The 208,894-nt window shown below is 36.9% G+C and overlaps 1 protein-coding gene, 1 non-coding gene and 1 pseudogene across 2 annotated transcripts; 1 reads left to right on the top strand and 2 right to left on the bottom strand.

Moving 5' to 3' along the window:
- Nucleotides 1-30,405: 30,405 nt before the first annotated feature.
- Nucleotides 30,406-172,441, bottom strand: TTLL7 (tubulin tyrosine ligase like 7). The gene is made up of 21 exons (XM_036026342.1): nt 171,962-172,441; nt 126,613-126,811; nt 126,281-126,412; nt 122,668-122,789; nt 121,781-121,848; nt 116,445-116,603; nt 112,111-112,327; nt 106,888-107,052; nt 104,523-104,681; nt 97,125-97,219; nt 92,104-92,251; nt 91,949-92,022; nt 90,974-91,109; nt 83,962-84,048; nt 80,471-80,669; nt 76,824-77,029; nt 75,446-75,580; nt 73,576-73,656; nt 55,050-55,210; nt 48,493-48,666; nt 30,406-33,794 (listed from the first exon to the last, which is right to left on the bottom strand). The coding sequence occupies exons 2-21, from the start codon at nt 126,635-126,637 to the stop codon at nt 33,674-33,676; spliced, it is 2,664 nt and encodes an 887-aa protein (XP_035882235.1). The 5' UTR covers nt 126,638-126,811; nt 171,962-172,441; the 3' UTR covers nt 30,406-33,673.
- LOC114498313 lies at nt 87,740-87,876 on the bottom strand. The gene has a single exon (XR_003684743.1). It is a non-coding gene; the product is annotated as a small nucleolar RNA SNORA21 (small nucleolar RNA).
- LOC114497383 lies at nt 145,827-146,261 on the top strand (annotated as a pseudogene).
- Nucleotides 172,442-208,894: the final 36,453 nt, after the last annotated feature.

Genomic DNA, 208,894 nt, shown 5'->3' on the forward strand with positions numbered 1-208,894 from the left:
ATAATGATGCAAGAATTAACTGAGTTTTGTGTACTCATAACTATAAACCTACTTTCCCCCCACCCTGAAAAGCATGACATGTATCCGTCATTACAGTTTCATACAGATACCGCCCTAAAAATCTCTGTGCTCCACCCATCCATCCCTCTCCCAGCCCAACCCCTGTCAACCGCTAATCTTTCCACCATCTCAGTAGTGTTGCCCTGTCAGAACGCCACACATTTGGAATCACACAGTCCATAGCCTTTCAGATTGGCTTCTTTCACTTTTGATATTTTAGATTGGCATTTTAAGTTCCACCCATGTCTTTTCATGCTTGAAGCTCATTTCTTTTTGTACCAGTACTCCGTGTCTGGGTGGAACAGTTTATTTATCCATTCTTCTACTGGAGGACATCTCAGTTGTTTCCAAGTTTTGGCAATTATTAATAAAGCTGCTATAAATATGCATGTACAGGTTTCTGTGTATGCACATAAGTTTTCAACTTTGGGTAAATACCAAGGAGAGTGATTGCTGGGTCATATGGTAAGAATATATTTAGTTTTGTAGTTATGTCAAGTTGTTCTGATGTGGTAGTACCATTCTGCATTTCTCCCAGAAATTAATGAAGGTTCTTGTTGCTCCATGTCCTTCCATTTGGTGTTGTCAATGTTCCAAACTTTGGCAATTCTAATAGATATGAGTAGTATCTTGTTATTTTAATTTGTATTTTCCTGATGACGTATGATATGGATAATATTTTCATATGCTTAATCGCAATATGTCTATCTTCTTTAGCGAGGTGCCTGTTAAGGTCTTTGGCCCATTTTTTAAAAAATCTGGTTGTTTGTTTTCTAACTGTTAAGTTTAAAGAGTTATTTGTATAAAGACTCTCTGATAGCACCCTTTTAACAGGTGTGTCTCTTGCAAATATTTTTCCTAATATGTGACTTTTCTCCTCAGTCTCTTGATTAGGTTTTAATTTTGTCCTGAATTTACTTCAATTAAAAGTCAAATGCCAGCTTGTGTACCAGAGAAAGTCCTGCCCTGCTGGCGTGGACACTGGCTGGCAGCGTCCACGGCATTATGGATGAGACATGAGACAAATTCACACAGAGTACCGAGTCCTGTGGAAGAAAAGGGACCACACAGCTATTCTCTCAAGGGGAAAGCGCACCAACCCTTACCTTGACAAGCTTTTATTGGGTTCAGTTTTCACAGGAATACAGGTAAAGCTCGTTAATCATTGTCAGGTAGTAAGGATCAAACAATAGATAGCATACAAGGAACTATGAGGGTTTATTCTGAGTCAGGCTCTGTTAGCTAAAGGGCTACAAAACTTTGGGAAACAAACTCATTTCTTGCTCAGACCTTTATCATTTAATTGAGAACATTCTTAGTGAAGCAGGTTTCACAGGATTTCATGTGTTGTTTCTTAGGCCTGATCACCCAGGGAACCTGCCCTTTCCAGCACAGGGCTGCACCACCCTCTGTCATTGTTTCAGGCTTAAGTCAGGCAGGGGAAGTAAGGCAGCCAGGAGACTTCTTGCAGACAGAATGAGGACTCAGACTGCATCAAAGCTGAGGAGCGAGGGTCCATCATCCCGTTTTGTTATAGCTCCCCAAGTCCTTCCCTGGGGGCTCCCTGTGATCATGCCTGTCTTAGGTCATTCCTCCCCTGAGGGATCTTACCCATCATTGGCTAATCAATCAAGCACTGGGGGCCAGTTATGGAAAAAAGGAGCAGAAGCAGTGCTCCTGCCAGGGAGATAAGCTTTATCTCTTTAGTGGCTTATGGTCTAAAGGTTACTCACTCAGCCTTAGTCATTGGGGGGAGGGGGGTGTTGTTGGCTACAGCTTCTGAAACCAGGCAGAGCAGCTCCCAACACCCCCATAAATGAAAGCTTTCAGCTATGGGCTACAGCTTTAAGGATTATATGGCAGTCAAAGGTGCTAAAATAATGATATTATAGTTTGCTATTTCAGGCCAAAATAAAGACAAATCTCTAATCTTAGATGACCTGGGAAGTTCAGGTGTAGGTATGAAATAAAGAATCAAGGACTCTCTGATAATTCTCAAAGATGAAAATCAAGTTACTCTTGTCAAAGCAGGGGAATGCATACAAAGTTTACTTAAATGGATGGCATCTGAAGCATGTATGATATAGCAATTGCCAGTAATCTAATTGAAAAAATTATTACATCCAAAGTGAGTCTATCATTTCAAAACAAAGAAAATGAGGAGTCACAGAAGGAATGCACAGGGGTGCTCAGCAAACATGGTAGTGAGACAAGATGCCCTGCTAGGCCAACATACATATAGTAGTTTTGACAGGTCTAGTTGTAGTGAGGAAAATAGTGTACCCATAAAGTTATATAATTAAAGATCCTGATCATATATAACTTCCCTTGTTCAGATTCTATGCTCACCAAGAAGTATTCTGATATCCTAACTTCTTATGGAACTTTTCTGTAGGAAGATACATCATCTGTCCAGCAAAAGTTCAATAGTTTTGTAAATTGATTAACCTTTCAGGTTTTATGTATAAGTCTTATATCATGTAGGTCTCTTCATATGAAAACAATAAAAATTAACTTTGACTAATATAGTAAATAAAAGAATTTATTGGAAGGGTAAATAATTGGAAGGCTAGAGAGTCCAGTCTTAGGTACAGGATGGAACCAAAACAGTTTCAGAGGCCGGACATCAGGATAGTAAGATGGTCTTGGAGCGGGCAATATGGACAGGGAACATGTCTCGTGTTTGGTAAACTCTTTTCCATTTTTGAAAAATCAAAATGGCATTTACTTGTTTCTAGTCTTCTGAGTCTTCCACACAATTTCTCAGGAAGTTCTGTGCCCCAGATGTGCCAGAAATAATATCCAGTTACAGATTGTATTAGCCTTGAATTGACACTGAGCTGATAACAGCAAAGTCCTATCCCTCTCAATCAGTGAATTGTGTCCGTAGCTCTCATAGCCTGTGATCCTGTAATAACTTGTGTGCCCTGAATACCTGAAGGAGCTCTGATCTCTAGGTTTTTTATTCTAACACTGAGTACATATGTTGAACTTCGTGGCTAGTCTATGCCGAACTAACCTTGTACTCAATTTCTAACTAGAACTGAGGCCTGGCACTAATCACTGGATTTAGGGTACTGAACTTTTCTTTACTGTCAGCCAAGGACTGGATCCAGCTTCTGATATGTCTGTTACTGACTTCATGCAGCAAATGACCTACCAATTATGCACTGTTGCCATGCCCTGATCTGCCACCTCAGAGCACCTTCTTGAATCACCAGATCTCTGGCTAGACTTAAAATTTGCTATCTTCTCTTATGATTAGGGGGCTTGGATATCTTCCTGGCTTCACCATGAATAGTAATGACCATTCTAAGTTCTTATATATTCTGCTTCATTTCCTTACCTTCTATTTAGCTGGTCTCTATGTTCCTAGCATGTCCCAAGATCACGGAAATGACATTTAGAGTATAAACTGTCTGAGCCACAGAACTCATCATCATTTAGGATATCAAGGTTTTCTTAAAGTCTCTCTGTCTCCTTGACTTCATTTTCACTATATAATTTTAGTTCTATCATATTTAGTTTGAAGATTCATTTCCTTGACAGATAACACAGAAGCAAACATAAAAAAAATGAGTTCTGTTTTTTCTTTTTTCAATATCTTACCATCAGTCCTTAACAATTAAATTAAACCTCAATATTTTATATTATAATCTGGCTGGCACTATTATTATAGGTCTAGTACAATCTATTTGAATCACTGTGATTAGATGTCCTTGTTTTAATCTTTTGTATGTGTCCTTTGAATTCATTTTTTCCCAAAATGTTTCTGGGAGCCTTCTATTTGCCAGATCATATTCTAAGTGCTGATGATACATTCATGAACAAATCAAAATACAAAAAGCTATTCTTTGGAGACTACATCCTAGTCTGAGGAGAAAAAACAAATCAGCAAACAAGTGTAAATATGTCAGCTGGTGAAATGTGCTATAATGAAAAATAAGGCAAGGTCAGAGGGATAATGAATAAGGGTGATGAATGAAGGCCTCTTGAGGTCACAGTGGAGCAGACAGGAAGTGAGGGAGTGAGTTGTAAGGATATCTGGGGGAGAATTTAGTAGACAGAGGGAATAATAAAGGCAAAACCTTGAGGAAGGACTGTGTTTGGCTTGTTCACTATGGTGGATAAAGTAGAGTGAGCAAAGTGGGTGGTGGGTGAAATAAATGGACTACTGAAAAACAGAGAAGGAATATAGGGAAAAAAGAGTAAAAATATGCAAGTGAAGCAAATAGAAAACAAATAGCAAGATAGAAAATGTAAACCAATCATATCAATAATTACATTAACTAGATATGGTCTAAACCAATTAAATATCAAAGATTGTCAGTCTGGCTAAAAGAGCAAACCTCCACTTTACGTTATATATAAGAAACAGCTGTCTGGAAGAATATTTAAGTATAAAGATTGAGAAAGATTGGAAGTATTAGAATGCCAAGAGATCACTAACCACAATAAACCTAGTATGGCTTCTATTAATGTTAGACATAAGAGACTTCAAGACAAGGAGTATTGCCAGGTGTAAAGAGGGACATTTTATAATATTAAAAGGGTTAACATAAAAAACCATAATGAATTTTTTATTGTGGTATAATATAGAATGTATCATTTAACCACTTTCATGTGTATAGTTTAGTAGCATGAAGCATATTCATGTTACTGTGCAACTATGGCAACCCCTCATCTTCAGAACTTGTCATCTTCCCAAACTAAAAGTCTATACCCAGTAAATGATAACTTCCCGTTCCCCCCACCCCGTCCTGAACCCCTACCAACCACTATTCCATTTTAACTCTCTATGAAGTTGACTACTCTACATACCTCATGAAGTAGGATGTTAACAATATTTGTCTTTTTGTGTCTGGCAGATTTCATTTGTCAAAATGTGTTTAAGGTTTATTCATGTTATAGCATGTGTCAGAATTTTATTCCTTTTTAAAGCTGAGTAAGGTGCATTGCATTTCATGTATATACCACATTTCATTTATCAATTTAACTGTTAATGGACACTTAAGTTGTTTCCAATTTTTAGCTATTAAACGTGCATGTACAGATATCTGTTCAATGAACTAACAAGCAAAACAGAGACAGACTCATAGATGGAGAAGATATGACAGCTAGTGTGTGTGGGAGATTAGGAGGTGGAAGGATGGAGCAAAAAGGAAAAAGGACTCATGGACGTGGACAACAGTGAGGTGATTGCTGGGGGGAGGAAAGTATAAGGGGACTAAATAGTAATGGAAACCTACAATAAAGATTACATATATAAAAAAATCTGTTCAATTCCTTGCTTTCAGTTCTTTTGGGTGTATACACAGAAGTGGAATTACTGGATCATATGGTAATTCCACGTTTGATTCCTTTGAGAAACAGCTGTGCTGTTTCCCACAGTGTGGCCCCATGTCATGGTCTCACCAGCAATACTCAAGTGTTCTCATTTCTCCACCTTCTGTCTACACCTGTTATTTTCTGGGGGTTTTTTGGTAATAACTAACTTAATGGGTATGAAGTAGTACCCCTCTGTAGATGTGATTTACATTTCTCTAAAGACTAGTGATACTGAACATCTTTTCACATGCTCATTTGGTCATCTCTGTATCTTCTTTAGAGGAATGCTTATTCAATTATTTTTCCCACTTTTAAATCAGGTTGTTTGCTTTTTGTTGATGAGCTGTAGGAGTTCTTTATACATGCTGGATATTAACTTCTTATCGGGTATATTATTTGCAGATTTTTCCCATTTCATTGGTTGCCTTTTTACTCTTTTGACATGGTCCATTGAAGCATATGTGAAGATCTTAACAAACCTCAAAACACATAAAGTAAAAACTGACCTGACCAAACTAAAAAGATAGACAAATTCATGATCATAAGTCATTCTCTTAACATCCCTCTCTCAGAAACTGATGTAGCAACTAGATAAAAATATCCTTCCAAGCACTGAAGATTTGAATAATAAAGTTGACCTAATTGAGATATGCTTTTTTAAAAATAGCTAATAACAGAAAATTAAAATTTAATAGAACATGTTATCTGAGCAAACAGAAGTAAATCAGATACCAATAAAAGTCCTACAAAATGCCAAAATATTTTTATTCAAACAATGCATTTCTAAATAACCCTGGTGCCAAAAATGAAATCAATTTTAATTGAATGGTAACAAAAATACAACACATCAAAATTTGTGTATGCAACTAAAGCAGTGCTTAGAAGAAAGTCTATAAGTTTAATTACACATATAAAAAAAGGAAAAAGGCATAAAATTATTATCTAAGTTTCTACTTTAAGATGTTAGAAAAAGAAGTGCAAATGAAAACCAAAAGAAGCAGAGGGGAGAAAATAATAAATAGCATAGCAGAAATCAATGAAATATAAACAAATAGCAAAGAAAGTTAACACAATTGGAAAATAGTTGAAGAAAATAGAATGATTGATAAACTTCTAGTAGACTGAACAAGAGGAAATCAGGGCAGGAAACACAAGTTAGCGAGAGGGTTTCCACTCCAGACCCTACAAATATCACAGTTTTGTTAAAGGCCATTCCTCTCTGGTTTAGATGTAGAAAGTAGCACGGTCCATCACTCTCCCGCTAATGACCAAAACAAGTCACATCAGAAAAACTACAAAACCACAGTATTATAAAACCAATCAAAATACTGAGGATAAAAAGAACCACAAATGAACCAAGCACCAGAAATTGAGGAGACATATTGTATAGGAAAGAAAAACTCTGGGTATTCTCCCAGGCAGAAATATGAAGGGTAAAGTACCTACCACAGGTGGAATCAGGATACAAGGTAAGAAACAAAAACAATTATACTTCTGTATATTACCAACAAAAAATTGGAAAGTAAAAGTTTTCTATTTAAAAAGCACCAAGGACTGGGTGAAGGTAGGCAAAGGAGGGGAAATGGTGACATCTATAATAGTGTCAGCAATAAAAATAAAGTTAAAAAAGTTAAAAAGTACCAAAATTTATAATACCTAGCAATACATTTAATAAAAAACAACATATATATAGAAAATTCAAATGATTTTGAGAAATATTAAAAAACCCTAGATAGAGATAAACCATGTTCATTGAGTAGTAGACTCAATAATGTTAAGATGTTAATTTTATCCAAATTAGTGTCTAGAATCAATGTAATCCCAATAAAATCCCAAAAAACATTTGGCAAATTGACATATGTATCCTCAAATTCATGTGCTAAGATACAGGACTTACAATGGTCAAGCAACAGCAAAAAATAAAAGCAAATTAAAGCTTAACAGATAATACTACTTGATGTCAAAACTTTAATATAAAGTTACAGTAATTAAGTAATATGCACATGGCATTAGTATAAAATAGGGAAAAAATTAAAAACTATGTAAACATGTATATATGATCAAGACATTTTTGGCCAAAATACAAAGATACTTCAATGAAGGAAAAAATAAAATCTTTTGCCCTGGCTGGTGTATCTCAGTGGACTGAGTGCCGGCCTGAGAACCAAAGGGTCACCAGTTCAATTCCCAGTCAGGGCACACGCCTGGGTTGCAGGCAGGTCCCCTGTTGGGGGCATGTAAGAGGCAACCACACATTTATGTTTTTTTCTATTTCTCCCTCCTTTCCCCTCTCTCTAAAAGTAAAATAAACAAATTCTCTAAATAAATAAGTAAATAAATAAAATCTTTTCAGCAAATAATACTGAAATTATAGAATATCCTTATGAACAAATAAACTCAATACACAAAAATTAATTTGAGATGGACTACAGACCTAAATATAAAAGCTAAATCAATAAAACTAGGAGAATAAAATATAAAAGAACATTTTCATCAACTTGTGGTATGCATAGATTTCTTAAATAGGACACAAAAAAGAAAACATTAACTATGAAGAAATGTTAATAAAGTAAACATCAATATTAAGGACTTGCTGTTAACAAAATATACCAATAAACAAATAAAAAGGCAGGAAATAGACTGAAAGAAACTAGTATAATACATAAATCTAACAAAGAATTTGTATACAGAATACAAAAAGAAGTACTACAGTTAATAATAAAAATAAAAGCAACTCATATATTTACTATGGGAAAAAAAAATTGAGCAGACAATTTACAAAAAGAGACATGTAAGTGCCAATAAGCACATGAAAAGTGCTTCTCAGGGAAATGCAAATTGAACCCAGAATGTGGTACTACTCACACACACTAAAATGGCTAAAATATTTATAGTGACAACATCATATGTTGGTGAGAATGTATAGCAACTGGAACTCTCATACACAGCTGCCAGGAACAACAACAAAAAAAATGCTACAATTACTTTCAAAACTAGCAGTTTCATATAGAGTTAAATATGTATCTACCTTGTTACCTAGAAGGTAACATCTCCTAGGAGAGAAGGTTCCTCTCCTAGATATTTACCCAAGATAAATAAAAATATATGCCAACAAACATATTTGTACAAGTTTTAGCATGAACTTATTGATAATAGCCAAAAATGGAAACAATGCAAATATCCATCAACAAGAGAATAGATTTTTTTGAAAAGTAGCCTATTCATACAATGGGGTACTACTCAGCAATAAAAAAAAATGGGTAAATCTCAAAAACATTATGTTGAGCAAAACAATGCTGAAGACAAAGTTTATTATTCCATTTATAAGAAATCCAGAAACAGACAGAACAAATCTAGGTGTGAAAAATAAGAACTGATTGCTCACAAGGTTGGGAAATATTCAGAAGCATATATGCATATAATTCTGAAGGAGAGAGGGAGGGGTTAGCAAGGGAGAGAGAAATACAATAGGAAAAGAGGAAGTGGAGATAGCAAGCAGGGATAACTTTTGGGAAGTTCTGCTACAAAGTAGTTCAGAAAAATGGAGCACTAAGGGAATGTGAGGTCAAGGTAAGGTTGTTGTAAAACTCAGGTGCTATTTCAATATGTTTGTCCATGATTCAAAAAAAAGGAGTATATAAAAATACAGGGAAAAGGACGTGTTTTTTTTTTCTTCAATGAGGTGCTTGAGAAGGTAAAATGGGGAGGATCCAGCTTAGAAGTGGAGGGGATCTTCAGAAAGGTCTTCGAACAAATCTTTGAAACAATTCTGGTTTCCTTAAACACCCCAAATGAAAAGAGATAGTACACTTAAAATGTTTATTGCAGTGTTGGCATACACTCAGTTGCCAAAAAAAAAAAAAAAAGGCTAAAAACCCTGCTATTTGCTGCCGGTCCTTTTTCTTCTCTTTGTTACACAGATTGTAATAAAGAAACGAACACAACAATGTATGCTTCTTCCAGCATGCAAAGAAAGCACACTTTGTAACTAAGAAAGGATGATGAATTTGGGTTAAGGGACTGTGACAAAAGGTTTTAGAAACTGATAACTTTAATAGCTATCCTCAAAAGGCAAGCACAGCATAGAGAGGAAATGTAAAAATAACTTGGTCCAATCCAGGTTCAAGAGCAGAATTAAGGTTACAGTACAATACCTGCTAATCATCCTTTCCTCATTTTGAACTAATTGAAAGTTTCAAGTCTTACACAAATGTTGCAAATACCCTGAACTGCCTATGATTTCTGTAAGCCTCACTGGTTTAGAATTAATACCACTAAAGCTCCATTCTCGCCACATACAAGTCTCTCTGTCTCCCTCTCTCTCTCTCTCTCTCTCTCTCTCTCTCTCTCTCTCTCTCTCTCTCTCTCTCTCTCTCTCACACACACACACACACACACACACACACACACAAAGCCTGTGTTCAACATTGACAAATACGCGCAGCTTGAGATTAATAGTCAGGAATTAGGAGGGCAGGCACCTTTGATAAAAGCCACATGTAAAGGCCAAAGTGGATTTTTAATGTTAGGGACAACAAGTGTTAACTAATTTTTCCTACTGGAGTGCACTGTCCTTTAGTCTCTGTTTTTGCTCCTAATTGTTCCTGCAGGTAGTAGGTTAACATGTAACGTACTTAGAGAAGGAAGCAATTGAACATGGCATAGATACTGAAAGAAAGGGCTCAATAAAAGAGCAGCATGTGCTCTAATCTGGCCTTTTACAACATCTACTATCAAAGAGCTTTGGGGGTTTAAGGGGATTAGATACCATAACCCATCTGTCAGGTCATTATGTAAGGAAACACTCCTGCTGTGTTCAAGAGGAAATGCCCTACTGTATATTATTATCATTAAGCATTTACAGAATACTGCAGTCTTGCAAAGCATTTTCAAACCATTTTTATTTGTTGTTCTCACCAAATGCTGTCAATTCTAAGAATTATTTACAAATGAAGAAACTGAGGTACAGGTGCAGGAAGATGATAACAAATGACTTGGTTACCCAGGGGGTGGTAGAAGCTATAAGAGAAACTTGAAGCCTTGAGAAAAGGGGGTACATCTTACTTCCCTCTACCTAAAAATATATTTGTTTGTTTGTTTTTTTTTTATTTTAAAAGCCAAGACCAATTCTCCTGTGTTTTCCTGCAATCTTAGACATTATCTCATAACAAATACTTACAGGTTATTTTCTGTAGACACAAGATGTAGCTTAACAGCAGCTGTACATCATGATTGACAGTGTTCCATCTGGGAGGAGGCACAGGGTGCACTCAGGCATGAGCATGTGTGAAGACGGACTGATGTGTCGTAGCTATCATTTACAAAACTGGAGATCCCAAATCTAAAGCATAACGAGGCAAAATAAAGTAGTGCCTGTTCTTTCATCCATATTGCTTGAAATTTGTTAGAAATAATTTAGCATTCCAGTAAACCCTGAGCAAACAACTTAGTATATAGGGGGAAAAATAAAGATGCCCTCTGGAAAATAGCAAAGCTCCCTAATACAGGCTCCCTGGAGAGCTTTAACAGGTCGTAATAACATGGGGCGCTGCCACCTGACAGCATTTCCTTTCCTGAGATTCTCCCTTCTGTTTAGAAGAGAATTATGGGACTCATTTTTGTGAGTCTCACTACCAAAGGATTACAGTTTTCTTCTGAAAGAGAATGAACTTCTATTTAAAATAAAGGAATGAATAGCGCTGATATATTTAGATCTTAATGGCAGAAAATATCTTCCCCAGTTGTGTAAAATTGTGCAAACATACTGATCAAACTGGAAGACTTAATTAAAAGACTATTTTTGTATCTTTTAAAGTTCTTGTACCTTCTTCCACTAAAAAGGAAAAAGCCATACTATTCTTTAATTGTAAATTGGTAAAATTGTAAATTGGTAATTGGTAAAGATTAACCGATATCTACTTGTTTGTTATCTACTGAGCACCTTCTATATGCCAGACATACCCTTTTCTGAGGCATCCACAACCTGATACGAGAAAAAATATAGTTACATATTATAAGATAGAAGGTGATGGTTCCAAAGGTAAATTATTCTGAGGCTTGAAAGAAGGTCCAGCTCTGGACAGGATTATCATCTCGTTTGCTGAGGGAGGAAGGGCAAGGTCGTGTGAGGAATGAGAAAGGGATGTAGGAAAGCTTTTCATAATTTCAACTGAAGGGGTCATCCAAGGGCATCAGAAACTGACAAGCAGGAAAGTAGGGAATGAAGCATTACAGGAGAAAGTCATGGCCCATGGACAGAGACAAAGGAGCCCTGATGGTAGTTGGTAGGATTTCATCATTCCCACCACAGCCTAAATGGTTAGGCTGGACCACGGTTCTGTGTAAAAGGAAACAGCAGAGAAGGCAAAGACAAACCCATCAGTGCCATGGTTCACAAATGTGTTTACTCATCAGGTTTAGGAGATTCTGACTGAGGCGCTCTGGGGAACAGCCTTTGAATCTATCAGCTATAATTCTCCACACTTGATTTGGAAAGTCAGCCAGCAGATAGTGGAACCACTGGCTACTTGCACTCATTTCTCATTCATTTTGTGCCTTCATTTCATACCCATTCCCACTGCCCTACTTTAGGTCCAAGTGACCTCTCACCACAAGGATGGCAAAAGCTGCCTGTCTCACTTTCTCATTACTGCTAGGACGTTTCTAATAGGTGTGTATGCTCCTCAATGCCCAACTTCAAAGTCACCTGTGGTTCCATATTGCCAATTTTAAAAGGACATGGCATACTAGGTTTGTAAAAGCTAGCCTAACCTACCTTTCCAGCTTTCTCTGCTTCCAACACAAATGCGTGCACACACGCACACACTCAACAATTCCTAAAACTTCTGTAGGAATCCTCTGGACTCCCTGTCTCTCTCAGCCAAAATGCTAATGACATTTAGCATTTCACTCCTAGGAATTTATTTTAAAGAAATAACCTGAAATGTTAAAAGGTATCTCTGGTGATTTCCTATCTCACTCCCTAGCTCTAGCTGTAAGGAACTACTTGCAGTTCTCGTCTCTCTGCTTTTGCAAATGGTCTCTCTCTGCTTGGTGGTTTCCTGCTGGCTGATTTTTCCTCCTCAGTTTTCACTTCTCTATATTTCATTTTTAAAGCATCAGCTCAAATGTCCCTTCCCTGGCAGGTCTCCATTCTGCTAAGCAGTTAGCTATTCCTTTCACCAGACTTTCCTAGCACCTTGGCCGTATCTCCACTATCGTACTCATCAACATTGCAGAGTAATGGCTTGAAAGTACATTGCTCTCCAAACCACAAGGGGCCAGAGAACAAGAAGCATTTCTTGTCTGTGTGCTTTATCATTTGCATTAAGCTCCGCAACATGTGTGAATAAATTAATAAATGGTTTAATGAGAAGTAATGAAATCTTAAACCAGGGGTGTTTTGAGAGCTGCCGCAGAGGTAGATTTATGGGCTTGTTGGCTTTTAAATGTTAACGGTAAAGCTAAGAGAGGTGTCAAAGACAAGTTCAAGCCTAGGTGATGGTGAAGATGATCTTGCCAAAAAAAAGTGGAAAACACATGATGAAAAAGGAGATTATAAGGGGAATGTTGACAATTCAGCCTGGGGCTTGAGGATGATAAGGAGAAAGAAAGTTCTGAGTTCCAGGCATAGAAGCATTAAACACGGATCAGCTCCTGCATCGCTGTCTGTAGTTTGGGAAATCTGAACCTTTCCGTACTCTGCCTGTGGTTCTCTGTCTTTTAGCTCTGAAGCTGTTGAGATGCAATGTGGGTTCCCATCAGTCATTGTATGACTACATGAGAATCAATAGATGTGGAACCAGTTTTATTGAAAGAGCTGAAGTAATGACTACAAACAGGAAGCAGCTGTATTTTCCTCCTACCACTGCCTTTCAACATGTCAGATTCCCCTTTCTCGTGCCTTACTGGCATTTCAGGCAGCTTTTATGACTTTCCAGTCATTTTCAACAACAACAAAAAAGAGTCAGTCTTATATCCATAATTATGACTCACTTCTAGGTAGTAAAAGCTTCTGTTAAATTTGAAACTTTATTCTCACATCAAATTCAAAACATTTTTCTCTCCCCCAGCATGGGCTCAGGCCCATCTGACTCCATGCCCCTGTAGAGGAGAAGCTGACCACGGTCTGTTCTCTCTCCCTCTACCTTCTTCACCATCTGCCTCTGGATTTTCTAGAGAAGGAGTGTGTAGAGAGAGGGACAAACATTCTCACTTAGGTGCTGCTGCTTATAGTTTTGTACTGGCTATTCCTGACTATTTACATGTCATCTGTATGTTCACATGTTAGCTTTACTGCCAGGTCTATTTCTGTGTATTGCAGAGCCCCCACTTTCACTGAGTGGGCACGTTCCACTTAACTTATGATTCACACACACACACACACACACGCACACACATACACACATACACATACACGAGGGTTTCATCCAAGCAGCTAGAGCCTGGTCACTACCAGCACTACAGTTGCCCTATAGAAAATTCATATTTGCATGAAAACAAGTAATGGGAGTACAGGCTTGCCTTAATGCTGCCCCTTCTCCTGCACAGGTGGCTCCCTAAGACCCCAAAATCTTGATGAACTCATCACTCAATAATGAACAGCCTTCTTTGTCTCTGGGAGATCATCCTTGTTATAAGAGAAATAAAAAGAGAGAAAAAAGAAACCAACAGTCAATGCTCAATTTTTTATTTTCAGAGTAGATTTGTGAAACTGATAGCTAAGACAAAGTATGAAAGCTGATCCTTTTCCTTGCAAGAACTAGGTTATTTTGCAAGAAAGAAATTTTTTTCATTCCAAAGGCTCGATTTTGGGAATTGGACAAGGAATAGAAAGGAGCTCAGGACATAAAGTTTATGCCATAACACTAACTAAAAGGAGCACAAGAGAACCCAGTTACTGCACACCAGAGGAGGTAAAGCTTCAGAGGGCTGGGAGAGGGAAGACAATAATGAAGGAGAATCTGACTAGTGGAGAGGTCAGTGAGGCCCAGGGTGGGAGCCTGAGTCTGGAGGTAAAACATTGTGCACCCAGAAATAGAACCATTACGTTTTCCTGTGTCCATTCTAAGAGCATCCAGTGGGCCACTGCCCATCACTTGTGCTCAGAAATTTCATCACGTGTTATTTCCATTACCATCCACTTTCTATTCACTGCAGGCTACTTATCACCTGGTGATCATGTTTCCAGGTTCAGCCCCATCTAAATCATTCTTTATGGACCATCCCCTCTTTCCAACGGACCCTCTAGTAGCTCAAGACACTTGAAAGTCCCCAACACAGGGTCCTGGAATCTTAGGCTGGTAGTATCATTGTGGAAGGATAGGCCACTAGATCCCAGATACTTAGGTTATACTGAGTGATTACCCTCACTCAATGTCCCTATCAGCCCCCATGCCAAAACACCACACACATTTCTTTTTCTCTGCGGATAATTTTTTAAATTACTAAAGCTTACTTAGGATAAAAATAATACTAATCACAAAAATAAAACATGACAATTTGGAAAAGGCAGAATAAGACAAAATAAGTGTCCATTCCATTTACCACAACTTATTCATACCAACTATCAAACCCCCTTCCTCAACTGGAACATGTGGAAAAGTGGGTGGGCTCTCCTGGGTAGCTGGGCTCCAAACCAGTTTCTCCTTTGTCTTATGTATTAAAAGCAATATAAAAAGAATACCTTATTCTTTACCAGAAGCTGTAAGTTATATCAAATAGGTTCCTTGCCTTATCAAAAAGAAAAAAAGAAAAAGGAGAATATAGAGAGAGATGGTATGTCTAAGAGGAATTTCAAAGCTAAATCAACACAAGAATTTAGAGACCCTGTATGTTGAATACTCAGTTTTCAAATTTAAATACTTAAAATTTACCAGATCATATGAAACATCATTGAGCATTCCACACTTCTCTATAGATATTCACCGGCAAGTATTTCATTCAAGCTTAGAGAAGTTTTCCATGTTTTTGGAAATGTATTTGTACTGATTACTGCAGAAGCTATCAATGCTGACCTTAACAGTTCCAAGTCACATCTCCTTCTTTCCATTGCCATCCATACCAATAGGCTAAAGCATAGGTGGAAAACCATCAATTCCAGTTAATCTCTTACAGTCCTTGAGGAGTGACTACAGTTTCTATATTCTATTCATGCCTATAGTTGCCAAGTACATTTGTGGCTACAAGATGAGATATTACTCAATAAAAATTGTTTTCTCTGTTTTTTCAACATTTTAGCAAACATATAGTAAAAACCTGCTTTGGCGTGCTAGCTGCTGAAGACACAAAGATAAATGAGAAATAAACCTTGCCTTTAGGCAGTTCATAATCTCTTTTATTTAGTATATTTATATGTTGTTCTCCTCTTTTTTCCTGTTTAATTTATCTAGATAAATGGGGTGTGCATGTTAAGCTTTGCATTCATACTTGTGTTGCTGTATTTGAGGGGAAATCTTATTTTCCTCCCTCTCTTTGTGGCTCTTCACGTGAATGCCAGTCATCTTTCTTTTTCTGGTTCCAGCTCTCCCTTCACCTCTGATGTCCTCACCCCTGATGTCCCTGTTCTCTTCCGGAGCAGTTAAGTGAAAGTATATTTTTTCATATTTCTTAGATTTTTGTGTTCCCTAATAGTAAATCTTAATTTTTACACTTAACTTTTTCTTTATTACTTATATAGCCATGTAGCCCTTAATGTGATTTTCTCCCTTCATACGTTAGTAGAACTTGACAGAAAAAAAATTCTTTACCTTCTAAGCCAACAACTTCAAGATTTTCAAATACATATCTGTATATCTATATGTAAATATATATACTTAGATTTCACATATATATGCTTAAGTTATACATTATGTATTATATATTATAAATATCACTTCAAGGTTATCATATATATCTAGATATATGAACATAAGATATATATGCTTAGATTTTATCCCAAGACAAGTCCCTGTAAAATACAAGGATAATAATAAAAACTCATAAATAACAAAGGAATGATTACATTCATTTTTCATTTCTATTCATTGTCTGATGGCAAAAGTCTCACTATGATTTTCATTAAGCTTGACCTGATTTCTTTTATATTCATAGTATGTAGGCCAGGATAAAGTGATTTAATTTGAGAGCAATTAAAAAAATACTTTTAAAGAAAAACAGGAAATGGACAGATTATGAATGTGAAGAAAAAAATCTGTAATATCTAGAAAATAACATCTGAAAAATCCTGGCTCAATCTCCACTTCACTTTATTTCATGCCCTTATATTATTAACTCCCCAGTACAATGAAACCAAGTTTACAAGTACCTTAATTACACCCTATTTTTGTGGAACTCCAAATAAGGTAAAATCAGTCAAACTGTTCACTTTATTCATTCTTATTTTGGGACTCTTTATGATTAAATCTTAACCTTAATCTTAGCTCAAAGTACTGAGTGAACACATTTTCAACTGACTTCTGAAAACTCCGCCTGCCTCCAGTCTACTCTATGAACTCCCGGGTACGGCCGCAGACTGCGGCAGCTCCCTGTCTCTCTGCCGCTGCTTGCACGTCTGAGTCCTCTCTGTGGGGACCTCCGGTCCTTTGTTCTGACAGTTGCCTTCTGTCTATGTCTTGTGATGGGGAAAGTTTTAAAGCTCTTTTGTCACATGTCTGCACTTGGACTTCAAACTGAAAATTGATTGCACCGCTGCCTAGAGCATCTGTGTAGCTCGAACACTGCCTGCCCTCTCATAAGCCCCCACAATGGTCCTTCCTGATTTCGTGCTCACACCACACAGTGGGACTACAGTAACTCAATTCAGTTGGAATTTTTGGAATACACACTCTGTGCCTCACAATCTGAGGGGTGTTTAGAGATGCAAAATGAACGGGCAGGGAACTTGTTTTAATGAGCACACAATTTAATAGGAGGAAAATGTGAATACTCACAAAAGAGTTTTAATGCAACTTTAGAAATACATATAAACCTTAACATAAAGGACTGAAACGGTTATTCATGACAACACTAGGGGCAGGTGTAGATTTTGAAAGATAATCATGTAAAGGAAATAGCATTTTACAAAAAGAACAGCAAGGAGATAAACAGCAGAGCTTCTTCCAAGAATTGCATAAAGGAAATGCTACAGGTAAGCAAAGAGGCTCAGAAGGATTATGTAAAAGGCTTAAGATGACAAAACTAGTATTAGATTTCAAATTCATACTCAGGTCTGAGTCCAGAGTCCACACCCTCAGCATAACGGCTTCAGAACAGAATTCAGTTTACTATCCACATTACACATACATAAAAACATGAGATGCCTCCTCAATTCCACCTCAGCATTTGTGCTTCCATAATAAGTTCAACCTAATTTAAACTGGCTTCCTTCCCCACTGCTCCATTGAAACTGCTCCTGGAAAGACCACGAACAGCCCCATGTTGGCCAATCCACCTCTCCTCTTCTCATCTTACTCAACACCTCTACAGCTTTGAACTCCTTGACATAATTTCTCCTCTTGCTTCCTATGATCTTTTATGCTCCTGGTTTTCCTCAGACCTCACTAGCTGCTCTTTTTCAGTCTCCCTTGCTATCTTCTCATCTTTGTCACCACCTCTAGTACCAGAGAACCTGGGTATGGCTATGCATTTTTCTACTCTCCATCTTCTTTTCCAAACTGAGCTCAACCCTACACCACAGTTTTAAATGTCTTCAATCCTGAATGTCCAGTTGACAGAGGAGTGGCTGAAAGTGTAGAGCCTGGAGCCAGGCTTTCTGGATTCTAATACCAGCTCCACTGGCTACACTAAGCTATGTGATCTTGGGTTAGTGCTTAACCTCTCTGTGCCTTACTTCTTTCATTTGAATATGGAGATGATAGTAGATATTTTAACATACAATGATCTGCTCAATACCTCCTCTTGGATATCAAATTTAAGATACCCAAAACTGAATTCTATGTTCTCTAGCCCCTTACAAACTCACTCTTCCTCATGTCAAAAATTCAGACACTTACCCTGGCTGGTGTGGCTCAGTGGATTGAGCACCAGCCTGTGAACCAAAGGGTCACTGGTTTGACTTTCAGTCCAGGACACATGCCTGGGTTGCGGTCCAGGTCCCCAGTACATGGTGCACAAGAGGCAACCACACATTGATGTTCCTCTTCCTATCTTTCTCCCTCCCTTCTCCTCTCTAAAAATAAATAAATAAAATCTTTAAAAATTTTCTTAAAAATTCAGACACTCAAGTAAAAAAAAAATCCAAACACATCCTTGATTCTTTTCCTTTACTGATTCCTCACTCCAGCAAGTCTTATCTGTTCTTCCTCCCAAATATATTCTAAATCTCCACCTTCACTTCCTTTTCCCCACCCTAATCAAAGCTATCACCTTTTACTTGGACAATGTTAGTAGCATCCCACCTCACCTTACACTCATTCTTCCCACCCAACAATCTATTTTCCACTTAGGAGTAAAAATTATCTTTCTTAAAAGGGATGGCTGCATACCACGCCTCTGCTTAAAACCATCTAGTGACTTTCCACTAAATTAAAATGCAGATGTTTGTACCACGCTCCCTGACTCATCACAGTGCAGCCATACTGACCTTTCTGTGTTCCTTAAACACACCATCTTCTGCCATTTCAGGACCTTTGAGCTTCAGTGGAATGTTCTTCCACCGGCAGAGATATTTTACCATTGGATCTCGGTGTTTATAGGAGTGCCTGGAACACAGTGTGTGCTCAGTGAATACTTGTTCGATTGTTTGATGGATTGATTGATTGATGGTCTTTAAAGACTATAAGTCAAGATTTATTTTAATACACATTTTTAAAAATTCTTTAGGGGAGCTTTCTGTGCAAAAGAACCTTAAAGTAAAATATTTTTAAATGTGCAGAATAATTTCTAAGTTACAGTTTTTAACTTGGGGTTTTGCAGTTATAAGTATACATATCTGATCTAGGGATGCTTTTAAAAAAAAATGAAGTAGATGGCTCATCATTATATTCTGAGGTAACTATGTCAAGTATAGAATTAGATCCAGGGTTTCAGATATAATTACTGTTTTCTAAAGACAAGGTATGAAAGGACAAGAGGAGATCTGAACCTCAAGGGTACAATGACACAGGGCAACACCTCCTTGTGGCATTAACATTCCTAACACATGCCTGTCAACATTCCTAAGAGCAAGCTACAGAAACCACGTAAATATTTACACAGAACTTTTTTTTAATTCACAAGCTTCTTCCTGTAAAGGCTTCTAAAAACAAGTCTTTAAAAAATAATGCTTTAGATGTACTTTAATTTTGTCTGAATTTTCCTGAATTTAAAATCACATGGAAGTAGCTTGTCTAAAAACACAGAACCGATGCATTCATTTGTGGCCGTGACCTTTTTATTTCTTTTTCTTCCCTCTCCCTGGCAAATGCACCCCCAGAGGTTGACAAGTATCTAAAGATCCATAAAACATGAGTTTAATAAGTATAATAAATCATTTGTCACTGGCATTTTAAAGATTTGGCCCTATTGAGTTTTAACTGATATGTTTTGCAGATACTCCTGCTGTTATATGGAAGCAATATAAGTTTAATATTCAGTTACTGCAAACTAAAGATACTGTTTTACTGAAGTATGAAAACTTTGAAAGAAATAGTGTCCCTACAATAATTAAGACAAGAGATTAAGCCACAAAATCTAGCAAAATTTCTAATTAAAGTTAATCGTAATTAATTCTTTAAAAGTTCAAAATTTATTGGTGAAATTTTCACACTTCCATTTTATGGTCAAGGGTCAGGCGTAGCTACGTTTTCAAAGTAGCTGTTAGATTTAATAGTACTAAAATCTTCCTAAGGAAAATTTCCAGGCACACCAGTTCTCTTAAAGTTGAATGTTATGCACCTTAATTCATTTTAAAACAACATAAAAATTAAAATTCCACTACTCATGCATTTACGACTCTTGCAGTTGTATTTAACCGTATTGCACTTGATGGAGAAAACTGTGTCCTGTTGAAAGCCATTTGTGACAGGAAAAACAATACCAATATTAGAGACTCATAAACATGGGTGATAAGTGAAATCACAATGAAGAAACATAGGGTATAGAAAATATCTGAAGGCAAAAATATTATCTCTACAGAATCATCATCAACTGTCATAACCTTGTCTCATCACTGCATTTCATTCGTCAGGTTTAGAAGCAGGTAAACTAATAGGTTCCTAAATAAAGCAGAGACGGACATGTCGCTCCCACTTACAGTGTAAGATGGCTCTTAAATGTATTTTTGTAAAGTGTGCTTATGTTGCTCTCTCTTGGTGAAAAAGCAGTACTGTTCAAATTGATTACTGCTAATTTTTCAAACTTTTTAAAAGATCTTGTTGTTAAAAGAAAGTATTTTGACACAGCATTTCCGGTGTCATTTGCACAAATTAAAGTGCTAATTGCTAACCTTAGAACAGCTAGAACTACTTTAAATAATTCTGAGTTTCTAAATTGACATGAATTAAAAGCCAGTTGGAGCATGTGTTCAAGTGTTTTCACTTATCAACTTCCAAGAAATTTCATCTTGTAATAATCAAAGCACCAGAGAAAAGGAATAAGAGGGTAGTTAACTACATAGGAAATTCAGTTTTGAAACCTGACTCACTGAGAGAAGGTGAAAATATTTTCAGTCTCCTAAGTACTCTATCTATTTACGAATTTACAGAAACAAATTACAATCCATCTGAAAAGAAAATTTGCTGAACAGACATAGGTATTAGCAGAAGTCCAAACATGAAAATAAAAACTTGTGCAATTACCAGTTTTAAAAATCAGAACCAGTGGTTTGCTGGAGCCAACTGGTGCCGACTTGTGAGAGCTGACTGTGCACATAACGTCCCAGCTCCTCATTTGGTGACACAATTTTGATAGTTGAAATCTGTCACCATGGGAGTGTTTACATAAATTGGCGAACACTGTAAATCAGGGTTCTGTTTTTCTTTCTCTGTGTGTGTGTGTGTGTGTTTGAGAAACTGGTTGTGAAACATCTATAGTGCACCGCCAGAAATGCCAAAGAGCACATCAAAAATAAGACCTTTCTCTTTGATCGATGACAACTGATATATGATTAGCAAATTTTCCTAATTGTGACAAATGTAAAGACTGAATAAAGAACTTCTCAGGGGAAGTCATTACATACTAAACGTCATATAAGTAAAAATATTACTAAAGTTAGTGTGGTATCTTGAAACAAGAAGGCATCATTCCCCATCTCTTTAATCCCCTTGTAAAGCAAATGTATAGAATTTTATAGTCATAATAAAAACTATTCACAGTCACCATTTCCTTTCCACCAAATCAAGAGTCTTTTCTGAGAGGCACTCCACTCACAGCTTTAACCAGTTCTCTAAAGCAGTCAGGTAGAGCTCAGTAACCTTTGGGAAATTGTTAACTTATCAGAATACCACCACACTCAACCAAAATGAAAGGATGTGTGTAAGCCTTTTTATTTTAAACATGAGACTGAATGAAGTGGATGTTTAATGATATGAATTAAGACAGCAAAGAGGTAAACAAAAGTTTGACAAAGACTTAAAAGGATTCATCATAAGTCAAGCCCCTTGTCCATTCAATGGGTTACATTCACCTTTGGAAGCCAAGACTTAGGGATTTTTCTGAGTCTTCCTTTTCTTTGCAACATTTACCCATAACTTTAGAGAAATAGCCATAGGAAACAAACATTATGGTGTTTAAACCCTTAGAGAAGGACTTCCCATCTAGAAGACCTGAAAACCTAACTTCTAAAGTAGCACAGCCTTCCACAGCTCACATATGTCAAAGGCACTGACATGAACTCAGTGCGTGGTCTGGGAGCTTGCGTTTGCATTAGGTACAGCTCATTGTGCGGGGAGGATTATCAAAGGAAAGTTTGATTGATTGTTATTCCAGTTCTGCCTATACTTCCAGGACCCATTTGAAGATGTTATATCTCAAAGTGACTATTTTATTGAAGAGAATAGAATATTAATTAATTGGTTATCAAATACAAATAATGGAAAGAGAGTAGTTGAGCGATAGTTCAGTTAAATGGCTCCAACAATGTCACTAATTGTGACGGCACAGCTGAGCAATTGATAAACCATACCAGACATTGAGGGCAGAAAAATAACTTTTTAAATTAATCTTTCCATGTATTTTCTCATAATAAAAGCTAATAACAAAAGCATACTTCAGATGAAAAGATGTTAGAGGAGATAAAATCATTAGAGCATCAAGAGCTATCTCTTTATCATTAAAACCTCAGAATAGAAAGATATCTGGTGATATAAATTGTTTCTAATATCATTGACAGGCCAGGAAGAGCGTCATATCAGTAACAGAAAGAATTATTGCACTGCAAAGGACAATCAATGGGAATGTGATTTTCACTGTCACAAGTCTTTACGTTAAAGATGTATGAGAACACTTATTAATGCAACACGTATTTAGAACCTATGACAAAACCACATAATAAAAATAACATTTTAAAAACAGTTCTAAGACAAAAATGTATTTATTTAATAAAATATGTGTATAAACCTGATCTCTGGTACAGTGATTTTGGAGTTTTTCTATTATAGGGAATGAAAATGAGACTTCATCTCATTGCTGGCTTCAGAAATGCACAAATCCATCTTCATAACCACCCTATCACTACTCTCATTATTGTCTCCATTTTATGGAAAAGGAAAATGAGAAAAAGGTATGAAGGAATTTACCCAAGGTCAGTCAGACCAGTAGGACATGGAACTGGGATTCAAACCCCAGCAGTTTGGCCCCTGAGTCCAGGTTCTTAACAGCTATGTTACATTCCTCTCATCATTTGGACTGGATAACAATCTGGAAGTTCTTTCTGAAGAGAACATTTATCTTGAGCTTTTTTTTTTTGCCTGTCTACTCTGTAGTCCTATTTATAGTCCAAAATATTAAACATGCATTCTACTTTCTGCCAAGCAAATTATTCATTATACCTGGTGTCAATAAGGGCCATTTCCAAAGCAGGCCCTCACATTACCTAGAGGCACTCCATGTGAATGGTGACAGGACATTTTACAGAATTACTCACATATACTTACGTTATATATGCTTAGTGTATTATATTGTAATTAATTGTTTAGATGACATTTTCCTATACCAGAATTTGAGCTAGTGAAAAATTAGGATGTTATTGTATTAATAATTTGTTTCTCTGGTCTCTAGCATAGTTCTTAACACACAGCCAGCACCCAGTACATGTTTGTCAAGAGGAAAATATATGCCATAGCCAAGGGAAGCAGGTTTGGCAGAAACACCACAGGCATTTGTCTACTCAAATTTTTTGTGACAATGAAAATGTAAACAATCTTGAATTAACCCCTTTATTCTTCATATGAAATAGATTAAAAAAAAATCTGAAGGATCCTCCTTCGGGTACATCTCTTGACCCTGTACTCTGTCCTCCTCACCTAAGTTTAGGCCCTCACCCTAACCTGCCTGCACTCCAGCGCAGTGCCCTAGCTACAGCCACCAACCCACTCCAAGCCAACTTCCTCCCTCTTCCATGAACCCAACAGGACAAACTCCATAAAGTGAAGACCCCACCCCCTCACTATCTGATATTAAAAATGTCATTAGTTCCACTGTATAAAGGGTAAACTCCAAACCCTTAAGCATGGCATCTAAGGATTTGGCATTTTGACCCTAACCTATCCTTTCATCCACTGAACACCCAAATCCATGTTGAGCTGTGCTGAGCTGCTATGCCCTGGGGCAGGCCCTTTCACCTCTAATATTTCCTGTGTTTGGAACCCTCTTTTTTACTGTAGAAATCTTGCTTCCACATCAATACCCAACTGATCTGCTCTCTTGTGACACTCTCCCCAGTGTTTCTACACAAGATACTCATGACTTCTGCTACACTCCCACAAACCCCTTGCCACTCCCTTGTACCACTTGTCTGCATCAGTATTACCTAGTAGTGTTTGTGTGTCTCCCTACCTACAATATGAGTGTTTTATACTCCACAGCACAAGTTAGCTGTGCTTGGCAGGCCTAGTGTCGTTCGTGGTGCTAACAATATTCATCAAGACCTGATGAACAAAACCAGGAATAGCCAATTAAAAGTTTTTATTTATTAGGATTTTTCTCTATAACTTCTTATTTCAGAAAGGGCACATGCATGGTAATTTCATGATGTTTATCCTTGGCATTGCCTAACAACTAATACTTAAAAGTCTGTTCCTTACAGATTGCTCACTTTTCCTTTATATTCAATGTCTATTCAAAGATTTTGATGGTTAAAATCTTTTGATGGATTGGGAATCCAATCACTACATTAGCCCCTTGTCCAGAAATGACATTACAAAAGGAACGACATAGATGGAAGAGCCTGGAGAATACCTCAGAACATCAGATCGGCTTTGGGAGCACTCAGTCCTAAAATGAGAGTTGTGTTTTTCTGGGGGTGGTAGAGAAAGGCATTGTGAGGAAATAAAAATGAAAACAATACACATTTATTAGGGGGTATTTGCCAGGCTCAGAACTTCACATAGGCTATCCCAATTAATTCCATTATAGCGCTACCGGGAACTGAGGCTCAGAGTCATTTTCCCCTGAGGCTACCTAGCATCTGAGGCCACCCTTTAACTGCCATTTTCATTAGGAATAACAAAATCTAGAGGTTTTGTTTGATTTTTATCTAAAATTTCTGGCTGTGTGAATAAATTTTAACTTACTGACCTTGAGACTGAATTTAGTGAGTACACAAAAGCTTTTTATTAGATGGACACTTGTAATAAGTTTCCTTAGTCCCATACTCACAGAACCTGAAACCCAGTCATACCCACCAGACTTAGAATCAAAGTAGATTCTTCTGATCAATGGTGGAATATATATATTTTCAATCCTCACAGGCAACTATGTTTTTTTTTATTGATTTGAGAGAGGGAAAGAGAGATAGCAGGAAAGAGAGGGGGAGAGGAGAGAGAAAGAGAAAGACATCAATCATCAATGCAAGAGAAAAACATTGATCAGTTGCTTCCCATATGCACCCTGACCAGGGGATTGACCCTGCAACATTTTGGTGTATAGGACAATACTTCAACCAACTAAGCAACTTGGCCAGGGCTGAAATGTTTTTATATATGAGGAAATCACAATACTTTACTACAGAGACGTGTGATGTAGTAAAGTTGGTATTTATTTGTCTCACGTAGACAAAGTTGGTATTTATTTTTAGGAAGCGAAGACCTTGTGCCTCCCAGGTAGTTCATAGCAGAACAAGGATTGGAGCCCACAACCTCTGCTCCCTGTTCCAGTATGTTTTCTATTACATAAGAAAAGTAAACAGTAAAGTAGATGAAAAGTAATAAGCTATGGAAGATAATACTCAGTCTTTGTAAAAGCTTCATTTTCTTTTCCAAAAGCCTTGGGATTACTTGGCAAGGTGTTATGGTATTATGGAGTCTTTTAGAAATGCCAAATCCCCAGGTAATAATTAAGTACCTAGGTCAGATCTATAAACTACTGTGGAAATTTCTAGCACATGTAGAAAGAAGCAAGATCAATATTAAAACATATCAGGTCTAGAAGTGGGCTTCTCGTGACTAAGTAATTTTCAGCAGCCATGAAACTTAGAAAAGTTGTAACCTGCTGCTTAGAGAATAAGGACACAATGTCACCAAAATTGCCAAAAAGATAAAATAATAGTCCAAAGGTGTAAATAATGATGTAGAAATGGAAGCTGCCTGTGCTCGTTCTATACATTTATGATAAGAACTCAATGTTTTAGTTAAAATAATCCAACTAGGCAATGGTTACTGAGTATTTTTAGAGGAAGAGTAATGTGACAACCTGGGTGAAGTGGAACTGAATGGGACCAACGTGGAAACTCAGACATGGTCAGGGAAGAGCAAACAGAAGGAATCACTGGCTCAGAGACCTACGACTGAAATATACAATCAAGGCAGTTCCTGAGGAATCTACCTATTCTGTGTTTGTAGTAAATGTTTTATGGCAACAAATCTAGTGCTTCAGTCTGGGCAGAGCTGGAAACATATGGAATTAGCTAAATTTGTTTACTTTAAAAAATACCTATATTTCTCCCCCAAATTTGAGTTTTCCTTTGTATTTTTCACATCATGATGTAAAACATTTACTGAACAAATACCAATTTAAGCTAAAATGTTATAAGATGTTGATGATCTACCTATTTTTAGCCTAAGGACTAGGTAATTTTCTGAATTCACATTTTCATCCTTTTAATGAAATTGAGGCAATATGCTGAAATGGTACTTTTAAATTGTATTGAGGTTTATATACTCTAGATTTTTCACATACTGTGTCATATATTTTCCCCTAAATCAGATATATTATAAACATGCAGATATATTCATGATTTAGTGCTAATAGCATACTGCAAATTTAAAAAATAATTTTCTGTATTTCTTGACCTTTAAAGAGTTGTCTTATTCTGACACTAGAACAGCACAATAGAACACAGCATGTCTAAATTATATACTTTTGTTATGATCTTTGACAAAACTTCTTAAGACTTCCCAAATGTCTAACACCACACTGCTTAAGAAAAACTTACTGTAGGTATGGAAAAAATTTTGACTTAATTTTGTCTCTCACAAATAATACAACAAACTTTTAATAAACTCCATCTTTGAAGGAAATTTGTCAGTCACAAGAAAACTTGACAGGAATTAACAGGATTTTTGTTTGGATGATACAAGAAGATACTTTCAGACAGCCCATAAGTGTTGCTAGATATATTGTGTGCTACACAAAGCCTCTGACATCTGCTGATGGCTGATGTTAGACTTCCATTAAAGACAGGCTTTATTCACGTTGGACCCAATAAATCATAAGGTCTTAGTATCTTTTCACAAGGTCTTAGATCACATTCTTAAGCATTTTACAATACTTTGCACATCACAACTATGTTGCAAATGTCTAATGTAACTCATATGTAGCAGTAAGGTTATTTATCTATGGTCAGCCTTCCTGGGTCAAGCCATTCCCTGTTGAAACCCTGGTTCAAATATTCCTCTGGAAATGACCAAATTCTCAAGTTACAAGTATAAGTAAATCCTTGCACTAGATTTGTCAGTGTTCATAATTATACCACAGGTATATAAGTGTTATAAATAATCATATTATTAGTGAATGAATTGGTTTCAGCTGGTGTTTTCCAAAGTCTGGTCAATAAAAGACTAGCCCTCAAAGAAGGGTTGCAATAGAAGATGAGATTCAATTATGGACTCGTGCCCATTCTAGTCCCTTGCGGGAGACTCTGTGCATCTTAGAATACCAAAGACTCAGAGAGGTCCAGTAAATAGAGAAACACATTTCAATTCCTCCACCCAATGTTTTCCAAATTGACCTGACCATGGGGATGGGCATGACTAGAACATGCTTCTCGTATGTTTTAATACAATTGAAACTATAAATTCCCCCCAAAATGAATTGAGATAACATTCTCCAAATTAAAGATCTATTATATTTCTACAGAAGTTAAATATTAATTTTGTTTTAAGGCACTGTATGAAGTTATCTAACACTTGAAATTATTTTGGGGTGATTTTTTATAAAGATTTTCAGTAATTTAATTGAATAAAATGATATATATTTTAAATATTTTATTTCTTTTAGAAAGGGGAAGGTAGAGAGAAAGAGAGGGAGAGAAACATCAGTGTGTGGTTGTCTCTCATGTGCCCCTTGTTGGGGACCTGGCCTGCAACCCAGGCATACTGGGCCCTGACTGGGAATCAAACCAGCGACCCTTTCATCCACAGGCCAGTACTCAATCCACTGAGCCACGCCAGCCAGGGCCCCAAATTATGTATATACTTTTTTTAATTTTACAAATTATTTAATAAAACAGGGAGATACCAAACTACCCACTTTGGTCTCACCTTCTGTCACTGGAAAGAAAAAACAAATTAAAAATTCAACTTTGAGCTTTCATACAATAATTTTAACTTATAAAATAGTAACAAAATTTTAAAAATACATGCATTAATGTCCCTACCAAATAATAGGATTTTTATGCAAAGTACTTTCTTTAAAGGAAAAATATTCTAATTTCTTTATATATAAGCATCTTAAAAATGGTATGCATGGCAATGACTAGAACATGCTTCTCGTATGTTTTAATACAATTGAAACTATAAATTCCCCCCAAAATGAACTTCATAGCTGAGATGCTGACATAATTCTATTCAAATCTGTAATACTGTTGTAAGCAATGATGGTAGAAGGATATATAAGTATCACTTCTAAATTTTAGGAAAGTGTGCCTTATGGCTCAGAAATTGACACCGGTTTTGTTTATTCAACCCGGCTTTAATAGCAGGTAAAGCCATCCCCATAGTGCTATTGCTGTCTGTACAGCAGAAGAGAGTTACTGTGAAAATATATTTCATCACACTGAATGCTTAATTGGGAGCCAATTTTTTAATGTGAAAAACACTCTGTGTGTGTAAAAGGAAATAACCATTTGATGACATATTGTAGCTTTCTTATGTTAAACATTTTTATTATAGTAACATATCTGAGTAATTGAAATAATTTCACCGTACAGATATCACATGCTGAAACATGACACTGTCATACTAATTGCACATTGTGTGGACATTTTAAGCATATTTTCTGTAACAACATTTGCATTTATATACAGGTAGTAAAGCAGAGGAGGGTAATTTGAGTCATGATTCATGGTTGCAAACATTGCTTTCAAGTTAATCTTCAAACCCAGAACCTTCAGCAAATCTATTAATGTTTGGTGCTGTAGCAAGAACAGTAGTTACTGCATGAACTGAGCAGCTCAAGACCAGGAACTGTCATTGCTTGGCTTTGAACGAGAGATATCAGCACTATCTGATTGTTTCTGAAAGGTAGTTCTTCTTACCAATTTTGAAAATATTGGTCTATTGAATGATGACTATACCAATAGTTTTCAAGTTCGTTGGTAGGAAAAATAAAAGCCATACGTAGCAATTGTTAAATAATACAGCCCAGTTAATACAGAATGTGCTATCTGAATGGTTTTCCTTCAATACACCATACACTTGCTCATGACAATGTAAAAAAAATATATACACACACACACACACACACAAAGGGCATAATCTCAAAGTGTGAAATAAGTTTTAAGACACCAATATTTGTTTTCAAGCCTGTTATTTGTAGCCATGTACCTGGGTTCACGTGGATCCAGACAATTAACGCTTTTTAGGCATAGAGACTTCAACCTGATTCCTAAAAATCTCAGCACACAAACTGAACTAGGTCCAATCACATGATCTTTTCTTGTAGCTGACGCAAAAACGAGGCAGGGTTTCTCTTTTTCTGACTTTTCCCATGCAAAGGTCAAAACTTCCAAGAGAACTTAAAGTTTAAAAGGAGAAAGAAAGGAAGCAAGGAATGAAGGAAGAGAGGAAGGAAGAAGTAAGGAATAAAATTTTGATCATTAATATATTCCTAAATTTTTAATTTATTTATAATATTTGCCAAAATATTTAGATAACTAATTCAGTTCTTGAATGTTTAAATCTCTTAGTTTAAAGAGGAAAGCAAATTTTTAATAATTATCAAGTCACAGAAACACATTAATTGTAGTTACACTTTTTATTGTTTAACACGCATATTCAAGTTAAGACAAAATATAAATCAGCATTAGACAGCAAAACAAAAAGGTATTTTCTGTCATTCTTCTCGAGGTATCTGCTATTTTTTTAAAGAATTTACATTTAAGAATGAATCAATGCCCAACAGAAATAATAGCATTTATGCAACTATTAACTTTTTGGTATTTTGTAAAGGTCAAGAAATGTGTATGTTTAGATTTAAAGAGAATTTTTAAATAGAATGGCTTAAAGAAAAAAACATTTGTATTAATTTATATGAAACCATCTTAAATTTCCAGTTAGATAACAAAATTCTATAATCATATACTTCCCAAGTTAAAAAGAGAATTAGGATGAAATCTTTTCTTGATGTCTAGAAACTGCTGTCATCTAGCTGTAACTACTGGGATTTTTTTTCTTTCAGTTTAGTTCATGTTAGTTTTAGGGAAAAGGAGTTAGCGGAAACTTTTTGTGTATTTAGCACTACAAAAAGTGTGTATAAGTTTTTGCATCTTGTAGATAACCAGAGATATTCAGCTATGTTCTAGCAGAGGTTACTGTTAGCATTTCTTTATCTGATTCTGTCAGAACTTTATTTTTATGCAAGCAAGATAAATAACTGCTAGTAAAATAAAACCTAGTAAAAATAACCATGATAACAATCACAATATTTCCTTCAACAGATTACAAATGGCAACCAGTCTACAATGTTACATTATTAAAGTGAAAACTAATCTGCATCACAAACTGTGTTCATAGACAATTTAAAGTAAAAAGATTGTTTTTTTTACAATTCTGAAAATCATTCTAATCATATACATTTCTAGGAAGCACTCTAATCTTAGATTTACAGAATTATCATGGATACTTTCTTAACAACAGAATAAAAATATACTTTCATCATAAGTAAACCAAATTCCCTTTAAAAACTGGTAAATTGAATAGCTTCTGGATTTTTCAGATAAAGCTACTCTTTCTCTCAGGGGAAAGAGAAAGAGAGTCAGACCCACACCATCACTTACACTGATATGTTTTAACCCTGTTAATTAAAAAATTATAATAGAAACTAAGGATTATGTTTCTAAAACCTCTAAAACATTTCTGTGGCCTCTAGAGACTTCCACAGTTTATTGCTGTCTCTTCTCTCCTTAGGTTCTCATTAGGTGAAAAGCACCACAGCAACCACAGACCATGCATACCCCATAGTATACATAATTATTAATGCATGGCTTTTCTCATCTTTATCATATCAAACTAGATCAGTATAAATAGGCAAATGTGGGCAATGAAATTCTAGTGTTCAAAAAAAAGGGCAGACTTAAGTAGCTAGAGAAATGAAATTTTTCATCAATTATTTGGATAGTTCATATACTTAAATTTACTCTTGGTTTTAAAATGCTTTGAGTGTATGTGTGTGTGCTGTGTATTCCTAGGGGAAGAGGGTGCATCCCCAATTTAGACATTCTTCTTTTTTTGTTTTAAATAAAAATACACTCTTGCACAATGAAGGACTGAAGTTCAAAAGCACCCACTCTAGCAAATTAAATAACCATGTTTTATTTAAACTAATGTAAGTTAGCAACCAACAAAAAGCATTGATATCATATACCAGACACTTGAAATTGTGTCTCATTCATGGAAAAGTGCGATTTTAAAAGAAAAGAGACTAGAAATACTCCTTAAAAAGGCCTATTTGCTGATCATTCTTATAATGGTTTTGTAATATCCCCATTTTTTTCATTATTTATTCTAAGAAATCTATAACATATGCTTAAGAATTCACAAAACGGAGTCAGAAACATTCAGAGTCACGCAGTAATTTCCTTTATCTTGACATCCTTATGCTCTTTTCACAAAGACAATAACAAGTTCTTCTTTGGGGTCATCTAGCAAGAAGAAGTGCCTACCAGAATATGGGTGTTAAATAGTCATAAACAATCAAGTAACTAGCCATAATTAGAGAACAACCTAATCTAGTCTAACAAAGACTCAGCATATGGCTTTAAAAACAAAGTATATCTAACTAACAACTTTGGGTTGCCAATTATCCAGCTTGTGAATTAAACCAGGATAGTTTGCTTCCCTCAGTTTTCCATCTTTGGGCTTGATTTACTAGAAATAGCATTTAGGACAATAAAGGAATGTAAAATGATCATAAATTTTGCAGATAATTAGCATCTGTGAGAAAATAAAATGTGGCAGAGAAGTTGAAACAAAATTATAAAAAGTAAATATTGCAATTTCTAAGGATTCCCATATCAATGACTGTGTATTTTCATGGAAAGCTGAAAGCTCATTGGGTTTTTTTCTTTAAGATTTTATTTATTTACTTTTACAGAGAGGGGAAGGGAAGGAGAAAGAGAGAGTAAGAAGCATCGATGTGTGAGACATACATCAATCAGTTGCCTCTCGCATGTACCCAAATGGGGACCAGGCCCACAACCCAGGCATGTGCCCTGACTGGGAATCGAACCAATGACCTTTTGGTTCACAGGCTGGCCCTCAATCCACTGAGCCACACCAGCCAGGGCTCAAGAAATGGAAATAAACTCCTATGAAAGTTATGCATATTAACTTTGAACAAGAAGAAACCTCATACTTTTTGATGTTTTTAAATTCTTAAGGGTACACCCTAACTGATAATATCCAGTAGTCAGAATCTTCTATTTGCAATACTGTAGATTATTTTCTGTGGCGCAATGTGCAACTGGACTAGACTACAGTTTAATTTGGTCTCAACATTGAAAGACATAAAACAAGTGTGACACATTACCATGTAACACCTATATGAGTTTGAAAGGTCAACTCTTCCACTTCTGAAGAACAGAAAAAACTGTATTTGACTGTATACACCCACTGGAGATACACTTTCCAAATAAAAATGAGTGGTATGAGATGCAAAAACCATGAGAAGACTTTGTCATTGTCATTTTTTCTTCCTTTATGTAACTCCCAATGAAAAGTAAAAATGAAAGCGAATTTAATTTATATTTTATTTATTCTTAACCCACTGGATTGTCTTCCATTTTAGATCAGAATAGGATCTCACTAGATCCTTACTGAAAATTTACATTATCATATGGAGCTAAATTTGCACATAGAGGAATAAAAATGTTGAAGAATTAGGCTGAGATTTTTATATCACTTTACAGGGTACTATAGTAAAGATAAACCCGTTTCATAATTAATCCTACCATCAAAGCAACACCAGGCTTCTAATTTTTCTTCATTTTATATGGCTACTATATACATAAGAGAATAAGGTATTATACTATTGTTTTTTTAAGTCAAAGACATGTCATCTAGAAAATAATTTAACACTGTTATGGGATCTTCAAGATCAATTCTGTTTCATATACTCTGCAGCAAAAATAACATTTCTAGTAGGAAGGTATTTATAAACCTGGCAAATTCTAGACATTCACATATTTGTAAACAATATTAACATGTTTTATTACATTTCCAGAAAGGTTAAGTTTTATATATGCAAGTTTTCTGCTAATTCTTCTTTTATGTATTATAATAAATATACATGTTATTTGAGTAAATGTGTGTCTATATTTCACACATATATATGTCATATATACATAAAACAGCACTTAATGGTTACTTCCTTTACATGTTTAAATTGCATGAATTGCTCTTATGCATAACGCCTGGTGATCTTCCCTTCTACTTCACAAATGGCCGTATCGGGATGTAAACAAAACATTGGAACGAGTCATTCCAGGTGAACTGTACTTCAAGTTGTAGGTTGGTGTTTTCATGAAGAATTGTGTACTGCTCGGAAGTAAATACCTAAAAATAACAGTTAAAAGTTAGACTTTTACAAGCAAATTAGTATTAACATCTCTTATTAAAATGTTGTGTGCCTAGAAATGTGTATATATATATATCCTACATGAGAAATTATACTATTAAAACAGTGCAATCCACATAAAAAGATTTCTTCTCCCAGGCTGAGGAGGAAAAATGGGGAGAGGGTCATAAAGCCTCACCCAAAGGACTGAATATAGAAGCAACATATGATCTTAGTATGACAAGACATCTTATAAAGAGCCATTGTACTCACATACTAGAAACCTGTTTATGTAGCTCATGTTAATTCCTTTTTATCCTTACCTGAGGACTTTTCTCATTGTTTTTAGGAAGAGAGGAAGGGAGAGAGACAGACAGACAAAAACAGATTGGTTGCCTTCTCACACATGTCCTGGTCAGGAAACCACAACCTGGGCATGTACCCTGACTGGAATTGAACCTGCGTCCTTTTGATCTACAAGAAGACGCTACAACCAACCGAGCCACACCACCCAGGGCATGGCTCATGTTATTTTGGAATTCATCATTAATTTTTGTAATTAATGTGTAAAGGTAGTCAAATATTTCTTTTTTTAAAATGCTCACTTGAAGACATGTTTAGAGAAGAAGGGAGAGAAACATCAATGTGAGAAAAATATCAATCTGTTGCCTCTCTCCAGTGCCTGACTGGAAACCAAACCTGCAACCCAGAATTGTGCCCTGACCAGAAACCAAACCTGCGACCTTTTAGTTTAAGTGACAACACTCCAACCAATTGAACAATAGAAACCAGGGCAACAAGTCAAATATTTCTCAAAAACATGCTATATGAGAATCTGGCATCCATATCACCAATAATTATTTGGTTCAAGGATGTTGTAACCATTAATTATAATTTAATATTTACTGATGTATTAAAACTATATGAGATCTATGTTCCATATCATTGATTTTTTAATTTTCTTACTTTATTTTTATTTTTTATTGTTTTTCAAATACAGTTGTTTCCATTTTCCTACCACCACTCCCCCCATCCCAGCCATCCCCACCTTCCACCCTCGATTCACCCTCCTTTGGTTTTGTCCATGTGTCCTTTATACATGTTCCTGAATACCCTTCCTCCCTTTTCCCCCCATTTTAACCTCCCACTTCCCCTCTGGTTACTGTCAGTTTGTTCTTAATTTCAATGTCTCTGGTTATATTTGCTTGTTTGTTTTATTGACTAGGTTCCACTTATAGGTGAGATCATATGGTATTTGCCTTTCACCACCTGGCTTATTTCACTTAGCATAATGTTCTCCAGTTCCATGCAAGCTGTCGCAAGAGGTATGAGCTCCTTCTTTCTTTCTGCTCTGTAGTATTCCATTGTATAAATGTACCATAGTTTTTTGATCCATTCATTTATTGATGGGCACACAGGTTGCTTCAGAAGTTGGCTATTGTGAATTGTGCTGCTATGAACATTGGGGTGCACAGGTTCTTTTGAATTGGTGTTTCTCAGCTTCATCCCCTCTACTGTTGGTTCCCTGTAGATTTTCCTTTATTTCACTTAATGTAACCTTCATTTCTGCCTGAGTCTTTTTTATGCTATTGAAGTACCCAATGAGTTCCTTGAGCATCCTGATAACCAGTGCTTTGAACTCTGCATCTGATAGGTTGCTCATCTCCATTTCATTCAGTTCTTTTTCTGGAGTTATGTTCTGTTCTTTCATTTGGCCATATTTCTTTGTCTCCTTAATTTGGCCATAAGAAAGGGGAAAAGCATTCAATGAAAACAGCAAGAAGAAAAAATAATAATCATAAAAAGAGGATAGGCTAAGAAGCCTCTGAGACAACTTCAAATGTGTCAACATTTGAATCATGAGGGTGTCAGAAAGAGAAGAGAAAGAGCAAGAACTTGAAAACTTATTTGAAAAATAATGAAAGTCAACTTCCCTACTTTGGTGAAGTAAATAGATATACAAGTCCAGAAAGCACAGAGACCCCCAAACAAGATGGATCCAAAGTGGACCACACCAAGATACAGCATAATTAAAATGTGAAAGGTTAAAGATAAAGAGAGAATTTTAAAAGCAAAAAGAGAAAAGCAGATAGTTACCTACAAAGGAGCTCCCATAAGACTGCCAACCAATTTCTCAAAAGAAACTTTGCAGGCTAGAAGGGACTGGCAAGAAGTATTCAAAGTGATGAAAATCAAGAACCTACAACCTAGATTACTCTGCCCAGCAAAGCTATCATTTAGAATGGAAGGGCGGATAAAGTGCTTCCCAGCCAGACAAGGTAAAACTAAAGGAGTTCATTATCACCAAACCATTATTATATGAAATGTTAAAGGGAATTATATAGGAAAAAGATCAAAACTATAAATACCAAAATGGCAATAAATTCACAACTATCAATAATTGAATCTAAAAAAAACAAACTAAGCAAACAAGCAGAACAGAAACAGAATCACAGAAATGGAGATCACATGGAGGATTATCAGCTGGGAGGAGGAGGGAGGTGAATGAGGGAAAAGGTGCAGAGATTAGGAAGTACAAATTGGTAGGTGCAAAACATACAGGGGGATGTTAAGAACAGCATAGGAAATGGAGTAGCCAATGATCTTACATTCATGACCTATGGACATGAACTAAGGCAGGAGGAATTGCTGGAAGGAATGGGGATATTGGGTGGAGGGGGACAAAGGAGGAAAATTGGGACAACTGTAATAGCACAATCAATAAAGTACATTAAAAAAACTCTACTATAGGTAATTTAAAAGAAAAAGTTAAAGATTAACATTCATAACTAGATTATACATCTTGTATTCTTAACAACACAGTGCTTATGATTACAGAATATCGAAAGCAATCAAGATTATAGGTCACATTCAAGTTTTGCAGCCAAATGTATTTCAGAATACATGAATTTTCCAGAATTTTAGAACAATATAGTGTATATGGTGTATGCACAGTAGGAAAAATGTAGGTTTACAGTTGTTCATCTGAAAAATAATATAATACTTAATAAATAATAATACAAGAAGAAGCTGTGCCTCATGCACTAAACCTATGTCTGCCCCACCCTGTATAACATCTCTACTAGGACTTGGGATAGCACCCCATAAACAAACCATTAATATTTCTGTAATGGAATGTATATATATTCATAGTAAACCAGATAAAGACAACGAATTAATTTCATATCAATTCAGGTCAGATTTGCCAATTATTAGGTTGTTGGGTTTTTTTTTAGTTCTCAAAGATTTAGGAATAAGAATTGCAAATAAGAGCATGCACCTGTAGTCTGTTTTCCTCTGGAGAAACTTTTATTAGCATTAGGTTGGCCCAATCTATATACCTAGAGGGAAGTGATCTGGGAAATCCATATAAACAAATGCACATAAACATAACAGTTGAAAATGTAAGTCCTGGTATGATGAGAAGGATGTGCTATAAAGTCAGGACAAAGACATCAATGAGTAATTTCTAAGAGCTGAAAGATTAGTAGAAGATTTGTAATTAGCAGTTGTCATGAGAAAATAAACAGTGGTAAAACATCAAATCACTTATTTTATTTTCTTCACCTGACATTAGAATCTTCCAGCAACAGTAAAGTATTTCCATTGATAAATGAAGAAATTGAAGGCTATGGGCTCTATCAGCTAGTTACTCTATATTAAATAACATTGATACCTACTATACCTCTCTGTCAACAAAAAGTTAATATACAGTTGTCAATGGAAAGTTACATATGTAATTGTAAGATACAAACTTTGTAGAATATAAATTTATTACAAACTATAAACAGCATTAGATTAAAATAGGAGAATTCTCTATCATAAATTATCTAATAATATCCTCTAAATCTATTGCCTCATATCACAAACTATAAATAATTGCTCAAATCATTAAGTTAATAGAGCAGCAAAATAATGTACAACAAACCAAATTAAATAAAAATTGCACAATGGCTGATAAATAATGAAATGATTGATTTCCTACATCACAGATTATACAAATTATTTTCTTAATACCATGCAGGTAATTTGTATGGATTATTATGTCAAGAGCAATGGAGTTGCAGTGATTAATCTGGTATCTTCTCCCATGAAAAAGCTACCCTTTCTATCTAGGACAAAGGTGAAAAAAAAGTAAGGTGTTCAATCAAAACCTATGATATGTATTAGTTGAGAGGTTTTTTTTTCCTATTGAAAATGCATTGTGATTATATTGATAATTATAATGGTAAACAGAAACTTCTACCAACTTTCTTTTGAAGAACTTCCAAGGAACAGTTATTACGGACATTTTGATAACATGCACATATCCCTCTAAGCTAAATAAAGATCTCTGCATTTCACAGATGAGAAATAAAAACACAAAGTCCAGGTTACAGCTAACTTATGCTATTTTACTCAATACTATTTAATACCCAAATAGTGTTTTCAATGTGCCCAGAGCTATTCTAATTGCTTTACTATTAATCCAGGTCTCAACAATTCTGTGTGGTAGCTATTATTGTAGGCTCTAGTTTATAAATGATACACTAAAGTCTGCAGGGGTCAAATGACTTGCCCACAGTCCCATAGCTAGTAAGTGGCAGACCCAGGATTAACATCCATGCAGGCTAACTCTAGAATCAGTGCCCCTAGCAGCTATACTGTATTATCATTTCTCCATGTGAATTCAAATTTTAAAACTAATGGATGCAACAATTATGCTCATTTTTTCACAAATGGGAAATATAAACTAGAAAGTAGAAAATTATTATACATCCACAAACCTAAACTTAATAGAAGCAAAAAAAATCCAAAATGAAACTATTTTTAGGGAAAAAAAAAGTAGTTCGGTTTGAACTCAAAAAGCATATGAAATCACAATGGAAGAAACACTTTGCTTCCCTAAAGCAGATGCTGTGGGATATTTTAAAGCATTACAGGGAAACACAGTGGATTATTTGCCTTAATATCTCCATTAATATCTCTTGGGAGATCTCACAGTAGCTGAACATCAAAGATTATTTTTGAAATGTTCTTTGCAATGAAGTTAAATAATAAATTTGATTTTTTAACAGAAAGAATATCTCTAGAAAGTAGATTTATAGACTATATCTAAAGAGTTTGTGTTAAAGCAGCAAAAATGTGAAAAGTTTACAGTGTTATTTTTATTCTAGCTTACTCTTGATGTACAAAAATAGATAACTTGCAGTCAACTTATAGCAAGGAGAAATACCTCAGACTACCCTATTTGCTTCACATACATACCCTAACTCATCTCTGAGGCTGTCTGCACATCTTCACAAAACCAGCATAAGGACATAAAATAGGCATTTATCTAATTCTTGTTTGACATAGAATTGGTCAGTCTGTCATCACCAACTAATTGCTGACCATGGAGGATCTCAAGAACATGAAGCATTTCAAGACTCGTCAGGAAGTAGCCTTAACCCTTAAGCTACACCACCCTTCTGAGATTTTCCTGTTATAAGACCTGGATCTGTGATACCCCCAAAATCAATTCAGCTTCCAGGTTTGGCCAATATAATGTATAAAAAGTTCATCATAATATTTGTCTTGTGTTTTTTGTTTAAAAAAATTTTAATATGGTAAAATATATATAACATGCCACTTTTTACAAAGTATACAATTCAGAGTATTCACAATGGTTGTGTAACCATCTCCACTATCTAGTTCCAGAACTTTCTCATCATCACAAATGGAAACTCTGTACCCATTAAACACTAAATCCCTATTCCCTTCTCCTTCCAGGTCCTGGTAACCTCTGCTCCACTTTGTCTCTTATAAATATTTTTTATTATACATACCTCATATAGGTAGAATCATACTATATTTAGTTCTTTATCATTTATTTCACTTAGCATGCTTTCAAGGTTTATCCACATTTTAGCATCTATCAGAATTCCATTCCTTTTTATATAGGCTGAATAATATTCTATTACATGTATCTACTTCATTTTATTTATCATTCATCTGTTAATGGAAATTTAGATTGTTTCACCTTTTGGCTATTGTGAATAATGCTGCTATGAATAAAGTCCTTGTTTACATTCCTTTGGAATATACATGTAAGAGTGGAATTGCTGGGACATATGGTAATTCTATACTTAACCTTTGTGAGAAACTGCCTTAATTATGTTTCATAGCAGCCACACCATTCTGGACCAGCAATGCACAAGGGTTCTAACTTCTCAATATCATCACCAACACTTACTGTTTTTCATTTTTTTATAATAGCCATCCTAGTGGGTATGCATTGTCCTGTAGTATTAACTTTGATTTTTTTAGGGAGGGATCCCTAGTTTCAAGTCCCACCTCTGCCATATGCTAGCAATGCAGACTTGGATGAGCCACGTAGCCTCTCTGGCCTGAGTTTTCTCATACGTAAAAAGAGGCCAATAGTTTACACTATGCATGGCTCACAGAGTATGGAGCCAATGAAATCATGCACATGGGGGAAAGACTCTTTATGTATTGTGACATGAGCCTCACTAGCAAGACTACCCCAGTCCTGAGACAGATGTATCAAGCTATCTTAGGCTAAGGCCATAATGCAACCATGTATTTATCTCAATTTCTAAAACTTTTTAATTATAAAGTATAGCACATATTCAAAAAGTGCATAAGACTTAAATGTCCAATTTAATGAATATTAGGAAGTGATTACTTGTGTAACACTCCCCGGGTTAAATAACTGAACATTCCTAGCACCCCAGAGCCCTGTATTACAATACCCTCCGGGCCCCATAAAGTTACCCACTAGCCAGACTTTTATGGTAATGACTTTCCTTTTTACCCAAGTACACATTCCAGAAACGCAGTAATTTAATTGTACCTGTTTTTTTATTTTAAATAAATGGGACAAAATACGCATCCCTTTGGGTCTGGCTTCTCTTGCTAAATTTTATGTTTGAGATTCATTCATGTTGCTGTGTATATGTGCAGTTTGTTCATTTTCAATGTGTATTATATTCCACTGTGTGAGTATTACTAAGATGTGTCCATTTTTCCATGAAGAGATATTTGGGTTATTTCAAAATTTTAACTATTATAAGCAAATGTTACTACGATAATTGTAATAATGGTCTTGGTACACATATTTGGACATATCTGCTCAGAATTACTCATAACAGAATAGCTATGAAAAGGGTAGATGTTAGTATGTAATGCCAAACTGTTATTAAAAGGTACCAATTTTCACTATCAACAGCAGTGTAAGAGTCTCCATTACTCTTTGTTTAATGTTTTTTAATGTGGTAAAATACATATATATATTAGAATATTCTAATATATATTAAATATATATACACATAATATTCTCATCAGCACTGGCTATGAAGTATTTTTGTGCTTTTACATTACCTTGATTATTAGCTTAAACACTTTTTCAAGTTGTTTATTACTCATTTTTTTTAACTCTTGTGAACAGCATCTTCAAGTATCATCCCCATTTTTCCATGGAGTGTTTTGGGGCTTTTTTCTTAAAATTTGGTAGGAGTTCTTATACAGTCTGTATAAGAATCTTTCATAGGTTATGTGAATTGCAAATACCTTCTTCTACTCTGTGGCTTGCTTTTTTACCTCCTTAATGAGGATTTCTGGGTTGTTGTTTTTTTTTAAGATTTTATTTATTGATTTTAAGAGACTGCACTCCCACCAACAGTGCACCAGGGTTCCTTTTTTTCCACATCCTCTCCAACACTGGTTGTTTGTTGATTTATTGATGGGAGCCATTCTGACAGGGTAAGGTGATATCTCACTAAAGTTTTAATTTGTATTTCTCTAATGATTAGTGATGTTGGGCATTTTTTCATATGTCTACGGGCCCTCTTAAACATCCTCTTTGGAGAAGTGTCTATTCTGATCCTTTGCACATTTCTTAATTGGATTGTTTGTCTTCCTGGCATTGAGTTGTTTTAGTTCTTTGTTTTGGAGATTAAACTCTTGTTGCATGTATCATTGGCGAAAGTATTCTCCTATTCCTATTTGGGTTCCCTATTTGTCTTGCTGATGGTTATTTTAGCTGCAAAGAAGCTTTTTAATTTGATGCCATCCCATCTGTTTCTTTTCTGCTTTGATACTAGTGCCTTAGGGTATATATCTGCAAAAAATATTTCTATGTTGAATATCTTAGTCTTATTACCTATGTTTTCTACTAGGATTACAGTTTCATGACTTGTATTTCAATCTTTTATGTATTTTGAGTTTATTTTTATGTACAGTGTAAGTTAGTGGTCTAGTTTCTTTTTTTTTTTTTTTGCATGTACCTGTCCAGTTTTCCCAACACTATTTATAGAAGAGACCGTCTTTGCTCCATTGTATGCTGTTGCCACCTTTCTCAAATATCAATTGCTCATCAGGCGTGGGTTGATTCCTGGGCTCTTTGTTCTGTTCCATTAATCTATTTGTCTCTTCTTGTGCTGATACCAGGCTATTTTTATGACAGTGGCTTTACAGTATAGTTTGATATCAGGAGTTGTAATACTTCCAGCTTTGTTCTTCTTTTGTAAAATTGCTAAGGCTGTTCAGGGTCTCTTTTGGTTCCATATAAACTTTTGGAATACTTATTCTAGTTATGTGAAGGATGCTATTGGTATTTTAATAAGAATTGCATTGGATATATAGATTGCTTTGGGTAGAATGGCAATTTGAATGGTGTTAATTCTTCCAATCCATGAACACGGTATGTGCTTCCACTTATTTGTATCTTTCTCAATTTCTTTCTTCAGTGGCCTACAGTTTTCCAAGTACAGGTCTTCTATTTTCTTGGTTAAATTTATTCTGAGGTATCTTATTTTTTTCTTTTTGTTACAGTAGTAAATGGAATTGCTTTCTTAATTTCTCTTTCTGATAGTTCATTATTGGTGTATAAAAATGTCATCGATTTCTGGGCATTAGTTTTGTATCCTCCTACTTTGCCAAATTCATTTATTAGGTCTAGTACTTTTTGGTGGAACCTTTAGGGTTTTCTATGTACATATCATGTCATCTGCAAATAATGACAGCTTTACTTCCTCCTAGCTTTACTTCCTCCTTTCCAATATGGATGCCTTTTATCTCTTCTTCTTGTCTGACTGCTATGGCTAGGACTTCCAGAACTAAGTTGGATAAGAGTTGTGAAAGTGGACATTCTTGTCTTGTTATTAATCTTAAAGAGACACTTTTAGTTTTTGCCCATTGAGAATGATGTTAGCTGTAGGTTTTTCACATATGGCCTTCATTATGCTGATGTATGATCACTCTACTCACAATCTGCTAAGCATTTTTATCATAAATGGGTGCAGGATTTCATTTAATGATTTTTTTGCATCAGTTGATATGATCACATGATTTTCATCTTCCATTTTGTTTATGTGATGAATCAAATTTATTGATTTGCGAATATTGTACCAACCTTCATGTCCAGGATAAATCTCACTTGAGCATGGTGTATGGTCTTTTTGATGTATTGCCAGATCCAACTTGCTAATATTTTGTTGAGAATATTAGCATCTATGTTCATCATGCATATTGGCCTATTCTTTCTTTGTTATGTCTTTACCTCATTTTGGAATTAGGATAATACTGGCCTCATTAAAAGAGCTTGGAAGTCTTCTCTCCTCTTGAATATTTTGAAATAGTTTGAGAAGGATCAGTGATGGTCCTTTGAATGATTGGTAAAATTCTCCTGTAAAGCCATCTGGTCCAGGGCTTTTGTGTGTCAGAGTTTTTTTATTACTGCTTCAATTTCCTTCATTGCTATAGGTCTATTCAGGTTTTGTGCTTCTTTCTGTTTTAGTTTGCAGAGATGGTATACTTCTGGAAATGTATCCATTTTGCCCAAGTTGACCAATTTCTTGGCATATAGTTATTTGTAGTAATTTCTTGTAATACCTTGTATTTCTGTGATACCAGGTATTATTTTGCCTCTTTCCTTTGATTTTATTTATTTAGGTCCTCATTCTCCTTTTTCAATGAGTCTGGTTAAAGGTTCATCAGTCTTGTTTATCTTTGCAAAGGACCAGCTCCTGGTTTCATTGATGTTCGTTATTGTTTTTTTAGTCTCTGTATCATTGATTTCTGCTCAGATCTTGATTATTTCCCTCCTTCTACTTGCTCTGTGCTTTGTTGTTGTTCCTCTAGTTCTTTTAGATGTTAGGTTGTTTATTTAAGATTTTTCTTGCTTCTTGCCCTGGCTGGCGTAGCTCAGTGGATTGAGCACGGGCTGCGAACCAAAGTGTTGCAGGTTCGATTCCCAGTCAGGGTATATGCCTGGGTTGCAGGCCATGACCCCCAGCAACCGCACATTGATGTTTCTCTCTCTCTCTCTTTCTCCCTCCCTTCCCTCTCTAAAAATAAATAAATAAAATCTTTAAAAAAGTAAAAGATTTTTCTTGCTTCTTGAGGTAGGCCTGTAGTGCTATGACCCTCCATCTCAGGACTGTTTTTGCTGTGTCCATAGGTTTTGGGTTGTTGTGTGTACATTTTGCTTCTAGGACTTTTTAATCTTCTCCTTGATTTCATGGTTACCCATTCATTAGATATGCATTCAGTAGAAACCATACTTCCAATTCTGACTTTTCATCTTTTCCTAGGCCAGAGATATGCTGTACAATACTTTCTTGTGATTCTGGGCAGCAGTAGTGTGCCGCAGCTCCCAGTCAGCCATGTGATTGTAGGGTACACAACCAATACTCTACAGTACACTGTGTTGTCAGCATTTTTTGGACTTTGTGTTCTCATAAACTATCATGTCTACAAAAATGCCCATGTGTCTCTTCTGCTTCTGGTGAAAAGAAAAGGAAGGCAATTACTCTTGAGCAAGAGTAATTGCCCAACTGGCCCTGACTGGTGTGGCTCAGTGGATTGGGTGTCACCCCTCAAACTGAAATGTCACTGGTTCAGTTCCTGGTCCAGGTACATTCCTGGATTATGTGCCAGGTCCCCAGTCAGGAGCATATGAAAAGCAACTGATTAATGTTTCTCCCTCACATCAATGTTTCTCTCACTCTTTTTCCCTCTCCCTTCCACTCTCTCTAAAAATAATCTTTTATAAAAAAGATAATTGCCCAACTGTAAGCTGCTATAAGCGCTCTGAGCACATTTAAGGTAGGTTAAGTTAAACTATGGTGTTCAGTAGGTTAGGTAGATTAAATGTATTTTAGACTTATGATATTTTCAACTATGGGTTTAGGGGAACATAACTCATCATAATTAAGAAGCATTGGCATTATTAATTTCTGCTCTCCGTTTTATTGCCTTTTTCTGTATTTATTTTAATGTCATTTTGTCACTTTTCAAGATGGTTGCTTAGATCATTTTAATTTTCCCTTTCCTGTTTCCTAACATGTTCATTTAAATCTATAAATATCCCAAAATAATGGTCTGGCTATATATTACAAGTTTTTATTTGTCATATTTTTATGATAATTCAGTTCAAAATATTTTCTTACATCCATTATGATTTCCTCTTTGAGTCACAGGTTATTTAAAAGTGTGCTTTTTTCTTTCCAAAGTGTGAATTCTCCAGTTAGATTTTTTAACTGTTTTCTAGCTTAATGACATGTGGTCACAAAAAATACTCTATGATTTCAATTTTCTCAAATTTGCTGAAATGCATTTTATTATTCTACTATTTGATTTTTGTATAAGTTCCTAGTGTGCTTGGTATATTGCATTCTTGAAGTTATTGGATTTACTTTTACACATGACAGTTAAATGTTTAATCATATTATTATTCTATACTTAGAGAAAAAAATCATTATATTAAAATTGTCCTGTATGATTACAGATTTGACTGTTCTTCCCTAAAATTCTGTCAACTTTTCCTTTGCAAAATATCTGGAACACTGCTACTCCTAGGAATCTAGGGCATTTTAAATGCCCCAATCTTTACAGGACCTGAACTCCTACTTTTTTGCTTAGTCCCAAGAGTTTGACAAAAGCACTACTTAGTATTTGTACTTTCTCTCTCTTCCTTGTGTTTCAATTTAATATATGTTAATATACTCATTACAAGTGCCTGGTTAATATTCTCTTATATCTTCAAGCAAATGTTTTGGTATTTTTTTCCAGGTTTTCTAGTTGTTATCACAGGGAGGGTTTGTCCAAATAACTATGGCCCTATTACCAAAGGCAGCAGTTCTAAGTCAGTGTTTTTTTTAAATGTTTTTAGCCAAGGAATTCTCTTTTTCATATGAGCCTATATGGAATTTCAGTACATGAGACAGAGATGCTGAGGTTGCAAAGTATTGGAAGATCCCAAAGCTTCCCAAGTAGGTCTAGTTATAGTGAAAAAGTGAGCTGGGCCCAAGAATTCTAGTCTCCTGGATATATAAAATTGACCACCTGGATTTATATATCAGTTCTGTTTGCTTAGTTATGAGTCCAACTTTGAGAAATAGCTTTTCACTTGGTAAGTCTATTCAATTACTGTTTTTCTAATATTATAAGGTTGTATCAGAAATAATACAACCTTCTAATAATAATAGATGCCATATACTATTCAAAGCTTCTTAAGAAATATCCTGTAAATCTGTGGTCAAGACAAATATGGCCAAGAACCTGACCAATGTTAGCTCTATTTTCTTCTTTTTTAATTTTAAAGATCAATTAGCCAAATATATACACCTCCTCATAAAGTATTTAGCAAATTCTCATAAATTATTTATATTAGGCCCATATTTATAATATATATTTTATTAATAAATATCAAATTAAGTGGCTTCTACATATAAAGTAAAAAGTTATAGGTTCCTACTCTCTAAGAGAAAGAAAAGATGGCCATTTTTTCCATTTTTTAAAAATTAATGTGACATTGACTTGGGTTTTAATAACTAGATATGAGGAGGTCATGTTTATTTCTCTCTCTTCCTTGTGTTTCTGTGTAGAAGAACTTGTACCAATATAAACTTCCTGGCTCCTACCAGAAGTGAACTATCTGATTTGTGGGTTTAAAAAAAGAACAAGATGTGCTTGGCTCAACCCCTTTCTCTTTTTGGATCAGCCTATCTACAGAAAGGATGCATTCCTACTTGCTCTTCTGCCAACACAGTGGAACTAGACTTCATGAGGTAGTGCTAGTGGAATGTTTGGGTTGACCCAGCTCTGCCTTTGAGTGGATGGGTACATTGAATTCTTCAATTCAGTATTAGAAAACTCACTGGCTTACATCCATGTCCCTCAGTGTAGCTTTTCTCAATAAGGAAGCTACATTTTGGTGACCATCTCTCTGACTCCTACATTTCTCTCTAACATGGCTATGGACTTGGGCAGGGAAAAGGGTATGTTTACTGACCACCACCACCTCCTCCAAAAATGCTTATAATCACTATGTTGGGGTTATATGAACATTTATCAGAAGTGGAGAATTCAAAATTCCAGAATTAGAAATACCTCTTCTGACCACCAGATGGGGAAAAAAATTAAAAAGCCTGAAGCAACTTGAAGGTACAAGTTCTTTCTCGAGAGCAACTTCCTATTTTGCCTACTCACAAGTTACATGAGCCCCCAACAGAAAGTGGATTATGAAATCTGGAATTGTAAGAGTAACATTAAAAAGATTGAAACAATCCTTCCTGACTAGAATTTAAAGTTTTCCTGATCATGCTTCTAGAGTGATCTACTTAAAGAGAAGCCTCTTTCATATATATGTTGTAAAGTCTTAAAGATGGCCATCATCCTTTCATTTGGAAATCATATGGAAATATTAATGAAAGTAATAGAAGTTTATTTCAATAAGTTGCTTCAAACAATTGAAACTATAGAATATGGCTTTGGCATTTACATACATTGAAAATTGATGACTACCTTCACCTCTACCATTGTGATCAACCAGCTTCTGTTTGTAGAGAGTTAAAGTAGGTTAAAGGTATTGCAACAGTATAATAACAGAATCCAGGACAAGCAAAGATTATAGGTCCATCTCTCACTACTTTTTGTGAAAACCATTCCAAGCCAATACAGGTCAAAAAGAAAATTCAAGCTAAGGTGGTTTCATTTTCTTTATCATCTATTCAACTGTTAGTTGAATCCTATCCTTTCAAGATCACTTAGTTTTTCAAAGTCATGGTTTACTCTCTTCCATCCTAAAGAGTGATACAACTTCACATATGTGAAAAATAAAGTCATATATTTATCTTTAATTCTAATGGGAACTATGATTGTTTTGAGATGCTAAAATGTGCTTCTTGTTTACTCTGTATATTTTTGCAACTTAATAACAATATTATTTTTATGCTTTTGGAAACTAAGTGGATAACATTTATAAAAATTCAATTTTTAAATAGAACTTAACAAAATACATCTCCCACTGATTTGTTTGGTTATGAAAGGAGTAGTAGAAGTATACTGAACAATAAAAATTAAACTAAAGGCATCTTCTCAACTGTTAGGCTTAACAATAAATGTTAAAATATCCCTATTGGGGAAAAAAGTTAAATTTATTAGCAATTTTAACTGTTTTTACTTGGCTTATAAAAGCAAAAGTATGTAAACCTAATAATCTCATTTTCATTATTGCCATCCCCTTCAGGTTTATATGGTCCTTTAAAGGTAACGATTGTGCAAATTCAAACTATTTTGTAGACAAGAGTATGTATGAATTTTCAGTCTTTGGCTTTTTCAGTAGCCATATAAAAAAAAGCCTTTCAGTTTCAAACTGCATCATGGCATCACTTAGTATAAAACTCACAGAGTCTAGGCAACATAAACAAGTACCTGGAATTACCCCAATCAGTACAAATGCCTGAGAGTGATCCTCTTGCGTCAGTTGCGTGTCTGTAAACCACTAGCAGGCACTGTTTACATAGTTCGACCAGGCGCTGGCAACATTGGAGCTGCAAAGGAGTCACCACCTCAGGGCTTTTACTGAAAATACTCTCCCAAGAGGATCTGTTGGCATGGAAACAGACATGATCTCATGAGGCTGTTAACAATGGCAACCAACTATATCACTTACCTAGCAACAAAACAATAAGAAAAACTAGAAATAGGCTCACACATTTTAAGTGACAATTGAAAGGTATAAAATAAATATATATTAATAAATTAATCTTGATATTAAAAACAACATAGAATTCATAGACATTTGTCTATAAAGACTACTACTACCAACTGTGGGTAAATGAAAGGATGGTTTCCCAACAACTCCTAAAAAAATTGAGTTACTCTGTACTAAAGTTTCTGTAAAGTACTGAGCTAATTTCTCAAAACTTAGGTATTCCAGGAATTTAGGTTTTCTAGTAAACTGTATTTACCTTTATGTTAATAATAATCCCACAAAAAAAGAATTAAAGGGATATTTGTGACCTCTTTGCACTAGGAGAATTTAGGTTAATCCCTTCATTATGACCACACCTTTTAAAACTTTCAGATATAATTATGTGCATGATATTCCTAGAGTTCTCTACTCTAGAAGTAATATTATCACAACAAGTACTGCCCTCCAAAATCCCAAAGGTAGGGTCCTCACTTGGCTCATACCAAAGTAGGCAGTAGTGAGTGCTCATGTTCTTACATTCTCAGTGAACTTCAATTGCATTTGTGTGCACACGTGTGTGTATTTACAGTTCTTAAGTTTACTGTCATGGTCCAAATCAGGAAATACCTCATCACTTATCACCCCACCACCACCACCAGAAGTGACAGAGAGACAGAGAAAGGGAATGAATTTTTTCCCTTAATACAAATGAAACTCTTCTCAAACCTCAAGGGCAAAGTTTGGTTTGAAGCTAGGTAATGGTTCAAATCTCTTTTTACATAAACCAATTTACTTAGCCCTCAGAGAGAGAAAAGAGTATATTTTCAGGAAGAAAAGAAATATTAAGGAAAATATTTTTCTGAAGAAACAGACTTCCCGGTGGGAAATTCAAAGACTCCATTTCCAATCTTCTGTGGATATTTGATATCTCTGGAATTCTTTTAAATGCTTTAGAAATTCATAAAGCTATTTTTTATTAGAAAGGCTACTTTTTTTTCAGGAAAAACATGGTCTCAAAAAGACAGCATGTCATCAGTGAATGATGACAGGTTCTCTTAAAAGTATAAGATTCAAATGAGTTGATTAAAAGGAATAAATTTTCTTGCATGTTGTGAGATGTTCAGGAATCAAGAGTAATATGCTAATAATATGCTAGTTAAATTAACTCTAAAAATAAAATTTAATTTATTACTTAATATAAGTAAAACTAGATATGTTTATGTTTATATATATCCAATTCACCTAATTTAATAAAGAAAATCCAATTATATGTATGTATCCAATTTACCTAATTTGATAAAGAAAAATACTGAAAAATACCAGTTAATTAAGGAATATGTTTATAATTAATAAGTCACCTAGCAGGCCCTATATGTCTGAGCCCAGTGAAATAAAAATTCATATAAATATAAATACACTCAGAAAATATCCTGTGTTCTGACAGTCTACCTAACACTTCTCTCCATTGGGATTCTGGATATTTCTGCAAAAATCAACCTCTCCTGCAAACGTCCCCCTACTTATTTTTTGATCTTTTGGAGCCATTTGATTTGATCCAGTATCTGGTCACTCACATCATGATAATTTTTCTTTTCAGAGGTAAGAAAAGGACAAGTAAAATGGAAGAAAGATAAAAGAGCTTCTTCTATGACACTCTAAATTGATGTAACGTTCTGAATATGTGAATTATAATCCGAGCAGCTTTAGCTTCTCATTCTCTCATTCTTAAATGATTAACATAAACATACAGATCAAGGGCCTTTACCTACTTTTGGTGTGTATGTTCACTACCACTGGCTGAAGACCACCTTCTACTCTGTTATCTATATTTAAGTGTCAGCATGCCGGAACCCTCATAAAGAAAAAGGAAAATGAACAGAACTTGCTTCATTTAGTACTAAGCTAATGGCACCCCCTCTTCACCAAGGAAACCTGTCCTTCAACTGAGACCCCACCTCCTACCCACCACCTGGCATAGCTGAGTAAATGTGAAATGCTCCCAGGACACTACAGTATCTCAACTTTCAGTGCTACACGAACTTTTTAAGAAGGTGAAGGATGTGGAAATAATTAAAAATACCAGTGCTTTTATCAAAGAACCCAGGGTTGTATCTCTCTGCTTTCTGAATCTAAATTCCAAGGAAATGGGAGAACTAAAATCCGTGAGTTCAAAAAGAAAAAAATAAATGGTTAAAAAGTTCTTTCTGGAACACCTAAATCCTCAGAGAAACATGAAATAAAACTACTTTAAATGACATTTGTTGGTCATATATTAATAAGATCCAGAATACTGAACACCTCTAGCAACAAAGGGGAGTTATTAACAAAATTCAGGGACTTGAAAAGCTTCATATAACCCAGAAATGCCATAATTTTCATGTCCTTTCTCATCAAAACATTTAATAAAGCAGTTATCGGTGGTGAAACTGACTCATTTCTCTCTCCTTTACTGGAAGAAGCCTAGTGGACGGATGAGTGGCCCAAAGTTAATTAAGTAGAAGAAGGGGAAGGGGAAGGTAAAAAACATCGGTATTATGCCAATTGAGTAATCAGCAGCAGAAAGAGTAATGAGCTGAAAAGTACAAAAAAAAACATATTGAAATGGAAGTCATATGAGAATAAGTTTCACATCATTTTAAGTAGTCCACATGTTATACGTACATTTTCAAGTAGGCAGAGGGTTCAGCCTAGAAGCAGACTGCCTGCCTTAGAATATTCCTTATAATTTCCCCTTTCCCTAAGATGCTAAAAGAAAAGCTTTTCCATGAGAAACTTCCACAAGAAAATGCCTTTAGCTAAAGGGTCATGTCAGGGTTTTGAGGAGAAAGAGGGCTTTTCCAAACACAACATTCCTTCCCCCCTATTAGCCCCTGCACCCTCCTCTCTGCTTTTCCTGGAAAACAACCATTTTTCCTCTTCCTGCAAATCTCAGCTGAAATGTTACTTCCCTTGGCCATCCTTTCCAAGCTCTAGGCCTTGTCTGCGTCCTAAAAACTCTTAACTTCTGTTATCCCAGTAACATGGTGGACACACCTTGGCTAGTGTGGCTCAGTGAACTGGGTTCCAGCCTGGGAACCAAAGATCTCTGGTTCGATTCCCAGTCAAGGCACATGCCTGGGTTGCAGGCTAGGTCCCAAGTTGGAGGCATGGGAGAGGCAACCAAACAAGGTATCTCTTGCACATCGATGCTTCTCTCCCTCTCTTTCTCCCTCCCTTCCCCTCTCTCTAAAAATAAATAAATAAAGTCTTTTAAAAAAACCATGGGGGAAAATTCTAAGAGCTATTCCCTTAGAGAGAACACATTCAGAATGTGAGGCAATATAACACTCCCAGGAGGCTGCATGTAATAAAAAAAAAAAGGTCACTAAGCACAGACTTCAGCAGATTGGAAGAGCAAAAGAGAGGGATAAAGATGTTTTGTATGTGATGCATTAGTATAACCTCCAAGCCAATTCCAAGGAAAACTACCATAAATATCTACCACATTCTTTGATACTGCTGGGTGTAGACTGGGAATGGTTTACTCATTGTTTTATTATTGGGCTGTTGACAGGTAGAGGCAGTAATCGAGTATGCCCGGAGTTATTTGGATTATGTTTTTCCAAAGTTTTGCACCTAACTATTAAAGATAACTGCAATCTCTTATTAAAATCTTTCCTTTAGAACTAAACTAAGAGAATAGTTCTACCCTGGCCAAAGTTAAAGGTGTATACATTGACCGATATGATCTAAAGATAAGTAGAACTCTTCTGGATCCACACTGAGAATCAAACATACACAACACCATTTGACCTCATGAAACTGAGGAAATCTAAGAAACTCACTTGTAAAGCTGCAAAATAAAACCCAGTATTAAATTCACCTCTATGAACCACCAAGTTAAAAAAATAAATGGATTCAAAGCTACTCCCACTCCACCTGCCCAGGGGCAGTGGGAAGGGGATTTGGCTAATGCTATGGACTTTCAATAAAGCAAGCTTCGAAAGTGCTGTCAGGGCTACTTTGAAGGAACTTAATAAAGCATAGTGTTAAGGGCTTGATGAGCTCTTGATGACTCAGACAACTTAGATTTCAATCCAGGCTCACCTAGCTACTATGAGAACTTGGGCAAGTTATATAGTCTCTTTATGCTTCAAATTCCTTATCTACACAATGAGAATAATAATAATAGATTACCCAAAATATTTTGGTAATTTTAATAATATTTAACATGTAAAACAGTGTCAGACACTTAGTAAGCCTTCAATAAATGATAATCTCATTATCATTACTTAGTCATCACATACACCACCAAAGAAAGTTGGAAGAGTATTTTGCCAGGGCAAGAGAAAAGAATTCTGAGTTAAGTTAGAGTGTATTACCAAAATAGTTCATGGAAAAGAAGCTCTAGCAGCAATGAACCACCACTTTATGAGCATTATCAGGGTCTGGCATTAGGGATTATCTCACGGACTCAAAGTCATCAGCTCCAATATCAGTAACAGACTGCCTCACTGCCTTCCATGGTAGAGAGTAACTGGGAGTCATACATGGCATTCCAAACAATGAATCAACAAACAAAAATTCCAATTATGAATTCACATTGAGAGAACTTCTATATCAACTAAGGGGCCATGGAGTACAGTCTAAAGATTTCACTTAAGTTTCTATAGAACTAATGTATAGCCTGAATTATTCTCTGATTTCATTACAACCCAGAGCACCTTATGAATTCTCCATGTTGGTGAATGGCAGCTGAGGATAATCATGGTGGTGAGAATAAGTGTGCAAATGTTATACATGATTCAGTACTAAATGACTAGAATATTTAAATGGTGGACATTCAGAGATCATTTCAGACTGCAATTGTTTGTTGAGATTTTACAAAAGAAATGTATAGTCTGAGTCTTTGCACAGGGTTTAAATAATGCAGAGGGGACTGAAGGACTGGGGTTGTAGCAAGCAACCCAGTGAGGTGCTCCATGGCAAGACATTCAACAGCTCAGAGAAAGAAGAGGCACACTTTTAAGATATTTGAAAAATGATGAGTTTGTTTTTCTAAAACAGAGTTCAAAGAGGAAAGTAATGAGGAGAAGACTAGAGAAATAAGAAAGAACTAGCATATGTGAGAGTCTTGTGCCTCTAGATAAGAAGTTCAGACTTTCACGATAAATGATAGAATTCACTACAGATTTTAGGAAATAATCCTGAGACTAGGGCAGGTAAAGGAAACAAAAAATTGAAGGCAAAAAATGCCTAGAACTCTATTAATTCTAGCTTCTATTACAAAAAGACTCCCCTTCTCTGAGATCCTATAATACCTTATCACTGTCTCTTTTATAATCATTACTTTTGTATATATCTTATTTTGTCTATTGGAGACAGCCGAACTAATTGGTTAAAGGCATGAAATCTGGATCCCTGAGTTCAAATCCCAGTGTACTAGGTCTTTAGAACCTACCTGTGCCTCAGTTTCCTTGTCTAAAAAATAAGAGATAATCAGAGAACTGCTTCAAGGTCACATTATGAGGACTCAATCACTTAATTACATAAAGTGTTTAGAACAATGCCTAGCACATAGTAAGTAGTATAGAGTGGTCCTATTCCCATTGTTTTTTAAAGCCTATCGAGGGAAGGATCTATGTTAGATTCAACTTTGTATCTCCAAAAGTATTGAACACAGTAGTAAGTACTTGATAATTGTTAAGAACAATGAAAGACAACCTAGAGTAGCCATAGTGGCTATATGACAGAAAAATGAACACGATTTAGCAAATGGTTGAACAAAGACAGTGAAAGACAAGGCAGATGCAGATGCGCCTGAGATGTCAAACCTGAACAATTAGGAGAATAACGATGGGGTTAAGAGAAGTCAAGAAGGAAACTCATTCCTGAATGAAAGGAAGGTATGGAATGTTTGGTTTTAGCTATCTTAAGGCTAGCATGATGATGAGTCACAACAGCTTTGGCAGGACTGAAATTCTGGGGAGGAGCATGAGTACAGCCATAATTTCAGAAATTGTTTACATAGAGACAAACACTGAAGAACCTTAAGGATACTGAGATTTTTCATTAATTAAGACCACCTCTTTCCCCTGAATTCAAAATAGTTTGATAGTGTTGTATTCATAATCATCAGCTCTACGAACTCAGCTTAACTGCTACAAATTATAGTTGAGTATTAAAAATTACATATAGTAAAAAAACCCATATTTTAAGAGATTATTACAGAAATTTAACCATGTTATTGAGCTACCTGTATAACTTTTGGTAAAATATTTTAAATGAAAATAATAAAATATAACTTAGAACTTACCCTGAATCACAGAAACAATTCCACAGTCCCTGGCCATGACTCCAGAGTAAGCGGTTAAAAACCCGGTTAAAAATCCGATATAAATATATTTCATCAACATCAGTTACTTTCCAGATGCGTGGAAGAATTGTACGAATACTTGTTTTTACTATGTCCAAAACCTAGTAGAAGAAACAAAGTATTTCAAAATCTAGATGTATATGTGTGTAAGTCTAAAATTCAAAGATAAAAATATTAAAAGATGAATACAACAAACACACACAGACTTACTCATAAATGAACAAAAGCACAGACTAAAAGTCCAGAAATAGATAATTGTATTCAAAACACTGGTATATGCATAGGTAGCAAGTTCAACCACTGTAGTTAAGATTAAATTTAATCAAACAAGAGGATATGACCCATGTAATAAATATTTATTCACTCAACATACAAATGCCTAAATATGTATAGCTAATCCTGATATACATAAAGGGAGAAACTGACAGTAATATAGTCACAGTGGAGGACTTTAACACGCCATTGACATCAATGGATAGATCTTCCAGAGAGAAAATCAACAAGAAAATGGATGCCTTAAATGACACAATAGATCAGATAGATTTAATTGATATCTTCAGAGCATATCACCCCAAAACAGCAGAATATACATTCTCTTCAAGTGTACATAGACCATTTTCTAGGATAGACCACATTTTAGGACACAAAACAAGTCTCAATACATTTAAGAAGACTAAAATTGTATCAAGCATCTTCTCTGACCATAATAATATGAAACTAGAAATCAATCACAGGATAAAAACTGAAAAATATACAAAGAAAAGAAGGCTAAATAACATGTTACTAAACAATGAAGGGGTTAATAACAAGATCAAGGAAGAAATCAAAAGATACTTTGAAACAAAAGAAAGTGAAAACACAACACCTCCAAATCTATGGCACACAGCAAAAGCAGTCCAAAGAAAAGAAAATTCATAGTATTATATGCCTAATGTAAGAAACAAGGAAAATCTCAATCTAACTTTATACACTTAAAGTAAACTGAAAAAGAACAACGAAGTCCAAAGTGAGCAGAAAAAGGGACATAATAAGGATCAGAGCAGAAATAAAATAAATAATTTCTAAAAACAAAAATACAAAAGATCAATGAAACCAACAGCTGGTTCTTTGAAAAGATAAACAAGATGAAAAAACATTTAAGCAGACTCATCAAGGAAAAAAGAGAGAAGATGTAAATAAATAAAATCAGAAGTAAAAGAGAAGTAACAACTGACACCACGGAAATACAAAAGATTGTAAGAAAATATTACAAACAACTCTACATCAACAAATTAGACAATATGGACAAAATGGATAAATTCCTAGAAACATACAATTCTTCCAAAACTGAATCATGAAGAATCAGAGAATCTGGACAAACAGATTACAACCAGTAAAACTGAAGTAGTAATCAAAAAACTCCCAACAAACAAAAGTCATGGGCCAGATGGATTCATAGAGGAATTTTACCAAACATGCAAAAAAGAACTAACACCTCTCCTTCTCAAATTACTCCAAAAAAAGGCAAGAAGGGAGAAGACTTCCAAGTTCATTTAATGAGGCCAGCATTATCCTAATTCCAAAAACAAAGACACTACAAAGAAGGAAAATTACAGGTAATATCCCTGATGAATATACATGCTAAAATCCTGAATTAGCAAAAAAAAAAAAAAGAGCAAATCAGATCCAGCAAAAACATTTAAAAGGTCATACAACACAATCAAGTGGGATTTACTCCTGGAGTGCAAGGTTGGTACAATATGTGCAAATCGGTAAACATAATATACCACATAAACAAAATGAAGGATAAAAACCACATGATCATTCCCAGCCAGGGTACATGCTTGGGTTGCAGGCCATAACCCCCAGCAACCTCACATTGATGTTTCTCTCTCTCTCTCTCTCTCTCTCTCTCTCTCTCTCTCTATCTATCTATCTACCTATCTATCTATCTCCCTCCCTTCCCTCTCTAAAAATAAGTAAATAAAATCTTTAAAAAAAAAAAGACAGAACTAAGCATAATACACTTTAAAAAAAAACACATGATCTTATCAGTAGGTGAAGAAAAGGTATTTGATAAAATCCACCACTGATTTATGATAAAAACTCTGAGAAAACTGGGAACAAAGGGAACATACCTCAATGAAATAAAGGCCATGTATGACAAATCCACAGCCAATATCATACTCAATTGGCAAAAACTACAAGTGTTTCCCTTAAGACCGGAAGCAGGACCGGGATATCTTGCTTTCACCACACCTGTTAACATAGTACTAGAAGTCTTACCCAAAGCAATCAGACAAGAAGAAATAAAAGGCATCTAAATAGGAAATGAAGAAGTAAAACTATCATTATTTGCAGGTGACATAATACTGTATATAGAAAACCCTAAAAATTCTACCAAAAAACTTCTAGAACTGATAAATGAATTCAGTAAAGTAGCAGGATACAAAATATATATCCAGAAATCAGTTTCATTTCTATATACCAATAATGAACTATCAGTAAGGGAAACTAAGAAAACAATCCCATTCACAACCACTTCAAAAATAAATAAATAAAATACCTTGGAACAAATTTAACTAAGGATGTAAAAGACCTGCACTCAGAAAATTATAACACACTGAAGAAAAAAATTGAGAAGATACAAATAAGTGGAAGCATATACTATACTCATGGACAGAAAGAATTAACATTATTAAAATGCCCATATTAACCAAAGCAATCTAGAGATTCAGTGCAATTCCTATCAAGGTACCAATGGCATATTTCACAAATCTAGAACAAATACTACAAAAATTTATATGGAACCATACAAGACCCTAAATAGCAATAGTGATATTGAGAAAGAAGAAGAAAAATGGAGGAATGAGGCTGCCTCATATCAAACCATACTACAAGCCCATAGTAATCAAAACAGCATGGTACAGCAGAAAAACAAACATACAGATTAATGGAACAGGATAGAACGCCCAGAAATAAACCCACACCTTTTATAGTTAATATTTCACAAAGCAGGTAAACACATACAATGAGCTAAAGATAGTCATTCAATAAAATAGTGTTGAGAATATTGGATAGGTGCAAAAAAATTAATCTAGACCACCTTCTCACATCATACACAAGAATAAACTCAAAGTGTTTAGTCTTGAAACTTAAAAATCCTAGAAAAAAAACCTAGGGCAGTAAAATCTCAGACATTACTCACAGCAATATTTTCTGATATATCACCTGAGGCAAGAGAAACAAAAATAAAAATAAACAAATAAAACCACATCCAACCAAAAGGTTTTTGCACAGCAAAGGAAATCATCAACAAAGTAGAAAAACAACCTACAGAATGGGAGAACATTTTGGCCAATACATCTGATGAGGGATTAATATCTAAAATTTATAGAGAGCATATACAACATAACACTAAAAAAGCAAACAATCCAATTAAAAAATGGATGGACATTTCTCCAAAGAGGACGTACACATGGCTTATAGACATATAAAAAATGCACAATGTCACTAATCATCAGAGAAATGCAAATTAAAGCCACAATGAGATATCACCCCACACCTGTCAGAATGGCTATCATCAATAAATCTACAAACAAGTGTTGGCAAGGATGTGGTAAAAAGGGAATACTCATGTATGATTTGTAGATGCAGACTGGTGCAGCAACTGTAGAAAGCACTATGGAGTTACCATGAAAAATTAATAATGACCCTGGCTGGCATAGCTCAGTGGATGGAGTGCGGGCTGGGAATCAAAGTGTCCCAGGTTCGATTCCCAGCCAGGGTACATGCCTGGGTTGCAGGCCATAACCCCCAGCAACCACACATTGATGTTTCTCTCTCTCTCTATCTCTCTCACTTCCCTCTCTAAAAATAAATAAATAAATAAATAAATCTTAAAAAAAAATTAATAATGAAACTGCACTTTGACCCAGAGATTCCACTCCTGGGAATATATCCAAAGAAACCCAAAACATTAATTCAAAAGAATATATGCACCTCTATGTTCATTGCAGCATTATTTACAATAGGCAAGATCTGGAAGCAACCCAAGTACCCAGCAGTAAAAAAGTTGTGGTACATTTATACAATGGAATACTATTCATCCTAAAAAAAAGGAAATTTTGCCCTTCATAACAATATGGATGGACCTAGAGAGCATTATGCTAAGTAAAATAAGCAAGTCAGACAAAGACAAGTACCATATAATTTCACTCATATATGGAATCGTGAACAAAATAAACTAACAAAATAGAAACAGACTCATAGAGAACAGACTGATGATAGCTGCCAGAGGAAAGGGAGTTTGGGGGCTGGGTGAAAAATGTAAAGAAATTATCAAAAAAAAAAACCTCACAGAGACAAACAACAGTATGGTATTACCAGAAGCAAGGGGGTTTGGGGGAGGCAGAAGAGGGTATAGTGGGAATAAATGGTGATGAAAGGAGACTTGGATTAGTGTAGTGAACACACAATACAATATACAGATGATGTATTCTAGAACTGTACACCTGAAACCTATAATTTATTAACCAATACATTTTCCCCCCAATAAATTCAATTAAAATAGTAGCCAAACTGAAAAAGAAATATTAAAATTAAATTTAAATGTAAGTTAAATTTAAATTAGATCAATAAATGAAGATTTGACCCTAGCCATGTTGTTCGGTTAGTTGGAGCATCTTCCCATCCACCAAAAGGTTGTAGATTCCATCCCTGGTAGGGCACATACCTAGGTTGTAGATTTGATCCCCAGCTGGGGTGCATAAGGCAGGCAACCAACTGATGTTTCTCTCTCACATTGATCTCTCTCTCTCTGTCTCCCTCTCTCTCTCTCAAACCAATAAACATCCTCGAGTGAGGATCATAAATAAATAAATAAATAAATAAATGTTTGTAGAAAAGAAATCTTTATAAAAAAATAAGTGAAGTTGATTACTCACTTTATTCAATTAACACAAATCAACTCTAGGGTGATTAAGGTCTTATGTTTAAAACGTAAACCATTAAATATCCTAGTGGAAGGTATTGGTGAATATCTTTTAGACCTTGGGCTAGAAAAAGATGACTGAAGTCACAACAAAAGTATAGACCATAAAAGACTAATAGATTTTGATTACATTAAAATTAAGAACTTCTAGTAATCAAGAGATACCTTAAAGAAAATAAATCATCAAATCACAAACTGGAAAAATATATTCAAACACATACATCCAACATAGTATTAGTATCATAAAGAATGAGTAACATACTGTTAATATCAATGCCAACAACTTAATAGAAAAATGGACAAAAATACATGAACGGGGATTTCACAAAAGAGGAAATAAATATGACCAATAAACAAAGAATAAAAATTAAGACCATATTTTGGCTCGTGCTTCATAACTCCCTAAATTCTCTCAAACAAGCAACAACCAGCCTCAATGAGACTCCAGCCCCCATACCACTTGCTAAACAGCCCCAGGCCCAGCACTAGCAGTAGCCAGACTAGGTTCACAGCTTGGCTTCTCCTAGAAACCTCCAAGCCCAGCACCAGTAGCAGACATCTCAGATTGCTTAGTAGCTCAGGCAGGGTGACCCCAGGCAGAACACAGATCGGGGTTGACCTTGGCCTGCACCACCTGGGAAGCCCCAGGGCCTACACACCCAGTGGACAGCTATAGACCACAGTGAAGCATCACCACCCTGCCTCAACACAGCTGATCCTCTACAGAGAGCCTAGGTTGGTGATCAGTTGTCACAGCTGGTCCTTGCAGATGACTGGCCCTTATAACTCCTTCCCACTGATCAGCCAAGAGCTATCAAGGCTCAACTACAAGTGGAGGGTGTACTCAGCCCACATGAAAGGCATACCTCAAGTACTCATCTAGGGCGATATGGGAGGCTGTGCCCCTGAACCACACATGACACCTACTACATTAGGCTATGATCCCAAGACAGGGAGTCGTAGCAGCTCTACTTAATACATAGAAACAAACACAGGGAGGCTGCCAAAATGAGGAGACAAAGAAACATGGACCAAATGAAAAAACAGATCAAAACTCCAGAAAAAGAACTAAACAAAATGGAAAAAAGCAGTCTGTCAAATGCAATGTTCAAAACATTGGTTACAAGGATTCTCAAGGAACTTAGCAAGGACTTCAACAGCATAAAAAAGATCCAGTCAGAAATGAAGGATACACTAACTGAAATAAAGAACAATTTATAGGGAAGAACAACTTACAGTGGATGAAGCTGAGAATTAAATCAATGATTTGGAACTTAAGCAAGCAAAAATGAACCAATCAGAACATGAAGAAAAATGAATTAAAAAAATGAAGATAGTGTAAGAGGCCTCTGGGACAACTCCAAGCATTCCAACATTTGCATCACAGGGATGCCAGAAAGAGAAGAGAAAGAACAAGAAATTGAACACCTACTTGAAAAAATAATGAAAGAAAACTTCCCTAATTTGGTGAAGAAAATAGGCATACAAGGCAAGGAAGCACAGAGAGTCCCAAACTAAATGGATGCAAAAAGGCCCATGGCAAGACACATCATAATTAAAATGCCAAAGGTTAAAGATAAAGAGAGAATCTTCAAAGAAGCAAATGAAAAGGAGACAGTTACCTACAGGGGAGTTCCCATAAGACTGTCAATGATTTCTCAAAAGAAACTTTGCAGGATAGAAGGGATTGTCAAGAAGTACTCAAAGTCATGAAAAGCACGGACCTGCAGCCAAGATTGCCCCAACCAGCAAAGCTATCATTAAGAACTGAGGGACAGATAAAGAGCTTCCCAGATAAGAAAAAAATAAAGGAGTTCATCATCGCCAAAATGTTAGATGAAAAGTTAAAGAGACTTATTTAAGAAAAAGATCAAAATTATGAACAATAAAATGGCAATAAATACATATCTATCAATAATTGAATCTGAAAAAACAAACTAAGCAAACAAGAACAGGGACAGAATCATGGATACGGAGAGCATTTTGATGGTTGCCTGATGGCAGGGCAAAAGGGGGGAATGGGGGAATGGGTGAAGGGGTGAGGAGATTAAGAAGTACAAATAGGCAGTTACAGAACAGCCATGGGGATCTAAGGTACAGTACAGGAAATGGAGAAGCTAAAGAACTTATATGCATGGTCCATGGACATGAACAAAGGCTTGGGGATGGCCTTAGGGAGTGGATGTGCTTGCTAGAGGGAGGCAAAGGGAGAAAAATTAGGACAATTGTAATACCATAATCAATAAAATATAATTTAAAAACACTAAGACCATACTATCACTTCATGTCCACTTAACTGAAAAAATTTAAAAGTCTGACAATACTAAGTGCCGGAGAGATAGTCATCTTCAGAGTCTCAGACATTGTTGGTAGGAATACAAATTGCAGTGGCTTCAGAAAATGTCTTGGCATTATCTCCTAAAGTTGAAACTTTGCACATTCTTAGACCCGGCAATTTTATTCCTAAGAGAACTATCTCATAGGTTAAGAACAGTAGGCATATACAGAAATTTTCAAACAGCTGTTCATGACAGCAACAACCCAACTCTCCATCAATGGAAGAATGAATAAATAAAAAGTGGTATACTCATAGCTTTGGACTATTATAAAGTAGTGAAAATGAATGAAATACAATAACACAGCATGTCTTACTGACATAATGGTAAGTTAAAAAATACAAGGGGAACCCCAAAAAGCCAAGAATTTATTTTTTTAATTTTGTATTTATTTTTACATGTTTAAACTTCAGTCATCTTAAAGTACTCTCCATTTGATGTAATACACCTTATCAATACATTTTTAAACTGTTCAGTGTTTGAACTGCTCAAAAAGTTTTTGATGCCTTTTAGTTCTTCTGCCACTTTTTGTTTCACCTCTTCCACATTGGCAAAATGTTTTCCTTTGAGGACTTTTTCATTCAGGGAAACAAAAAAAAGTCACTCAGGGTAAGATTGGGTGAACAGGGAGGGTAACATACAGGCATACAGGCATACAGGTAACAAAACAGCTGAACACTCAGCACAGTATGGGCTGGTGCACTCATAAATTACCCGTCATGAAATAGGCAAATGCACTGAAAGAGTCTTCCAAAAAAATTCACTGAATCCAAATGCAGCCTCTCTCAACAATACCAGCTGGTACCCAGATATAGATGGGTTCCTAGAACACTCACCTAGCAGAGGAAGCCTGTGCTAAAAGGGGCCCACCTTCCAGAAGATAGTTCTAGTTTTCTGGGGGGCCTCTGTCATACAAACAAGGGATTACTTTCAGTAGGAAACTCTTTAGAGAAAGTAAAAACAACTAAATTTGGCAACATACACATAGGTATAATAAGAACATATAAAGACAGCAAGCAAGGGACTGGTGAATAGTTAACTCTGGAAACTGGCTAACTGAGAAGTGGGGAGTCTGGAGATGCAGAGGAGTCATCTGGTTAATTACAGGCTTTTGCCAAGATCCTATCTTTTGTTTTGGTTGTTGAATTCATAAACAGTATAGCATTAAAAATGCTAAATAAAAGGAGGCCCTATACAGACAAATAATGAGAGAATCTCATGAAACAAGAACTACTAATTCAGGACAAAAATTAAAGGTACTGAATAATTTGCAAGCCCCCAAAAGTCACTTTGTCTAACTCACATGTATTTAATATGTATGCAATGCTGATATTTCCAACAACTCTTTAGAAAAATAAGTACTAACGAGTATAATTATTCTAATTTCAGTTCACCAAAGAACCTTTTTTACTTTTTATTTCATTTATCTAACTAAAGGAACTCCTTATAAATATTAAGAGTAAAAGGTAAAAAGAGAAAGGACTTGCAAACCTAAACGCTGAGTGAAGATATGATTTATACACAGGCATAAATGTATGGACAAATGGAAGCTGATAAAAGAAGAATTTAATTTGCTTTTCTTTAAAAGGTGTATTTAAAGAAGTGTATTAGTTCTCTCTGATGAAGGCAAATTTAGAATAAACATCTATTTAAAATCAGTTCTTTAAAAATTTTCAAAATAGCATTTATAGAGGAATATCAACTGCAGCTTCTCACAAGGAACTGTGTGAGCAGCATCGCTCCTTCCCTTCCTGTTCCAGCTTCTTCCACTGGGAAGTGGGAACTGTATTCAAATCCTACAGCTGAACGGGAGGAGGAGGAGAGGTAATGCAAACTGTAATAAAGTGGCTGGTGAAAAACCTGTCCCAGAAAAGCATGTTATTACCAATAATGAATGCTTAATTACAAAGAGGAATTTTAAAGACTTTAATATGAATTATAACAATGCTGATATAATATGAAGATCATACATTAATTCATACTTTAAAAAAACTATTTTCTACTAAGCAATTATATGTCTGAATATAGAAAGCAGTACTTGGGACTGATGTGATATAAGATCAACACTAGTGGTAAATGGTAAATTTAAATGATTTCTCTTCATAATTTTTCTTTCTTTTGTCTATATATTAGTGAGTAATAGCAGGCCAAAAGTCATAATGCAGGAAGAATTTTAAAAGCAGCGAAGATAACCAATAAATTGGTCTCAAGAATAAATGTGAATTCCATACAATGAAATTAAAAAGTATTAATGATACTGGGAATTTTAACATTATCATAATATCACACTCTATTATTAGATAATTATTCAACTTTAAAGTGATAAAGCATTTGAGATGATGGGATATTTATTCATTCATTTCTTTTAACATACTTTCTGGTAAAATGCATTATGATGTGGTGACTACAAACAACAAATTCAGGAAGAGACCAGGGAGTTAGGGGTGGGGAATGCCTCTGCTCCACTCCTGGCATTTCCTGTTTCCTCCACCATGGACACAGCAAAACCCTCAGGCCTCCGGCACCCCTCCTAGCATCTCAGCCTGAGGAGTGATTTCCCAGGTTGGTGAAACTAGCATGGACGAGGCAACCCAGGAACTTGCTCCTTTTTTAGGCCACCTCACTGAGAACATACATTCTCCCTCACGTCTCTTAGCCTTCAGTTTAATTTTATTTTTTTTAATTACTTTATTGTTGTTCAATTACAATTGTCCGCATTTTCTCCTCACCACTTCCCCCCACCCCAGCCAAACCCACCTTCAGTTTTAAAGGGGCCTCCCCTAGGGGGCAAGCTCTGGTCTGGAGCAAAGTGAACCTGGGAGACCTGTAATTGGGAGTGGATGAGGACAGGCAGAGAAGGGAGCAAGAACCCAGATCCCTCACCTCTGAGCCTTCAATTGCTCTTTCCTCTGCTTGGAACAGTTTCCCCTACCTGTTTAGCGGGTGAACTTCTGTATCTTAACCCAAACACTACTTCTTCAGGGAGACCTTTAGCTGCCACTGAACTACTGTAGGATCCCCCAATGCCCAGTTCTTTCCTATTAATAATATCTCACCTTATTTTAATTTCCTGTCTAATTAATGGAAACTTATCTACATGAAGGAAGGATTTATGCCCATTCTGATAATAAACTTACCATGTTCCCCAGGTTCAAGATAGGTATAGAACTTAGTAGGTGTTTGTCTTAGTAAAATTGTTCCTTGTGAGAAAGCGAAACCTATGCAGACAAGGTGAAAATGAGAGCTAACGCTTACTGAGTGCTGACGAAGAACCAAGCACCTTCTAAGCACGTTTCTGGGCACTTTTCCATATAGTAATCCATTTAGTCCTTAGAACAAAAACATGAGGCAGATACTGCAGCCCACAGTCCCTTTCCAAAAACCTTGAGACAGACAAGAGTAACACCTAGCTGTCTGTCAAGTCATGGTCACCCAGTGAGTTCAGGTGGGTTAGTTTTTCAGCCCAATGGTTATGAAAAAATTTTTGGTTCTGAAAACATTTTGGATCTCGATTTTATGGATGAAAAAACTCAGGCATAGAGCAGATAAGTAACTTTCCCCAGATTGCACAGCTCACACACAGACAGGTGTATAGCCAGACCTGTGCTCCCAGGCACGGCCTAACACCTCAGAATTGACATGGCCAGTCCAGGCTAAGCCCTAGGAGAGAATCAGATTGTTTCTGCTGAGGTTCAAATTCACCTCTAGTTAAGTAACACTGGGGAAGATGGGTGGGGTCCCTATGTGTGAACAAGGCTGCTCAGGCTCTCACCCCATCAGGGCCTAGGTGTAAGGACTAGTTTGCCTAAAAGACCATACAGACAGGGAGACAATTGCACCTTCAGCAAAACACCCACTAAATAATTTTAGAAAGGCAGAGCAGACAGGCAAGAAATCAGGCTGGGATGAGGTAAATCAGTGCCAGTTCTTTTTGTAATTCTTTTTTGGATTTCTGGGTGCTTCAGGGTTAGAAGAAAATGGGTGGAAGATAAACAATTTGTGAAACACAAAAACAAATGGTCAGCAAGGTGCCCTTTGTGTGTACCAGTGGATTCAAGTGAGGCAAGCTTACAGAATACGGGCACCCACTTCCCGACATTGGGACTTTTAAAAGCACCCCCCAATCCAACATGAAGCCCTCCAGAGGAAAAAAATAAATGGAAGATTCACTTAATCAAAACATTAATAAAATGAAAAGATTTGTCTTTTCCATATGAAACATAGCACATTTGAAGTCATAAAGCACAAAAATTGATATTTTTGCAAGAACACACAGATGTTGAATGACAAACTGCTCCATATGGCTGAACAGTTGGTCCTAAATTAAAATAATGGCATGAGGTGAGGGAGGTTTAGAAATAACATTAAAGGGACTACATGCCGTAGTAATGATGCACACGGCAGCCATGGCTACAGGGGAAAGGCGTCTTTGCTGATGCAGAGCATGCAGCTCTGTATAGCATCTATGTCAGCGTAAATAAAAAGAAAGATGGAAAATAATAACACTAAAATGCATGCAAAAGCAACTACAGTAGGTATTTTTTCTAAATGACTATTTAGAGAAAAAATACTTGATAAACAAGGATATCTTAGAACCCTAAAATAAATGCAAACCTTAATATCATTACTTATCTCTCTTCACCCTCCAATCTTAGTTTATGCCTAGAGAAGAAACTTTTCAGTAAATTTGGCATTCCTCACAAACCAAAAACACTGCAATATTTTTATACTTCATATGTTCCTTACAAACTATATAAAGCAACTGCATTCTTGGCAGAAAGCTAAATCATGCCAGTGTGAAGTTACCACAACATGACATTCAATAAGGTTAGCTGTTTCCTTTTCACCTGAAGGAGATACTTTTCAGTCTTTAATTTCTACATCCTTGACCTTTAATTTTTACATCCATTATGGAAAATCTAAAATAAGGCATGTGTGTATGGCATTCTTATCTTACAGTTTTACAACATTCTATTGAGCAACCAGCAAATGCTTTGTTCCTGGAGATACATATTTCAACAATGGTCTCTAAGTGGAATTACGAGATTTCGATGAGTCTTGTGCATTCCACACCTTGCATAGTGCTCAGGACATGGTAGTCCTTCAATTAATATTGTTCAATGCATGGTTGAATAAGCAAATAAATAAATGAAGAAACAACTCTCCAAATCCCCAATAGTGCCTATCACAGCCTATGTACAAAGCTGGCAACCAATAAATGTTTGTCAAATTAAGTCACACCCCATGCAGCCCTTGTGGCAGCCAAGAAGACATGCCATTTGAACTGAACTGTTTCTAAGGGTGCAGTTAACAGACAGCTTCCCCATCCAGGATCACTGCAACACTCGAGCCAAGCCTATGCTCTCCCCAAACTGCCCCTGGCAAAGGACCGACCATGGCTGGATACTAGAGAGGGACCATTTACGTCCAGTTCAATCTCCCAAAAAGCAGTCTTTGTTCTGGGCTCCCCATCAGCTGGACAGGGCTTTCTCTGAACTTCACTGAAGTCTGAGGTTCTTCCTCCTCACTCCTGCTGCATTTCACTCACAGGTGTCAGACCTCATTGCTGTCTAGAAGCTCTTCCCGCCTACTCATACTCTCCTGTCCCTTAGTCTTTCTCAAGTGTTTTCTCTTAAAAATCTCTTTCCCTGCTAATTCGGTCTCAAGTCTGCTGAACTCACACAGCCTCCTGATGATTATTGACTATTATCACAGCCAAAAGAAGGATAGATCCATTTAATCCACATCTAAATGTAAATTAGTTAAATCCTTGGCCTTGTGAATAGGAAACTTTTTATAATAATCTAATACTACACTCCACAGCTGACCCACATTTTTGTAGGTTTCTTTTTGCTTTCCTGGGTGTGGTTTCTAGCTTTATAAAGCAATAGCACAGGTTTCAACAGATAGTCAAATGGTCAATATGTTACAACCCAAGAGCCAATTTTTATGCATTTCTTGCATTCTACCCAATGCACATCATTTCTATGCATTCTACCCAAAATAATTCCACATGTGAAGAATTCTTAGTATAATAAAGTACATCAGAGAAACAGCTTGGTATTAGGATCCTTAGTAGAAAAGAAAAAAATCAGGCTGCATTTTACAACTTCCAAGGCCACAGCCCCTTCCCAAATATCTCCCTTCCTCGCAAGACCCCTCCCACGCTTCATGTTCTGAATCTCAGGGAAGTTCTGAGCAGTTACCTGCCCCAAGTCAAGGGCAGAGACAATATTGGGCCCAAGTCCACACAGCTGCACGTCCAGTGCCTCTTTCCATGACCTATTATCAACATGTAACATCAACGTCTACAGCTTTAAAAGTTTTTTCAATGCGCTTTCCAACTCATTAGCTCTCTTGTTGTCAAAATAAATATTTCAGTCAGTCAATCTCTGAGAAAAGTTATTTTTATATATTCTTATGTTTTACATATATTTATAATAGATATTATGTTATATATTTATATGTATTATATATAAATGAAATCAGCTAAGCACATTTAAGTTTGTCCCAATGATTAATTCCATCCTATATCTCTGTGAATTGTAAATATTTCACTTAATTCTAATGTTATTGATTAAATGGACAAAACATTAAAAAAATCTCAAATTACAAAAGTCTTTGTTTTTGTTAAAGCTCAATACCTCCATTGCTGGCTTGCTCGATGACTAGCATTCATGCTCTGTACATTTGTTAGGCTTGTTTTTATGGATTAGCATGAAAAGAGGCCATGAATTCAGAGAGGTTAACTTCACAAAAATGTAAAGCTTTACAAAAATGTGTTTCCTTATTATCCAAATATTACTCCCGGGTGTGAGCATGTAAGTTACCCTCTGGCAAGGGGGACAATGTCGTCACAGGACCAACGCTGCTGGAAGATGCCCTCTGCTCCTTCTCCCAGGAGCGCCCTGCTCTTCGCTTTATGTTTGAGGAATTAGAGTCTGTTTTGGAAAAAAAAACTCTTAATGAACAAAACGGTTGAGAAAAGAAAAAGACACACGTGATCACGACCAGAGCAAGACAAATGGCTACGAGTTCACTGCACAAGTGTGGACAGCGGGCCCCCTGCTCAGCGCTCCCCCTGCTCAGCGCGGCCTGGGCCCAGCGTCCCTCCACCACCTCTCGGGGCCACCGGGAAAGTGGGCGGTTTTGCACAATAAACTTGCTCTGCTTTTGATCATCCCTTACTTACCCCGAGAGTCAAAATTCAAGCTATGAATTCTTTTGCCCAAAATATATCTGTCTTTTAATTAATTACCTGTGTAGAAGAATACCTGTAACTCTTTGGAAAAGTGCAAACTATAGGACTTGAACATGCTCTCTGTTGGGGATGAGGTATATTACTACTTTTTATAAGCACAAAGCAAATACAGCACCTTTGACTTAGGTGAAAACAGAAGAAACAAAGTAGCTCAAAGAAAGGGTAATTAGGGACACAAACTGTAATAAAAACCACAGTTCTCACATTAGTGCTTCCACTTACTCTACATAACAGTGCCGGTAAATACAGAGATGTGGCCGCACATCTGAGAACTAGAGGAAAAGATTACACGGAGACAACTCACTTCAATTATTTTTAGAGTCAATACTCACAGGGGAAGTAGAAATACTGGCATAAGTACTTGCCAGTAGTTTATACGCAAGCATTTATTTTTACTCAAAATTTATAAACCCAATTAAGCATGACAACCCTGAACATGAAAGTTGTCTTCCAATTCACAAATACTATTGTTTTCACACACATCATTTAATCATTCCATACAGTGGTTATCAGAACTTCTCATAGTATGTGTTAAAAAGCAGAACAGAACTGTCTTAATTTGTTGTTGCTCTTCAAATAAACACACATCACTCGTAAAGAAAAAAGGGTACAGAAGGATGTCAGCTTGCTATTGACAGAGTTCATCAAAGTGCCTGAAATGAATCAAATTAACAGATGCTGATGAAAAGGCTTTCATAGGTGAGGTGACTACAAAATAAGACACACCCCCTAGCTTTTAAAAAGGCAGAAAATATTAATAGAGAAGCCTCTCATGGCACATGGTAAGCACAGCCAAGCACAATGAAGATTTACCACAGGGACAGATAATAGTTGATAAGGGTGGTGGGGGGGGCGGGGGAGGACAGGCTTCAGAGACACACTGGTCTCCCTGTCATTATCCCATTTTTAAAAAGATTGTTTTAACTTGAAAAATATATAGAAACATACAAAAGCAAAAAAAAATTGACACAAAATGTCACCACTTTCCTTCCCCTGTCTCAGTAAGTCTACCCTCCAGAAATGCGTCGTCTTAACATTTTGGTATCTTGTTTTTCAAAAATTGTAATACTAGATATATATTTTTAAAATATCATAGAATGTACGTTGATTAAAATGGGAAAATACATATTGCATAACTTGTTTAATTTCCTACCCTGATACCTTTTCAGTGTGCTACAAGGAAGAGGAAAAGCTGACAGAGGAGCTCCCCTTTGAGATGCCCAAGGCAATGCAGCCCTGACTGGACATTCCTACAAACCCTCCGGTGGAACTTCTCAGCAGGAAGATAACCAAGACACATCTTGTTTAAAGGCATATCTACAAGGTTACCAGGGTCTGTCTACATCTGCAGTTAAATGCAGTAGCACTAGACACATTTGGCTATTTAAATTTAAATTAATTGCAATTGAAAGTTCAGCTCTCGGTCACAATGGCCACACTCCAAGTGCTCACCACTGCAGTCACAGAAGGCCAGCGATGACGGATGCACTGTGCTTTGCAGACACAAAACATCCCCGTCTTTGTAGAAAGTTATGTGGGATGACACTCACAGTAGAGAAACCTGGCATTTTAACTTCATTTGGGCAGAGAGTAGAAGTCAGTCACCAAGACTATATGGGTGACTACTGGAGAATAAAAGTTAAGGCCACCCAAGTCTGGAAGGCCCCCTCTCTGCTGATGGGAGCTACACGGTTGGCACTTGTCATTCTGAACACAGACTATTGCCAGGTATTAAAGAGAGACACCTGAGAGTGGATGGATACAGCCCCCAGCAACCATGCACTAGGTGGCGGCTTACAGCTTGTATCCTTCACCCATAATTAGCTAATTTGGCTAATTTTACCAATACACGTTCGTTTCGTAGGGTATGAGTCATAATCTTGTGATGTACCTCAGGTTAAGATCTATCATTCCAGAATAGTATTTGATTTAATGCACCTGAGTCATATGGATGTACTATAATTTATTTAAACTTAAACCTATTAATAGACCTTTAGGGTGCTTCAAATATTATGCTTTCACAAACCCCACTGCAATGAATGTTCATATACAATCTTTTATACATTCAACTGTTATTCTGGAAGTGGTTTTGCTGAGTCATAAGGTTACGGACACTTGTAATTTTAATAGATACTGCAAATTACCATTCTAAAGAGTTGTACCAATGTATTCTCCCTCAAACTGTATAGTGAAGAGCCTTTTCTCCATACTATTTCCATGACTGGATATTACCTGTCTTATTAATTTTTGCTAATATGATGGTTTTTACTTGCTTTTCCTGCATTATCAGTGAGGCCAAGGATCTATTGTACATTAATTAGCTATCAGCAGATAACTGTCTTTTCTTAGTCTTTTTGTACACTTGCCACTTTATTTATTAATATTTATAGGATAGTTGGTCTTCTGTTGATCTCTTCGTAGGAGGGGCTGGTTTTACTGGGGGTCAAGTTTCTGTGCTGCAGTGCCCAACCACCTCGCCTCACTGCGCCCTCCTCACTGCTCCTGCCTTCTACCTTGGGTTAAGACATCTTTTGCCATCTGTTAAGTTTTTATGTAATTAAATCTGTTGGTCTTTTTTAAAAGACTTCTGGGTTGTAGGCCTTTCTTAAAAAGTTATTTCCCATCCTAAGCTTATAAATACAACCTTCTACATTTTCTTTTAAACTTCTAGTATTTTCTTTTTTAGAAGTAAAATTGTAGTCTATCTGGAATTTATTTTCATATACGGTAAGAGAAAAAGACACCAACTTAATTTTCTTACAAGTAGGTAGTCAACTGTTTCAGTAACATTTAGGGGGAAAATTACCTTTTCTACACTGATTTGAAATGTTGCATTTATCATGTGTTACTATCTTATAAATATTTTTATCCTGTTTCTGAACTATCTGTTGTATTTCAATTTGCAACTTATTTACATTATTCTAACTTGTAGATGACAAAAAGTACATGGACTTGAGGAAACTCAGGATAGTTATTCTAATAAAAGGTCTATATTTCAATCAATCAAGGCCATTTTTGATTTGGCAAAAATGTACCAGGGTTTATAATGTGTTTCGCCATCTACTTCTGTTACCAGCTGTGCTGTGCCCTCCTCCACAGAGCACAGCATTCGGCACAGGGCACAACACCAACTAATTATTTGCTGAACATGTGAATATGCAATAGTGAACTTAGTTTACTCAGATGAAAGTATATAAATTAAAGTAATCACTGGATTAGTGTGAACTTTCAGCTCATTAGAAATAAATCCTAGAAAGGGGAAATAATAGCTTACATTACTGAAGGAATACACCACCTTCACCAAAACGCCTAAAATAGTATCTCTTCCCCAAAATAATGTTGCAGTGCATTTGATGGGCCCCTGGGGCTGCTGGCCACTCTCCTCTCCTACTCCCCAAAACAGCAATTGCAAACCTTCCACTGTCTCCTCAAACCTCCGAAATCCCCTCCCCATCAAAAGAAAACCACGTCTCCCGCCACACAGACTGGCCTCTGCCTTCCCTCCTATTAGAATAAACGCTCCTGGGTAGGAAGAACCTTCCCACCTCACTTACTCGAGGGTTTTCTAACACCTCTCTTTCCTCTCTTCTAGGTCATTTTCATTACCACACAAACTGCAAATCTCTTCATCTCTACCTTTCTTCCTCTCTACCTTTCACTCTTAAACCTGCTCTATTCAAGTTTTTGTGAGCTCTCTGAGACCATGGGTTCTATTAATTCACTTTTTATCCTCAGAACCTAGAACAGTGCCTGAAACATAGTAGGTATGCAATAAGTAGTTATTGAAGAAGTGAGTAAACCAAAAAATGTGTATATAGTTTGACTAGGAATGTGGCTTAATGATCCCAACTTAAGACATCATCTAAAAGGGAAAACTTGTTTTGGGGCATTACTCACTTTTCGCTGTCTTACAGAGTCCAATTTTATGAGCCAATATGAAGCCACCTTTGATTTATGATGCTTCCAGTTACCAATGATCTGTTGTGGGAGAGAAACATTAGGAAATATAGCCTAGAATTTTCCTCAAAAGTAACAAACAAAAGTAAATAAATGGGCTGAAACCAATTTTAGGTAATGAAATGAAAGCACTATAATATTACTTGTAATGAAGAATGTGTACTTTCATAAAAAGACAGGTGCAAAGATTTCTAACATAAGGTTAATAAGCCATCTGAACCAAAAGCTTTAGATTCTTGCTGTAAAAAATACACAATCCCTAGTGAATGAAAGTCAAATGTCTTCAGGCGCATAAGGTTTGCAAAGAAGCATAAGACACAGATTTCCCATTTTAATTCCAAAATCTATATTTACCACATCACCCATAATAACAGAATATTGAATAATACAGAAGGTAGCCAGTATATATTACCTCTTTGTTTTTGTCAAATCTGCAAAATTTCTTAATGTATATTCTAGTAATATATACTGTAGTAAACAGATTAAAATATTTACTGCATATAGTGAATATATAGTAAATCTAATAATTGATATAACTATTATTTAAGTCTATAAATGAACATGTAAGTCTATTTATAAGTTTATAAATAAACATATAAGTCTATATGGTTTTTTTGTAGAATTAGCCACAAATATTAGTTCTCTCCGATTATCAAATTTCTCTTCCACCTGATTCAAAATGTGGTACCTTACTAATATCACTAAAAAACATAAGTAAAATGTCTGGTACAAAGTTATTGGCTGTATTTAGAAAACATCTTGATTAAATAAGACAATGTAAGTAAATAAAACCTATCTAGCATAATGTATTACAACTAATGTTCATTTTTCTTCCTCTCCTTTGACATAACAAATAGCAGGTCATGTGTAAAAAGATGCTCTTTTCACTTTTTAAAAAGTACATAATAACAAAATGCACAACATTTGGGAGCTTTGGTTGCAACTATGTCATGATTAGAAAATAGAAATTACCATTATTGATTTTTTTAAATTAAGAAAGTCATTTTATTATTATTCATTTGGTCTCTTTCTAGACAGTTGCTTTAGACAAAAACAATGCTAAAAAAAGAAAGAAAGGCAAGTGCATAGCTGTGGTTTTTATCCTACAACTGGCCACAAGATGGTGCCTTCTCCTCCAGAAAGAAATAATACTAAGGAAACCAGAAAACAAAGTTCTATTACTGAGGAATTATCTACGAACGACAACTGGAAAAGGATATTTGAATGAAGAGACAGAACTTTAAATTAAGAAATATCCTTTCACCGGAAATATTTAGATAACTTGGTCCTTCTTTCTAATTAGGAAAAGGCGTTGACTTTAATGTGAATTTTAGGACTCTGCCATTTTCGAATGTTCCACTGGGTGGCGCAAATGTGTGCATAACAAGAAAAACACACTGCACAAGCCATTTCAAAATTTGACCAAAACCACTCAGGATGCCACATCTCATTCCATATGAGGCCTTTCTAAATCTTGATAGAAGCATCTTTAACTTGATATTTCTTTAATCATTAAGGACAACAACTGAATAACACGAATTTTCACTTGATGAAGCAGTTGCACCATTAAAATGGAGCGAAGCACTGAAAGATATTTTGCATTGCTAATTATAAATGTGTTCTCACTGCTCATGAATCATAACAATTAAAATAGTCACTTATGTTCTAAAGCTTGTGGAGGTTGAAAAGAACATCAATTAAATTTACTATGTCACTGAGAATAATGCTATTGGGAAATAAACTTTAATATTCTAAGAGTAAAAGATATGAGCTCCTTGGAATTTTATATATTGATACATCAAATACTCACATCTTCTACCAGAATTAATGTTTCTGCATCTGACTTTCCTGGAAACCGGATCTTCATGTCCTTGAGAACAAACAAGGTCTGACTTGTTAGATCGTCTTCTTGCTCTTTTGTTCTCAGTCGCCGCAAAGACCTGCTCTTAAATTTGAAAGAATACAGATATTTGGAGGGGGTCTTATTTCATTGTGCCACTATAATCTGAAAGACATTTCGAGGTGAAAATAGTGTACTTTTAATTGGGAGGGCAATGAAAAAGGAAGAAAAAAATTCTTCCATTTATTCTTAGAATTGAACTCAGGAATAAATGGATATGATTTCCCAAGACTGCCTTTCCCACTTCTGCACAGTTGTATTTTAGTTAGCTCACAATACTGAAAAACAAGAGATGAGTAGTCAAAAATGACTTCCTGGTCAAAAGTTTCACTTGCCACACATACCTTAGGCAATTTTGTTTTTTTGTTTTTAGAGAGAGGAAAAAGGAGGAAGAAAGAGAGGGTGAGAAACATCGATGTGAGAAACATCAATCATGGTGATCAGCTGCCTCTCGTGTGTCCCCAGTCAGTGACAGAGCCCGAGACCTAGGCATGTGCCCCAACTGGGAATCAAATCAGTGACCCTTGGCTGTGAGGGACAATACCAAACCACCTAAGCCACACTGGGTCAGGGATCCTTAGGCAATTCTTGATTAGGAAAAAAAATAATTGTTAACATGTGAGACTCATTCATTTATAGTTTTCAGACTCTTCAATTTGGAGATGTCATCCACACTATATAAACAAATTAAAAAAATTCCTGGTCTTTGTGAAGGCATTTGGAGTTATCTATTTCAGTGTCTACAAGTAAGTCAGAGAGCAAAATAAATTCGCTGACTTCCTCAAAACTGAATCTCTAGAATTCATATTAAGGGGGAAATATTATGTTAATTTAATACACAGAAAACATAATGTTGTATTTCAGTACTCTAAGGATGATTTATCAATGGTTTATTTTTTAACTTATTAACCAAGAGTTCCATTAAAGAAAATTTTCCATATAACAAATTTCCCCAAATTTACAAATATACTGCACAATATACTGCAAAATCACGTATTTCCTCTAATGATTTTCAACAACATTATCCTACTCCATAAAAAAATGGAAAATAAAATGCTATTTTCAGTGTCCATCCTAGAGCCTGTGATAGACTGGTCTGCCTTCCAAGAGTTCATACTAAATTACAGACTAAGATCAATGGAACAATCCAAACCCCAGGAGACCGTGAGATGAATGACAGGAAGGACCTGAGGTTCAATCTGTCTTCCTCTCAGCTGATCCCTTTGATACCTAAATCCTCAGTACAGTGCTTCCTGTAACCTCAAAAGGAGCAAAGTAGATGACTTACCATCTGAGAGTTGGTAGAGCTGGCATCATTACTCTGAGGCACTTGCCTCACATAGGAAGAAGCACGGTTTAAGGAGTGTGACCGAGAGGCTGAAGTTGGCCGGGATGCTGGCATCATTTGTTGAGCAGAAAGGGGCCGGATATCTGCACTAGAAGGTGACTGAGAAGAGATGGACCGAGGGCAACTGAATGAACGCCTTATGGAGCCTATCAGTGGTGGAAAAGAGGGACAGTTAATAGAAATTTCCCATCGTATTTGGTCTACATAAACTAACAGACCACATGGTAGAAGCATGGTGATAAATGTGAATGTGGTGCAGAACCCCTGTCATGTATGAAGAATGGTTATCATGAGAATAATATTAACAATGCTTTAATTTTCTGTTCTTAAAACATGACATAGAAGAACCAGAAGAGAGGAAAATTAACATTTATGGAGCAACTTCTATAAGCTAGGCATCCTGCCAGGTGCCACATATACTTATATCTTAGTCCTTCTCATAGAAACCCTCTGAGGTGGGACTCTCCATCACCTGGAAGCTCAGGAAAAGAACTTTCTCAAAGTCACATGACAAGAGAGTGTGCCAAGCTCAGGTTTTAATCCTGAGCTATATTAATGCTAGTGTCTCCCTCTTCCTAGAAAACGCTATCCACTATCCTTAGATTAGACTGGTCATTCATTAGATTCTGTACATCAGTTATAAACAATATTTTCCAGCAGGAGCCATAGGAAAGGATGGACAGCAGTCTAGAGAATGGCCACAGTAAATAGACAAGTTATAGACTTTTGGGCTCTTGAGGAAAAAAAGGCAGAATAAAAGCATAGAGATTATCTTAACGGAGTTTAAATATATAATTATTACAAGAGTGGTACTAGATAGCCTTCTTATTCACATGACAGACAGAATTTAAATTCTCACAGCGATGGTTTAAGTAAAGAAAATGAATCTGGAACTAAAGTGTTGTTATCAGAACAAACAAGTAGGGAAAACCGTAGAGTATCTTCCCCAATGTATATTGAGAAAATTTAAAAGAGAGAACCAACTATCCCAGGGAAATTTGATTCCTGACACAGGAAAATAGAACATCATTCAATATTATCAATAATTTACATACATATTTTAGTTCACATATTTTATATACTTTCTGTTCTATATACTCTCTTTGCTTTATAAATGTATTAATCCTCATTGGTTAAATAATTTAATAAAACTCACATAAAGGCAGGTTGAATAGCCAAATATTTCTCTTCATTAGCTGTTGAAAAAAGTTTAAACCTTTTTAAAGGCAGTAGATATATAAACCTTATCTTTAGGGAAACACTTATAAATGATATTTTGAATAGATAATAAACCTAATATTCCTTAGTTCTAAAGAGTACAAAAAAAGTATACTCAGGCAAGCTATAACATATATTTAAAAAATGCTTCCATTTGTTCAAACTAGTAACTTCCATCTCAATCTGAAAATCACAAAAACAGTGCTTCCAGAGAAGGGCTGTGTGGGCACACACCACCGGTCAGTCTTCTACTAGGCAAGTTCCCCCGAAGCATGTGCTACAACCTGTACCTGGGTCTCTCTCTTAAGGCCTAGGGTGTTGGTTTAGACATTTATCATATGATCATAGGTACAGAAGGAAAATATCCTTTCTCTTGAATGACCAAGATTCGCATTTTCCCCCTGCATACAATGAAAATTCAGACAGAGTAATTAAGTAGTTAGACATGCCAATGATATTCAGGTCAATTAACAAAAAATAGTTGTAACTTGAATACACAAATTATGTGAAAAATTTCATATAGTTTTATATATGACTATCTTGTATCAAACCAAAATATATTCTTCAAAACTACAAGTTTGAATTTCCTAAGTTAATAACTGTCTACAACAGAAAGTGTTACACGTAATCTGGATTTTGTCCTCAGTCGTTGTCATCATTTTGAACAGAAAATTCAGGGAGGGTTTGTGGCTATGCTATTACTTAGTCTAAGAGAGAATATAAAACAAAGAAATTGCCTTATTGCAATTTCTAATGACTAAAGTATAATACTTAGGAAAAAAGATATGGAATCGAATTACGCTAGCTTCAGTACACCATTTGCCCCATCTCGATTCATTTACTTATTGGTCAACGAACAAAGGACAATCTCAGAGCTACAGGAACCGGAGCAGATTTTCTTCGCCCTGCCCTGAGGGATGGGCACATTAGCCAACAGGGGTTAAAAAATCTGACAAAATCTGGGCAGAACAAGGTCAGCTTCCAAAAGACGAACAGTCACACTTACACAGGCACAGTGAAAGTACTTAAGGCGTCTTTAAGAAAAAAAGGAAGAAACATAAAATAGCTATAAAATCTGGAATGGGTGGTCAATAAACATACCTTAAATGAGTAAATAAATAAACAAATAAAATGGAACATGATACATTATTTTCCCTCTAAACACATAAACCCTCAAAGATAGCATCATTAGCAGGTATCTTTGGGGGATAATTTAGAAGTAAATGAAAGGCCATTAAAATCTTCATCTGTTAGCTCTGCATTCCTCAATGCATTTTGCCGTAAGTATGGAATGCCAGGTGTAACATACACACGCTCTCAGGGAAGCTAACATATGAAGCCAGTGCTGGAGATGCACACAGTCTCACCACTGTGTTTACTACACGATGGAACTGTCCCTTTAGTGGGGCCCTGGGATAATGAAGGGCAGGCAAACAGGGAAATGAGAGACAGGACTTCAGAGTGAGTCCTGCCCTGGAGGCAACAACAGGGAGGGGTGTCTCCTTGAGCCTGGGCAAACAGTGATGCTGGACACCTGAGGAAAGAATGATGGGCACAGGAGTGCACATTAGGGATCAAAGAAGGAATAAAAGGAGAATGGAAGAAAAAATGTGGACAGCAAAGACAGGAAGATGAAAAAGGTGGAGACAAAGAAGCTGGTTGGTTATTCTCCTAAGCACACCCAAAGCTGACTTTAGTACTGTCCATGATAAAAGTGAGAGGAAACAAAACTATCTCACAATTGTGGGACTCGCAGATACACTCACGTCAAATACCTAGACATAGACACATTTTTAAAAAAGGCAAGAATACACAACAAAATGGGTGACAGAGAGGTAGGAAAAGCAGGAAAGGGAATGAGAGAATATATTGGCTTAAGAAAGAAGGCCATCAGCAGAATGGCCAGGAGTCACCTTTTATAAACCCATGTGAAAGTCTAGGGCTCACCCTGGATGGGTGGCTCAGTTGGTTGGAGCATCATCCCGGTGGACTCCCGGTTAGGACACATGGCTAGGTTGTGGGTTTGATCCTGGATTGAGGCACATGGGGAAGGCAACCAATCAATGTTTCTCTCTCAGTAGACATATTCTCAGGTGAGGATTTAAGAAAAAGGCTAGGGCTTAACAAAAACTATGAAACATAGAAGAATGGACTATAGAGATCCTTAGGTCAGCCCTTTATGTTCTACTTGCAGATCCTGAAGGAGATTGTGGGATATGCCCAGGTCAGGTAGGGAAGGAAATGGGATAGAATCCAGGTCCCCTCACATATGACAAGAGTTCATTTGGCCCAAGGTCTTTTTATTGAGTTCCATAATTTCAGTTCTGTATTTCTTCACATAACAACTAACTGAGAAGAAATTAACTTACTGGATGGTTGGATTAATTTGTAGTGGTTGGACTGTTTAAGATTATAAGTAACTTGCTTTTCTTGTTTCTTATTTTGGTGCTCTTCCTTTTCATTTTCATCTGATTCAGAGGAGCTGCTGCTGCTGTCATAACTGCTGTCACTACTCCAGTACTTCTGTCTTTTCATTATCTCCGAGCTCTCAGGCATGGAACACAGAGGCTAAAATACAGGAAAATGTGTTATTTTGTCAGAATTCCAAAAAAAAATCTTATTAACATGATCAGTTACTACTTTCAATTTCTCGCTTATGCAAACTGCTTTCATTGAAATCTGGAAATGCCCCCGAGTGCTGCTGCCCTGGCGCTGCTCCTGGCCCACAATGCAATCCACTAGTTTTTCTGCTCCTGCCAAAGATCCCTTCTTAAATGATGCAGTTCAGTCACAATGAGGAAAAACCTCCCGACAGTTCTACACAAGTTTCTTGTTCTCTGTTAAATCAAACAAAAATGTTTTGATATTAGTATATACAACAGAGAAATCCTTCGTCACCAGGGGATTTCCCAAAATAGGGTCTATCCTCTCAGGTAACAGTGCAGGATGAAAGCTAAGGAGAGGAACAGCATTTCATGAAGGACCTGGCATACATAGCCAAAGTATGATCATCTTAACGTTATGGGCGTAGCAAAGGACAAAAATAAATAAATAATAACCAAAGGAGGAAAGTAGTTTAATACACTATGGTACCAACTTGTATTTAAAAGTATGTTTTCCTTTTGATAGTGTAATAGTTACTGAGCACTAACAATGTTCAAGGACCTATACATAAGAACATCTACCAGTAACACCATCACCAAACATCCTGACAATATTGAGGAATAATCTGGAGGAAGGATGTTTCTTCAGAATCTAGTGTACCCAGAAGAAACAGTGGCGTGCTCAGGCTTGCTAGTAGTGCCTTCCTTCATGTAGGCAAATGGATTTAAGGCTTTTTAAGGAGCTCAACTACATAATAACTTATCTGACCCTTTAAACAATTACAAGGGGAAACAAACAAATGTGTCATATATGCATTTGGAACTTTTTTGACCAATACACTGTTGAAGCAATAACTAATAAGAAGTCACAGCACTATAAATTCTAAACAATGCCTCAACTACAAAATGGAATCTGTAAATTGGCATTGAGTTATGACACAGACCTACTACTTGCTTTTATGCCCAATTATATTTTATGACCCAACTGGGTCATAAATAAGAAAATATATAAATGGGATAAAGAATAATAAAACAAATACCCATGCACCTAGCACTCAGCTGGAAAAAAAACAATGTTAATACTTTCTGTGGTATTTATTACTTTTGCAGCTAATATTTCTTAGATTCTCAAATAAGTGAAAATTATTTCTCCTAGTACAAGTTTCATTTAACCTTGATTATCTTCAATTATCCTTTATTCTCCTACCAGTAAAAACACTGAAGTGTCTGGAATGTGGTATCATCGCTCTAAAAGAGAAAGTCTGCTCGGAAGCTTGGCTCACCCCAGACCCTCAGTCCACATAAAGTGAAAAGTGTAAAAATGTTTTTACTTCTGACTGACTATGCAGCTTTCAACCACTCTGAAATATTGCTGGCATTAATAACTACAGGAACTAACCAATTCATTTCAACAAATATATTAACTCCCTTCACTTGCTTGGAATATAGTGGTTAGAAATACACAATGTGAATTCTGCCCTCCAAGAGGTCACCTTTTATATAAATACTTATTATTTGCATAATAAAATTGCGTAATAACAGGTTGCATAAATATTTGCACAATAAATCTTATTGATGAAGCAGAGGAAAACATAAGAAAATAGAAGGCCATCTCAGGACTCTGTCTTGGCCATTCTGCCATGAATAGTGTGCCCCAGGCTGTCTCACGTCTGGTTTGCTGAATTGTGATAATCAATATGTAAAACCTGGAAACTTCCCAATGTTTTTCAAAGTGAAGCAATGCTCACGAAGGTATTCACTTTTACATACTCTACAATATATTTGTTCCAAAGAATTAGCAATGACATTTTCTGCAGTTCTTCAATACAGCAGATAAAATTTAAAAGAATAGTGTCTGACATCCAAGATCTCTGGTGTCCACCAGATACGTATCTTTCACTAGGTTCATCATGCATCATTTTATTCTCCAAGAATCTTCCACTGGAGTCATATCAAATTCTTCATGTTTCTCTAACAACCTATGCAGTGTCACAACTCCATGTCATCGCCTTTAATGTTCCTTCTACCCCAAACGTCTTTCCACCCATCTTACATGTTTGTAGCATTACTCATTTTTAAAGACCCAGTTCAAATGGCATTTATGAAGCTATCCACAGTCTACCAATCCCTTCTCCTCTATGCTGCTATAGTACTTTCCACTCTCTTTATTGCAGTGTTTGGCACAATATACCATGGATTTTGGTTCACTTATCTGCTCTTCCACCAGCCAATCGGGCCCTTGTACGCAGATTCAACTAATAGTTTCTGAGAACCTATTAAGTTCTAGATGCTGTGTTAGGTATAGCAGATGTAAAGGTAAAAATATACTTTCTACCCTCAAGGAAATTATCAGCTTGTATTAAGGCAAACAAACATGCAAGCAATTACTTGTCACAACTGCTCTATAAAACAGTTATTTGTGGTACAGCAGGAGGAGGGGAAGGAAGATCTAACAAGGGAAGTGAGGATTTCACAAAGCCAGCAAGAGTTCAGCTGGATTAGGAGGGGCTCTCTAATCAATCAAGCAATGAATATGTGATTTTTTTAAATAGGCAGGGATTCCAGAGGCTTGAGGAAAGCACCAAAGGACAGCAGAGCACGATGAGTATAAGGACATAGGCACTGCTTAGTACTGCTGCAGCGTAAAGTAAAAAGAGCACAGAGAACAAGTTTCCAAGATTTTACAAATTCGTCCTTTCCCTATTCTAGCAGCAAGGACTTTGACAGATAACCAAAGAACATATTGATGTCATCATCACAGAGCAGATGAAGGTAAAGCACCCACCTGCTCATTTCTGCCTGCATGACAGCTTTCTCTTTATCCTAGGAACTCTATTTTAACTAACACAATTTCATTGTTGCTGGGTCAGCAAAATATGGGGTTCCCAATAAGGATCTCTAGACTCATTATTTGCCTTATCTATAATGCTGCACTTCTCCAATAATTATGTGCCTAGAGATAAAAGGAAAATTTAATACTAACTATTAATAAGGGTATTAATTCTAAGTCCCTCTTGGCCCTGACTAACTAGGATTTAAGTAGCATTACAAAAAAAAATCCAAAAAGTGAAGGAAACTAGCAAAACAAAAAACAAAACTTCTAAGTGTGAGGTAACCAACTCTATCTGTCCTGGACATAGAGTCTGTAAGCTCCTTGAAAGTGATACTGGCCATTCCCATGGTGATAAATATAAATGGAAAACCATCTGTACTTAATAGCATCTACCTTGATACTAAGAAAGGAAAAGGTACAGCACCTTTGGTCCTCGAGGCCTGGCAGTTTTTCCCATCAACTTTTCATCATCGATTTCACATTGCTCCAGAAGATCCAAGATATCTTCCTCCTTAAAAAGATGTTTAATTCAAATTGTGATCACCAATGGACCCTAGAATTTTTCTAAGTTGATTAATCTCCAGAAAAGAGTATACTAGGATTCCTAAAACTATTTAATGAAGATTGGTCAGATCGAATGAATAATAAAGGGTCATAAAAAACTCTTAAATTTTTTTCTCTAAAATCTGATAATATAATACATTGCTGAAATCCATTATGCATTATAATAAACATATCTTTATGTTTTAGTATACTGTTAAAATCTGAAAGTAAAATAACTCAATAAATTAGCCTATTGAACACTTCAAAATTTCTATAAGTCACTCTAATTTTCCAGACCACAATGTCATCGATCATTTCTATATTGATCATTGCAAAGTAGTATTGCAACTTCAGACAGAAAATTGATGACTGGTCTAATAGTTTCCAATCTAGTATTAGTATTTACTTAATGGGCACAATTTAATGAAACTTTAAAAATTTTAACTATTACACAACAGTATCTTTAGAACTGTATAAAAAGTTTTCAATCTATAGGCTTAATACCTTCTCTTATCTTCTAGAATCACTTTGGTATTACAGGGAAAAGTTATAAAAACATAACACCCAATTGAATGTTGAGCAAACCAGAATAGGACTATAACAGCTATACTGAAAACTGAATAATCTATGGCTCCATTGAGCTATTTATTTAACCTATAAAAAGATCTCATTTTTACTTACATGATTTATATTTCAGTATGTCTTAAAAAAGGTTTTAGAAGAAACTAGAAGCATCACTATGCAGAAATTTATAAAATAAGTTATTCTTCATATCAATCAAAGAAGGTTTAGCTATTAAAATACCAAAATATTTTTTCTATAAAGTTTGATTAAATAATAATTCCACAATGAATTCCAAGGCACAAATAGTTAAAATGAAACACATGGAGTTCTGTTTCTGTTTAAGAGAAAGTCAGACAGTGTTTTCATCATAACAGCTAGAAAAAGACAGATAAACTAAATAATCATATTTTTAAGGCATCAGAAAGCTGTGGATAAAAAGTAACATTAAAAAAAAAACCCTAAATACCAGAGAGGGAGAAATTCTTCCTGGGTTGTAAGAGAGGAGTGACCACTTTCTATATTGGGATCATTAGTCATGTCTGGACACAGATGGACAAAGATCAGGTCTAGAACAGGCAGAGAGTCTGCCAGGATAAAGAACCCAATGGAGTTCTCTGCGACCGTGTTGGCTAGTGTAACATCTAGAGGAGCCCCACAGAGCTGGTTCTCATCGCTGCTGTATCTCTGTGACAGCAGTTTGAGTGCATAGGAGGTGATGTGGGAGGATGGAGGCATGGATGGAAGCCAGAAATACTTCTCTGCGGTGTTACAGTTCTTAGATACCAATAGAGCATGAGGCCTGTAATAAACACTGAACAGATTTCACCTCCAAGACACTTGAAACCAGAGGTAAACTAAAACTACTAAACCCAGCCTGGACCCAGTTCAACTTTTCTTATTTTAGTTTTACTTTTCAATTAAAATATACTTGATATGTAACACTGTAAATTTAAGGTGTACAGAATATTGATACATGTATATATTATAATATTGCCCTTGTTGCTATAGTTAATTCCTCTACCAAGTCCCATAATGAGCATTTCTTTTTAGTGGTTGGAAAAATTAAGATCTAGTCTCTTAGCAAGCTTAATGATTAAAATAAAATATCATTGGCTATATTCGCTATACAGTGCGTTAGATCTCTAGGACAGACTTACTACTAGTTGCAAGTGTGTACATTTAAATAACATCTCTCCAACCTCCCACCCCACCACCAAGCCCCTTTTTACTTGAGTTTTTAAAATTCCACATATAAGAGATATTATACAGTATTTGTCTTTCTGTGTCTGACTTATCTCACTTAGCATTATGTCCGCAAGGTCCATCCATATTGTCGCAAATGGCAGGATTTCCTCCCTTCTCACCACAGGACAATATTCCCCTGTAGGTGTACACCACACCATCTATGTCTATTTGCCCATGGACAGGCACTTAGGTTGCTGTTTCCCACAGTGGCTGCACTGATTTACAGTCCCACCACGAATATGCAAGGATTCGCTTTCTCCCACATTTTCCCAATACTTGTTACTCTGGTCTTTCTGATAACAGCCATTCTAACAGGTGTGAGGTGATACATCACTGTGGCTGAGATTTGTTCTTCCTTGATGATTAGTGATGTGGAGCCCCTTTCACGTGTCTGTTGGCCATTTCAATATCTTCTTTGGAAAAATATCTATTAAGTTTCTCTGTCCACTTTGTAATAAAGATGGGGATTTTTATTGAGTTATATGAATTCAATATACTTTAGCTATCAACTCTTTATTTTAGATATGGTTTACAAAAATATTTTTCCATTCTGTAGGTTGCCTTTTCATTTTTTTGTTCGTTTGTTTGTTTCTTTTGCTATGTAGAAGCTTTCAGGTTTGATGTAGTTTCACTTTTGCTTTTCTTTAACTTATCTATAACTCAAAGTAATTAGCCCTTCACCCTAGCACCCTGTAAGAAGAAAGATTTGCCTTTTTTTGTGGAAAATAATATCAGTTTTTTATGATTCTTTTATAAACAATGTCTGTTAAACAAATAAAAATTATAGGACATTCAAAAAAAACAAAAAATGTGAACCATAATCAAAAGAAAAAAATAAAAGGACCCTAAGTAATCCAAACATTAAAATTAACAGACAAGGATTTTAAAATAATTATTATATACGTTATAGAAAAAAATGAAAAAGGAAACAAAACGAATGAAAGATACTGAATTTTACCAGAGAAGAGAAATTTTAAAAAACCAAATAGATATTCTTGAGCTGACTAACGTAATCTAAAATTAAGATGTGACTTGGTATGCTCAATGGTAGTCTAGAGACAGCAAAAATATGCCAATGAAAATGATCCAACTGAAACACAGAGAAAGAGAGAAAAAAAGCAAAACAGAATAGGGCATCAAAGATATATGGGACGCTGTCCAATGATCTAATATATGTGAAACTAGAGTCCCATTAAAGAGGCAATATATAAAATACAGCAGAAATATCTAATGAAATTATGAAAGAAAATTTTCCAGAACCATGAAAGACATTAACCCACATCTTCAAAAAGATGATAAAACCACAAGCAAGGTAAACAAATTACACACAGACACATCAAAGCCAAAATGCTGAAATAAAAGAAAAGGCAGTCAGGACAAAAGGCATATTCAGAGGAAGAATAAACATAACAATGGCTGAATTCTGAATAGAAACAACAGAAACCAGAAGACAAAGAAATGACACCTTTAAAAGTACTGAAAGAAAAAAAAGCCTGACATGATAGAATTCTATACCCAGTTAAACTACTTAAAATGAAGGCAAAGTAAAAGACAATTTCAGGAGAGAGAGGGAGGGAGGGAAGGAGGCAGGGAGGGAGGCAGGAAGGGAGGGAAGGAGGGAGGGAAGATGGATCTGAGAGAATTCATACCAAAAGGAATGTGAAATACTAAAGAAAGTTTCCTCAAACTGTAGGAAAGATGAATGACCCTGTCGGAAGTATGAGTCTGCAGAATGAAATGAAGAACACAAGAAAGGATCGGTATGTGTATAAATATAAAAGTCTATTTATAAAACTATTAAAGACCACTTGGTACTCAGAACACAATAATAATGATGGGTTTTTTTAACCCCTTGTCACACCACTGACCGAAGCAAAACTACAGAACATGCTGCCACTTCACCCAAATCGGTATTTTTACTTTGCTCTTTTTCTTGACGGTTCAGTGGGTCATTAGCGAAAGGCCCAATGAGTGCCTTTCAAAAGGGTGATAATGATGTATGTTGAAGACTGTAACACATGTAAAAGTAAAATAAATGATAACAGCACTAAGTCTAGAGAGGCACCAAATAAAATTAAACTGTTAGGGCTCTTATGTGGTCTGTGAAGTGGTAAAATACTAATTCAAGGTAGACTATTATGATTTAAGGATGCATATTGTAATTACTTTTTAAAAACTCACATTATGCTGCAAATATAAGTAAAAGCCAATAGTGAAGATGACATAATTAAAAAAATGATTTTCCAAAAGAATAAAGGAAGCAAAAATAATAATAGATAGTATAAGTAGAGGAAAAAAAAGAGCAAAAGACAGACATAAACCAAACTACACCGGTTATTGCGTAAAATGATTTCAAGACACATTGTTGGACTGGATTTAAAAGAAATGTGACCTGACTATATGGTAATTACCAGAGGCATTATAAATGTAAGAACACAGATGGGTTGAAAGCAAGGGGATGGATAGAAAAGATATGTTGCTCCAACAGTAGCCATGAGATAGAAACCCATGTGTCTCTATTACTCATACAGAATGTGACCCAAGAGAAACATAAACACTTCATAATGATAAAATAGGAAAGGAATTCATTAGGAAGACACCTTCATAATTTCAAAGTATATGAAACAAAAATCAACAGAACTAAATATACAAATCCTCCTCAGTAACTGGTACATCAAGTAGGCCAAAAAATATATATATATATAAAAGGACATAGAATATTTGAACAACACTAATAGCCAAGTGTACTTAAGTGACATGTATCAATCTCTGCAACCAACACCTGCACTATACGCATTTTTCCAAGTAGACTTGGTACATTTGCTAAAATAAGCACTATATTGAGACATAAAGCAAGTCTCAATTCATTTTACAAGACAAATCAGAATGTTTTCTAACACCAATGAACTAAACCAGAAATCCCTAACAAAAGTAAAACTACAAAACTTAATGTATGAAAATTAAGGAACAAACTTCTAAATAACCAAAATAAATATCAGAAAATAATTTTAAATAGCAGTTAATAAAAATACAACATATAAAATTGATAGATATAAGGGCAACATATGAAAATAATTAAATATTTACATCCTGGCAACAAACAAAAAAATGAAAAAATTTAAAAACTATTTACTAGCAACAGTAGCAAAAAAATCAAATACTTAGAATAAATTTAATGAAAGATGCATAAGAACTACACAGCAAAAACTACAAACACAGCCGAGTAATGAAGGACTCAGATACATGGAGATGTGCCATATGAGTGGATCAGAGACTCAGTATCGTTAATTCCCCAGAAATTGTTTCACAGGGTTCTCACAGTCCCAATTAAAATCCCAGTAGCCTTTTTTAAAAAAGATTCTCAAGATGATTTTAAAATATATATGGAAATGTAAAAGGTCCTAGAGAGGCCAAACAAGTTTGAAAAAGAACAAATTGAGGGCTTACACTACCTGATTTCAACACTTACTACAAAGCAACATTAGTAAAGAAAGTATAAATATTTGGGCTCACAGGCCAGTGCAACAGCGGCACAAAGCAGTAACATTTAACCTAGATTTTGAATATAGAGGTAGAAAGGGAATTCAGATTTGAAGCCCATTTATTATGTGTCAAATGCTTTAATAGACTTTTAATTAACCTCGATTTTATTTTCACAACCAGCTTGATAAGTAGTTTTAATACTACTCGTTTAGCGACAACGAAACTATTGATCAAATAGTTTAGGCAAAAGTTACAAAATTAACACGATGGGGGAACTGCAATTTGAATCTAGGTTTACTTGGTTCCAAAACTCCTAGGTTTCTGCTAGGAAAAGTAGGGATGGAGGAGCAGAGTAATGAGGAAAGAGGATAGATTCTAGGAGAGAGAAATCAGATTATAAAACAGGTGAAGAAAATTGAAGGTCTCTCACCGTCTGGGTCAAGACAAACAGAAGGGCCACAGACATAATTCTAATGGTAAGACATTTGCACACATCAAAAGATGGAAATTTGGAGGAAAAAAACACTGGGGTATACAATGTTCCTTCTGCTTCTGTCTCTCAAGTCTAGGCAGCTAAAAAAGTGGCTTTGCAACCTTCTGTTGTAGAAGCTGAGTGAAAAGCCCAGATTTCTCATGATTTTTGAATCTCTCAATATAAGAGGCTATCCAAGATACCGAGGATACATCATTGTCAGGGGATGTCAAGTAATATAAAGTACAAAGAGTTTTAATGGGTCCACATAAAGTTACTCACCCAGTGGGACATTAGTAAGCATTATGCAAGCAGAGGCTTGACTAGCACTTGCACCCTGGGCTTGCCCTCTTGAAATTCTCCCTTTTGGAACCCCAAACTACCGAATTAAGAGATCTGGCTATGCTACTGAGAGACTATGCATGGAGAAAGAAATACCCAGCAAGCTGCCCAGGTGTTCCAGCTATCTCAAATGAGGCTCCAGACAGGTAAGTGAGGCCATCCTGTGCACCCAGCCCCAGGTGCCCTTTCAGATAAATGGAGTGAATCATAGCTTGATTCTCAAGATAAGCAGAAGGAACCACTCAAGTGAGCCCACACAAGAGTGCAGAATAATAAGCAAATAAATGAAGTGGTTTATGCTGCAATAGATAACTGACAGACCCTTTAGTAAGGTTAACAGATCTCTATGTGTGGGTGGTAGAAAGTTTGTGGGTATGCGTATGTGTTTGCACGACCTCTCACAGCCAGGCCTACGCAGTCGTGGGAAAAGAATACTGTTTAATGTCAGTTACACTACAAATAACAACAGCATCACAAACCCCTTGGTAAATACAACGGATTTTTTTTATTCAGTTACACATACACATTTCTATTGTAGGACATGTTTATTAAAATAGATTGGTATTACAACATAATATCAACATTCTCTAATGTATAATTTGTCTTGTTAGACATCTTATTTTTGAAATCGCTTGATTGGTTATGAAATGTTACCAGCTGTTAAAATGGAAGCAAGTACATCTTCAATATAAAACGTTTCTATATGTGGGACTGAGGTAGGTTGTTTTTCAAGACATATTATTTTGCTTAATTTTTTTTTCCTCTGTATAAACATGCATTCCTTTACCTTCATCTTTTTCAAAGGATTATTCAGCTCTCGCTGGAATGAAGCTGCTCTTCCTGAAAGAAAGGTCTGAAAGGCAGCAGCCAACAAATTTTCATACTTTTCAAGTAGAGTCTTATCTTCAGGAGGATAAATTCGTCTACAATAAAGTCAGATAAACCAACTTGTGTAAAAGAAGCTATTATATTGTTAAGAGTGAAGGTCAACTACGTCGATAATCCATGACCACCTATTCTGCCAGGCACTTCACTAGGTGTCAGAAATAAAGATGTATATAGTTATGAAAAATACATAAATTGTCATCTGTCACGCACACAAAGTTTATCTAGAGAATTATCTTAAACAGATGATACAATATAAGGGTTTAGTTAGAAGTAGGTGGTTGGAAAACCATTGCAATTGGGCATATTGAAGGAATACAGAACTTTATGGGAGAAAGCTTAGGTGATGAGGGATAATTTGGAAGTTTTGGATTTAGTCCAGTTACCGGAGGAACTTAGGGAACACCCTTTTGTCCTGTCGCAGCAGATACTGTAGAGGGAAGGGTTCCAGTTCATCAGGGTCTACACGCTTGCTACTGTCTCATACCTGGCTCTTTCGGATATTTTCATTATTTGCCTGGTTCCTGATATATTAAAAGTTTAAAACAAAATATAGCAACCACTCTGAATTGACAGAAATAATACTAGACCTGAAACCTGACTTCCTCAAAATACCACATTGTAACCAAATAAGGACAAGATACTCTCAGATTTAAAAGGCCTCACATAGCCCCCCTCAAGGCTGGCTAGCAGGGGTCTCCCAAATCTGCACCATCTAGTTGCTGATGACCTTTTCATCCCAGAAAAATATTAAACAAAAGCACTTTCTTAAAGTAAAATAAATAGTGCTTAAAACAAGCCTAAATGGTTATAAAATGTAGACTAATTGTATTGACACTTAACTTTCACAATCTATACAAAAAGGAAGTGCACTTGCCTATAATTCCCCATATGTCGATTTTCATGTTCTTCTTTGGAGATCTGCTTTCGTACTTGAGCGAGTCTCTCTTTCTAGAATAAAGAAATTTTACAAATAAAACCTGAGAAATGAATTATGCAATTCAAAATGTGGGTGTGTTAAAATTTTCATACCAACTCCTCTTTCCGCCTCTCCAACTGATGTCTCTGCTGTTCCCAGTCTGAGGAACCCGGTAAGAGCCTTCGCATTGAATTTTGACCATAAAGCCTCCTTTGAGCCTCAGCTTTTTGTTTGGCCAAGTTTCTCCTTTTATCACTGGTCCTAAAATATAAAACACAAGACCATATTCTAGAATTCACAAAAACTCTGATCTTATCCCTGGGAGATTAGCAGGAAAGGAGACATAGTGAAGATGAACCAATGTTTACTAAGTTAGATATTCACACTATATTCACCTAAGCATCCATCAGATAAGTGTCTCTCTACGTTAAACAGAAATTCTAAAGGTAACCGAAAAAACTGGAAACAGCTGAACAACTTACTATCCGTACAAGCTGAGGTCAATTACCTGTTAAGTCTGTTTCCCCATCTATTAAATGATAACATAATGTTTCCCTCCTACAGCTCTTACAAACATTAGCTCATGATAACATTAATAGGTCCTTCATAAATGTTGGTTCCTTTACCCTCCTTCGACCAATTCCATTAGTATTGAAGCACTCTCACTTACACTGGCCGCTGAAGTACATTTTCAATTCTGAATGAAATCCTAGTCTAACAATCATTATTTATTTGAAAACTTCTGTACAGTCCTTCTCATTTTTGCCCAACCTTGAAAATTTAGTTTCAGATGTCTGATTTTTATGGTGGAAAGCCCTGTTGCAAGATTGCCTCCCAGTGAAACTAGCTCCTCCCTCTTCCACCCCGTGGAGCTGTGCAATCAGTGGAGAGTTATTGATTCACGAGCACAGAGTTCCAGCTTTGCACAACCACAAAGTTCTGGGGAAGGATGGTGGTGATGACTGCACAACAATGTGCATCTAGTTAATGCCACTGAATTGCACAATTAAAAATGGTTAAGATAGTAAATTTCATGTTAAGTATATTTTACCAAAAACTTTTTTAAATGAGTTGACATTCACCAGAGGAACAAAGCTGAAAGTACATTTCAATGTGAGACGTACAAAACCATGAACACGTGAGACAGCACCACACACGCATTCTTAGAAAAATTAATTCTGAGGTGAGGAAAAGAACAAAAAGTGACCATACGTGTGAGAGATGCATAAGCCAGACCAAACACTGTCTCATATGCAATCTAAGATTAAAAATGCCTTGATGCAGTACTGAAACTTTATCTGGAAACAAGAGTGTGGAAACAATCTTATCAGAATATCAGAGTTTATAAACATTGGCATTGCAATATTGGCATTCCTCAGGGCTCTGCTGCCCAGGCCCTTCACTTCTCAATATGTGCACCCCAACTGTGTGCTCTCACCTGTCAGATGCAATGGCATCGGTACGCGGGTGTCAGTCAGATAGATCTCTCCGCCTCCTGGGGCACTGAATATCAAATTTCCCACTTAACAATTCTGCCGGAGGTCTCAAAGCACCTCAGAATTAGCATGTTTAAAACTGAACTCTCTCTCTTTCTCTCTCTCTCCCTTCCCCCATCACTCCTCTAAATCTATTTCTCACCTAAAAATTTTATCTAAATCGATGATGTATTATCAAACAAGGCATCCAAGCCAGAAACCTGGGAATCAGGGAGACACTGAGTTCCTAGTGCCCACTGCAATGGTAGTGGGCACGCAGTACACACTTGTTAAATGGCTTGCAGAGAGCAACAGAGTGGAGGGAGGCTGAAAAATGGGGAGGGAGTTAGTGCTAGAAGAAAAACGAAAACTAGTAACATAATCCAGAAGAGAAATTAGAAGTTCTGAAACTTGGTGAGACTGAAAATTAAGTGGTAGTCATACAGTTGACAGGACTCAGCTGATTCATAATAAAGGAAAGATATAAAGATAACTCTCAGCTTTCTAGCCTGGACATTTATATGGATGGTTCCTAGACTCTGTTTTAAAGATTCTAATATAATACTTATAAAGAAAAAAAGATTCCTCTTATCAACACACTACTACCCCCACTACACAAGACTGCATTTTTCTTTTATTACCAAAAAAATACTTTTTCTTACTTATTATTATTTTACCATTGATTATTTTTATTATTTTTTTCCTGTTCTGCATATAGCCCCTTTTGTACTCTTTGTCTCTGAAGACCCCAAGCCAAATGTTTCAGAAAATTATTTGAATCTGAACTCAAATAACATTGTACCATCCAAGTACTAAGTGGATCAATTCTGGCCCCTTGATCTGAGGTTCTGTACTCTCAGGGGCTGAGATGGAACACACTGAGCAATCCACACTCTTCCGGATTTTCCTGAGACTAAACGTATATACTTGCACTAGGAATTTGGGGGTATATATGGAGCCATACTATAAGTAATGCATTATATTAATAATTGTGTAGAATAACAACATATATACTCCTTGACTTCAAGGAGCTTAAGTCAAATTGAAAAGAAAAATCAGCCATGCCCAGGTAGAACAGCACAGAGCATAAAAGAGTGAACAAACATGATAGGCCATGTACTATGCAGACTATAATTCCTCTTGGAGTTCAAAGAAGAAAAAATTAACTTGTGCTAGAAAGAAGATACCATAATAAAGGATGGAATTTGAGTCATAGGCAATAACCAAAGGCATCCAAGGTAAGGAACAGAATAAATCATCAATCAGACTGGCCAAAACATGTGAGAAAAATAATAAGAAAATCAGCTTAACTAAATTTGGGTTGGAGAGAAATAGGAAGTAAGATGGAAAAGCTAAGCTTAAGTTTTATTTTGAAAGGAGCTTAGACTAACTGTTGCCAGCAGAAATCCATTTAGGTTCTTGAGCAGAAAGATAACAAAATTAAAAAAAGATCATTGTGACAATCTGATTAAAATGAATGTAAATAGGGAATCACAGAACAATGTATTCTATCTGAAGTAAAACAGTCCATATAAAACTTAATCCAATAATAGAATTTTCCCAGCATTCTTAGTTCCTGCTCATCTTCCCACGAGGTGCCCATCTCGTACCTAGCAACACTGGAGTACAAGTATGCCCCTCCATGCCCCCAGTGCTCTCCACGTGGTTGAAGAGGAAAGGCGCATTGGCAGCACAAGCTTCATTAGCATATTCTCTAAATGTTAACAACTGTGCTAAATTCCTAAGTGGAACAACACTAAGGAAAACAAAGAAGATGAAGTCCAACATTTCCTTAGAGTTAAGTCTAGAAATGTCTCACTGTTTAAATGTGTACCTCTCACTTTTAAGGAGACTAAAAACACCCATGGATAAGGTCCTGAATTGATGCTGTCATTGGCAAGGTCAAAAGACTTGCACACACACACACAAAAAAAATTCAAGGGCTACTTATACAATAATAGTAAATGCAAAAAAATTATAGGCATATTGCTTAAGTAATCCAAAATCCTGATGCTAAGCTAAATAAACAAAAATTTCTCATTCTACATTTCTTTTTTTCTATTCATTTATCATAATTGAAATATCAACAGAATTCAGGCAAATCATCCTTACATCAAGCAAAAGGAGGAGTCATATAAAAATTTTTAAACAAGTTTGTATGTCTATCTCTTTTTTAAATGATGCTTTCCATTAAAGCTACATTTTAATCAGGCATCTCCTAAGTGCTTGGAAAACATTCAAAATAAATAAATTGCTTGGAGGCAACCCACAACTTCTCTAGAGCTCTTAAAATAACAAGTAGAAACTGAAATCATAAAATCCCTAAGAATAAATTACCTCCAAGGTCCTTTAATCCAGCACCCTAAATGCTGTTTCAATATTTATAATTGCAAACAACTCATTACTTCTCTAAGAAGTTCAGTTAAACTTTTAAAAATTTTATTTTATTACGAGCCAAAAGCTTTCCCAGACAATAGTGTTTTGAATATGTGACATCCACGGTCACGCACACTGCAGCCAGCAATCCCACTTCTGGGTATATACCCAGAGGAGCTGGAGTTAGGATTCAGAGATATCCACACTCTCATATACACTGCAGCAATTTTCACAATAGCCAAGACATGGAAGCAACCTAAATGTTCATCAATGGATAAAGACAATGTGGTGGCCCTGACTGGTGTGGCTCAGTTGATAGGGCATCATCCCACAAAGTGAGAGGTCACTGGTTCAACTCCCGGTCAAGGCACATGCCTGGGTACTGGGCCAGTTCTCAGTCTGGGCTCATGTGACAGGCAACAAATCCATGTTTCTCTCACACATCCAATGTTTCTCTCCCCCTCTTCCTCCCTCCCTTTTCCTGTCTTTGAAAATAAATAAATAAAAATTTTATTTTTTTTAAAGATTTTATTTATTTATTTTTAGAGAGGGAAGGGGGGGGGACAGAGAGAGAGAGAGAGAGAGAGAGACATCAATGTGTGGTTGCTGGGGGCCGTGGCCTGCAATCCAGGTATGTGCTCTGACTGGGAATGGAACCTGCGATACTTGGTTCGCAGCCCGCGCTCAATCCACTGAGCTACGCCAGCCAGGGCAATAAATAAAAATTTTACAAGAGAAATAAGATATAGTGTGAACATACAATGGAATATTATTATTAAGCCTTAAAAAAAGGAACTCCCATTGGAAGATTAGCCCTCACTTATTTGTTTGCTTTTATGTTTACTCTCTTTTCTGTTTACCCAGGCAGCAAGATATAATGGGAAGAACTCTGGGATAGAAAGATAAGGAAATCAATGTTTGAGGGGTTTTTTACTTCCTGAATGACCTGCTTTGGTTTCTTCTTGTAAGGTGAGGAAGATAATCTAGAAGGTATCATAAGGTATTCCCCAATTCAACCTTATACTCTATATTAAATAATTATATCAATGCTGTAACTTAACCATTGTTTACCGTAGAGTCAGAGCATTAAGTGGGGAAAAGGAAAAACAAATCATGTGTTAGAAGAGGAGAAAAGACTTTTAAAAAGAAGAAAACTAAATGGGTTTGAATGGAATTAAGAAATTCAAAACATAAAATACAAAAAGTTCAAGCAATCCCACATATAAATGAAGGTTCTGTGGCAAATGCAGTGAAAAAAACTCCAAGAGACGGGGACACCTCACCTGATGTTCAGCAGCTTCAGCGCGTTTAGCAGCACTCCTCTCTTCACGTCGTAGTCTATTTTCTGGTCGGTTCCGAAGCTCGGAGCTCGGTTGATCTAGAATTAACAAAGAAAACATGAGAGTAGCCAAACGTGGACAGGCCAATAATTATTCAATACATATACGTTCATCTTTTTTTATATTGTATTGATTATGCAATTACAGTTATGCCAATTCCCACCCCCCTTTGTCCTCCTCCACCCAGCACCCCTCATTCCCTCCAGCAATCCCCCACCTTAGTTCATGTCCATGGGTTATGCATGTAAGTTCTTTGGCTTCTCCATTTCCTCTATCTGCTTTACATCCCCCTATCTGTTCTGAACCTACCAATTTGTACTTCTGAATCCCTGCACCTTTTCCCTATCCTCCCGCTTCTACCTCCCAACTGATAGCTTTCCAAATGATCTCCATATCTATGATTTTGTTCCTATTCTGCTAGTTTGTTTACTTTTTCTTTATATTCAATTTTTGATAATTGTGAATTTATTGCCACTTTAATGTTCATGTTTTTCTTTTTTTCTTAAATAAGTCCCTTTAACACTTCCTCTAATAATGGCTGGGTGATGATGAACTCTTTTAACTTTAACTTGCCTGGGAAGCACTTTGTCTGCCCTTCCATTCTAAATGATAACTTTGCTAGATGGAGTAATCTAGGTTGTAAGTCCTTGCTTATCATGACTTTGAAATACTTCTTGCAAGTTCCTTCTACTCTGCAAAGTTTCTTCTGAGAAACCAGCTGATAGTCTTATGAGAACTCCTTTGGAGGTAATTCTCTGCTTTTCCCTTGCTGCTTTCAAGCTTCTCTCTTTATCTCTAACCTTTGGCATTTTAATTATGATGTGCTTGGTGTGATCCTCTTTGGGTCCATCTTGTTTGAGACTCTCTGTACTTCCTGGACTTGTATGTCTATTTCCTTCACCAAATAAAGGAAGTCTTCTTCATTATTTTTTCAAATAAGTTTTCAATTTCTTGCTCGTTCTCTTCTCCTTTCAGCACCCCTGTGATTTAAAAGTTGGATGTTTGAAGTTGTCCCAGAGACACCTGAGCCTATCCTCATTTTTTTTAATCTTTTTTCTTTTTGCTGTTCTGATTGAGTGTTTTTAATTCCTTTCACTCCAAATCATTGATTTCATTCTCAACTTCATCCACTCCTCTGCTGATTCCCTGTACTTTTTTTCTTTATTTCACTTAGTATGACTTTCATTTCTGCCTGGGTCTTTTTTATGCTGTTGAAGTTCCCAATGAGTTCCTTGAGTATCCTGATAACCTGTGTTTTGAACTCTGCATCTGACAGATGGCTTATCTCCATTTTGTTGAGTTTTTTTTTTGGGGGGGGGGGGTTTGTTCTGTTCTTTCATTTGGGTCATATTTCTTTGTGTCATTTTGGCAGCCTTCCTCTGTTTGTTTCCATGTATTAGATAGAGCTGCTTTGACTCCCTGTCTTAGTAGTGTGGCCTATTATAGAGTAAGTTGCAGTATAAAATCCCTAAGAATAAGATAAGAATAAAAATGCACACCAGTAAGTTAGATGGCACAGGGCCTTACGTAATTGCCAGGGTGGGACAACCCGTGTAAACCAGGTTGATGGAATTTCAGATGTGGTGTCAATGCTCTGTGGCTGTGTGTGACATTCACCCTGATTATAAGACACTTTAGTTTCTCCCCATATGCCACTGGTGCCTTTCCACCTGCTTCCCCAGTGCTGGAGCCCAGAGGGAATGAGTCTGCATAATTCCTAAGTCCATTTCAGACCCTTTAGGAAGAGACACCTGAGAATCCTGCAATTCCTTCTTCTGCCCCAAACCCCACTGGTTTTCACAGCCAGAAGTTATGGGAACTTATCTTCCTGGCACTGGAACCCTGGACTGGGCAGTAGGGTATGGGGCTGGGATCCCTCACTCCCACTGTATCCCTCCCGATTTGTATCCACCACATGTAGGCATGGGACTGCTCGTTCCACATCTCGGTGTCTCTGCATCTCTCCTCCTCCTACCATCAGGATGAATGTTGCTTCTTTAATTCCTTGGTTGTAGGGTTTCCATACAGCTTGATTTTCAGATGATTCTGGGTGAAAGTCGTTTTGTATTTCAGTTGTGATTTTTGCTATGGTTTTGCAAGGAGTTGAGCTGTGTTTACCTATGCCTCCATCTTGACCAGAAGCCTGAGACTGTATTTGTTCATCTACTGTGGGACCCCTAACCAGCAGAAGGACTCTAGAATCAATCTCAAAGCTCTACGTGGTAGATGGCCTGGTTACTAACACCACACCTCCCTTTGCCATCTCCCTACATCAGGCTGCTGCAAAGAACTGACTGTCATCACAGTCCCCTTCCCCCTGCTGCCTTGGCTCCAGATCTTCACTTAGCCAACCTGTCCTCTCCCACCTCTCCACTCTCTCCAACCCATTCACCCATGCCCTCTAAGTTTTGAGTGTAGAGAAGTTAAAGTGATACATCCTATATAATAATAATAATGTAATGAAGATAATATGTATGTTACCAATAGTGTAATAATTATATGCATGCATGCATTTAGCATATAGAAGCTATCAGTGCCCTCTTTTCACTGCCTCAATTTTCTGGATAAATTCATCTATTGCTGCCTAAAAAAAAAAACAAAGTTTTTTTCTTTTACCTGGATCAAACAAGATTTATCAATTTTCATTTCCAAAGGCACTGACTATATATATTACTCAGCAGATACCACCAAGAGCAGCTGCAAACTAAACTCTATGAGCTTTTCTAACTGTATAAGGACTCCTCGGAATAAGTGAGCCATTTGTGGTTGTTCTACATCATTTCTGACATCATTGCCAGGATTTCATTAAGACAAAAAATAAAAAGTAACTCTATATACCCAGAAATCCTTTAGACAATACACTACCACTTCAAGAGCTGGAGTTTTGTTTTTATCTTTGTTGTTGCTGGGTTTTCTTGTTGTTGTTATGAAAATATAACTGGAATAGCAAGTTTTTAAGGAAATTCCTTACTCAAGTTGGTTGGTTAGAACACTGCTGAGTTCAGCAGCTCAGTGTCATGGCCACCATGTAACTCCGCAGGCTATCTAAAAACATGTATGCTACTGGTCATAGAAGAGGGTAGGTATTCTTATACAAATCCATCAGAAGAGACAAGATAACCGAGGGCATGCACTTTACAACTGGCAGCTGAAATACCATATTGTACTTAAAAAATCATCCAGGAACACAAATGTCTCTAATTAGGAATGTGGCCCAGGATCACTGATGAAAAATTAGTACTAAACAGGAGTTAAACAAACAACAAAAAGATTACCTGCAATCTGACTACCTAGTGTATTGTTAACCATCTAATAAAAGGTATTCCAGATCTTTGCTACACATACATATTTAAAATATTCATTTTACCTTCTCCACATGTCTATGTTATCTCTACTAATTTTACAATCCAAGTTTCCCTCTTAACAATGTATCATGAAAATCTTTCATGCCATCATTTTGATGGGTACATGATAGTCTTTTTATAGAGATGTGCCAAACTGTATTTTTATAGAGATAGGCCACACTGAATTATTCCTTTGCCAATTTCTGATTTAGAAAGTGATTAACATATTCCTGTCTGTGTGCTCTGCTCTTCAGGGAAGGGAGTAGCTTGATAATTGCAAGAACATCCATTTATTCCAGGTAAATTTGAGAAAGGGAGTTTATTAATGTGCTACTTCAAAGCTGTAAGTATTATCTCTTACAAGTGCAGAGAAAGGGTAATGTATTTTAAATGAAAAAAAGTTTCAACCATTCCACAGGGACTCAAATCTCTGGAATTTGAAATACAATTAATGGTACCTCTACTATTACGTGTAACAGGATTATAAAATAAACCAGATATTTAGGAACTGATGATTAAGTGGTTTACTGAAATGTTATGCATCTGTACAGAGTCCTTAGGTGTTCATTATAAAACTGCAGCCTGGAGTTACAGGCAGGCATATCCTTCACCCCGGATGGTAACAACATTTGGTACCACAATCTCAGACCCCTGTCTTGTGTATTGCAAATTTTCCCCCTTTTATGTGATAAAGTTTCTTTTATCACATAAAAGAAATTGGTCTATGAAGAAATATACCCAATTATACTAATATGTGAGAAGGTAGAAAAACTTTTTTCAATTAAAATTTTGGATATTTTTAAAGTTTTATGACAGAGGTAGAGAAACAATAAAAGAACCACAAATGGCTGACAGAAGAAACTCTGAAAATTAAGGCTCCATACAGCCAAAACTTTGCTCTGTAATATTGACTGCTTCTTTAATTCACATTGCCTACCCCACTTCTAAAACAGACAAACCCTAGCAGATGTTATAGTCTTAAAACTCGGCAGCTTGTAAATACATGCAAAAATGAAAATTGTTAGAAAGCAAATTAAAGTAATAAATGTTATTTATTAACCGTTTAAATCATTCTGTATTATCAAAATAAGCACAAACATTTCATGCACATAAAAAAGAATCCACAATAGAGTCTGTGCTCCTAAATTAGTGTCGTTCCTTCTGCCCAGTAACTTCCCCCAACCCCACCCCCATTTCTCTAGGCCCCAAGCCCCTATCCCACTTTCCAAAGCCTTAAACACCATGCTCAGTTGTTGCTGCCTCTGTAAAAACTGCTTTAACTCTTACGCACACACATGTACAAAGAGAAATTAATCACTGTACTGTTTGTGCTGGTACCCTGTTTCATATTCATACCCACAATTCTTACCATAAAACACAAAATCCGAGTCCCTAAAAGACCAGCACATATTTTGTCTTTATTCTTCTTGTATTTCCACCACCTGGCACAATCACTTATTGAAAGTAATTCAAGGACACTTTAGCCCTGGCTGGGTGGTTCAGTTGGTTGGAGTGTTGTCTCATATACCAAAAGGATGCAAGTTCAATTCCTAGTAGATACATGTATGAGAAGCAATCTATCTCTCCCTCTCTCTCTCTCTCTCTCTCTCCCCACCTCTCCTCCCCCTACCCCTTCTCTCTAAGTCAATAAAAAACATATCTTTGGGTGAGGATTTTTAAAAAGTGTGTTTAATAAAGTGCTCATAATTTTAAAAGGCCAACTTTTAATCATTTATTTTCAAGATATTTACAGCTCTGGCCAGGTAGTTCAGTTGGTTAGAGCGGCATCGGCTATGCCAAGGTTGTGAGTTTGATCTCTGGTCAGGGCACATACAAGAAGCAATCAATAAATACAACAAATCAATCTGTCTGTGTCTCTCTCTCCCCCTGCCACCCTTTCTAAAAATCAGTAAACATGTCATCCTCGAGTGAGGATTAATTTTTTAAAAATTCAAATTGCTAAAAAAAGGATACTTAAAGTATTAGAAGTATACTGATACTCCACCCAATTTCCATGTTTATCCCTAAAAATGTTTTCTATGCTTGAAATTTCTGCAATTTGTCACTACAAATAGTAACTGGCACTTATTCCAGTGAACGAAGTTATCACGTTCTCAGAAGCACTTTCTACCTCACTCCACTGGATGGCGCCAAAAGGTTTTTAACAACATACTAGAATTGCAACAATAGCAGCTGGGAGAAAATACAAAGCAGCAAAATCTACATAAAATTCTTTTCACTGTTTTAATATAATAAATGTTCATTAACCACAGCTGTTGGCTATTGTGTATTTTTAATGGCTCTGATTGATCCAGAAATGATGAAAAATGACTAGAAAATTAAAATATGTCTGTGCAAACAATGCTATCTGAGAGTTGGTTATTATGGAATTTTTCAATGGTTCTTAGAGATGTGGAAATGATGAAGGAGAGAATAAAGAATGAAGAAACATTAATGCAAACAATGGTATTTTGAGCCTTTAAAACAAAAAAGAGAAGTCAACCATTCAGTCAATTCTGATTTACCAAGCTAAAGCTCCAGTTAGGCCACTGCTTTTAAAAACAGGTAACTAAATTTCTATAAAGTCATCATTCCCTTCGGTTCCCTATCCTTTCAGTTCCAACTCAAGCATGCACCTTCATTTCTTCCCCACCCCTTCAAGCATACAAGACAAGCAGCAGGGGTAGAAAAAAAATACTGCTGAGAACAGGAAAGGATGACCGCAGACAACATAATAAACCTAAGGAAGACAGTGTCAGTCAGGCCTTAGTGAAGTGAAGGGCCCCTGAGTGCAGCCAAATGCTTTGATACCTGATGGAGGAAGCTAAAGAGTAAGCAAAGTGCCTCCCGTTTGTCTTATTTGCAGGATCCCAGCAGGAGGAAAATTTGAACACCTGACAGAACTGTACTTGATTGGAAATATACACATCGTTTCCTCATAGTAGATTCAAAACCCTCACAAAATCATTGACCCCCACACTGAAAGTGTTCTTTCCTAAAAATAGATTTTGAATGTTTTGATCTCAACTATTACTCATTCAATTTGCTTTTGCAAAACTTGATATTAAAGATGTAACTGCCAACTTCTAAATCATTAACAAAAATAAGAGATAATCAACTTAAAATGAAAGGTAATTGTTGATTATATCTTCTATAGCAATACATTCCTTAAAAATATAACTAGTCTGGTAAATGCTAAGAGTTTAGATATGTGCTATTTTCCTAAACATGGTATTTCATGGCCATGAACTCTACGACCCCAGATCAGGGTACTGCTGAGTGGGGCCACATGACTTCTAAGGTGTCTCCTGGATACATTCTGAATATAAATAAGAATGGAAGAAAAGGCACCAAAATCTTAAAAAGAGATCATTCTTATTTTTTCCTTTGTATTATTCTATATTTTCCATGTGTTGCTTGGCCTTTTATCAATAAAAGGAAAATAATGATGACTCTGCCCATATCAGGAACTGGCAGCAAACCCAAAGGCACATGGTGGACAGGCTGGACACAAGGGGAGCCCCCAGCACAGAGCATGGCCACAGGAGAGACGTCATGCCACTGGGGTGCTACGTAGTAAATACTGATGAATGAGCCCAGGGGAGCCTCTCCCTTGGAGAGTGTGAAGGCCAGGCACCCGTAGGGAGAGAGGAAAGGCAACATCCACAAGTCATGAGGTGGCAGAAGCCGTGAGGCTGAGAAAGTATTGGAGAAAGCAGATTAAAAATCAGTAAAAGCAGATCCACACATAAATTTGAAATTCCTGGCCTAGAAATTCAATACTAATTTGGGAAAAGTAATATCAAACATACATTGATCCTTTCTTAGAGCTGTTCTACCCCATGAATTTTCATTCTCTTCCTCCCACATACTGCCTTCAGGCCTCTTTCTGCTCAGTTAATGAGGCAACTGTACCAAATACACATTTTAAAAACATTTCTTTTAATACACAAGAACAGTGGTAACATCTCTTTCTTCTTTAAAAAAAATGTCTTACCTCCAGAAGCCATGGCTTTAGTTTTCTGTCCAACAAAATATCAAATCCCAGGACCTCGAAGCAGACACTGTCACTTCCCGGAGGCTGACCGGGCCGGCACATCCGATACGCATGCAAGACATGAGGTTCTGCCACAATCAGGGTCTTAACAACCAACTCCTGCAAGTGTAGATTGTTTTTAAAAGGTGAAAATGCCTTCCTTCTTTCTCATTTACACAAGTGGCAATGAGGCCTGGACTTACAGACTGGCCCTATGGCATCAAGCCCCCACCGCTGCTCTGAGTTCAGCTCACCCAGCTCTTTCCCTTCCCTGCAAGCTTGAGCCATGCTTGTCTTCTCTGGGCTCCTTGTAGTATTGGTTCCCTCGTCCTGGAACACTCTCCCACCGATATTCCCTTGTCTGAATCTTTGATATTCCCATCCCTGACCCTGGAGTCAAAAATGGCCACCTACCATCCCGTACCACATGACTACCAGCATAGAACCACTGATCTTTTTTTATTGTTTTGTTAGAACAGCATCCTTGTCTGTTTTATTACAACCCCATTCCCAGTGCCCACAACAGTGAGTAGCATAGAAGAGGCGGGTATCTTTGTGCAGTGATGATTTCACAGTTCACAAAGTTTACATGAGATGAAAGTACTGCCAGTGCATGAACTGATGTGGCTCCCAGTGAAAATGAGTTTGATACCCCTGCCCTATTGGCTTCCATGCGGAGACTACTTCATTCTTTTTTCTTGTCTGATATCTAAGAACTTTGGATTTACATTCTGTTTACATTCTATGAAAAAATAAGGAGTAAAAAACATCAACCAACAAAACAATCAACAAAAAGATAAATATACTGATGCTGATTTTTCTCTCTGATTTTCTCAAGAGATCAAATTCAACTACCTATGAACTTTCATGTCCATTTCCCATGATGGATTTACTTAAATTATATATTATTTGTTTCCAAAGGAAAGTCAAATCAAATTATATAGCCCTAATCACATTGTGTTTTCAACAGACACAGTCTTCTAACTTCGAAGATGATTTTCATACTTCTGCTGGGATTAATAATGGATCTGTTTCACCAAGGTCATCTTCTCGCAGCTTTCTCTTTCTTCTCTTTGCCATTTGGGATTTCATTCACAGCCACTGCTTTAAATATGAATTGCACCACAAACATACACTTCTGACTGTCTGCTGGATCTCTCTACCTGAGGCAGCATTTCAAGTTCAACATATCTAAAGTAAAACTCATGATCCTAGCCTCATGGACTTTTCAAAACTTAGTTCACAAGTCAATGCCTCCAAGAAGTCCTGCCCAACGCTACCGTATGCAGTCCTCCTTTACATCCCCACAGAACCCAACGCATGCCTCTGCCATTGTACTTGCTACACTGCATTTCAACAATTTCTGTGCTGGTTGTTCCTGTCAAACTCTAGGTTTTTTGAGTATCTTATAAATCTTCAAATTATTAGCCAGAGACAGGCTTATCTTATGGGTTCAACAAATTTTTACTGAATAAGTGAATGAATGAATGAATAAATAAATAAACTTTTCCCCCCTTGTTTGCAAAAAGCTCCACATCTTCTCAAAAATAAATCCCCTCCCATTCTATTTCAGATGTCACACCCAATCACCCTATAATTACTTCTTAAAACTGCAGAAGAACCTCTGAACACCTCCCCCATTCTGAACTCAATTAATCTCAATGTTTACTTCACTGTGTTCAATTTAAACGATTCTTTTCACTTAAACTACTCCAAAGTACCTCTTCTACCTACTCTTGCTCTTCACTCTAACCCATCCTGTGCTTTTTCAGGTTTATCTTTTGAACTCATAGTCCTTGGCCTTATTATTCTCCTCCTTTAAAAACTGGAAGTTAATTTGATTCCCAGTCAGGGCACATGCCTGGGTTTCGGGCCAGGCACCAGAGAGGCAACCACACATTGATGTTTCTCTCCCTCTCTTTCTCCTTCCCTTCCCCTCTCTCTAAAAATAAATAAATAATTTTTAAAAACCTAAAAGTTAAGCTTTGATTTTCAGATCTAAAATTTAGCCTCTACATATGTTTTCAGCCATAGGTCCCAGTGCATCTCCCACAAATCCCAAACATGCAGCCTGGACCACTCACAACTACCCTCACATCTCGATGTCCTTACTTGTGCTTTCACCTCCAGCTAGAATTCCCTCTTTCCCATCCCTAGCAGTGAAAATACTATTTATCTATCAAGGTCCATCACAAATTCTGTCTCCTTCATGAAAACACACTTTAGCAGCCCAATCTAAGGTAATCTGCTCTTTATTTAAAATGCTTGGTGATCTTAAGATAATCTGAGAAAAGACAGTTATAATTGTGAAATGGTAAACTCTTACTGAAATGTCACTCCAAAACTTAGTAACATCGTATTGGTTTGCTTGCAGGAATTCTGTGAACCATTTGATGGAGCGTTTGCTGCCTTTGTTTTCAGTTTCATCCCTTTCAAAACGCTCGTTGTGCTTGTTCACGGAGTAGTTGGTCAGGTGCATGTACAACTGGGTCTGCAACAAGGAAGAACCAACATTATGGCCTGTGAGACTCAGGAACATGAGATGTCACAAAAAAGAAAGCATCTAAAGATGAAAGATGATTTTAAAATTTAAAATATACAGATTGACAATTCCATGATTACTTACACAATTACCACATTAAACGGAATGGCACATTTCCCTTAAAAAGACTGTGAATGTAGTCATATACCTGCCATAAAAAGTATTCAAATAATAAGAATACATAAAGTAATTAAATAAAAATGTGAAACTATATATTGCTAAACAAGAAAAATGTTTTGGTTTTGTTCATTTTTTAAAATATTTTATTGTTGTTCAATTACAATTGTCTGCATTTCTCCCCACCACTCTCCCCACCCCAGCCAAACCCCCCTCCCCCCTTGCTCCCATCCTCCCTACTCCCAGGTTTTGTCCATGTGCCCTTTATAGTAATTCCTGAAAACCCTTCCCCTCATTACCCACTCCCACCTCCCCTCTGGTTACTGTCAAATTGTTCTTAATTTCTATGTCTCTGGTTATATTTTCCTTAACTTTTTTCTTTTGTTAATTATGTTCCAATTAAAGGTGAGATCATATGGTATTTGTCTTTCACTGCCTGGCTTATTTCACTTAGCATAAAGCTCTTCAGTTCCATCCATGCTGTCACCAAGGGTAGGAGCTCCTTCTTTCTCTCTGCTGCATAGTATTCCATTTGTTTTTGTTTTTAATGTTTTTAGTCACTTAGACTTTTCACCCAAATTTGTTTGGGAAAAAAAAAATTTTGAGAGAACATTCTATATCTCTTCAAAGAAAAATAACAAATGAAAGCTCCAGTAAGTGGCATGAACCAAGAGGTCGGACTACCAAACACAGCCTGTGCCCTCCCACACTGCAGGGAAGCCCCCTTAACTCATTACAAGACAGAGTGCATGTAGAGTCAGCCGACAGCGCTGGGTACCACACAACAGTGCCCAGAATCTAAATGATCATCACTGCATTTATCGTGCTTCATGTCTTAGTCTCTTCATACCCTATGTTTGCTGGTACTGCTTCTCACACTAGAGAAAGAACCCAAAATTTAAAACTTCTCATAACTGTCCATTAATATACACCTAGCGGCTCCGTATCACTCTTGCATAAACATTCATCAAGTCTATAAATCCCACCTTCATGACCCTACTCCTAGACACTACTTTAGATAGCAATGTTGTATCACAACGAATATATGCTTCATGCACATGGTTATTATTTTGGTTTGTTAATGACCAAGTACATTCATATCAAATTTTTTCACTGCCATTACTTTGGTCTATAGTCTTAAAATCTTAGAAGCAAATATGCGCAACTCCTCAACCCATGTGCCCACCACTATTAAGAATTTATTTTCTCACTCTATTAAACAATATTTAAGGAGCCCCTACTATAGCAGAAATTTGTATTGTACACTGTGGACACAAAGATGAACAAGCCAGACACAGCCCCGACCCTCATGAAACTTAGAAAAAGCTTTAAATTAAGTTATATGTATAAGAAAGAACATAAACCTTATTCTAGTCTAATTTTAAGTACTTGATTTTTTTAAATCAAAGTATTTCCTACTTTCCAAAATACAAATAATTTTTTTCATTTAAAAAAAGGTTGGAAACTAATTTTTTGAGAACCTCTTTCTTCATTTGGCAGGAATTTCTTAAAATAAATAATAACAGTAAAAAACAGTCTAGCTATCCCAGCAAAAAAAAAACTAAGAAACAGCACTTTGCATTTTTCTTAAACATTATCTTTGTAAGTAGGTATGGAACGTTCATAGTTACCCATCTATTTCAACAGAAATCCCCTTCTAAACAGTTCACTGCCATTTGGATGTTTGCCTTAATGAGAGGTGATGGCAGCTACGAAAATAGAAGGAAAAATATACAGCACTCTGCCATCTAAAACAGTAAAAGCATTTGGTTGATATTTTCTAGACTTTTTAAACTTACCTTTTAATAAGGTAAGTGATCTTCTCACTTTAAATAAAATTTCATGTCAGTTTTTTATTTTTTATATCTTAACCTAGAAATGTTATCATGAAATTTTAGAGATATACAAGTATCAGGAACACCAATGTTCATCATTTTTTTATACATGAAAAACCAAAGCCAGGATATTATGTCATTCGAGATCTCATGGCAAAGTGAAACCTAGAAGCCACATTTCCTGACTGCCGATCTTTCATTATGATTTCCAAGCCCAGTGTCCTTAAGCAGATCATACACATACGACTTAAAATACTAGAATAAATCACCTTATCACCTAAGTGAGCTTCCAAGTCTTAATCCTTCCTGTATCTTCTCTAGCTCATTCCTCTCAAAACCTTATCTGTTTACATGTACGTAATCCATTCTTACCCACTCCGATTACTTAATTATAATCTATGAGCTGACAAGTCCCAAATAGGCTTGTAGCTCAGCTGTCTCATCTGAACTTCGGACCTACAGCGTATATCCAAATGCTTATAGTGCAGACCACTCAGAAGTCACACAGGCATATCAAACCAAACATCAGCTTTCTGCAAAACCTTTAATGAATCCTGTATTCCCTAGGACCCTGAAAATATGCCATCTATACAACTGCCCATGCCAATAATCTTCAGTTTTATCCTTAATCTCTCTCCCTTTCCCTCATCCTACAAATCTAACCTGTGAGTATATTATATCAATGTTATCCATGCTATCATAAATACATCTTAAATCCATGAAATTATTCCTAGCTCAGCCCTATTACTATTACTTTAAATTAAGTCACCTTTCCTCTCAGATGTGGCCAGATTAGCATGCACCTTCTTTAAAAAAATATACCTTCTTGTCTCCCTTACTCTAGTCTCTCCCATCCGCCCACATCCATCTTACATTCCCCATGCCATACACCTGGTGACTTTTTTAAGATACAAATCTCATTCCTCTTTCCCTTCTTTAAAATCTGTCAGTGTTTCTCTTCTTCTGAGGTTAAGCTTCAAAATGCTAGACATGACCTACAAGCCCTGAAAGATCTGGCCTCCAGGACTCTCCATCCTCATGTAATAATACCTATCCCTTCTTGGTCTGTACTGAATGTGTCTGCTTCTCCAGACACATCATCCCCTCCTTCACCTCTGGGCCATTCTTCTGCCTAGAGCTGCACCCACTCCCAACCTGGCTAACCTCTCTTCATTCAGATTACACCTTACAAACTCATCTCTAACCTTCATCTCCATCCGAGTTAGATGCCCCTGCTGTGCACTGCCATTGCACCCTCGGTCTCTTAGACCATTACACTTAACCACTGGATATTATAATTGCTCGTTTTATTTTCTCCCTTCCCACCAGGCTATTTTCTTCTGTGGGGACAATACTAATCCTTCCTGGTCACTGTTTTCCCAAAACCAGCAGCACAATGGCTAGAACACAGTACAATCCAAACATGACTTGGTGATTGGCTGTATCCACACCTATGACCCTCAAAGAGATGATTCTTTCTTTTATCTTCCTACCCTGTGAAAACTATGATAGTTGCCTTACAATTCCTTTCCCAGGAAAAATGTTGTCAACATTTTTCAGTTCATGCACATAGTAATATTTATGATCAGTCATCAGTTAATTTTGAAAATATCAACTCTTAATAGAGTTAATTATGTGTATAATATTGAAGAAAAACAATAACCAGGCCTTTGACAAAAGAGAAGACAATAATTAGGGTATTTGTAATATTTGCTATAATCAGTAAACCTAAAAACAGGGTCAGAAGTTACTAAAATTTTACTTTTAGTTAATAATAAATCAAAAACTACAGAAAATAAATTATAGATTATCTCCCATAAAGTATAAATTATAGTTTATGACTTTATAATAAAGTATGATAATAAATTATAGTTTGATCATCATAAGCTATAAATGACAGTTATGACTTTCATCACTATCTTATGGTAGCACAATAGAAATCTTAATGGAAAAATATCTACAAAAGCTCCCTTTAATATACTTAAAAAACACACTGAAACAGAAAATTTAGGTCTCTACTTTACATTTTGTCAATGTAAATTTACAATCTTCTCTTTTGTTCCAACAAAAATAAATAACTCTACTCTCTGGTAACTTTTGCTTTTTGTTTCATATACTTTCTCCCACATTCTGTATGTTTAAACCACACCTTTTATACAAAGGGGTAAACACTGCTCACATACCACCTCCTCTGTGAGGAGGTGAACACAAGCTATCCCTATTACCCTCAACTCCATAGCACTTTATTTGTTTACTTACATTTCTACAAAAATCATTTCTATCCAGGGCCACTGCATATATATACATGCTTTGAAATCCATCCATGTGCTTACCATATGGAGGAGGTGACTTTTCCTGATTAGCCTTACTGAAGCAAACACCGTTTTTTATTCTAATTTACACAAAGCTGTCTATAAATTAGAATTACCTGTTTGTGTACATAATTCTTCTTGACTGGCAATTTTCAACCTTTTTCATCTCATGACACACATAAACAAACTAATTACTAAAATTCTGCAGCACACCAAAAAATATATTTTTATAATGTCAAAAATAGGTATAATTTCGATTCATTCACACCAGAAGGCTATTGCTGTTGTCATTTTTTCTATTTAACAATTTAAGAGAAAAGAGGTCAAGGCCACTGACTAAATAGTCAGGTATTGCAGGTCTTAAAAATTCTTGCAGCACACCTGTTGCAAGTCACTGCTCCAGTCTATAAAAAATTAGAGGAGGCACTTCCACTCATATAACCTTTAGGCAATGGAATGGATGCTTTAAAAAGTACATGTTGCCCTGGCTGGTGTAGCTCAGTGGGTTGAGTGCGGGCTGCGAACCAAAGGGTCATTGTTCAATTCCCAGTCAGGGCACATGCCTGGGTTGTGGGCCAGGTCCCCAATACAGGGCACATGAGAGGCAACCACACATTGATATTTCTCTCTCTCTCTTTCTCCTTCCCTTCCCCGTTTCTAAAGGTAAATAAATAAAATCTTTTTTAAAAAAGTACATGTTGAACATATGAGTAAAATCATACATTATATCTGGTATCACTTACCAAATTGGACTCATTAGGAGGGATGTACTTCTCTGTTCCCATGCGCACTAGTCCGTCGTGGTACAGAAATATTTTTAGTGGATCACATGATGTTACCAGAATGTAAATTCGTAAATCGAACTTGTAACCTTCCATTAGGAAAGGCTTGTCAATGTATTCTTGAACAATGAGATGATCCTGAGATGGCAGTTTGTCACCATTTCTTATCAAAGAAATCCTAAGTTTAAAGAAAAAAATCAGAAGAACAATGTGATATGGAGTCAAGATGTTTACAAAGTTAACAGATAATACTCAAGAGGAAAATGGCGGAGTGAGTAACTCCAAATTCTGTCCCTTCACAAAAAGCAGTGACCACTAAAAAAAAAAAATTATCAGAATCAACTTTTCTGGAATTCTGAAAAATAAAAGGTTATAAAAGATTATAACAACAAAGACAAAAAAAAAGCAGCTGAATCTATGTAAAACAGCTTTCTGGTGTTTTAACTTACTCTGGTACCACCCCCCAACCCCCAGCTCCCCCGTTCAGCAGTGGCCTCGCATAACAAACCATGTTTCCAGTATAGGTACTGGTTCTAGGGGGAGCAGACTGGACCTTATTCTTATGCTTGTCTCTTTTTTCAGACCTGTGTAGTGGCTCTTCTGCAGGACCTCTAAGTACTTGCTTTTACCTTGCCTAACTGGGAAGTCTCTCAGGGCTGAGGCAGCTACTTGGGGAGGCAATTATGGAGAATGCCTACAAGACAAATGTATTAGTCCCTGCTCTCTAGGACAACAAAATGACCATTGGGGAAAACAACAGATCAACTAAAAAGATTGGGAGAAAAGATTGAGGAATGAATCTTTGGGAAATAGGGGCTTTGAAAAGTTCTGGCATATTTCTAGGAATCCAAAAGGCCATGCGCATGCCTAAGGCAGGTGCATGCTCAGAAAATACCTGGAAGGCCCGAAGCTCTTACCTCTGGCTAACCATCAGGCTCTCCACAAGTAGGAAGTACAGACTAATGTAAAGTCATAAATTGCCTAGTTGAGTACAGAAGGCATGTTCCGGTACTAACACGCACACAGCCCATCTGAAAAGACTGGGCAATCTGTATTGAGAGGTAGGTTCAAAGTGTTTAAGAAAATCTCTATCAAATTAGTAGCTGACTACTGACCTGACAGTACAGGAACTTCAGTGGCCACGTACAACAAAGAATGCAAACTTTACAAAATTATTTCAGAAAGCTACTAAACAAATAACTATAATCATGAATGGTGACAAAAATATCCTACAGCAGGGAGAGAAGCTGATTTCCAGATTTGCTACATTATAATATTCAAAATGTTCAGTTTTCAACAAAAAAAAATATGAGTCACACAAAGAAAAAAGAAAGTATCACCCCAAACAGGAAAGTTATCAATTAATAGAAACAGTTCATAAGGAAACCCAGACAATGATTTTACTGAACAATCAACTATTTAAACCGACTATTTTAAATCTGTTGAAAGCTAAAGGAAACCATGAGAATGTCATATCACCAAATTGAGAATGTTAATACAAATAGAAATTATTTTTAGAGGGTGGGAGAGAGAATCCAAACAGAAACTCTGAAGTTGAAAAGCACAATAACAAAACAAAAATTTCATTAGGGAGCTAAAAAGATCTAGGAAGGCAAGAAAAGAAACAAAACTTGAAGACAGTCAATCAAGATTAACTAATCTGAGGAACAAGAAAACTGAACAGTTTAAAAGTTCCGAGGAATACCATCAAGAATACTAACACACACATAATAGAGTCTCAAAAAAACAAGAGAGGGAGAAACAGGCAGGAAGAATATTTGAAGAATTAATGCCTGAAGACTTCCCAATTCATAAAAACATAATAGCCTACCCATCCAAGAAGCTCAGTGAACTCCAAATAGGATAAAATGAAAGAGATCCACACTGAGACATATAATCAAACTATCAAAAGCCAAAGCAAAGAGTCTGGAAAGTAGCAAGATTAAAATTATGTATCATGTTCCAGGGATCCTTAATAAGACAAACAACTGATATCATGACAGAAACAATATAGGCTAAAGACAGGAAAATAACATATTCAGAGAGCTAACAGGAAAAGAAAAAAAAAGAACTATTAACCAAGAATTCTACACCTGGCAAAACTATCTAAAATTAAAGAACAAATTAAGACATTCCCAAATATACAACAGCTGAGAGAGTTGGTTGCTACGACACCTGGCCTACAGGAACCGTTAAGGAAAATCCTTTGGGTTGAAACAAAAGGACACTAGACAGTAACTCAAATCAAATACAGATCACCCCTAAAGGTGACTCCTGGTAAATGTAAAAGTCACTATTAGTGTAGGTTAGGTTTGTAATGCCTCATTCCTCCTATGTTATTTAAAACACGACTGTGTAAAACAGTAACTGTAAATCTGTGTCAATGGGCACACAGTGTGCATGATGTAATCTGTGACAATAAAAGGAGGCAGAGATACACAGGAGCAGTTTTTTTTAAACTACTGAAATTAAATTGATATTAATCCAAACAAGACTGCTACAAATTGAGATGTTAATTCTAATCCCAGGACAACCATTTAAAAAATCAAAAAATTCATAGTAAAAAGTGGGAAATAAAATTGTTATATTAGAAAATTATGTAATACACAAGAAGGCAGACACAGAGGTATTGAGGAATAAAACCTATATATATATATAATATACAGAACACAAATAGCAAAATGGCAGAAATAAATCTTTCCTTATCAGTAATTACTTAAGTACAAATAGATTAACTCCCCTATTGAAAAACAAGATTTGGCAGAATATACTAAAAAAAAAACATGGTCCAACTATATGCTGTCTACAAGAGATTCATTTTAAGGTCTCAAATAGGTTGAATTTGAATATGAACAAACAGAAAAGATATTTCATGCAAAGAGCAACCAAAAGAGATCTGAAGTGGCTATACTAGTACCAAACAAAACAGACTTTAAAATAAAAATTATTACAAAGACAAAAAAAGTATATAAAATTTTTTTAAAAGTCAATGCTCCAATAAGATATAATAATTATAAATGTATAAGCACCTAACAACAGAGCTCCAAAACATGTAAAGCAAAAACTAGTAGAATTGAAAGGAGACAGGCTAACAATAACAGTTGGAGTCTTCAATACCCCACTTACAGTAATGGAGAAGACAACCAAACAAAAGATCGGCAAGGCAACAGACACGTTCCACAGAAGACAGAGGTGTCCTTGACTGATTCACTCCAATACATGAGCTAAGCCCTCGCAGCCCAGTAAAAACAGCATGCTTTTTCAGCTAGTTTTTATACTGTTGTCAAATCTGATTAATACTTACACATAATGTTTTACCTGTAAGTGTAAATACATATAAATGTAAATTTTAATATTAATTTTAACATTAAAATTGAGAAAATGTGAACTTCAATTACACCACCCAAAATTTTCCTTTGAAACTAGTATACAACAAACCAACTTTACATTAAGCAACTAAAATACTAATTCCCACTAATACTATAGGTTTAATTTTTAAAATTTTTAAACCACAGTTATAAAAACAATGTCTGATTAAATTATAATTGAAGTTAAAGAAAAATTTGTTGAACCACAGTTATAAACAGTGTCTGATTAAATTATAATTGCAAGTTAAAGGGAAATTTGTTGAACAACAATTTACCTGGCAGTTACATTTCCAATACCTTTTTCTCCATGTTTTAAACAAAAGATTAAAATGATGTGTTTTTATTAAAAGCAGACTCAGCCACTTTTTAAAAAAAGTACATTGCAGAAAACTAACATAAGCGAAAGCAAACTGGAATATGTTTTTCTATAATCTATTCTCAGCTAACATGTCTAGTTCTTGGTATTTTAGCTTGATGTGTTCTCATTTACAATCCAATTACCATGGCTACATAAAGATAAAAACTTATTTGTAAAGCAAAGATACATGTAAAAGTAACTCCCTTCCCATTTCTTTCTCCAAGGCAATTTAGCTCAGTGGTATCCACTGAATTTTATTCTTTAGGATTACTCTAAAACTATTATGAATGTAAATTTTTTATTTAAAAAAATAGAAAACATCTTTTTTTCCTTCTATTCTGTTGTTTCCTATTAAAGTCTCACGACCTACTGATTTAATTTTTAAATTGAATTACCAAAGCTTGTAGGGAAGGGTAAAAGGACTTATTTAGTATTTAGTTCCAAAAAAGCAATAGTTAGTAACCTATTTATTATACTTGTCATATTAGTTCTCAAGCATGAGTGAATGCTCACAGTACTCTCCCCAACCTCCATTTTTTAAAAATATATTGCAGGTGAATAATACCTACCCATGACCCATTGCACCATTAGCTGGTTTTACTATAAAAGTTTTCTGCTTTCTTTTTTTCTTCAATTCCTTCAGATAGTTCTGGAATTGAGTATATTCGGCAGGGAAGATCCATGTTCGAGGAACAAAGGTATAGTCCAGAGGCCGTGACTTGATCATTCTGTAATTTAGAGCTAATATTACAATAATTTCTATTCAAACTTGTCTAAATTTTCTTTCTGTGATACTGACATTTACTAGAAGGATTTAAATCCCTCTATTCATTTTTTGATTCATTGAGCAAATGTCTATTAAGCACCAACTATGTGTTAGGTACTATTCTAAACACTGGGAATACATCAGTGAAAAACATAGGCACAGCCCTCTATCCTATGTACTAATTTACATATTAGCAGATCAAACATATTTGAGTACATACTATGTGCTAGGCACCGGGGATATTAAGTTAATATGGTCTCTTCCTTAAGGAATTTGCATACAGGTTATTAATTAAATACAATATGATAGGTGTAATAAAGGCATTAATTCAAAATAATGTGAAAGTGTCACTAACTCGGCCTCAAGAATGGGGATGGGCAGCAAGAAATAGCCCATGGCCAGGTGCCATTTATACTGCTTCTTTAAAGATGACTTATAGTCTCTGCTTCATCCCTAGGCAGAGTTCTGATTGCCTCTTACTCCAGTATTTTCTGGAGTTTAACTCCTTTTCTGAGAAAACTGTGAAGCCTTGAGTCAGTAGAGGTTTTGTTTATATGAACTATATGTGCTTATGCATGTGGTTTCATGGCTTCAACATAAGTCCTAATATTCTTATATTTGCTACAAATCAGACTGCCTATTTGATACGTAACTTAGAGATCATACTCTGTTTAAAACGTTTAGTTTTGTGAATTACAAATATTAACTATTTTGTATATATTGATTCCCAATAAAAATGAATTAGGAAAAATATTTTAAAATATCTATTAAAGAAAATCTGATTGTTTCAAAAAAGGTGTTACATTTTATAAGTGTATGCAAGTCTTTTATATATGAGCAGATATTGTCCCCAAATAAAATTTGCACAAAACTAAAAATGGAACCATAGTATGCAGCAGGCAGAGAGGGAAGGCCTACATTCGAAGACTAGGAGTTCGGAATACATAAGGCACTTGGTCTCCACAACTGGAGGTTCACACGGTTACCATATTTCAAGCATTCCTACCAAACAAACCATGTAGAAAAGTTATGTTTTCATCATAAGAAGGGATACAATGACCAATTCTATGTGTCAAACCCAGAATAATAAGCTAACAAGCTAAATAATCTCGGTTTAAAACAGGCTAACACTGGCTGGCGTGAAACACATCTAAAGGAAACACAATAACAATGCTAATACTTTGTTTCTATTTCCAAAACTTTTCAATATACTTATATTTTTAACAATGACATAACATTAGATCAAGCTAAAGCTTTAATTAGAACAATATAGTTTGAAATGACCAGATAGTATTTATGAATAACATTCTTTCAAATATATTTGGAAAAAATTAAAGCACACGTATATTCAAGAGAAATACTTTACTACATTTAGGTAATCTAATACAAATCATTTCATGTAAAAATGTGCAACTTCAAAAGAGACATTTGGTCTTGCTTAGGAATTTGGGAATCAGATAACTTCTGCTCATTGCTCTATCATGGATTTACTAAAGTACATTAAACATAGGACTTATACAAGTATTTTTATATTGCCAGGTCAATTTTTTAGATTATTTTTTTCTTAAGGAGAATTCCATGGGTCTATAGAATGGGAAATTGCCCGTTTGCAGTAGCCTACTAATGAGTCTAAGGGGTATACATTAAACCCCTTGCCTCTCCCAATCACACAGATTCCTGTTCTCTACAAAGCAGCCAGAATGACCCTTTGAAACAGCAAATCTGATCACATCACTAACTTCATCACCCCCTCCTCTTCTTTGGCATTTTAGAATGAAGACCATAGTCACCCTTCAGCTAATCTCTCTCCCACCATCAAAATTTCTGTGTTCCAACCACTCTTGGCTTTACTTCAGTAGGCTGACTATTCACACTTTCTCTTACCACATGACCTTGGCCATGCTGTTCTTCGTGCCCAGAGGCTGCTACCTGCCATCTTCATCAGAACTTGTACTTGCCATTTATACTTCAGCTTCCATATCACTTCAGAAAAACTCTCCAGTGCCTCCTTTAGTTAGAAGTCCTTCACTACACACTGATTTAGAACTTTGTAACACTTACCACAAAGTTGCAATCCAAAGATGTAAAAGCCATAAGTCTACTTCTGTACTCAGAGCCTAGCACAGTGCCAAAATATTTATTTATAAAATATCATGTATTTAGTCTTATGTGTTTAAACTTTAATCACCTTCAAAGTACTCTCCATCTGATACAATACACCTATCAAGACAATTTTTCCACTGCTCAAAACAGTTTTTGAACTTGTCAGTTCTGACACATTTTAGTGCATCTGCTGTTTGTGTTTCATCTCTTTCACATCAGCAAAACATTTCCCTCTAAGGATTTTTTTCATCCAGGGAAACAAAAAAAAAGTCACTCAGAGTAAGATCAGGTAAATAGGGAGGGTAGGGTACCAGGGTCATGCTATTTTTGGTCAAAAACTGCTGAACACTCAGAGCAGCATGGCCAGGTGCACTGGTAAATCACCCATCATGAAATGGGCAAATGCACTGAAAGAGTATGACAAAAAAATTCACTGAAGCTGAACACAGTCTCTTACAACAGCTCCAGCTGGTACACTGATACAGGTGGGTTCCTAGAACAGTGACCTAGCAGGGGAAGTGCACGCCATGCCCTAGCAGGGCCTTTTGTAGTAGTGACCTACAACAGTAGTAACCTACAACAGTGACCTTTTGTACTGTTGACCTACAACAGTAGTGACCTACAACAGTGAGCTTTTGTACCTTTTGTACAAAAGCTCACTGTTGTAGGTCACTACTACAAAAGGCCCACCCTCCAGAGATGATTCCAGTTGCGGGGGGGGGGGGGGGGGGGGGGGGTCCCCCCATGTATTTAATAAACACGTGTTAAGTGAAAATAAGTGACTTAAATGAAGTACATATTCAAAACTTTACAAAGGTAACTCCCTTTCCTCTTAAATACATTCTTCCTGGAATTTTTATGTTAATTAATTATAATGCCTACACAATATCCTAAGCTAGATAACTAGGAGTCATCTTGGAAACTTCTCTTTCTTCCCTTTTTTCTCACATCATAGAGGTTTTCAAGTCCTATAATGGCTATATCCTTCATATTGGGTTGGCCAAAAAATTAATTTAGCTTTTTTTTAAAATAAGATGGCAACTGAAACATAAACAAAGGTTTGTGCAGTGTATGAAAAGGTGCTGTGACTGATGGAATGTGTCAAAAGTTATTTGCAAAGTTTCTTAGGACTACTGACATTTTTGGCCAAATAATTCTTTGTTGTGGGCTGTTTTATGCATGGGAAGATATTCAGCAGCACCCCTGGCCTCTACCCACTAGAAGTCAATAGCAGGAGATAACCAACATACTCAAAATGTCCAAATCAACAAAGTTATTGATGAACATGAAAAAATGTGTATTTTATTTTATGGAAACTAACAAAACAGACTTTTTAGTCAACCCAATATTTTCCAGATATATTTTCTCTTCCCCATTCCCACTCTATCTCTTGTTTGACTTATCAGCTGCTCATTAATTCTCACCTGGATGTTAACAATCATCCTCTCCAGGGCTTTCTCCCCCTAGTCCTACCTTCATTGACCCTGTTATCTATGCTGCCACCAAGAAATCTAAAACACATTATTTCCCTGCTTAAACCTATTAAATGACTCATTTCTCTCAGGATAAACAGAAGTGCCTAGAGTAGTTAAAGAGATTAAAGAGTAAGTGATTAAATAAAAAACAGTGACACAGCGTGCACAGCCTGCCTTTGCATTACCTCCAGCATCATCTCAGGCTGACTCTCCTTACTTCCTATATAACCATAGAAACTGCATAAAGTTCCTCAAACATATCATGTTGCATAAGTCTCTCCTGCTGATGCCTTTGCTGTCAGTCCCTTACCTTCTTCTCAAAGGCTGAAATCCTACACGCTTTTCAATGCCTATCTCATATTTATATAACTTCTCAGGAAGCCTTCCCTGATCCTCCCAAAAACCCCTCCCACGACCTTTGTCACCTCGCCATACACAGACGCGACCTCTCACACGGCACCACCAAGCTGCACTGTGTGTGTCAGTCTTCCTCCCTTATTAGAATGTGCGCCCTAGGCAGGGAACAGGCCTTATTTATCTTGTTTACTTCAGAGTTGGGACATAAAATAGACATGCAGAATTATTTGTTCAGTGCTAGACACACACTACACCTTATTTATCTTGTTTACTCCAAAGCTAGTAGTCTCTAGAGGTTAAAATAGACATTCAAAAATATTTGTTGAGTAAATGAATATATAAACTTCCACATGGATACATGCAGATATTTCTTTAATTACACACACAACTTTACTAACCTTTCTCTATGAAAGTGATCACTTTTTAAAATTATTTTCTCATTTATCACTCAACTTTCTTAAACTAAAAAAATCTAATCAATAGAAATATAAACTGCATAAAAATTCTACAGTTTATTCAGTACTTGAGTACCTGTGAACAGTTTTTCCCATGAAAGCAGACTGTTACTCTAAACAGTGGTCTCAGAAACAAATATATGTGCATGTGTATCCTTGGGTGGGCATATACCGGGGGCACAAAAGTAGGTCTACAGTTGTTTGTATGAAGAATAATACAATAATTAACAAATAGTACAAGAATAAACTGTCTTGCATACTCACACCTGTAAACCTATTTTTGCCTGACCCTGTCTGTATGTGGTCTAGGTGTGGGTATGTGCACACACATGCCCCCTGCAGTGCCTGGCACATATTAGACATTCAGTAACCAGTATGTGAACACACATATGCACACATGGCAATAATGCAACAAATGAGTTCCTGCAAGGTTTAACTGAAAATGAGTAAGTACATATTGAATAAAAGTAGAAAGAACCCTCAGATGATGGAAACCAAGACCCTGATCCATCTCTGCTGTTCACGACTTGTTTGACTTTGTGCAAGACGCTGCTCTGACCTCCATTACCACCTTCCCAAAGTGCAGGAATGGAAACAGAGAACTTTTAAAGACCTTCCTAGTGCTAAAATTCTCTCTCTTCTATCAAAATATCATTTCAAATCAGTGTGACTTTGTGAAAGATAGCACTATAATATTCAAAATGTAAATTTCTAACAGAGCCATTCTATTACAAGAAAATGAAGATTACTTGGTCATATTTCTTGCTAAGAAATCCTTCCTACAGATCTCCCCCATTCCTGGGAAATGGTTGATCCTCTGGAAAATAAAAAGGTAAATGTTAATATTCTCATTGACTTAATTAATACATTCATTTATATTATAATACAGTTACCACCAACCTTTAAGTTTTCATGTCTTAATAAATGGGCAACTATTAATGTAAAATATTTAAATTAAATGACCTATGATGAATAAAAGAATCTATCATAATCAGAAAATAAAATTGCATAATTTTAAAGAAATCAGAAAAGGGTGCTCAGATAGACATTATAACTTTCTGTGTTGAATAACTGGTAATTCATTGTTGAAATTAATTTTGGCATTCTAGATGTACTAAATTCATACAGATAAGCATTGCATAAAAACTGGTAAAAGTGGACTTATTTGTTCCCTATAGTAAAATCTGTATTACCATCCAAAATAACAGATGAAGAACTATACAAAGTCAACTGCCTAAAATTTCATGCATTTGACTTTTTAAATTTAAGTTTGTATCACATCCTAAACATAAAAGAATGAAGCCAGATATATAACTGACATTACAAGTTATTTCCACATCATGATCTCTCTATGCAATCTATCCCACATCACTCATCTGTAAGCACAATGCAAAACACCGGTCTAGGAAAAGTTTACTTCTATCAATGTGTACTTAAACATGGAAAGATGTTAAATTTACATCTGAAAGGATACAGGCTTCTTGTTCAGTCAGTACAACTAGATAACAGGCTATTCAGGTAAGTTAGAACTGAAATTTAGTATGTCAACACATTAAGAACCCTATTTAAGGAAAAGTATAAGGGAATTCACTTAACTTCCCTAATGGCCAATCATTGGTCACGATTGATTCCCCACCTGGTAATTTTGCAGCTCTGCAATCTTCTCCTGCTGTACTGCAGAATCACACCATATAAGGTTACTTGTTTCATCCTCATCTGGAGTTTTCAGAAATCCCATTTCATCTATTACTAAACGAACTGCAAGTAAATTATTAAGTTAAACCAAAATTAAAATACCTCAGCAATATATTCAATGGGAAAACACTCTTTGATGTACATATATAAATTTTAGCTGGAAGTGTTTCATTGGGAAAATATCCATTAGTTACAGCATAAGCTTATTTTGAGTTACGGCAATTTATCTAATGCCAAATCATACTCAAAAGTAACTGTGAATGGTTTTTAGGTTGCACCCACAATCCTTAGCATCAGTTCCTAAGTTTGAACAGGTACACAACACTGTTAAAAAGGTCAGTGTTACTCATGGCACAAGGAAAACACATGCACAGCTGAGATGACACATCTCCCAGGAAAATGTACTTGCGTGGCTTTTGCATGACCTTGGGCTAGGTACGAAAGGGAAAAGGGAAAATAGCCTCTGATCATTATATATCATTGACCTAAGCTATACTTTCTACCTCCCTAGTTCAAATTATTTTTAGCAGTGAAAATCAAGTCAGCATGTTGACTAAGTAAGAACAGAAAATAATAAAGCAGAATTCACTGCACATATTAAAAAACTGGTTCTCTTATCTGTCCCGAATTCACTAATATTACTGAAAAGAATTTATACTCAGAGAAAAGCTGCTTTTTAGTACAAACTATAGACTCTTCTCTGATTTAGATATGATAATTGACATTGATATTTTTCTTCCAATTAATTTCAAGTCCAGCCTAATCTACAATAAAGATAAGCAAAATACTTAGAATAAATTTTGGGTTCCAACAAAATTCTAACTACACAGCAGTGCTTCAGTGTTTTATTTTTAAATGTTTAACTGGTATCCAAAATGTGAGGAGGAATGATAAAAAGTGACCAATTGTCTGAATTATTTGGCTCAAGTATGACACTGATGAGCAAACACCTATTGGTCTCAAGTCCTGGGAACTCATGTTTGTTTCTTGGCCAAGGGAAAAAAGAACTTTTCATGCAACAGTGCCTAGGACACAGGCTTTGTAAAGGAGGGCAGTCATGGGAGGTGGATGAGGTTGGGAAGGGGGCTGCTGGGCTGATGTTGCTGTGATTCATCAGAGGCTCAATACAACTTGGGTTGTTCTGAAGGCCCAGGTGACAATGTCCGAGGGTTGGGAAAAGGGCTGGTCCTCTGCCACAAACCACCAACTGGCTCTGGCATCCTGAGGGCTCAGGAGCTGCTATGCCCCCTAGAGTTCATAGGGAGGGCGGGTGCACCACAGCCTGGGGCCCACTGGCCAAAAGCAAAGATGAGTCCAGAACAGCAGCTCAGGAGCAGACCTATTCCTGAGTACGGGACACACTGTCTGGGCCCCTCAGAAATAACTGGCAAGACCCTGATGAGAGAAACGGAACCAGAATCAACATGAAGAATACTAATGCAACTTTAGCCCTCCAAACACTTCCTAGGAAACTGAGACAGAACTCCACTTAAAACACTCACCTTTCAATCAAGGTGTCCCACGAACCCCACAAGAACTTTAAAAGTAAAAGGATAAGTTAACACCACCCATCAATCACTTTTACAATAGACACCTTACTCTTGTTTGTTCACTCTGGAAAACAGGCTGAAATAAACCCTGAACCCTTCACATCTCACCCACTCACACCAACATGCTTAAAGTCTTTTCCTCTGAGGAACACCTGTTGGAATAGAGCAGCAAGTTTCAACCAATGTGCTGTGGCACACTGGTGTGCTGCAAGAATTATTAAAACATGCAAAACTTTACTATTTAGTCAGGGGCACTGGCTTCTTTTCCCTTAGATTGTCAATTTTTAGAAAATGGCAACAGCCAACAAAATATCCATCTGGTGCAAATGAATCAAAAATATATCTCGTTTCTTTGTCAGATTGGCCAAAATTATAACATATTTTTGGTGTGCCACAGAATTCTAGTAATTATTTTATGCAGGACATGAGATGAAAAAGGTTGAAAACAGCTGGAATAGAGTACTGAAGAACCTCAACTGCACTGAAGTATTCCATTGATTGTTAATGAGCTTCAGTGAATTACTGGAAATAAAAATGAGATTCTCAATGATTAATAAGGGTAAAAACATTAACATTCTTGGATTCCATATGATTTTCCTCAACTCTTTTAATGCAAAATAATTAAGAAAAGAGGAATATTATTTGAGTCCTTGCTATTGATAATGAGTTTTGCAACACTGGGCAAAAGTACCTTAATGTTGGGAACCACCCTGACTGGTATCAGAAGCTGAAACCCCCACCTAGGCTAAGGCTAAGGGAACGCCCTTGGAACCATAAGCCAGCAAGGAGACAAAAGCTTGTCTCCCTGGCAGGAATGCTGCTTCTGCTGCTTTATTCATAACTGAATCCCAAAAAGTTTGGTCAGTTAGCCAAAGACAGGTAAGATTCCCCACGGGGGGAACGACCTAAGCCAGGCACAATCACTTTGGGAGGCCCCCCAAAAGAAGGACTTGGGGGGCTGCAGCAAAAGAGGGTGACGGACCCTCACTCCTCGGCTTTGACATAGCCTGAGTTTTCATCACCTGGGAGAAAATCTCCTTATTGCCTTAGTTCCAGTGCTAAGCCTGAAACAATGACAGGGTGGTGCAGCTCTGTGCTGAAAAGGGCGGATTCCCTGGGTGATCAGGCCTAAGAAAGAACATGTAAATTACTGTGAAACCTTCTTTGTTTAGAATGCTCTCAGTTGAATGAGAGGGGTCCAAGGAGGAAATTAGTTTGTTCCTCAAAGTCTTACAGCTCTTTGACCCCGACTCAAAATAGACCGGCAGAATTCCTTGTTTTCTATAGTTCCTTACTTCCGCCTAATGAGTGCTGTACTTTACCTGAATTATTATGCAAAATGAGCCCAATAAAAGCAGGTATGGATGGTAAATCGGCGCGCTCCCCACTAGGGGGGGTGGCCATTTCGTCCCTACTTCCCCACAGAAACTAGTTTGTCTCTGTGCATGTGTTTTTTTTTCTCACGTGTTTTTCGGCGAGCCATCCACAGCGTTCCGTGGTCACTGCTGGCCGGTGACCCACACGCAACACCTTAATTTCAAGTAATAAATTCCTCTTATCTGTTCTCTACACTGCAGATACTATTTACACATGAAAATTAGAATTTCATTAATAATAAATAGCAACAGCATCTTCAAACAAATTTTTTAAAAGAGAAATGTGTTTTTACTCTATTCTTTAAGTTGGGCACTCTGTTTAATAAAAATCTAAAATTTTATACTGTTTATTTTATAGTTAATATTTTAATCTGTTTAATGCTCATATTATTTTATACTCAATTTTAACATTAAGTTTAATCAAAATCACATTAATAACTAAAGTTTTTAGTTTATACTCATGTTTTATTTGATTATCGACATTTTAAGTATCTCATAAAATTTTATAGAAGGCATTTAAACCTACATTCATAAAAGATGATTATCTCTCTGAATTTCTACATTGTTTTCAACATCAAATTAGTTTTGAAAAGAAGTATGGAAATCTCATGATTCTTAGGAGACCTACCAATTTCAAACTTTGTCCCAGCCACATTTGCTGTGATTATTTCCTTCTTTTTCTTCTTTCTGACTTTCCTCTTCATAGTGCTTTGATAAGACAATTCTGTACTCAGATCCAGGGGAGAGGGTCCCTGAATAACTTTAAAAGAAATGTAAAACAACAAAATATCATTGAAATAACAAAAATCCCACACCAGCAAACACAAATGCCCTCCCCCAAAATGTAAAATTTTAAGTTCTAGTTCTTAAGGGTCCCCAATTAATATTTCATTCTTAAAAATAATCAGCAGTGATGCTCTATATTTATATTTTGCAATGTGATTAAGTCAGTCCACTTACCTCTTTCTTGAGGCAGAGATGGCATTATTGCTTGTGCCGACCAGCAAGCAGTGTGTCCCTGTACCGAGCTCTCAAGAAATCTGGACGGCCTACATGAGTCTAAGTAGGATATGGCTCTGAACCACTGAACGTTCCTATCATGTTATCTTGGTGGAATACTCAGGTTTCAGGACAGTGAAGTTATGGGAAAAGAAGGTATCTGTAGGGATTTTAAAACAAAGTCACTTAGAAAAGAGCTTTTATGAACTATTTTGACATCTGCCAATACTACTCTTTTTAAAAGTCAAGTAAAAAATGAAAGTTAACGTAATCAATTGACAAATGTTAATTTATTAAACCGTATGCTAAATGCCAAGTGATGGTTCCCTGTCCTAAAAAGTTCAGTTTAGAAGTGGAGGTTTTATTTAAGTCAAGTATCATATTTACATACAATAACAACATTCACTACCATTTACTCAACACTTACTTAGGCCACTGACACCATTTAACCTTTCAACAAAACTATGAGATAGAAGTTTGTATAGCAGTCTTAGAGATAAGTAAATTGAACACAGAAAGGAGAAATCTTTACAAAGAAAATAAGTGACAAAATGGAGATTATAATGAATCTCTCTCTGATGTCAAAGCCAGTGGGACCTGGAACAACCCTCAATCTAGTGCCATGAACTTAAGTTCTTTGAAAATGAAACGGTGAAAGAAGTGTCAGGGAGAGGCTGCATGCTGACAGACTGCAGAGAAACGTGATTCGTGTCCCTGGAGTGTATGTGATGGGGGAGAGGGGCCGGTAGACTTTATAAAATAAACCATATCTGAATTGTGCCTTTAAAAATGAGAACACGTTGTAAGAGGCAGAAAACAGGGGGAATCATTATGGTGATGATCTTATTTGGGTGCACGAAGGAATGAAATAACCATTTTTTAAATGAATGATTTCATTTGATTTGGTTACACTCCAATCTGCCTTATATTACACTTCACTTAGATATTCATTCTGCATCCATGCACACAGGATCTGATGCCTTTGCTATACTTTACTGCCTAGTCTATACTGTCAACTTTCCAATTTCTCCCTTTAAATTGTAAGAATCTCTGAATCCTTGAAACATGCCTCTAAACATAATGAAAAAGCATAAAACCTTTCATAATAAACAAAGGCACACATGCATCGATACCTTTATCAGGAGAGCATCAAGTTTATTAGAAATTCAGAAACATTCAGGAATTCAGATACATAAAATATGACTCATGTATATCACCTCAAATAGTAATTATTAATAAGATTTATTATTTTAAAAATTTTGAGCTTAGTTTGTTCTCAGGCATCATTTTCACCAGAATAATTCTCTAGAATAATTCAATCTCAAAACTATAGAAAGATTATTTATTACAGACCAACTGTGGGCAGGTACTGTGTTAAGAATCTAAACTATTTCACCTCATTAACAAACCTACAACTTAAGTATCATTTCCACCAGTTTTCCAGATATGAAAACTAAGGTTAAACAAGTTAAATAAATCAAGGTAACAGCTTATAAATGGAAAACCTAGGATTTGAATTCTGATTATCCTATCCATCTCTTCACTAAGCCCCACTATTTTCAGACTCCATACTAGTATGTCATATAGACGTAAAAGAAGTTTGTAGCCCTACTGTTGTTCATACTACAAATGTGGGTGTATTCTGGGAATTCACAACACTTCAAAACAAACCAGTGATATGACAGCAAATATCCTGAACCTGATCTCAGCTCCCAATTCCAAGCTGGAAATAGACTAGATTTCTTCTCAGAATAAAAGCAAGGAAAACTCTAAAGTTCAGATCGATTTATTTTTGGAAGCTCTCTGATACCCCAGGGAGGCAACTATTTGAGTTTACAAGTCCTTGTCCAACATCTTGTTACTGGAGTAAACAAAGATCCTCTTATGGTAACAGAGTACTTATTACAGTGAAAGTAGGTGACAAAGTCAACAGGAGTTTGAAAACAATGTTTGCCCAACTATACTAACATAAATTAGTATTTGTTATAGGCTCTAAAAACAGATTTGTTAATTTCTGACAAACAATGAGCCATAGAACTCTGATCTGCATTGAGCTCCAAAGAAGAACTATTATCCCTTTCCTCATTCCACACAGGAATTTAAAGGCCTTAAAATTATTCTATCCATATACTTGTACATGCTTTAATTCCACCCATGGTTTGGTGAATAGCAATTACAGTGCTTTAACAAAGTCGAGGACTTGATTCTACCATCCCAATTCTAATCATTTCACTTTATTCTAAGGAGGAGACTTGAGATGGCAGATTGATCACACCACTCAGATAAGCCACGGTTACCTACTTTCCAAAAGTGGAAAGCATGTTTCAGTTACTTCCGAAATACTTTAAACCAATGGCTTCTTAAGCTTAGCTGCAAAGTTGAATCACCTGAGGAGCTTTTAAAAATCCTGCTGCTGAGGTCACATCCCAGATGCAGGTGGGGCCCAGGCATCAGCATTTTAAAGCTCTCCAAAGGACTAGTGTGCAGCCAAGGCTGACAGCCTCTGTGGTAAGCACCTTATGGTACTGAAGCAAATGTACACATACAAAATGGCAAGGAAGAAACTAAAGAGCAAAACTCTTACATTAAAAAAGGTCAAATAGGTTGAAATCACATATAAAAACCTTCATGTCTAGTTCAAATAAACAAATTGGGGAAAAAATTAGGAGATCAACAGACACTAATTTCTAAGACAAAGAAATAGTATTATTCTGCAAATAAAGAAATTATTTCCAGCCTTGGCTACTGTGACTCAGTGGATTGAGTGCTGGCCTATGAACCAAAGGGTTGCCGGTTCAATTCCCAGCCAGGGCACATGCCTGGGTTGCAGGCCAGGCCCCCACTTGGGGGCACGTGAGAGGCAACCACACCCTGATGTTTCTCTCCCTGTCTTTCTCTCTCCCTTCCTCTCTCTCTAAAAATGAATAAATAAAATCTAAAAAAAAAATTAATTTTAAAAAGGAAACTATTTCCAAAAGGAATCAATTTTCCAAAATTTCAGACCAATGGTAACTTTGAATGCAGAATTTCAAGTGCCACCATGCAAAACAGCTACACCAGACTGAAACAACAATGAGGCGTGCCAGAGCACACTTCTCATTTCAATTCCTGTTGAACTTCTACTCATCATTTAAAGTCCAGATAAATTTCTACTTTTGCTTTCCCCTAAGTATGTCTGAAGAAATTCATATCTCCCTTTTCTGGTGTATTATAGAGATTATTATTTGTACCCTTATTGTCTTACCAACCATAATCCAGGAGGGTAAGCTCCACACCAGCAGCAGTTTTCTTCCATCATCTTCACTCCTCCACTCAGAGGCCAGAATAGGGTCTGGCCCCATGCTCAATAAGCACTTGTACATGAATTTAAAAATCAAGCAATTAATTAATAGTAGCTGAGAATAAGCAGAGATGGTCATGGAGTTGTGAGAAGTAAATACACACCATTTGCAATATATTACTTTTACATTTTTAAGTGAAAAAAGTAAAGCACGTGAAAGTTTACATTTGGTGAAAATGATAGAAGAATGTAAGGACTGTATGCACAGGGTGGCAGTGGGCCTCTGTGGCTGGGGGCAGCACAAGGGACACGTGGTTTTATGCATACCCTTTAGTGCTCTGTGCATGGTGGAGACAAATTCAAGAAGTTAAATGTGTGTGATAGAAGTCTGAACCAACATTATCATGTTAATAATAAAAACCATCAAATTTTGTATTTCATTTATGTGAAAGTATCATACAGTAGAAAGAACAATAAACAAGAAGTCATTTTAAATTATTTATTATCCCTTACTCTGCCACTTAACGTACAGATGATTTAATTTCTTAATATGCAAGAGGAAAAATTGATTCTTTCCAGCCCTAAAGTCTAAGGTGCCAATCCATGAGGATAGCACTGCTGATATTTTTGACAACAAGCAGAAGACAAAACATCTTTTGTGTAAATCACATGAGGAAAACAGACCTTCCCAAACACCCCCCCCCAAATTCATGCCCAGTGAATGCTATCTATCGGCTTTTTGAAACCTTTGTGAAATTCTGTGTACCACAGATTACTAAAATAATCTAACACAGAAAACCAGTGGGAACTAGAATTAGGACTAAGTTGAAAATATGTAAAATAATATTAAATAAAAATGTAATAAAAGCTGTTTTTATGGTGGGGAAGGAAAGGAAAAGAGAGCCAATATAAACAAGTACCTACTGTGTGCTAAGCATTTTTATATAATTTTGTATATTTAGCCTGCCCAATAAGTGTCCCAGTACATGTTATTCTAATTTTAAAGACTGAAAAATTTAGGCTCTGTGGTTAAGTCACTTACTCAAAGTCACATCTAACAGGAGATGATGAAGTGGTTTGTTTCTAAAGCCCACGGTCCTTCCCACTAATTAATATTATCCCTTACTCTTTCACATACCATCTAGATGGTGTGCTACCTTCAAAATTCAGTCTTTAACATGATATATTGAAAATTTCACAGAGAAGTTTAATTCTGCTTGGCTGGAACTATTTTATAGGCTATGGAATGAGAGCAAGCAAATCAAACTGTGGTTTAAAAATGTGATTGAGATCACAAAGTTGCATCAGATTTAATCTCTCTTTTGGGAACACCTAGGCTATCCATACCCAGATGGTGTTCCTGGTTCTCCTTCATGAAGGTACTACCTGCAAGTCAACAAATACTATTATGTACCAGGCCTATTGTCCATGAACAAAATGGATAAAATTTCCTTTCTTTGTGGCATCTGCATTGTGGTGGAGATAGAGAATAACAGTAAACATATTAAACAAGTAAATCAAAGAAAATGCTAAATCCTGTGAAGGGGTAAAAGGAGCTGGTTAGGAGTTCAAGAGGAAAAGAAGAAGGGATGCAGTTTTAAATATTATATACCAATAGGCCTCAGGGAAAGGTGACATTTCAAGATGGGTAATGACTGGTTATGAGAAGAAGAGTTGATAAAAATATGAGGTCTGTCCAGAACAAGTCCAGCCACTGTTAATATAATGAGAAAAGTTTGCACAACATTGATGTAACCTGGCACCCAAGGAGAGTGGACTGGAATGCACATGCGTGAACAATGGCAACTTCACTCTACTAATCAGTGGGGGCAGTAGGTGCCATTGAGTGAGCATGTGTACTGTGTGGCCATAGCATCCAAAATGACTGAGTGAGTAGAGCAATGAATCTGCAACAAATTTTGCGTGAAGCTTGAACATTCCTCTGTGGAAACTATTCAGATGATTCAGAAAGCTTTCAGGGATGATGCAATGAGTGCGCCACAAATTAAAGTGTGGCACAAACACTTCCAAGATGGTTGAGAATCTGTTGAAAGTGATCCATGTTCTGCAAGGCCTGTAACAAGCAGAACACCTGAGAATGTTGAACATGTGTGGGCTGCATTCAACAAAGGTCTGCAACTGACAGTGTGAGAACCAGAAGCTGATCTGAAGATTCCAAAATCTACTGTGTTGAGATTCTGACACAGGATCTTGGCATGAAACGTGTAATGGCAAATTTCATTCTGTGTCTTCTGCGACTAGAGCAGACAGAACATTGTGATGCAGTTGCTAATGACACTGGGAGAACTCTGTGAGGTCCCAAAGTGCCTACTTTGAAGGAGACTGAGGCGTCATTGTCCTATGTACAATATTTCTTGTATCTTGTATCTTCAATAAATGTCTCCACTTTTAATATTATATGGATGGATACTTTCTGGACAGACCTTGTACTTTGTGTATCCATACATACAGGTATGCAGGAATGTGTGAATGTAAACATGCATGGTGTGGAGGGAATGGGGAAATGTACTATTTTCTGTGGTAGTAAAAAAATCCTTAAGCCCTCCAACATGGTTCTTTTTTCTAAATCCTGGTTTTCCATGCACTGTATTTATTTTCTACATTGATTTTTAAATTACTGTTTGCACAGTGACCAGAAGTAGAACAAACATGTTTCACAATGTACATATATACTTGTGACAGTGGGTCAGTTTTCTTAAGTGGGGGAGGAGGCAGGAGATCTCAACCCCTCTCTCCTCTGTGCCCCAGTCCTGGCATTAGAGTTGCACATGCTCCTGACGACTCTCCTTGGTAAGCTCCAAGCTCATGCTTGGTAAACTCATGCTTTGGGGCTTCTGGCTCACCGCACCCACTTCCACACTTGCTATCCTTCTGTATGACTTTTTAGTTCTCAAAACCCATCAAAAAAATCTTTATTGGATGATACAGACCACATATTGCTGCAATAATAAACAACCCCCAAATATCAAGGACTTAAACAACTAAGATCTATTTCTTGATCATGCTACATACCAGCTGAAGACTGGCAGGGTGGCCCCGCATATGATGGTCACACAGGAACCCAAGCTGTCAGAGCAGTCCTCATCCCAACAACTACCAATCACTGTGCCACAAGGAAAGGAAGTTTTGGAGGCTCTCATACAGGCAACTCATGACAAAATTTCTGCTCATAATCTGGTGGCCTGAAGCAGTCACATGACCCCAGCCAACAAAAAGTTAGGAACTGCAAATCATATCAAAGGACGAGTAGGGGAAGAAAGCCAGTGGCACTAACCACCACCATCAACCTTGATTACTCCCTATTTCAACCTTGCTATCCACTGCTAGACACAATGTTACATTCTCCACCACCTGGAAAAAAATAGCTGACACTCTATATTTTATCCAGTCTACTCCTTGGCTTTACACAGTGGATAATTAAACTCTTCTGTCCTGAGCTGCTATGTTCTGAAATAACTATGGTGTGGAAGAGGAATAAGAAAGGAGGAAGAGGGGGAGAGGGTTGATGCAGTAACTTATGAAAACATACCACGTGACAGGCACCCTTTAGGTTTTTCCATCTACAAATCCAATCTTCACAACCCTGAAGGGTTGAGTTTTTATTACCCCCATTGACAGTTACTTTAAAAAGAGCTATAATGAACAATGATATTAAAATACAAGTTATTAGAACATTTTAAAATAAGAATTCTGCAAATTTGCCTCAAGACAATCCTCTCTGGAGTCCTAAACTATACTAATCTGTGAAAGATGTTCCTACTACTACTTCCAAAAAAATCAAAAATTAATAAACATAGCAAAAATATATCCAGTTAAGCTTTTAATTTGGGGGGATGCACTCTCCACATATACACGTAATGTGTTATCTGCAGAGAGGTTATTACAAGTACCAGTCAGAAATCTATTACTTCATGGAAATTATTAAAATAAGGCAGTTGATATTTTTATGGACAATAAGTAACATTTCTTTTTTGTTATTTTTTCTTTTTTCTTTTTTTTAAATTTTATTTTAATCATTGTTCAAGTACAGTTTTCTGCCTTTTACTTCCATTCCAGCCCACCCACCCATCCCTCCCCACCTCCCTCCCATTACTACCTCAACCCTAGTTTTTGTCCACGTGTCCTTTAAATTTGTTCCTGTAAACCCTTTGCATTCTCCCCTGAAATTCCCTCTCCTTCCCCCTCTGGACACTGTCAGCCTGTCCTCTATTTCAGTGTCTTTGACTGTATTTTGCTTGTTTCTTTGTTTTGTTGTTTAGGTTCCTGTTAAAGGTGAAATCATATGGTATTTGTCCTTCACTGACTGGCTTATTTCGCTTAGCATAATGCTTTCTAGCTCCATCCATGCTGTTGCAAAGGGTAGGAGCTCCTTCTTTCTTTCTGCTGCATAGAATTCCATTGTGTAAATGTACCATAGTTTTTTGATCCATTCATTTACTGACAGGCATCTAGGTTGCTTCCAGCACTTAGCTATTATAAATTGTGCAGTAAGTAATATTTCTAACCATAAATAAGATTATGCCCATTTTTGTGGCATAATGCATCATTAAATTTCAGTAGCTGGCCCCAAACCAATTTGATATACTCTTTCTGTTTTCAAAGAAATTATGCTCTTTCTTAGATGATAGCAAGAAAATGAAAGTGAATGAAACATGTGCCACTTTTTAGATATTAAAATTTGAGGTGTTTCTTGTTTTGAATATTATTAGCATTGCATTAAAATGTGAGCCTCAGACCAGTAGCTTAAGGTTTAATATGTATACTAATCACATGGGAATATTATTAAATTTCAGATTGTGATTCATTAGGTCAGGGGTGGGGTCTGAGAGTCTGCATTTCTATCAAGTTCCCAGGTATTCTAGTCCACAGATCACTCTTTGGGCTGTGAGGTTCTAGATGACCACAATGTTTAATATTATGCTGATACAAACTTTTATCTCAAAGCCCTACTTTATAACATGTAATATTTATAAAAGTTATAAATTCATGTGGATGATGTGAAATTGCCACATTTTTTTCCATGTATAATGTGCACTTCTTTTGCCCAAATTTTTTAGGGAAATATAAGGATTCACATTATACTTGGGTAGTACCTGAAATACTCTGTATGCGTTCTTGTGTTTTGTAATTATTTGTCACATAAAACTTCATGTACCATAATGGGCTCAAAAATAAATGCTAATATTCCTTTATAATAGGAAAAACTATCTAAATATAAATAAATAAAAGTTGAATTAAAAAATTAAAATGAAATATTTCCTCTTCAACAAATGGTGTTGGGAGATCTAGACAGCTACACATACAAAAAAATGAAAGTTGACCACCAACTTACACCAAACACAAGAATAAACTCAAGGTGGATAAAAGACTAAAACATAAGTCACAACATCATAAGAGTCCTAGAGGACAACATAGGCAGGAAAATCTCAGATATTCCATGCAGAAATATTTTCACTGATATGTCCCCTAGAATAAGGGACATTGAAAGAAAGAATAAACAAATGGGACCTCATCAAAATAAAAATCTTCTGCATAGCTAAAAAAAAATCAGCAAAATGACAAGGGAACCAAACTTACATGAAAATATATTTGCAAATGATACCTTGGACAAAGGTTTGAGCTCCAAATTATATAAATAACTCACATGACCACTCCAGGAAGAAAAGCAACCCAATTAAAAAATGATCAAAGGATTTAAACAGACACTTCTCCAAGGACATACAGAGGGCCCAGAGACATATGAAAGGATGTTCAGCATCACTAGCTATCAGAGAGATGCAAATTAAAACCACAATGAGATACCACTTCACACCAGTCAGAATGGCCATTATAAACAAATCAACAAACAACAAATGCAAGTGAGGATGTAGAAGAAAGGGAACCCTAGTACACTGTTGGTGGGAATGCAGACTGGTGCAGCCACTGTGGAAAACAGTATGGAATTTCCTCAGAAAACTAAAAATGGAACTGTCTTTTGACCCAGCAATTCCACTACTGGGATTATACCCTAAGAATTCTGAAACACCAATTCAAAAGATCCTTTGCAGCCTAATGTTCATAGCAGCACAATTTATAATAGCCAAGAGCTGGAAATAACCTAAGTGCCCATCAGGAAATGAATGTATCAAAAAACTGTGGTACATTTACACAATAGAATTCTATGCAGCAGAAAGAAAGAAGGAGCTCCTACCCTTCACAACAACATGGATAGAACTGGAGAGCATTATGCTAAGTGAAGTAAGCCAGGCGGTGAAAGACAAATACCACATGATCTCACTTATAAGTGGAACCTAATCAACAAAACAAACAAGCAAGCAAAATATAACCAGAGACATTGAAATAAAGAACAAACTGACAGTAACCAGAGGGAAGGGGGGAGGGAATAATGGGGGAAAATAGGGGAAGGGTCATCAAGGAACATATATAAAGGACACATGGACAAAGTCAAAGGGGGGTAGGAATGAGCATGGGTGGTGGGGATCGGTGGGGCAGGGATGGCTGGGGCAGGGTGCATGGTGGGGGGGATAGAGACAACTGTAATTAAATAACAATTTTAAAAAGTTAAAAAATTAATTTAAAAATTAAAATGAATTTTTTTTCTGAAAGTTTGAGCCAAAAACATGGCTGTGAATTATGCATGGCAAAATACAGTATATCAAAATACAGTGTATCTTAATATTAAAGGGGCCCGTAAGTCAAAATAATAAAATAGGTTGGGAACTGTGGGCCTAAAGCAGTGATTCTCGAAGTGTGGTCCCAGGAATAGCAGCATCAGGATCACCTGCAAGCTTATTAGAAGTGAATACTCTCAGATCCAATCCCAGGTCTTCTGAACTAGACATTCAGGGCCGAGGCCATCAACTGACAAGCCATATGGGTGATTGCGAAGCAGGCTACAGTTTGAGAACCACTGGACTAGAGGGCCAAGGACTAGTGACGTGCAAACTCCAAGAAAGACTCCAAACTCCGAACTCCCTCCTCACTGGTCTTCTGAAGCATAGCCACAGGAATGACAGAAGTCACCTGGTCAAGCAACAAGCGGAGGAGAAAACATTTGCCAGAGAAAGCTCTGTCCAGCTGGAAGGGAAGAAATTTGCTACAAAGGATCTCATTTGCTGCTGTAGATAGTCCTGCAAAATTAGGTGAGGTTTTGCTAGTCTAGAAAGACAGTTATGCCCAATGCTTGAGTTCATGCCAGCTACCAATGCTGAGCAAACAAGATACTCATTTTAAGGATAAGCAGTTTACCAAAAATCATTAAATGTATAAGGATTAACAGCAACCACAAAGAACAATATACTCTCTACTCCCAAGTATTGGCTCAGGACCATGGGAGCTAATCTGAAAAGGTTGTGAATAGCTGAAAAATGGGGGAGAGGGGACGCAAATGCACATTAACAGAAGAAAGAACACATTATGCTACACTCACACAACAGTGAAAATAAATGAAGTAGTACCGCAAGATAAACACATGAACAATGCAGATCAAAATGTAGTGAGGATTACATACCATAGTATATCATTGACATAAAAATTTAAATAGTGTTAAATTTATGACAGAATTTGGGCTACAGACAAAATACAGATCTCAGGACTTAATACATATGAAGTGTAAAGAACTACATCCATGGGAATGAGAAACACTGAGTCCAATAACTCCTAAGCAAAAGGGGGATAATGTAATTGCCAATCCTGTTCTATAGAGAGTGGTTAATCGTGTTCTACATAAACAGAAGATGTAATTCTTAACATAAAGCATGAATATAACTTCATTATGTTTCATCCTTCAAAATGAGAGGTGGAAATGAAGTAGCCAAAATACTGCTGTTTGAACCATTGTATATCTCCTTAGAAGTATTGTGTTCTAACTCACATGGTTGGAAATTTAGGTTCAGTCCAACTGATAGGCATTTGAGGTCACTGAAGGACTTAAAGAGAAGCAACATAACCCACATTTTTTGGTGATAGATTACACCAGGATGAGAGAGGGACAAGAGTAGACAGGGTGTTTTAAGGGGGTGTAGCAAAAGTCCAGGAAAGACGGTAAGAGCTTGATCCTGGGTAGAAGGACCGATGCAGGGAGAGAGAATGCTGCTAATACAGAACAACAGTACTTGCTGATCAAGAAGGAAAAGTTAATCTCGAATGATTTGCATTTTTCCAGCTTAGGAGAACTGGGTAGAAGGTGGCACCATTCATCCAGAAAAGGCCTGCAGAAAGAAGAACTACTCTGGGGGTAAGACGATTTGAGTTTTATACTTGCAGAAAAGGATAGATGGAGAAAAAAAATACCAAGAATAAGACAACAAAATTAGTGATTGACTGGAAAGAAAGAAAACCTCTACTTTTATAAGTAAAATGCTTTTAAATACAGAAAGACCCTTTTGACACTACAACTGCTTCCTGTTTCTGTACTCTCTGCCAAAAGATGACAACAGAATTTCAAAATGCCAGCTGTCTGACTGGGAAACAAGTGGCATCATCCACACAATTGTCATCACAGGAAAACAGCAGCACCACTCACTGTGTGCACAAGTTAAAAGGGTCCTTAGAGAAGCTCCTTACTCCCTGAACATAGAAGCTATTGTCTCCCTTTCTTGGACAGGGTACATTCTCTAAAGCAGGATCTGTAGTGTGTTCTAGACATAAATAAACAAACAAACAAACAAGCAAGCAAACATACATTTGATCAACCACTTCTAAAAACCTGACAGGGAGCCAGGTGTGACATTATGTAAAAACAAACAGAACTGTTTATTAATTCCATAACAATTAATATTGACCTTAAATAACAGTAGTTCCAACGAATGCAGTGCGTATTTACTTTGCAAATTGCCTTGGCCTGATTAGTCTTTGTTCAATGCTTGTGGTTAAACTATAGTATCCCTGCAAAATGTCCACCAAGCTCTGCGGAATGTCCTGTCTGTGGAATTTAGCCTAGTATGCCATGAAAAAGTAGAGTGATAAATAGGTAATGATAAAACAGCATACCTTGAAGGCATTTGCCCTTATTAATAATTGTATTTTCATATTTAGAATGAAAAACGCAAAACTTCACTCAATAAATATTGAACTAAATAAATTTTAAAGCAAGTAACAGCTACAATCACATTATCAAAATGACAGAAGACAAGTGAGTTCAGTGTGGCTAACAAATGCTTAGTTGAGTACAGTTAAAAGCCCCTTTGAGTAAATTTCTCTCAGAATATAATTTTGCAGTTCTATATAATTCTCCAACAGCCTAAAAAATGTCCATTGCTCCCTAGGAATAACATATCATATTACCAATTAACTTTTGTATTAACTTGGTGACTTACCAGTCACCTTGGTAAGTCCATGGGCTTCTTCTCATTCCTCACCCTGCAAAGAACTGTGCCAAACCTAAGATGGGGAATCTCATCCTCCAAATACCCAATCTATGCTTGACTACACAAAGACTTCTCTTGTTCTCAGATATAAAGCTGGAATTTAAGGTCCTTTGGACCCAACACTTCGTAACTTCCAGTAACCTTGATCACAGGTGGAAGAGAGAAACTGAAGAAAGCAGAGAATTTCTAAAGTATCCAGTTCTCTGTTCTCTGCCAGTAAATGCACAATAGATATCAAAATGTGCAGCTGGTAAACAAATGACATCACCAGAATGTCATCTGATGCCAGCATTTATAGTTTTAAATGTCCAAAACTTAACTCTTTACCTTCTCTTACAAACCTGATACTCCTCTCACATTCCTTGTCTTGGAAAAGGGCATCACTCCATAGCCAGACATGCAAGAGAGCGATCAATCAGAATCATCTCTAACTCTTCCTTCGACGACCTTGTCCGATATTCATTCAATGCACTCCTCATTACCAATTTTAAGGTATACATTAGTTCTACTATTTACTTTACCATCTAAAATGAGTTTTAAATCTTAAATGTACAAAATTCACTGAGTTGTTGAATAAGCCACCTATGTCATTCATATCAGTTAATAATTTACCACATGTTGAAAGACTACTACCTACCTCCCTAATAGCCATTCACTAGTTCTTCCTTACTAATAAAACACATATTATGTTAGTATTAGGGGTGGCATTATGCCTAGCTAAACAGCTACATTTCCCACAATTCCTTACAGACATATATGGCCATGTTTCCAAGGTATAGCCAATGATGTGTAAGTGAAAGTTGTTGAACATAACTTCCTAGTAAAACACCTTAAAAGTGAGGCAGTGATTGCAGGAGCTGCAGCAATTCAGTGGTGTTGGGTTTGGCCTGGCACTGTGGCATCAATCTTGGACTACTTACTTCCACAGAAAATAAGCCTTCATACTGTTAAGCCACTGTCATTTGCAGTTTCTGTTACTGTCAGCTAAATGTGCCTTCTAATGGATACGCTACTCAATAAAAATTACTGTTTTAGTTTCTCAAAAAGGCCTATCAGCCTAAATTCCAAGTCACTGGCACAATGGCTTTGGACATTTACCGTTTTTGCCACAGCCCACATTCATTCATCTTCTGTGAACCATGACCTGAACTTCCTCTGTTGAGGCCCTCCTCCCCTACGCTCACTCCACGTGCTTCCGATGGGGTTCATGCTGATCCCAATCCCAAGGCTGGGCAAATAAGAGAGATCTGCAATGATCATAAAACCCCATCTCCCTGACCATGAAATTGATTCAGAGAGGAACACAGGATCCAAGTAAGATCAGCAAGAGTCAAGTCTAGAACTCTATTCAGACTCTTAGAGAACATACATTCTCTTTTGAGCTGAATTTGAGGAAACATACCTGTCCTGCTGGTCCCCTGAAGGTGAAGTCCACATGAAGGAGGCAGAAAGATACATAACAGGTTCCTGAACTTTTCAGTAACATTAAAAAAAATTGTGGGGGTTGTTTTTTGGTTTCTGGTTTTTTGTTTTTTGTTTTTTTGGTTAAACCAAGCTCCTAATAATACAAATAATACAAATAATAATGAACTTAAGTTCCGTTATTTTGTTTTTAAGTAAAGAAAATTACTTCAAGAGGACCTTGCATAATTGCCACAACTCAAGTGAAGTAAGAAGGTCTCCTCCCATGTTTCCTCCGGGAGACAACTGGCTCCTAGGCAGCAGCTTTAAAATTCCTTCTACTTTGTATATTCTTCAATTTCAAACACAGAAGCTGGACTATAGTAGCTAAACTTCTGGACTACCATAGCAGACAGTTACAGTTGTGTAGGAGGTTTCTGAACTTGAAATAAAAAAACTTCAATAGTATTGATTTCTAGGATCAGGTCACAGTTTTCAAATTCCTCTAAATTAAATTCCAGTAAAATTAAGCCATGGTCTGAGAATCATGCATTCAAAGATCATGAAATCCACAAGAAAAGAAAAGAATGTACGGGCCCAAGAAGTATCCCACTCTGCATGCCTCCGCCAACTAAGCTGAGTGCGTGACCATAACACCTTCAAGAGGAAACAAAAGAATCATAAGACTATTTTGTTTCTAAATCATTAAACTAGGTGCAAAGTGAATTTAAAAGGTCAACTACTGGAAAATAAAATGAAATAAAATAAAATTAAAATTAAATAAAATAAAATAAAATACTACTAGCCTTTACCTAACAGTCTCACTATTAAGAAAACTATTTAACTTTGCTATATTTTGATAACTTTTGCTCATTTTAAAATAAGAATCCTCCCCAAAAGCATTTCAGATCTTTAAAAATACTGTATCTGTCTGACACCACAATCTTAGCTGTGAAACCAGTCCATTTATAGAAATGCAAAAGAAAAGAACTATTTTTATCATTAATTCTGACAAACAATAATGGAATGCAGAATAGAATTGGTGCCTGAAATTAACCAGTGCACAGTAATAAGATACCCACAGATGCTGCATTCTCAAATAATATAAATTGGTTTTTTAATCACTCTTTCTTCTCTTGACCTGTACCCTCTCTTCTCAGAGTATACAATATAAAGATGTATCACAAACCTGTTTAAAAGTTTAGGAACTCCTTTACTATTTCATTAGATTTCTAATAAAAGCAAAAAAATACTTTTTTAAACATTTGTAAAGTTTTTATTTATTTATTTATTTTTACAGAGAGAGGGAGGGAGGGAGGGAGGGAGAGAAGGAGAGAAGCAGCAATTTGTGGTTGCCTCTTGCACACCCCCAACTGGGGACATGGCCCACAACCCAGGCATGGGCCCTGACTGGGAATCGAACTGGCGACCCTTTGGTTCTCAGCCACACCAGCCAGGGTGCAAAAAACACTTTTAATGCTCATCATATTATAAGGTGCTCCAGCAAGAGGAAAAAAAATGTGTCTTCCTTCAACATATACATGTTTATTTCAGAGAACAGACTTAGCAGATCCAAAACCACCTAAGAGACAACAATTCATCCAAAACATACTGAACTGACATACTGATTATGTCAACTACAAATTATACCCACAAATGAAAACTGACCCTAAATATCTATTAAAATGATATATATCCATATATCCACATGCATGTGAGTTTTACAAATTAAGGATTATACTAAATCAACAAAGCTGATTTTCAGTTTTGCCTTATGGGATTTGGATTTACTATATTTTAATCCTACTTAGTATTCAAAAATATTCATATATACAAGCCTGACTAGAAAAACACGTGCACTAATCTTTACACTAATTTTAATCAATATACTGCAAAACTGTCTTCTGTTTCTGTCCTTAAACTGGCTTTGGTGATAATGCCACATTGCTGGAACTTATGCCAACAGATTATTTTTTTAAAAGTTTCATTTATATCTTCCCAGTCAACCTATTAAAGAAAAAAGATATGCTTTTTATTGAGAGCATGAAAAAGATGAATCTTACAAAAGCAATATACACTTCACGTGCAATTTTAAACAGTCTGTATCTACATTATTGTTTTCTGCTATTATTTAATTAATTACATATCCACTTGAATGTCTCCTTTAAGCAACTACTGTATAAGCTTCCATACAGCGTATATATTCTGCATTCTCCACAGCACATGGTATCTTCAAAATGCAGGTGGGCCTCATTCAGTCAGTTGGAGTCCTTAAGAGAAAACAGAATGAGGTCCCCCAAGAAGGAGGGAATTCAGCTTCAGACTGTCTTTAGATTCAAGCTACGTCAAGTCTTCCCTGGGCCTCTAGCTTACCAACCTACCCTGCAAATTTTGGACTTGTCAGCCTCCACAATTGTATAGCCAATTCACTCACATTCATTCACTCATTGATTCATTCATATTTCTCTCTCTTTCTCTCTCTCTCCTCCCCCATCTTCATGTATATACTTTTGGTCCTGATTCTCTAGAGAACCTTGACTAACACATTCATTATTCCATAGGGTGAGCTACGTTTCATGAGATTAAAAATGTGATTTAAAATACTCTTTAAGGAAGAAGGTTCTGGAGGAAAAGATATACCAACCTATATATAAACAAGGCCTAATCTAAGGTTAATAATAGATTAGCATAAAAAGAATTGATGAGGACAGTTGCATAATCTATACTATTTATCTCTAGAATAGAAATGAGGAAATGAGTATACAAATATAGACTGCTCCATAATTACCATCCTATTTCTTTGATTCTAAACCATACTGTATCATTTTGTTTTGTTTTGTTAACTCTTAAAAATATCTAAAATTATGATGCATCTTACAATCACGATCAGCCAGACTGCAGTTGTGACAGTCACCACCGCCTGTGCAGACACATCAAAGTGTGCACACACATCAAAGTGTGCACACACATCAAAGTGTGCACAATCACTATCAGAGGCTGAGAGAAAGACCCAGAAATGATAATAAAACATTCTTTTAAGAAATGTAGTGGGTAGAGGCAGAAGAGGGTATAGGGGGCATAAATGGTGATGGAAAAAATAAAATAAAATTTAACCATCTAAAAATATACATTTCAGTGGCTTTTAGTACATTCACAATATTGTACTACTACCATTCCTATGTTGTTTCATTAAAATATTTTTAATGTGCCAACAAAGAAAAGGAAAAGAAGTGTTGTATTGCTGAGTCTAGCTGACACAGAAGATGATGTTGCATGGGAAAACATGGAAATGAGAACTCAATAAAAAAAGACAGAAGTATATGTCTTTGAATGTGAAGAAGTTTAAGCAACACCTCGATCAACTTATTTTACTTAAATTTTCCTTTTTTGTATGCAAAACATTTTAAACATTACCTTCAAACAGTTCTTCCAGCATACATAAAATTGTAGTATATGAAAAATGCAGAGGGTTTTTTCCCCAAGTAAACGAAACAATGGTGTATCTTAACTGCAATGAAAAACAGCAGCAGATTGACCATCCAAATTTCAGGCATATAGAACTAATGACAGCTTCAACCACCGTTTGAGCCTTTACTCTGTGCCAGCCATTCTCAAACTTGAATGTGCGTAAGGATCTCCTGGAGGACTGGAATGGGACTGCCACTCCCCATCCCTGAGCTTCTAGTTCAAAGTAGCACAACTCAAGTCAGACCTCACTCCTGGGCAGGGCTGAGAATCCCACTGTATTCTCTGACCTGGGCAGGCTTAGCTCAGAGGCAAAGGGTTGAGCCTGCAGGGAACAGAATCAGAACCTGCAGCTGCACAGGGAGAGGGAAAGCAATGACTGATGCATGAGTGGTCCATTTCCAAATCCAGTTCTGACACCAACAATCTGCCCAGTAACTGCACAAGGCACTAGCATTTCCAAGTATTAACCTGGAAAAAAAAAGTGGAACTAGGATCCATTCTCATTCTAAAATTCTAAAATACCTGGCCCTAGGAAAGAAACAAAACAGTATAGGTAATGCTAGTCATCAATGATCTGGAATGGTTTTCCACTTAGGGGCTCATTCAAAATATAACTTTTAACATTCCAATTAAAATTGGACCTAGAAAGCAGAACTTCCAAAATAGTAAAGTGAAGAGTTCAACAATTTTCAAAAGGAAGGAAGGAAGCAAAGATATGAAAATCACCAATTATGAATCAGATGCCAGGATGAACTTCACTGCCCAGTATTAATAAAAAATCTCTTAAAATAATATATAAAACTGGATACTATCAAAAGAGACTGATTCCTAAATATCACACAGGATCTTTGGTTGTGAATTACAATATTTTGTGTTTATTTTAGTACTTATTTGCTAAACTACCTCTGAGGTCAACACTTCTAGAGTAAATCAAAATGTAAACTAACCAATCTCAGATTCCAGGAATTCATGCCAAGACTCAGATCATCAAATAAAAATAGCTAGTGGTAAAGTTACAGTACAAGTTCTATTTGTATGAGGTGTTATTCACGCCTCAAAAATCACAGAAAATTAGGAACACACAGTACATACTGAATTCATTTAAAGTTGTTTTCCCTTTATACATGAACAGGAAAAAAGCACATGGACAAGATCCTAAAAATCTTTTTCCTAATCAGTATGGGAATTTTTTAATTAAATGTATTGGGGTGACACTAGTTCACAAAACCATACAGATTTCAAGTGGACAACTCAATAAAACATCATCTGCTCACTGCATCGTGCACCCAAAATCCCAAGCAAAGTCTCTTTCCATCCCCATTACTCCCATTTGCCCACCTCCACCTACCCCCACCTCCCTTTTCCTCTGCCTATCACCAGGAAACAGTCTTTTTTAAGTTCCAATTTCAGTTTGTCATGTCAGGTTTGAGATCATTAACTGCACATCAAGTAGAAATTTCAAAGAGCAGTTGAAAACTTAAATAATTGCTAATCAAAGCAAGAAAAAGGCACCTGTCTTTGAAGCTGTCCCTGAAATAACAGCAAACAGCCACAAACCCTGCTGTACAGAGAACCAGGAAGGCCAGAAACCCACTAACTGGAGCCACTTTGCCAGGCATGGCCCTTTAACCTGCGGGAGAAAGGGGTTCATCATGACAGATGACCTGAAGTGATTCCTGTGTAAAAAGTTACCACATGTTGAAGGGCTCCATGCTATTACTGTGTCAGACAGCGCTGCAGTGCCTATTACTCAAGTGACCGATAATGCTCCGAAGCATGCTTTGAGACTTGGTTCTTACCTACTTTTGCCCTTGCAACAGACTAAGGGAGCAGACTTGGACTTTCGAAAAATAAAAGTATCATTTGTTATTATAATATCTACTAAGTGGTTCAATTTAATTGTTTGTTTTTGGTGGTGAGTTTCATAGCCAGCAGCAATGTCAATACAGGACTAATTGTCAGCCTGGAAAAGGAACTGGCTCCATTATTTGAAGAATTGAGACAAGTTATAGAAGTTTCTTAATCTGACAGTGGTTTTGATGTCTACCTTATCTTCAATACAACAGACACAATATCAATCTAGCAATCTTGAGACCACAACAAATATTTGTATCCATGTGTCAAGAAAGGGCCCCTTTTGTACCTTACACTAAAGAAACCATCTATAGATACCATGTATGAACAGAATGATTGCTATCTTTCCTTGCATAGGTCTTATTTACTGAGATCTGGGGATATCACAGAAAGGGTTCAGGCTAGCGCAGCTCCCATGGAGTTAGTCCAGTCACCAAACTCCATGAGATTCTATTCAGTGAGTCAGGATCAAAATGTTACTTTGATCTACTTGAACCACACAATGCTCCCTCTTATACATTCTGCCAGGTCTGAAGAATGAAGCAGATCCTTTTTATTGTGAATAATAATGAGGACATATATTTTTTTCAATTGTTATTTCTTTGCATTGAGTGTGGGGAAGATAAAATGGCTTAGTAAAAGTAATAAAATCAGTACGACCATTAACTTTCCTCTATAGATATTATTTTGCAGTATAGATGAGTATTACTAATAGACTTGATTCTCCTCAGAGGGGGTTGCTGTTTAATGAAAATGATAGCGGATGGTTTTTCCCCCCACTCTCCTTTCTATAACCAATCAGTGTTTTAATGTTTGTGCATTCTTTATAGAATTTAGATGTGACTCATTATTGAACTGCTTCCAATATATTGATTGATTTACATATATAGATATATATGTAAACATGATATTACAACCATTTTTTAATACATGATCAAAAATAAAACAGTATTTTTAAAAGTAAAACAAAACAAAACAAAACAAAACAAACAAAAAGAAAAAGTACCGTAGTTCTAACCCTATATGCATTTTAGCTGCAGGTATTATCCAAGAGATCTGTTTTATTTTGGGTTCCCCAGAAACAAACCCTAATACAAGTAGTTTACTTCAAGAAGTACAGGAAACCCTAATAGGAGAGCAGGGAAGTAAGATAGGGAAGGGAAGGCAGCCAATAAAAGGATGTGTTATAAAGCCAGCTACAAGCTACATTGGGGGGCAGCTGGAGCATAATCCACCAGGAAACTCTGGGAACTGGTATAAAATACAACTGCTTCAGAGTTAACCAACCCAGGGGTCAAGCACTGGTTGAGGGCTGCTACGGTACAGCTGTGGTATTAATTCCATGGTGCTTCCAGCCCTCTTGAGGAGTAGGGAGTTGGGGGCGGAGGTCTGTAAAGGTAAAGGGACTCTAGTCTCGTGGCTTCCAGAAAAGTCCCCAAAAGTCCTTGGGGAAAGTAAAGCAGATATTGGTAGGCAGTTGGAAGTAGGAAGAGCAGAAGGAAGTGGATAAGGTGTCAGAAATATGGGGAGGGCACTAAGGGCTCCTACTCCACAGCTCTCCCATCCCTAAATGATGTTGTCAGTGTCCAAGATTTCAGTTAATACATACCTGATGATGGCTCCATTCCAGACATGGCCTTTTTTTTATTATTTTGTAATGTATTTTTTCCATTACCATTTAGTGCCCTTATACCCCTTTACCCCCATAATCACTACACTGTTGTCCACGTCAATGAGTCCTTTTTTCCTTTTGATTGATCCCCTCCACCCCTTCCCTCACCCTCCTAGGCTGTCATCCTTCTCTCCATCTATGAATCTATCTCTTTTTTGCTTGTTAGTCCAGTTTGTTCATTAGATTCCACATATGAGTAAAATCATATGGTATTTGTCTTTCTCTGACTGGCTTATTTCATTTAGCATAATGTTCTCCAGGTCCATTCATATTTTTGCAAAGGGTAAAATTTTCTTCTTTTTTACTGCTGAGTAGTATTCCATTGTGTAAATGTCCCACAGTTGTATTATCCACTCATCTACTGATGGACACTTGGGCTGTTTCCATATCTTGGTGATTGTAAATAACACTGCAATGAACATAGAGGTTCTTATGTTCTTTCCAATTAGTGTTTTGGGTTTCTTTGGATACTTTCCCAACAGTGGAATAGCTGGATCATAAGGCAGTTCCCTTTTTAATTTTTTGAGGTGTCTCCACACTGCTTTCCACAGTGGCTGCACCAGTCTGCATTCCCACCAACAGTACAAAAGGGTTCCCCTTTCTCCCCATCTTCACCAGCACTTGTTGTTTGTTGATTTGTTGGTAATAGCCATTCTGACAAGTGTGAGATGGTATCTCATTGTGGTTTTAATTTACATTTCTCTGATGATTGGTGATGTTAAGCATCTTTTCATATGTCTATTGACCACCTGTATGTCCTCTTTGGAGAAGTATTTACTTTAGGTACTTTGCCCATTTTTTAATGGGATTTTTTTGGTGTTAAGTTTTATAAGTTCTTTATAAATTTTGGATATTTAAATTCAACCAACAAAATAATCTACTATAGCCCAGCCATCATATAAAAAACAATTTAAAACATCAACACTGACTCTTCACAAGGCCTGGAATCCAGTTTCTATAGGAAAGACTAAGAAATAACATTTTGCCCTGGCTGGTGTAGCTCAATGGATTGAGAGCAAGCTGCGAACTAAAGCATCCCAGGTTCGATTCCCAATCAGAGTGCATGCCTGTGTGCAGGCCATGGCCCCCAGCAACTGCACATTGATGTTTCTCTTTCTCTCTCTTTCTCCCTTCCTTCCCTCTCCAAAAATAAATAAATAAAATATTTTTTAAAAATTTTTTTAAAAAGAAAAAACATTCTGTTGTGGGTGGGTGGTACTAGGCAATTTGAGTTGTCCCAGGAAGCACACTATATTTGCTTTAATTGTTTATTTATTGCTTACTTGTTATATTTGCATAGCAGGTATTCTACATGTACTTAGATGGTTGTCTGGTGTTTTTCTAAATGATTTTAATGGAGTTGATAGAGACTGGCCATACGTAGTTCACATCGCCAGGATTACACCTCAGCGCCACACTACTGGAACCTTTCATTCTCTGTCAGCTCCACTGTACTTGCTGCAGTTTGCTGGATTCTTGATTCTGTACCCCATCCTTGAAAGCTCTATCTGCATTCTGCAGTTCCACTACCCACTGAGACCCACCTTCTAGTCTTGCACACAGTCCTTGGTTACGCCCTTATTGTTAAGGTTTTGATGCCTCTGTTAACTCTATTAACAAACTCCCCAGTCCAGTCCCCTTGCCCTATAAAAACCCACAAACAGTCCTAGACATCCTAAAAAATAAAAGGTAGGCAAAAAAAAAAGAAGAAGAATGACAGGAAAAAAGTGGCTTAGACCATCTACCTCTAGCTCCTAACTCTCCAGAAAACTTCAGATCCATGTAATCAAAGCTTCTATTGTAGACATTTCAAATGTAGTGGTATTTTCTACCTTAAAACTTCAACATTTGCAACAGGGCAAAGGTCTACCAAAAGGCTGGTACAAAAATGTTCATAACAGCATTAGTAACAACAGTCCCAAGCCAGGAACAACCCAAATATCAACTAAGAGTCAGATTAAATAAATTGTGGTATACTCATACAATGGAAAACTACACAACAATTTTAAAAAGAATGAACTACAGCTACCACAACAATGTGGATTACTATCACAGCATAGGATGAGGGAAGAAAGCTGGATAAAAAAAGAGCATGCCCACATATTCTGCAAGATTTCATTTACATAAGGTTCAAGAACAGGAAAAACTAAATCTAATGCTATAGAAGAATAAAAGCTACCTCTTGGCAGGATCCAGATTAACAGATTGAGAAGAGTCACGAGGGAATCTTCTGAGATGCTGGCGGTGTTCTATATCTCAATCTGGGTGATACCTACAGAAACATGTGCATGCTTAAAAATCCATCCAGCTGTACCCTTAAGATGTATGCAGTTTACACTACTTACATTATATACATTTGTGTGTGTCTGCATGTGTGTTACTGCAATTTTTTAAATGGTACTGGTATATAACCATCAGAGATAGGAGGAGAATGAGACCCCGGGGTCACAGAAGTCAAAGGGAGAATATGGTACAGTATTCCAAATGGTATAGTATAAGGAGCCATATAAATACTACAGAGGGAAAGATCAACAAGGAAGATGATCAGAAAGTAGTCATCTTATTTAGAAAAGTGTAGGCCATAATTATTTTTGAGATAGTGACAGGGAAAGTCAGATTACTAAGGGTTTACTAGATAGAAGCAGTAAAAGATAACCTTCAAGAAGTAATGGAAGAAGATTTGACTTTGGGTGGTAAATACACATGGCAATATACAGATAGATGAGGTGCAGAATTATAAACTTGAAACCTATATAATTTCATTCACCAATATCATCCTAGTAAATTTAATTTAAAAATTTAAAAAGAAATAATGAGAAAGATGGTATATAGTTTAGGGGGGGAAAGTCTGAAGTTGTGTGTGTGTGTTTTGGTGGGGGAAATATGAGAGAAAAAAATTGAATATGTTTGAAAGCCAATGGATTAAAAATAAAAGAAATGAAACACCAAATGGACGAGGCACAAGGGTCCAATTAACCAGCCCACAGGCCAAATCCAGCTCCTGTCTGTTTTGTGAATGAAGATCAAGTGGAACACAGCTCCCCCACCATTTATTCATGTATTGTCTCAGGCTGCTTTTGTAAGAAGGCAGGATTGAAGAGTTGCAATAAAAACCATCTAACCTTACACAGAAAAATTTACTGACCCCTAAATAAGGCTCCTCTTGGAACTAGAAGGAGATAGAATTAGCAAAAGTAAAGAGGGTAGCCTGAGGAAGAATAGAAAATGTGTGATATGACAACATCCAGTGAAAAATCAAGAGAGAGAGATAAAAAATTAAACTTATCCTATGCCAGGCAATGAGCAATGCACTTAGTATCCATGAATAAATCAGAAATGCTTTCAAGACACCAGAAAGTAAGAAAATGATAATAATGTTAACAACTACTACTGATGCTTCTACCACTAGAGCAATGACTAATATTACTCTCATACTGCTACTGAATTTCCACCTGGGTATTCTCGATGCAACTGGAAACTCAAAATAGCCAAACCAAACTCATAATTTTGGCATCTTCCTCTCCCTCAACCACTAGTAATTCCAGCCCCAAGTCCTCTGAATACTTCTGAAATCCATCCATTTGTTTCTATCACCTTCACCTCCACATACAGTGCTAGCCACCATAAATCTATTTTGGACCAATGCACTAGGCTCCTAATAGATCTACTGATATCCATTCTCAGTCACCTCCAATCCATTTACTACAATACAATGCAAATCCAATCACAAATGTATTCATGTTACTCTCTCATTTCCCTCCCCCCCGCCACCACCACCCTAGCTGGTTTAAACCCTTTGGGTGGCTTTTAAATGCTCATCTGATAAAATCCAAAAGCCCACTCGTAGCCAAAAAAGACCTGTGACACAAGTCAATTTAGCTAAGTTATAAATATTCCTAGAAATCCTTTCCTTGAATGGTTTCAGGTTAGAGTTGGCCACAAGAGAAATCTGCATGCAATTTTGAAGGAAAAAGTAAAGCAGCAGCTATTATGCTCTGAAGGTCAGTACAGCAGCTTGTACATGTGCTGACCCTGTTCTGCTAGTTCCCCTTGCAGGTGCAGGGCAGTGTCTGAGCCTGCAGCTCCTCCAGCTCTTGCTAGATCTTCAGTCTCTCTGAATCCTGGAGCTTCTAGCCTCCCTGGGCCAGGTACACATGCAGGTCCATGGCAAAGAACACCAGCTCTTCCTGGAGGTCACCCACATTGTTAAGACTGGAGCGGGCAAGAGTCGGATATAAGCTCCTGTTTGTTCTTGTGGGTTCCAATTTGTCCTAGTGAGTTCTAGTTCATGTCTAGTTGTTCTTTCTGATTGCCAGCCAGTTGACCCACTATGTTGGCCTACATGAGGCTGGCATGCTACCACTTGTGCAAAGAAGAGTTTTACTTTGGCATTAACATTCTAAATCCTTTTGTCCTTCAAGACACTATAAGGTCATTTAACAGGTTTGTTTTTTCATTTGACAAATGAAGGAGCTAAGATTTAAAAAGTGACTTGACTTGCCTAAGGCCATGCTAGGTACCAGGTAAAGTTCGAATCCAGGTCCTTCATCAAGATCATTGTTTTCTTAAAAACTTGATCCCTCTGCCTCCCTATAGCCAAGCCTCAAGTGTATCCCCATACCGCTCTCCACATTCACACTCACCAGTTCTCTCCTACTATGACTGCCCTCTGCAGTGAACTCTCCATGAGCACTCTCTTCTTTTCAAAGATCAATAAAGTTAATGGGATTGCACAGCACACAGAACCTTGGACAACATGGTGGTGTGCTAATGACCAAAAATGCCATGACTTGTTTTTCATTAGCATCATTTTAACATTCCGAGCCCTTTAATAGAAGGAAATCTAAAATAGCAAAAAATGTACAGCATACCATATTCATATGGGAAACTTTTTCAGAAAGATACAATTAGTTTTTTATAAGGAAATGAAAGAAAGAAATAAAGTAAAAGAAAAAAACAAAAAGAAGAGGATGGGAGGGAATGATTGAAAGTTAAATTTTTGTTTCTAGGAAAATCAAGCCAATTTTTTCAATCACATAGTAATGTACAATTTTATCAGCCTCTATGAAATATGTTAGTCATTAACCTAAGTGAATCACACAGTCTCTGACAGTGCTGTCCTAAAACCCATGTAACAAAGTCTAGATTGAATTTTCAACCACAAGAGACTCTTATGGTTCCACAATGTCAAAGGAGGTAATTCGAGAGTGATGACATGGGTATGAGACCCCACAGCAAACAGTCATAATGACACACGTGTCAGTCTTCATACGATCCAACTAAATGACTGAGCTACTTCTCACCGACTCTGCAGTCTAACCCCAGTGGGTTATTCCTAGCTTGGGTTTTATCATACTGGAATGCTTGGGAAACAGTCCTTCATTCAAAACCTACATTCAGAAAATGTTTCTCCATCCTTTACTAATACTTCCCCTCAAAACTGTTCTGTCGTTACTAAGTGAATGTAATTTTGAGTCTACCAAGACTAACTTGTAAAGGATGAAGCATTTCTTTAGACCTATTGTACAATTCTTCAATGCTTTTAATGTCCTTATTAGCAAAGCTGTTAAACTACATTATATGTAAAACCTCAAAAAAAGTTAATTTTCCCTGCTGGAATCAGACACTTCAAAGTTAAATACCTAATTTCAACTTTAAATATATGACACCACTTGGCATATCAAGCACATCATATTTAGGTGCAATGATGGACAGGAATATAAACTTTTACCCAGTCACAAAACTCAAAATTCTTTAGCTTCTTTTGCAAATCTCTGACTCTACCATAATACACTTTTACATTATGCATTTGGGTAAGACACTGGCAGTAAACAATGAGTAACATGTATTAAATGCTCACTAAGTACCAGGTCCTATTATTCTAAGAGCCTTACTCCTACTCACTCATTTGAATTTAGAAGTATAGGTACCTTACAAATATTTTAATAATTGAATAGACTGAAAAAATTCACAAAGAAACTGTAAGATAAGCATTTATTTCTTCTAAGCAAAGTTGATGTAGCAATATTTTTTAAATCCATTTCCTTGACACAGGAAAAATACTTGTATTGAACACCTACTAAGTGTAAGGAACACATACATCCATTAAAAAGGATGCTTTCTTAGTCACCATTATAGAGGCTGATATTGAAAACTAAGAAGCAAACTAAAGATTATAACAAAATGCATAAATTCTTAGCTAAATGCAGAGAAAACTAATAAATTACATATTTGAAATAAATCATTTATTTAGATGTTCTTTTTAAGTAGTTATTATTAAAAACTCTTATTGAGAAATAATAAACAAGCTTTCTAAGTCCAAAATCAACACAAACAACAATATCAAAAATTACACTAGCAGGCTACTAAATATTCCTACATAATACAATGGAAAAATGTAGACCTTATTAACAAAAACACAAAAATGTTCTTGTCTTCATGATATTAAGCCTAATAGATTTTGGTGTCAAGTGAATGATAATGTGGCAGAAGCACCTATAGGTTAATGGTCACTCTTCGTACTACCTGGTGTGTTTGTGTGTGTGTGTGTGTACATAATACACATATATACATAACCTACACCTGTAGGTTAAGGGTCACTCTTCATACTACCTGGTGGGTGTGTGTGTGTGTGTGTGTATCTACCAAAAAATGTCAATACATTTCTGCTAAAATTAGAATTATGTGTTTGAGGCATTTATCAAACTGATCTGTTCAACCTGCCATGTAAGCCATTGTGTAAGGTCTAAAATACAATCTAAAATATTTTTTAAAGTTTTCAATCTATATTCCTGAAGCTGTTCAATGAAAGCCAATTCCTCAAATTCACTGAAGTAATTACATGGGTAACTAAGCTCTAAATGGTAAATGTAGCCATTCTCCTCTCAAGTAAGTAGTGTTCTCCCTTTTCATCTTACCCATGGTATTCTGTTATTTGACAGAAGAAGAATAAAAACAAAGCACAGCATTTTCTACATGATATGAAAAGTACTCAGCACAGTGCCTAAAGCATAGTGAGCACCACAGAAGAGTTAGATATACATTATTGTTGATATTATTAATCAAGGGAACCAGACACTTTTTAAATACTTAGCATGTTCCACACATTGGGCTGCAGGCTGCACAGTCAGGCATGTCAACACTGCACCAGAGGAGCTTTAAAAGGACACATTCCTGTAAAATACCTAGCAATAAATTTAACTAAAACATGGGAGACTTATACATTAAAAATATTAAACATTCATGAAAGAAATTAAAGAGGACACAATAAATGCAAAGATATCCCATGTTCATGGATTGATTTGTATATTCAATGCAATCTCTATCAAAATTCCAAAGGCATTATCTATAAAAACAGAAAAAAATCTAAAATTCATATGGAGCTACAAAAAAACTCCAAAAAGCTAAAATTATTGTGAGAAAAAAAAGAATAAAGTTGATATTATCATACTTCATGGTTTCAAAATACAGTACTAAGTTATCATAATTAAAACAGTATGATACTGGCAAACATAGACAAATAAACCAACGGAACAACAGACAGCCCAGAAATAAACCCATGTAAACATAGTCAAAACTCAATAGAAAAAGGATAATCTCTTCAACAATTGGTGTTGGGAAAATGAGATATTCACATGTAACAGAATGAAATTCGACCCTTTTCTTACACTACAGACAAAAATCAACTCCAAATGGATTAAAGACTTAAATGTCAGACCTGAAACTGTAAAACCTAGAAGAAAACTAGGGAAAATGCTTCATAACAGTGGTCTGAGCATAGATGTCTTAGATACGATGCCCAAAGCACAGGCGACGAAAGCGAAGACAGACAAGTGAGACTACAACAAACTAAAAAGCTTCTGAATAGCAAAAGAAACAATCAAAAAGTGAAAAGACGACCTTGAGGGGGAGGAAATATTTGCAAACTGCATACCTGGTAAGGAGGCAAAATCCAAAGTACATAAGGAACTCCTTCAACTCAATAGCAAAAATAAAAAATTTAAAAATGGGCAAAAAACTTGAATAGACATTTCTCCACAGAAGACATGCAAATGGCCAACAGGTATAAGAAAATATGCTCAAAATCACTATTTATCAGAAAAATGCAAATCAAAAACACAAGATATCATCTCACACCTGTTAGCATAGCTATGATAAAAAACATTTTAACAAGAGCTTGTGACAATGAGAAGAAATAGAAATTCTTGCACACTGTTGGTGGGGATGTAAACTGGTGCAGCCACTATGAGAAACAGTATGGTGTTCCTCAAAAAATTAAAAATAAAACTACCACACGATCCAGTAATCCCACTTCCGGGTATTTATCCAAAGTAATTGCAGCCAGAATTACAAAGAGAAACCTGCACCTCCATGTTCGCTGCAGCACTATTCACAATACCCAAGATGGGCGAACAACCAAAATAGCCACTGAGGGGAAATGGAGGAGCAAAATGTGGTATGTACATACAGTGGAATACTATTCAGCTTCAAAAAAGGAAATCCTGCCATATGGAACAATATACATGGATCTAAATGACATTATGAATAAGCCAGTGACAAATAGAATAAGCCAGTCATAGAAGTAAAATGTTGTATGTTACTCTTTTTATGAGAAATTTAAAACAGTCAAACAAATAGAAACAGAGAGAGGAATAGTGGTTGCCAGGGGCTGGAATAAGGGAAATGTGGAGAGTTGCTATTCAAGGAATATAAATTTTCAAAAAATAAAAATATAAAATGTGAACACTGGTCCCGGCCCTTAAAATTCCAATTTAATTGGTGTGGGATGCAGCCTGAGCATAGAAAATGGTTAAAGCTCCCATGTGATTTAAATGTATGGCCAAGTTTGAGAGTCATGTTAAAATAGATGTGCCATTTCATTTAGTCCTAATAAATTGTTTTATTAATTCACTTTACAGACAGGAAAACTGAGATTCAGAGAGATTCAGTAACTTGTCAAAGATCTGGAGAAGTCTGCTCAGCTTGCAAAACTTCTGTACTTCTGTACTGTGTGGCCTCCTGACCGGCAAATGTGCTAAAACCATCGGTGTGCCTCCTACAGCCTGAAACCCTGCTGAGGAAGGGCCATATTGTTCCTTTGTCAGTGTGCTCACTGGGGGTCAAAGGGGCCTCCCTATGAATTCTGAGCTCTAGAGCAGGTTTCTGTTTGTTTTGTTTTTAAATACAGACCATGACCCATAGAGGGTAGTGAAAACAATTTAGTGAAACTCAATAAGAATTTTAAATAAAACAATAAACTCAATGAAAATATAACAGTACCAGACTACATTGCATATAGTATTAAAAGTATTAACTACAAATACTGAGTCTTGAAACTTCTACTCGTATGTGTGTGTTGTGTGGGTATATATACTATGGCAAGAAGTAAACTGTATTTATTACCATGAGTTGCAGCCAAACATGTTTGAAAGATATCTTAGCTAGAGATAAAAGCAAGAAATTAAAAAGACAATCCTGAAAACGTTATTCACTTTCTAATTTGCAAATACTTACTTGGTGTTTTTCTCCACTTCTGGTATGTTTTCCCCGTCTACTCACCATTCAAGCACAGCTTAGTTGCCGCCCCCACCCCCCTTTCTTTGTGTCTCCCAGGCAGAATGAACTGTCCTTCAGGGCATCACCACTGTTACAACACCTATCACACTGTATCATGTTTTTAGAGCACTTGCTTTAAAGTTCTTTATTAGAAAGGGCAGTGTCTCTCTGAGCAAAATGGACAAAACACAGAGCCTAGTATATAGTGGAGCTTATTTTTTTTAATGGGTACAGCATCTCTCCGTTACTTTACTCATAAAATTTTGGTGATGCAAATTATAAATTAAGAATGAATTATATCTTCCATTTTTCTGGATAATCACAAATTACCAGAATTATTTTAATATCTGGCTTATCTATACCTAGTGTAGATGATACAATGCTCTACCAAAGATTACATCAAAGAAGAAGGAAGACCAACTTTAAAACTAGCTCTATGGTAAATGAAATTTTTTAAAAAAATAAATGCAACTGAATAAAGCCCAGAATTAAACTGGAAAAAAAGTAGCTCTATTAGATTAGCCAACCTTGTTGATAGCAGCCTATTCTGTTATCTGTTTAATATTAAATTGACTATTCTGATTCCTATTTTCACACTTGCTTTTAACTCAACTTAATTATTGAACACTTACCAAGTAAAATACACTAAATAAGTTCTGGTTTGTTTCCATTTTATGAAAGGTAATGAGAAAAAACATTAATCAAAAGGAAACAAAATAACTAATCTCTCTTGATCTTTACACCGTCCAACGCTTTTTATCATCTATGTTCATCGAAAGAAAGGCATTTTACAATATCTTTCTAAGTTGTTTACTGAAACATTGGAACTAATTATTAAAAAGTCTTTTTAAAAATATATATTTTATATGTGTATATATATAAATAAATACATGGTTTTAATATCTTAGGTCCCTGATCAGACAAAAGTCCAATATTATCACAGTGATCTGAAAAATTAAAACATTTGACACATGCACTATATAAAGTACCAGTTAGTATGGAAACTAAAACTAAAATTATTTAGCATTAGAAGAAAGCAATTTTACATTGTAATAGGATAGAAATGAGAATTAAAATTAGAAGCATTCCAGAGATCATGCTCCATAAAAATCTTTTTCACGAGAATCCGTGTCTTTGCCAGTCTTTCTGCAAAGATAGTCTTCAACATCCCTGGTCACAAACTTATACAACCTTAAAAAAATTAAACACCATTTTTTTATTTTTCAATCAAATGACTTTATGACCTTCCAATTTGTGCAGCTTCACTTAACACTACGGGCAGGGCCTACGGGCAGGGCCAACGGGCAGAGCCCACAGCCAACCGTGTCCGGAACAGATTGGCATGCGGCATCGCTGATTCATCTCAGGGAAGAACAGACTGCAGCATCTACAGTTCTGATGATGTCCAAAGAGGGTGAAGAATTGGTCGTAAGCCAAGTATTTCCTCTTCAAGCACAGACAGAAGGACTGGAAGTAGGCAAAACTCAGGGTTTGCTACATTTAGTTCTTTTAGGCCAGGAAAAGGGCTGGTGGGGGAGGGAACAAGTAATAATATGCAAAGCCTTACTCACTGTGGTCCCAAGAATGGACAATTTAGGTATGTTTATAGCAATGTTTTCTTTATTCATTTAATTCTGTTAACAAGATTTATATGACTATTTCACCTATACTATGCTAAATATTTAATTTGTACTTTGAATATAATTCCCTTCAGGTAGCCTATAACCAAACAATGAATTTCCTATTTTTCTCATTTTAAATCATTTGATTTTATATAACATTTCTCTTACCCACCAAATACATAACTAAACTTCACAGATTTAAAGTAATAACCCATCATCTACTATGGAATTTGACACAGCTGCTTAAGTGGACCATTATGATAAAAAATGATGCAGATACTAGTCAGAAAGGGAGATCAGGTTACAAATGCGCCCCGCGGACTATAGGAACCAGAGAAGCTTCTCTTTCTCATCTTCCCAGTCTATTTAGCTGGCTCCTCACAAACAAGAACCCACAAATTAGAGGACATAGCCTAACAGAGAGACCCTACACCAGAACTCTATGCAAAACTCAACTAAGAAAGAACATACCACTCTTAATCACCCTCTAGACTGGCATACTGAAGATCTTACATATTACTGAGAAGAAATGCTCTTTGCCAAAAATCAAACATTCATCTAGTTTTCCTATTAGAAACTACTAACCTCAACTATGAACGCAACTATAAATTGGTAGCAAAATCTAATATTTAAATAATTAAATATATTTATAACTAATTTTTGTAACTCCTAACTCATTTTTAAAGAATCAGTTTAAGTCAAAATTATACCAGAAGGCATTGCAATAAAACAGAAGATATTTTGTTATTTGGATGAGATGTAAACATGCATTATAGTTTATTGTATTATTATAACATAATACGATATGAGTAATTATTAACTAATAATTATGTAATAATATATTATATTATTTTTATATATTGTAAATAAATGAGCATATATTTAAACCTGGAAACTCTAATCTAGCAGAGATGCAAATAGACATTTCTGATAAGAAGGATATTTAACTATGTTATTATCATGTAGATATTTAGCTATATTATGTTTAGCTATGTTATTAACTACATATAGTTTCATGACAGATATGGGGGCTAGGATATAAACTTGACTCTAATTCACTCATTATTTCAGCACATATTAAAAGTACCTGACTGACTCCACACCTAAGACCACGACCATGGAACTGAATTAGTTTGGACAGGAAATATCTGGGCCCATCTTTTTCTTGTGGGCATGGGAAGCAGAGAGGAGACCATACTTTATTTTCAAGAAATAAAACTTCAAAGGTATTGCCCCTCAAAATCATAGACAATAAAAATAATACGTACGAAAAAATTCCTAAAAGATATGCATCACCTTCCTTCTTTGAGACACTGTAACATCCCCTCATGGACTAAGCCAGGTCATCAGAGAGCTACACTCCAGGCCCACACCACGCTGCAGGCCACAGCCACACTAACAGAACCGCTTTAAGAAGAAAAAGTTACTAATTGAGCATACACAGTGACCTTTACCTACATTTCGGTGTTCTCAAGGCAAATATTGTTTTCATGTTAGCAAAGAAAATAATCAGATCTTGAGAGGTTATTTCCCAAAAAAACACAGCCACACCATGAGCCTATACTGAAGATATTATTAGAAACAGCCCAGCAAACACTATTGAATTTCACTGTAACACTGTGGAGGACATTTTGCATTACCCTATAAGGAATCCACTTTAAAAGAGACTACAGCAGAAATTTCACTTTTAATTCTATATAGAAACAACTTTGTTCCTCTTACACGATTGGTTTGCTTTTCTCATGAATGAGCTTTTCCATTAATCACTCAACTTTTTGTGTTTCCTTCTTTGCACAGAAGATACAAAACTCAGTACTAAATGTGGGACTTGCTCTAATAATCATACATAATTTCAGGATATGGATTTTGTTAGCTAATGTCAATGTATCCTCTGGCTCACTTCATCTTATTTTCGTTCTTACTGATACTCTTAGATTCTTTTTCATCTCATTTTGCATGTTTATACTATTACAAACTACTTGCCTGCAAGACCACTTACCAAAATCTTCTAAAAACTAACCAAGCTGTATATTTACTATATATAAATTATATCTCAATAAAGTACTGAGGAAAAGTACACAAGAAAACCCATTTACAATAATCAAAATCAAAGGGCAGTAATTCAAATATTTCTTACACTATCTTAGAGTCACACCTTAATAAAATATTCTAAATTACTTCATCCTTGCAAAAGACATCACTGAGTTAATACTTTATTCCATTTGTTACAATTTATAATTTAAAATATACTTATATGTCCATACATGGTATTTGTTAAAGTTAGGATGGGAATAATTTGAGGGATTTCATTTGGTGAATATTACATTGCAAAGTCCTACTGGTGTATTTTACTGATGTGAAAGTACATTATCAGTGGAGTACATAAAAGGAGGAAAAACTTTTGGGAAATGAAAGTATACCTGGAGAATGGAAAAGGAGCACATGGAACAACTTGGTTAAACCAATGTCAAGTGCAAGAAGCACATGCCCCTGCCTCTGGCTTCACTTTTCTCCTCACCTTGGTTGTCTTCTTAGTGATGCTCAAACATTTTATGTTGAAACCTTTTCTGATTTTTAAATTTTGCTGAGTTTTGTTTTTGTGGGTTATACGTACCAATATTTACCCTATTAGAAACTAAAACTAATAAATGTTTAAGATCCTTATTCATTCACTTTAAAATAACAATTATAAAAATATCATGTTAACAAAAACATACTTTATTAAAATATAATTTTAAAAAGGAATGAGTGGCATTTTTTATACTTTATCTAATTTATTTAATATCTGCTTTTAAAAGATTCCCATATCTGCTTCTGCATTCATTCTGATAAATTATTTTGGTTGAAGTACATTAGAAAATGTGTTCTCACAGAGATATAGAGTTAGAAAAAGGAGTATTTTAGTAACCTTCTCGGGTAACTATGAATAGTTGAATTTGATACAACACCCAAACTCAACAAGTGGTAGTTTCTGAGAACTACATAAAAGCAGTAGTATTCTAGCAACCAAAAGCAAATTTAAAAAGCACAACAAAAGGAAACTAAAAATCAGTATCTCTCATGAATGTAAAAGCAAAAAACTTTAACAAGATTTTCGCAAATTGAATGCAACAATATATGTGTATGCATGTATATATGTGTGTCATAAATATTATATGTGTACATATATGATCAGATGGGATTTATTCCACGTGTGCAAGGTTGATTCACTATTAAAAAATGAATAAATGCACAACAGTCTAATAAAAAAAAATCATATGTCTAGCCTAGCCCTGGCCGGTGTGACTCAGTTGGTTGGAGCATCATCCCATGTATCAAAGAATCAAGGGTTTGATTCCCTCCCAGTCAAGACACCTACCTGGGTTGCAGATTTGATCTCCAGTCAAGTAGCCAACGAGAGGCAACCAATGGATGTTTCTCTCTCAAACTGATGTTTCTCTCTCTCTCCCTTTTTCTTTTCCTAAAAGCAATGAAAAAAATATCCTCAGGTGAGAATAAAAAAATTATTTTAAATTATATGTCCATATCAATGATGCATAAAAAGCATTTGATGTAAGTTACCATCCATTCAGGATAAAAAGTCTCAGTACACTAGGAAGAGAGGGGGAATCCCCTCAACATAACAAAGAACATCTACAAAAAACCTGCATCTAGCATAATACTTAACAGTAAAATGCTGAATAATTTTATTCTAATATTGGAAACAAAGCAAGGATGTCACTCTCACCATTCTTATTTGGCACAATACTAGAAGTTCTAGCAGAAAATTAAAGGCATATGCATTGAAAAGAAAGAAATATAATTACATAGTCTCAAAAATAACCTTGTGGACTTTCAAGAGAAAAAGAATAAACAGCAACTTGAAACAATTCTGTGAATGCATTTTTAACTGCTAAATAACCAATGCTACATATGTGACAAAAACAAAATTTTTTGTAAGTCAAAGGTCATAATCAATATAGAGAAAAGACAACCTATGGAATGGGAGAAAGTCATATATTTGATAAGAGGTTAATATTTAGAATATATAAAAAACCCAACAACTCAACAACCAAAAAAATCATTTTTTTAAAATGAGCAAAGAACTTGAATAGACATTTCTCCAAAGAAGATATACAAACAGCTAAAAGGCACATAAAAATATACTCAACACTCCTAATCATCAGAGAAATGCACAATGAGATATCACCTCACATCCATCAGGATGGCTACAATCAATCAATCAATCACAAGTGGTAGTGAGAGCAAAGAGAAATTGGAACCTCTGAGCATTGCTGATGGGATGATAAAATGATGCAGCCACTATGAAAAATAGTATGAAGGTTCCCCAAACAATTAAAAATAAACTACCATATCATCTAGTAATCCCACTTCTGGGTACATACATGCAAAAGAATAGACAGCAAGGTCTCAGAGAGAGACTTGTACACTTATTTTCATAGCACACTATTCTCAACAACAAAGAGGTGGAAGCAACCCAAATGTACATCAACAGATGAATGGATAGCAAAATGTGGTATAAGTATACAATGGAATATTATCCAACTTCAAAAAGGAAGGAAATCCTGTCACATGCTACAACATGGGTGAACCATTGGGACATTAAATTAAGTGAAATAAAATGGTGACAAAAAGACAAATATTATAACCTTCCATTTATATGAGGTGCCTAAAGTAGTACAATCCATAGGAACAGAAAGTAGAAGGGTGATGCCAGATCTCGGGGGTGCGGGAAAGGAGAGTTGTTGTTTGATGGATATAGAGTCTCAGATTTGCAAGATCTGATAGCTCTAGAGAGGTCTTTTCACAGCAATGAGAATATTTTAACATTACATTTAAAAGGATTAACATTATAAATTTTGTTATGTTTCTTTATCACAATAAAAATTATGAAAAATAACCAATGCCACAAAACAGTAACTGGAATAAAAAGCTGCATGCCGACAAAATGTGAGAAATTACCAAAATAATTACACAAATCACAATATAATTTTACTACTCTGAAAAATCCTTCTTCTGTTTTTCTTCAAGAATACATGGTAATCACTTTCGTATTACTTGAATATGTAGTTATATCAAGAAGAAAAAAATTCCTAGACTATCATTAGGTAATTTTACTTGGAAATTTAAATCTTTATATTCATAGATATGAATATATGTCATACTATATGACATATAGTGAAGACTATATGCTCTAATGAAGAACATATTTAATTTTTAATTCCTTAAAGATAAAAATAGCCCTTGCAATATGTACCCAAGATAAATTTTTAAAAGAGAAATGCCTCCTATTCTAAAATGGCAACTCCCTAACATATGTGGCAGCAAACTTTTCTTTCTGCCAAAAATACTCATTTGGCACCAGTTTCTGACAAGTGAAAAAGCTTTCCCACATGTATACAGTCTGCTTGATTTCAAGAAGCACTGATCCTTCCCTTCAAATTTTAAGGTGTCTATTTCCCTTTAATTTGTGAGACAAGTACCAGAAATTACTTGTTTTAGTTTTCCAAAAATAATAAATTGAAATGTGTGTGTTGACCAGGCAGAAGCAGATGTGAACTTACAGTAGATGTCAGATTTTAGGAAAAAGTATTCAATAAATTTGACAAGTTATTTTTTCCTCAAATTCCCTAAAAGAAGTAAATCATCAAAACTACCCAATAAAGTAATAAAAGTTATCCTCTTGTTTACATGTAACAGTATATATTAGCATCTAGAGTCAAAATTATCTTCTAACAGGGTCACTCTCTAATCCTACTGTGAATCTTCACGTGAATTTTGCCTGTTTTTTTTGTTCTCCCTCTGTCTCCAGTGTGATTTTTCACACTACCAAAATGGAGGAAAGAAATAATATCAGCCAATCCTTAGGATTCTTGATTAACAGATGCTAAGTAACTAAATATTATCATCTTGGATGTCATCAAACCTAAAGCTAAATGAAAATGCCCCCATCTGGTTTCGTACAGTAAGCTGATTACAGAAAGTGTTCAATTTCTTTTTCCTCTCCAAAGAGTAGCTAGCACATATTTGTTGAGTAACTGCAGACTGCCTGCTTCTAAATATAAACTGAGATGTGTGCTAAAATTCTTGTCCTGATTTTTTAGCAATCATTATGAATGTCACACATTGCTACAAATTATATTTATTAAGGACTTATATTTATTAAGGACTTATATTTATTAAGGAAGAAATAGATTTAATTTTTTTTAATCCTCACCCATGGATATGCTTACTGATTTTAAAGAGAGGGGAAGGAGGGAGAAAGAGAGAGAGAGAAACATTGGCTGCCCCTGCCCGCCGTAGAAGCCCTGACCAGGGAGATACCCAACAAACCTGCAACCCTTTGGTGCATGAGACAACACTGCAAACAACCGAATGACCCTTCCAGGGCAAGAAATAGATTTTAAATAATATTGATGATAAAATTACACATGGAAATTTTCCCATCAAATGCAATGATTCAAATTAAATCCACAGTTGCTAACTTTTCCTACCAATGCTCATGTATCATATAACTACTCATATCACAAAGCCAGTCAAACTTAGTATTAGGACCACACCAGTTAAAGCAGATTTTACACAAATTTTAAGTGAGGTCACTTCTCTTACAAAAGAAAGATAGTACTACTTTAAATGAGAGGTATACCTAAGCGACCCTAAAAATCCAACGGAGCCTTGAAATAGTCTTGAAGTTGCTGCCTGAGATACTGCTGATCCATCTTCCAAATCTACAAACGTTCAATTTACTTAAAAAAGTCAATTTGACTGCATATACACTCATGGAGGCAAGAAGAGAATTTTTATAAGAAACAAGCTACTGTCATCTTGTTGCATTAGATGTGATGCCAGTTCAGACTTTGCAAAGTAGTGGGTCAAAGGGAGAAATGTTTAAAATAATTCTTTGTCAAACATAACGTTTGATTTAACACGGCTATTCAGAGCAACAAAAATAAGATGGAAGTTTGAAAGCCTGGGTACTACAACCAATGAGAAAAATCAAACAATGTGGATAATTCAGCATACCCATGGACCAAGGACGTCATCAATTTCAAAAAAAAAGAAGTTCTCAGAGACCTTGAGGGCAGCCCCAGAAAAGGCCCAGTGACTACTTACCCACCTAATTCTAAACTTTCAAAGGAGTCAAAGTAACATAGGCAATCCACTTGCTTGAATGTGAAAAGTTAAAGAAAAAAAGAGAAAAATATTCATCATTCACATTCCCAGAGGCTAAACAATCCCAACACCCTGGCTTTGTCAAGTGCTGTATATAAATTAGGCAGGAGTATGTTAGCAGATTAACGTCAAATGGGAACTAGGAAATAAAGGGTAGTGGAGATAAATGGTAAAGCCTATTTAAATGTAAGTTTTTATTAACCCTGGGGAAACTGTTGTTTAAGCCAAGTTCAACTTTGACAGCTAATGCCTGAGAGAAATAGAAATAGATTTCCACTTTCTATAAATTTAAGCAAACTGTTTTGAATAATAGATCCCAACTAAGTACAGGACAAATTCTGCCCAAAATACTCTGGCTACCTCAGTGTCCTGCTTCCCCCAAAATCACCTATCAGGTCCAGAAAAGAGGAGCTCCTTTTTTTGATTTGTAATGTGATGCTTCAGTTTTCATTGTTACCTTTCAGGTTTCCCAGGATTGACAGATTATAAGAACCTGCCTTTCTGCTCCCTACTTGTGCCCTCAGGACACGTTCATATCACCTGCCTCCCCTTCCACCTATCCTCAGTTGTTACTGGCCTCCCTGCCTCAGTGGCTTCTGGAAGGTGGGGACAGGACCAGGAGGAAGCTCAGATGAGATCCTGGAAGAGCCAGTGAGGGGCCTGGCCAGCGTACCTGCCTAAGGAGGTAGAGCCCTGTGTCCCTACAACTGGTGGGGAAAACTGAGGTATAGTCTTGATCCTCCATGAGGGGAATTTCCTCTGGGGGATATTGGAGGATATTGGGGACAAGGAGAGAGGAGCATCTGCATGCCCACAGGGAACACTGGGAATATTAGGTGTCTCCCAGTGACTGCTATTCTTAAAGGTCATCTCTGGCAAGGACACAGGGAAGGAGAGGGGGTGGTCTGTCAATGTCCATCACACTCATGTCTTGTAAGCAGGGCTTCTGCTGAGAACTGGGAGGTCTGGAACTTCTGATCTCATCTATGTGCAACCATATTCTCCAAATCAGAGTGCAAGAATTCATAGGCTTAGCATTGGCAGGATATTAAAGCTGGAAAACTGGGAATCTGATACAGATGAAAGCTGAAGTTTGAAAGGGATAGATATGAGGGGAGAGAGACATTAAGGTCCACAATTACAACATAGGGACCAGAAAATAGTCTATCATATAAGTCCCTTCTCTGATTGTAAAGTCTTAGTCACTCTAATCAAACCTGTTCTCCAACTTTATTTACATCTGTTTCCCTCAGTGTCCCCAACTGCCTGCCTTTTTCCCAGTTCCCATGATATAAATAGTCTTTCTAGTCAAAAGAGGTAACCTGAAAGAGTGTGTAATCTGAGGGGCCATGGACAAGATTGAGTGTGGTTATGAATATGCAAATACCCTATACTTAATATGCAAATATTCTAAAGAGAACATATGGAATCCAGCAGTTTTCAAAACCTGCATAAACATCATACAAAAAATATTTTGCAACTATATGCAGTGATAAATGTTAACTAGACTTATCGTGGTAATCATTTCCCAATATAAACAAATATCAAATAATTATGTCATTCACCTGAATACAACAGCAAATTATAACAGACAAGATACATCAGAATTTAACTTTTAGTTAAAACTATTAAATGAGCCCTTTTTAAGAACCAGAGCTGCACTGGAATGTAGTCTTGCCCTAGCGCCTGCAGGCCTGCCTGTATAAGCAAGTTTTAGAAGGCATATTCTGCTTAAGATAAGAAAAGAATGTAGCCTGTTGATCACAAAATAGGTCTGTTTGTTTTTTCTTTCTGGTCTTAAGACAAGGTCACTAACTCACAATCCCAAGATGTCTTACAGACCTTTCTGTTGGAAACCACCTAGCCATAGCCATGTGCATGCATCCAGGAGCTAAGTAAATCAGATCAATGAAGCTTGAGTAAGAACTGACCGGTCAACATAAACCATGACCCTGGACTCATTACTCAGGATCACTCATGTCTTTTGCTCTATAAAACCTCTTGTCTGTAAACCTTTGATGAGTTCAGGTTTTTCAGTATTTGCTTCCTATTCTCCCAGGTGAAGACATTCAATAAAATAGGTAATATTTCTCTACTGCAAAGTCAGGTATCAGTTCTCAATGACTCACTGCTCACACTGGTGGCTACAGACTTTCTTTTGACTCACTCCATTTCACATTTTAAACTAATATAATGTGACATGTCAATTATATCTCAATTTTTAAAAAGTCAAAATAAGAAGTCATACCTTTTAACACAGAAATTTTATTTCTGAGACTCTATCTTAAGGAACTAACTCCTAAAATACAGAAAAGAGCCCTGGCTGGTATGGTACAGTGGACTGAATATTGGCCTGTGAGCCAAGGGGTCGCTGGTTCGATTCCCAGTCAGGGCACAAGCCTGGGTTGCAGGCTAGGTCCCCAGAAGGGAGTGCGTAAGAGGCAACCACACATTGATGTTTTTCTCCCTCTCTCTTTCTTCCTCCCTTCCAATTTCTCTAAAAATAAATAAATAAATAAATAAATAAAATCTTTTTAAAAATAAAATAAAATACAGAAAAGAACTTATGAACAAAGATATTCATCGTGGTATTATTATCAACAATATAGTGACAATGAGGAATGATTACAAAATTATGGTATTGACCTACTGGAAAATAATGTAGGCATTTTAAATGTTTGCTGTCCAATTTTAATTAAGTGAAAATTAATGTTATAAAATTTAAAGTAAAGAAATATAAAAATATACATAGTCTAATGACAACTATGCATGGAAAAAAGTAGAAGAAAACACATCAAATCATTAATTGTGTTTGTCTTTAGTTAGCCAGATTATGGTGATTTTTTCCTTCTTATCATTTCTAAATTGTTCATAATTCTATAATGGAGGTAGAAAGCTTTTTAAAAGGCAAACTTCTGTGGAAGGGGTAAAGTTTTACTTGCATTAAAAACTGTTCTTGATTTAATTGAAAACTACTACTTTTAGTATCAGTACCCAGGAAATATAGCATTTTCTGGAAGGACACTTGGAGCAAGGAATATGGAGAATGTGAGCAAGACCAGCCAAAGAAAAACTCGGCCTGCTTAAAAACATATACTAGTTCCCTATGATTACCAGTTAAGGAGCAGATTTCACTGCCTGATATTCAAGGCTCTCCATAATTTGTCATGGTATGCCCAAACACTATATGTGCGTGCACTTCTCAGCTGAACCTCTCCCGGCTTTCTCTTTGGCTATTGAAATCCACCCCATTTCTCAGTTCCAGCATGAAGACGTTCCTGAACCTCTGACGATCCCAGCCTCTATGATTTATTCTTCTTCCTAAGGTGTTGATACAGTACTTAAGTTTGCTGACCACCTTTTTCTGGTATTAAGGCAATTCTAATCATTTTGTTAATTACTCATGTGTAAGTAAATATCTCCCCAGCTAGACTTTAAGTTCCTCGAAATCAAGAATTTAGATGGTCCCTGAACAGGTGGTTCAGTTGGTTGGGTCTTTTCTACAAAACAAGGGGTTGCCAGTTCAATTCCTGGCCAGGGCACATGCCTGGGTTGAGGATCAATCCCTGGTCGGGCTGTGTGCAAGAGGCAGCTGGTCAACATTACTCTTCTCACATCACTGTTTCCCTTTCTTTCTCCCTCCCTTACCCTATCTCTAAAAATAAATACATAAAATCTTTTTTAAAAGATAATTTAAATGGTCCACAGGCAGTAGTCATTTGACAAATAAATATATAGAGAGAGAGCAGTTCTAAGGACAAGCTGGTATTAAATTCACACTCTCAGTAATGATATCTAAATAAAATGTGTTACTTCTGTTTTAAAATATCCTGCTGACCTTCTATCACTGGGACATGCACTTTCCTTTTAAAAAAAATAGCAGCAGTATTATATTTTTGCTTATTCATTCATACCCACTTTGCTATCCCTCTTGGGATTAACCAGATTGGACTTGGTGTGATGTTTCACACCAAGGTTTGGTATACAGTCTATAGCCATATAAAGAACAACAACAACAAAAACAAACGACCTCCAGAAATCAAACTTAAGACTCATCACAAGACCCTACTTCTCTTACAGTCGTATCTGGACAACAAATATAAATTTGTACCTCCCTTTTATGGCCTTATGTAGGCAGTGGGCTTAGTCTATCAATATCTCCATTGATTTAAAGAAAGAAATCTCCAATGCAAAAGGTTCAATGCCTTTGAAAAATGATGAGCTAAGATGATTATGTTCCGGTGTAGCATCAAACACTATTCCAACACTTAGAGATAATGAGCACTTAAACTATAGCAACCTGCCTCCTGAGACATCACCGAGAGTTGCTTACGTTAAGAGAAAATACACAAAGCATAAATGAAAGAAAATCAAATGATCAAGCAAGCAACAAAAAAGAACCTAACCCCCATTATTTTCCCAGAAAAAACACATAAAGTCAATATAACTGTTGACTCTGAGGGCAAGGGAAAAAACAAATCAATTCCGTTTCCTTATATACAGAACTGCATTTTGCTACAACACGTGGTTTTTTAAGATTTGATGGTTTTCCAGATTAACTGTATGATCTTGGACCTTCTCTGTATTTCAGTTCCTTAGTCTGTAAAATAGAATTATCATCTCTTATGCCAAATCACAGAATTATAATGAATCAAATAACATTATCAGTCTGGGTTTACCTGTCATCTTATAATGGAGCAACACATTCCACAAAAACTTCCATCACACACCCTATGAAGTAAATAACTGTTCTTACTGCAGATGTTTTCCTAAAGTTTAAAAAAGAAAATGATATCCAGATTTTACTTTCCTGAATGACTTGTCCTACACTTGAGCATCGACCATATATCTGCCAAAAATGTTGACCATCTCCTGTTATGACCTGGCTCTCCCATGCAGTGTTGTCCAGATACTATCTTCTGGCATACGCTTTCTAAAGAAATATGGGTTTTTCCCCACGTAATTCAAAGCATGCTCTACTTTTACTAAAAGAACAATAATTCCACATACAGGAAGTTTACAGGTTGTTGTTGCTGTTGAGACTCCTCCTGTGAAAATTAACTCTGTTTAATAGACCATAGAGTGTATGTACACTTGGATAAACAACTTCTCAACACTGTGAAAGGTCCATGGGCTTTACAGTCCTAAAGATTTGTATTCAAATTCCTGTTCTGTGACCTTGAGCACATAATTTAACTTTCCTGCTCCAAACTTTCCACATTTGGTTCTGGGTTGTTGTGATGATTCAATAAAATTTTATATACATATGTCCCTGGGTTGTGAAATTATTTCCTATCTTAAATCTTTCCACGTATGCCAGGAACCAATCAAACCCACGTTGAATACAAGACAACTTAGAGCATCTTTCACACACATTAGCGGGAAGATGCCAGACGACGTAAACTTTAGTGGATGACGGCATGAATCAGACATCTAACGGGGCAAGAAGTAGAGAAACAGGCATCCACAATGGACCTAGACTTCATTCGCATGTGTGAAAGATACGAATCTGACATACTTTGAAGACCGCACCGCAAACGCACGGAGGTTTGTACCAGGATGTGGGAAAAGGATGGAATTTTAGAACAAGCCAGCAGGGAGCCTCTGAGTTCAGCCCGCCCGACCCCGCCCCGCCTGGGTCGTTCAGCTGGAGCCTAGAAACTAAGGGGAGAGAGAGCACAGCAACTGACCTCGTCCCCCACGCTCTCTCATCACGCCCAAAACCTCTAGGGCACGAAGGGTGCTGAATCATTAGCACCAACAGCGGCAACTCCCTGTTCTGCTGCTCGGCGAGGGGCAGTGTCCCCGAGCAGTGACCATTCCGGATGGGGGCCGAGACCTCCTGGGCGTGGGGACGTGACAGCGGTCGGGGAGGTTCGGGGCAGCAGGTACTCACCCGGGTGAGGACAGCCCAGCCCCGGTCCTCGTCTCCCCGCGGGAGGCGGTCCCACTGCGGCCCGCGGGTTTCCCGCCGGCGGCCGCCCCGGGCTGCAGCTAGAGCTGGAGGTCCGGTGCTTCCCTCCGCCCGCCCACCGCCCGCGGGAGCCGCGACTCCTGGCTGCGTTGCCAGACCCGGAGCAGCTCGAGCAGCTTTTGCTGCCGAAGCGGTGGCGGCTGCCGACGGACCAGACCATTCGCGGGCTGCAACCGGGGGTGCGCGACGTGCGAGCGGAACCAGCGCCTAGGGCGAGTCGGCGTGGCGACAACTGGGAGCAACCAAGGACCAGGGGAAGCCTAAGCAACCGCTGCTCCGGCAGAGCTTGGGCGCAAGGCGACCCACAGTGGAGTAGCTGCTCGCCAAGGTGCTTGATGAAGACAGTCCTTCGGCCTTTCCGGGCACCCCCCTCCCGGTTTGCCTTGGTCCAGCTCGGGGCTCCTTTAGAACGCCGCAAACAGAGGACCTAGCAACGGGAACGCCTGGGCGGTGTCCCCTGGGCGGTGTCCCCACCAGAGAAGATGCGAAAGGGCGCGGGCCTGAGCCACCGCTCCTGCCACCTCGGGTTCCTCCGCGGGGCTCCAGGGTGTCAGTTCCTAGTGCAGTCTTACCACGGAACAGAGAGGGGCATCTTGAATCTTGAAGGGGCTTCCCAGGTCTTTTTTCCGAGCATCTTTGTGGAGCAAAGAATAAACGGATATCCTAGGCAGCTCGAAAGTTAGAAAATAAAATGATGCAGGGCTCCATCCTTTGTAAATAAGATACCCGAAAATGAAGGACACTTTTGAATCCCAGAACCACTGCTCCAAAAACGTGGGAGCCCAGTAGTTTAGAAAACATAGATTTAGGAAACCATTTTAGCATACAGATCTATAAAAACTAAAGAAATTTTAAAATATTTGGGGTTCACTGTTCACCATTTTAGAATTAGTACCTTGGGATTTGGGACGGAATCGTGTCCTTACATGAAATGAACTTTACAGAACTGGAGGGAAGTCCCCACTGCTGTGTGGTCTCTGCCCCAAGCTTTACGGATCCATTTCACACCACGATAGAGATGGAGACAAACATACAGTTTCATTACAGAATAGGGGGTATGGCACTACCTATAAAATATAATTTAAGGGAGCAAAAGAAAGACCCTCTAAATTCCTCCCCAACAATAGGAAATTTCACATTTAAAAGCCATTTTCTCTGGATAAAGATATGGTCCTCTTTTGAGTAAATTAACAAAATTTTAACATAAACCGAGCACCTAGTATGAACCAGACACTGCGCTGAGAGTATTCCCAGTTTGATTGTTTTGTTTATTATTCTAAAGATTCCTGTGAGGTTGGTAACATTGTTGGTATTTTTTATAGAGAGAAACTGGGTGGAGAGTTTGCTGTGGTGGGTTTACATCTCAGATTATGAGTGGCAGAGCAGGCGCTGCAACCTAGAGCTTTTGACTAGCGCCTTTCCACCAGAAAACCTCTGGGAAATGCACACAAAGCCTTAGCATGTCCATGACTGGTGCTCGAATGTGTATTTTTTCTCTGTGAAAACTAGGTTTCATGGTGCAGAAAGGGACCCTTAGTTATCTAAGGTGGACATCACAGGTTAGAAATAGAAACCAGTAGGAAGAGACTAGACTGGCCTAGAAATGTCAAGGTCAATCATGCACTGCTAGGGTCATGTGAGGGTGAGGAGGAATTCTCCACTACATTGTGTTAATCATGTTCTCTGTCATTTACTATATTGCACTTGACGCTTAATCTATTATTACTCTATTATATATTACACTTTATACTATTATTCTTCCAATCCCAGGGTTTTTAAAGGGATGTAATCTCATATGTCTTATCAGAATTTAGAGAAGTAACAGGGCCTTAAAAACTCTCACATCACCTCACATCACATGAAGGAACTTTTAGAAAAATAAGGAATAAAGTTAAATTGTTACCCTATGTTGCACCATTGCTAGTATGTTAACTTTTTTTTATAAATGTTCACACTTTAGTATCAGCCCAACAGAAACCTCCATGGTACCAGAGCTCCATGGTACTGAGGAGCCAGGACACTAAATTCCCAGGGAAGCCACACAGCTGTAACTGAGGGCTAGGATGACATCAGCCTCAGAAATGTATGACTCTTGCCCTGGCCTGTGTGGCTCAGTTGGTTGGGTGTCATCCCGCAAACCAAGGCATCGTGGGTTTCGTTCCTTGTCAGGGCCCGTGTCTTGGTTGCAGGTTCCATCTTGGTCCAGATGCCTGCGGGAGGCAGTCAATGGGTGTTCTCTCTCACACTGATGTTTCTCCCCCTCTCATCCTCCCTCCCTATCTAGAATCAATAAAAGAAAAAAATTTAAGGAAAGAAATGTGTAATTCTTTCCCCCATGCACAGTTGTTTCACTTCAAAGGAGACAACAAAGGAACTGAACTGGGTTAGACAGACAACATGCCTTTTGAATTAGTATTCCCTGTCTAGTTGACAGGGGTATAAGAAAAAAAAATAATAAGGTCTTTGGTGGTTCACCCGAGACCAAGCTGGGATTTAGAACCTTATCAGTTACAAACCTGGTGACATCTCCAGCCATCTGCTTGTATAAGTTGACATTACTGAAATGTATGTTTCTGAATGAAGCACAGAAATTTTCTTCCAGTAGCCTTGAAAAATTGTCAAAAGCAAAACAGATATAGCATGGTGCCTGCATTCCTTGATCTCCCATAGAGTCTTCCAATGGTTTTGAGCTCCTTGAGGAAGGAAATTAGGGCCAGAAACTGAGGAATTATTTTTACAAATGACTGTGGGATTTAGGGTCTAAGAAGTACTACTTGGGGCCCTGGTGACATAGTACAGCAGAGAAGGCCATTCTCTCACGCAGTCTGCCATAGACTTGTGTGCAGCCTTGCCACCAATACAGAAGTGCTCTGCCCAATGAAGGCGTATTCTCGTGAAGAACACTGGTGACCAACACAGGGTCAAGATCACTTGGCTAGGAAGGAGAGAACAGCAACAGAGCACATGTGGAATTGTTCCTGAGCACCTGGGAGACGCAGCTGACAATTTGCTGTCATGAGGGAGCCTGGGGCAGAGGGGATGATGATTAAATTGAAGATGATTGTTAAACATCATTTTAATAGTGATATTAAGAGTCTAATGAGGACAGCATCAAATTTATGTATTAATTTTTCGAAAATTGACATCTTTACAATAGTAAGTCATTTCATCCAAAACGGTAATAGATTTTTCCATTTGTTTTGTAATTTGTCTTATATTTCCCAAGAATATTTTTATAGTTCTGTTCATGTACATTCTGCACCTTCCTTATAAATTTATACCAAGTTATTTTTTAAGTATGTGTCTTCTTCATGAAATAGTCTTTCCGCTTCTTTTTCTAGGTGCTTTTGCCTGAATAGAGAGAGATTCATTATTTCTGTAGTTTATTTTGTATTCACACGACACACTAAATTATCTCATTATTTGTTTTATCACAAAAGTCTTTTAAGTTTTCTTAAACACACACACACACGGGCATATCGCCAATATCAGGAACTTTTATCTCTTTTTCCATTATTTACACTAGTGCTTGTGTACCACATTTGCTAGAATCACCAATACAAGGGATTATAATGATACCTTTCTGATTCCCAGGTTTTAGAGAAAGATTTGGCTTCTGCCATTTAAGAGAATGTTTGCTAGTAGCTTTTTCTTTGTTTTAAAAGTAATCTCCTGCTGTTCCTATTTTGCATCAAGCCTTCCTTGGCAGTTGGTTGCTTGACCTTTGATGTCCTTTCACAACCCACCTAATGGTTGGGTCATTTTTCCTTTAATTTTTAATGTAATCAATATGTAGATAGATTTCCTGCACTGACCCGCCCTTTCCTTTCTATAATACAGCCTGTTTTGTCATAGTGTGCTGTTCTTGTGATGCATTTCTCCACTATGTTCTCTAATGTGTTATGTGAACATTTGGCATTTATAGTCATAGGTGAAACTGGACTGCACTTTTTTTGTTGAATTCCTTCTTTGGCTTTGGTATTTGAGGTACTCTGGCTTCATGAAATTAACTCAAGAACTTTCATTCTTTTCCTACGACCCACAGCTGTTTAAATGATATTGGAATTGTCTATTGTTTAATAGTTTGATTAAAAATTCAACTGTGAATCCATCTGTCTGCTGTCTTTTTCAATAGGAAATCATTTATCACTTCTCCAATCTCTTCTACAATAATTGGCCTATTCAAGTTTTTACTAATTCTGAGCCATTTGTGATAACATATATTTTGCTAAGGAAGTATTTAATTCTTCTATGTTTTATTAGTTTAATGTACTCTTCCAGAGTTGCCTTTAATATTTACTTAGAATTGTTGTAATCTCTTTCCTTCTTTCACAGTTAATCTTATCTAATTCTAATTTCAGTTTCTTTCATACTCAGAATTACATCATATTTATCTATATTTATTGGTCTTTTTAAAGAATCAATCTTTGAATTTATTATTTTCTCCTATTTTATCTGTCTTAATAGTTTCAGCTTTTATCAATATTAATTCCCTCTTCCAAGTTTCTTTTGTTTTGTTTCTGTTGTTATTGTTCTTACTGGATCAATCAAGTACTTAATTCCTTCATTTTCACCTTTCTGCTTCCACAATTAAGGGCAACACATTTTCATGTGAGTTGTTTTGCTATTTCCCCATTGTTTCAGTATAAAGTGTTAGTTTTTCCAATGCTGCCAGGAGTTTCCATATTTCCCCTTGCTATGGCTGGAATGCTTGTGTTTCACCCTGCTCATATTCATGTGTGGAAATCCTGGACTCCAAAGATGATGCTATTAGGACATGGAGCCTTTGGGAGTCACATAGGTTGTGAGGTAAACAAACCCTCAGGACTAGGATTAGTGACTTTATAAAAGAGGCTCCAGAAAGGTCCCTACCCCCTTCCACCAGGCAAGCACACAATGAGAAGGTGCCTGGTATGAGTCAGGAAGAGGACCCTTACCATAGGTGATCGTGCTGGGATCTTGGACTTCCAGCCTCCAGAACCATGAGAAATAAATTTCTGTTGTTTCTGTGATATTTTGTTATGACAGCCCCAAAGGACTAAGACACTTCTGTAATTTCCTATTTCATACAAGACATATCCCATCATGTGTTCCTTAATTTCCAATTAACTTTATTGGATTGTGCAACCAGTACTGGATTGAGAGAATACAACCTGTTAGCTCTCTGATCCTTTTGAATTTGTTAGGGTTTTCTTTTTAGCCAAGGATATAATTCAGTTATGTAAAAGTCATATGGAAATATATATAAATATATTATGTGATATTATATTACATTATATTATATTTATATATCTCCTAATCAAGAAATAAAATATTACTATTCAAGGAATACTATGTTAATATATTAAATAAAGTTTATTAATTATATTATTTATTTCTTCTGTATCCTCTCTATAGCTTTTTGGGAGGTCTCTCAAATTATTTTAATTCAGGGATATACCGAAAAATCCAGTAAAATTGCATTTCTATTTTTATCCTACTCTTTCATTTTCATTTTTTAATTGAAATAACATGCCCCTTTCTTGTCCTAAAAGTTTTGTTTGTGCATTTAGTTTGTTTTGCTTGCTGAAAACAGTGCCTTTAACCAATTCACAATGTTTGTCCTTATCCTATTTAGTGCTTTTAACCTTCTCTGCCACATTGTTTGCTATTAACCTTGTTCCTCTTGATGTGTTTCCGTGCATTTCCTTTGCTTTGTTTTGTTTTGTTGGGGTTGTTTTTTTTATTTTCAAATCTCCCTTACTACTATATTTTAAATATATATTTTGCAATGAGCTTAAATCTGCTGTTTTTTAAACTAAATTTAACGATCTTTTTTAATAAAAGAATGCTAGTCAAATCACGTTTTGTGTCATGCCTGATATACATCATTCTATCTCATTTCTTATTTATTTATCAAACCTTGTTTTTCCCCCTTTACATTTTTGTTTATGCTTGTCCATCTAATTAAGTTTCATTTATTCCCCCTTTTCCTTGATTATTTGCAGATTCTACTGGGTATTTTTCTTTTCGTAAATGGTTATCTTTTCTTCTCTTGTTCTTATAATCAAATACTATTATTGGACTATTACATAAAAGAAAAATCTTATTTTCCTTACCAAGATCCTATATTTCCCTCTTTTCTTCTTTCATTTGAATAAATCTTTTAAAATACTTTCCTCTTTCAACATTCTTTATCTCCTGCTCTTCTGTTCTACTTCTCTCTTCATCTTTTTCCATCTTGAGGTTTCTATTTCTGGTCTATGTCTTACTTTGTTAAAGCCTTTACTTATGGATTTTTCTCTAATAAAGTACATAAATAGTAAACACTTTCTTGTATATTTTCAAATATCTTTCGGGCTGAGCGGTGCATGCTATCTTGCTGGGGTACTGATTAATTTGGTCGTGGTCCTATTCTGAAACTAACCTATGGATGCCAGTTCATCCTTGTTGCTAGCTTCTGCTGTTGCAAGTAAGTCTAATGCAAGTCTGATGTTTTTTTTTCCTTTGTAATTTGTTCATAACTGCTTGGAACTTGTGACATTTTCCCTATATTGTTATTATTCAGGAATTAAAAGGGGGAAGGGCTGTCAAGGAACATGTATAAAGGACACATGGACAAAGCCAAAGCGGGGTAGGATCAAGGGTGGGAAGTAGGGATGGCTGGGGTGGGGGGAGTGGTGGGAGGAAATGGAGACAACTGTACTTGAACAACAATAAAAAAGGAGAGGAAAATAAAGGGAATTTTATCAGATTTAGGTCTTAAAATAGGAAATTTTCTTTTTCTGATATTATAAATTATTGACAACTTCTATTTGTTCTTTCTTCTCCTTTTGAAATTTCATAAATTAGGCCCTTGGACCTGACTTCCATTTCCTTTTGAGGTCCCCCCATTTTTTTTTGCTTCATGCTTTGATATATTTCTTAGCACTTGATTTTTCAGACCACTGATCCAGATTTCAATAGAGACCATCCTCTCCTTCAGTTCTACTCCTGAATCTTTTATTTTGGAAGCCACATTTTCAATTCAGAAATAATTTTTGTGCTGCTCTTGCATCTTAATTCCAGATGTCACTATCTCCTCCACAGCACTCCGTGAGTAGTATATTTGTTCTAACGACTGCTTTTCTCTAGAGGTTGGATGGATTATTTTCCTATGTCAACTCATTGGAGCTCAAATGCTCGATGACCGGAATCTCACAGAGGATGAAAGATGAAGTTATCTCTACCTACACGGGCCTGATTTACAGCAGAGGCTACCAGACCCTGTTGCTGTCTTGAAGGAAACCCTTTGTTCTCAAGCCTCCTGGTACTCCCACAGCTTGAGGCACAGGGAGATCAGTCTTTCTTCACAGTTCTTTTTTGAGGATGTGAGGGTAAGAAGATCTGAGCCAACATTGTCTTCTGTCTGAAGGTTCTCAGATCTCTGACCTCCCAGCATTTCCCAATATCCATTGCTTTTAGTCCTCACTAGTTCCATGATGATGTTCTTGGCCCATCCCGTAAGGGAAAAACATCAAACTGATTTCCCTCTGATAGAACCCCAACAAAGCCTGAAATCCCTCTTCTACCCAGCTGTCCATGGAAGCCAGCAGCCATTAGGCTTTTGAGAGGCAGGTAGCCTGGAGCCAAGGGTAAAGGAAGAGGGAACGGTGTTCAGTCACCACAGGGTCAGAATCTCCCTTGGGCCTAACTGTGTTTTTCTATAACTTAAATGAACTTTTATTTAAGTCTCTCACTTTATCAGGTAATAAAGATTTAATCTCAGTCAAGTCAAACTCCTCCCTCATTTTCCCTGGAACTGGATCATAATTCTGGAGTTCCTACAAAGCGCTGAGGTATTGAGACAGGAGCCGTGAGGACCTGATCTGAGTCATCTGTCCGTTTTACAGGCCCCACCTGTGTAGAGCCGGACTGCTTGTGTTAGTCCTTATTACATGTTTTAACACCTATTTTCAGGTTATAAAAATGGTACATAAAGGGCAATGAAGCAAGGGTTCCTGTCTAAGCCTAGGTAGTCCATGCTTCAAAGATCAGTTAGAGCTTGTCCAGAAGACTAATGTCTGCCTAGAATATATCTGAATGATGAACTGAGGAATTTCCTGGTAAAAAGAAATCACCCTAAAGCAGAAGAAAAAGTCAGGCATACAAGCTTGTTTCAATAACCATGCCTCTGTGCCAGAATTTGAATACAGCTTGATATCTTTTTTAAAGATTTTATTTATTTATTTTTAGAGAGAGGGAAATGGAGGGAGAAAGAGAGGCAGAGAAATATCGGCGTAAGAGAGACACATCAATGGATTGCCTCATGTAGAGCTTCAACCAACTAATGACCAAACCTGAAACCCAGGCCCATGTCCTGACCAGGAATCAAACCATGACCTTTTGCTTTGTGGGACAATGCCCAGCCAGCCACCTGAGCCACACCGGTCAGGCCCAGCTCCATCTCCTTTGCTCACATTGTCCTCTAGCCCAGCTCTCATATTCAAGTCATGGGAAGGCAAGGGCTGAAGAAAAATGAAAACCTGTACTGGAAACTTGGGGAGACATTGAAAGCATAAAGCAGTAATATCTGGGACCTTCATGACAAGGTGGGTTTAATTTTTAAGTAGTTGTTGCTTGTTTATTTTCCTGAGTTCAGCTGGACCCCTATTTGAGAACCGTAACTTATCACAGGCATCAGCAATGTCAGCAGACGAGGGAGAAGTAGCACCAGAGGCAAAAACAGATGCTGATTTTTTGGAAGCTCAAGCAAAGGGAAAGGAAAAGGCAAATGCTCTGTGATCATTGTGTCTCCTAAGTGCTCAGGCAACTCTTCACCAGTGCCATTGCTCTCGAAATAACTGGGGAACATGTTAAATGTAACTCAAAATACCGCACAAGAAGGTGGGGAAAGAACCCAGAATAGATGGGGAAAGAAAGAAGGAACGCTAATTGTTATAGTTACTGTGTCACCATTTCTACCCACAGCTGCTGAAGTCTAAGGAAACACAATTTCATGGTCAAATTTTATCGGAGAAGGAAACCGAGTCACAGAACCATGTGCCAGAGTCACACAAGAAGTCAAAGGCTGGTGCAAGGACTCAAGTCCACTTCATCTGACTTACAACCCGGAATGTCATCCCACTTTCACTCAGGGGAGGAATAATTCAAAGTAAATCATCCACAAAACAGATAAAAATGAAAAATCCTCAAATATCTGTCCTACTGATTATGGCTCTATGATTTTATCATTAGGATTTGAGGGACTACAAACTTGTCAGGCCCTCGAACAAAGAGAGTGGTCTTCAGTCCTGTGCAAGGTTCCCATACTGGAGTGATATGTTCTGAAGACAGAACATGGTCCTTTTTATCCAATTCAATCCCACTTCTGTACTCTGTCAAGAATGTGGCTTAAGGTTTTCTGTTTGCTCCTCCAATGGAAGATATCTTTCTTTTTATAATTACAATTTGCACATCTGGTTATTTTAAGAGAGACTATGACAGTTCTGGTTGATAGTAGTGGTAAATCAATATTTTAATAACAGAATTTCAGCATATCAAGTTTATCTCCAGAAAAATTATAAGCAATTCAACCTAAATAACCCAGAGAGAAGATGAGCCTGGTAGGTTATTGTGGTAAGAGAGCTAATAATGATAGTTATTTTTATATTGACCTAAATGCACTATACTAAGTACTTCATTTACTTCATCTAATTCTCATTTAAACTCTATGAAGGAACCATATTATTCCCATCTTATTGAAGAAACTGACATTGTAAAGGAATTAAATAACCTCCCAAGCAGTACAAAGCTAGAAATTGCCGAAGTCAGACTTATATCCTAGTTTGTCTAAACCTAGGTCTTTCTGATTCCTAAGCTCCCATTGTTACTACTCTGTTCTACTGCCTCATTAAGGAAGAGAAGCTAGTATATTTCATCCTATTTGTGTTTCCTCAGGAAAACCCATAACATTTGCCAAGCAAAAAAATACAAAATTAAACTTGCAAACCTTTTGGCCCACTATCAGATTTTGAGAAGAGTAATTTCCTTAAAAGTACAAGGAATAAAAATTTGACTCACTATAAATAATTCCATCAAATGTATTTCTGTACTGCCTCTGACCCTGCCCATTTGCCTTAAGTCACTGCCAACACTAATAAATCCCACAATACTCCCAGAATATAAAGAATAATTATTGAAATTAATCTAAGTATACAGAGATTTAAAAAGCATTTTTGATACTAGACAGAGCATTTATCTTTCAAAGGCCATTCTCTTGATTTTCCTTAAATATCATATAACAACCCACATTACGGCTTTGTGTTTTCAGTGAGTAAACATAGGTCCCTAGTGTTAGGGTCTACCCTTTCCATATAACTCACTGCCAAAGCAGAATTGATTAGCATTTCACATGCTCTTTATTATCTAAATATTCAAGAATGAAACTGAGAGCATGGAAGAAAGTGAAAACAGATTCAAATATATCACAAAAATTAGTAATTTAAGTAATAAACCATTCCTTAGTTTGTGGTCATTTGCCCATAATTCCAACAAGAACACTGCCTTGCTGGTAACAAATAACCAATAAATATTTGTCGAATAAACAAATGAATAAAATCTTGATTATAGCAAATTCAAATCAGTAAATTAGCATCACCTATAGGCATAGTGGGATATTGGGCAGAGTGGGAGAGTCACCTGTTCAGAATCCATTCGTCCTATTCCAGTGACATCACACCTATTCCGGTGCGTTCCAGTCTTTCATTTGTATAGTATGTTTGTACAAATTTCCATTTGTATAACCTTGGTCTTCATAAAACCAAGAGATAAGCATGAGGAGTGAACTGACCAATCAGAAATTCTCCCAAGACTTCAGATCTTGAAAACCTAGGACACTTGGGATGCATTTCTTCTAGTAAAGCTACCCTAAGAAGGCAGTTATGTAGTCCTCTCTGTCTGGAACCTTGGAATTGCCCTGGTTGCTCTGAATTGAGCTCAATTCTTCACCTTACCCATGGATTTTGTTAATTCACCAGTATAAATGTAAGATTTTTGTGTGTTTAACTTAGCCAGAATTCAACTACTTAAAAAACTGAAGAACACAATCCTGCAGCTTCCACTTAGGATGTACAAGGTTATAAAGATTATCACACTAAACCTAAAAAGGAGATTAAAAAGTAGTTAATCTGCAAAATCATAACTTTCCTGGAGCGTCTCAGAGAGCTGGAATCACAAGGCAACTGACTAACCTGAGTTCCAGTGAGGCAGAGATCAGTTCCTTCAAGGAGGAGTGGAACAGAGGAACTTTTGACTTGTGGCAGTGTAGGGGGAAAACTGGTGGCCACCATACAAAATAAGTGAGGGGAAAAGGCTAAAATTAAAAAAAATGAATAAAGATATATGTGGGCTGATGGATCAGTTTAGAATAGTTGAACATCCCCTTGTTGAAGAATGCACTCACCCTCAAGCTCTTTCCACAGGTCTCCACGGGATACTTGAGAAAGACCAGGGACATGGTGGGGGATTTGAGAGAGCCGCCTCACTAGTGCAGGTATGAGGAAGAAATGGGCAGCTTTCAGGAATGTTAGGTCTTACTTGCTTCTCTGTTTTCTCCTTTCCTGTGAAACATAAGTTGTAAGTTACTGTGGAGAGGCACAGCAAACCCTCTTGCCTACAGGATACAGGCAAAGACAGGTTGCATTTAAGAAAGGAATAAAACCTACTGGAGAGGCAAAAAAATATATTACCTTAAATCTTACCAATCTTACCTGCTGCCATTCAGAAAAGGCAAGAAACTCATGTACAAGACCAAGCCCGAATACAAGATAGAGTTTTGTTGCCACTGGCAAGATGTGGAGACTGTTGGGAAAGCTTTGCCTCCAAGGCTCAGCTGTATTGGCCTGCCCAGCATGAGTCTGGACTAGGACAACAGAGAATTCCCCTGCAACAGCACTCTGCTATTGGGGGAAGGTCAAGATTGTGCGCAGAGAAAGCTCAGGGAGGAGCAAAAACAATGAAACCCTCCAGCTGCCATCCCAAGCACAAGGAGCAGTAATCCAACTGCTAAAAGAATTTGAAGCCTGTGGTGCACTGAAGGCAACACAGGCAAAAACAAACCCAAACGCAGCTCCACTCCTTATTGTATTGACTCAACTCCACAGTAATAGTCAGACAGAAGAAAAGGTCTTCCCATACCCAGGAATAAGTACATTTTATCTTAGTCTCTTGCTGTTCTATACATGATGTCTAATAGTCAATAAAAAAATCCAAAACAAGAAAAAAACAACCCACTGAGAGGAGATAAAATGATCAACAGACATAGACTCAGAGATGCCCCAGATGATGTTAAAATCAGGCAGACAGAATCTTTAAAATAATTATAATTAATGTATTAAAAGATCAAATGTAACAGTTATAGAACATGAAAAACTTGATGAAGAATTTCAGCAGAGAAATAGATCAAGAGTCCCATATGTATTAGTGAGGGTATTATTCAATATATCGGCCAAAAGATTATGAACTCTGACTAAAATAATATTGAACAAATTTGACATTTGAACAACCTTCAGTCTCCCAAACTTGTGACAGAAAAAAATGAGCAGTGAAACCTGGGTAGGTCTGTCCAGAAAGATTTGCTTATGAATGTGGATATGAAAGAAAAACAAGAGTTAAGAACACCCTGTTCATCCTAACTCAAATATGGAATGGAGATGCACTGGAGTAGGCTTGGCCATAGTGTGGGGTAGGGGTCGGGGGAGCTGTAATGGGGTGTTGAGCTAAAGGTCCCCCAAAATGGAGAAAACCCCCATACCTATCACTTGGGAGGGATGAGGGGAGCCGAGCAGAGTCATTCAGAGCTACTTTGCATATCTGAAGAACTTGGCCAGTGTTTTAATAACACTGTAAAGCTGTGCCTGTGCAGAGTCAGGGAGATGGCTGTGATTCTAACCCATGATGTGATGTAGTCCGAGGGGCTTCCTATGTCTGAAAGAGTGGCTTAGAGGAGGTTTCTGAGTCACAGAGGCATGCTTGCCTGGACTAACAATGGCAGCCAAGAAAGCAGAAGAAACCAGATTACTGGTGGATGTACCCAGTATGGGAGGAGTTGGAAATGGGGTTACAGAAAAAGATCCATGCCTGTGTTTAAACACAGGTGGGGCAGCCAGGAGGAGCTTAACCACTTGGTTTGAGAGCAGAGAGGAGTCTCTCTTGACCACATGGCTTGGAAAGCGGGAAAGCAAGATGTAGCAGCTGTGGGCAGCTCTATCTCTTGGCCACATGGTTTGAAAGGGTGCAGGAGGACTCCCACAGGCCCACCATGAAGATGCAGGTTTGGATTAAGAACAGGAGCCTAGCTGAGCTTGTACTTTCTTTTCCTGAGATATGGTACCCCTGACTGGCCTGGTTTGGCAAGGGAAGGTAGGACTGTGTGTGTTTGTGGGCATTTTAAAGGGACTTTGGGATTTAATGGCCATTAAATTCTATAACATTATACCATTATTCTAAACCTGTATAACTTTTAATTAAATAATTCCTCTCCTTTTTACCAAACTCTGGCATTGAGAGCCATAACTCTTACCGTTGGTGGGCAAAAAGAACCATAGAATACCAAGACCCCCAGGGACAGGGGTGGGGGGCATTTCTGTAACAGAGCTGATAAAGTGTCCTGTTTTAGACTGGTTAAGCTTAGACATCCAAGCAGAGGAGTCTAGTAGAAAGTTCATTGAATGAGTTTCAAATTTGGAAGAGATATCTGGGCTTGAGAAATAAAATTTGGGGTTAAAAACATATGGATGAGATTAAAAGCCACGAGTCTACCTGAGAGTACTAAGAGAGTGGATACTCTCAGAAACAGCAAAAACCCAAGGACTGAGCCCTAAAGCATTCCAAACTTAAGATGTCAAGAGGAAGAGGAAGACCCAGCAAAGGACAATGATCTATTATCTCTAGAGACACCTGATTATGTAAGTGTTTGTATAATCCTGACAGATTAGCAGTTATCACTGAGCCATATTTGAGTGGTCACCTTAAAACCTAGGAATATAAAAATTTAAAAAATATAGAGTTGTGATTTTTTCGTATTACTGGGTTTTTGAGTTTTTAAATTTGTATTTATTTATTTTGCCAAAGCTATACAATTTAATATGAAAAATATCATTTCTGTCCATATAGTATTTTTTAAGTGCATAGTGGTTAGTTTTGAAATAATTTGCATTTAGCCAGATGTCATACTATTATATAAATTTGTGAATGTAACAAATGAGAAAGAAAAATGCAAATTATTTCATTTGCATTTAAATAAAAAGTTTTGCAGTATAGACACGTATATAGGAACTACTGCACATGGTACTAAAGAAAGTAAATTTGCAGCTAAACTGAAGCTATTGTGTTAACATACTGATGAGAAGTTTAATGTTTTATAGAGTTTTGTACATTTTCAGTGTAAAGTTTGGCTGTATTTTATCAAAATAGTTGTGAAGTATGACTTGTTTTTGTGTAATAACCACGTTTTCTAGCCTTTGAATTTTGATGCTTTGACATCTGGGGCCTTGCTGAACCTTACAGGGACGTCCCCTTCCAGGCATAACTAATTCATTGCAAGCAGCTCACCTCCAGCATGTCTTTCCTGTGCAACCAGCTAATCTAGAGCCCACAGCCCCAATCTCTTCCTCTAATGGGCTCTTATACCAGGGCCACTATTACTCTGCTCTAATCAACTCAGGGTCAGGAACCAGACAACTAACCCCAGTCTTCCAGACTGCTGAAATTATTCAGACTAGCCAATCCTAAACCTGCTTACCCTGCCTCACCTGTCCCTCCCTTCAAAAACCACAATAAAGATTCTTGCCCACATTTCCTCCCTCTCCCTTAGCTTCCTGACCAAACATGGTATTCCCTACGTGGTCCTGTGGGGTATGCTGTGCCTTCTCTCTCTAGGGATCTGTGAATATAAACTTCCTTCCTAACAACCATGTCTGTGTCTGCACCTTACCATATATGATTAAAACAAATCCCTAGTACCTCATTAAAACATTCTGCATTTCATCTCACAGTAGGTGCTGTACTATAATAATACAAAAACAAACAAACGAAACAACTAGCTCAGAAAAGGCAAAGATCCTCTCCATTCTAGTTTTCTTTAATACTTGGCTGGCTTCCTACTTTGGGGAGCAAACGTTGTCATCTCTGGTTTGCTGCAGGGTGTGTTAACTTGGAGAATGGAGCTCCCCATCTGCATCATGTAGCCTAACGGAAGACCTCAAGGTATAAAGTTTTTAGTGGGTAGAAGCTTGTCATTGTTTCCTTTCTCCCTGAGCAATTTTTTTAATTCACCTCTTAAATGATTTAGACCTTGCCTCAGTTTTGTATTTTCCAGCTTTCCTTTCTAATTCTGAGCAGCCCATTTACCTTTACCCCTCCTATGTAAGTCTCAAATTAATGCAAGTTGAGTCTTACTGAACTGCTCCTTTAACATCCTTTTATTGAAATCATTAATGGGCAGACGATGACTTATTTTACAGGAAAAGGGATATGGAGAGCTTTGCCCTTAACTCATCTCTTGTGAGATGAGATTACAAGGAGCTGGAATGTTTATCTTTCCTAAGTAGGTTTTTGTGGCAGGGCTTACACAAATTCTTTTTTGCATGTGTTTACATTCTGGCATCACTCACCAGAGTGCTTTGCTCCAAGATCAGGAGAGGAGATGCCCTAAATCCCCAGAAGAATAAACTGCTGTGTCTGAGGGTCACTGTGGTGATCCTTTTGGGGCATTTGTCTGTTTCCTGTGTTTCAAATGCACTGAGGCCACACGGTATGCCTCCAATAGATGGAGGATCCCCGAGTGTTCTTGCCTCACCACGCCATGCTCTGATGTGTGTTCAGTGAAATGCTAAACATCAGGATCACCAAATAATGCTGGCTTTTGAGGTGGTTTGGATTGCAGACTTTATAAAGTGATAGATCAGAAACAGCAATATTAATAATGATATCTGTGTCAGTATTATTTAGCAGTTCAGAGACTGGCTGAAGGTAGCTAAGGAGGGGTAACTGTTGTTTACACTGAGCTGAATAGAAAATAAATTCATGACCACATTAGTTTTTATTTTATTATCAAATTTATTATTATTTTAATTTAAAGAGTTTTCTATCAAGTGATTGAGGTCTTTTCTGGGGAAGGCGTTACCAAGGGAATCCTCAAAACATTGAGAAAATTTAGATTACATTTACCTACTTTTTATAGTGAAGAGATTGATGTGTAGAAATGTTAACTATTATGAATTTCTAATTAGTGTAGATTCTGGACTAGGTGACATGGACTAATTTGTCATTTCAAACGTTAAGACTCTAATTCTGGAGAGGATCATATCTGCTCCCAAACATAATCATATTCTGCCTCATAAGTATTATTATCCTGTCCTATGCTATTTTATCCTATCATATCATATTATGCTGTATAAGCCAAGGCTGATAGAAACTCAGAAGTTAGGTAACTGAGCCTGATTCAGAGTAATGATGAATAAGCTTGCAAGGAGACTAGAAGTCTCATGAAAAGGGGTGGAAATACACCTCATTGTCTTACGAACTGGAGTATCTGCCCGTGGAGGCATGGGAGCAGCTGGGAGAGTGTGCTGTTGGTTGACTCAAGTGAAATACAACCTTCTCTTATCTAGTTGTAACTAAGCCAAAAGAACTCTCTCTTGCTCCTTGTGAGGTTGTTTTTGTCATCCCTTTTGAGTTTTGTTCTGTTTTACCAACTCATATTCTTTTGATCACTCTCTGAAATTAAACATGTTGTGACTTATCATAGGTTTATATTTGCATACAAAGTATGTCAGTCAAGCCCATATTCACTGAGGCAACAGTTGGGTGGCTGCTGGGACATATGCTGGAGCTCCTGAAGAGGGATCTTCCTCCTTGTTCTTTTTCCACTCCTTTCCTGCTTCTCCTGGCTACCTCCCACCTGGTGGGGAAAGATGAAAGCAAGAGACCAGGAAAGTTTTATGAGGCCCCATTTTGGATGTCTTGGATAAACTGCAGATTGCTTGCTAGCCTACAAAATAAGAAATTCCTGGTTCAACCCAGGAATACATTATTAATTGGAGGGTCCCTGGGGACTGCTGGTAGGCTGATATCAATGATTTATTCCTCCCGAAGTATCGGGGCTTATAATCATAGTTGATCTAAATTTTCAAATTTTTCTGCCTTCTTTCTATGCAATTTCTCTTTCTAATTAAGCAAATCACTTCATCCCCAAATGTGTCACCATGCCTCCCTAGTGGCTATGTGAGGGTTATACTAATTCTGAGTACTTCATCTACTGAACCTGAGTTGGGTGAAGGCTTATGTTCAAAGACATCCAGTAAGCAGCTACAGGGAGAAGAAAAGTCATCTAAGATTGACATATGTGAGGCAAACCAGAATTGAAACAGGGACAAGATGAAAGAAAAGGTTTTCAACTTTCTTATGTAAGCATTTTTAAGCATATCCATATTGAAGCAAAACTGGAGACATGTATGCTCTTTCTGTTGTCCATGTGGCCTGTGCATTCCAGCGACACAATATTGGTAAATAGCAATCTGGAGGGCAGACTTCTTTATCTCAATGTGTCCCCCAGCCTCTAAAGTGTCTTAGAGAGTTTTTGAAGTTGACACTAGTAACAGAGTATAACTTCTCACAATAGTTCTATGATGGGAGTGTTCTCAGCTCAATTTTACGGATGAAGAAATAGAGGCTCAAGATAAAATGATGTGTTCAACATTACAAATTTAGAATGTAGCAGCTAGTACTTAAATGTGCATCTCTACACTATTTCACAGTACTTGCCCAGCTGCACCAAACCCAAAATTTGGCAATCAGTGGAGTCCTTCTCATTCAGACTTCTCATTGAGTTAGTCAGCAAGTCCCATTCTTTTTATCTCTACAGGAGTTTTCCCTTTGTTCCTACTTCTCTGTTACCGTTACTCCTGACCTTCATCAGGGTCTTTCACTTCTGGCCAACATTACTCTACTAATTGTCTTGCCACAGATTTTGTCCCATTTCCAATCCACTCGTGTTATTGTATGAGTGGTTTTGTTTAATAGTACAAATATAGCCCTGCCTATTCCCTGCTTAAAAGTCATTATTAGCTCTCTATAGCTTTCAAAGTAAGCTCAGACACTTGGTTTGATATACTCTTAGTTTGAAATAAAATAACCTTGGAAATCTTCCCTCTTATTATCTCTTTTGTTCTTGTCCAATTCTAACACCAGCTCCTCTACACCCAGCTGCACAGTTCCCACGTGAAACAGGGTTATCTCTCTCTCATCATCATCCAGCCAGTTCTGGTCATGGACCTACGGAGGATTCTTTACCTTTTCTTTAATTATTCAAAAGTTTACTTTTCAAGCACAAAGGCTTTATCAATTATATTTAGGAAACCACGGATATTTATATTCTTGTATGTTTCTTCACAAACATATTTTTAAAAGATTTTATTTATTTATTTTTAGAGAAAAGGGAGGGGAAGGAGTAAGAGAGGGAGAGAAACATCGATTGGTTGCCTCTTGAACACCCCCAACCAGGGACCTGGCCCATAATCCAGGCATGTGCCTTGACTGAGAATCGAACTGGCAACTATTTGGTCTGCTGGATGGTGTCCAACCCACTGAGCCACAACAGTCAAGGCTTCACAAACATTTATATTCCTACTTGTTTCTTCACAAGCAACAGTGAAATATAAGTAGATGCCTCTTTCCTGCATTTCTGCAAATACATCTGCTATGAATGACTGAGAGTTCTATTTTCTCTTTCTGCAGTAAAGTAGGTAGTAGGTATTTAGATTATTCTATCTTTTGGTAGGAAAATACACTTCTAAAATAAATGCTATATAAAAAGGTTTTTCTTATTCCCTAGATGTCATTTATTTCACTGTATGGAAATATTATGGCTATAAGGCTTGATATAGTCAAAATATTTCCTGCCTTTAGGGCCATCCTTCCTGCCCTGTTGAGGTCTCGCTGTGACCAGTGGTGGAAATTGTGAAGCCAACTCCAGGCAGAAGTTTGAAAAGCCTTCATGCAGTTCCACAACTCTAGCAATATTTAGACAGACTTCTTTTTCAGCCTGAACTCTGAGATAGGAGGATGTTGTCCACAATTTTAGTCACTTATCTAATGTGATGAGAGTAAGAAAGAGACTTTGTTGTAGCAAGGCACCAAGATTTTTGGATTGTCTGCAACTCTGGCATATCTAGCAAAAGGGACTGATAAACTGGGGCTCTAATATTTTCGGAGCCCCATGTGAATTATCAACATGTTTTCCTCCACAGTTCCAAGCATCTTTGGTTGGTTTCTATGCACCATAGCGGGCTCTTAGCACATATCTTCAAAATTAAAAGTGGGGACACTACTCCTAAAAGTCTCAAGTTTGCAAGGGGTCTTAATGTCATTTGACTTGATTCCCTACATAGCACTTGACCATCCTATACGATATCTACCCTTGATGACTCCAGTGGTTAGAAACTCACTCCTTTCCAAGGCAGCCTATATCATTTGTGACAATTTTACATGTTAGAATATTCTTTATTGCATTTAGTGGAGTTTGTTTCCCCTAACTTTGTATAGTCAGTGGTTTTACTTCTGCTCTGTGGCCATATGCTTCTCTCTCCTCTTCCTTTCTCTTCTCTCCTCTAGGCTACTTCTTTCTGAATCATCCCAATGTTTATCATGGCTCATGATTGAAATCCCTCATCTCTGACACACAAAGAAGGCCGTGTGAACAAACGGGGAAGGCGGCCATCCACAAGCCAAGGAGAGAGGCCTCAGCAGTAACCAACCCTGTGACACTTTGATCTTAGACTTCTAGTTTCTGAAACTGTGAGAAAATAAATTTGTGTCATTTGATCCAAAACTGAATGAATGAATTAAATTTCTCATCACTGCAGTGGTCACTGCTATCTGAAAGCACTGTAGTTCTCATTCTCCCTCACAGTACATGTTCTCGGGGAGACCGCAGTCATCAAAGTGCATTTTGTGATTTGTGCAGAACAGAGGCTGCCATCTCCTTTTTCCCAGATTCTGCATTTCTGTTCATTTGAACTAAAATCATGTTAACTTTTTTGCAACTGTATTACATTATGGGAAAGGAGCTTGTTTTAAATAAAATTTAAGTTTAGAAAAAATAAATAGAAAAAAACAAAAACAAGTTGTAAATATAAATTTTCACATGGATGAGAATTTTTGCATTATACCACAAAACCATTTCAGTGGTTAACACCACTAATTCTCAGGACTCTTTGCTTTGATTTCTCTGAATAATCTTCATCAATGTGTTCTACTTAAAGAGATATATTCCTCCCTCAGTTCTAACTAAAAATCATCTAGTTTTTATAACATCCCCCAATTTCCCTGCACATTTACTTCTCCCTTTTTTGTTTCCTGTGAAGTGGAAGGTCACAGGTTTGATTTCTGTTCAGGGCACAAGCCCGGGTGGCAGGCCAGGTCCCCAGTTGCAGGACGTTCAAGAGGCAACTGAACTGATTGACGTTTCTCTCCCTCTCTCTCTCCCTCCTTTCCTCTCAATAAATAAATAAATACATAAATAAATAAAATATTTAATTAAAAAAAAGAAGTAACCTAGATGCCCATGATCCTTGATCCTACTACACTACCTTCTCTCTCCCAGGCTGTACCTATGGCCTCATGGGGGAGCTCCCTATGATTCCATTTATAGATCTTTCTGCACAGTTTGTAGATACCACCTGCAAGCGGACAGCTGCGGCATTATAGCCCCATATTTGGAACACCTCTGAAGGGCAGTGCCAAAGGAAAATTCCCCCAGTGAGCAGAACTTTCAGCAGTGCACCTGGTTGTTCACTTTTCTTAGGAGAAATGACCAGACATGACTTTATATACTAATTCATGGGTTCTGGCCAATGGGTTGACAGGTCAGAGACATGGAAAATTGGTGACAAGGAAACTTGGGGGACATGTATGTAGATAGAACTCTCTGAATTATCAAAGAAAATGAAGACATTTATTTGTGTCCTACATGAATGCTCACCACAGGATAACCTCAGCAGAGGAGGATTTTAATAACCAAGTGAATAGGGTAACTCACTCTATAGCTATCCCTCAGCCTCCTTCCCCAGCCACCCCTGTCATCACCCAATGGGCTCATGCATAAGGTGGCTATGGTGGCAGGGATAGTGGCTATGTGTGGGCCCAGCAACACAGACTTCCACTCCTGAGGTTCACCTAAATACAACTACTGCTGACTGTCTAGTCTATCAGCAGCACAGGCTAACACTGAGCTCCCAATATGGCAGCACTCACCGGGGAGATGGGTCAGCTAGCTACTTGGTGACAGGTTGATTACATCAAACCACTTCCATCATGGAAAGAGCAGCATTTTGTTCTTACTGGAATAAACACTCTGAATACAGATTTGCCTTCTTTGCACTCAATGCTTCTGCCAAAACTACCATCAGCTTGGTATTCCACACAGTGCTGCTTCTGATCAAGGAACCCATTTCACAGTAAAAGAAGTGTAGCAATGGGCCCATGCCCATGGGATTCACTGGTCTTCTCACAATCCCCTCCTACAATAAAGCAATGGGTTTGACTGAACAGTGGGATGGCCTTTGGCAAATTCAGCTTTGGCACAAGCTAGACAGCAATGCCTTACAGGGCTGGGGCAAGGTTTTCTACAAGGCTTTGTATGCTCTGAATTAGCATCCAATATGTGATACTGTTTCTCCTTCAGCTAAAATTCATAATAAAGGGTAAGGGGGGAGGCTGAACATATGGTAACAGAACATAAATTGACTGGGTGGTGGGCACGCAATGTAATATACAGATAATGTATCACAGGAGTATATGCTAGAAGCCTACATGACTCTATTAACCAATGTCACCCCAATACATTTAATAAAATAAAAAAGTTACAGATCCTTAAACCAAGAGCTGGAAATGGAAGTGTTACCACTCACTGTCACCCCAGCCACAGTTTTTGCTTCCTGTTCTCTTGACCTTATGTTCTGCTGGCCTAGAGGTCTTAATTCCAAAGGGAGGAATGCTCCCACTAGGAGACACAACAAGGGTTCCATTGAACTGAAAGTTAAAACTACTGCTTACCTTTTTTGCAGGCCACTTTGGACTCATCACATCTCTAAATGAACAAAGAAGGGAGTTACTGTGCAGGCTGAGGTGATTGATCCTGACTACCAAGGGGAAATTGAGCTGCTACTTCACAATGGAGGTAAGGAAGAGTATGTCTGTAATGTAACAGACACCTTAGGATGTCTTTTAGTATTACCATGTCTTATAATTAAGGACAATGGAAAACTACAAGAATCCAGTCCAGGCAGGGCTAATAACCCAGACCCTTTAGGAAAGAAGGTTTAGGTCACTTGAAAGGTTTAGTCACTTTAGGTTACTAAAATTAAATGTTTGATGAGATCAAAAGGAATACAGATGGGTAATGGAAGAAGTTAGGTACAAATACTAGCGAGCCACAACCATGTGATCAGTTAAAAAAATGTGAACTGTAATTAGTATTCTCCTTTACTTTGTTTTATATGATAGTGTGTGTGTGTATGGCAAATACCTTTGTATTCCTTGAACTCTTATTCCCTTATCATGTGATATAAGATACAAGGTCCAGCAGAAGTAACACCTGCTTGAGTGTGGTTGGTAGGGTAATAATATGGGTGTAATAATTTATAGGTTTAATTGGAATATTTCATCTAAAATCTAAAATGTCATGTGGTGTGCTTGAGTATGATATTGTTACGTTAGAGAATTGCATGCTTATGATTTTGTAATAAAAACGGGGTGTTATTTGTGCTGGGCCCTGTATATTAACTTATTATCATAATATTTAACAATTGTGAATCTTACATCATAGTATTTGTTATGGAATATCAAGGAGAAGAGTATATGTCACTCAAGGACTTTACCTGTTTTTCTGGGGAAGGGTTAGTGCATTTTCAGTGTGCAGGATAGTTATATCATCATGTTAGGTGCAATTATGATCTTATGTTGTTTTCTCTTGGAATTTGATTTTAGATGATGTATATGGGTGCTAAGTTAAAAAGGGATGAGCTTGTGATGATTAATTTTATGTCTCAACTTGACTGAGCTAAAGATGCCCAGATAGCTGGTAAAATATTATTTTTTGTTGAGTATGGGAGAGTGTATTTGGATGAAGTTGACACGTGAATTGGTAGACTAAGGCGGATTGCTCTCCCTAGTTGGGTGGGCCCCATCCAATCTGTTGGAAGCTTGCATGAAACAAAAGAGAGGGTGAGAGAGAATTCACTCTCTGTACCTGACCACATAAGCTAGAACATTGATACTTTTCCTGCCTTTGGACTGTGAGCTGCACCATTGGCTCTCTTGGTTTTCAGGCCTTTGGACTCAGACTGGATACACACCACCAGCTTTCCTGTGTTTCCAGCTTGCAAACAGCAGATTGTAGAACTCTCAGCTTCCATAATTGTGTAATCCAATTTCTTATAATTCATAATTACATAAATACATGTATGCGTCTGTGTGCATGTGCACACACTCTGTTTCTCTGGAGAAGCCTATTTGGGACAATTTTCTTCAGGATGTAAACTGAGTCATTTTCCAATCCAAACCCCCATCTAGCTTTTCATCCCTTGCAAGGATTTTCTCCTCACTTTTCTCCCTTCAGTGCTGTCTGAATGCAAAGAAAATAAAACCCCGTCTCTACCAAGTTCTAGCCATGGGACCTTAAATTTGCTGTGCCTAATTGCCTCATCTTTAAAATAGAGATAATCATACTACCACTCTCATAGGGTGTTACTAAAATTAAATTAGATAAAGCATGTGAATGCTTAGAACAAGTTCTAGCACATACTAATGCTCATGAATGTTAGCCCTTATCATTATGGTGGAAGAGAGGCTTCCAGTTTTCTCCATGCCCTCTGGTCCTTATGTGATACGAAAGCAAAGTCAATGGGAAGAATTACTGACATATATTACAACATGGATGACCCTGTAAAACATTACACTATTTTTTAAAAGCTGGATGCAAAATACCACATAATATATGATTTTGTTTATATGCAATGTCCACAAAAGGAAAATCCTTTAATTCCCGTCCCTGTGTAGTTCCCAGTTAGGGTTGGACACAAGAGAAATTTGCTCAAAACTTATATATGGTGGGAAATTTTTAAAAGCCACCATTTTTTTGTGTTCTGAAGTTCATTGTGGGGTACCAGGCAGTGTGGCAGCTCATAGTTGTTGCTTGCTCTAGTTTACTTTGTTGGTGTGCGAGACTACCAAGTCCACAGCTTCTCCAGCTGTCCTGACATCTCTTCTTAGTGTCCTGGGTAAAGTGTATGTGGAACTCTATGGCAAAGAATACCAACCTCTCCAGCAGGTTCTTCACACCACTGAGGTTTCAGTTGTCCTTATGAAATCCAGTTTGCTCTCATGGGTTCCATTCATTGTCTCGAGTTCTACTTTGTCCTTGCTCTCCTCCAGTTCTTGCCCTGCTCTCCTCAACTGCCCGGCTGGCTAACTGACAGTGACTTGAAGTGCAAAACCAGGTGCAAAGGCCACACAGTCTGACATACACTTCTTGACTAGTTTCTACATTTGTGTAAAGTCTAATCCATACATAATAAATTCCTTATTCTGTACAACTTACAGTGGCTTTTCTTCTCTGAATGAACCCTGTCTGATGTAGAAGCTGTGGCAACAATGCAGGCAAGAAGTAAATAACATTTATATTTAGCATTTACTTTGTATCTTATGCTGTGCTAGGTCCTTTGCATGATTTTTCCCATTTTGATTTTCATAGCAGTACCATAATTAGACATTAAATTCACCCATTTTACTGATGAAGGAAATGATGGTGGTGATTCATGAGTTTTGGATTTATTCAGATCCTCTTACTTGAGGCCCAGAGATTATTATTTTTTATTTTTTACAACTATTTGCCAAACTTTTTTTCTCTAAAGATAAAAGTAGAGTCTCTTGCTAGTTTTAGAAAGCAAAATAAACTGTATGTGTTACTTATTTGCTCTGTCAATTTCTTTTTCTAAAACAAAAAAAAGAAAGAAGAAGCAGCAGCAGCAGCAGTTTAGGATTCAGAAATTAGTGTCAGTGTTTCAAAAGGAACCACAAAACTCTGCTTTTGGATATTCTTCTTGGTAAATATTGCATGTCTTTAATTCCCTGCTAAGCCCAAGGACTATAGCAATTGTATTTCCATTCAGAAGTAATTTTTCATCATTATATCAAAGACTTTGACAATATTTAAAAAATGCAAGCTGTCATCTAATGTAATACTGCAATGGGAGTTTCAAATGCATTTTGTCCTAGTTACCTTTAACCAGTATCTAGGCTAACTAAGGCCAAAAAGTAAAAAAATTCTTGCCCTTGTAATTGTCCTCAAAACTTAGTATGTCACACAAACACATACACACAAACACACACCACAAGAAGACTAAACATCAAACTATATTCTTATTTTTAAGCTGCCAAGAAAATGTTTAAAAAAGACACAAAGCCATGGGTCCATGAAAACATTATAGTGGTTTTTCACTATCATATTCTATGTGTTCTCTCACTGAAACTATATGTATACACACACACATACAAGGCTTCTCATTTTCATCAGACTACAGTATTATTCAAATATGCAATTAAATACATCAAATTAATTATATCAAATATATGCAATAAAATGAACTACAAATGTTCCTGGTGTTTCTGATTTACTTTACCAGTTTGGAAGCCTCAAAAAGATAGTACAGTCTCAGGACCAACCTAACTTGCACATTATAATATGAATCATACTCCTAAAGAAGAATTTTAATCATATTTCCCTTTTCAGATGCTATAAATGGTCTCCAAATATCAGTTTAATCTAACTAACAGTGCTAATAAAAGTCTTATAGGCCCTCTATAATTTAACCCCACCAACTTACTTTCTTCTGTGTTCTAGCCCACGGTTTTCGCACTTCATTGCAAAATAATTCCATGTATGAATCTTTAGCTAGGTTGCTCTGCCCTACTGAAGGACTCTTCCAACCCATCTTACCTAATTATATCCACCAGCCATTTCAAAACACCTTTTTTTTTGCAATATACATGATAAATTAAAGTTTAGTATGAACATTAAAAAGTTTTTTCAATGAAAACAGTAAGATACAAAAGAGTCTGATACAAAATTCAAAACATTCAAATTCTCAGCAGCCATAGGCAAAGCTACCTGATCATTAATAATTAAAATTTCTCAACTTAAAACATAAACGTCCCATCTGTAAAATCAACCAAGATTATTACAATGCTGATGACATCCAGTGCTGCTGAGTGTGGGGGTGTCGCTCTTCAGAACCCTCAACAGGCAGGTTTTCCATGCACATGTGATAGCACATAATAGAAAACACACCATTTTAACCACTTGAAGGTTATAGTTTAGTGGCATTTAGTACAGTCACAGTGTTGTGCACCACGGCCACTCTCTAGCTCCTGTCCTATTCAGCAGTCCCCTCCCGCTTCTGTCAATCACTACTCTGCTTTCGGCCTCTACGGATGTGCCCATTCTGCACATTTCCTATAAAAGGGATCATACAGTGTGAGGCCTTTCTGTGTCTGACTTGGTTCACTTAGCATCGGGTTTTCAGGGTGCACACATCGTGGCATGTGTCAGTGCTTCATACCGATGGGCCCCATTTCATTTGCACACTCATCAGTCACCGGGCTTTTGAGTTTTTCCACCTTTTGGCTAACATGAATAATGCTGCTATGAACATTTTTGTATAGGTTTTTGTTTGAAAACTTCTTTTCAATTCTTTTGGGTGTATACCTGGTAGTGGAATTACTGGGTCATATGATAACTCTATGTTTACCTTCTGAGGAACTTCCAGGCTTTTCCATAGTGGCTGCACGATTTGACATTTCCAACAGCAGTGTATGAGGGTTTCATCTCTTCACACATTTACCAACACAATCATTTTTAAATTGTAGCTACTCTAAGGGGTGTGAGGTAGCATTTCATGTACTTTTGATTTGTATTTCCCAAATGACTAATGATATTGGGCTTCCCTTCATGTGTTGTTGGCCCTTTGCATATTTTCTTGCGAGAAATGTGCATCAGAGTGTTTTTGCCCATTTTTAATTACGTTGTCCTTTTTGTTGTTGAGTTGTAGGACTTCTTTATGTACTATGTACACTAGATCCTTACCAAAGTAATAATTTGCAAGTATTTTTTTCCCATTCTGTGTGTTGTCTTTTCACTCTCCAGACACTGTTCTTTAATACACAAAACTTTAAAATCTCAATGAAGTTCAATTTATTTCTTTTATTGATTGTGCTTTGGCTGTCATATCTAAGAAACTACTGCCAAATCAAAGTTCTGACAGATTTACCCCTATGTTTTCTTCTAAAAATTATAGCTTTAGCTCTTATATTTAGCTCTTCAGTCTATTTGAGTTAATTTTTACATTTGGTGTGAGATAGAGTTCAACTTCATTCTTTTGCATGTTAATATCCAGTTGTCCCAGTACGATTTGTTGAAGAGACTATTCTTTCTCCATTGAATGGTCTTGACACTCCTGCTAAAAATCAGTTGACCATATATTTGTATGTTTATTTCTGGAATCTCAATTTTACTCCAATGATCCATATGTCTATCCTTATTCCAGTACCTCTGTTTGAACACTATAGCTTGCTTTCTTTTCTTTTTTCTTTTCTTTCTTTTCTTTCTTTCTTTTCTTTCTTTCTTTCTTTCTTTCTTTCTTTCTTTCTTTCTTTCTTTCTTTCTTTTTCTTTCTTTCTTTCTTTTCTTTCTTCCTTTCTTCCTTTCTTCTTTTGGATCGGTTAATAAAATCATATAGGTTGCAGGGGTACAGTTCTATGACACATCCTCTGTATATTGCACTGTGTTCACCACCCAAAACCAGGTCTCCTTCCATCACCATTTATCCCCTCTTTATCCCCTCCTACCTTCCCCCAACTCCCTTTCCCCCTTTCCAGTAATCACCATTATTTCTTTTTAATTTGGATGTCTTTTTGTTTTCTTGCTCAATTGTTCTCCCTAAAACTTCCAGCACAGTGTTACAGTGTTGAATAGTAGTGAAAATGGGCGTCCTTATCTTGTTCTTTGTCCTAGAGGGAAAGTTTTAATCTTTCACCACTGAAATATTATGTTAGCTGTAGGTTTTTCATAATGCCGTCTATCATGCTGAGAAAGTTTCCCTCCTTTCCTGGTTTGTTGAGTGGTTTTTGTTTTGTTTTGTTTTTTCTCTTTTGTCTTTTTTTTGGGGGAGTCAACTGCTTTTTCTGCATCAATTGAGATGATATGTGTTTCCCCCCTTCATTGTATTAATAGGGTGCATTATACTCTTTGGCTTTCTTTCCTTTTTAAATGAAACTTTTTAACTGAATTTATTGGGGGTGACATTGGTTAATTAAATTGTATAGGTTTCAGGTGTACAATTCTATAATACATCACCAGTATATTGTACTGTGTGTTCACCACCCTAAGTCGTTTCCTTCCATCACCATTTATTCTCCTACACCCTCTTCTATTTCCCCTATCCCTCTGGTAATCACCACACTGTTGTCTGTGTCTAAGAGGTTTTTTTCTTTATTAGTCCCTTTACTTTTTTCACTCAGCTCCCAACCTTCTCCCCTCTAACAGCTGTTAGTCTGTTCTCTGTATCTATGAGTCTGTTTCTATTTTGTTAATTTATAACACTCTTCAGATTCCACATATAAGTGAAATCATATGGTACTTGTCTTTGACTGGCTCGTTTCACTTAGCATAATACTCTCAAGGTAAGTCATGCTGTCACAAAAGGCAAGATTTTCTTCCTTTTTTCACAGCCAAGTAGTACTCTATTGTTCAAAACATCATTCTCCAATCATCTTTGCTGTGGAACACCAAAGACCAACATTCCTGTGCAGCTAAATGGAAGATGACTGAGTCTGGAGTTTATTTTGTAACCAGTGAGAAAAAACTAGAGGTAATTAAGTAAGGAGTAACATAATATGCTTAGAAATTTGTCTTTTTTATAGTGGCCTGGCTGGAGTAAAAGGAGACACTTCTGAGAAAAGTGATTTAACTTCTGAGCAACTGTAAATAAATAAGAATTTGATCTAGCCATTGATTTAGACCATTAGGAAAGGTCACTTAAGATATCTTTTTCAAAATGTAAATTTTGTACTTAATTGTATTGTCAATTTTATCATGACAAGATATTTCTTGATATTCTATCCACTAAAATTCCAACTGTAGTCTCCCCTTATCCATGGTTTCACCTTCTGCAGTTTCAGCTACCCCTCTGTCAACCATGGTCCAAAAATATTACATGGAGAATTCCAGAAATAAACAACTCATAAGTTTTAACCACACTGCTTTCTGAGCAGTGTGTGTGTGAGGAAATCTCACCACACAGCGTTCTGAGCAGTGTGATGAAATCTCCACCCCGCCTGGGAAATGAATCATCCCTTTGCTGTCACAGTATCACGGAACTTCTGTTCAAGTAGCCTTTATTTCACTTACTAATGGCCCTGAAATGCAAGAGTGGTGATGGTGTCGTGTTTCCTTGATTTTTCACTTTCATTGGAGTTTTGTGTGGCTGTCTTTGCATTTGAAGTAGCAGTTACCTCCTCCATTCTTCACCACCTTCAAGGAAAAAAAAATACCTTCCATTAGCCTTGCTAGGTTCTGAGGCTTTCTCTGACCTTCTGTGGACACATGCTCTTGCTCCCCCTTCTGACAGAATTCTTAAGCTTGTATCCCTATCTCTATCCTTCAGTGCACCAGGCTGAGTGCTGACGGCCTTTCTTTCCTGTTCCCAAAGGTGGTGCTACAGCACAAGTTTGTGGTCTCACTTTACTGCAGAGTTGGGCCTGTTTTTCCTGCATACCCACAAGGCATCTTCCAAAGCTCCTTGTTGCTTGAGTAAATATTCATTCAGGTTGTGTCACCTTTGGCAGCACATGCCAGGTGCTGGCCACAGGGTGGGTGTGAGTGTGGGTGAGGCATACGAGGTGGTGGAGTTGCCCATGGGCCAATGGGGTGATCCACAGGTGGGCTTTCCTGGCAGTTCACTGGTGGGCTTCTTGGTGGAGTTCACCAAGCAGTTAATAGGATTCCTATCTGTTTAATGGCCTCTAAGAGTCCTATGTGCCACTTTCCCAGTCTCTTCTCATGCCCCTGTCATGGAGATTTCCTCTTAGTACTTGGGATGGAGCAAGAGAGAAATGAGTCTCTTTATCACCCCAATACAACTAAGGAAGTTGGGTGCTCATTTTCATGCTCTCCCTTCCCCCACAGGAGAAATAATGGGCTGTGGAAGATCATCTTGGCCCTAACCTGTGCTGCCTTGGGGGAGAAGTGACTCAAGTAAAGTCAAAATGTTCCACTTACTCATTCCAATATGTTCAAACTTTTCTTTTATTTTTTGGATCCAGTGGAATGCTAGGTCCTCTCCTCCAGAAGCCTGGACCTCAGCAAGAGTCTGTTGTCCACAGGTGACTGTCTGAGTAAGTGGTGTGCACGGGCTCTGGAACCGAGGTCAAGCGTGGCTGAAACTGGTTCATGGGTCACTTCAGTGTCCACAGCCAGGACTGAAGCCAGCCTGCCTATTACCTGATGCACAGGTGGGCAAGACTTCTACTGGGTCACTTGGTGACTGGTGCTGGACACAAATTTCCACAAGGGCGTTTTTATTTATGGATGATGCCAAAATATTTGTTGTTATGACAGAGGGGTCAGAAATGAGGAACCTCACTCTATCTTGGTTTAAAATATATTTTAATACTTGATAAAGACAGTTATCTTATTGCTTTTTGTTTTAGAATTTTGCTGGCTGTTCTCTCTCATGTGCAGTGAATTGGGATTGGGATGGGTAAAGGTGAAAGATAAGCATTGGGTTGTGGGATAGCTATGGTATTCAAAAGGTAGGGGAAGAAGAGTAGTTATAAGGATTGTGCTGATACTGGCTTCTGTTGACTTTCAAAAGCTTTAAAGACAAAGAAGACAAGCTCAAGTTATTAATCCACATTGTTGTGACTCAATAGTGTTGTTTTAGGTGCTCCTTCTCTTCTATAGCCTGTATGAAAAGTAGACTTAAGATCTGCTTGTAAGAATGTCAGTGCTGTGATAAAGATGGAATGTCCAGCCTTCCCAGGCCTTCAATGTCAAAAATAGCCTTACCAGGAAAAGGATGGAATCCTAAGACACACAAGCAAGCCTGAGGCTAATATGAGCAGATTACTCTGAACAGCAGAACAAAGCCCTGCCCCTTGTTAGAAGAGAGCAGTCTCCCCTTAGCTAAAAATCTTTCAAAAACCTCACCTGCAACATGCGCCTCAAAAATAATGCTTATCATCTTTAAGATCTACCTTTCCACTTCTCATTGCACTGAACAGGGAGATACAGTCCCTGCTTAAGGAAATACAGTTGATCATGATTATTCATGGACTCCAGATTTGAAAATCTGTCTCCCCGCTAAAATTCATTTGTAACCTTCAAATCAACACTCATAGCATTTCCATGCTCATCCGTGGCCATGCATAGCTGCACAAAATTTGAGCTGATTGGTCCAGATACCCAGGTGAAGATGCACAAGGCTACCCTCTGCCTTCTTGTTTCAGCTTGTATACTTTAAACAAGTAACCTTTCTCCAGTTTACCTAATGCCATGCTTGTTTGTTTTTCACATTTTGTGCTTTTTTTGGTGATTTTGCTGTTTAGAACAGCCCCCAAAGGCAGTTCTGAAATGCCATCTAATGTTTCCAAGTTCAAGAAAACTGTGATGTGCCTTATGGAGAAAATAGGTATGTTAGATTAGCTTCATTCAGTCAGGAGTTATACAATGTTAATGAATAAATGATATAAATTAAATGAGGTGCCTTTAAACAGCAACACATATAAAACAAGGATAGGTATTGATCAGTTAAGGAAAATGTTATGAACCAAGGCTACCAGAAATCTAACCTTGTATTTAATTTAGGAATAATGGCTTAGTGACTTTGTAGAACATAACTACCTCAGGAATGGACCTCAAATGAAAGGTCCTGGCTAGAAAGTACTTGTAGGAACTAGGGGAACACCTGTGGGAATACCTTGGTGGTAGTGGATGTAGGGAAATATAAGGCCGGAGAGAAGAAATTTTATTGACATGAGGAATATTTTCCACGCCTTTTGATGCAACATTCTGGCAAGGACTCTTGGACACAGAGATGGCATTCTGAAGTCTGGACATAACAATGCCTACATAAAAGGGATGGGAATACTGGAAAGGCGTTGCAATGGTGCTGAAGAAAGGCTCAGCTGGCTCCAGGTGGTTGAATCCTGGATAGATGTGAGAGTGGAGAACCCACCACCTGACTTGATCTCCAGGAAGAGCCCAGAGGCTACTTGCTTTACTAAGGTGGTGAGGAACCCCCAGGAAGGAGGGAGCGAGGGGCTGACTGGCGGAGACTCTGCCATGGAACTGACTTCTACTTATTCATGGGACAGTTCTTTTCACACAAACTGTAGCATAAACAAAATCTGACCATAAACTTCCCCCAAAATTTGAAGAGTGAAACAACACAGAGAATGTACTTTGACAACAATGCAATACTAGAAATTAATAACTCGACCTAACTAGAAAATTTCTCATAATTTTAGGTTTTACATTTATGCGTGTGATACATTTTGAGTTAATTTTTCTATGTAGTGTGATGTATGGGTCAAAGTTTTTTTGAATATGGCTATCTAATTGCTATGGAACCATTTGTTTAATGATGACTGTTCTACATTGAATATGTAACTTAATCTTTTTGTGCCACTGTCAAGAATCAATTGAAAATGTATACATTATTGTTTCTCTAGATTCTCTTTGTTCCATTGATTTAGTTGTCTATCCATATACCAATAGCATATTCTGTTGATTATTCTATATGATAGTTAATTTTATGTTTCAACTTTACTGGGCTAAGGAATGCCCAGATAGCTGGTATAACATTATTTCTGGGTGTGTCTATTAGGGTGTTTTCAGAAGAGATTAGCATTTGAATTAGTAGACTGAATAAAGAATATCCACTCACCCTCAGTAATGTGAGTGGGTACTACCCAATCTGAAGGCCCAAATAGAACCAAAAAAGTGGGTGAAGGGTGAATTATTTTTTCTGGAGCAGAGACATCCATTTTCTCCTGCCCTCAGATGACAGAACTCCTGTCCTCAGGCCTTGGAGCTCTGGGACTTACACCACATCAACTACCTCAGTTCTCAGGTCCTCAGACTCAGATTAAGTTATACCACCAACTTTCCTGGTTTCTCGAGACTGCAGTTCTGTTTCTCTGGAAAACTCTAACATCCTGTAGTTTTATAATAAACCTTGTCAGGTAAATTCTCCCAACCCACTTCTTTTTCAAAGTTCTCTTAGCTATTCCAAGTCCTTTGCATTTCCATATGGATTTAAGAATCAGCATGTCAATTTTATTAAAAACTTGCTATAATTTTGCTTGGAATTTCACTGAATCTATAGATAATTTGGGGGGAATTGACGTCTTAAAACAGTATTCTGATCCACGACGAACACAGTATATCTCTCCATTTGTTTAGTTCTTCTTTAACCTCTTGTACAATGTTTTATAGGTTTCAATTTATATATCATGCACATCTTTTGCCAGATTATCCCTAAATATTTCATATAGTTTATGCTATTGTAAGTTAAATTTTTAAGTTTCAATTTCCATGTGTTTACTACTAAAATATAAAAAATTAAAATATTACTTTAAAATAACAACCTGGTATCATGTGACCTTGCTAAACTCATTATTGTGTCTACCACAGCAGGTAACAGAATATTTCTGGAATATTTAACAACAAAAAAATCTATGATTTCTATGATAAAGTCCACCACACTTTTTAGAGGAGAGACAACATAGTCTGTTACAGTTCCAATGAGGAGAAATACCTGTCTTTACTAACTCCGTTATAAAGGCACTATAGCAAACACTTGTTTTATTGAGTATTCAACGTCTATGCCATCTTTTCTTGTAACTGGGAAATTTCTGCTTCCCTGCTGACGAGTCTCATGAGACTGCTTCCAGGGGTGTTCCACCTTTTAGCATGGAACACACTAGAGAAGAAGAGTTGTCTTTGGTCACACATTAAATATGTAAACACTAGCAAAAACAGAAAATCTCATAATGTTTTAAGTAAATTTATGATTTTGTGCTGAGCAGCAATCACAGCTCTCCTGGGCTGCATGTGGCTGGCAGATCGCGGGTTGGACACGCCTGCCTGGGGTCACCTTGTTCTGGGTAACAAGCAGAAACTTAAAGCAAGGTAGGCCAATTAAATTCCCTCCCTAGAAACTGAACTGTGGGGAAAGAAACAAGGCTGAGAACAGTATGCCTTTTGTTGTTGTTCCATTGGCTTTACATTTTGTCTTTGTGGGATTCCACCCAGAGCTGTGGCTCTGACTTGCGTCTTTACACTGCACACACAACTCCTGCACTGATCGAGCTCCACATGTGCCTGCTTTCTTTATCCCCTCAGAGATGTCACACTGCCACCTCACACTCTGCGGGACTTGTCTTAGTGTTTTCTGTTTGTATTCTAGTCCCTATGCGACAGACGAGTTCTAGTCCCTCCCCGGTACCAGCTCATTTTTGCTGGCTTTGAGCAGGTGACTTAACCACAGCCAACTACTTACTAAGTCTCCTCATCTCCACAGTGGAACACCCGAAAAGATGAACACTGAACTTCAGGTAAGGAATTTGTTATTGAACAAAGGGATTCGAATTTGGCTCCAAAAGAAAACTTTGTACTATATTAGAATGATTTGAACAACTATCATATTTGTAACTTATTAACTATAAAATTCTTCATTTTTGAAAGAATTTAATGTCATATCATTTGGTCTAGGACTAATACTGGACAATAATGAAAAATAGACTACATAGATTACTATTCAAAATAATCATATTAATCTCAAAGTTAAATAAATTCTCACTTGCACATATTTGATGTAAAGTACAACGTAAAAACAAAATAACCTGGTCATATTTTTCAACAATAATCAATTCCAGCTTATCTTTTCTGGTGATTACAAAGGAAAAAAACAAGTGTTGCTGACAGGGGGCTTTTGTGGGTGCTTTACTTTAAAAGGACTTGGGACTCAAGTTGATAATTTAAGTAAAAACTACAAAATAAACAAAAATAACAATTTACCAACTTTTCCTTCTCTTTCTGACTCTTGAATGAAGAGGTGACTGTAGGAAGAAGATGGCCAAGGCTCTTTATTTCTAAGCCTTAGTTTTCTCATCTGCAAAATGGGGATATAAAACCCACTTTCCAAAGGACTGAGATTGCATTTGTCTCACACCGTAATACTATATAATCTACTGTTCTGCCATTTACCATTTGAGTGACCTTGGCCTTATTACTTCTTTAAACTTTTGTTTTGCTCATTTGAAAAATGGGGCTAATGTAATGTGTTTTGCTTATGTAGGCTTATTGTGGGTGGTCGCACTTAAAAGCGGCATGTGAAACAGTGTCCAACCTGCAGCCTGCAAACCACATGCAGCCCAGGATGGCTATGAATTTGGCCCAATACAAGTCATAAATCTACTTAAACCGTGAGTTTTTTTGTGATTACATGTCATAATGTATTTAATGTATGGTCCAAGACAATTCTTCTTCCAGTGTGGCCCAGAGATGCCAAAAGTTTGGACGCCCCTGTTTTATAAAGTACTAGAAAATATAAGCATATTATTTCCAAAGCAGCTACCACTGGTACAATTTTCTTTGCTACATAGTGCTGAATGTTCTTAGATAAAATATAATTTAGAATGGGACTCAAAGTCTTTTCTTTGTATGACTTTCTCCTTACTGTATCTGCTTTTGTAGGAAAACAAGATACAGGTTTACCTTTGTACTTCTCGAGGTTGTGGCAAAGATAGCATTGCCCCATGCCAACCTCAGCCTCCAATCATTTAAGAATAACTAAACAGTTAAGGAAATATTCACCCCTTTTAGAATGTAAAACAAAATTCTTGAAACATAAACAATGAATTCTCACAGAGAACTCTTTTCAATGAATAAAAAAGTAACTTGGATATAACTACAACTAAATTATTGTGAATGTTAACTGATTAAAAACTAGTTATAAATCTGTACAAGGGTGGACCTCCTACCTCCAAAACCAAAATTACCTCCTGGAGGGTGGGCTTTGTGTAGTGTACAGACTCCCCCACTATGTGAGTGTTGTAGGAACTCATCTGTATCAGTGAACTAGCTGGCATTCTTGTGAGAAGTTGTGTTTGGCTTCAGTGATTTTTTGGAAGACTCAATGCTTTTGCCCATTTCATGATGGGTGATTTGTGAGTGCACCTGCCCAGAACTATGGTGTTCAGCAGTTTTTGACCAAAAATGGCTTGACTCCCATGCCCCACCCTCCCTATTCACCTGATTTTGCCCATTAGTGACATTTTTTGTTTCCCCAGATGAAAAAAAGGCCTCAAAGAGAAATGTTTTGCTGATGTGGAAGAGGTGAAGCCAAAAAAATGGCAGAAGCACTAAAAGACATCAAAATCAATGAGTTCAAAAACTGTTTTGAGCAGCAGAAAAAGTCTCGATAGGTGTGTATTGCATCAAATGGAGAGCACTTTAAGGTGACTAAAGTTTAAACATGTAAAAATAAATAATTTTTTTATAAATAAATTCCGTTTGGGGGGGCACCCCCTTGTACTGTTAAAGTACAATTTTCCTTGATAAGAGTAGCAGTGGAAGCTACTATAAGAAACAAACAAATAATATAAGAAAAAATAATAAGATATTTCCAATTATTGATCATGTTTTTCTTTATTAACAATTAATTTGCTTTTTTAACCAATAAGAAAGCTAAATTGAGAGAGAAAGGGAGACAC

The sequence above is a fragment of the Phyllostomus discolor genome, chromosome 5, assembly GCF_004126475.2.
Source record: "Phyllostomus discolor isolate MPI-MPIP mPhyDis1 chromosome 5, mPhyDis1.pri.v3, whole genome shotgun sequence".
Taxonomy (NCBI): Eukaryota; Metazoa; Chordata; class Mammalia; order Chiroptera; family Phyllostomidae; genus Phyllostomus; species Phyllostomus discolor.

What these genes read in the sequence shown, in the direction of transcription:
- TTLL7 (XM_036026342.1), bottom strand. Translation starts at nt 126,637, where the DNA reads ATGCCATCTCTGCCTCAAGAAAGAG. An exon ending in TAAAGCCATGGCTTCTGGAG is followed by an intron (nt 97,220 to 104,522) that starts GTAAGACATTTT and finishes TGTTAATTCTAG; the next exon opens with ATCAACCGAGCTCCGAGCTT. An exon ending in CAAATTAATCCAACCATCCA is followed by an intron (nt 77,030 to 80,470) that starts GTAAGTTAATTT and finishes CACCACTGATAG; the next exon opens with GCTCCATAAGGCGTTCATTC.